Source organism: Perna viridis, chromosome 6 (genome assembly GCF_037379345.1).
Source record: "Perna viridis isolate PV_CMFRI_1.1 ecotype Kerala chromosome 6, ASM3737934v1, whole genome shotgun sequence".
In the NCBI taxonomy this organism is placed as follows: domain Eukaryota; kingdom Metazoa; phylum Mollusca; class Bivalvia; order Mytilida; family Mytilidae; genus Perna; species Perna viridis.
The window spans coordinates 28,080,156-28,294,279 of record NC_142450.1 but is presented as its reverse complement, the minus strand read 5'-3'; the positions used below and the strand labels follow the sequence as shown (position 1 = coordinate 28,294,279).

General features: G+C 32.1%; 3 protein-coding genes across 16 annotated transcripts; 1 reads left to right on the top strand and 2 right to left on the bottom strand.

Moving 5' to 3' along the window:
* Positions 1 to 5,985: 5,985 nt before the first annotated feature.
* On the bottom strand, positions 5,986 to 29,464 carry LOC148614361 (M-phase phosphoprotein 8-like). The gene is made up of 15 exons (XM_088588476.1): positions 29,258 to 29,464; positions 24,005 to 24,166; positions 22,918 to 23,370; positions 21,556 to 21,592; positions 20,475 to 21,083; positions 19,628 to 19,689; positions 15,547 to 15,580; positions 14,667 to 14,798; positions 13,613 to 13,710; positions 12,312 to 12,398; positions 11,759 to 11,913; positions 10,921 to 11,072; positions 10,409 to 10,536; positions 9,877 to 9,963; positions 5,986 to 8,015 (listed from the first exon to the last, which is right to left on the bottom strand). The coding sequence occupies exons 1-15, from the start codon at positions 29,417 to 29,419 to the stop codon at positions 7,965 to 7,967; spliced, it is 2,409 nt and encodes an 802-aa protein (XP_088444602.1). The 5' UTR covers positions 29,420 to 29,464; the 3' UTR covers positions 5,986 to 7,964.
* Positions 29,465 to 49,140: 19,676 nt separating this feature from the next.
* LOC148614360 (uncharacterized) lies at positions 49,141 to 88,165 on the top strand. Of its 7 annotated transcripts, none has more exons than XM_088588469.1 (3): positions 49,141 to 49,415; positions 58,606 to 59,009; positions 87,047 to 88,165. In XM_088588469.1, the coding sequence occupies exons 2-3, from the start codon at positions 58,663 to 58,665 to the stop codon at positions 87,972 to 87,974; spliced, it is 1,275 nt and encodes a 424-aa protein (XP_088444595.1). In that variant the 5' UTR covers positions 49,141 to 49,415; positions 58,606 to 58,662; the 3' UTR covers positions 87,975 to 88,165. The 7 variants fall into 7 exon arrangements, with proteins under 7 accessions (XP_088444595.1, XP_088444596.1, XP_088444594.1 ...); XM_088588470.1 differs by lacking the exon at positions 49,141 to 49,415 and adding an exon at positions 56,077 to 56,187; XM_088588468.1 differs by lacking the exon at positions 49,141 to 49,415 and adding an exon at positions 58,121 to 58,230.
* A 3,396-nt stretch (positions 88,166 to 91,561) lies between these two features.
* LOC148614359 (protein still life, isoform SIF type 1-like) lies at positions 91,562 to 210,239 on the bottom strand. Of its 8 annotated transcripts, none has more exons than XM_088588466.1 (30): positions 210,082 to 210,238; positions 197,043 to 197,166; positions 176,113 to 176,222; positions 158,054 to 158,235; positions 153,314 to 153,435; positions 152,552 to 152,617; positions 148,852 to 149,953; positions 125,321 to 125,454; positions 122,355 to 122,458; positions 119,447 to 119,616; positions 117,497 to 117,594; positions 116,569 to 116,712; positions 115,303 to 115,485; positions 114,397 to 114,620; positions 113,073 to 113,214; positions 112,216 to 112,242; positions 105,679 to 105,846; positions 104,649 to 104,829; positions 103,046 to 103,294; positions 102,621 to 102,709; positions 101,940 to 102,086; positions 101,487 to 101,681; positions 99,848 to 99,956; positions 98,517 to 98,699; positions 98,021 to 98,145; positions 97,474 to 97,647; positions 96,372 to 96,559; positions 95,491 to 95,935; positions 93,893 to 93,909; positions 91,562 to 92,568 (listed from the first exon to the last, which is right to left on the bottom strand). In XM_088588466.1, the coding sequence occupies exons 3-29, from the start codon at positions 176,202 to 176,204 to the stop codon at positions 93,901 to 93,903; spliced, it is 5,052 nt and encodes a 1,683-aa protein (XP_088444592.1). In that variant the 5' UTR covers positions 176,205 to 176,222; positions 197,043 to 197,166; positions 210,082 to 210,238; the 3' UTR covers positions 91,562 to 92,568; positions 93,893 to 93,900. The 8 variants fall into 8 exon arrangements, 7 of the variants coding, with proteins under 7 accessions (XP_088444592.1, XP_088444593.1, XP_088444591.1 ...); XM_088588467.1 differs by having other exon boundaries at positions 91,562 to 92,382; XR_015923647.1 differs by having other exon boundaries at positions 91,562 to 92,382; positions 93,893 to 95,935; positions 210,082 to 210,239.
* Between the last annotated feature and the right edge of the window lie 3,885 nt (positions 210,240 to 214,124).

Below are 214,124 nucleotides of genomic sequence, written 5' to 3'. Positions count from 1 at the left end.
GGGTACATTCTGTTTTGATTTCAATGCCAATGGGACCATACATGGATTGTATTCTGTTATGATTTCAATGCCACTTTGACCATACATAGGGTATATTCTGTTTTTACTTCAATGCCACTGGGACCATACATGGGGTATATTCTGTTATGATTTCAATGCCACTTTGACCATACATGGGGTATATTCTGTTTTGATTTCAATGCCACTGGGACCATACATGGGGTATATTCTGATTTGATTTCAATGCCACTGGGACCATACATGGATTATATTCTGTTATGATTTCAATGCCACTTTGACCATACATAGGGTATATTCTGTTTTGATTTCAATGCCAATGGGACCATACATGGGGTACATTCTGTTTTGATTTCAATGCCAATGGGACCATACATGGATTATATTCTGTTATGATTTCAATGCCACTTTGACCATACATGGGGTATATTCTGTTTTGATTTCAATGCCACTGGGACCATACATGGATTATATTCTGTTATGATTTCAATGCCACTTTGACCATAAATGGGGTATATTCTGTTTTGATTTCAATGCCACTGGGACCATACATGGGGTACATTTTGTTTTGATTTCAATGCCACTGGGACCATACATGGATTATATTCTGTTATGATTTCAATGCCACTATGACCATACATAGGGTATATTCTGTTTTCACTTCAATGCCACTGGGACCATATATGGGGTATATTCTGTTATGATTTCAATGCCACTGGGCCGTACATGGGGTATATTCTGTTATGATTTCAATGCCACTGGGACCATACATAAATCACCACAACAAACTTCATAACATCTATAGATTTATTACTGTATAAATAATAATCTTAATAAAGTAACAAAAAATTTAAACATCAGTTTAATGCCTACAGTATAATGATGAATTAACATGTCTAAATAGCTGATATAACGCTCCTCAATCATTTACATCTTAAGTCTACTATAATTGTATTTAATATTCATTGAAAAGTTCCATTTTCGTATTCAAAATGTTACAGCTTGGCTGTCTGTACAAAATGTTCACCTTCATATGCTTTTATATTATATTATGAACTACACAGAATTTTGAGATCAGTACTGTACATGCATTTAACATTTTCAAGTTTCAACCCATTAACATTGATCAAATGATTCCAAAGAGTTGAATAAGCATCCAAGTAAAGCAACAACATATAAGCTTATCTGCTTGTCCAAATAGATATCATGGTCTAGCCATGTTTGAAATTCTCCATAATATGTTCTATAATTTATACTTTGAAGTAGAATGGAGCTTTTTTAACAAGAACATATATTAATTGGAAATTTGAATAAGACAAGATATCTTTGTTATTCAAGTAGAAGAACTTAGAGAAACAAACTTCTCAATACAAAAAAAAAACAAGAAAATACAAAACATCACCACACCCGCTACTCATAGCAACTCCTATTCGAATAAACCTCATACATGTACATACTAATCTAACCAACCAAATTCTAACATGCTTGATCAACATACATGTACAAAATACATCTATAGCAAAAACATAGCTTTTGATGATATATAAACATTCATTATGAGCTTGTGTTACAGTAATATGGAAATGTAAAAGAATAGTCAAACACATATCTAAATCTACATTTTTCACATATTGAAAGGTGTATGACATTAGGCCAAATAAAAGTAATTAGTAGATACTCATTCTCTCCTACCCCTAAAAAATTGGGGGCAGAAATTTCAATATCAGGATTTTTTTTCGTGTCAGTTACTAGTACTGAGAGATAAAACACACGTCTTCCATTTCTTGGTGAGTAAAACGATGTTTCTTCTCTTAAACTGATGTGGCTTTGGATTTAGAACATATCTATACTTCAAATAGCTAAAATTAGACTAGAAAATACCTGGTAAGAGATAAAAAATAAAATCCTCCCACCCCATATTTTTTGTGAAGGTTGGAGGAGTATCTACCATTTAAGTTCACTTGGCCTAATAAGGGTTGAAGTTAATGAAGAAAATTACCCTGATAATAATCTGGCCAATCAACTAGTTGCTTTATAATGATGCTTAAGTTGACAAAATGTATTCTTTAATGCATATGTTGTAAACTTACTTTTTTTTAACTGTGATCTACAACAGCTTTCTACACTCACAATAAATAATACAATTAAAAAAATAAAATCAGGTTTCAAAAAATTTCAAATGAATTATATATATATACACATATATGAGGCCAACCAAAATTAATTTCTTGTTCTTCAGAGCCAAGAAAAAATTATAGATGCAAATAACTTTAAAATTTATCTGCTTTCCATTTAAATATCTTGTTTATTTTTATAAACAAATTAACACACTTTTGAATTTCATAATGTGTATGTAAATGGTCATAAAACCATAGTGGCTATTATGGAACAAACTGGAGATATTACATGTATTTATATATCAACAAATATGAAGTTTTATAGGCAGGCATGTTCAAAGAACAAGAATATAATTTGGTATGACCATAGTTTAATTAATACCCTGAAATGTAAATCCTCACAGTATCTGTCCATACATGTACAACAGAAATATATCTTGGTTATCTGCAGAGTGAAGCCCTGAGAATTTTTATAACAATCCAGATATTCACATTAACTTAATAAATCATAAGCATGTATTAATGTTATATAATGACACTTTTAAAGGAAGACTGTTTTATGAAAAATAGCACTATAAAGTTCTAAGTTGATGTTAATTAACAATGGCACTTTTTCACTAAGGAAGTTTTATTTATTTAGAACAGCAGTGATAAAATTGTTCAAAATAAAATAATACAATACTAACAGTTTTTTTTAAGTTACTTTAGAGATGACATATTTCCAAGTCCTCATTTACATACTTTAATTTCTATCAGTAAAATTGTACTAGTTTTGATTTCTTAAATACACTGCAAAAAAAAAATAAGGATAACTTTTAAGGCATCTGATAATCTGAAGGTTTAAATTTGAAATTTGATGATCAGGGATTCAAAAGCTTTACACCAATGAAGCTAGTCAACTGATATTTGCAACTACCAAATTCAAATTGTTTCCTTTAAATATTCAAATCCAATACATTTATCGTCATCCTAATACAAATATCTTGTATTTATGTTGATAGCAACATTTTTAAAAACGAAATTATCCAAAATAGGTTCTGCACTTCTGTGTAAACAGAATAATTTTTTGCTGCAGTTTTATTTTCGCAATAAGACCTGTAATGCCAAAATTAAACTGTTGTGAATATCTTCTTTGAAGAAAAATAAAATATTACTATATTACTTTGGAAAGAGATTGTGAACTTGTGCCAAGATAAATTTTGCAGTTTACAGTATCTTGAAGGTGCCAATGGTATAACTAATACCCTGAATTTTTTACATCCTGGTTTCAGTGTTTTATAAGAGTGTGAATTATAATACAGTCCTAAAGTAAGACTAAACTATCAATAGTATAGTCATATGTAAACTTAAAAAGAAAATAAATTATAAATGAGCAGCAGATTTGTTTAAAAAATTGCTTATAGTACAACTCATCAGGTCACTAACACATTATTACTTCAATGCCTACTACGAAAACTTCAAAAATAAGTATTAACTATAAAGAAATTCAGAAAAAGAAAATAACTTGACTATTAAAACAAAATAAGCTCTGATGTACATTTTTTTTCAATTTACTTAACTCATACCATATAACACTGTGACAAAAAATATAAATCCATTATCACATCATACAAATGTACAAGAGCCTGCATTCACACATAACAAATATGACTAGAGTAGCCCAGGGGGTACTTGTACATGCAAATATCACAATTCCAAACTTTAATTCTGTAGAAGTTTTTTTTTACTGAAACAGGTCATAACAGACTTGTATCAGCTCAATGTGAAAATGAGATTCAACTCATAATATCTCCATTGTACAATTCAATAATACAAGTTTAAAATATAATATTATTTACTAATAAATCCAAATATTAACTGATATACATTGAAAAATACTACATTGTCTTTCTTCATAAGTCTAGTCAAGGAACAACTATTTTTAAGAGATTTATAAACTAATAGACAGTAACATTAAAATTTAAGAGGTAGAAAACAATTGCCTTTTCAATGAAATATGTACGACATTTTCAGGACTCCCATTTCCTGTCATCTGTGATGAGTATATTTAACCCACGGAAAGTTACTTTTTAAAATTTTACTGTTTTACTTTCTAATGGTCATGCCCAATTTCCAGCAGAAAGAGGAAAGTTTCAAAAATTGAACTCCACTATCTCCCTCCTTTTTTTCTCACATTCTGATCGTATGAAAGTGAATTTGTAAATGATGATTAAAACACTGACAATAAAGGTAGTTGTATATATCATATATGTTAACCCTCCCACATTAGGAGGGAACCACAAAATCAGAGAAAAAATTATAATCTCTCACTAAAAATTGTAAGATTTGTGAGGTGTTTTGGTTAAAATTACTATATTTTTTTGTAAAAAATATTAAGGAGGTAGACCTAGGGTAAGGGACATAACTTATGAAGTCAATGATATGTTTGTATCATATTCAATTTCACCAAAGGCTATCAAGCTTTCATTTGACACAGAATGAAATTAATCGAAGTTACTTGGATGCTTACATGACATTGATGTAAAATGCTGAATACAAACATTCCAATGAGTATGAAGAGTTGTGTCCCTTACACTAGTTCTACCTCCTTAAATAATTGAATTTTTACACAAAAGACAATGTTAATGGGGGAGAATCAGGTATGCTAACTAAATAACCTGTTGGCAGTATTAATATTTAGTTGGACAGTCCATATCAAACTTTTTATACATGAAATAATACAGGAGTTGAAAAAGCTTTTGGTTGGACTTGAAGAAATATGTCTTAAATGCCTTGATTTCTTTTCAAAATGAGAATTGTTTCATATTTCAGCAAATTAAATATGTTAGTCCAACTGCCACTAATCTTCATGTACTTGTATAATCTACCATTAGTGCATGAAATACATGTGATCGTGTATTACTCTACATGTTTACCATTAAGCAATACAAGTACATAACATATGAATCATTTAACAATAGATAGAATTTCAAATAAAAAACAAAGAAAAATTAAACAATAACAAAGCACCTTGATAAAGTTTGGTTTTAAATATTGCAAAAATCATAGCACAATATCAAATCTCTCTCTCCTCTCTCCAGTATTTTAACATTAAAGAATGTGGTGAAACAGTTTCTCTCAAAGAATACATGACATGTATGTACAGTGTGATAAAATAATTAGAAATGGCATTTTTTAGTCTACTGATCATTAACATTTATCATCATTTTAAACAGTGTATCAGAATTTGTTTTATTTATTGTTTCACTGCATTGTAAGTATTCATCAGAAGAAAATTCCTATCAAAATAAAAATAGATGAATCAATAAAGTCATATAACCGTTACATACAATGAACTGGGGTAAATATATCTTTATCAACATTCTGTACAGAAAAGTGAGATACAATAAAAAAACACAAAATAATTGTCAAAACATTACATATGTATATAGCACATAGGTTTATAGAACATTTGTCTAAGGGGTGTCTTTCACAATACCACATACAAAATATAATATTAAAATTAGCAAAAAAATTGAAAATGAATATATCAGAGCTAATCTTTAGACGGATGTTAATTTAAGAGGCGGTTGTTATGTACTTTCATCAAGAAACAACCAGCCATAGTTTTGGTTTAAATAAGACCCATACCACAACTTGTATAAATCCAAACCAACCATTTATTATATATTATGTGTTTTACAACACTTACTATAACTATGCTTGAATTATATTCTTATTTTTTGTGATATATTAGACAGCCCGCTTCTGAAATATAGCTAATGAAGTCTAATTATGTTACTGAATTTTTACTTCAGGAAATTGAACTCTGTGATATTCATACCACATTCAAAATGAAATTACAAAATTACACAACAGAATGTAATTATTGAAATTCAGCTATTATATTCATTGAAGGGATACTGATGTACACAACAGACGATATTAAATTTACAGAAAGGGATCAGTCAGACTTCAAATATCAAGTTTCCTATAATGTCTTCATATGTACACAGTCAAAAAATAATTTTTCAAGCGGCGTTCATATGTCTCGCATGTTAAGACTAACAAAATAATCACCAACCATTACAAGTATAAACTTGGACAAAATAGTTGCTTTCTTTACACAAACTGATGGAAAAATGTTTTATTTCAATAGGGGACTGGCAAACAAATCAACAGTCAGGTATAAGCAACCATGAGTAGTTCTACTATGCATTTATCAATCATACCATATCTCCTATTTTTATATACCTTCTAGTAACATTAAATATCGTTATGGTTTATTCAAGGTGATTAATCCAATTTAAAATGAAAAGTTGACTTTCCACTGAAAATGAATGCAAAAATTTTAGTTTAATTGAGCAATATAAGGTCGACTTTTAACAGAGTTGTGAATAAAATATAGTATAAATTCTAAAAAACGATCTAATAAAAAAAAAAAACACTGCTTTCAACTATAAAAGCCCCTGATTTATTAATTAATTGACATGCCCTAAAATATAACCATGATATGCTTTTGACTTTCAGACCTACAACACACCTAGCATTTTCTCACCTGTCTAAAAATGCATTTTGACACAACAACAAATAGCTGTTGAAAGGACAACACCCAATGTGTGATTATATAATCTTGTATCCTGATTTTTTTTCCCTACAACTCTCTTTGGTATTGACAATTTAACCTCCAATGCCTTTAATAAATTGTCTGAGATTGAAATAACATGCATGACAAATTTCTGGTTTATCATCATACTAAAAGATCACTCTGTATTTCACACTTTCTAACATGTTAACAAATTATACCAATTTTTGAACACAAAAAAAAAACAACAAAACCATCACACCATTACACAGGCAAGACATTTACACAGACATTAGCACATTTTAGTATCCATCTATAGACATAGAGCCATTACATGGCCAATTCAACTTTACAATGATTCAGTTTTGTACAATTAAAGTGATGAACACTGACACTTACATTTACATGTATTTACACACGTTTTTATTACAGCATAAACCAAGAACATTTTCCCTCTCAACAAATCACCAAAATATTTACAATTGTATACTGACCTCTTTGACTTGATACTGAATATCAATTAGTTTGGCAGGTGTGCAGCATTAAATCTGACATGATTTTAAAAGCCAACAAAAATGTGGAAATTGGCAAAATCAGAAGTAAACATACAATTCATAGTAGAAAAGGAACAGTAAAATCCAGATATGAAAAAAGCAGAATTCCTTTTTAAAGCAGAAGAAAATCATATCTGTTACAAATGATCCTTAATGTAAGCTTAAAATGGTCCTCATTTCTGCTTATTTTGTAATTTTACAATTGAAATAGCTAATTTTAAGAAAATCAGATTTAAAGCATTTAAGGGTCAATCCAAAGCCTACACACTAAATACCTTATTGAATTCTAACAATTTAATAGTGACCAATATCTATTATTTGTCTGCTTAAAACAAAAGCAAAATGCAAGTGACTTATTTCGGGGTCTTTTTGACCTGATTTATAGCACAAATGATACAATAAACATACAACACTTAAGATGATCCAAACTGTCATGAAAAATATTAAGTATTTAACTTAAATGGTTAGCTAATGGAAGCAGAGAACATTAATATCAACAGAAATATAAAAAACTAATCCAAAATACTATATTTTTACCAACAATTGCTAAGATTCTTTTATTAGTTCTGCTACATGAAAGAATGTATACTATAGTCTAAAACTGAAACAGGATTTTCTGTATCTATCTAACTTTGGCGTGCTGGATGTGATATCACCTTGTAAGAGATCAATGAGTTGAGATCAAAGTTGTTTAACAATGTCAGGTAAATTTCACTTCATTTCCAAGAGCTGAGCTTTGTATGCACACACCACTAACTTGGCCTGGAAAAGATGAATGCAAAATATATCAAATAAATTCTGTCTCTTGTGACCTCCAAGAGCTGAGCTTTGTATGCACACACCACTAAGTTGATCTTAAGTAGATAAATGCATGGAGAGTAAAATTTTCTATTTCTCAAATTCTAAGCCAGTGATTAAAAATGCACACGACTTTACCACCAGATAGATACAGACCACTAATTGCATCATCGATTTAGAATGTACACAAAAAAAGTCCTACGCCAAGGTACAAAAGAGTCCTTTTAGCATGTTGACAATATTTTTAAATGAATGAACTTTTTTAAAAAAGGGAATTTTATTCTGATAATTTTGAGCCCAAAGTATCCTGCCTCAAACTTTTATAAACTAATTTGGTGGAACTATAAATAAAGAGGGTCTAAATAAAGAATTTTTAGGATTCCCCAGGCTATTTTTTAATGTAGATAAGTTCCGAGTGTCAGTGCTGCACTGCAAGGTGGTAAACCCCTTGTGAAATTTTGAGTGACATAGCAGTACATGTGTGTTTCAGGTGATATATGGTTTTGGTTAGGTTAAACTTAAGGTAAATTACTGAGGACCCCCTGAAAATGAGCAAATTAACACAGAGAGTAATGGGATTCTGAATTAATTCATGGAAAAAAAACTGATTCTCCTTCAGCCTTTTTATTATTTTAAACTACTCCTCCAATCACAACAGTTAAAATTTAAGTTTGAACATGCTCATTAAGGCTCGCATGTTGAAAATCTAAATTTGACGATCTCAAGTGGAGAAATAACTTATTGCTGAAGGAGAAATTATATATTCCTATCAGTTGGAACCAGTCATAACAGTAACCTGGTCAAAACTGAAATCAGCAGTAAAGTGCACCAAAACAGACTGAATAATAAGATTTGAATCAGGCTCTAAGTACACATAATTTCTGCTCTCAATATGCTTCATTAAACAAGATACTAATGGTCAATTAAGACAGTATTGTTTCACATCAAACTCTTGACAAATATTGATCTACGTCTAAATATAGACTGCTTAAAGGTTAAAATAATTAATAAAATCAATGTGTAACTAATCAGGACATTTTAATGAACCTAATGACTTTCAAATCAATGTGTAACTAACCAAGACATTTTAATGAATTTAATGACTAATCAATGAATGTTAATTATTTCAGTAGTTTTCTAGAATGAAAAGGATTGTATCATTAAGCAAACTAAGTTCTTTTAAAATTTCAAGGCACTTGATGCTTGAGGGATTAAGATTTAGTGGAAGCAGGGATAAGCAGGGCTTTCAAAAGTTCCAAGAGCACCTAATCAGGTGGCTACCTCCACAAAGCTTTGTAAAGTAGGTTTAAAAATTAAAAATTCAGATGTAACAGCTGAAAATTGCCATCTACTACCTACTCTTGAAAGCATTGTGTATGGTTTGTGTAACTACTCACCTATACAAATATAAGTTTTAGGCTGATTTTATAAGAGAACTACAATCTAGAGGTGCATTAAATGCAACTTATATGTAAAAACAAACTTAAGAAGTTCTATTTAAGCAGATCATTGTTTTCTTTGGCATACACAGGCTTCACAGTATACTTTTTCGTCAACAGGCACAAACCATATTTTGGAAAACTCTTTGTATAGATGTTACTGCCATTTAAGTGGAATTTTTACAGTTCCACCAGTATTTTTATAAGCCTTAGACATTCAGACTATTGTATTGTGAATATTGATACTCTTTCTCCAAAAACAGCAAAAATAATTAGTCAATTTGCCCAAAATAAGCAGTAATAAACCCTTGCAAGTTCTCACAAAAAGTGCAGTCTAAAATGTTTCTGTGTGCAAATATGTATACCAATCAAAGGTTAATAATTACCTTAGAAGTGGGACATTGCACTGTATCAATTATTATCTTATTCTGTCCATTCTGTAATGGGCAGCACGACAATACGAAATTGGCCTCCTGAATGAAAAATGTAAACATTATTAGATTAACTTTTAACTGATCCTAGATATAATTAATAAACAGTAATTATAATACTATTCTTTAAGTTTCCTTTTCTATAATCATTTTTTTTAAATTTATTACTTCTTGTTAAAAACTTCATAGTGAATTAGTTGGAATCAAAATGTTCATTTAGAAAATTTAAATGTCATGTTCATCATTTCTAAGTTTTATCATTAATTAATCTGAAATATAATCAATGTAAGACATAAATCATAAGTTCCTAATATTTTATACCCATCAACAAGGTAAAATGATAAATTAAGTAAGGTTCCATTCTATTCCAATATAAAACATGGGAGTTTTAAAAATTATTATCTTTGTGACAGACAGATGTGAAAAAAATACAAAATAGGGGAGACATAATTTTCTTTCAATATGGCCAATATTGTAAATGGCTTACCTCAGTCAGTGGGGGCTGTGGTACCCCATTCAGAGTAACTGTCTTTACAGCACATGAACCATAGAGTCTACATTTAATATCCTCAGCTGTGATTCGAGCATGAGCAACAAATAACAAGTAACCAACACCTACAAGAAACATGATAAACATTCAAAATAAGGATCTGGTTAATGTCCAAAGGTTTGAAAATAAAATTGTGTCCTTTATTGGTTATCATATTTTTTTAGCTCTGCATCCAACTTACAGTGATGCACATTTAATCTTTAATCTGCAGAAGACCTAAGTACAATAAACTTTTGTAATGGTTTTCAAGATTTTAAAGCATTGAAAAAGTTAGAGGTGGTTCATTTACATAGATGAACACAATCTTGTTATCATGTTCTGACCTTCAACAACATGATCAAACAGTACATCTTACTAATATATTAGCAACACTGATTTCTTGCATAACCTGGAAAAACTAAATACTCATGAAAATAAATTGGGGAATAGAAGACTTATGCAGTACCTACCGGGAGTATTCTGTTGCAACTCGTGTTTAAAGTTGACAACAAATTTATCACCGTCAGACAAAGGGAAGCACTGCAGAGGAAATAAAGCACTAGTAATTTTGGCTGTGTTGTTTAATGTCACCTGGACCTGTTTGTCAAATTCTGCTGTCAACCTGTGATGGAAGAAACAAGATTTTCATGAGGAAATGATTCAATTGTTTACCCTTTGTTTTTGTTCTAATGATTTTTTTAAATCAATTTCAACTAAAAAAATATTTTAGACTCATTCTGATCAACATTTTGATGTTATATTTGTTCTCATTGATATTGTACTGAAACTACTCTTGTCCCTCAAGTCCAAATTTTTCCTTGCTTTACCAAAGACTACAGTAGAGGTTTATCTAAGAATCATGCAGTGGGTCATCAGTCCATATTTTTGTCAACTTCTGTATAGTGTAAATGTATCAAGTACATGTATGTCTCATGGGTGACATGAATAGAGGTTAAAGGAAAGAAGAGGAAAGTTTTTTATCTATAAAATAATCTGTAGCGAAAAACAACTAAAAATGCAAAATGTTCAAATTGGTTCAACTGAAAAATTACTAAAACATTGAAATTAACATGTATTTTATGGTTCTTTACAACTGTGAAAAGTTTTAGAAAAATTCATTGCTCTATTCTTAGTTATCATCTGAAAACCACTTGGGGATGGATACACAACTTTTGTAAGGATATCACATAATACCCTGTCACTTCATATGGCAGAATATAAAAAGGATTAATAAATGAATAGGTAAATGGATAACCATTTTTATTCAGCGCTATCCGCCCCAGTACCATTATTAAGCACTGTACCAACCTATTAATATGGTCAATAATAATCTCCTCTATTTCTGTTAATCTCATCATCTTGGCATATGACAGAGCAGTAAATCCTGAGCTATTCTGTTCAGAGAAATTAGCACCATTTTCGAGTAGGAACCTAACTATCTGTTTCTGCCCTCTTCTCACAGCCTGAAAAAAAAAATAAGTGTTAACAAGCTTCCTTCTGGATGTGAATGCAAGAACTGTGCTTTTTCATGTTTTTTTTTATCCCCATCAATAACAAAACAGCTTAAAGTTGGTTGAATTTGTTAGTACACATTTTGTAGTATCACAAGGTCTTACAAGTTTGGTTTCAATATAGTGTCAAATTCAAGCCTGTACAAAAAGCTGAAATATCCTTTAAAGCTTCATGTCATGAAAAATACTTATTGAACCATGAAAGTAATTTACTCCCGTCACAGTCCAATTAGCAGCATTAACATAAAAAATATCCATTTTTTTTTCGACCATAGTGTGATTGTGTGTGGAAAGGGGGTAGGCAAAATAATAATACATACTTGGGAATACAGTATTTATCACTGACATACCTTCATAAGAGCAGTTTCTCCTGTATTCTGTTTTAAATTGATGTATGCTCCTAATTCCACCATCAAGGCAACAGTACAGATGGGGGCCTGGAATACAAAGCAAAATTTCAAAACAAATTGCTTTTAATAAACAACACTTTAGACTGTCCATGTTATACTGCGAAAACTTTGAAAAAATTAGATGTATTCGGTTGAACTTAAAGAGACTGAATATTTGAATTTCAATTTCTACCGAGGACTAAAACTACTTTCTAGTAAACAGGTTTTCTTTTCTTTGACCAAGTTGTTTGTTATGCTCAGGTGTGAACTCACCCACCATCACTTCTTTGCATTTGATTTAATCTTTCAAAGTGACATTTACTATATCATATGAGCTTATGTTCTATACATCATGAAACTGATTCCTAAAAGTTGCCCAAGGGAGTACAAGGGTATACAATTTATTGCTTTGTTGACATTTGTAAAAATGTCAGACAAATGGCATATAGCTTCAAGATGACAAAGACCTTAAGCCAATACAATCTCTCGCACATTAATCTAAAACAATAAGTGTACACTATTGATTTTTCTGAGAGAATTACATAATATGCTTGACAAAGCCAAGATTAATTCAATACCTTTTAAGTATAGAATCCCACATAATTAATTTGATCCATGGAAAAAGCTTTGAGTAATAGGTTATCATTTAATAAAATGAACCATACAAAGAAATCACTAATTTGAAAGGCTATAGTGACAATGCATTTTAACAAATGTAGTTTCAATTCTATTCAAACAAAAAGTTCCACATGTTGTCATGTTTTGCATACTCCTACTCATACAGGAAGTTGATATAGTAGACCAACCAAAATTGCTTCCAACATATGTCCTATCTACATGTATATCAAGCCACACACAAAATTTGAAATCAATCCATCCATTGGGAATGGGGATAATTGAGATGAATATTTCGACAGACAGCCAATACTCCGCCCACTCACTGAGTGGGAGGATAATGATTAGGTTTACATTATCCAGAAATACAAAAACTTGTTTTAGGATCAATCCTAAGCAACAAAACAAATTTTTTTTAAAATCTGATTTAATTTTCAATGATAGACAAATATCATTATAAGCCTAAGAACATATTATGTACAAAGAAAAATTTAAGAAAAAAACAAAAAAACCTAAGTCTGAAACTTATAATTCCCAAACTTGAATCATTTAAACATAGTACCTTTTTAACTGTGGGTGCAGTAAGTGTTTAATCTATTATTACTTTCTAAGTAGGAATTTAGGCATTGTTTATGTGGAATACTTACATGTTCACATGCTAACATTAGAGATGTAGTACCATTCTTCATCTGGGCGTTGACATTAGCCTTGTTATTGACCAGGATCTCCACTATTTCATCATAACCTACGATAAGTACAACATATGTCATATTGAGTTAATGGGTGTGACTAGAGATGACAATTTTGTTCTGATGTACTTTAATCTTAAATACGAGTTTTGATGAGTAGCCAGTGTACTTTATGTACTAATTTCAATTGATGCAGAAGATGTCTTGTGTAATTTCACTTTATATACATAAATTTGAAGAGCAACTCCTTGAAAATTTTGAAAAGCTTCCTTTGGTGGTTATACAATCTTTGTAATATATTTGTTTTTCCATTCTTATCATGATATTGCAGGGGCTGCTCTGGCTCCAAAAATTCTGTCGCCAGAAAAATCACCAGCTGCAATTTTTTGTCGCCAATTTTCAGAAATTAGCGCCAAATGGCACCAAAAAAAATATGACAGTATTAAGTCCACTGATGAATTATCTTTGTCAATTCATCAAAATAATCTCTCCATTGATGACATACATGTACCCAAGATTCACTACTGATGCTTGTATAAAGCAGGTTTTTAGCTGTAGTCTGTCACTTTCATATGCATAAAATAATAAAGTGCTACTCCAGAAACAGGTACTTTACTTCTATCAAAGACTTTAGATTACTATTCTAATATAGTCCTTGATTTTAAAACATGTTCACCTGTGTCCTTTATGGTCTAATTTACCTTACAATATAATTTGATTTTTTTTTATATTTTTAACAAACTTGATTCTTTTTTTCAAGTGATAAAATTTCTAGCAAACTACATTTTGTACCATGGTCACCAGGTGTCATCACAATTGTTTAATTAGAGAAAATATCTGTTGCTGATAAACTTCCTGTCAATTTAAATATATAAACCCTAGGCGCCAAGAAAATCGACGACTGGCTATTTTGGTTGCCAGATATAATAAAAAATCGCAAATTGCAACACTGGCAAGTCCAGCACGACCCCTGTATTGCATATTTTCTTAAAAGACCAATACATAAACCTACCACTCTGTGCTGAGTACATTAGCAATGTAATACCCATGTCATCAGCATCTTCTACATCATATTTACAACCACTATTCAGAGCTTTACGCACTGTCTCATAATCCCCTTCCATCACACCTTGCCGGAACTTATCTACAAAATTCATGTACAGTAAAAACCCTTTCGTACAGTTTCAACAAAATTTAAAAATGCAGTTTTTAGTTTCTTTATTTCCATTGTAACAAGGGACTCAGACCTTTTTGAACTGATTTTTAGTAGTGTTATATGGTGTAATATTTTTTTTACAATGGCCAGATTTTAAAGGGGGAGGGTTGTGATCACACCAAAAAACTTTTAACCTGATGCGTTTTCTTGCTTGTCCCAAGTCAGTAATTTCCGGCCTCTGTGTGTCTTGTTTCATTTTCACCTTTAGTTTATTCTTATGTTACTTGAGTATTTTGCTTTACCTGTGTATAATAATGTTTTGGGGCCAGCTGCAGCCTGCCCTGTGGTGAGTGTTTCCTCGTTGTTCATTGAAGACCAATGGGTGACCTTGAGCTGACATTTTCATCCAGGATGGGTTGTTGTTACTTTAACCATACCTATTCTCATTATATTACTAATACAAATACACTTAAATAAATGTCTGTTTAAAATAGTTTTTTCTTTATTGAGTGTTCGGTTTAGCATGGTTTAACTGTAACCATTATGGACAGAACAGCTGGTAATCTCTTTCAACTTATCTAATCCATAAACTCCATGGTGTCAATAGGATTTAAATAAACGTTCAATACAAGGGAAATTACTCATCCATAATAACCATAAAGTGACAAAACAGTACCATTTCTTCATAAATGTGTAAAGTTAAATGACTAAAATATGTCTCTTAAATAATACATACCATCTGTTATTTCTTTTACATCTGTCTTTTCAACCTACAAAATAAAAACAAAAATAATGTCAGACAGGTAAAGATTGATTTAAAAACCCAAAAAGGCTACCTCATGATGTAAACTCAAGATTTCATGAAGATTTTGTCCAGCAAAATTGAAAAACAGTCAGAATACAAAATAAGAGAAATGAAGTTACCTGTTCTAGCAGGTATTGAAACTATAAGTGAAATAAATGTTCACCTGGACTAATAGATGATTATCATACAAGTAGATAGATGGATGGACAAGATGAATAAAGTATAGATTCCTCTCACAAGAATGATGGAATATTTCTTCAGAATCAAGTACCAGACTTGAGTTTTCATAAACTTGAGAACTTCCTTTAATCTTAAATTTCCTGCAATTTCAGTTTATGAGATTTAAATTTGAGATTCTTTTTTGAAACAGGGCAAAATAAATTAACTGGGAGTGAAAAATTAAGTAGCTGTCTTTGTAAGAATCATGCAAAATCTGAAAAATGTGATACACCCCCAAAAAAGCTACATATTTTAATTTTTGTAATTAAATTGTTTTATGGGTCTATACTATGAAATGTATCATTATTCATTCATATCTGCCTGCTCTTTAGGAGATAATTTACATTGAAAATACAGTAGATTCTATTGTATTTGAGTGCCATTTACAGAGTTATCTCCCTTAATTTTGAAATATACAGTGCATTCTACACAATGTATGTAATTTTTATCTCCTATGAGCACGGGTTATATGAAAAACCACATGCTTCTTTAGTTCTTAGCTGGAATGGTACTTAAATGAATAAAGTACAATTTGTTTTTATGTAGATGAATTTACTAGTTATATTTTGAAATGTTCCTAAGCTTACAAAACTCCAATTTTCATTCAAGATGAACATACATGTACACCATAGTTATGTAATAATATAATCAAATGACAAAGTTTGAATTTAGAAAGTTTCCTTATTTCAGACTGAGTTTGACGATATTGATCTTAGCTTAATAATATGTGTGTCAGACTTAACAGATCCTGACAACCCCATGCATCCAATGTATTGATTTAGGTCTGGTGCTTACACAGCATTTGTGTAATTAACGCTATCACAAAACTCAACAAATTCAACCACAGCATCAAACATGGTTGAAAATCTAATTTATACCAATAGTTCATCACAAAATTTTAAATGTCAATCAGTTCAGTAACAGGAAACATTTGATCCATTAAGGATAAGGATATGGTTTCCTACTTCACTTCCCTTTTGGAAGAAATTCAAATTTTTTTTTTTTTTTTTTGCATAATAAAAGATTTATAAAAAAAAGAGCAAACAACATCAATGTAAATGATGTGTACATGTATTTAAAATGCAAACCAAAAGAAACTTTTTTGTTTGTAAAAACACACCCACTCTCTTCGATTCAACTTATAAAACCTTCAAAAGTGGTACAGATTAAGAAATTAAAAAAAAAAAAAAAAAAACTGAATATGAAAAGAATGTTGTTTTAATTCTTCAAGCATACTTTTTTAAGTTTAGAAGAACAGTAATATTTAATAGTTAATGTACACATATTTCCTGTGTTTGTAGATTCCCCTTTTTTGCTAAAAAATGTAGTTTTCATGCACTTCAAGGCATCATACTGGTCCCATCATCATAAAAGAGTAATCAAAGGAACCAAGGTTATAGCGGTAATCAAAAGAATGTAATCCAGGGACAAAGACCAGACATGGAAAACAGACATACACAACAAAGAACATAAAGTAACTAAAATCATACATACAAAGTAACAAAAGCAAATGAGCAACTCTGACTCCAATAAAAACTGGGAGCATGGACCAGGTAAAACATGATAATTTTTTTTAATCAGACTAAGAGAGAACAGCATGATTGTTACAAACACTCATGACCACCCCCACATGTGACAGCCTACAACACGATATATTGTTGCAATCAGGAAAACTGAGAATGCATCAATGTACTATATATTTTTTCTGTCAATGATTGAATTATTTGCTCATTAATTTCGCCCCAATTTCATAAGAGTACTAATCAGAAGGAGAGTTTATTGATTTTTCATGTCTGATTATATATCTGCAAGCATCTGTGAAAATCAATGGACTCTACAAAGAAAAATTGAAAATAATAAGGATTTGTTGAATCTCAGGCTCAGTGGAGCCATAGATTTTTCTAAAGATGCAGAGGAAATAAAATCAACTAGTTTCAAACCTACACAATTCATCTCAACTAATTTACAAAGGAAACCAAAGAGAATTGATAAATTACTGCAATGTTTTATGACAACCTTATATTTTTCTGTTTTGGGACAGTTTCACAGCTTCTAGCCCCGAATAAAGAAATATCACACCCATGTGAACAAAATGCTGATCAAGGAATCTTCATGAATTTCTGACTTGAGTAGATATTTGGCCCAAACAGAAGTACAGTACAAACCCCCTTAGCCTTAGCCTTTAACTTATAAAAAACAATATTTGCAAGAAAGCAATAGGCTTATTGTTTATTTGTCCTCTACATTATACATAAACTGTGAAAGTATTATTGTACGTGGGGTACCAGTCTTTTGTGGATTTCGTTGGTTTGGTAAACCACAGATTTTGGTTCCCAAGGAAAAGGAAATTTTTCAAGCGTTTGTACACTGTATGACAGAGTTGTCAAATCCACAAATTCAAGAATCCACAAAATGATCACTTTCCCCTAAACCATGAAAATTGGTACTCACTAATAAAAGGACTTTCACAGTACATACATGTACATGTACAAGTAATTATTCATGAGTTACCTGTCATCTCAATTTAATAGTAAAACATTTTTTATATATACATCATAACATTACTGGTGATTTAAAATGTTTTTAGTTATAAATAGCATCATTACTCTTAGAATGATAAACATCTTCAAATTTGTAAGGATTCTTATATACTACTATGTAAGTTATGAATAATTCCTTTAATATGTGTCGACAATTTCATAAATTATTATAAACAGCTACAGATAAACAGACTTAAGTGCATATTAATAATCTCAACTTCTTTCCACACTAAATTTTTTTTTGAAGTTGTCAACATCACATGATCAGAGGTAAAATTTTAATGTATTTTACCAACCATCAATCACAAAATCAATCAGGTTCTCAAATATACGACCGACACTGACCAGGTTTAAGAGGTTAACCCAGCAATATTCAGTGGAACATCCTATAGTACAGCAACATACTTAAGTCTAGAAATCAATACAAAAAGATGATCAATTTTCTCTAGGTAATCAGAAGGCTAAACAGACTTGGATGTAATTGGGTAGTAACGTTTTAACCTAGTTTGATATTTCACAATAAAATCAGGTCAGGAGAATGTACCCATTACAGCTTTTCATCTAAGGACATTGTATATATTAGGACAAAGAAATTCTGTCAGCTATGAATGATGAAAAGAATTAAATGTAAAAGTTCAAGTATAAGTATTAACTGGAAAACATGTACATTTTGTACATATAAAACCAAACTCTTTACATTCTAAATGGTAACAAAAATAACAAAAATAGGTATGGTGTACATATGTATATGTCAAAGAGACAACAATCATGTCAGCCAAAGGCCACAAAAACAAAATATGTACTTATGTTGCCAAGATGGATAAATAAAACTGAAGAAAAAATATCAAAATTAATCCATTAGAAAAGAATATTTTCCATTGACATGTTAAACAGTAAAATTAAATCTTCATGCAAACAAATTGATGTGATTCATTACTGCACTCAGTGCCCAGTGTTGATGTACATGTACATGTAAATATATCCTTTTTCCTTGAACCTGATGTTTTCCTTAGCTGTATTGAAACATGGACATCTACATGTATGTATACAGACAAATGAGTAATTAATGTACAGCTAGTGTACATACATGTACTTGTATGATGCTTGAGTAATTATAAGGTTTTTAAAAACATGTACATGTAATACTTAGTATACAAAGGGCATTCTGTTATTTGAAGTATTCCAAGTTCCAGGTTCAATGGGTCAACAGCTCCTTAAATTCCAAATTTATGTATCATTAGAAATATACTTACCCTTTCCTGACCTAGCTGGTCCAGATCAACATCATCTAACTCAATATCAAAGCTGTCAGCACCTACAACAATAAGGCTACAAACTGTACAAAATGAATTTATACAATACATATATAACGTGTTACTCTGTCTTTCTGTCATTGTATTCTACATGTACTTTTGTTTAATGCTCAGTATCAAATCCCAATATTACCGTTCCATCCAGGTATGGTACATATAATAAAAGCAGAGGAGCACTTCTGTATGTTCACCAATAGAAAAAGAGCACATTTTATTTCTAAAGGTTGAAAATAATGATAAAAATACATGAACTTACATTGTATTTTGTATATTTAAGAGCAAGCAGAATTTTAACATATTAAATCAATGTAGATCACTGTATATACAGTATATTTACATCATGATGATTAAGGTGAAATGATTACACTAGTGTTGTTGAAATATGCTTTACAGGTATAATACATATTACTTTCAACAGCAATGAGTCAAACATGAAAGTTGAGAATTGATTATACATATTTTGAACTGCTTAAAAACTGAAGCAAATGAAGGTCAAATAAATTTGCTGGTTTCAACTGTTTCTTTAGAAGTTGGTTGACATTCTTCTAAAAACTGACAGAAGTATAATGTTTTTGCCACAAGGAATCTCCAATACGATTTTACATGTACACTGTTTCAAGTCATAAATTTTCAGTTTTCATACAGAAATTGACTGATATTCATTGAGTTGAGGTATAATCAAATAATGTGTAACAGTGTAAAATATGTTCAAGTGCAATTTTTTTTAAAAAGAAACTGTGAGACACTAATGCACAAACACATAAAATTTCCGTACATGTTTTCTTACCTCTTTCCTGAGCTTTCGTAGTTTCTGGTAAGAATGGTAGTATAGATCCACCAAGAAGGTCATCCAGTGGCGTGGAGAACAATTCCTCTGACTTACGACAGAATTTATTTTTATCATTCACTGTCCCATTAAATGAATTCCGTGAACTTTCCAATCCACTATCATTTGTGTCTTTCTGTTGGTGAGTAAAGAGACACTCACCAATGCCACTGTCATTTGAGTCTTTACGCTGAGTTTTTAACAATGGTTCACTTAACTCTCTGAGAGTGCTTAAGTCTGAACTGTATTTCCTTTTCACACCGGATAAATTAGAACAGTCTGAATCAGTCAACTTGTCAGTGAAACTGTCTAAAGAACTTGAACATGGAGATTCAACTGAGAGTTTTCTAGGGGGAGTGCTCTCCCCTGACAGATAGGACTTTATAGGACTAGCTGGATTGTCAAGTTCTTTTTTCACTATTGATATTGGATATTTTTTAGATTTCACGGATGTGTCCATTTTTGAATGTTTTTTACTTTTATTATGAGACTTGGATTTATCTTTATTGTCATTTCTATGTTTATCTTTCACTATTGTGTATTCAGATGAGATGTCCAAATCATCAGCACCTGAGAAGAAATAAAGAATGTACACAGAATGATTAAATTGTATTAATTATGCTAGACCAGCATGGACTTACAAAGTCATATTTTGTCAATTTATATTGTAGTTTCTATTGAATATGTAGAAAATGGGAACATACAAACAACACTATGTTTCGTATACAACTTCAAAACAACTCTCCATTGTATTTGTTACTTTATGAGATTTTATTCCAATCTAAAAAGTTAGTACATGGTTGAGAAATAAAGGATGCTTCTCTACTCACTGAAATCTATCTATAAAACCAAACCATGAATAAACTGAAAACCTATTTAAACCAGGCACTTATTAAGTCATTTCATATCAGTTTGATGTATTTCAAACCTGGGTAAAATAATACTGGTCTAAACCAAACAAATTCATAAGTCATAATAAGGATCAGTATAGTATCAACAAATATTTATGACTTGTAGTCAAAATCCCTCAAAATTAACTTACTTTCTTTCCCATATTCTGTAACTTGACTTAGGTTTAACTACAAAGAAGAAAAAAAAACAATTATGTCAATCACATACATGTACAAGTACTATGGCATAAACGTACATGTCACGTCTTCTCTTTTACTACAAGTATTACATAACATTTAAAAAGTTTGTGAAAGGAAAATTTAAAACTTAAATCAGATCTTACATCACAGTGCTTTTAAATATCTGTTACAGTACAACCTGTGAGACCAGAAATAAGTGTGCAAATGATTCGATATCGAATATTTTTAACAATTCTGTCACCACTAAATCACTGTCTACATGTAGCATGACCTTGTATTAAGCAAACTCTTGTCTTCACAAAACAAAACCTTCAATTCTAAGGAAGTTTGGACGCTTTAGATTTTACTGTAGCATTTAACCACAAGAAACATATCATCAACGAAGAAAATTTGCCATAGAAAGGAAAAAAAACACAATGCTGATGTACAGAACAAAGCAGCATATGGGAAATCGTTGTCACATATTTTATGCACCTGTCAAAGCTTACACTAAGCAATCAATACAATATTGATCCACGTGCAGTTTTCGCTCTACAATATTCTAAATTGGCTGTTATATTCAATTAGTGTCAATAAAAAAGTCTGAGTGGGGCAAAATAATGATGGATAGCACATTTTCAAACCTATTACATTTTACTTTTACCTAAAAAAAGGCTTTCCTTCATTATATTTTTTACATATAATACAACTAACCACAAAAAATCATACATAGTTTGTTGCTTTAGTTAATAGGCCTTATGATGGGTATAAGTTTAAATATACCATTAAGTTACACATTTAAATGTATTTGCACTTTTTTTACTGTTTTGGACTCCATATTTTCTTAGATTTTTATTTTGGTGGAAGACGTTTTCATGTTGACAATCTACAAGTCAACTGGGTCCAATGTCTACTTTGTCATAGAATTCTTCCCATTAGTACATGTGTTTTGATGTAACTGTGAATACCTTGAGCTGATATTTTCATCCTGGTGGGGTTGTTTTCTCTTAGACATACAGCATACCTATTCTTGTTATATTTCCATACAAATACATTTACAAATTTTTATCTCCTTAAAAGGTGCAAAAGTACACTTGTACATGTACCTATAAGGGTTAAATTAGTCCCGGTCCAAAGGTCTGGGACCCTCCATTTATGACCCTGGACTTTTCAAATTTCATTTGCAATAGGTCCTGGCTGGACCTTTCTTACACCACACTGAATCTCTAATGATGACCTTTGGTTTACATCAGGTAGACCTCTGTTTGAAATATATAATGAATCTGGACCTTTCATCCTCATAAGCAAATTTGAATCACTGACCAAATCCTCACCTTATCTATTTGACCTCCTTTATAACTGCTATAATGTGTACTACTATCTCCTAGTCTATCTTCAGCTTCATGAGGTTCAAGGTCTCTTTCTATGTAAGTTTCACTTTTAACAATACATCTGTTACTTGTCTTTTTACTTCTCTGTCTTCCCATACTATGCTTTTTCTTGTTGCTCTCTTTCAAAGAGTTTTCTTTCAATCCACATTTGGCTCTCTTACATGCTGACTTTCGAAGACATCGAAATGAAATTTCTTTTGAATGTTTCTTGTTATCTTGCCGTGGACCTCTCCCTCCACCTTTAACACGTGAATACATGTCAGTATCAAACAAGTTGACACGCCCTTCTTCCAAATCTTTCCAAAATGTGTCTTTCAGTCCTCCTTTAGATTCGGATAGTGGTGTCTCCTGAGAAGATTCATCGTCCTCTGATACTATGATTCCCTCCATAAGAGCCTGAAGTTACACATACAAATACAAAGCAAATGGTACATTGAAGATGTCATTGTTAATTACAATGCATCCAATTCCCCACAAGTGAGGACAAGTAAAGATTTGATGATGTGTATTGGTAAGTTCATTTTTTCTATTTTGAAGGACAATTATAATTAAGTTCAGACCCCTTTCATTTTCGTTTTTAACTAGATCACGTATATACAAACATAACTTATAATGGTCACTAATACTGTGCCAGTTTTTACAAGTAAGAGAAGAAAGTAAATGTTCTTCTGCATTTTTGTGACTTCCAATCTAAAATTTATATATAAAGGATTACTTATATAAAAATAAGAAATAATTGAAATTAAATCTTGTGGTTTTTCCATTATCAAATTTCCAAGCTGATAAAATTTTTGTGGTTTTTCATTCAAAACCGATGACTATGTATTTAAGAATTTGATTTGAAATTGCTAATGACAACAGGAATAGTAGATGATTGAGGTTTATCCCTGATTTTAATTAATTCAACTTGTACATACATGTACATGTATGTCAGACAGAAATTCAATTAGAAATAATTGTATAATGGTACACATGGTACATGAAATTCATTGATAAAAATTTTGCACAATACTGAGAAGATTTTCACTACCTTTCTTTTCTGTCTTTCTTCAGCTCTTTTCTTTTGCATTTCTTTCCTCTTTTTATTGAAGACTTCCACCAAGTCCAGACAACTCTGCAAATTATCTATTGGTTCCCAGGTATCATCTGTTGGACCATAGCCTTTCCATCTAACTTTGTACTGAACTTGACCCTACAAAAAAATTAAAAGTTTCCATATAACACAATGTACAGGCATACCAAACCAAATTGTCACATCAAACACTTTAGTACAAATGAATGTGCACCCATAACAACCAAAGTTTTATCATACACATGTATATGTATTGTACGCAGTATCCTAATTAATCAAAGGACCAGATGACTAAAACTGGGTCTAAATTGATAAATTACATTTTGGCCTTTTGCCTCCTGAGAATTACTATGAAATATATTTATATATTTGTAAGTCAATAAATACATTTTGAATCCAAATAAAAGTTTTTCATGTACATGTACAATGTATATCTATACATGTTCATTGTACATAATTTTTAGGTACAATGTACACTCAAAAATATCAATAGTTATGGTGATATAATTTTTCTACAATTCAAGTAGGACAATGAAAAGGTGGCATATAAATAATTTTACAAAATGTACATACCTACAGGTACATGCACACTTCAGACTTAGAAAACATGTTCTCCAAAGCATGACCTACATGCACTTTCTACCCATTATAATAGGTCTGGTTTTACATAGTACAAATTTACAGTTTTTCAAGAAAGACTTATTCTACCACTCTGGTTAACCACCCTACTTAAGAATCCTATCGGTATATATTTCTTTCTTTGTTTTGAAATGCTCTCCTTTCACCCCTGACAGGTCAAGGGAAGGTCATCATTTTTTATGTTTGTTATTACATAACAATTACATTACTAGATATCTATAGGCCTGTTACATGTACTTATCATTTAAAGATATACATTGTACTATTATGTGTGGTTATACTCATTCATTCAAGTCTAGCTAGACTGGGTCACTAGATAAGCTGACATACCTTATTTATAAATTTGATACAGGTGTTTTGTCTTGCACTGTACTTATTTAAAAAGCAGTTCAGTAATATGTAGTTTTTTCATAACATAGTGTACATGTACATGTATATTTAATGGATCAAATGACAAACATGTACAAATGTACATGCATATTTTGTTCAGCATGTGTACATGCATGTACATGTTCCTGTAACCGAAACATGAACATTGTAAACTGAATGACAAATCAACATATCAAAAATCAAAATTCTGAGCAGTTGCAACTTGTAGTTTATGTAACCAAATGAGTTCATTCTGTTTTCAATTTACACAGTCTACTGAATGATATATCTCTTCACACTTGATTTTCCAAATCAGTTTGAGTTTTTTTCTATGCCAATTTTACATGTATTAGTTTTTTATCATCCAGAATGATTTTTTTTCTGTTAAATGTGCTGAAAAAATACTTTTATTGACATGTAAAATGTACATGCACATGCAAATTTCCTAATTTTTACCAAAATACTGGTGACCCAAATGTACCTGGAAATTAACCTGTAAATCCAAGCAAACTGCCAACAAAATATCTATTTTCTACATGTCTAACCCCATCATTTTGGAACAGGACCAAATCATGTGGCCACACCAGTACAATGACCTGAGATCAATACACAACAAATCCAGGTCAATCTTAGTGGTCATTCAACCATTCTCCTGGTCCATACAAATCAATATCCTATTATATTTACTATTCTTTATACAGTATATAAAGAAATGAACTTATTTGTCTTCGGTTCCAATTGTCTTGTTAATTCCTATTAGGAAATATATTGATTTTATCCCACACTCATAAAAAAGGTGACTGACATACAAATTATTTTTCTTCCTGCAAAAACATTTACTTATGACACAATATAGTTCATTGGTACTTCATGTCCTCATTAGAAAGTACTTTAAAATCATTAATATCTATAAAATATATAATACATACAGGTATGCATTTTACAGGAAACTTGGTAATCTGAACCTGCCTAGATACATTTTAATTTTTATTTGCACAATGTACAAAATGTAATTATTTTTAATGTAATTTATATCTTTGGTATTTACATTGTACATGTATATTATAGGTAGGTGTACGCTTGTTGCAAGGCAAGTCCTTAGAATACATGTAGTTACAACCAATGCACACATGCTCTATTGGTACTGGTCCTGGTGGCACCCAACATCTAATTAGTTTTGTAATGTAAAGCCATACTAATTCCCGTACAGCAGTAAATCATTCAGATCTAATGTCTCCCATAAAACAATGTGATTGAACATAGGGATTTATTTCTCTTTCATCTTTCATTTTCTAGTTGTAATACATGGATAACCATAATTACGATTATCCCAAATGAACCCCATATAAAACTTATTTAAATGATAATATTTTCACCCACTCAAAAAGGACAATGACCTTTACAATAAAAATTCACACCTGAAAGACATACATACCCTACTTTACCTATACTTTAAATCTTAAGATGTCCTTACAGTATATTTATTCTTAGTCACTCCAAACAAAGAAAATTCACTTTTGAGGTTGGTTTGACAATTTTAGCTGGCGTCAACTAAGTTGTATAAATTAAAACATTAGAAAACAAGTACAAATGAATATTGTACAATTTTTATTTGTAGTGGTCATTTGATTGATGTATTAGTCAGACTTCCTTCAATAGGATTGGCAGACCTTGTGAACTTTTCAACTATGACAAAAACACTGGACATTCTCTATTTTTTCTGTCTATCACATCTGTTAACTTTACAAATTATAAATGTATTTTTACTATCATGCTAAAACTAATCCTTAATCAGACCCACTTGTACTGAAAAGTATACAAATTGATGTGTACAATGAATGAACATGTTAAGATAATAATTAGTGTTTGAATATTTTATGTCACAGACAAATAAAATGCTTCAAAGGGTGCACCTTGATACAACTTCAGAGGTTGAACCCACAACAGTTGTGACAAGTATGAACTAAATGATGTACATGTGTCTCTAGAATTGGATTGTGATTAAATTTTTGGCATGGCATAAAGTATGGCAGGGATACTACATTGTATTTTTGCACTTATCTGTCCATCAAAAAATACCAAAATTCAAAAAACAACATGTAAGTGTCTAAATGACCACACTTGCAATACCCCAATGTGCCATCATAAGGTCGAGTCCCTATACCAGAATAGACCACTCACTTAACAGGTTTCTCTGACAAGAAAACAGAAAAGGGAAACGCAATATGACCATGAATACCATGTATAAAAGGTTGCCCACTGGTTTTCAATATCTGTAATTTACATGTGTTTCACTCCATGTAGTTCCTACTGGAAAATCATTATTATAAAAAATTATCAAATACAATGATGCACTACATGTTTATACAAGAAATAATATGATTTATTTAAAATGCACATGTACTGTAAAAATGTACGCAAAATCATCAGTTATTTATGTCATGTACATTGTATTTACCAAGTTTCCCACTTCACATATTTCTGTGAAAATCAATCCCATCAAGTTTTAGCTATCAATCATTCACCAAATTTTGAAGGAAATCTGTCAAAAACTGAGGCACTTTTCAGGCAAGAAATCTAATTCAATCATTTTTAACTAAATCTGAATTCCCCTCTTAAACAGATGGCCCCTTTAGTTGATTTCTATGAAAGTCAATCACATCATGATTAATTGCTAATAACCATTACTCAAAGTTTGGAGGAAATCTATTAAAAAAATGAAGGGGCTAAAAGTCACCATAAAGACAACAAATCTAGATCAGTAATACATGTATCTACAAATTTAACTCAAGTAAGCCCCCTTACCAAATTTTACAATGAGTTTTAACAATTGTCCTATTACCATTAAACAGTTCAGTTGTCATACGAGTAACTGTAAATCTCTCTTGCTAATGTAAAATATTACTGGTATTGTAATTTACCAAATTAGGAGTCCATCATATTTTATTTGATCCAACAAGTGTGTAATACATGTACATGTACTTGGGACCAGGATATTATTCCATATAGGGAGGCTGTTTTTTATTTTCCTTAGTAACTTTCTCAAATTAGAGATGCATGAATGGCAGATTTTAAAAAATAGCCAAACCAAACATCATTAAAATATGGAATAGGATGACCTTGGCTTAACTGGTTGAGTGATATTTGCCGGTAAAATTATTTAGAACAGTTTGGTTAACTACATGTACATGTAAATTGTACCTGTACACTGATGTTCTTATGAACTAAACTTGCATATGCACTAGTAGAAAAAAGTGTTGTTCTGAAAAAAAAAATCCTCATTTGACTTAACTAAAAATGTAAAATCAATTGATCAGCTGTGCCGTTGACCCAATGAACCGTGTTTTGGGGCACCTGTCAAAATACAACTTACACGTTCTCTTTCTTTGATACAATCGATTATAGTCGGCGTCACATAAATAACATACTGTTAAAATTTGAATAAAAATATTTTCTACGACTTTATTGACACCTACCGTCGTTTAAATTGTCTTAAATGACTTGCTCATTCGTTAAGCCAAACGGCTTCTCCCTAAACATTGAATCGTTAAATTCCGGTCAGATTTTAATTCTAGGTGGCAATATTTACATTGTAAAAAGTCGGCCATGTTTACAGTGATCGGGTTGCTAGGAGATGTTGTTTACGTTTAAATGGTTTGTCCAAAAACCGAAGAACCCAGAATGCAATTCGGCGTTATTTCGGATATCTCGGATTTATTTTACGCGAACAACGTATAATACCGAGAAGTTGATCAAGCAGACGATTGTCACCGGAGTTCGACGGGAACTTACGCACTTCGTTTGTAAACAAATCGTCCCGTAAAAACCAACATGGCGGATATTAGTATGGGATTTTCCCGTAAGGATTTGTTACGCATGATTTAAGCTAATAAGCGACTTGTTTTTGAGAAGCTGTTTGGCTAAACGAATGAGCAAGTCATTTAAGACAATTTAAACGACGGTTGGTGTCAATAAAGTCGTAGAAAATATTTTTATTCAAATTTTAACAGTATGTTATTTATGTGACGCCGAGTATAATAGGTTTTATTTCACAAATTTATTAGTCCATCGAAAAAAGTGTTCATAATTTCAACAAATAGAACTTTTCATGGAAATCTGAACTGGTTAACTGACCGCATGTTTTATTGTATTCGAAGATAACTCGCCTTGTGTAAAAACTGGGGCAAAATTTGACCAACTTACGTGTATTTTTGAACAGCCAACAATCCGCTCAACTTCATATAAATCGTCAACTGGTGAATTTCCGGTGTTATCTCCACTTTCTTGAAATTCCAAAGCGGACGCAGAAGTCTCACTAGCCATTTTATTCTCGCAATCTTCCTGCACTCCTTCAGTTTCCGCCATGTTTTCATTCACACATCTCAAGTTGACATATTTGGCTCATACCATTATGATTATGGGGATACATTTTCATACGGTATCCAGGAAATCGATTGGCCGTGGTTGATTATCTAATTAAGTAATAAATAATCAACAGGTTTAATTAGGAAAAAGTTTGACGAAAACAATCAGTCGAATTTTTAATCATAGATGTTAAATTATTGTATTGAAATTGTTTGAATTATTACCTTACCCATTACAAGTGGACCGGTCCGTGTATATTTGCATGCCAAAGGATAAATTAAGTCGTCACGGTCTGAATACGACGATGTATTTTTTTATTTATTTTTGTCTGACACGATTTTTTTTATTCTGTAGACATTCAGAAAATACATTTTAACTGCTCTCTTTCAGAATTAAAAATGCCAACAAATTCAAATGCAACTCTTTAGGGGTCAGGGACTATATGTTACAATAGTAATATAAAGTCCCTGTTATTAGGCAAAACATGATTGAAGTGTAGTTGCACTTATTTCAGCCGAGCAGTTTCAGGTGGTCGTGCGACACACTTATAAGTATGTAGGGTCAATATCTAACGTAATAAAACCATAATCAACATCTTCATACAGTACCATTTATCTTAAATAATATCATCTGTCATTTTTCAATAAAATACAATAATACAATGCATATAATTGGATTAAAATAAAATTAATCACCTGATATGGGGTTCCACAATGCGATATATTTATGCACATAGCCTGTCATTTTATTTATTTATCTTTTACTATTATTATTTTTTTTTTACTTTTGTTAATCAGATACACATATGCTTTAGAAACATATCTACCGCGCCGATAGCTCCAGCCGTGTGTGGTATTATGTCGCGTGCGTTCTTCTTTAAAAAAAAAAACTCCGGTTTATACAAAGTCATAAAGCAAAACTCCCAAATAAAAAAAAAAGTTTTATTTTTTATTGTATTTTCATTATTTTACTATCTTTTATCTTACTACTTTGGCTTATAAATACATTTTTATTAGTTCCTTTGGCTACACTTTTGACTGTTATTAAGTCCACGTGTAAATTTTGGATTTACATTATTTACACTTGTTAAATTCTAAAAGTTGACCAATCTAACCAATGATAAACAATCCAGTTTCCAAACTTATTTTAAAAAAAATGGTCACCCCATTCACCAGAAGCATGAGCTGGAACGGCCTCGTGTGGCGTTAGTAAAACTGCGTACTAACGTTGTGTGCTAGCACGGTAAAATCCGGGAACTACGCCCGGCTAGACAAGGCAGTCTAAATTTACATACACTTTTTGGCTCGGCATAAACTTTTCGGCATCCATGCGAGACCCGTCAGGGTAGTCAAGGACGTTTTTTGGTTCACCTGGCCGGCCGAAGGCCAGGCGAGCTATTGCCATCCCTTGGCGTCCGTCCTCGTTGTCCGTCGTCGTCGTCGTCGTTAACAATTTTTCAAAACTCTTCTACTCTGACACTACTTGATCAACTGGAACCAAACTTGGTATGAATTTTCCTTCGGGTATCATGCATAGAACTGATGTGGGGATTTTTGATCCGTCAAAAAACATGGCCAACGTTATTAAAATTAGAACATAGGGGTCAGACATATCTCCAAAGCATTAGGTTAAGCCAAATTCCTTTAGTAGCTGAAATGATCCTTTTTATTAGAAATACAAAGGTCTTGAGGGATAAAAGTTGTTAGACGACTCCTTGTAAGAGTTGTTGCCTTAGAAAGGGCAAAAATGACTGGTTTTTTTTTCAGTTTTCAGTCAATATCTTGAAAACTATGATGACAGAAAGAAACTTTCAATTGCTGAAATGATCTTTATGATAAGTCATACCGAAGTCTTCTTGAGTCAAAATTGTTGGACAACTTCTTGTTAAATTTATTGCCTTTCAAAGCAAAACTCAACCAGGTGAGTGATTCAGGCTCCTGAGAGCCTATTGTTTTTATTAAAATAATATTTTATGTTGGATCAAGTTGAAAGTGAATTAGTTGAATCTCTAAGAGAGTAATCAAGGGAACCAATATTCAAGCGGAAAATTAAGGGACAAAGACCAGACACGAAATCAGACACCCACAACAAAGAACATAAAATAAACAAAATAATACGTACAAAGCAACAAAAGTAAATGAGCAAATTGGACTCCATTAAAAACTATAACCCTATCCCAGAAGCCTAATTGTAAGAAGTCTAGCGTTACAAAAAGTCAACATAGTTACTGCAAGCTCTGGCATAACGTATGAGTTGTCATATGAAAACTTCACGTGCTGAAGGGAAGTTGGTACAGATGAAAGGAAAGTTGACAATTAATACGGAATGAAATTTCATCGCGTTTGTGGTATAGTTTGGTCAATAGTTTGCCTTTACCATCGATCTCTAAGTGTAGGTCAAGATATGAGGCTGACTTCACAATGTCTGTATAGTATCCTTTATCTCGAGTTCTTTGGGGTAGATGCGATGTATAAAATCCTCGAAATTAGGATTGTTTATTGATAATACGTACGTCATCTATTCAGCGGAAACTGAGATCAATGGATCTGGCTAAACGATGTTCCTTCATTTGGATTAGGTCAACTATAAACTATATGAGATAAATGATGTAGATTTGACAAAACGCTTCGAAGAGCGCAGCTAGATACGACCACAGAGGTAGAACCATGAACATTTTGGGGAAGTGACTTGACACAGCTTTGAATTTTGATTGTATCAGAATTTTGACATGGGAAAAGAAAAATTGACCAGAATCACAGTCCGTTTTTGGCTCCATATTCCCATAACCTCCAAAATCTATCCAAACCTTGTAACATTGAGGGAATGGCAAATTGTGATACAATTCTAAAGAGATCCATCCAGTTGTTGACTCGACAATAAGAAAATGCTTTGTTTCTGGTACCGTATTAAGAATACTGTGGAACAATATCATCAATATCCATATGTTTTTACTGGAGGTATATATTCAGTAGTTAAATTCTATCTAATGCCTGTTTTAGTTCTTATCTGGTCCCTAATTTCAAAACGATTAGGGCCATAAACCCCAAAATCAATACCAACCTTCCTGTAGTAGTTGAAAACTTGTTATAAAATAAGATCAACCAAGTAATACGAAAACCAAGTGTCTATAGACGACGACGACGACGACGAACGCGTCATACCATTAAATACCCATAAAGAAATAGGTATGACTAGATTTAGTTTTTCCCTGTCAATTGGAAACAAGAAATTTGATATGGAGATTTTTCCCGGCTCGTTGTAATGTTAAATGAATGATTTAGCATGTCCTACCACTTTTATAAGCATGTCATCTTTCAACAATTGAAAAGATAATGTCCCAAATTGTCAAATCTCAGAATTTTTCACCAAATCTTCCAAAATAGGGTACTTTTTAATTTCATTTTTTTAAATGTCTTCACCAACTTGAACCCAAATTTTTGTTCACGATTTCTAAACGCGTCTTTGTTAGGAGGCCAAATCAGTTTAGATGGCAGAGACTTTAGAAATAACAAATTTAGCATTGGAAATTGGCATAAATAATAATAATTGGCATAATAAATTCTACTTCCATAAAACTGAAAACTGATGAAATTGTGAAAATTCAAAACCATATAAAATGAAACATTAAACAATGCCCAACAGATTTCTATCATTTACTTCAAATGTTTTTTTTTCTTCGTAAGATAGGGTCCAGTTATTGCCCTAAACGTACCGAGTCCTATCCTTTTCACAAATTAGAATTGGTTTTGCATACCAACGTATCCCGTGTTTAAAAAAACAGCGTTGGATTAGTATTTTATTCTTTCCTTTAGCTTCGAATGTCGATGTTGGATAGTATCATTTAAAGAAAAAAAAACGTATCAAGTTCATAGGTTGGCTGTAAGTTCTTTAGAATTCTTCAACAATCTTCTACCAATGACGATGATTGTGATTTACCGTCTATGTACTGGATTCCTAAACTTCACAAGAATCCATACAAACAACGTTTCATAGCTGGATCTGCAAAATGTACCACCAAACCTCGTTCAAAACTTTTAACTTCTATACTCACAACTGTCAAAGATGGTCTGCAGTCCTACCACAACAGCTGTTACTCCCGTAAAGGTATTAATTCAATATAGATCCTGAAAAATTCGAAAGATCTTTTGGAGACAATCAGTTCAAGACTATTATCTGAATATAATAGCATTAAAACCTATGATTTTTCAACACTGTATACTTCTATTCCCCATACTCAGTTAAAATCCGGACTTAAACATTATACATCGTTGTTTTTCCAAAAAAGATGGTACACCTAGATACAAATATATAGTTCTTGGTGGAGATTCCTCATACTTTGTAAGAAATAATTCCAAATCATCTTCCAAATATACAGAGGAAGATGTTTACAAAATGCTGGAATTTTTAATCGACAGCATATTTGTCCAGTGTGGTGGACGTGTTTTTCAACAATAGGTCGGCATTCCAATGGGAACAAATTGTGCTCCTTTACTTGCTGACCTATTTCTTCACTCTTATGAGGCTGACTTTATAGCTGATTTAATCAGAAAGAAAGAATATCGTTTGGCTAGATCCTTCAATCTCAGTTTCCGCTATATAGATGACGTATTATCTTTAAACAACCCTAATTTCGGGGATTTGATACATCGCATCTACCCAAAAGAACTTGAGATAAAGGATACTACAGACACTGTGAAGTCAGCCTCATATCTTGACCTACACTTAGAAATCGATGGTAAAGGAAAACTATTGACCAAACTTTACGACAAACGTGATGGCTTTTCATTCAGAATTGTCAACTTTCCTTTCATCTGTGGCAACATCCCTTCGGCTCCTGCGTATGGAGTGTTCATATCACAACTCATACGTTATGCCAGAGCTTGCCGAAACTACGCAGACTTTTTGTATCGAGCTAGAACTCTAACAAATGGGCTTCTGGAACAGGGTTATCTTGCCACAAGATTGAAGTCATCACTACAGAAGTTTTATGGTCGTCATCATGAACTCGTGGATCGTTATGATGTATCCTTCAGCACCATGAAAACTGATTTATTCAACGGGTCATAGTTTACCTTTCCTCGTTTGTCTACCCCGGACTTGACTTTTTATGAGCAACTCGGCGGGTGTTTCTAGAAAAGCAGAGGACGCTTACCCTACCGGTGCACCTGGTCCATGCTCCAAGTTTTTAGTGGAGTCCGAGTTGCTCATTTGCTTTTGTTTCTTTGTGTGTATGATTTTAGTTACTTTGTGTTCTTTGTTGTGTGTGTCTGTTTTCCATGTCTGGTCTTTGTTCCTGGATTACATTCTTTTGATTACCGCTATAACCTTGGTTCCCTTGATTACTCTTTCAACAATCCACATCAATTAATATTTCTGGTGTAGAGAACATCACCATAACTTTGGAGGCCATTTTCAAAGTTAAGCAGCTTAGAACTGAGTTGATGGTGCACTTGATACACACTTGACGTTAAAGTAGGGAGCTCATAGCTTCCTCTTGTTCTTGTGAGAACATTACAGGAAGATATAATTAGTGTATAGTTTTCTAGGACGTCCAAATATTTTTTTCTGTTTTTACAGTCATGCCAAATTAATCAAATGTGCACACTGTTAGACTGTCAGACTGACTAATATTTAGTGCAAGAACTGGAAACAAAGAAATTAGTATATATATATATATATTCATCCTTTGGATGACACAATTAAATTCATAGTCGTATTTAACCAAATAATGTAGAGGTTCTAGCCTGATTGCTCTCCTGACTGTTCTTTATTTCAAGCACCGGCCACGTTTTTCGACGGATCAAAGATAGAAGCATACACCTATGCGGGATATCCGTATGAATAATACTACAAAGTTTCATGGAATTCGGTTCTGTAGATTCAGAGAAGAACAATTTTGAGGATAATAACACCAATCTCAGCAAAACAAAACAAAGAAAACAAAAAAACAAAAAAACAAAAACAAAACAAAACAAAAAAACAAAACAAAAAAAACCCGCCGAAATAGGCAATAACTCCAATATCGGTCAACAGATTATCACGAAAATTGATCTTTGGACAGATCTCATCATGTTTAACGTACCACCATCGTCAGAATTTAGCTAAACGTAACGGTTTAGGAGTAATTTGTGACAAATTTTTAGTAACGGCGGTCATGTTTTTTTCACGGATCAAAAATTGAAGCACTAACTTTGTGCAAGATACACCAAGAAAGAATCATACAAAGTTTCATTGAGTTCCGCCCAGCAGTTCCTAAGTAGAAAATGTTTGAAAAAATGTTAACGACGACGACCATGAACGCCAAGCTTATAGCCTATGAATGCATGGATACGAAAGGATACTAGTATACTAATTCAGCTAACGCTAAATCCCATTTTGCATGTTAAAAATATGTCTCAGTACATTCTGAAATCAACGTTAGGGTTCACTATTGCAATCCCAAACCTAAACATTTTGATATTACAAAAGAGTTTTCACAGGGATGTTCCAGCTTTTATGAAGCTCTCTTTTTTTTTTATTTGTACTCAAATCACTAATGTGACAACATAAATTAATTAACACCATTTTCAAAATACTGATAAAAGAAGAAAGATATGAAAGATATTAAGTTATCATCCTATGCATGATTTATAGGTACTCTTCGATTTTTCAGCAAGCTCAGGCAAAATTTAAAGTTGTTGCTTTTCATGAAATTTTAATGCAATAAAATATCACGAGTGTTTACATTGATAAAAGTCAGTACATTCTTTCAGAAATTTTTTAATTGTTGTTTAAAATATACGTTTATCAGTAGACTAATCTAATATAATAATAATAATAATAAACGAAAGTTATTTTGTAATTGAGACATTATTAACCAATTTTCATTGATATAGTTATTCATGTCAATGGTACATATATATATATATATATATATATATATATATATATATATATATATATATATATATATATATATACTTATTTATTTATTTATTTTTTAAATTTTGATGACTAACTTTTAGTGCAGCTTACTATATATTTTAGTAAAGATATCACTCATCAGTTCTAATCGATTTTCAGTATTTGGAAATTGATCTTTTAGACACTTCTTTTGTTTTGAAGGGTATAATTTGAGATTATGATATGTAGATATATTTTTGAATATTTTTGAAATATTTTAAACCAGTCTGATAATGTTTTATTGACGTTGATATTCGAAATTATTTTTATAATTTAAATGTTTTTAGTTTTGTTTGTAAATAAGTGTCTCGTAAATCTACTAAGGCTGGGTATTTGATCTTTTATATATGCGACGTTTTATTGTAAATATTTCTTTGTATGCTCAAATATGTGAAACTATAATAAACTAATTATTTATTATTATTTATTTTTATAATAAAAAGTATGTAATTAATGAACATAAAATAATCAGTCAATTCTATTTATGCATACTAAGGTTACTTCCGTTTAGCATAAGATAAATTTAAGTGCTCAAAAGTCTGTCCATCTATAAACATAACGCCCGTAACATGAAACTGCATTTTGGTCTTATCTTATGCTTTATTAATTTCTTTGCTGTGACTTTTTACATTTAAGTGAATTCTAATATTTACTTTGAGACTTTGTGATAGTGTGAACCATTAATGTGTCATATTATATTTTATTTGCTGTTAGGTCGTTTTTGGCATTAATATTCTTATAATTGATAGTGAAATTTTAAATACTGCTCTGGATTAATACGACTTCGTTTGATTTCTTAGTTTTCATATGCTGCCTTTTATAGTGAAAAATACATCATATATTATATTGAAATGTATATTCAGATCATTTCACACATATTGCAGTGTATCTGTAGAAAAACCATCGTATATTGCAGCCTATCTTTAGAACAAGTAACATATATTGCAGTGTAGTTTTAGAACTGCAGTGTTTATTTAGAGTATGTTAAACTTGTATTGTTTCTGAAAACTTTACATAGTTCATTTGTGGTCTCATTTTATTGTCTGGATAAATTATGAAATTTCTTTTTAGTATGCGCAATTTTAGTCACATCGTATACAGTGCAGGGTTCAACACGGGCTATTAAAGTTTGGGGCTGACCCACCTTTGAAGTTTGAGCTCCACTCTTAAATTTTAGAAAATTAATTACAAAACCATATTTATAACTAAGTACAAGTCATGTACATGTAAATATTGAGGGGGAAATTACACTTTTTTCTTTTAAAGCAAAATATAAACAAAGACCATAAAATCAGATTTATGGGCCCCTAAAATGACGAAAAATTTGATTAGAAATTTCATAGACTATGAACATGGGACATAGGCTGATTCCCCCACTCTTGAATTTTTTATCTATGGTGATACCTGCAGTGAATAATTAAGACCCATGTTATGCAATTCTTTGATAAATTGTGATTATAACAATCACAGGAAGACATAAAAAGCACTACACCAGAATTTCTAAATATAATGAGTTTTTGCATTTTTTTTTTATATCACAGGAGTTGTACAAAAATATATGTTTCTTAAACCAGTGGGGTAAAAATTTCGACTTGTACTGAAAATAGCCTCAACATGTTCTTTGATAACAAGCAGTTTCGAAAGTATGACAAATAAAGGTACCTCTATTATAATACTAGTGGAAATACAAAAATATCACGGTGAGACTTAATCAAGATGTAGAGTTATCGCTCTTTTATCACGCACTTAAAGACACAATTTTTCTTACAAGGATACTATTTAGGCATAAGGGTAGAATTTTATTTAATTAATTCTTGGTTTTTTTTCTTCGTGTTTTTATTATAATTTGATAACATTGTTTATCAATCTAATCTTGCTCTCTTCATTAATGTGATACGATTGTTTCACTTTTCTTCTGGTTTTACTCTTCATTTGATATCAACATCCAATTATATTACTACATGTATGATATATCACTTTATCTTCTAGTAACACTCTATCGAATTTCTTTACCGGAACAAGAAAGTAGGCATAAATCAAAAGAAGACACTTTAAATCCGGGCACTAATTTTCACACTGAGAACTTCAGCACTGGAATTTATTTTCTCTTGTACATTGTTATGTATTTAAGACTGGTTTATCAGCATGTTGAAATCCTCCAACTGATTAAAAAACATCCGAAAAAAAACAGAAACAAAAAAAAAACGAAATACTGGTTTTAAAAAAGACTATAAACATGGCTCCGAAATTTTTGTTGTGATAATTGCTATACAAAATAAGGGCATTAATTAAGGTAGATTGTGATAATTCAAAAGATGGTATCAAACTGTCTCTCTCTCTCTCCCTACGTAGCAGCAAAATCACTTTTGATTTTACCTCTTTAATTCTACCAGGTAAAAGAATGACTGAAAACATAAATATAACCATGTTTTTTTTTAAAAGGACAAGAAACAATGCCAGTAGACGTACCCTACCGGTGCACCTGGTCAATGCTCCCTGTATTTAGTGGAGTCTGGGTTGCTCATTTACTTTTGTTTCTTTATTCGTGTTATTTTGGTAATTTCATGGTTTTTTTGTTGAGTGTATCTATTTTCCCTGTCTGTATTGTATCATTATTCTAAGTGTAGAATATAGTCTTTTAATTTCCTCTCGAATGAAAGTTCCAATTTTGCTCTCAGGGCGAGATCAGTTATACTTGAAATAAAATATTCTGAATCCAACAACAAAAATACAGAAGATGGAATCATTACAACGTTGACAATTGATTCGATGAATGTTTCATAAGACAATAAATATTCTGATATGCACCAACAGCGTATCCTAAATTCCCAATTTTCTTCACACATGTATGTGGCAATCTTCAGTCAATAAGGAACACCCTTTTGCATGGTCTTCTAAGACGCACTTGATTTGTCTAACATCCTCCATCACAAAAAAAAAAAACAAAAACAAAATTCCTCCATAATCCAAAGACAAATCAATACCGATTATTTCATATTCCTATACTTCACTTAATACATCCAAAATTTTCAGTTATAAAAGGCTACTGCAGGACTTCGAGATTGAGAACTTCAAGGCTAAACAACCAGACTGTTCTTGCAAAATCTCTCCATTCAAATATTTCGATCACGTCATTGTGGGAGATTTAAACGTCATAGAAAACGAATCTATCCGTAAGGTATTATCTAAAAGTCGGTGAACCACGCTTCGTAAATTGGAATTATAACTTTAAATTCTTATGGATGCCGTGGAGGGCTATGCAAGAAAATTGATAAAACGAGAACAAGAAGACATTGATTCACTGTCAGACTAGGTAAAGGCTGTGAGGCCTTTAATTTTGAAACGTACGGAAGTTTTAAGTAGGTCAATGAGTATCAATGTTACATCAGTTTTCAAAGATCCCGATGTAGCAAAATCATTGACTACTATACATGAAAATGTATTGTCGTACCTGCAGACAAAGCACAAAACAACATTGTTTTTGTCTGCAAAACACTTCACATCCAGTGTGCATTATCAGAGGTAGACGTAGAAAATAGTTTCAGTAAGAAGACCCATACTACTACCATACTCTCAGTGGAAAACCATAAATCTCTACCGAAGACGATGATTGAGATAGACCGTCTATGTACTGGTTCCTTATCCATACAAACAACGCTACATAGCTGGATCTGCAAAATGTACCAACAACCAAACGTACCGCTTTCAAAACTTAACTTCCATACCCACCGCTGTAAAAGATGGTTTCAAGTCCTGCAATGACACTTGTTACTCCCGAATTGGTATTAATTCAATGTGGATCCTGAAATATTCGAAAGATCTTATGGAAAACCCTAAATTCAAGATTATTATCAGGATTCAATGGCATTAAAACCTATGATTTTTCCACTCTTTATACTTCTATTCCCCATACTCAGTTAAAATCCCGACTCAAAAACATTATACATCGTTGTAATTCCAAAAAGACGGTACACACATGGATACAGATATTTAGTACTTGGTAGATATTCTTCGTACTTTATACAAAAAAGACATTCCAAATCATCTTCTAAATAAACCGAAAAAATGTTTTCAAAGCTCTTGAATTTTTTATCGACAATAAAAGTGTGGTGGAAGCGTTTTCCAACAAACGGTTAACATTCCAATGGGAGCACACTGTGCTCCTCTACTCGCTGATATATTCCTTCAATCTTGTGAGGCTGAATTTACAGTTAATCTAATCCAAATTTAGCCAGATCCTGTCATCTCAGTTTCCACTGTATAGATGACGTATTGTCGTTAAACAAACCTAATTTCGGGGATTTTATAGATCGCGTCTACCACCAAAGAACATGAGATAAAGGCTATTACGGAAACTGTTAAATCAGCCTCATATCTTGAACTACACTTAGAGATCTATGGTGAAGGAAAACTATTGACCAAATTATACGACAATCGAGTTGATTTTTCATTCCATATTGTCAACTTTCCTTTCAAGTGATGCAACATCACTTCAGCACCCGCGTATTGAGTTATATCATACGTTATGCCTGAGCCTGACGTTAGTACGCAGACTTTTTGTACCGCTAGACTTCATACAATGAGGCTTCTGGAATGGGGTTATGTTGCTGCAAGATTAAATTAATCACTGCAGAAGTTTTATGGTCGCCTTCATGAATTCGTGGATCATTACGGTGTATCCATCTGTACCATGCGAACCTATTACTTCATCGTGTCATAGTTTTCATTTCCTCTTTGGTCTACCCTGGACTTGACCTTTTTGTGAGTAGCCGGGGGGGGGTCTAAAAAAGCAGAGCACGCTTACCGAACCGGTGCACCTGGTCCATGCTCCCAGTTTTTAATGCAATCCGAATTGCTCATTTACTTTTGTTGCTTTGTACGTATTATTTTGGATATTTTGAATTCCGCTAGAATCTTAGTTCCCTTGATTGCTCTCTCAGCTCCGCCCTTTAGATGATGCTTTCCACTAAACTATCCCAGATTATGTGACTTTTTTCATTTTATCAACAAAAAGTGCTTGAAATTAAAACACTGCAGACATACTGGAGTCGGGTTTTATTATAATCTTCATCTCGAATTAAACAAAAGAGAAAAACATTCAAATACTTTATAAGGCAAATGCTACGAGTTAGATTTGCCGCGGTTCTGTGGTCGTCACCACGACTGGATTGACCCAAAAGTAATAATTTGACGATTGACCTCCATGTGTCACAAATAATCTCCTTCTAATGGATTCGCAGTAGTTTTGCAAGAAACAGGAACAGTTAATCTTTCCGAAGCACTAAAATTAAATTGTTTGTTGGTCTGAATATGTTATTTTGTTGTTCTATGTCTATTGCTCCATAGGTGTTCATGACATTGTTTTATCCTCGAAATGATCATTAATTGTACCATGGGTATTGTTACTTCTATCCAACGACAAATGATAGCGATTCCGAATAAATAAATTTGCCCATGCAAATTGGCGTGTTTATCAGACGTGCCTTAATAGTTTATGATTTGATATTATGGAAATCAATGGAACCAGTATTAGAACGGTAATCAGGAAGGGCATAATCAAGGGTTAAAGACCAGGGATAGCAAAGAACTAGAGACAACCGAAGTAAAACGCACATAGAATCATATGTAAATGACCAATCCGGACTCCATTAAAATCTGGAAGCATGTACCAGGTACACCTAAAGGGTATACTGTCTCTGCTTTTCTGGAGACACCCAACAAGTGGATTTTAAAATGTAACGATGTAACGTCAAATGTAGACAAAAGTGGAAGGGGAAATTATGGCGGGGTGAACAAATTAGTTTCTTGTAGTTCAGATGAATGGATACACCACACCGATCCAAGAGTGGATGTGGACCATAAAACTTCGTAGTGATGACTTTAATCTTGTAGCAACTAGGCCCTGTTCCTGAGGCTGAATTGTCTAGAATGGTATAGAAACGTCCGCGTAGTGTCATTTAAAATTTTGATAGAAAAGTGTTCCTCTCCTTTGTCAATTGATTTATAAGATACGCATGATGTACAGATTCAAATTGACCAATCTTGCAAAAACTTGAGTATCACGCCCAACAAATTTTCATTGTTCATGTTCTATTAATTTCTGCTCACTCCTGTGTTGATAATGTCTAATTTTATAATCCATTGCTTGCAATTTCGTTTTCGTTTCTTTTAAACAATGACGAAAAAATTGCTACACAAGAGTAAAGGGATCAGATAAAAATAGATATATCAAAGAGTTGGAATCGTTTGTAAGTTTGTAAGCGTGTACCTTCATTGTAAATGAGAATAAAAGTGATCGTATTGATATGACTAAATTTATTTTCTCATTCTGTTTGACCAAATTAACTTTAACAAAATATTGCTTCAATGACGACTGAAATTGGCTCGTTCGAAAAATGTTTTGAATAACAGTCAAATATGAAGATATTAAAATATCATTAAGCACATCTTACAGTACATTGGGACCTATATGTGTCAGGTTCAGTAACAAATATTTTGTTCTTATTTTCCTTGCCAAATGACATCATTGATGTAGTAGGGACAAATACACTATAAATGATATGATGTAATCAAATCTATGAAAAACATTAAAAAGAAAAAAGAAGGACAATTTTACAAAATGTCTTCCCTGCACTTTTGATGCTTACTGTACGAGTTTGCATTTTTTCCATTTTAATTCCTGTGATATTATTGATTTTTCGTTTTCGGTCATCTGCATTGTATTCTCTTGAGTATGCGGAACTTGGGTGATATCTTATGACGTTCACGACGTTAATGATATTTGGTATATGTTATTTTTATTGAAAGTAATATCAATATTTGTTTGACCATTACTTTTTTGTCTGTTAATTATAATCCATTTTCAGTGAGTTTCGACCAAAGATCTTCCATACGTTATTTCCAAAAAACAAGAGGCTCCCAAAATAAAGACATTTTTTCATCTTTCAAGGGCAATAACTCTTGCAAGGAGTCACCTGACAACTTTGATCCCTGAAGACTTTTGAAGGCCTTATAATAAGGGTAATTTCAGCAATTTAAATAATTTGGCTAAACTTAACGGTTTTGGAGATATATGCGAAAAACTACTGTCTGACCCCTTTTTTATTTTAGTACCGGCTGCCATGTTTTTCGACGGATAAAAAATCCCCCGTCAGTTCTATACAGGAAACCCCAAGGAACATTCATGCCAAGTTTGGTTCTAATTGGGCAAGTAGTGTAGAGGAGACGAGTTTTGAAAAATTGTTAACGACGACGACGATGGACGTCGAGGACGACGGACGACGACGACGGATGACGACGACGGAAGACGACGAAGACGGACGCCAAGTGATGGCAATAGCTCACATGGCCTTCGGCCAAGTAAACTAAAGAAAGTCAGTTCAGACGGAACGATTTAAGCCATTCATATTTCAGACAGAGCAAATAAGACGTCGTTGATGCTCCGGCCATATCAATTAATTTCTAAACATCACTACAGAAGTTTTATGGTCGTCATCATGAACTCGTGGATCTTTGCGGTGTATCAATCTGCGCCATGAAAACTGATTTGTTCAACGTGTCATCGTTTCTTTTCCTCTTTTGTCTACAACAGATTTGACTTTTTATGAGCAACTCGGCAGGTGTTTCTAGAAAAACAAAGGACGCTTACCCTACTGGTGCATCTGGTCCATGCTCCCAGTCTTTAGTGGAGTCCGAGTTGCTCATTTACTTTTGTTACTTTGTATGTATGATTTTAGTTACTTTATGTTCTGTGTTGTGTATGTCTATTTTCCATGTCTGGTCTTTGTCACTGGATTCCATTCTTTTGATTACCCTATAACCTTGGTTCCCTTGATTACTCCTTTGAATATTGAAAAAAGTTTACAAAATATGATTATAAAATCATATCAAATGTGACTGAGTGAAAAAAAAATAGAACATGGTTCACTGCTATAATTTATAGATATATATTTAAACACTATCTAGAATTAAAACGAAAATAAAAGAAACAGAAAACATTTAATCTCTGGGAGTATTTTAAGCACTTCGTTTGTTAGTTACAATAAGCGATTTGGGTTAGATTTGTATGGTACATGGCGTCTAAGATGCCGTGTAATTCTGCGTGAGATATAGTAAAAAAATATGTGTATTTTCAAATTATGAAATTCCAGCGAAAAGCACGAAGACATCAAATATGTCACATATGTAAGAAATAAAATTGTCACACATGTAAGTCATAAAATCGTCTCTATTCAAAATTTGTAATTTTTACGGCCCATTTGAAAAAAATACAGTTCTTTATTTTGTCATTTCAGTATATTTCATATTAAAACGACTCATAAGTATCTATTTCACATGAATCATAAAGTCATTTTAACACATTATCTCGTTAGTAATGCTACATTACTGTTTGAGATGAAAAAAGGAAAGTTCTGTCTCACAAGTTTAAATGAGCTTACCAAATTAAGTACACCCAGACACTGTGGAGCTGGATCTGAATAATTTCACGGCATCGACGTTTACTCTTTTAATTTATGTTAAAATGTATTCTATACCACTAATGGAACAATATTTCAACTGATCAATTTCCGTTGAATACTATTTTTAAAACTGTAAAAATGTCATGAATTTGAAGAGCCTTCCTCAAATTATTTGAAATAACTAAAAAGTTTTATTTCGAAGTTAAACAGATGCATGCACGACAATAAATGCACATATCAAATTTCCGAAGAGTACCATAGGACACTTTTATATCCTATTACAATTTATTTAGTACTAATATCTACAATGGAAAAGGAATTCATCTCATATCTTTTTGTCGATATATCTAGAGCACTACCACACGTAATTCAGTATAATCTCTAAAATATCCCGTCATAATTGTTGTCCAATGCCACCTACATGATGTCCTGTCCTGTAAACTGATACACAGAATTACGGCACCTGTAAGTGATATTTTCTGACATTTTAAGAGTTTATAAATTATAAAAAAACCTGAATTGAAACACAGCTGAATCGAAGTATCAACGATAATACAAATCGGATTAAAGGAGGCAATATTGTTAAGGATAGAGACATATTTTCAATTGTTGTCTCCTTTTTGTCAGCTGACTCTTGTCAATATTGTTATACATTCTATTGCTCTTCCATGTTTTTTTTTATTTCTTGATGATTGGCTACAATATGAAACATCCGTAGCTCATATCGTTGAAGGTCCTGCTCAACAACATTGACGCTCTTGAGCCTAATTTTACGATGAAATATGTCACGATAACTAAAGTCCAATTTTTTTCTAATCTCCAGATATTCTTTCAGTAACTTTCTGCATTGAATTTTTAACCGCATTAGACTTTGAATTAAAGGCAAGAAAAAAAGTATGAGCAAAGATTATAGGGAAGATTAATCAAGGGAACCAAGATTGTAGCGGAAATCGAAGGAACGCAATCGAGAAGTAAAGACCAGACGGGAAAACAGAAACGCACAACAAAGTACATAAAATAACCAAGATAATACGTACAAAGATACACACGTAAATGAGCCACTCAAACTCCACAAAACAACTTGGACTATGGACCAGGTACACCAGTATCATCCTCTGCCGTTCCAGAAACACTCGCAGAGTTGGTAATAAAAAGTTAAGTCCGGGCGAAATAGGAAAGAAAATTTATGTCAAGTTGGACAGATGTCAGGGTGCAGATGGATAACGATCCGCGAGTTCATTGTAACGTCAATAAAACTTCTGTAGAGATGACTTTTATCTTGCAGTAACATCACCAAGAAGCTGAAGAAGTTTAGCGCGTTTCAACATGGCAGCGTAGTTACGGCAAGCTCTGTCATTATGTATGAGTTGTGATATACGCCCAGAGTCATAAGACTGAAGGAATACAGGAAAGCGAGTAGAGGAGCACAATTTATTCCCATTAGAATCCCGACCATTTGTTGGGGGAAAAAACGCGCCATCAACAGTAGACAAACATGTTGTCGGTAAAAAAATTCAGCATTTTGAAAAACAATTGGAAGAGGATTTGGAATCGTTTAATCTCTACCAAGTACTACGTATCTGTATCTAGGTTAACCGTCTCTTGTGGAGAAACAACGATGTATAATGTTTATGAGTCGGGATTTTAACTGAGTAAGAGGAAACATATAATCGAAGTAAGAGATAACAAAAAGAATATAAAAGTAAATAAGCATATTTGACTCCACAAAAGCGACAGGCACACCAGTAAATATGGTTTCGATGTACGAGCAAAGTTTCTATTGTCATAATAGCTGACACACTACGACTAATTACTCAAACCTGTTTGTATATTAAGTTAACACAGCGTATTGGTCGGAAAATTGAGGAAAGCGATCTTAGGATTCTTTTCAATTTTTTTAGTTTGCTATAATACATTACTGCTAATTCATTAACTGACCCTAAATACACGGAGCAAGCTTTATTGTTGACCTCTGCAACTCACGAAGGATATTTGAATACTTCTCAATATGCAGAAGTGGATAATATGTTGCCTCTGATCTCCCTGAAACACATGTACAGCATATCGAAATTTGCAATATCTTTGATCGGTATTTTTGTATTTAATAAATAAATAAAATGAATATGAAGTAGAAGGAAAGTAGGATTACCTTAATAAAAGTAGATAACACAATCTAATGGCATCACCCGACAAAGAATAGGGTGATAAGCGTAAAAAGATAGGCATATCGAAACAAAGGTAAATGGGCAATCCGGACGCGACAAAAATCTGGGAACATGGGCCAGATGCAGCGGTAGGGATAGCGTGCTATCCGCTTTTCCAGAAATGCCCACCGAGTTGCTCATAAAATATCACATTCAGGGCATACGAAAGAGGTGACTATTAAAAAAAATCGGTTTTCATGGTGCTGTTGGATACACCATTGCCATCCGCGGGTTCATGGCACCGACCATAAACTTTTGTAGCGATAAATTTATCCTTAGTGCAACATAATCTTGTTCCAGAATCCTAATTGTAAGAATACAGCTCGGTACTTTTGGCAAGCTCTGGCATCATGTTTAAATTATATAAAAAATCTACATGCAGGTACTGAAGTGTTGTTGCCACAGATGAAAGGAAATTGACGAAACGAAGCGGGAAGTTATCGGGTTTGTCGTATATTTTTACCATTTCCATTGATATCTTAGAATAGGTAAAGATATAAGGGAGACTTCACAGTGTCTGAAGTATCCGATGTAAAATCCTCGAATCTAAGATTTGGGAATACGTAGAAATAATTGGCATTTATCGAAGATTTCGATATAATAGAACCATTAACGGAATTGAAATTTGGTGAATGAAAATACATCCTCTGTTTATATATAGAGAGATATCATTAGAGTTTGAAAAAAGACCAAAATGTTTAAATGGTCAATTAGGAACCTTTTGACATAATTGTGAAAGTCAGAAGTCATACAAGCAATATTGATGTTAAATCGACCATTTTACTCTGTTTTTTGTTGTGGAGTCACAATAGGCTAGTTATCTATTTGAAAGTCGAAAAATCATTTTGAAACCATATAACTAATTCAGCACCCTTACCAATATATTGTCACTTTTTTATTTTTAAATCTAAGATTCTAGTGGAATTCGAACTAACATTCAAAGAACTGATTTTTTTCATCAACATTTGGTAAATTTTTAATGCTTTGATGTTGGTCGTTAAATGTTTTTTTTTTTTTTTTGGCAAGTACGTCATATACGCTCTAAGATTATATAGAGACAATAAATAAAGTGTCGGATTTGATGCAAATATTGAATTGAACTGTAAAAAATCATTCATTTGATTGTTGTTTTATTTTTTCGGTAACTTTTCTTTTATAGTGATAAGTTTGTGCTGAAGGATAATGACAATATTACCGAGGTGGTATAATCTAGGCAGCAGAAAGGGAAGTCCGTATAACAAATGGCAAAGTCAGAGTAAATACGGGAAAGCTGGAAAGCACCACAATGGTCGTGACTAGGTCCAAATATTTCAAAATGAAAGTTGGGTTAAACCAGGTTTTATAACGCACTGAACACACAGCTTCCATTACAGTTCATTGTGTCCAGTATGAAGAAGACTTAATGCTAACTTCCGAATGTTCAATCGTTCATACCATTAAAACAAATCTACGATCTGCATGATAATATTTATGTACATGAATATTTTTTCTCCTTTGAAGGAGCGTTTCACATTTTTGAACAGGTTACACGAAATATCCTTGTTTGCGGCAGATTATTGAATCTCGGAGTGCGGACCCATCGAAGTTAATGACTTCATGCTACCAAGCCAGGTTATACAAAATAACCGGGTTTGCTCAAAAAGAGCTACCCAATCAGAAAGGTTGTTAAAATCAAATTAAATTATTCTAATCAAATTTCATGTTACATGGAGAATTTTCAAGTAGGTATACAAACAGTGTTCGTTATTTGCTGTATTTTAATTTAGAGTCAATAAGATCTGAATATTAAGTATTACATTTATGGCATTAAAGGAAGAGTGACTTTTAACCTACACTTTGACAATGACTACGACAGACTTGTGATATCTAGTAACAACCATATCACTGGGATACTATCCCTAGATAAAAAACTTCTATCTGAACTGATATAAACCATAAATTAAAACAATAGTCAATATTCCAGTTCAACTAAGGAATTCGCAAGTCCTCTTGCCTTATTTCGTTATTATATTGTATGAAACTTGTTTAAATAACTACTGAACTGTTGACATTCGTGATGTAACGAGAATATGATCCCCTAGAACAATATTTATGATCACTTAAAGACAAAATTATTGACATAGAGAGGGGTATTCACTACCGTGGTACGTTTGAAAAATACGACAATTTGCTCGTGTGACACAAATTGCTAACTTCTATGTTATTTTTGAGTGCTTTGAACATTGCATTTTCTTGTAAAATAAATGCAAACAGTGGATTATGACTATACAAAATTTTCAGATGAAATACTAACATTTGAATATGGATAAAGGATAAAAGTTTGTATTTGAAATTTAAACCTGTGATAAACTGCCATTTATTTAATTTCTTACCGATGAATGATCTTCATTTGTAAGTATAAGTACTTTACCTAATATTTTCCTAGTTCTATGTTTGCCGTCCTAATTGACTTATTAACAGATTGGTATCATTGTAGTTTATGTTCTATTTGTCTGTTATATGTATCTAGTATTTATTTTTATTGGAACAGTTTTCAGGCGGCGGATCCAGGATTTTAGGTTGGGGGGGAACAGATAAAATTTCGAAGTTAAATTTTGGAAATATTCTTCTAGAATGGGTGCAATGTAGATAAAGTTTTAACCTGAAACCGCGTAAAATCTACCCCTGATTACCCATGCTTTGCAATTTTTTTTTTTTTTTTTTGGGGGGGGGCACGCCCGCCAGGCCCCGCTTGAATTCGCCCCTGCTTTTAACCTTTGCCTTATTGTGTAACTTCAACTCAAGGAACTTCGGTTGAGGCTTTCACATATTGACAAACATAAAAGTAACAAATTTCAATCCCTGGCAAATCATTGCTTGAAAGTTGATTTTTTATTTATACTGATATCATGCCGCTGTTTAGATATCTCAAAATATATATATAGCGTTTAAGAGAACATACGGACATTTTTTGTTACCAATAAATTCTAGTACTTTTTATGTTAGCATTGCTTGTTTGATAGATCGCTTTTCTGGAGGATAACAACAAATAATCAAAGAAAATTGTATTGAGCTGTGCATTGTATTTGTACGACACGTGCATCTATAACCAGTAGGTTGTGTCACATATGATATTATGATTGTATCATCTTATGCCCTTGGTTTTGCAGGCTTTGTCACTATAAAATATAGACCCGTTGGGTGCCTTAGTGTGTCATTTTCTCCGTACAGTTCTATCATTGATTCGCTTTGTATCATTTTCTCCTTACAGTTCTACCATCGATGCGCTTTGTATCATTTCTTGTTTAATTTCTTTCCAATATGTATTAATTTTCATTTCATACGTGTAAGTGCCGTCATTAGGTATTTACTTGTAATCATTGTTTGCAAGGGTGAGGCACTCCATAATGTTGTAGAAGTCAAATTTCTTATTATGACCCTTTACATATGTTCAACTTAACGTGTCATCCTGCTGAATGGGTTGTGTATATGTGCACTCTATCGCCGTTGATTGTGTCAATGCGTCATAGTGGGGAATATAGAGTGATCATGGTGTCCGTCCGTAAGTTCGTTGGTCCGGTCACAGCCTTTCCGTTACAGTCTGCAGATGCATGTACTTTTCACAGCTACTTGGTATTGGATAGGAATTTATATAGGTATGTCCTATCTCATACTGAAACGATATCATCTTCCTGTTCGACGAGTTTATTTATATGTATACCGTAGGGTTACTTGGTGGGAGCGGGGTATGGTATACTTTATTTTTGACGTTTCTGCTCTTATGAATGAACTATATTTTGTTATTATTACTATGAAATAAATTGACACGATCAGTATATTATCAAATTATATTAGCAATATTGTCGATAAATCGCTATCGATTTGTCATTGACATGAAAATACCAAGACTTACCTGTCTTAAAGTATCAAACTAAAACCATACTAATTCCTTCCCGACCTTGTATATTTAATAACAAAGATATTACAAACCCTTTATTACATATTAACATTTCAAATGGACCGGGTTATTGCTTTTTGTACAATAGTAAAATAAAAAAAGTGACAAAATTCAAGATTTATAAAAGACGAATGTCACGACCTTGATTATACGAATGCAAGAGTGTAGATACCACCACATTAGAGTATGAAAAAGCAGATTTTTAAGATGTAAGTGTCATGTCAATATTACAGTAAAAATGGTAGATGTTTTGAAGTTTTTTTTCCTCTATTTAATTTTCACCGTAAACTTGAAATGTTCAAATGCTCAAGGAGCTCCATCACACGCATACAGAAAGAAAGAGAGGGTAAATGAATTTCATGAAATGAATTAAGCAACAACTTGGACGAATGAACAGTAATAATATTTGCCAACATTGAACTACCAGTAAAACAAGTAAATCCCCTTCTCGCCAGTTTGGTAACTTATGTGTCTGTGTCTTTGTTACGTTATATTACTTTTCATTTTGTTTTTAATGAAATAATTGTTACTGTTCTGTTATCGTGGATTATATTTCTTTTGTTGTTTGGGACTTTTAGAGCTTGCCTATTTACTATTTTGGATTTAGACAATACGCTGCTGCGTGTTTTGCGTTTCGCTATATCCGTTCTTTTTTCCTTACTCCTATACATCAAAACGATGCATCTATGACAACACATTACGACAAACGAAATGTTTTATTGTATATTATCATTTTTTGCCTTTATTTTCTTTAACATACTTTTCGCTGCTGCATACTGGTTTTTGATTAAATCGAAAATTGAAGAGCGTAGTTACGATTTCAAGATTCAAGATTTTAATAAGACAACTCAGACATAATGAATATGTGAATATAATGAAACATGAGAGTATTGTCATATATACACATAAAATAATACATTCAACATAATAAAATAATAATATAGTAGTCACAATAACAATAGACAATATAATTATGCATGGTTTCAAAATAATGCAGCTATTCTTTTTATAAAAAATACAAAGTCGTTTGTAAACCTTAACGTTACAAATAGAATATAGCAAACCTTCCATTTTAACCAAACTTGGATATTTGATATAGTCATCTGGTAAAATTCTATTTCTCAAACTGACAACTACTTAACTTTGACATATAAATAACAGGTGAAATTCATCACCAATACCATTTTCACATAGAGTACAACACCTTTCATGTTTAGGAATATTTTCCACCGTCCTGTTTCTACAGGAATCTTCAAATTCCTCTAAATTTTGTTAACCATACTCTATTTTTTTCATTCAACCGAATTAAGTATTTCTATAAACCAAATTCATTTTTAAAAGATCCATAAAACTGTCCTATAGAAGATGTTGCAATATCATTATTCCATCTTGCAATAAAATGATCTGATAAAATTTGCTTAAATCACATCTTCTTTTGATAACAATCTGAATGATTCACAAAAATATATCCAAGACCAGTATTGTTAAATAAAGATTTTATACAATTAACCCATTTGAAAGAATACTGATCATTAAGATTTAACATAAGTTTATAAAGAATATGTATATCATGTTAAATCTAGATTAATCTAAGCAATTACACGTACACGTTTTTTGACTGCCAAATCGACAGATGAGACTGATATTGAGTACACACAAGGACGCATGTAGTAACCCCGTCCCTGGTTCTATGTTCGGTGAGTAACGGTCATGGTATGAACAACCGTATATATATGACTGTTTCTAATTCGATAGTTTTGGTTTGAGTACTTCTGATATATATATATTGTATTTTATTTTTAGACCTTGAAATTCCTAAATATGATAATGAGAGGTTACTCAATGAAACAAGTGTACACCACACCAAAATTTGTAACATTCATATGATTAGTATTTTCGTATTTAGAAACAATTCAGTCGATGCCACTGCTAGTGTATTAAAAGTCCCTAAGGGTATTCATCAACCAGCCTAGTAGGACCTGGTACTCATCAACCATCCTAGTAGGACCTGGTACTCATCAACCAGCCTAGTAGGACCTGGTACTCATCAACCATCCTAGTAGGACCTGGTACTCATCAACCATCCTAGTAGTCAGATTGACTCCAACTATATAATAGATTAATAGATTCTTTACCCACATTTGAAGTGGTAAAAAAATTGGAAACCTTTAAAATACTGTGGCTTTATTGCTTGTACTACATATACAAGAACTTCGTGGTGCTGAACAGGACTTCCTATTTCGATATATTTTGTTTTAAATACTTCTGGTATACATGTACATTCTTTTTTTTATATCTTAAAACCTCTTGATATAAAGTTCTTGTACTGCTGACGTAAGATTACTCATTGAAACGCTTATTAAGCAAACCAATAGGCTACCAATTGAAACGCTTGTATAACATACCCAAATTTGCAATATTTATATGAATGGTATTTTCTTGTATTTCTAAAAAGCGGCGGGTATTTTCCCTATATATTCACCTTGAACATGCTCAAAATATGTGGTGAAATAAGGTTTGTCATTAGCTATGTTTTCTGTTGGATTAATGTTGGTTTCTATGTATCGCATAGTCCTTTCTGTACACATTTCCTTAAATCTCTGATGTATCTTGATTTATTTATCCTCCACAGAACTAATACTACCGCTTCCTTATTTACTACGCATTTAATAGCTCTTTGTAAAATATGTTTGAAATTTGCGCAGAAGTTTTATTCTTGCTATCCATATGTTTTCTATTGATTTGACTTTCATCAAGATTTGGGGGGTTGGGATTGGGGTGGGAGTAATCATTTATATCGAACGGAAACCATATATATATATTTTAAATAATGCTCACAACAAACAGTTAAATATGTTTCCAGTGAAACGGAGAATTCTGGACTTAAAACTGTTGTTATCTGGTAACATAACAATATGTTAATAAAAAGTTCACAAACGGAATAGGTTTGTCACTTAAAAATATTAAACTTGTCCTAAATGTAGAGCCACTAACGTCGTATATGAATCGAGTTATGTATGAAGCATTTATAATTGTTGCATATGTAAGTCATGGTACGCTGAAAATAAAAGTCATATATTCTAATTATTTTACAGAATTTTCATTACACAATAAACTGTCAATTTTGACGTGTGAATGGTCATTTTCGGAGAAAAATTGAATAACTGAACTTGATAAAATCAACCATTTTCAAATTGATTAACACACAATGTAACAAATTTTCGTGATAAAGATTAATTAAATTCCTCACTGATTTTCACTACTCATGATGATCAAAGGTTCTTTAAGAGTTTATATCAAATCGTAATCGACCATAACGTTAGACATGAATTATTATTTTTTCAAGTTCTTCTAGGTTAAGTTATAGATTCTTGAATGATTGCGCTGTCATTGCTAGAAACTCTCATTGGTTTTAAGCCCAAATGAAGCATAAGCAACAAAGTTGTTCGAATGTTGTCTGCCGTTACAACGGAACGATCAACTTATTTCAAATAAACTTGTATCTGATACTTTGTTCAGTCATGTAAAATACAGGCCTCATTCATTCTTCTGAAATTCTTGTCTTATTTCTAAGCTGTTCAAACGAAACCTTCGATATATATGACCTTGTATTTTTCCACTTTTCCATTTTACTTTAAAGATTACTTTATTTATAATAATTCTATATTATCGCTTAAGTCTTTTTGTTTTTATTTTAAGGTAGGCTTTTATCAATAAAATGGATAATTGATCAAATGTTATTCGATGCTCTTGTACCTGTATATGACGATTTTGTAGAAAATTGGAAATCTAAACAGCTGCTCTTAAGCATAGCATACACGTGTACGTTCCAATTGCTTTTTTGTATGTAATACCATCTAAACCTGGCAAAAGAAAAACCGAAAAACAATGCAAAACTGATGTTTAATGACAAAGGGTTTTTCTTCATAATGACAAGTATATACCAATTAATTACTAAACAATCAAGCGATTTTGATTTATCACACGGACAACATGATAGTATAATATATCTGTCAACGTACGGGCATAAATGCTTACAACCAAAACTTCTTTAAAATCAGACTATGGTATAGATTATGATCAAATGATTGAAGAAAGCAAGATTGGTGGTGGTTTTAGGTCGTATGTTTGTTGGGACAAACGCTCGATCATTAACAGCCGCATTGCGTAAAGATTTTATTAATCATAGTGTCCGTCCGTTGGTTCGTCCGTCCCAAACTTTCGTTACAGTTTTCTCTGCAACTAATTTATCATTGTCACTACATATTTTGACTGGAACTTAAAGGTATGCAAGCCTTAGCGTTGGATTCAATTTCAAACTGAAACGATCTACTTTCTGATTTGACGACTTTGTTAATATATTGACTGTATAGTAACAGGAATAAGAACGGTGTATCCTTCACTGATATTGCTCCAGCAATGTTTTAAGTTATCTGGCCAGCTTTTTTCTGACCTTTGGTATAGAGGAACGGAATACCAACCTCTGCCCTTGTAGGAGTATAGTTAGATATGACTGCAGTTTTTCTAGTTAAAGCTAAGTTCTTAATTAGTCGGAACTTTCTCCTTACGCTAGTAATTGTGCCAAATCTACCAATGTACTGAGACAGGGTAATTGAGGGCTGATTCAGGTGAAATCTACCAATGTACTGAGACAGGGTAATTGAGGGCTGATTCAGGTGAAATCTACCAATGTACTGAGACAGGATAATTGAGGGCTGATTTAGGTGTACTATTTTTCCCTTATACCACTTATACCATTTGGTGACAGGTCATTCTAACCTTTCTTTCCTGGAAATTGTCAAGAAAGTAAACCTCTTATCAATTCTGAGAAACGGCTATATCGTGTGATCTGTCCAGTATTCCAGGTATCTGCGGAATAATTTCAATTCATCGAGCCAACCAACTAATGAAGTACAAAGAGCGAAGCCATTACGCCGTTTACACACCGGAAATGTGCCATTTTAAGTAAGATGCAATTATCAACATTGGAAAGGAAAATCAATTTTGCTTTTTTATTGTTTGTTTACATTAGTAGAATTTTGCTATGACACAATTGCATTTTCATTCAAAAGAGAAATTTACGACTTCCTCCATGTTGCCTTACAGTGCCATTGGTTGCAATATTTGCATTTTACATTTTGATGCTAAAACTGAAAAGGATATGGTTGTATGAAAAGGAATTATATTTCCAATAATCGGACAATATTTCCTATATCATTATATCCGGTAAGTTCACCAAATACAACATTTATAGCTTAAACCGTGTAAAATAATTAAACTGACCAGTTGTGTATCAATATTTGGTGGTTAGTGATATCCATGGAATGTTGTCAGTCAATTTAAGGAGTGTGGCGCAAGAATATAAGGATATCACTGTTTAGCTTGGTTTAAGTACGTTTCTTAAAGTCTTAAAAAGGGTAGGGTAAGAGACTGAAACAAAATGCTTGTCTAAAACACTTTCCGTGGGGGGGGGGATTAGGTGCGCATCTTATTCCATTTGTTGATTCTTAGTTAAAAACCATAAATAACAACAGTAGTTGGCATAAAGGGTCTGATTGAGTGATCGTGAGTGATTTTGTCATGTAAAATGATGTCGTTGAGAACAATGCTGATCAAGAATGATGAAAGTACAAATCAGCTATTAATATGGTCCATATAATTTTAATATTTGACTTTTTAAGTCTGGTTTCTGTATTTCCTTATATAAGTTCTATTGTTTTCTATAAGTAAAGATAGAACATTTCCCCGTCTCCGCCATGTGCATTATTGCTATACTGAATCATCATTGCCATTTTCAGATCTATAATGTCTGTTTTATGTGTATTATATCACCCATGTAATACGCTGTTAAACCATGATATTGTATCAGTGTTAAATGCAGATACTTGTATGTATTAAAAATTATCAGATATGATTGGTATTAGTGTATTTAGATTCAGTTTCGAATTTAAGAGTAATCAAGGGAACCAAGGTTATAGCGGTAATCAAAAGAATGTGATCCAGGGACAAAGACCAGACACGGAAAACAGACATACACAACAAAGAACATAAAGTAACTAAAATCATACATACAAAGTAACAAAAGTAAATGAGCAACTCGGACTCCACTAAAAACTGGGAGCATGGACCAGGTGCACAAAATAATGACAAAAACGAATCGATCGTGTTTGTCTTGTCCCATTTTTAAGCTTTTTGATTTAACTTTTGTTTGTTTGTGTGTGTGTGTGTGTGTGTGTGTGTGTGTGTGTGTGTGTTTTGTTGCTTATATTTTACTTCTTGACAAAGGGAACTACAATTTGACTGTAAATTCAAACTCGGTAGGTAAAGCGAAGACAGAAACAGGCACAAAGGAAGAAACGATTTACAACGATAAATAAAAGACACGAACATAAAAGAAAAAAAACACACACATACATAAAGATTTCAGGAATACTTTATAGATAATTTATCCATTCACATGTACATGTAATAGTGAAGTAGAATTCTAATATGACATTCGTCCAAACTCTTTAGACCACAGCCATGGTAAGAAAGTGATAAACACATGACCAACATTCCGTGCAACACATAGGCTGCGTTTATTAAAACATATGAAGAAACTAGTCCAGATAGAATCGAGATAAATAACAGAAACTCCATTTTATCATTGTTTTAACACGGGGTCGTTATTTATGTCGTTATTTAACCCCCCTGCTTTCGCTCCGGGTAAAGCAATGCGATATGAATGACCAGCCGGTGGTAAAACTATGATAAAATGGAGTTTCCGTGATTTATTTCTTAAATTTAAACATAATCATTTTTAATTAACTCATTAAAGTATACTTTCTTATTAAACTCATTTCTTGCACTCATTTTTTTAATCAGTAAATTAACCGATATTTAAAAAAATATATCAAGTTCAAGATCGTTCACATTGGTTGTCCTTTTCTGGATCTTATCTAAGTTACAAATTATGTTTAAATTGTACTTAACGTCTCATTAAACATATTTGGGTCATTATGATCTAGATCATTTACTCTTGTAGTAATAAACTTTAAAAGTTTGTCATAGGTTTTAGGACCAACCCAAAAATCACTTGTTTTTGTTATTCGATCAACCGAGAAGCTTTTGTCAAATTACAATTTTTACACAATGATTTTCTAATGCAGTGTAAAAGTCATTATTTTTCAAATCACTTTCTCTAGCCGGAGTTTTAACTTTTGCATAAAGGACTTTTTGTGAGAAGTATTTGTATACTTAAAAAAGGACCGTGCTTATTAAAACTCAACTGTAAGAGTATATACATTTATAATTGATACCAAAAGATAAAAGCTGTTTATACGAAAGCCTATAAAGTGATACAAAATGTCAAGTTAAGAAATAATTATACTTAGATTTGAGGAGTAACATGTTAAGCTACATTGAGACAAAATAAAGACATCAAATTTAACTATTCTCTGTCGTCAATCGCGTGGTAAGTTATATTGAGTGAAGCAGTTTGGAGAAAGTTTTTTAATTTAATTTAGGATTTGCATCAATACAAAAGATATTATCACCACAATATAGGATCTAAATCAAGATATAGGTTTATAACACGAACTTAACTTGAATTTCCCACTTGTATCATTAGGAACATCCAGTAAAGGATACTTTTTACATTTTCAGAATTAAAACAAATGATTTACATCTATGGACTTATAGCGACTACAACCATGAAATAAAATGAAAAGGGAACTAGGTGTTTCTGTAGACATTATTCCTCTTGGACATGGATCTGGGAAAATATCTCACTCTCCTTCAAATATATCAGTTGTGCAGCTACAACGACCGGACAGAACGACTACCCGTACGGAAAGTTTATCTGTAGTTCAACTTCAACGTCAGGGACGGGGTTCTCCCTCCCCATCAAACGTATCTGTTATTCAACTACAACGTCAAGGAAGGGGGTCTCCCTCACCTACAAGCGTCTCAATGGTTCAGCTGCAGGGACGTGAGAGAATGTCTTCATCACCTTCAAGCATGTCAGTGGTGAAATTGAAAATCGCTGGAAAACGGGATATTTCTTCAGGGTAAGTGATTTATTTATTAATTTGGAATAACTTTCTAATCTAAATATAGTAATAATCATGAATACATGTTTATGTTTATTTATTCTAAATTAAGTGACACAACTTTATATAAGAAACTTTACTTACGCAACATTTGCGACATGTTTCTTGATTTGTAAACGGGAGATAACCATTTTTATATTAAAAAATTAAGTTATATTATACGATTGGTTGGTTGGACCAATACAGTGATTAATTTTAAGATACTTCATGCATTTAAAAAAAAACATTATTACATGTGTAGCTACATTTATTCACTTATAAAAATAAATTAAGAATCTAACACCTGATGGTAAGATAACGAAGCTCCGTCAGATTAGGAAATAAATATTATTTTTTTTCTTAAATCTTGCATGAGAAAAAAAAATGTTTTATTTTTTTTTGTCACTTCGAGTAATATTTGAATTGAAATGACCTACACATATGGCCAGTGATACCTCACGACCAGATGCATGACAATTTTTTTTTCATTTTATTTCATCTATTTCATATCGCGAATGCATCCTTTCTCAAAGTTGAATGTTGGTTTTTGATTTACTGCAACGGTGAAAGAGAAATAAATTACATCGACATTGAAATTCATTGAAATAGGGAGATAACTCTTTCATTGTGTGGAAAATTTTGTTGCCTTTTTAGTGAATTGTAAAGTCATTTTCTGAGCCACCCATTGTCGATTTAAACAAATATTTGTATTATTGGACACATATACATATTATTTCACCACATTGGATAAAAATTCCGTGGGATACAATTTACCACGTGCCATCCATATCTGCCTGGTTTCTACATGGACAGACTAAATATGAATATAAACAAACTACGAGAAATAATCGATCATCAGTTCATCTCGATAAAGTTATTATTTTAAAAGAATTTTCAAACTAATATTGGTAAAATAATTTTTAGTTTACTAACTGTTTGTAATAATTCCATTTTTTTACCGGAAAGCACACGTCTCATTTTGTTTGTCTTTTCTCTTCCATATTTAAACTGTTTCAGCTTTTTCTCCCTTTCTTCATCTCTTTATATTACTAAGGGGGTTTTAACGTCCTTGACTACCCTGTCGGGTCTCGCACGGATGGCTGGTTTATATTAGTAATTTTCAAAAAATATATATATTTCTGTATGCGCGTGCTCATAAGATTACTGTATATTTCTTTAACGAGAAAAGACTTCATAAGTAAGATGTACTTGTGTCTAATCCCTTTTGTACGTTATTCGACAAATAAAATACATGTCTGTTAAAACTAAAATACGTGTTCTGTCTCAACCCGTGGGTGAAATAAGGAAATCTCGCACAGCTAAAAATTAGAATTTTCTTGTCTCTTCAGTGACGAAAACCAGACAATGTTTACTACACTTGTATTATTAATATTCAAAAATATTTTTCACAAGTTTGAGCCTTTCAAACTACAAAATCTCGGTAATAGCTAATCACCAAAAGTTTATATTTCTGGACCGTAAGTACGACAACACCGATCGAAATGTGTAAGTCTTAATAATGCATATTATATAGAAACCATAGGACCCATGGTTACTATCTCTACATTGGTCACATTATTCAAGAAACCTGTATTAAATATGAGATGTCTCAAGCTTCTGTTTCCTTACACGTTTCATTTCACGATTGTTCACATTCAAAGTACCTCATCTCTGTAGAATATAATACGACAGCACCAACTAAAACGTGTACGTTATAATAATGCATATTACATAGAAACACAAAGGTTCGAACCATCAGACCCATGGGTACATTTTCTGTTTCCTTAACGTTTTACACGTGTTACTTCACGATTTATAAATTGTATATAGATCACCAACTCTGTAGAATATGAAGTACGTGTAAATGTATACCAGGAGATATCAGTATACATAAACGTTACGCTCACTGTTCATACTCCATAATCAGCGTATATGGCTAGTAGCATACCTAATGATCGCCATTTGCTTGCGAAAGAAGCACTTTCTACTGTATTCATTTTGGAATATAAGGACATTTAAGAAAAAATAACAAAATATTATGCAAAAATTCATGTTAATCGACGCACTTAAGTTATAACTTTTTTGAATTCGACTTTTTCAACTTGTCCCAGTTATCTATTTGATTCATATATACTAAACTGAATGTACTATTTTCGAGTAAATACCAATAAATTGTATTTAGTTTACGTTGCCGATAATTCTGACGTTCTGTTACGCTTTCCTCTACGAACAAAGGGCGAACCGTCACATACATTTGTCACTCTTACTGCAAGCTTCATGTTCAGATTTCAAAAATGACCTTGCAGATTTTTTTTTTTTTTTTTTTTTATGGGGGGGGGGGAGTGGCACAATAACGCGAAACTTGTTACCCTTGTTTAGCATGGTATGGATTTGTTAAATAAAGGTTTATATTCCGTTCGTATATCCTCTCCCTGAAAAACTTTTACGTAGATTCCATTCAAATGACAAAATAGGCATCCATCGATGTGTCCGTGATGATCCACTGTGTAAATGCGTCGTTTACTTATTTCTCTCGTCTGAATATAGCTGAAATATTGCTGCTCGGACGTTAAACCCCAACAAACAAACAAACAAACTTATTTCTCTACGGGGAAAAACAACTAACGGATTTGTATGCCATTTAGAATAATTTTGATTAGTATGAATGGAAGGTATAGATCTCAATCTATAAACGACACTCACAAATGTGTCTATATGTGTATACAATTTCTCAAATTAATTTTCAATAATGCACCCTGGTTCCGCGTCGTAAGTTTCTATGCAGGGTATCAGTCAATTTTATCGGCGTGCCAATTGTCAACATTGTTTACATCTGAACCTTAACTTTCAATAATACGACACTATTCCCATTAGGTCATTGTTATATTATGTCTTTTGGATAACGACAAAATGCGCTTAAGTGACACTTAATAATTGAAATTTTATGGAATATTTAAACGTGAAAGTCCCTTCAAATCCATGACATTTTATTTCATTTATATTTTTGAAAACAATATTTAAGGTACACTTGTGGGTTCTATCGATCTTAATATATTACAGTAACAACTTTTGGCACGAGTATCTACCCATGGGTGTTGATGTTCAGAGAAAAAATGGTCAACCAATAATTATTTGCCACTTGCTGCTATTGATTGCATGCATGCACGTATGGACAAATTGATCTGCAAAACATGATCACAAATTTTATGTTTTGCGGAGAAAGACAAAAATCGACAATGTCGTATGAACAACTGTATCCAGATTAGCAGGAACAAACGACTATTTCTAGATTTACGGATTATGACTGTTTTAAATAGAGCATCAGACAAACTTATTGCTACTGGTTATAGTAATTGCCCTGATCACACGAATTTTGATACAGCGAGGTTAAAGCTTACAGTATCATGGAAGTGAATGGACACTTGAGTTTCATGAAAATTTCATTCACTCGAAAGGAAATTCCAAAAACATGTGCAAAAAATTCCTACCGACTGTTTTTTATTTAAAGGAATTCCACATAAGGCAGAAATGACGTAGCAAAAACTGTTGATATGTTGACATCCTCACAACTACATGTATTGTACATGCACCCATTTCTTTGAATTTCCAGAATGACGAGTCACATACTTTATACTCAGACCCATTGATTCGTATAATCGGCCAAATTAAACGAATTTATGATACATCACTATAATTGTTACAGTTCGATAGTTTATATGTTTTCTTGGTGCGTAAAATGCATTTCGCTCAGTATAATAAGAATGGTATGACGAACATTGACTGCATAATTCTATATATATATATATATATATATATATATATATATATATATATGTGTGTGTGTGTGTGTACATGCAAAATTGTTTGACTTAAATTCTTTTTACGCCCCACTTCAAATCTGCTTGATCGATCTGCTCCTGGACATGGTCAAAGCTGTTGGGCCCTGCCTTACAAGGTTCGTAAACACTGTTACGAGAAAACAAAACAATATGGTCTACATTACAATGTATGATTTAACCCACCCGCCACTAAACTATAAAATGTTGATAAAATAATAACAATTTATGACATCAAAGCTAATTTTTGTAATCTAAAATGCAGATAAATAAGTTCATTTGCAAAACGTTTTTTATAATATAAAACAAAAACAAACAAACACAACACAAAAACAAGAAAAAACCCAAAAAAACATCAGTATATCTATTTTCATGGTCTGCATGAACAGCCCCCTATATGTTCACTATATCCAAAATCTGTTTTAAAATTGTATCCTGAGTTTTCAAAACAAACTCCCACAGAAAAAACATACCTTGTGGTTACATGTATAATGAAGCGGAAGTGCTCTAATGTATTGTTATAGCAAATTATCGTAGACAAGATTCTAAGAAACGTTACCAAACAATCTATGTGCATTACTCCTTTCAAGAACTAAGTAATGATTCTATCATTATCAGATCATGTGTGTAAAACCTTATATGATACTCGGAGCATTATTTTGAGTGAAAAAGAGTTTGAAACATTTATAAGATTTTTAAGCAGTTATGCAAGGGGGAAAGCTACATCACCAATGATACAAATAAACAAGCATACAAACAGACATGCTTTAGTAGGCGTGCGTCCTTGAACAATTCTAATCCACAAATGAAAACAAAACTTTAAAATGTTTGATGCATATTTAAAATGGAACAATAGTTCAAAGACATTATCCAAGATGTATTTTTCTGTTTTTGGAATCGAGTAACCACTTGCACGATGTTCAATACAGCCAATACTTCAATCAACACGCTTTCTAACTCCTATAGGAGATAATTACGGATCCAACAGAAACAAACGTCTTTATCGAGCTTTCCTGATTTTTGTGAAGGAAAATTTCCTGTATAGACAAAACCATTGATTACACCAATTAGTTCGATTAAAGATAAATTATGTAACGCTGCATGGTAATATACTTTACATGTTTTCAGACATAAACCTCTCAATATTTTTTTCTCTATCGGTGCTTAACCGCAGACTGTCTCATTAAATTATGTTTTCTTTAATATAAAGAATGATTGTGTTAAATATAGTAAAATCTAGTGCTTAGGCTTCTTTTTTCTGTGTTAAATGACGTAAGATATTGTTATGCTGTCTGATTCTGTGAAAATGGAATGGAAGTTCAAAAGACCACTGTAAGTTTATTTTTTTTAAATACCATTACGACTTTATTTATTTGTTTTAAAGAAGTCAACTAACTTCATATAAGGAAAATAGACATGCACATAAAATATATCGATCGATTCGCTTTCGATTCCAAATAAGGAAGTCCTGTTATAATTTCTGATTTGGTTCATATTGTTCTTCAATTTGTTGCATAGAAATAGTGCATCACTGGTCTGATCAAGTGGCAGTGTAAAGACCGGTTGGTCGCATCAAAATGGTCCTCGAGAATGCTTCTATCCTTGTAACTTTTTGTGTCGGCCAAACGGTCCATATACTGCCGTATCGTTCAACAGCATGATTGACATTTTTGTAAGTTAATATGAAACGCGTTTTTTTGTTAACAAAATGTTTTGTGTTCATGAACTATATATAAGAAAAATAAACCTTCCATGATCATCAAAAGAAATAAAAAGCACAATTACTGTCTATGGTGTAAAATTGTTATTGTTCTCTTTTCCAACATGATCAAAGAAAGTCCTCGTGTCTTCAAGTTGCTGTATTCTGATTATTTTAGTTACATATTATATTGGTTATTGGTTAAATCCCCTTTGGATGTAGCCGTCTTGAGAAGCACATTTTTTACAGAGATTACAATAAATGCTTTAAGTTGACCTTTTTGCACTTGCTTGCCTTTTTTTCAGCAGTTTTTAAACTTAGTTATATTTCTTTTGTAACATTTAAGGTACCAGTATCGTATTTCATATCCATGAGCAGGTGTACGTCAAAACATGGATGCTATAAAAATATAGTGCATTTTCTTTTTTGCATCTCTACAAACTAATATTTTGTCAAAAGATATGAACAATGACTTATAAAATAGAGCAAACATCACACTGTAAGATGAAGAACTTTTTTAAAAGAAAATCTAACATAATATCATAAAAATGTTCCACTGAAAAGGTTGGTTTGGTGAGTGCAAAACGAAAGTGAAAGTAGGGAAAATGGCTATTTATAGTTCGAGACTACTTTTCTGTCCGATCTTCGTAGACTCACCCTATTTTCTTTGCGGGAAATTATTTTTTCACATGTCCTTAGAAATGCTACATAAGAGAAAGTTTTATTGAATCAATTTACATATTTTAAAAAAAATCCTAAAAATATGCACTTCACTATAGAAGTCTATGGGAAAATTAAAACGATACTGAGACCTTAACATTTATATTACTGTATCCGTGTGTTGTTTTTAACATCTAGATGAAACACATTTATCTCTGTTTGATACAATACTTTACATTTATACAGTTGAACTCTCTTGACTTCACCCTCACCAGTCTTAAACAGTAGTGCCTTTATTGGCGGTCCGTTCAATCTATGCACTTTCGTACTCTGGTGATGGCAGATTTATGATGTCTATTCGTTTAATTCAGATTAATAGCCTTTAACACACATATAAGTAGTCCCTTGTAAGATTTTGAACAGTCCTTTATAACCTTAATGAAGTTTTTACTTGTTCTGTGCATGCACTGTTAAGGCATAAGCAGATAGATATTGCTTATTTATAATGTAACTCGGACAAAGGTACAAATATGCAAATATATGTATCATAATTATCGTAAAATGTATGTATCTATATTATAACATGCAATTTTTACCAACAGCCTTTTGAGGCTTATGATGCCGTGGATGTTTTTAACATTACTTATTTTAAATTAAAAATATAAATATCTAATAGCCATAATTTACTTTTCGGGTGTATATTTGAGTTACCCTAATACAAGTTACTTTTTCGTATTAATTGATAACGGGGTTATCCTAATAAATCGAAGTTTAAGAGGATTATAACACAGGAAAAAAATCCCACTTCCCATCCTCAAATCACACTTCCCACCCTCAAATGCCTTTTCTCTTACAAACTGGATACTCAGAGGATGTTGCATGAGAACAAAATTGATAAATTTACGTATTGCCTTCTTCGGTCGTTGACAACGTTCTTGTGTTATTGTATGAATCAAAATATAGTATCAATTTTTATATCATTAATAATTAATTTTGTTCATTTAGACAAACTAGTACAGATAAGGCAATATAAAGTTTTTATTGTTACTTTTCAATGATAATTTCATTTTGTTGTATTGGTGGAATATCAGGCAGAAAGTATCTGTGGACCTGATTAAATATAATTATTTGTAATTACCAGGAAAAGGAAAAGTAATTTCAGAGGAAATAATGACTGAAGGCAGACAAAATGTAGTTCTAAACGATGATTTATATTTTATACCAATATCTGCTTTGTACAAATTTTCACATCTCCTATTGGCATTGTCTTCGATTTTCTAATATTTTGTTTACAGTACAAAAATACAAAACATTCTCTGGGTCCTCATTCTAGCCAGAAGGATCCAACCCATCCTCTCACCTTTATATAATATTTAAAACGGGAAGAATTTTTCAAAGAATTTTTAAAACAAGATAAAGATAAATTGTTAAAATATGTCGATAGTTGATTCCACAATCAACACTGAAATGATAGTTGGCTAGTTCTTTTACGTTAACATTACTGGAATCATGAATTCTATTTGTATGAACATTACCAAACAGGGACAAGAACTAAATTTGATGAAACGATAAAACATTACTGTTTACCATCTGATGAAATAATATACGTTTGTCTGTCTGTCCCTTATAATGTCTCCCACCCATTGTCCGTGATAGAGTGTCCTTGTATTAATCATAGGGCTACACTATTGTAGCTCCCGTGACATACTATGGTAGTGCTGGATTTGGCCTCCCATTTATCTTTGGTTTTGAGTACTTTTTGTATATGATTTATTTTTGAACTTCCAAGTATTTGATTTATAATACTGATAAAAGTTTATTCCTTGAAACACATGTGCAGCATAACAAAATTTACAGTATTTATATACAATTATTGTATTCAGACAGTATTGACTAAAAAGACAAATATGTAGTCCTTAAGCAGTAAGACCACCTTACGTGCAAACTACTCTACATCTAGTCCATAAATACAACCATGTGCTGATTACTACAACAGTCTCTGGTTGGTATGGTATCAGTTTTGAACCTTGTATTTCATTTTTTTATGTGTCATTAAGCCATAAATATAAACCATTACATAAGATGATAACTATTGAATTCATATTCATAGGTGCATATTTTATGAGTTTTCAGTTCGTTTTCACAAGTTTGAACAAAATGTTTAGATGTTTTATGAGCTATTAGTACTCCAAGTTCATTAAACCAATCTGAAATATTAGACTATTGCTTTTAAATAGAGATAAAGAATCACTGTTTGAAACAAGTCAAGTTTAATTTCCATCGAGAACAAGTTTGCTTTATAAACATATACACGTGTGGTAAGACTGTTTAAGAGTGTAACGCAAGTTGAATATACAAGACATGGGAATGTCTGATTTTAACAAAACGTTCATTTCAAGGTAAGAATGCTGATGAAAATATTCTAAAATAGATTTAATGTACATGGCAAAGACTGAATAAGATACAGTAAAGTTCAACCAGATCCTAATAAAGCAACAGTACTCATTTGCATCAATAAAAAGAAAATTAAAGATACACCATACACTCTACTATTCTAAGTCTTGAAATTAAAAGAGAAGGTCGGATAACTTTCCATTTCATTTCAATTTTCAATAAGGTTTTGTACTAATATTCCGTTTGAAGGTGTTGGTGAAATTTTCATGATCAGCTAATGTATTTGTATTCGATATTCGAGAGTATTACTGTTTTTACGATTTTGTTTCATATTGTAGATAAGCAGAGATACTTACCCTACCAGTGCACCTAGTCCGTGCTCCGAGTTTTTTTGTCGAGTATTTGTTCTTGTACTTTTTTTTCTTTGTACGTGTTATTTTGGTTATTTTAGGTTCTCTGTTGTGTGTGTCTAGTTGCCTTGTCTATTCGTTATGTTTGCAATATATTTTTCTGATATTCGTTCGAATCCTGATTTCCTTGATATTTCATTTCTAAAGGATTGCACCCCCCCCCCGACCGCTCCTTCTTCAGTTAAAATCATAGATCCACTTTCTGTCGACATGTTGGGTTGAAGTAATCGCTTTTTTTTAACTAGAAACAGGTAACTGCTTTCTGAGCGTCCATGCCAGCAAATAACAATCAGATACCGGTCTGTCTTATAGTATAATGACATATTTACGATACATGCGCACTTTTTAGGAATCTACTAAACGTATACTCCAATGATACATTAGGTCTTTGTTTACTTAATATATTGGACAATTGAAGCTTGATGAGATGATATTTATCCACTTATTAAACACATTGAACGCCGATATCCTTTAATTGCAATATGTTCCGCCAAGGGATTTTGATATTCATACCGAATACATTGGTGGTTATTACGAATAAAAAAAAAAACTTCAGTTCAATTAATAACTAATTTAACTCAAATAGCAATAAAGTATGACAAAAAATAATGAAAAATTATCAATACATCAGTAAATGTTTGACAAATTCATAAATTTTAGGTGAAGAAAGTGACACACAATGCAGTAGAAGGCCGAACCGTGGAACTACATGTTTGCGATGAAATTACACAATAATTGTTGTCTCATGGAGTACACACCCACATCTCTATTGCCATCCATTTGTAATGGTTCCATATCAAATTGTCAAGAAATTGTCAATAATATGCCCTTTTCCTTTGAAAAAAATAAGTGATTGACTTTACAAAATGTATATACATAATTATGTAAAAAGTTATATGTTAGCAGGAATCGTCTTTGGTGATATTATATTTGAGGAACGCACCAATGTTCAAATGACGATTATAGTCTTATTTTTCCCGCGGTAAAACCATATTCAAGTGATATCCAGGATACTTTTTTAAGTTGCCTTTTTCATTGTGGTAATGTTTGAAAATGTCAAATACTATTTCAAGTTAACTTCATAAAATGAACCATTAGCTTAGAAATATCCTTTTAGATTGTAACAACTGTAAAGTCATAATAATCTTCAGAGATTTAAATGTACAAATTAAATTTACAGAACTTTGAACATTTCTGCTAATTCAGTCTTTGAAGTTGGTTGATCTATGTTTGTCTATACTGCATGTCAAAGGCTATTAGATTGAATTTCAATCTTCTGCTAATAGAGCCAGAAAACTTTGTTCTAAGAATACTAAATTATCAAACCGGTTAACTCCAAACAAATACCATTTTCGAAAGGTAGATTACTAACAGATACAATGTACATAGTGTTTATTTAAGAATGACTGATAAACAAATATACATTCAGAAGAAGGCATAGACCGTTTGAATGTTATTGGGTTGTAGATATTTCTGATAAATATGATTTTTCCTGCTTAGCTGTCCAAACATTAGAAAATGACAAAATAATAAAGAATTTTCAATTTGCCAAGGGCAATTTACAAGATACACTCATAAAAAACTCGAACATTCAAAACCCCCTACCTTAGTTTTACAATCAAGTATCAATTCCTGTAATTTCCGTTTAGAGGTTTGGTTGATAAGGTCGTGAGTTCAGTTTGTCAAGTTAATGCTCACTTTTGACTTGAGCGGAAATGAGTTCTTTGCACTAGATGTGTCCTTTGCATGTTATGGTTTGTTTACGGAAATGAAATGATATTAAAATATTGAATTGAGTTTCCTTGTGACTAGAATGGATTGCAGTAATAATTTTTAATAAATCTTTTGGGAAGGTTTACGAAGGAAATTCCAGAGTTATATAAGAAATAACCACATAAAAGCCAACTTTCTACCTTATGTGGTATTGTAATCTGAAAATTTTTTAACAGCAAAATCAGATATTTGAAGAACAAAGATGAAGCTAAGAAACTTAGGTAGAAAGAACAAACAACATACAGGAACTTACGTTAAAGACAGATATTGTTTTTTTTTTAAAATGTAATCAATTTAAAGTCAATATGTATGCTCACATGTATTTCATCTGCAATTCTAACGTTTCAGTGTAAAAATAAATTTTATTGCAAAAACCATCGTAACTTAGCATTTACAAGTACTTTTAAAGTCATACAAGTCATGTTTCTACATTTATGCAAAAAAATTATGTTAAAGTACTGTCAAAATTGAATTTTGCCAATTTTTGAGAGAAAATATTCTTTTGAGAAATCTTTAGTCTACTGACCTGTGGATTATTTCGTTTTTAAGGTATTGTATAACTTTCCAGCCTCACAAAGATAAACATATTTTAATGTCCATATATTAAAGAAGTCATTTGTGGGTCTTATTTCAAATTATCTTATTGAAAGGTAAAAGTTTGATAAATTCCTACCGTAATTGCGCTTGTCGGAGAATATCGAACCAATTTAACATTTTAAAAAATACGTTGGTTGACCAACTAGTTCCCCATACGCACTAATTGAATGCTATATCTGCGCCTAAATTAAATTTGCTGATAAAACCATACCTTTGTATCTAAACATGTAAAAATTGAATTTCCATTTGAACTCATTTATCAATAACACAAGTTATCATTTAGATCGTCGGAAATTCAATTAAAAAGACTAATTTCTGCACAGACCAATCTATAGATTATTGTAATTTGTTGAATCGAAGACACTAACTGCGAATTATAGTAAAACATCAAGGTAATTAAACTTTACTAAGTATTGAACATAAAAAACAATCGATTAACGTTTTGTAATTACATCGATACCCAATAGGACTGTTCCTGTATCTATACGAACAAAAGGTGTCCTTGCGTCATGTCAGAAGTCTAATATCTAGGAATTATTCGAGTGTTTCCCTGAGTTTCTTTGGAACCATAATGCATAAATGTAAAATATGCATTTTTTATGAACCTCACGTCAATATATATAATAACTCCTGTGACTGGATAAAGGTGCTGGAAATGTCAGGTGCGGATGTAATGTTTTCTAGTGGAAAGCTTCCAAAAATTATTCCAAAGAAAACATTTGTACCACCTGAATCTAAACGTGCAAAGTTTGAGTTACAAGGACCACGGTAAGTGACTCTGTTCGTTGGACTTACAATTTGTTTTGTTTATCATTTAATTTGAATACTGTAACATTAACAAAAACAATTTGACATACAAACATCAAAACAATACATCTGCTTTTTGATTTGAATCGAAATTGGAAATTGCATAGTAGTGATGTATTTAACTACCATGCTTTAATAGGCTTTCAACGTTATGCCATCATCAGCTGTAAGCCCACTTTGTTCAGGGCATGGTAATAATCATTTTTTAAAGATTTTGTATCAATATTTTATTTCTTCATGCACTATACATGTTGGATTATAGTCGTATATGAAATATTAAATTATGAGTTTCTTGTATATCTCATTTTTATTGTAAAGGTTTACGTTTTGTAGAAACATTGCCCTGAAATGTAAAATCTTAATTTTCCTACATCTCTTTAACCATGCAACATTTTAAACTTTTGCATTTAAAAAAAAACTGGAAATTAAAGTTTGATAATTAAGTGTAAGTAGGGTATTTTAAAACTTAAACAGTCGTATCATATATATATATAAACATAAATGCACAAAACATGTGATAAAATTGTTTCCCTTTACAAATGTCACATATGTAGCTCATATATTTTAGTTTTCGGCGTGTATCTCAAGGTTTATATAATTCTTTATTTGTTCATGACTTTGTTGCGATTGCTTATGTTTGTCAGTCTACCGTCGACTTCTCTTTTACTATACTATTTATTTATGAAAATACATTGTAGTTCTTTTTTTATGACTATGTTTAAGTTAAAATGCCTGATATCTGTATTAACTATGACGTTATATAACCTACCTTGCATAAGCCAATCTCATTAAGATAATGCTCTTAAGTGTCAGTCCCTGTAAAAATCAGGCAGTAGGTGAAACATGATATAAAAAACCCATCATTGTGATTGTGTATTTGATTATTTGCACCCTCAGAATAAAGGAAAACAGACAAGATTTTTCATATCATGCTGGACCATTGAGTTACAATTTCATTGAAATGCACTGAAAATGACCATTTCAAGAGCAGATAACTCTGTCAAAAACCTCATTTTTCTAAGACTATTGAAAACATTCTGAGCAAACCCAATGTTGCAGAGATAAAATAATGGTCTTTTCAAATACAGAAAGCATCCACGAGTGAAAGTATATTGTGTGATCGGTGTGTTTTGATATGTATGTTTCTGATTTTCCTCATTGTGCCTGTTTCTTACAAACACTTACACTTAAAAATGGTTTATTTGAGTTCATTTTTCTATCTATGCCGTGCATGTTTTAAATGGCAATCAGCTTTGAAGTTAAAAAGCCCATGAAAGTTTAAATGTGATAACTTTCCTTTGAATCGTATGTTTTATTTTTACAAAATCAGTAATAAAATGCGTTAACAGCATACTATTGCATGTTTTTATACTGACAACACATTTAATGTACCAAATAAATACATGAAGAGGGACATCAACTTAATAATAATGCTTATGATAAATTGTAAGTAACGGCTTCGATACTTAAGTGGAAAAACAGTTCCCACCTAGATTTAAAATTGAGCATGAATGCGGATAATATATATCAGAAACTAACTAACTATGATTGCCCGTTGAGTTATATGTATTCCTATTTTTCCGACGCAGTCGTTATAGTTTCGCCCTTTGGCTTTAAGGACGCTCTTCTAAAGAAACGCTTGTTACCTGATCGCAATTTTGCTTCCCGATTGGCCAAATACTGATAACTTAGTGGCGTTCGAAAAATTTGTATTGAAAACTTTAATAATGCGTGCCATGTGTTATTTTCTTGAAAGAAATATAGAAACTTAGAAGTTAAAAAGAACAAAATTTCACTGCGTCGGCTACTTTTTTAAAGTTAGTACTTGTTTTATATCAATTGCATTTCTGTGTCATCAGATTTGGGTTCTATTTAATGGTTCTTGATTTTTAAAAAAAAAATAATTTACAGACCTATTTCTTTTAATTTCATCATTGCTGTTTTCATTTTATATACAAAGGTGTATTGGTTAAATGTGTTGAAGCAAACGGTTTTTTTTTAAGCGTGATAACTTTTGTAGGCAGATTTTGACAAGGGCTACAACAACAAAAAAAGAGAAGCGAGTAACCCAGTCCTTCAATTTCAGTTTCTGTTATATAGATGATTTTGATCTCTGAATAAACCAAGGATTATCTACATCTAATCCACCCAAACGAACTTGAAATTAAAGAGACAACGGATACATCTTCTGCCTCATATCTAGAGCTTATACTTGTACATAGATAACACAAGGCGTTTAAAATAGAAACTTTATGACAAATGATTTCTACATCTCAATCGTAAACTGCTTCGCAATATACCAACCTCTCCAGCCTATGGGGTATACTTTTCATTATCGGTCCATTGTTGTCGAACCAGTGATCTGTACAAGGACTTTCTATGTCAGAGCCGGGATAATGTCGGAAAAACTTTTCTTAATCAGCCTTTGTTAATATCATCACTACAGAAGTTTTACGGTCGTCATCACAATTCGATTGACTTATTTGAAGTTTCTATTTCGCTGATGAGTCCAGGTACTCTCAATTAAATTTCATGTCTTCCACGATGGACAACGTAATAAACCTGACACTGTTAATGTGTACAGGTTTCGTCATTATTCTAACTTTATTTTCCGTGTTCTTACTCATATTAGACGATTGTTTTGTCTCTCTCTCCAAACAAAATTTGCAAACAGAGTATATACAGCAATTATTTTTTTTAATGCTAAAAATTTATATATGCATTATTTATATTAATCTAATAACCACTATGTAATATGTTTTGTGATTATGCCGTCTATTGGCCTTTCGTTGTAACAACTTGATGTTCTATTCTATGGAATAAGTTTCCGAGAGTTAAGTCATTGTGGTGATGGATTTCCACGTCACTTGACAATAAGCCATATTTTAAGCCTAATTTATTTAGAGATTTCACACTTACGACTGATTACAGGCTTAACATAATGTTTATGGATTTTGAATGCATATTTTATCAGGAAGATATTGAATAATATGTAAATTAAGTCCCAAATTGCTCTATTTGGAAATTTAATTTACTAATCGAGTTGTCCCCATTCAACCTGTGCCAGTTCACAGCTGGAGGCAAAATAGTTGAAAATGAAAACTAATGATTCAATGAAAATGTAACTTACATTTATCGCCTCTTTAAGTACCGAGAGTCGAACAGCAATAAAACTTAATATACTATGAACTTATTTAATACCAAACTTATTTTCGAAATGTTCGTGATGAAAAAAAATCACATTGAGAAGATTGAGTTAAAACCAACTACAACTAGAAGCGTGTTCAATAGTCTTATATAAATATTGCAAATGCAAATTATTTCTTAGTCATTTTCATTTCATATGCTTGCTCTATATCTCCTAGTACAAAGTCACTAGATCATATCCCTGTATAATCTACCTTGCATTTTTAAATTTGCATCTTTATTGAAGATAATACACTTCAGCATATTCTAGTCTCATCCATACATATCAAAATATGATTTAGATTTCTATCCCTATTTCCCTGAATATGTTCGCATGTTGTGACGTATAATTTCGATAACCTTGAATTCACATTACTTCAGTATGAACTCTCTTCTTTCATATTTAATTATAAACAAACGTAGCTTTCTAATCTTCTTCAATGTAAGATGTATTTCATTGGGTTAAGATACTTTCGAAACACCTACAGTACGTTTTGGGTTTTTTCCTTTTTTAAGTACATGTTTGTGTGTATATAAAAATGTTACCATGATATATTGATCCTATAAGACTTATGAGAGGTCATGAAGTTTTATGATATTGAATTTATGTCACATTTTCTATTTACATATAACTTTCACTAACAATTTGATTGTAAAAAAATAAGTCTTGAGTTCACAACAAATATAGTACAATATAATCAGTCTGCTGTTCTAAGTCTGGTAATTGTTAGGAAACTGGTAACACTATTTTCCGCGGTCTTTTTCCTCTTCCTGGCTTTGTGTTAACAGTATTTTGGTCTCCCTTTTTTGAAATTCTATAAAAAGAACTTACATGTAGTTGAACCATATTTTCTAAGATGTAAAAGACAAAATGCCTTAATGAAGAACCCCGTTTAAAAAACTATTTCCCAAATACAAGGACTGTTTAAAAAGAGGCAAAGTTGGGTCCGTGAATGAATTTCTAAATAAAAGAGCTTTGATGAACTTTTGTTAGATGTGACGTCCTTTTTAGTTGCAATAAATTATAAAGTGAGAAATGTATAAAACTTGTAAGCTTAAATTATGAAAGCATGCAAAATTTAAAATTTATCAGATGTACAAAATATCAAAATATCCAAATATGTCGGTGACATTATGTAGGGATAAAGTTATTGGACAATAATAATCTCCCTATACGCATATGGTTGTCGTTCAATGTATAAAACACAACAAGAGTCCTTTCCAATGGATACAACTTGTGCTCCTCTACTTGTTGACCTATTCTTTCACTCTTATGAGGCTGACTTTATAGCTGATCGGATCCGAAAGAAAGAATATCGTTAAGCTAGATCCTTTAAACTCACTTTTCGTTATATAGTTGACGTATTATATTTGAACAATCCTAATTTCAGGGATTTGATACATCGCATCTACCCCAAAGAACTTGAGATAAAGGATACTACAGATACTGTTAGGTCAGCCTCATATCTTGACCTACACTTAGAATTCGATGGTAAAGGAAAACTATTGTCCACACTTTACGACAAACGTGACGAGTTTGCATTCAGAATTGTCAACTTTCCTTTCATCTGTGGTAACATCCCTTAAGCACCTGCATATGGAGTGCTCATATCACAACTCGTACGTCATGCCAGAGCTTGCCGAAACTACGCAGACTTTTTGCATCGCGTTAGACTTCTAACTAATAGGCTTCTGGAAAGGTTTATGTTGCTACAAGATTGAAGTCATCACTACAGACGTTTTATGATCGTCATCATGTACCCATCTGCGCCATGAAAAGATTTATTTAACGTGTCATAGTTTTCCTTCACTCTTTTGCCTACCCCGGACTTGACTTTTTATGGACAACTCGGCGGATGTCTCTAGGAAAGCAGAGGACGCTTGCCCTACCGGTACACCTGGTCATGCACCCAGTTTTTAGTTGAGTCCGAGTTGCTCATTTGCTTTTGTTACTTCGTATGTATGATTTTAGTTTATGTTCTTTGTTGTGAATGTCTATTTTCCATGTTTGGTCTTCGTCCCTGGATTGCATTCTTTGTGTATGTCTGTTTTCCATGTCTGGTCTTTGTCCCTGGATTACATTCTTTTGATTACCCTATAACTTTGGTTCCCTTGATTACTCTTTTTGATTACCGCTATAACCTTGGTTCCCTTGATTACACTTAGATATACCAAAAATTCCGCAAATTATACTGTAAAAAAATCTTGCTAAATCAGGTGGTATTGATTTAGAAAAGAACCATAAGAAACATGTATCTATATTGGAATTGTTCGATTGTACTGATTCTATTATCAATAGATATTTTAAACTACATAAGACATTGAAACTTGCTACAAGTCTCCTTGTATTTGTATTTTTTCAAATGAATTTATTATTAAATACGAATCAGTTACTATCTCCGGTACAGAAGAGAAAGATAGTGATGTGATAGTAGCTGAGTGATTTCCTATATAATCAACTGAATGTTTCCGACATAAGGGGGACTGGCCTTTGTTTCGCCTGCGAGACTGTAAATTCAAATTTAGAAAGTCTAAGAGATTGTTACATTTAAATCGAACGTACAATAAAAGAAGGATAACCCATGTTATATCAAACCAAATTACGTAAAAAAAGGCATTTGATCCTTGTTTTATTGCAGAAGTTATGTCGTACTGTCCCGGGAAAAAAGTGACAATCGATGTCACAATGTCGACTTTCCCATACAGAAACCAGACAGATCATATGAAATGGGCGGCACAGGGTAAATCTTATCAAACCATTTTTTTTTTGCTCCATTTTGTTCCACCAATGCAATGTTTAACTCCTTATAATAGTTTTTTTCTATATCAGACGTGGATGACTCAATATATGTGTTCAAAGTGCCCTAACAAACCAACTATAATTTGAATAGATCAAAGAATTAGTTCCCTTAATTTAGATTTTTCAGTGGATTCTATGGGATTCATTTAATTCAGTGAATTACTGATTTACAAGATCCATTTTTTTAGGAATATGAGTTCGTGATCTCAAATAGATGCAAATAGTTTGCAACAAAATTTAACATGTGCCACCCACTGCCTGTGTCATATCTTAAATACTCATGACATTTTCTTCGTTAAAATTGCCATGACCAAGGAACAATTCATCGGATAAATTGGAAACTAGTATTAAATTACATAGGCCCTGTTTTTTGAAAATGAAGAAATATGAAGGAAAAATCTACATATTATTTTAAAGTTTTTATAAGAAGAGTAATATATGTAAATCAAAATTAATATATTCCATTTGAATGACTTGTCAGGTACGTTTTTTGTTATGGAAATAGAAAAATATTATTTTTTAATCGTGTTTTATTCGTCTGCCGAATCGACATTGTTTCCATGCTTCGCCTTAGCGGTCCTAAAGTATATATACATCTTGACATTGGGTTACTCCTTGAGATTGTGTCATCAACTATAAAATCAAGTAAAAGTATCACTTATTGGCACTGATAACAAACTATGAACATAATCCATTGTAGATACACACTTCCACACGAAGCAACATTGACGATCTATGTCATTTTCTTGCGGGGTTGTGTATTGACGTCCGACGTCTTGAAAAGCTCATTGATACCAATACCCTGCGCGACGTCATAAAAGTATTTTTTTATTATAGTTAGAAAAGATTGTTACAGTGGGATAGTTGGGTATATTTTGAAAGGAGTATCTCCATCATTAGCGAGAAAATCGTTGAATTTTTTAACTAAGAACATTGCTTTTCTGCCACATTGTTAAACCATTTCATATTCTTGGAATCTATTAAGATAAACGATATAAATACCAGTGGACCTGAATCATGCTTCCAATTTTTAGTGCCGCTCAGGTTGCTAATTTACTTTTGTTTCTTCGAATGTGTTATTGGGTTATGTCATGTTTTTAGCTCTGTGTGTCTATATTCTGTGTCTATTTGTTTTTGTTGTTTTTTTTTATTATGTTCCAGATTGTTTATTGCCGTTCGAAACCTGGTTCCCCTGATTTTGCTCTATGACGTTATTGTGACCTATTTGGGTGATGTTAAGGGTCAGTAAGCAGAGCATGCTAACTCTTTCGAAGCACCTGATGTCGCTCTTTTTTTTGTGGGAGTTCATATTGGTAGCATTTAATTTGTGTGTGTGTGTGTGTGTTACTCTTGTTTTCCTTATCTCCAGTTTTTATATTAATCTATTCTATTCGGTTTGCAACATTGTGTTTGTAGGTCGTCTTTTTCCTGTTTCTACTTTCTCGTCATGTCTATGGACTTTGACGTATTTGAGTTGTCCCATTGTTCACGCTTCGGTATATTGCAGATGTTTTAAGAACAAATAATTTTGATATAAAATGTTGATGAAAGCTTGATATGTCACTAATTTTACACGAACTGTTCTTTTCTAATTTTGTTTAAACAATGTTTTCAAATTAAGAGGAAGACGATACTCTCTCCTTAAGGGAAAATGTTATAGGTAAAACCAATAAAGCATCCTAAATGAAGTTGCTTGTACATATTGTAATTAATTTTTCATGCTTAGAGACATTGATGAATTTTTAACAAATCATGCAAGACACTCGGTCATGATCGATCATACACTGAACAAAAAAAGTCTTCTAAAGTTTGGCACGAATGGAGAGACAGACGTATATATAATTTACAACATGTTTTGAAGTTTCTGGGAAATGCAAAGCGACGTCGATTTTTAACTGCATCGCATGATAGTTAATAATTAGTTATTCAATCACAAAGACATCATTTTGAAAACAGTCTATTTCACCTAGCACGTAGATGTTATTTCTTTTATCAATAATTAACAATTTTATAATATGATTGGTTCTCGAAGCGTGAAGACTTAACGAGGGGATATCATTCATTAAGCAGATGAAATTTCTACTCTTAATATCTTGCAAAGTTTTAGGAAAGTGGTGTATTTTCCCCCTCATTTTGAATGGTGAGTTTGAATTTTAATGGAACTTGTTCCCCGTTAGAATGGGGTCATGATAATTGTCGAAATGTTCATGCTAATTAAAATGTTATTTTAATCTTAGATAAAGAACCACTAACTTGTATTTTGATATTTTTAATGTCTTCAGCATGAATGATAAAACGAGTAAATGTATTTTTTTAATGAATAATAATTTTAAATAGAGTTGCCGTTCTTTGTGAAATAATTTTATCATTTTTTTCTGCTTTGACAGTTTTAACACCGATCAAGAAAGATTATTCAAACCAGATTGTTTAACCGAAGTAGAAATTGATCTAAAGCGCATGTTTCATTCTCAAAAGAATTCAAATTTACTTTTCAATTTGCATATTTCTATCAGTGAATAATATTTCACAACTTATTTCACATTTGTAAAAATATCGATCTGCAGAATCATATCACTATCTTAAAAGGCTCCTCTGCCTTGATCCATCCGTATATATGTAAAACACATTAAGGTAATCAATATTGAAGTATCGGGACCATATAAGAATGCTTTTGTCTTTTTAATCACTGCACGGAATTGTGCGTGATACGTGATAAACAGGAGAGTATTACTGCGTGGTGAAAAGCGGTTGATAAAATATTTATGAAATTAAAATGAAACGTATATCATCGCCTTGAGGTTTGTGTTGGAGGTAAGCAAGTTTGTTTTTTGTTACTTTTTCGACTAATTGTAATTACTAATGGAATTAAAATAAATTTGCCGTATTAGCTCCTTTACGTCTTATAGACATAAATAAAGGCGTTTTATTACTTTTAGTGTTAGTGATTATGAAAGTGAAATTAAGCTTATATCATCGTCCTGAAGTTTAAATTTGAGGTAAGAAGTTTTTTGTGTACATTTCGTATTTTCATTGCGATTTGACTAATATTGATAAGCTCTGGTGATTTTTTTAAATTTATTTTTTTTGTATTTTTGAAGACAAAAGTGATCGGTGGATGGGTTTTTTTTATAATTGATTCATAGTCAAAAACTAATGTTATAAGTTAGTATTATGATTAATTTATAGTAAAAAACTAATGTTATAAGTTATTATTATGTTAAAATTTAACACATGATGTTTTATTTCCTTGAAAGCAATGAACGCAGCTTAATATAATCTCGTAGTTTTGTAGAGCTTTGTAGTCATGAATTTCATGTGATATCTTTATTTCTTGAAAAGGTAAAAAAAATCAAATGTCATTCGTAATTTTAAATTGTAATTTTGGATATCCATGAAAACCGGGATATGTGCTTTTTGTCAATATCTATCATTCCGATTTCACAGATGTAAGCCACATTTTAGTATGTTCTAGATGAATGTTGTCGTCTTTGCTCACGAGATTTTAAGTTACGTATCTAAACAGTCGGCAAATCAAATTAATAGTTCTTCACAATTGAAATGTGTTAAAGTGTTGTTTGATTTTAGTTATCATTGACTTGGCAGAGTTGTTTCAGATTGTATTTAGTATGCAATGATCTCTATAAACAGAATCAGTGAGAGCTTTTTGTGGAAATTATAATATTTCTGAAACAATCAATCTGAAACTTATCTGTAACAATTAGTTCAGTCGCAGTTTGTCTGTTGCTCGTGGTGTGTAGTTTATTGTCTAAATATAAAGAAATGGAGATCTTCTAGTAAAATCTGGTTTTAGTCATTGTGTAAATTAATGATAAAACATATACAAACAAACATTACAAGAAAACTGATACCCAATTATTGACACTAATACTACGGGCAAGGCGTGTGCCTTTTATAAGTAGAATAATTTAACATGCGTGAAAATGATTAAAACCCCTATTTAGAAAATGTGACATTGTCTTTTCTTCTTGCATGAATTGTGAAATACAAACGTCATATATTTTAGTATATTTATCTACCCGATCTGACCGTAGATCATTAATTTTTCACTAAAACAATATCAGAACTATGCAGAACACTTTTAGCATAGGTTAACCTTTTTGAAGATAACTTTGTGGACTTTTTTCTCCTGAATCTGGTTTATCCTAATTTTAGCATATATGAGTGCCACAGTGGATACTTGTGAAGGAATTCTGAAGTTGTGAGTAAAAGTCGTTTATAAACTCATTTTCAAATCCTTATTAAGTGGGATAGAACTGACTTGAAATTCCGCTACATAATCTTTATTTTAGGGGAAAAACAAAAACAAAACACAAGGTGCAAGAAAAACTAATAAGCAAACACCAACTAAAAACGGTAACAGAGATATGATGAAAATTTGGAAGAAAAGCAATTTCAACAAAATATTTATTTTATAGATTTTAGTTGAGTCCGGGTTGCTCTTTTACTTTTTTTTCTATGTGCGTTTTATTTTGGTTATTATAAATTCTTTGTTGTGTGTAGTCGTTATTCCAGGGTTATGTTTATTTTTTTTGTTATTAAATTCGAATACTGGTACCCTTGATTTCCCTTTCAGTTACATAAAATAATAATAATAATAATAATAATAATAATAAAACAATTAAACGAAGCTTTGATAAAAAAAGAGAATGTGAAATCGAATCATATTTCAAAAATATTGTTTCACATTTTTTTTTCTGGAAGGAAACTTCTGTTTCTTAAGTGTATGTTTAGATTTGAATATTGGTGTTTCCTTTAATTCTAACTTTTGAATATTTTTCGGCGTGTAACAAGTTGTAATATGCTGTATAATATGAGGAGGTAATGACCTGTAAGAGAACGAAGTTGAATATTTACTGAATATTACATTTAAAAATCTGTATCGCATGCTGTATCAACCCGAGACTCCTATATCACCCCAAGGGCCAGTTGATACAGCATGTGATACAGATTTTAACATGTCATGTTCATTATATAATATATTTTAACTATACTTGAAGTGCGGTCTGTGAAGGGGTGTGGTATAGAGTATGTGAAGGGGTGTGGTATATGGTCTGTGAAGGGGTGTGGTATAGGGTATGTGAAGGGGTGTGGTATAGGGTATGTGAAGGGGTGTGGTATATGGTCTGTGAAGGGGTGTGGTATAGGGTATGTGAAGGGGTGTGGTATATGGTCTGTGAAGGGGTGTGGTATAGGGTATGTGAAGGGGTGTGGTATAGGGTCTGTGAAGGGGTGTGGTATAGGGTATGCGATATAGGTCTAGAGGTATGTTATAAGGTGTGCGATATAATGTAGACGATATAGGGTTTGAAAAACACTTATAATGCATCTACAAAAAAGTTATATTTTTGTCTAAATATATGATATATTGATATTAGTTTGCCTTCTATAATAATACATTAACTAGGATGTGTTTTTCTTCATATAATTTGACACAATTTTAAGATTTAAGCTAGGACTTTGATCAATAATTGGTATAAGTGCTAATAGAATGTTAGTCTTATTGTTTTTCAAACTTGCAACCAATTTCTTATTTTTATATGATCATCTTAAAGTGAGCATATTCTTTCTGGTTCCGAAATATGAAGATTTCTTACTTTTTCAATTATTATATGATGTAATCATATTTTTTATTTGCAAATAATGAATCTATCAGTTAAATTTATTAACGTAATTATCTGCAAGTTGGTCTTCTAACCATTGTGTTGACTCCAAGAAAAAGGCCATCTTATTAACTTTTCTTTTATTAACATTTTATTCTGAGATCATGTAAGCCTGAAATCACACTCTCGGTTCTTCTAAGGAACTTTGTTCTCTGTTATTTTTATACTTGTTTTCTGTACACGATCCACGTTCATTTTCATTCGCGTTTATGTGGTTCCTTTTTATTTTTTTCAGTAATTTTATAATCCAATTTTAAATATCAATGAATAGAAAGATAATACATGTAATTGTTTTTTTTCTTCAAAACTGTCTACATCCCTCTATCGGTTCTGTTGAAAAGAGAAAATGCCGAAGTGATAATAAAAAGGGGGTGTCAGATAGGGGGGTCTATACTGGACAAAAACAACGACAACACAAATTGACACGAAGACAAATAACAAGAAATGAAGAGCGTAAAATACAGAGTCGAATAGTGCGAAGCCTATCGGGTATGAACTGAAATGATTTTGTCTGCTGAAGCCTAATGCCCGTTTTATAAACACGTACAAGTATTGTACTTTAAATCATATCAATTTTCAGTATCTTGATGTCAACGGATGGCCATGATGGTATGGGTTCCTCATTTTCTCTACTGTTTCCGTAAGATTGATTGCTTCATCACAATGCGTTCTTTATAGCCAAACTTCGATTAGGCTCTGTTTCGTATCTATTGTACTGCGTTCTTTGTGGCCTGTTGGTTTATTATATTTCTGTTCAACATCCGAAGTCTTTTCTATTCCCTGCGTGCTGGTAATGATTTTTCGTGATATTTAGGTACGAATTTAATTCAAGTAGTTCCGAATAAAGCTACTCACAGCAGACGACATCCAGCGAACAAAATGGCGTGCTTGATAAATTCCTAAATACCGTTCGATGATATTTATTTTGTAATCAAACAGGACAAAGGTTGTCATCTTTCATTCAAATGTTGGTACATGCTACTATTTTAAAATTTCAAATCAAATATTGGAGCAGGTATGTTTCTATCTTGTAATCCATTCGACTAAACTGAGTCAATCAATACATCCTAAAACGAGGACTTTTAGGGCTTGCTTTAGGTGCTCTCACGCTGCTTTTCTTCAGAGACTTTAATCCTAAAAATGTTGACTCAAGGATGTTATGTTGACTTAAGAATATTTTATGAAAGATAATACAGATGAAAATCTATAGTTTATTAAAATGACAATGATATTCATGTTGAATATAAAGAAGGGATGATCGTGGAGTTAGAAATGCAGCCATGATATATACAGACTTTTAAGTAATTCATATTTGGATTTAAGTATCGGAATAAGATATCATCTTAGGGATGAAGCATCCATTGTTGTTTATCAAATATTGCAAAATGTAACTTAGCATGGAACAAGGTAAGCGGCTACGTTAACTTTTTCATTTGTATTGTTTATGAAATGATTGCCCAATTTTAAAGCACAACGGACTTGCTTGCACTCTTAGGTGGGTTCTATCGAGATTAGTTATTACATTGTCATAACTGGTGAGGTGGTAGGTTTGATTCTTTACGACTTGCACAATACTGTATGATATCCAAATTAAATGAAACGATTGTCGAATTCTGTTGATTCAGAAGGAACTCTTACGTCGAATGATAGAGATCTACGAATTGCGATTGTATTGTCCCATTTTTATTCTCCGGTATTTTTTGTTTTTTGTTTGAAACATTGAATTGTTGAATTGAAAAAGAAGCTATATTTGAATATCAAAGTTTTATGGAATAATGAAATTTTATGTAATGTTGGTTTTATAAGAGGCACGTGTAGGTTCTTAACGGTTTAAACCTTTCAAATAATTTAAGATAATCTCTATGATTCTACGTGCAACTAAACAAAAGTGAAAACGCATTAAGAATGCTTTAATACATATATATTGTTGTGCACCGTTCAAAGCCAATGATCCCAAAGCTTTTGACCTTCCATTATCTATGTCACAATTATACGGGTGTTTGGGCCCTTTCATGTTTTATATTGAACCCCATGACTTTTGGTGGCAGGACATTCTGTCCTAAAAAATGACTATGACCCCTTTCCACTTTGTAACAATTGTATTTTGCTATTTTAACGATTAAGGCATAAATTTAATGTGTTTTATAACAAACAAACGGCAAATGAAGTGTTCAAAAGATTTTGAAAAAGACAACTTCTATTAAAGAAAGTATTGTAACAATGCAATGTGCTTGATTTTTTTTTTCAAATTTAACATTTGGGGAACATGACTTACAATTTTGACCTTTTCTTCGTCTTTATAATTTCGAAAAATTGAAAGAGTGAGGTTATTAATACATGGGTGTAAATAAAAATGAAATAAAATACAACCATTTCATATTTGTGTTTCTGTTGTCAATGATTGAAAATCACAAGATGCGTTTCCATGTATTGAAGTGGTTGTTCCTATGGCCTCAGTAGCTTTATGTTTTATTTATTGTTTTTGTTTTTGTCTATATACTAGGAACCGTCTTGGTGAGTCATGCCAAAGACTGTAAAATTTGTAGTCACTGCATGCTTTTCCAACAAGCACGCGGCATATACAACAGAGTGACAGCTGTTTCGCTCGGAAATGGAACAATATATCCGAGGATATATGCCTTTCCATTGGTAGATGTTTTGTGAGCATGTCGGTCTTTTATAAATCAAAGCTTGTTCTGTCAAAAACGTTCTTTGATTTCTTCGACACTATTTGACTTCAATTATTTTAATTGGTAGTAAAAAATGACAATCTATAAAATTTATAACTATTTTAATTAAAATGCCAAAGCTGTATCATTGAAATTTCGAAAACCCTTGTTTTAACTGAGATGTTATTTCAGGTGTACCACTAAAACAACTATGTCTATAAGGTAATTGTCATTGTTTACTTTGTCCTCCACTTGACAAAAGAAATATATTTATTACGAGTTCAACTTGAGGTTTTTTTAAAGACAGTAACATTAACATAAATATTAAATTTCAAATTAAAAGATTAAAATATTTGGCTTTCATGACTTTTTACCGTAAGAACGACATATTAATGCACTGAGAAGAGAACTGAGTGGTCACCTCTGATACGAACACGTCTTATTAAAAGCACCTTGTCAAAGGATTTAAAGTTTGGAGATAAGTTTTGATATATTTCGACCGGGTTTTGTACACAAATATTAAGTATGTATAAACATTGTCGTATGAACACACATGGCAGATTTCAATATGCATTTTCGTTTGTCATAGGGATTTCGATCTCCCGAGGTTGACCTTGAAACTAGCTTACTTAATCTTTGTAATCTGGTTTAAATATATTTCAAAATTCATGAGATACTGATTTCTTTTACTGAAATTAGAATCTTTGACCTACAGCAAAACCTTATGAACTAAGAATATTAATTCAGGTTAAATCTCGATAATTTGTTCTAGTTGAGGTTGCAAGATGTAAACTTACTATTATGTTTTTAGTTTTATAAGAAATTGAATTCTTGCTATAAGGAAACGACACTGCATATGTACCGATCGTTCTATATTGATAAATTGTGTCAGTTATGGCCGACCTACACAATGCTCAACTTTGGCTGGCATCAACAAGATCGAAAATCGATTGTACAAACTTCAAAGTACAAAAAGATAGTCAAGAATAGTCATGGTACAAATCCGATATACCGATTGTGGGCACTTAACTGCCATTTAATCGCCATTGATCTTCCATGCTGAGGATTTTGCTATTATGTAATCCATAGTCAACTTCAGGGATGTTGGCCTTTTAATGTACTAATTAAACAGTATGCTGCGTTTTATCGCTTGTTGTATGGATAAACCGAACTGACTTCGTTTCTCTTGCAGCAAACTACCATTGAATTTCTAACGCCTGTCGCTAAATAAAGCTCGAAAAATTCTTATCTATACAAAATGGCCAGTGATACACATATATCGATAGTAGATTACAACAGCTAAACTTATACTTTTCCTGGATACTCCTGCCTTTTTAACTTTGACGTTGACATGTATATTCTGACGTTGACATGTATATGACTACCTGGGTGGTCGTCTCGTGGATATTTCCGTCAACATCATTGTTTGGTTTGTATTGTGTAAACAAACAGCAACTAACTTACGCAGTCAACAATTTTCTATTTTAAAATCTTTCTTTTCCAGATTTGGGCCTTTCATCAAAAGACGCCCGGTGACGTCATATTCCGACCACCATTCATTTGCACCTTCACCATCGTCACGTGTAAAATCTGCTGCTGTCAATATGCCACGGTCACACGTAAGTGTTGCTCGTTTCTATGATTGGTCGGAGGATTTAGGAGAATGTGTTTCAGTTTCACAATTTTATCGGGACTTGGCTGCTTATAGCAAGATACAAAACGGAAAAACGAAGGAAAAATCACGTGGTGTGAATCCCGGACGAATGTTTTTGAGAGACAAAGCAGGGCTTACAAAAGGTGAACGTGAAATTATTGAGGGAATTTATAGGAATCGTTGTAATATTGGAAAAGACGATTTACTCAACGAGTCAAAAGAGGACTGGAATCTTGTACGGAGTCACAAAGATGCTTGGTTAATAGGAAAACACTTTCATCGCGGTTCAATAAACAAATCGGAATCCGATGGCAAGTCTGATCTTACGAGTTCCCCGACCGAGTCCTGCAATAACAGTAAAAATGACGATCATTATGAAGGAGCACTAGCTCCTCCAACAACGCCCGATCCTGAGGATTATGAAGAGAGCACGCAGCACGTTTGGAAACGTAAAACTGCTCACAAAAATAGTCATGGACATCCACTTGATATAACAAATTCAAACTACCGACAGTCAGCAAAGAAAGACGCTGATGGGAAGAAAAAACTTTATGTGAATGTGTTTTTGCCATCGATTTCCGGTGAAGGATTGCACCCACCACATGACAGTCTCAATGCCAGTCTTAATTTGCCGCCCACTGAAGGACCAAGACATCCGCTGTACTCTGAGCATGCACGAAACATATTTCGAGAAAAACAAGAGAAAGCAAGATTTTCTCGGCTGAATCCGTCTAGTATTGTTAAGTCATCTAAGGTACAACTTACAGAAAACGAATAACAGTTACAGCCTTGGACAAATCTGCTCAGTAGTATTTTCTGAATCCGTGATTACGGAAAAGTATGTGCAATACCCAATTCCTGGATTTTATTGTTATGAAAGACTAACAGCAATAAATAATACGATAAGATATATACATGTACATGTATGCGCACGGTATAATACATGTGTTTTTTTTTTTAGATTTTTAACATTACACTAGCACGAGGCAGCTCTTTGATAGCTATTAAATGGCGATCTACTTTTGTTTTTCACCAACAGCGGCGGATCCATAGGGGGAGCTGAATATTCCGTGGGTTGGAATTCCCCCTTGTTGAAGAATTTTGTCAAGTTTTTGCAAAGTCGGGCACATGATAGCCTTTATCAATTTCTGAACCCCGTACATTTTTAAATGAATTTCGGGATCCGCCAAGACCTGTATCTATTCATCCATTCCTTACCATTTGCTTACTATTCATTTCGACTTTTTGTTTGATAAATAGTAAAGAAATTGGTCGGTTGCGGATTGGTGATACTAACAGTATGTTCTTATGATATTGCTACCGCGATTCTATTACAAACTGCTTACTGTGTGTTCATTCGTTTGTTTTGTGTTTTGTGCCATGTTCTACCATTTTACCATTTTTTACAAATCTAGGAACCAGAAATTTCAGTAACGGGGACGATTAAAAATAAGTAACAACTTTTTATCAGAATTTACCGACTGTGGTACTTAAAGGAATTTCAAGATCCTTTATTTTTAGTGCTCTTTTGTCAGAATATAGGGATAGGCATAATAAATTTCAAAAGAACAAGTACTATTTGACTACAATCAATTCATTTATGGTACAGTTTCGCTTACAAGTTACTTAATCCATACCATGAAATAATAATTTTACTATGTCCCGTACAATTTTATGTGTTTAAAAAAGCATTTGATAAAATTAGAAAATGAACAAGAATCGTGGGTGAAATGTGAATAAAACAATGCTTCGCCGTTTAGAAAGATGAAGAAAGAAAGCAGAATTGATATAAAACCAATGTCATAACACACAAACCATATTTTATACGTTTTGTATTGTGTTTTAGTGTAGTTGTTTCGCCTAATCCATGCCGGCATGTGACCTCATCCCGGTACGATAAGTCAAATAATTTTAAAAACGTATATAAATATAAGAAGTTATCATTGAATGGAGCACAATTTGTTCCTTTATCATGCCATGAAATTCTAAGCTGTGATAAAGTAAATCTGTGATATTTGTAAATCTTAGTTGACATGATTCTGAAGGAGCAATCCTTTTTACCATAGCTGATATTTAAAGTGAATTTGGTTTTAATGTATTTTTTGCCTTTGTTTAAGGGTTGCCTTAACTTAAAATTAGCTCTCTATGTCTCGGTGTTTTGTCAATGCCGTAAGCGGTCCCATTTATACAGTTTCTTTATCTACAAGAAAGTAAGTATCCACGAATAATGCTTGTTTGTATTCAAGAAGCAGATCACGGTAGTTCTGGGCTAAACTTCATTACTAAAATGTTTGCTCCAATTTAAAAAAATGTTTATGTATGTATTTGTTTTGTGACACGGTCTTGTAATTTCTACACACATAAGTTACCTTCAGTGTTGGTGCTATCGATGTATTGTATTCTTTTTTTCTGTATTTCATGAAAATAAATGAAAGTATCATATTTATTTGTATGAATGAAAATAAATAAAATATCTATTTATTTGTATATTTGTATTTGTAATATCAATGAGGGTATATATGTATAAGGGTTTGAAACGAACACCAAAGCTTTGATAGGTCAGTTATACAAAAGAGCAGATGGACAGACACGTATTGGGTTCTAAAACTTGTTTTTTTGTGCATTGTAAACTTTGCTTTACACTCTGTTATATGGAGTATCTAACTGTGACACTGACTACAATGTATAGGTCTGTATGCAATGCTTCTGTCGTTAATTGAAAATAATGTCCGTTTCATTTAGACGCTGGGAAAATTCATGGTGCCAGTGGCGTTGTTTAGAGGTACTAAAAAGAGTTAATTGAATGTCACTGACTCTTTTGTAGGAACTAATACTTCTTAATATGTGCAGCAGATACTAATATTAGGTATCAACAGTCACTACTTCAAAAATTTCTACTGTTGGCCCTGATGAACATGTTGGCTTGCCAGAAAAGTAATTCTGTTTATTGATGGGATCACGCCTGCAGCTATAAGTTGGTGGACAAGATACCGCGGACTTGATGCCATCTAAACGATAGCGTATGGAGGAACAGAATTTCAAACTTTTAGTTTGTAGAAGTTATTAATGGGTAGCTCATTAAGCTCTATCTTCGTGCTTGAGTAATTTTGGTTATAAGAAAACTATCAAGGGATTAATACGGAGTTTAAGAGGGGCAGTAGAATTGGCTTTTTTCCCGACACAGTCGATATGGTTTCGCTTTTTACTCTTTGACCTTGAAGATACTCTTTTATGGAAACGCTAGTCACCTGGTCGCAATTCTGTTTCCCGATTGGCCAAAGATTGATAACAGTGGTGTTCGAAAAAGTGTAACGAAAATTGAAATTTAGTGCCATGTGTTATTTTCAAAATGAAATGTAGAAAATTATAAGCAAAACAGCCAAACTTTATTAGGTCTGCTATCTTTTTTAAATATAGTACTTGTTTAACCTATTAAGTTGGGCTAGTGTTTTAGTGGAAAAATACACAGCTTGGTTTAGACCACAGAGGTTGAACCAAGAACAGTTGGGACACACTATTCAACCTTGATATTTTGATTGCAAATGAATATTTAAGTAGCAGTCCTAATAAAAATCAGACAGGGGGTGATTCATACATGTCAAAAATCCACCAAATTCAGTTTTATTTCTTGTTCAGAAACCGTTACTGATCGTATAACAAGTCTTAGTTTTTCATTTGGTTGTTGCACTTTTGAAATAAGCGTATATATTGTACATGAAACTCTCTTTTTATCTGATTTATCATTCTTAATTTTGTTTGATTTGGTTAATTTAGGTGGGAAATAAATGTATAATTTTCTCAAAACTGCAGATCTGAATACAGAGATGATTATCACTATGTGAAAATATAGAATACATAGACCAAAAAAAGCATTGTTTGTTTGCATGGTTTTCTACACCATGAATGACTTTACCATTGGTGGTGTCTGAATTTCATGTGGAATGCTACTTCAATAAATATTTGACAAGAATCATTGAGGTAAATTTTTGAAACATATTCATCAAATAAGCACAACGCCCAAAATCAATCCTAGCTGTCTATTTGTGGTATGGCATCTTCAAGTTTAATTTTAAAGAGATCAACTCACTGGTACTAACCTTATTGTCCTGACATCATGAAATTGCTTGTTTCTGGCCCCCTTCTTGGCAAATAAATACTAAACAATTAGTCAAAACCCCCCAAACTAATCTAAAGCTTTGTTTTATGGTATGGTACATTGTGGTATAACTTCATAAAGATCTGTACAGTCATGTTATTTTCTGGACATGAAATGTCTATAGATGAGGACACAGCCAACGGCAGCAAGAATCTATATACAAGCCCAAATATTTGCAGCTGCATAATACAAAAAAATCAACAACCATCTATAAATAAATTAACCATTTTAATGTTTACAATAATGAAAAAGAAAACAACAAATGACAATTGCTCATATTGCAATAGAAAGATTGTCAAAAACTAATAATATCAAGACAGCTAATGAAAGCAAGAAGAATTTAAATTGATATGTCTATTTCGGAAATTCCCTGATCTATTTTTAAAACTGAAAGTACACCTCTTTTAAAAGGTATGAAAAAACTATATCTACAAGAAACATTTATTAAAAAGACCAATCCCAAAACTTGAAGAGTGTGCTGTGTCAAATTTTGTAGTAGCCAGTTTACAAGGTAATGCACTATCATGGAAGAATACAATGAAAAAAAAAAATCATTACATTTAAAAAAATTTAGATTCCTCGCAGTGTCTGATAGTTAATCTGGTCATAACTTTGAGAGTAAAAGAACAAAAATATCCAACAATATCACAGTGAGGAATAAAGTATAAAGATCAAAAGTGTTTGTTTAGATGAAGTTGAAAAGCAGTAAAATCGAAAACAAATTACTTGTTCTTAATTCTCTACATTCCTGCACCAGCTCATACAAGACTCTCAAACACAACAATAATATACTGCCCAATACACTAGTTTAATTATTCATAGGTTTTTCTGTGTATTTTTGCTTACAGTTTTGCCTCAAAGAAAAGCATGAAAGAATATGAAAAGAACAAAATACTTTGAAACTGTCTGTTATCCTTCTCCTGAATTTCAAACCACAAATTAGTATTGACAAACAGCACTAAAAACAGAAGTTCAATAAGTGTCCAAATGGTCTGGTAGACACTTCACCATTAGAAATCCTGAATATCTCCTGTTGATAAATATAATGAATAGAATCGAAAATGTTTGAATATTATAAGCTTTATAAACAGCTTATAAAAGCAGTAAAATTCCTTTTCCATTTATGTAATTAATAAATATGACAATTAGCAAAGGTCTTGGAGTTAAACTTAGTGGTACACCAAAACATCATAGAAGACATCTTTGAGGGAAGCTTCTGTGAAAGAAAAGTGACAACCAACTTACTTTTGCTAACAGCTTACAAGAGGTGTTCATTGAAAAAGTAACAATGTGTGAAGATTAAAAATGATCTTGATATTTGAGAATTTCAATGATTCATGTTACAGTACTAATAAGATCCTTTTTCTACTTAGATAAACATTATTTAATATCACATTGCCTATAAATTTAACAAAATTTTATACATAATCTCATTTGACACACTTGGGCAACTTCAGTTTACCATACAAATAGGCAAAAAGTAAATGTTGCCCTAAAAACAATCTACTTCTAGGCGAGACAAAATTCCACAAACTACAAATTTAGTTTTTTAAGAAATAGACTATAATACATTTTCTGCATGTACATGCTTTTTTTTAAAATACATTAAATGATGCATATATTAAACTTGTGATAATAATATGAGAGTAAAGCACTATCAAATGAGAGAATGATATGACTAATGACCCAACATGCTTCCACATAACCCATTGCACTTTTCCCATGATGCTTTGTACAAGTATATACATAGATATGATGAAATCATACACATGAAAATGACAGATTGCTTCCCTTGCCATGGCAACTTTTAAAAAAAATATGTGATGGAAAATTATGCACTTCAAATGAAATAAAAGTATAAAAGATAGGTGTAGATATCAATAAGCAAAAATTAACTCCAGTAAAAGACAATGGTATAAAAACATAGGTGTACATGTAGTTCCATATATTCAGATTGCATGACAGAATTAAAAAAATTGAATTAAAAACAATTTAGCTAAAGAATATTTATTTTTCTTTAATAATGTTACTTCTTCAAAAGAAAATATGAATCAAAATACTTTTCTAAACATATTTTAAATGAAACACTCCATTTTTCTTTCAACTGCCAACAACTTAAAATGGGGGAAATGTTTTTTATGAAAGGGGGTAATGTTACAATCATGAATATTCTTCATGGACAAGATGGTGATATATACAGAACCATATACCAAATGGGACCATATGTCATGCAAATGCTATATTTCCAGCACCCTTCAATGTAGGCCAATGAAAAAGGGGATACATTGGTAAATGCTTGAAAACACTGTCAAGTACATGAGTTAAATTTCTTTAAAACCAATTCCACACTTCAAAGCACCCAAAAAATGCAATGCTGATAGCATTAAAAGTCACTCATCTGGAAAAAAATCTAAAACTATGTTTTTTACACTACGACCCCATTTTCAAGCATTTAATATATGTTTACGTTCCCAAGGTTGGGAATCAAGTCAATTATACCATCACAAAATGCATCGCAAGGTACTTTATATCATAATTACCTTTTGTACTAAAGTGACTGAAAACATGAAAGAAACAAATAAGATTATCAAGACATAATGTCATTAAAGGTAACATGATAACACCTTTAACATGTGGACCTGATTCAGTTGAGTGAATCCATTTCCTGTTTTTTTCATGTCAATGATTTAGTATCATAGAATGTACTGATGTTATAACTTAGTAGTTGGTCTGAACATTGGAAAAGCATTCGGTTAATCCTTCACAGCTGACCACACAGATTGTTTCTAGAAATATTGAATATGATACCTTACACATTACATGCAGGTATTACCATCTAATTTCCATATTTTCAATCTAAATTCTGCAATGTACCTGAATTTCTAACAAAAGATATTATTGATTTCCTTCAGGAGCTAAGTTTCTGTTAATATCTTTAGCATTAGAATTAAGATGTCAATTCCATGCAATTAAGATGTCTTTCTGTAATAAAATAGCATACAACAAAATTTTACCTAATCATAACTCTTTATCATGCAAGCCTCAGCAAGCCTGCTAAAATTTAAAATTTGCTACCAAGAAGGAAGTTCCAAAAGCATACTGAAATTTGACAATCTTTGGAACTCCTTGTTGTTTGTTTTAGGTTGGATTCAAATCTCTTACTTCAGTTTTTAAGGTATACTTCTATTGAATAATACATCTAAGTTTTAGTGAAAGTTTTAATTATGCTCTTGAAACAAACATACTTTTTCTTCAAAACGTTTTAAAAAGAAAATACTGAAAAATGTTCATTATGAAATGTAGTGATTACTTAATTATATGTTTTTTTTTTAAAATAGTTAACTCTGTTGACATTAAATTTGGATATCACACTCGGAAAATTTATATAATGATAAAAATTTCTTGAGTAGTAAAATATCATTATTTGAACAATGGATGGAATACAATGAAAGTTTTAAAAAATATGATAATTCCTGTACAAGAAAGTTTTCATTGGTTTGTTATTGTTCATTATGATAAAAATAGAGATGATAGAGATGAGGGGTATATCCAGATATTTTGAAATGCTGAGAATCTGGAGGGATTCTAAAAGGAAAAGGAAAATTATGGCTACCACTTGCTCATGTGTCCCCTAATTTTTCATGAAATTTACAAAATTTTCCAACACTTTAAGGAGGTTCCAACACCTGTAACCCACTAGATCCCCATCTTGGGATTCAGTTTAAAAAGATTCTACTGAATTGTTTAAATTTTCAAGGAGATGACTTATTGATAAATTTCAAGAGATTAAAACAAGAAAATAATGGATTTTCCCAACGTAGATGATTTGTTTCCGTGATTTATAAATAAATATACAGGCTAATACTTTGCTTAATCATAAAATCACATTAATACTGAAATAACCTATTTGACCCATGAAAGGTCAACACTCAGTGTCCTTAATTTCATTAAACTGATCATTTAAAGAGTTATTCAGCATGGCACTATTTACTAAACTACTACTTATAGCACTGCTTGGAACACATAAATGGGGCCCCTTGTTGAGAAGGACATTCAACTCATTCCTAGGTTTCCACACAGGAGAGCCTTCAATTTGTGGTATACTATTTGATGAAAATGTTAACGGATTCCCACTTGCCTGTGTCAATTTTGCTGCAGATCCACTCGCTTTGCTACTGGAACTCAGACTAGAGGTTGATGAACACGAACTTTTTGTATCATGAGAAATTTGAGATTCTGATGACACTGGTTTGCAAATATTTTTATCTTCATCATCAATATCATTTAAATCACCAACTGTCCGACTACGAATTCTAAATGCTGAAGAATCATCACATTCTAATACATGAAGTTTCTCCTCAAACTCTGCTGAATGTCTGTCCACGTCTGAACTTTTAGCACTTCCTTTGCGTAATTTACTTAGCGTCCGCACATTTGATGGGAGTTTTTGTAACCTCTGACCTCCATATGGTGCATAATTGCTTTTAGAAGGTTGAGATGCATTTGGTAATGTCATTTTTCGAACACTATCTCGAATAGTTTGTCTGATGATTTTCATGAAATCTGACTTGGCCTCCACTGAGCTAGAATGGAAAAGTACATCTTTGTTTTTTAATATCTGTTCATGTTATAACTATCCACATTAGTTTTTTGTTGTTTTTTTTTTAAGCAGAGCATTTGCATTGAATTCTTATTCATCTTTATAACCTAACATGGTAGCATTTGTTATCACAAAATGTTCAATTACAACAGTTTTTTTAATAAATTTTAAGATCAAAGGGAACATTACAAGACATTTTAAAAACTTCTTGATAGCTTGAAAATAAAGCCACTATGATGCGATTAAATATCCAGTATATTTAATAAATGATACCACAATGAATGTAGAGTAATTCACCGTTTACAAATGAACCGATAGGTAACTCACCATTTACAAATGAACCGATAGGTAACTCACCATTTACAAATGAACCCATAGGTAACTCACCTTTTACCAAAAACACCTCGACTTAAACTCACCTATTACAAAATTGATAAACCCTTTCTGGTCTTCCTTCTTTATCAGACCTACAGTGGACAAGGTCCCACCAGTAATGGCGGTCCATATCACTGACACGCCCACCTTGGACCTGTACTTCTTGGACTGGTATAAGTGTCCTGAATCTTTCATGGAACTCAAATGCTGGGTCTGAACTTTTTGTATTACCCTAAAAATGGTTTGAAAACATTAAAAAACTACATAATAAAAAAATAACGGAAGAAAAACTTGCATTAAAGAAAAGATGTATAAAAATAGGAAATTAATGGAACATTAAGTGATACCCTGCTAAATAATGGTGAAAAAAGGGGGATGGCAAAATGTTCAAAATAGCCAAAAACAAAAACTACATATTGGATTTTGTTGAACCTTGAACTTAACCTGTATGTTATGGTACTAAACACTGTGCAAAGTTTTTAAAAATTCACTGATATAACCAGGAAACTGTTGGGGGTGGACACACAACTTTTTGGAGGGTTTTTTAATACTTTGCCACTTCTCAAATATAAAAACAAGTTCAGAATACCAAGTATATATACAGCATTCTGCTTCTTCACTTTGAAATCTTTGGACGGACAATATTGATAACTGTTGCACTTGACTATTACTTGATGTTCACTCTTGTCTTGCCATTATTCCTCTGCATGCTATACTTAGTCAATTCACCACAAATCAGATAAAAAAATCAATTTTCTTTGAAACTACTTCTTTATAAAATCCTTTCTTAATAAAGGTGCTAATTACAGGGTTAGTGTATAGTCAACTAAAGTTAGTTATTTTCATTTTAATTTTTATTCCAGTTCAAGTTTAGCAATTGATTTTAAGTTGGTCTTAAGATTCCAATCCTTATCTGTCCAATTAATATTCTTTTCAGTTCTGAATATTTAATCCTATTTCCTAACGAGCACAATAGTTTTTAACATCTAATCTGTATTAGGCAAACTTGGATGTTTTTTTTTTTATCAATTATTCATTTTGTTACTAGCTTTCTGCCAGAACATTTTCCTGAAAATTTGAAAACATGAAAAAAAAAAAATAAAACAAATATATCCCAGTGCATCCGCTTACTTGTAATGACCATACCTTTGATTTTCGTCTTTTAACTTTCTCTCTACAAAGAAAGACAACTCCAGTTTTGAAGACAAAGACAATGTTTTCCAAGTCAAGATTTTTCTTGACTTTTCCGAGACTATCACACATATTGCACCATTCCACTGTGCCGTACATCTGTAATTCTCCAACACTCAGATCTACTGGCTGCAATAAGAAAGTTTCTATAATACTTTTGAATCAGTACAGACACAGATATGTTCTGATACTTGGTGCCAATTTTTCAAACAATTCATTCAACTAGCATACAATATTTTTTTCAGAGCAAGCTGCAGTAACAAGCCTGTTTTGTCCTTTTTTCATATTTCTTTATTCTCTGCCTTGTTTGCATGTATCACATGTATATACAATGCCCACTCAATGCAATCAAATTATAATTCAAATCCACAAACCCTTTCACACTTAACGAAGTTATCAATCCAAATTATTTTGATTTAAACTAATGAAAAAATTAAAAATAAATACTCAACATGAATGTGACAGTGAAAAAAAATTCTCTTAGGTTTTTGATTTTACAAACCTTTTTATGAGGATGAATTTCTCTGAACATTTTAGATAATTCATCAAATACAGATCCATACTCTTCAAAGATTTTCTGCATTTCATTGATGTGTTCAGCCACTGCCTCCATCCCTTTGAGGGCCTCTGCAAAAATTGTAAGTGGGTGTTTATAAATTTGTTTCTTTAACAAAAATTAGACATGCACCACACATATGACACTTATTTTGGAAAAGTGACCAGAAGAATTTGCAAAACCCAAGAAAATAGGAATTATAATACTGGTACGTATGTTTTTAGAAAATACCATATTTTGGTGCCTATAATACCCATTTATGTATGGTATTTATTTTGCTTCCCCCCCCTCAAAAAAAAAAAAGAAGAAAAATGGCATATGCCCTCGTTTCCAAATAACAGTCAAGTACAATTCCCCAGACATGATTGATTCATGAGTGAATTATGAAAGAGTACTCACCAGACAAATGGTTTCATGAGTAAGTCATGAAGAATTTACTCACCAGATAAATGGTAATGTTCATCAGTATCATGATCAGTAAGATTGCACAGCTGTTGAAGTAAGAGAGGGTATTTGAGTATTCGTTGTATGGGTTTGATCAGGTAGGATTCTAGGGTGGCCGAGTGTTGCTGTTTAGGATTACGTGCTTGAAGGAACTCCTTCAATTCAGGGTTAGTTTCTGTAGCTGCAAAAATAAATGATAGAAATTGTTCAAATGAAAACCCAATCAAATGTATCTGTATGTTAATTACTTAACTGTTGGAATTTAAGGTGGATTCCTGCTTCTACCCTTTTTTCCTATGTTTTTTCAAGCATATCTATACATATTGCATCAATAATTATTTAATTAATATTCAATATAAGGATAAGAAAACAGAATGTATTATTGATAGAAATTCATTCTTTGAAAACAAAAACATCTTTGTGAAAAAGGGAAAGGTTTATACAAGGAGTGCTTTTTATCCTCCCCTTTTTGAGACAGGGGTACGAGGAAATGCGTCTTAAAAGGTCTCTTACAAAATTCTTTTTCAGATATCAGTCCTTAGTTGAAAAATACTCAGTTTACTTCTAAAACAATGAATAATGATTGTTTTTTGTAAAATGTTCTTTGCGCTGAGATGACCGCTGATTTACTGATTATGACAATAGTATGCAAATGCTTTATAATCACCACATATATATTCACACCACAACAGAAGAGGGAGGTTTAGGGCACTGTAAACCTAGATTTAACCCACCATTTCGTTTGAAGTGCCTGTACCAAGTCAGGACCATTGTGGTATCAGCTACTCTGGTGATGTAATATCTATTTTGCCAGGTTTATTTTGGACTTGACTTGATTATGAATCAGACTAGTGTTTGGTAACTTTGTTTTTACCATTATTTGTTAAAAACAGCTGCTTTTTTATTCGTTTGATTTTGTTACATAACTGTCTAAATTTGTATATACATTATGGTTTCAGAGTTGTTTATTTTGCTTTAATCTTAACAAACCTCTTTTATCAATTTTTTTTTTCTTTTCCATTTACTGTGGAAGTTCTATTGTTCATGGGGTACAAATTTTCATGGTTTTCATGGGTAGGCCAAACCACGAAATTTGGTTTCCAACAAAATGGAGAATCCCACTGATGTGTATACTTAAACCTCAAAACCATAAATTCAAAAATCCATAAACTTGTGTTTTTTTCCTTAACTACGAAAATTTGTATCCATGAATTAAAGGACTTTAATGGTAAATACAAAACAACTATCCATGTACCATTCTAGATACCAGAATTTGCTGAAAAGGACTATATCATTAGGGTGCTGATATATATAACTTCTAGATCATACCTGGATTAAGAATTTTCTGTGATCGTGTATGACTAGCACAAAATGAACTGTACACTTTAAAGTGGTTTGCGTAAAATAAGAATGATCCTCCTAGGGAGAACAGTACTCGCTGGAAAAAAATAAAAATATTCTCTGATTACATTCATCATTATCTGCATAGCCCATCAGTAAAACATATTGTGAATAACATGTGTAATCAAAGGTTCCCAATTTCAGAAACTGCATTTTTCATTTCCTGTATATATTTAGTATTACGTTAGTCAAAGAATTTATTGGCACTATTAAGGGGTATCCCTGGTTTGTGAAATATGCTCTTTAGAATTAAGTCTTCAACAAGAAATTGAGATGTGAATAAATATAAAATTGGAAGCAATCAAATAAAAATTAATACTCATCAAATAGTATCCTTGTTTTTATTAGAAAAGCGTTTTATTTGATTTAAATCAGTCACTTTTTCAAATTTTCAATTTTTAATGAAAAATCTGGTTAAACGTAAATTTACTAAATATAATAATTCTTTTGACAGGACATATCTACTTGCACATATTGGCTGCCTTAATAAAATACAGCTATTGCAACTTTTCATCTGCAATTATTAATTTGAGGGTTCAAATTTCACCACTTACAAAAAACTAAGATATTAGCATTCACATTTATCTATAAACACTGGAAAAATTGATACATATGTTCTCGTGTGCTTTAAATCACATGTTTAGGATCAGTATTGAAAAATGTGTGTTTTTTTCTTTGCATATCGAACAACATGAAAATATATTTTCAGCCCAAATTAAATGAAATTTATATAATCTTTTGTTTAAGAAACAATATGGAAAAAATATTTTAAAAAGATTTGTATATGTATGTTTTTCATCAGATTTACTCTTCTGTCATAAAACTTATGTTTTCCATATGTTTCTCATATTGATCCTCAACATATGAAAAACATATGTCACAATTTTTCCTGTGTAACTTCTGATGCAAAATTCATCAGCATGTTGGCTTTTTTTAAATAAAAAAAACATATGAACATTGTATTAATTTCTGAATTATAGTACAGGTGAAAAGTTTACACAGTATTAGTATGCTTACAAAACATGAACTGTGATTATATCAAGACAAAATTCACAAAACTTGAAGAACTGACAAATACGAAATAAAACTATAGAAATCATAAGACACTGTAAAAAGAGTTTTACATTGTTTCTTTTCAAATAGATAAGGGAATATAGACAGACATTCAACAAATTGTTTCCACAACATGTGTACAACATCAACATACCCTCAATTCTAGATCCTTCAAATATAAGGGGAGATAACTAGTTAGTTCATATTCCAACATGCTATATATAATTAGGGTTATAAGCATTATAATGTTAAATTAGTAAGTGTGCATGTATCTCACTTGCAATGTATATATATCCATAATTAGTAAAAGCAAAGAGTGGGGTGTAGATAGTCATCAATTCATTTCTGAATCATTTACCTTTGAATACTGAGGTACACTTTGTCATTGACCCATTAAAGGGAAATTATTCCAATCAAAAATGTAAAAGCACAATCCTTAACCCATCCCTACTGCAAAGTAATATATATATTTATGACAAATGGAAGAAATAAGGAATGTCCTCGCTAAACCTACCCTAAACAGTTTAGGATCTTCAATGGCAAGAAAATCTCCCTCCAGCTGCATAGCTTCTTCCAAACTCTGTAAAAACTGTTTTTGGAACTGAGAAATTTCATGTATGTTTCCAAACAGTTGATTGACATCTTCCATCGACATAAATGTTTCTTCTTTCAGTGGTTCTAAATATCTCTCTATCAAAAACTCTAGATCCTGTAAATATATGGGTTCTTTGTTATAAGAAAAACAACAAACATTAACAGTTATGTACAAACTATGAGTTGGTTTGGATAATTTTTATTTGGAGCAAAATTTAACCAATATCTATAGTTAGCCTATATCAAATTAATAAAAATAATTCAAAAACATTTTTTATTCATAAATAAACATCCAATGTGAATGAAGAGTCTTCATCTTCCACTGACCACATAAATATATTTTATTTTTTTTGTAATCCATATATATATGTACCTTAACATAAGCCCTTTCTGTATCTATCAATTCCATGATGACCTTGCGTAACTTCTGAGCCTCTGACAAAGGTTTGGTCCCCTGTAAAGTTTCAGCAAGTTTGGGATCCACATCAGTCCGACATATAGCTGTTACTTGATCTGCTCCCTGTGAAAACCACATACACTGAGAGTAAAACAACTAATGAATTGATTAAATAATCATTATAGTCAGCAAATACATTTTAATGAAGTTGATATCACAAGTAAACAGACAAAAATATTTGCAACTTTTTCTGGTCCTGATCAAAAGTATACTTATTTCTATAAAACTGGTCATAAAAGTGCCCATCAATTACTGTGAAAGTACTATTGTTCATGGGGTACCAATTTTCATGGTTTTCATGGGTAGACCAAACCATGAAATTTGGTTCCCAATGAAAAGGAGAATCCTGTTGATGTGTACACTGAAAACCTCAAAACCACCAATTCAAGAATCTATAAGTTGTATTTCTTCCCTGAGCCATGAAAATTGGTATCCACAAATTAAAGTACATTCGCAGTTAGCATAATTTTCAAGGGAAACACCCATCCAAGATACTACCTTTATTTACAACAGCATTGTACATTACATGCTTAATAAATCATAATAAGGAAACTAAGTATGAAATGCAAGTTTCGTTAGAATCATATGCCAACTTACAGAAAGGAGAGCATCAATTTGGTTTGTAGAGACATCTGATTGTGATGTAGACTGAATACTTTTCTGAGATGGACTTCTACTTCTGTTATCTAGAAAATCAAACACATTGCACTTGACTCACACTATATGAATATGAAAGTATCTAGAAAATTATCAGTAATATAAATAATCATCATCCAAAACCCTTGCTTACTTTTTATGTGTTTTTCAAATAAAACAATTTGTTTTTTTTCTTAATGTTGACTTAAATTTAACTCATACCCTTTGTTGGCATCCATTTAACAAACTTTGATGAAATTTTAACATGTTGCACACTATTTACTACTCAGAATTACAATGTAGGCACATAACATTACATAAGTTTCATTAAACTTTTGATGTTTCATTTCTAATAACTGCTTATTAAACATGAATTCATAACCTACCTGCAGGTGAAGGGACTATGAGATGGCCGAGTGATTCTTCACTGATGCGAGCCTGACTAGGAGGTGGAGGGCAGACCATGTTGTTTATCTCCCCTGATTTCTGTGACTGCGGGTTACGTTGGGTGTGTATTGACCGTATGGTACAACACAGTGACAGTGAAGTATGGAGTAGGTTCTCTATAAACACCATGTCTAGCTCTGATACAACTTTACCATTGATGACTAGAATTTCATCCCCAACCATGAGACCTAAAACAGAGGTCAAATTTTCAAAAAATTTAGTTTAACTATTGATCTTTTTTTCTTATAAGTTCATTAAAGAATTTAATTCATCAATTATATAATATTTCTGTGACTGTGGGTTACAAGTAATTACATGTAAGTTTTTTCATCTATGTGACATTTTAGGTCATAGATATCAATTACCAATAAATGTGCATAAATGACTAAGTACAAAGTCATTAATCTGAATGACATTTCTCTGAATGGGAAATACATTCTTCTCCCGGTAGTACAAGTATCCTATATCTGGAAATATACTGTCTAAAAATAGACCAGACAAGACCCAAGGCTATGACAAACACACGACAATAATGGAGACAAACTGGACACATGAATGCTCTACCAATAACGGGCCATCAAATGACAATATCTTAATACAGTCACTGCCTATAGGGGGTTACAATGTCACATAAAATAAAACAATATTCCAAGGACAGCAAGTGATTGATTTCAGATGAACTGACAAGGCAAACATGAGTCCTGGTAAATTAACACAGTATTGAAAGAATGTAAACAAAAATATGACTGATTATCTTGTCCTCAAACAACATATAAATACATTTCCTCTCCAAAGGTTTAAGGAAACATGATTTTGACAATTTTGCAGGAAAGTAAACAAATTTGTCATCCTGTTTTAGTGTAGCACATATAGTATCAGTAAATAGTCACATTTTGTTTTAAAAAAACAGTACTTGTGGAACACTCTTTAAAAGTTAGGTAAAGATACAGGGAAAACTAGCTATCTGTACAGAACTGAAAGAATTTTTTTTATTTTGAGAGGTCAGTTTTAAAGGTTCAGTTAGAGTTAAAACTGATATAAATGAGCTTTGTATTTAGGCAGTTATTTTTCAGGGTACAGTTTAGACAGGTTTCCCTGTGTGTGTGTGTGTATATATATTGAAAATGTCTCAATAATTACTTTTAAGTAGCACTCCAGCTAAGAATCATGCAAAATGTGATTCATGGTTGGAAAGCCTACATATTTTTATTTTTTATATTTTGTTTAAAATATTTAAGTAAACAGAAATTAACATGTGGCTTTGGATATACCCTTGTTCATAGGAAATAACAATTATATAGAATGTACTGTAGAATTCAACACTAAGGGAGATAACTCTGTAAATGATAATAAAATACAATAGAAACTATTGGTTTTTCAATGTGGATTATCTCCTAAGAGCAGACAGATTGGAATGAATTATAATACTTCTTACAAAGACTACTTCTTAATTTTTGCAGCTTATACTCAGCTGTAATAAATTAGAAGCTGTAATGCATAAAAAATCCCTTCAAATGATAGCTATCTAATATAACATCCTACCTGTTTGCATGGCAATACTAGAAGGTATAACATTACTGACATAGAGTCGTAGCTCATCATCACATTCAAAACTCTGAGCTAACTCTGCTTCTACAGCAAACCCAAACTCTGTATCATTAGGACCTTTGACTAAATCTAACTGGAAGACATTCTTTTCACACACTTCTATAGATTCATATTTCTGAAATTGTACATTAAATCTTATGGAAGATTTTCTGCTAATTTTAACCACTTTAAGCTTCTTGTAACTTTAAACAAACTATTTTTTTTTTAGGAATGTGTCATCTTAAATCAGTCAAATAACACTTTTAAGATGGTGTCCATGCAAAAACCAGACAGTGAGTGGCACATAACAAAATTTGTTTAAAAAAATTGTTCATCAATTTCATATCACAAATGCAACATTTCGCTGAGTTGAATATTGATTAACTTCAACCATTAAAGAGAAATAAATTACAAAGAAAGCATTGGAATTCATTTCATTCAGCAAAATTTTGTTGCTTTGTTAGGGAACTTTACAATCATTTTCAGAGCCATCCATTGTTGGTTTAAAGCAAACTTTTTGATATACACATGATATATACATTACATTGTAAAAAAAGTCAGAGGGATAAAATTTACCCTGTGCCACCCATATCAAAGGATTTGCCCGATTTTTACATGGATTGTCTTTAATTCGTAAGAATCTAGTACTGTTCTAATTTAACTCTTATTCATGTGGAACATTCTAACTGACATACTGAAAATTTATCTTTGCAACTGATTTCAATAATAGTCTTGGGCAAATAAATTAATTTATAAATAAATTTCTTCTTATAGCCTATTCATTTCAAAGAAAATGGGGTACAAAGTGTAAGTCTTCAAATTGAATTGAATCCTAAAACTGTACATAGTTTACAGAGAAAAGTTAGCTGATTTTTGCTTTATAGAAGTTGTTGAAGATCGATAGACAAAAGAAAAAGCAAATTCTTTTTAACTATGACTGTTTCCATTGCCTAGAGTGAATCAGTTCTGTTTATTTGATCCCTACCATTTTCCTGATAATTTCCTGTGGTTCTGGTATGGTATATACCCCTGGTAGAGAGTTAGGTAACTTTACCCTGACATAATGGTCATCAATATTCAGCTGTCTTTTACCACACACAGACTCCAGCAGATCCTGTATAATGGTATGTTTGTTCACATTCACCAAGATGGTCTGAAAAAAAAAAATGGCTTTAATTCAGGGGAGACAACAGCAACTTCCAGTGTAAATAAGGTTTTTCCTTTTTCTTTGGTCTCTCTGGGATAAAATCACATATGCTTTTTAGTATTAATACTGTTTTTATATTGTATATTTTCCAGCACTATAAAAATTAAGCTTTACAAGGTCATATTCTACAATTTACGTGATATGGCATTGGTCAGTTTTCATAAAATATGATATAAGATTAATACTTTCTCAGCTTTGAACTTCATTACAGAATTGGAAACTAAATTCATTACACACATGATCTGAACAAGAACATTAATTAAAAATAAAAAAAAATTCACAATAACCCAGTGATACTAAGACATACAAATCAAGATTCTTGCAAAACCACAAGCATTCATACCAAAGATATCACAAGCGTCATTCCAAGAATATCTCATCAATTACCAGACATTATTGGTAATAGTATTAATTAGATACCAGTAGGACTGGGAAACAGAGATATGACCAATAACCATAAAGCACCATTGATTGACACATTGCTATAATCAGTGTCAGTTTTATTATCATTCATTACTTTAAAAAGCAATCCCATGAAATTTGGGACTAAAGGTGATAAAAGACAGTCTTAATCAAGTTTTAACTTCCTTTACAGTGGCTGATCCAGATCAAGATTTTGAAAGGGGGTGGGTTTGTTGGGTTTCTAGGCTATATCATTTGCTCATTTTTGCCAAAATTTTGCACAAAATTAACAAAAAGGGAAAGGGTCCAAACCTCCAGATCCCCATAGATACAACTGCTTTCATCAAATTTAATCATTTTTGCTCCAAATGTTTGCCCAGTCAAGATGCCATTTCTTCTGTTTAGTTAAAATTTTGTCTTGACTTGACAAAACTTGACAAAAGGGATACACTGTAAACATATTAACTTTTGCAGTGTTCCAATTTCGAATTTTCGAGGTGGACATAAAAGCATGAAAAATAGTACCTACTAAATCATTTATCACTTTAAAACTACATTGTATGTATAATCATTTTGTGAAGCATGAGTATGTTCACTTGACAGAATTCACCAAAATAAATAACTGTGAAAATTAATATGCTTACAGTACAATATAATATAAATCTTATGAAATGACAGTTCAGATACATTTGATTCTAAAATGAAAGCTGTTATTATGTTTACTAATCTGTTCCCCAAAGAAAGACTGTCAAATGTTCTTCACAGCAGAAAAACAACAGCAGACTTCCTACTTACAAATTAGTTTTTTTTTCGAATTCTTACCTTCCAATAAATATTGATACAAGCGCAACACAATTTCAACATTGTTGCTTTTAAAATGGATCACTTCAAATTTTAGATATAAAATCCCAGAAAATCTATATGTTCAGGATCATCAGCCAGTCCTGCTTTCAAATATCCAAATCAGTTTTAAAAAAAAATCATCCTCAGAAAAGAAAGTTTTATTTAAACTTCATTCAAATTGTTCATGCAAGTATCCAGTCCAGTATATCACAAGTTCTCACAAAAGTATCTTCCCATAGAGCTTATGCTCAAACAAATGGAGTTGATCAGAAAAAATGTCATTTATACCAATTTTTTTTGTATCTCAGCTAATTATATTGTAAATTAATTATTTCTGCTGTTTCCTTATTGTAACATATATGTCATACAAGCTCAATAGTTTCCCTTGAAATCTATTTTCCCCTTATAACAGCATTATAAGAAAATCCTATTACATGCTAGTCAAATGCTATTTTCCAAGTCGATACACTTCTTACTGTATCAAGCACTGTTCACTTCAAAACATCATTAAACAACCAGCATTAATAAATCATTCAAGATATTTGCATATAAAACTTATTTTGTTTGAATGTCAAAATTCCTTCAATTCCACATCATGCTTAAATTGATCTTCAATTCACTACTGTTGAACACATCAAATATAGATATTCTGACATACAGAGAAGCTACAAGAACCAGAGTCATTACAAAAACATTCTCTGTGTAATCCAGCTCATGATATTTAGCTACAGAGCTTTAAAAATATTTGTGTTATTAAAGACAACATAAATGCCCATGAGGCCTACATGAAAACATACTGCCCTTCCCATTCAAAACTATGTACCCCCTTAAACCAGATCTGACGGCTCCATTGACAATATTTGAACAGTTAATAAGGATTGTGATGGACTTGTACATCTCTTCTTGTGTCAATTACCATGCCTGGAGCTTAAATTTCTTGTAAAATATGAATTTTATTGTCATTTATAGCTGGCTAATTATTACTAATTTGTTTATTTATGGTGTAAAAAGTGTATAAAATAATATGGTTCCTTTTTTTAAAAGATCTGAAAATAGATAAATGTCTTAAAGTTGGAACATCAAAAGAAAAAAAAAACACCAACACTACAAGATAATGAAGCGGATGATAAAATCAGTGCTTCGTGAGAAAGCGTTTGAAAAATTTACAAACATATAGAACTTCTGATGCTATACATAATTATTCCTTCATAATGTTTGAAATAATAATAATAAAAAGATATTGCAGGAATTTTTTATTCCATATCAAACAAAATTAAAGCCTCCTTTTTCATTTTTTAGCTCTAACACCAAATAATGTTTGAATGAAAAAATTATAATTTTTATATTTATGGCAGGTATCCAAACAGACACCAGTTATACACTACAACTGTTCCTATTTGGTTGGCCTATAAGTTCTATATTTAACCCTAAACAAGAGACATGAATATTTTTGTGGGGTCTTATTTTCTTTTTGATGACAACCACGATATAAATTCATATAATATACCCATAGAAAATATCAATTAACTGTAATAGAAAAGATACCGGTGGTACTCATGTGTATAGACAAGTATAGAAATGTCCTTGACAGCTTCATAATGGCGAAATATAAAAGCAAATTGCAATTCCTACATACCTGCATACTAGGAAGCATCAGGCATGGAAGTTTCTTGTGTACCACAACCCTATTGTGTCCTTTCCTTGAAAACGTACGTGTTACGGACTCCCCGTTTAATTCAACTTCACAAGCCATTTTAATTTTTTTTTTTAAATCATTAGCTACCAGTCAGTTAACGGTACATATTTCTGGTTAAGAACATTTTGCAGGAAGAGGATGCTTGAGAATGTCAAGTACACAGGAACTTATATATAGGATTTGGGATTAAACCATATTCACTGATATTAACTTATATTGGCATCTAACTTTGATTAATAGTAACTAGTTCTAAAGTGTTCTTAATATTTTATAAAGAAAGCTACATAAAATACTTTTTCAGGCTTCAATTTGTCAGTAAGTAGCAGTGTATAAACATTGCTGTCTTGAATATACAGGTATAAAAGGGCTCTTTAGCAATACTAGGGCATTTGATGGGACATTACTGCCATATTTGGCCACTAATTCCACGAGCAACATATCTCTTAAACAGTATAATTTTAACCTGCATTACATGAAGTAAAAAAAAAGACTGTGCCAAGTTTAGATAACGGGTATAAAACATTGAATAGCATCTTCCTGTGAAACAGACACGAGTCATTCAATTAATCTTTAAATATTGATAATCAGATTGTCAAAACACAATTTATCAATCATTTCAATCAAATTGAAATTTCAAAATCCAAATCAACAAACCATACCTTGAAGACGTTACCAACAAATCCAATCTAGCTATACATCAAGGATGTCACAATATCTATCAACCTTTCTGCATAAATATTTATATGTCTTTTGAAAAAAAATCAAGGAAGTCAGTGCACAAATATATCCCAACTTTTACCTACCAAAACCTGCTTTCTGTTCTATGCTTTTCTTTTTTGTGTAATGTCCTTAGCTCTAATCCAGACAATGCATTTGTTATCAGATTTTTAACATGCCTGGCTAGACGAAAATGCACTGCTGCACACACCTTTGATGTTTAAAAAGGTGTCTGATTAGATCTGCATGCAAATTGCAGCATGTGCATAAAAATTGATTAAATGAATTAAATCAATAGAAAACAGGGAAAGTATTGAGCTTTTTTTCTTTTTACTAGAATGAATCATACAACATAAATAGTAAAAAAAAAAAAATATAAACAAAATAAAAATAAACGAAAAAATAATGAAAAATCAAAAATATATATTAAAAGGGGCAACATTTTGAAATAGAACAATTTCCAGATACTAAAGACTTCATGTCATTTTATATCAATTTCTCATCATATATTTGAAAAAAATTATGCAATGTACTATATTATAAGTTCTAAATATTAAAGTACTTCATAGAACCTAAAATTAAAAATTTGCTTTGTTTGAGGAGTTTGAACTTTTCTTGATAATGAAAAAAAAAAAAAAATAACATTTAGTATTTATAATTTGAAACTGCAATGAAATACATGCACACATACCATGTACAGTACTTCCAGCTAGTTAAAATATCATATCTTACTTTAATGTAAGAAACCTAAAATTAAAAAAAATCACTTACTTTATCAATACAGGAAAACAATATCACTTATAAAATTATTTCCTTTCACCTCAAAAATCCACTGTCCAGGAAATAATAAAATATGACAACATAAATAAGAAGACTAATACACAAGCCAGGCAATACACTAAGGACTCAATACACAGGAATTAATGACACCCTCAGGCAATAACTTAATTGCCCTGTCAGAAATGACAGTCTACAAGGGAGAAGTCTAACATCACACAAAGAGCCATAAAAAGTCTATGCTTCGCTTCGTTTGTCTTTCTCATTCATATTCGGTGTTAATGAAAGAGATTTTCTAAGAATATCAATATATCAAATGATGTAGCTGTTATTGATATACAGGTTTTATGGTGATTAGGTTCTGTGAAATAAAAAACACTCAATATAAGCCTTTATAATACAGATACATTGTATCTAATGCAGCTCTAACTCATGTGAAATGGATTACCTAAGTAGCATTCAAAGTTTCAAATTGAATGATTTTCAAAAAAGATATAAAATATGACATTTCATTTTTTAGCAACCAGTAATTATATAAAAGTTTGCTATATAGATTGAAACAAATATAATTAATGAAAACCATTTTTACGAATCTATATAAAAATATTTATTTTGTAGTAAAGAAGATAAGTAAAGAACAGGGGGCTTTCCATGATACTACCACCCAATCAGTCAAACAAAAAAAAAAACAAAAAAAAAAACATCAAGTTTTTTTTTTTTTTTAAATCTACTCCACTATGTATACTAGTTTTGTTCTTGATTATATAAATATGTGGTATGGCTTCTTCAAAATGCAGAAGTATTCTGAGAATCTGATATATGTCCTATGATTATATACTAATGACTTTCTAGCCATTCCTAAAAAGCAGCAATCTAAAAGTGCAGAAGAAATGGAAACAGACAATAAAAATGGTGTCAAACATGATAACTCTCAAAACAAATTCTGCAAATCATTTGTGTAAAATTTTAACTGTCAGCTGTTTTAAACATAATGATTTCATTCTGCTAAAAGACATGCCTACATACTATATTGTCTAGAATTTATCACTGAATCATACAGCAGAGATTGGTTTTTATAACATTATAGTGATTATCTCCCTTAGATGAGCAAAGAAAAACCCCCCAAAAAACAGAAAACAGTAAAGGAAAGAGAAAGTGCAAAACCACTCAATTCAACAAAGTTAAAAATCATAAGCACACAGTTACAAAATTAGGGAAGTACGGTGCAAATACCAAAAGGTTTCACTGCTTAAAAATCACTATTGAAACACAACTGATACAAATATTTATAGTGAAAAGTTACAAAAAAGATGATACTAAAAGTATTAAAACAGCAAAAAAGCTTGTGATTTTGTTTCTAAGTACAAAAACCAATGAAATATCTACTTCTGGTCATCATTTCAGATATAACAAATAGGAATATTTTATACTAACTGGGAATTTTTAATACGATGTTAAAAATTAAATGAGATACAAAACAAACCAGGGACATACAATAACATACTTGACATCTCTAAACATAATAAATTTTTTCTAAACATTTTTTTTTACATCTACATGTATCAAATATTGAATTTCAAAACAGTCTGAAAAGGTATGAAATTATACAGGAAAGCATTGGTATATGTGTATGTAGCTCAAACATTCTTACATGACTGGTTGATGCATGATATGCTTAGAATACTTATTATAATAATGATAGAAAGGTCATATGCGGTCTACCTCACTAGTATGACAAGTCAATGCACAACTGCTAGTAAGGGAGATAATTGTAATGGAATGAAAGGGAGATAATTATGAATCAGACAAGATAAGAAGTTTAGTAAGACAGCAGCAGGCTCCTGAATACACAATTCTAACATGTTGCAGATGACACTCACCTCTTCTTTAGGTCTAGGTTTAACCTCCTGGAAAGTAGTTCATATTCTTAACCTTTTTCTTTAATTTTTCACCGTAACTCGACACAATTAAATACAAATGCCAATGCTATCTGATTCAGGCAAACTCTATTTCTACAGTAATTCCCAAGACCTAAATTTCATATTTTCTTTTTTAATTAGACAAAGTTTTCTTTTGGATGTGAGTTTTAATATGGTTCTTAAAAATAAAAGTTTATTTTTGTTTTTCCCTCCATCCCTTAGTTGGTTTATAAAGGGAAAGTATGCCTAAAATCAATACAACAATGATTCTCTCTCCATCCGGAATACCACTAAGAATGATAAACCTGTGAGGTGACCCAAACCCATTAAAAGACCCACATTCCTACTGGTTTGGTGAGAATGTCCTTTGATAAATACGTGGATAGAGCCTGAATCCTTTGAAATACCTTAGCACCTTATGGTATGGTATTAAGTACCATTCCGTGTCAGAATCAGGCCATGGGTGGCTCATCATTTTCCCCAATTTAATAATTTTTCTCTAAAATATATTCAGTATTTGACTGCTTATATTGGGGAAAAGTGTGGGAAAATTCCCCCCCCCCCATTTTTTCGTAGTGCATTTTAACTAAATTTGACCTACCAATATCTTAAAAAGGCAAATTTTACAAATACTTTGATGGTTATTTCTGGTGTTTATCAGGTATAATTAATTGGTTAATGCAATAAAATCTCTTGAGTTTTTTCCTTCATGTGCCACACCTTATATACATTTTGCCCGATTCTTAGACGGAAAAGTACTTAAAATACTCTGGTATACCTGAGGTTAGAACCCAAATCTTCTAAAATTCCCTCCATACCTGTTGATTTGGTAAAGATATCCTGGATAATGACTCTGCCAAAGAGTTTTCTTCTGACATGGAATTATCAGACAGACCATCAGGACCATCCCTATACATATCAGCTACGACTTCATCTATGTCAGCAGCTTTATATACAGATCTGGAAAAAAAGTCTTATTTTAAAAATATATCAAATCTACTATAAATCACCTATACAATGTTATCATGCACTCAATATCATAATTGCACAAAATAAACATATTCTTTCACAAATATAATATTTCCGCATATTTACACTCTCGGCGTAACAAAATGACTGATTTTAATAAGAATTTGCTGGCATTAAAAGTAGCATTTTTTCATATAATACTAGTACATACAATGTATATAAATTGAATTTGCAAGTTTTAAAAAAATCCAATACTGTATGGCGGATTATTTTGGTTCAGGTAAAATTTTATAATTCTTTTGGTAAAAAGGACAAACAAAATGTTGGTTTTCTAATTTGGACAATTCTTAATGTTGGACAAGGAACTGAAGCTCAGAATAAATACTTTGTGGATCTCTTTTGTTGCATTTTCTGAAAGGCTGCTAAAATACACTTAACTTATAGTCGGCGTCACATAAATAACATACTGTTAAAATTTAAATAAAAATATTTTCTACGACTTTATTGACACCTACCGTTGTTTAAATTGTCTTAAATGACTTGCTCATTCGTTTAGCCAAACGGCTTCTCCCTAAACATTGAATCGTTAAATTCCGGTCAGATTTTAATTCTAGGTGCCAATATTTACATTGTAAAAAGTCGGCCATGTTTACAGTGATCAGGTTGCTAGGAGATGTTGTTTACGTTTAAATGGTTTGTCCAAAAACCGAAGAACCCAGAATGCACTTCGGCGTTATTTCGGATATCTCGGATTTATTTTACGCGAACAACGTACAATACTGAGAAGTTGATCAAGCAGACGATTGTCACCGGAGTTCGACGGGAACTTACGAACTTCGTTTGTAAATAAATCGTCCCGTAAAAACCAACATGGCGGATATTAGTATGGGATTTTCCCGTAAGGATTTGTTACGCATGATTTAACCTAATAAGCGACTTGTTTTTGAGAAGCTGTTTGGCTAAACGAATGAGCAGGTCATTTAAGACAATTTAAACGACGATTGGTGTCAATAAAGTCGTAGAAAATATTTTTATTCAAATTTTAACAGTATGTTATTTATGTGACGCCGAGGTATAGTACCTTTAAAAAATTATCCACCATGAACAATACTGGAAATGGCTGAAATGCAAAGTTGTTAAACATGTAAAGGTTAAAATGCTGCTACTACTTACGATGTATCAAGACTGGTAGATGGATTCTGAACTTTGGCACTGTATTTAAATGTTCCATCACCCCTTGGAGACAGCATACCACCTTTGTGACTTCCCTTTCCATAGATGTTTGGTACCACCAAAGGACGCCTTGCAGCAACCAGAGCATGAAATGATGTGACTGTAAAAACTCCAATTTTACCTAATGTTCCTTTTGTAGTTTTTGATGCATTTGCTAATAAAACCTTCAAAAGAAAGAAAAAAAAACATTAATATTAACTGGTCCTGAATATTAACAAAGGAACATAAACACATGCATGCATTCATTTAAATTTCATACTTTAGAAAAAAATCAATTATACAACTACTTAAGTTGTGATGACCATATACATCTTAAATACAATGAAACCTGTCTAGACCAAACCCCTTTTGAACTTTAACATTGGTTTGGTTTAGACAGGTTTTCATATCATTCCATGTTCAGTGAACTTTAACTTTGGTTTGGTTAATGTAGGTTTTCATATTATTCCAGGTTCAGTGAACTTTAACATTGGTTTGGTTTAGACAGGTTTCATATTATTCCAGGTTCAGTGAACTATAACATTGGTTTGGTTAAGACAGGTTTTCATATCATTCCAGGTTCAGTGAACTTTAACATTGGTTTGGTTTAGACAGGTTTCATATTATTCCAGGTTCAGTGAACTTTAACATTTGTTTGGTTTACACAGGTGTTCATATCATTCCAGGTTCAGTGAACTTTAACATTAGTTTGGTTTACACAGGTTCTCATATCATTCCAGGTTCAGTTCAGATAGGGTTTCACTGCAGCAGTAAATTGTACTACATGTAGTAGTAGAAGTAATAGAAGAACATGTATCACAAAATTAATTCTAATCCTGAATACTTATACTTTCATAAGCTCAGTACCTTTGGATTTGGTAACTCTGTTCCCTGTAACGTAGATATATAACATCGTAGTCGATACTGTTCTATATATAGCTTCTCTAAATTCTCTTCCCATTGGGCAATCTGTTTGATGATAGCTTGACGAGATCTGGGATCAGTGACAACAGTTAGTTGTAGCTCTGCCATTTTTTTCATTTTTACATCCTGAAAAAAGAAAATTGGGAAAGAATTTATTACCAAATGTTGTTAATGAGTAATCAAGGGAACCAAGGTTACAGTGGTAATCAAAAGAATGTAATCCAGGGACAAAGATCAGACATGGAAAACAGACATACACAACAAAGAACATAAAGTAACTAAAATCATACATGCAAAGTAACAAAAGCAAATGAGCAACTCCAACTCCACTAAAAACTGGGAGCATGGACCAGGTGCACCTGTATGGTAAGCGTCCTCTGCTTTTCTAGAAACACCCACTGAGTTGCTCATAAAAAGTCAAGTCCGGGGTAGACAAAAGAGGAAAGGAAAACTATGACACACTGAACAAATCAGTTTTCATGGCGCAGATGGATACACTGTAATGATCCACAAGTTCATGATGACGAACAATAAAACTTCTGTAGTGATGACTTCAATCTTGTAAAAACATAACCCTGTTCCAGAAGCCTATTCGTTAGAATTCTAGCCCGATACAAAGTCTGTATAGTTTTGGCAAGCTCTGGCATAACGTATGAGTAACAGTTCTTTTTCTCATTTTTCAAACAAAGAATATTTCTATATTTAGGCATGTGCAGTTCCATAATCTCACTTACAAATGTTAATGACATCTTGAAAATACAAAAAATTAGCAGCAAGCAGGGTGTTCTGAATAACTTACTACCATAAAAGCAATTTTAACAGTGAGAAAAAGAATCAAACAGCACTAGAAAATGCAAGACTAGGAAATGTCAGACACCCTCAAAATCTTAACCTTGGGTATCTGAGATTTCTCTATCTTGCATTCTCAGCGGTTTAGATTCTAAATGTCTTGTACTATTAATTCTTAATACCTCATGACCAAAACCTATGGAAAAAATTTTAGGAAGAAAACAGGTTACCCCTACTCCCCAAAATATTACATTGTTAATAACTCTCATTCTATATTTATTGGTATATAAACATGGTTTAGAGTAAGTCTGATGAAACTTATTCCAACATTAAAAGAAAGTATGTTACCACTCCAACATGGATGACATCAGACATTTTGATAGGTTGGAAGCTGCATACAAGTGAGTCGTTATATCTTACCACATCAATATTATTCTCCAGTTTATGTTGTTCACTTTTGATGAGTTTGAGTGTGTTGTCTTTGCCATGTTGTCGAGCCAGTGAAGAAGCACATGCTGAATGTATGGCACATATCCAGTTCTCAACTTCAGTAGTAGATAAAGCCTGCAATATTTATTAAAATTATTTATAAACTAATTTTTGCATTTTATTTTAATATATTTTTTCTTTCTTTCAGACATTATTGCAAGAAGTAATTTAAATGCTTTCCACTGCCAAAGTTATAGATCTTAGTTTCTACACCATCTATGGTTTTCACATATCACATTTATAGGTTTTCATCAGTCATATCAAACCAATGCCACTATTAAATCTGCACTATTGTCCTGCCCTGCATTTACTTCCCTAAGTTAAACTTATAGCAAATGTGACTTTACAAAGTTCTAAAGGTTAAAATAAGTTCAGCATTCAAATTCACCATCCTGATTATAAACCATCCTCAAAACATATTTCCTTAAAACTCTCAAATACAACCCTTTAAATAGCGGTCTTTGTAAGAATCATGCAAAATCTGAAAAATGAGATACACCCCCAAAAAGGCTACATATTTTTATTTTTGTAATTAAGTTGTTTTATGGGTCTATATTATGAAATGTGTAATTATTCATTCAAATCTGCCTGCTCTATGGAGAAAATAAATGTTGAAAATCCAATAGATTCTACTGTATTTGAGTGTCATTTACAGATTTATCTCCCTTACTTTTGAATTCTACAGTGCATTCTATATAATTTTTATCTCCTATGAGCACGGGTTATATGAAAAACCAAATGTTAATTTCTGTTTACGAAAGCATTTCAAAGAAGATATAAAAAATTAAAATATGTAGGCTTTCCAACCATGTATCACATTTTGCATGATTCTTAGCTGGAGTGCTACTTAAATACATACCTGAAATAGGTAGGCATCACCAAATGCGGTGCTAAGTGAAAAGATATTATCTCTCTTTGGATGCTCTGGTACAGCCTGGGCTATTCCACCTTCTATCACTGAAAAATGAATTAAAATTAAGAATATTGCTTGATAATACATTTATCATGATTGCTAAATTTCAATAAATTGAAATCCCTAAAGATTTCGTTGATGCCTAGGTTAGCTCCAGTTCTTTTTCGGTTTACATAATCATCCCAACATTTACAAAGACAAATACGCCAACCACACTTTTCTTCATCATTACTTAAACTTCAGTTCTAAGTATTTCTATTTAAGGATTGTTTTTAGTTTTTGATAAGGTTATGCGAAGTAACCAAACCTTGGGCAGTTTAATCATGTTCGAAATCAGCCCAAAAGTTGGTTATGCTAGCTTGGTAAAAAATTAAAAAACAATACTTACAATATAATTTCTAATCAATTAAAGTCAAAATAAAGATTTGCTCCTTAATCAGAACTATTCGAATTGCGGACTGCGGATTGATCGACATTAATGATATTAGAAGTTAGTTTATTGTAAATAAACAATCTTACATAGATGAGAAATCAGCAATCTAATTAAATTATAATCAAGTACGCAAAATTCCACTTTGTAGAGGACTCAAATATTTTATCCATATTTTATATATATAAGTAAAATATGGAATTCAGACATGTCAATATTTCAATATCATATAAACTTAAAATTCACACACTTAAAATTAACTATATTATGTAAAAAAACAAAAAATCAACTATAGAGACAATTGACACTTTGGTTCTCATAATTCCATTAATTATATTTTCTGCTGTATTTCTATATATTCATTTAAGATCCGATTTTCAATACATTGTTCTAGACGATAATTCTACTTGTACAGGGGAGACAATTAAGTTAATTTCCTATACAATATTTAGCAGATACATGTATGGTGCATATAGCAGAAATATGGGAATAACTATGTTGAATAGTATTAGTTTTTTTTTTATGTACCTTCAATAGGTTCATTATTGCCAAACTAATCTGATCTTGCAAAGTTATTTCAAAACTATTTCTTCAACCCTTCATCAGGTTCAAAAACAAGTTATAGTCTGTTTCATATGCTATACAGTTGATGCTTACAATATATTATACTTCATACAAAAATCTTGAATTCTGATTGGGTAATGGGTGATGAGTTATTTTAGTCTATTCCCTGCGCATCCTTTCCTGCCCTGCCCCCACTGAACAGTAATTGGTGGATCGATATATCACCCTGACGAAAGTGACATATCACATGATATATCACCCTCGATGTCATGATATACCACACTCTCGTATTCAGCATAATATAACACATACTGTAGTAGAGGGTGTTACGCATCGTATCACACTCTGTAAATATATCATCCTCGACTTCGTCTGGGCTGATATATTTACCTCATGTGCAGCGTAACACCCTGTACTACAGGCAGTATGTGTAAAACATTCAAGTCAATGGAGTAACACCCTCTACTACAGGCAGTATGTGTACAACATTCAAGTCAATGGAGTAACACCCTCTACTACAGGCAGTATGTGTACAACATTCAAGTCAATGGATGTATAAAGTTTAGTTTTATACTTCTATATGCAACAATAGAGTGTCAGCCAAAATTGGAGACTAGTATACCTAGTGTTAATTTTTCTAAAACTGTAAATAAAAGGGGAGGGACTTTTATCAATGGATATATATGGAAAGCTGTCAGAAATTTTCTCTTTGCAAATTACAGGAATGGATTTCACAAAAAGTCTTAAGCATAAAGTTTATCATATGATACAACATCTAAATGGCCAACTTATGACATCTGATGCAAAATCGACATCAGATACCTGCTCATAAATTATGAGTACAATACAAGTCTGTATGCACTTTCTCATGTGAGTGTGGACCAGTGATATCACAAACCTACCAAGTATATGCCTGGGAACACTATCCTCTGTGATAGAATTCTGCTCGTTACAGTCATAGAATAATAAAACTGTTCCTTTTAGACACACCCAGTACCGCTTCCACTTCCTTTTTGGAGCATGCTCTAATCTTCTCTTTCTGTGTACCAACCAATTCTTGACAACAAGCCATCTAAAATAAGATAAATAAAATTCATATTTAGGTTTGTGTACTAACCAATTCATGACAACAAGCCATCTAATATAATAAAAAATAAAATTCATATTTAGGTTTTAGTATGGTACACGCATGTGAAACATATCTTTAACACTGATCACTTTTTTCTTAAATACATGTAATCAGAAATAATTGGAGATTTTGGTTTCCTATTTGTAACCATTGGCATGTTTTTAATTGTAACTGGCAAAGAAGGATGTACCTTAGATATAAATTGCAAATTTGGGTTGATATTGCATTTTTTCTAGCTCATTGAAAAAAATTTTGAATTTAGACAGGTTGACCTCCAATACCAATAATACAGGGCTATTGCATGAATACTGGTGAATATCGCAAGCTCTTGCAATATAATATTCTGCTCAGGACAATATTCACCAGTATTCATGCAATAACCCTTCTATTATATAGTTATAAATATTTCAGTTAACATTATACTAATTTGTTGGATATATAATACATGTAATACCATACACAATACATGTATTAGTATAAAAAGTATATTCTTCAACTTATGTTATGTTTATAAAAAGTAGAGAAAACAGGTTAATTTTTTTAAGAAATAGTTTTATTTTGTTTCTTGAATGTTCAATGAATGTATAGAACTCTTGGAATGGTAGTGTAACCTAAATCAAAATGCCACACATAACTGTCCCGATGCAATTTCAATGATTTTTTTTTATGAAACAGAGGGGTTTGTAACAGGTTAATTGTTCAAGGCTATGACAAACTAATTTCAACTAAAGTTGAATTAATATAATGAGATTTCATAGGTAAAATTTATAGAACGTGGCTGGTAATATTTTTCTCATTGAAATATGTCCTGAAATTCAAGTGTTTTTAGTTAATTTGATCCAATTAAATTATTTCTATTATTTTATTCTTCAATTTCCAAGTCATGTATGCATGCATGCTCTACAAAAAATGGATGAGTTAGCAAAATAAGTGCACATTCAACTAAAAATTATGCAATATCAATATTGATCTGGCAAATGTTATCATTTTCTGGGCTGAAAATAATATGAACAATTAATACTCCTTTCAACTGATTTCCTTTGATCTGAAAAGTTTTAGAAAATAAGAATTATGTGGCCTCCAATAAACGTGACAGTTTTTCAAAAAGAAATTACATATGGCAGTAATTCATACCTTGAGATTCCCCAAAAGTAAAATTTTTAAAACAACGTATTATTTGAATTTGGAACTATTTTGGATTTAAGAAAATAAGTAAAAAAATATTTATGAAACTTACCCTACTAAGAGGGTTAGTCATGCTGTCATGACTAAAAGGGAGGGGGGTTAGTAAGATTCCTTGCTTTTTGTTATCTAACTAACCTTATCCCTTAGCCATGCCGGCATGACTAACCCCCTTAGTAAGAGTTAGTCTTACAATTCATTCAACATTCAAATAATACCTTGTTTTAAAATAATAATGCAATATCAATCTAAGGTTTTCATCTTTTTTACCAGTACATGTACTTTCATACAAAAGGTAAAGCACTCATAGATAACAAAGCAATGAGTAACTTTTTCAATACCATTAAATTTGACAATTAATCTGCTTACTCGAGTGTGAAAAAAAAAACATAAGTCATTTCTGGTCAAAGTTGTTTTTAGGGTTTGAAATTATTACTTTAAAATATATCATGTAGAACCCTGATTATATATAGAAGCTATTTGTAAGAACATTATAGCACTTACCCTCCAAATTCACATTCATATACCACAACATTATAACTTTTCATATTTCATATGTCACAATAATTAACCAAATACATCCTGTACATAGTAGCTTCAGTGAGTTCTGAAGAAGGATGTTGACAGATTCAGGGATTAAGAAGATCACTTTTTATCAATTAATCAATTTAGGTCATTCTAAATAAAGTTATGTGATAAAGGTTTGGTTTTCTTAGTATATAACTATTTCTAACCATTAGAAAAGCGCCATGGATATAGAATTTTGTCTATTGGTAACGTAAGAGGTGACTTATAGCCCTAACATTATGAAATACAACAGTAGATTGGTAAGCCAATACTAGCTAGTGATAACAATGATATATAGACACCCTATTATTACAATAGCACAATAATTTCACATCACTAACTGTCATAATATTGTATCATTTGATAAATCCAAATGTTTTTTACTGGAGCAAGGTCACGATAATGGCAACTTGGGAGTAAAGTTACATTAATTTTGAGTTAAAACTTACAATATTTTAACTTTTCTTTTATAAACAGAAGACATTTGATTGACTGTTTAGTAATATTTTGATGACGCCTTCAAGTAAATCAAATCAATGGAGTGAAAAATCTCAACTTTACATTTATTAAAGTTAAAAGACTAAACTGATGGATTTTAGTGAAGGAAAAAAATTCTGATTAGTAATGGACTAGCTCCACTAACACCAGTCAACTCGGAATGTTCCTATTCTCATGTTTGAATGTTATTATGATTACTGAATCCTGGAATACACAATTCAGATTTTGTTAAATGTAAATACTATTAAAGAATTTTAACTGCAATATATCACTCAGTCAACACCACTATTCCTCTTCAAATCTTAACAATCTCATTGGTTTAAACTTGAGGTGAGGAAAGACTTGAGATAATTCTCAATTTGAGATGCTTTATGAAAATGGACCCTAAACTGATGTTTGTGCAACTGGGTCGAGACAAGATCAGATAATCCTACCCTGCTTTCCGTATTGCACCAAACTGTTTATATGATATTTTGGATTCTGCTTCTGTCATTGTGTGTATACTATCGTCACTTTCCGCTCCATCATCATCAGAAAGCTAAAAATAGAAAGCAAAACCATTGGATGTATTTTGTAATGGTAAATTTGCTGATTTCACATCATGTAAAATTTACAGCACAGTAATATCTAAGTCCTATAATCAGGTAACATTTGCTGATCCAAAATATTTTTGAATAAATACAAATGACCGTGTACAAAAGGCATCAACCAATCACAAAATTTCAACAAAATCCACCAGTAAGATTTTTATCCATAAAATACCTTTGAGTGACAAATGCACGCACTGAAGCTGACTAAGAACATTATTTTAAAGTCTCATAATTATGCTGTTTTGGTGGACAGTTCATTAACTCCCAATAATTAATAAACTAAATTCATAACATGAGAAGCCAAAATGAATCATTCCATGAATTCTATTGTATGACCTTTACAAACTGACTATTACATGGTACCCACACTTGTTAAAAGTATTTCACAGGAAATTTGTATTTCAAATTAATCCAATAGTATTGTTTAATTGATCCATAAAATTTCTCTTTCTTAAGAAAAACTTCCTTATTTAAACATAATATCTGGATGTAAAGTTCACGTAGAATTTCCTGTAATGGTAAAGTATCCATGGTAAACTAATGACAGAAAACACAGAATATTTCAGGACATTGTGTGAATTTCATTGACATTTGTACACACAGTCATTACTAACACTCTATAACCAACTTTACAACTTAACAAGAGGCTCCAAGGAGCCTGAATCGCTCACCTGGTTGAATTTTGCCTTTCAAGGGTAATAAATTAAACAAGTTGTCCAACAACTTTGTCTCAAGAAAACTTTGATAGGACTTATCATAAGGATCATTTCAGTAAATGAAAGTCTGAAGTTTGCAGGACATTGGCTGAAAACTGTAAAAAAAAACCCCTGTCATTTTCCCCTGTCAAGGGCAATAACTCTTATAGGAAGGCTTCTGACAAAATTTTATGGCCGAAGACTTTTGTAGTCCTAAAAATAAGGATAATTTCAGCTATTGAAAGAATTTGGCTAAACCTAATGGTTTTGGAGATATATGTGAAAAACTACTGTCTGACCTCTATGTTCTATTTTTAGTAACAGTGGCCATGTTTTTCAACGGATCAGAAAACCCCACTTCAGTTCTATGCAGGATACCCCAAGGAACAATTATACCAATTTTTGTTTCAATTGGTAAGATAGTGTCAGAGGAGAAGATTTTTGAAAGAAATAACATTAAAAATAGCAAAAAATGTTGAAAAAGGGCAATAACTCCAACATAGCTTAATAGATTAAAATGAAAACTTAACCTCTGATAGATCCCATCATGCTGAACACTTTAACCTGGTCAGACTTTGGTTAAACCTAACTTTTTTTTTGAGATATATGCGAAAAACTATTGTCTGACCCGTATGTTCAATTTTTAGTAAAGGCGGCCATGCTTTTCGACGGATCATAAATCCCCACATCAGTTCTATGCATGATACCCCAAGGAACATTCATACCAAGTTTGGTTCCAATTGGTCAAGTAGTGTCAGAGGAGAAGATTTTTGAAAGAAATAACATTAAAAATAGCAAAAACGTTGAAAAAGGGCAATAACTCCAACATGGCTTAATAGATTAAAATGAAAATTTGACCGCAGATAGATCTCATCATACTGAGCACTATAACCTCATGTCAGAATTTGGTTAAACCTAACTGTTTTGGAGATATGTGCGAAAAACTACTGTCTGACCCATACGTTCTATTTTTAGTAATGGGGGCCATGTTTTTTGTTGGATCAAAAATCCCCACAACATTTCTATGCAGGATACCCCAAGAAACATTCACACCAAGTTTAGTTCCAATTGGTTGAGTATTTTCAGAGGAGATGAGTTTTGAAAAATTGTTAATGACGACGGACGACAACGACGGATGCCAAGTGATGGCAATAGCTCACATGGCCTACAGCCAGGTGAGCTAAAAAGTAATATCCGCTAATTTAATAAACCTGTCAAAAACAGATTTTATTTTTAAAAATGATCATTTTTCCCACGACTTTTGATTTTTTTATTCAACAAATGAGACTAACGACTATGGTTTCCTCTTTCAATTCATTGAAGTTCAACAGTTCATAATATACATTACTTAGCATCATTATCAAAAATAATCACAAAAATCTTCTTTGATCAGGCTGAATTATCTTAAATGGATGTTTTATCAAGTGTGAAACATATTTATGGAGAAATAACAATAATAAAGTCAGTTAATTGTACCATCCTAAATGTGAACTTGCAAAATTCATAATTTATTTTTTTCGGGTAATGAAAACATCTCAGGGCTTCCCATGAACACTTCATCTCATACAACTGAAGTTTAAAATATTTCAAAATATGAAGGTTTACACTACAACTTCATATATCTTAAGAAAATCCCTTTAATAAAACCAAAATCAAAATTGCCTCCTTCCTAGGCTCTGGGGACAGCATTCAAAGTGCTTTTCATTGCCAAAAGTATACATATCCAAACAAAATAAATGTTGTAGAATGTAGTATTACCAGTGTTGTCTTCATCTAAGCATCAATGTTCAAGTAAACATTTCATGCCTTATCAAATTTTAGTAATTTTTATTTTAAAGAGTTTGAAATGAAAAATATATTGGAAAGGCAAAAGTATCTTATATCAAAATTCAAAATCAAAATTTCCTACATGAGCTGTAGTGGACTTTTTCCACTTGGTTCTAGCACTGGTCTAATGTTCATACAGGACCAGCACTTATCAACAATATAGAGGACTTACAATTACAAGGTCATAGAACAATCTTATTGATAAATATCAAATTATTATTAGAGTTTTCATTGACTAGGTATCACACTTTTATTTTCTCTATGGTGCTAACACCTCATGAGACTCACCTCTGTTGTGAAATACTGTTTAGGATCAGAACCTTCACTCAACTGGTTAACAAGGTCACTATGGCGACCACTACTACTGCTTCCCCTGCTACTGTTTCCACATGAGCCACTTTTACTGGACCCAACTTCTAGTCCTAAAACGGAAAATGTTCAAAAAGTTTAAAATGGATTAAAAGGTTTTGTCATTTAAATCTTCACTTCCTTAATTCACAAATTTTAGAAATATAATGAAATGAATAACCACTTTCCTTTTATCTTTGTTACATAAATGATGCTTCCTGGATTTTTTTTTCAAGTGATCACTATTAAAAGAACACATTAAACTACTATGACAAAAAATTTCTTTGCTCAAACCAATGATACAAGAAAAATTAACAATCTGTAAAATTTTCATATGGCAAGTTGATTGACGAATGAAAATCGTCGAATTCAAACTCCTAAAAATTGAACTTCCAAGAAAAAAATATAAATGAAATTACTAACACACAACTCACAGTATATTAACTGTACAATGAGTGCAGATAAGAAATTCCAATATTTCATATTTCATCATGCATTTTTATATAATCACTTGCATGTAAACTTTAAGAAATCCTTGAAATTTAAGAAATTAAACTTACTGATCCAATGTGATATAATTTGAACTATATTTTGTCTTGACCTTTCCGTACACAAAAAAAATGTCAAACTCCCATAAACTGACAATATTTAGCTCTTTTCAGAAATTAATCTCCATGAACCGATTTTTTGTTACTACTGGTCATGTCCCAAGCTCATAAAATATCAATGCTTAAAAGGAACAGAAACAAGAAATAAGGAAGAAATCCACCTACAGATTCAGACAGTATTCTTCTATGTCCATGAAAGACACAATACAACAGTACATATACCATCAGACTACAACTACACACAGTTAACCATGGGTTTTCAGTTATCTTTCAAATTATTACCCAGCAGTCTTTGTCATTATTTCATGATTTTTGAAAGGTTTAATAGCAAATATATTCACATTTTGAAGCTTTTTCAAAACATTATGTTGCCTTTGTCCAGTTGAATGCCATACTAATCTATTACAGCAAGAATAACAGTTTACTTCAGAGAAGAGATTTTGTCTTCTTTTGATTGATTTGGCCATTTCCTGATAAAATGTCTTAGGTAGATAATTGGACAAGTGACTAGAAGACATACATTTTCTATGACATTCCATAGGTAAATCTGCTGGTCAAATATTCAGGTACATGTATCTACCTACAACTTGATCAGGTGACTTAAGTCAAGTGATTGTCAAATGAAAATAAACTTTATCCCCTGAACATTATCTTTGCATGCACTGTAATTTTATCTGCTCTGTAAGTGCATGCTGAACTCAACAGAGTTGTATACTGTCAACAGACTGCTCAATCTATTTACCTTTTGAAAGATGACCACATTGTATTACCCAAGTAATAATTACATATTGTCAATGGGTATATTGTTAGTTCCTCATTGCATTCAGGAAATAAATAGATCTGTTTGGTCTTTTGTTGTTGTAATTGACTCGGGTAATAATGAATGGATAATATGAAAAAAGGTACTTGTAATACAGACAAGCCAATTCTGCTTATTGTTGCAAGTCATTACCATATAAAATGGTGTTTATTTGTCAAACAAAACATGACATTTGACTAAGATTACTACATGGATTTCCCTTAAAAGAACAACAAAAAAGCATTACCAGTACTTAAGAAATGAAACTGTGCCATTTTTCAACTTCAAAAAATTCAAATAATTTGTAATTGGATGAATTTTGCTGAGAAACGAAGTTTAAATTTAAGTCAAAAAGCAGAACAGTCTGTGTCAGCTCAGAGCAAATTATAAGTGTCAATTTCACATCTAAAATTAGGAAATCTAATTAAAATCGTTAAATTCTTGTCATGAGCACATTTGTCAAAGGTTACTGAAAAGTCAATACTTGTGTAGCTACAAGAATAAACAGTTAAGGATAGATTGTTATGTGGTCTTCCCAATGTCAACATTAATGCATGCAAATACAGTAGTAATTGAATACGATTTCCCTAATTAGTGTGAATATTGCAATTAAATTCAAATAAGTTTTTATTTCAGAATGTTGATGTGGTAGTAAAAGTACTAGTGTCAAATGTCAAGGATGTGGAAAGATCCAAAACTTCTTTTTTATCTGTTTACTTATTATATTTGCAACATACAGAATTACCTCCTGATTAAAAAAATGGAACATTTTGGCATTTTCAAAAGATTTCAAGAAATATCTTGAAATGTGAAGAGGAATTTTTCAAAAGATAAGAGAACATAAACTAAAGACCTTTACAGTGCTTTATGAGTTTCAATAGAGAACATTGGTGTGTGTTGATTGACTGGGTCTGAGGATGATTTAAAGTCAGTATGAACCTTCATTTCATTTTAAAATCAGATCCATAATGCAGCCCTTAATTGTGGTACAGAATTTCACAGTTTAACTGCAGATCAACAAAACAAATCCTAAGTTTATATGCAGAATCCCAGCTGTAAGTTTAAGTGCAGATTTACAATGCAAACACTAAGTTTTATTGCAGAAGTCTTTCATTGCAGCAGAATTCTACTTATCAAGCCCTTAGTTTAGCTACAGAATTCCTCATCACATCCCCATAGTTCAACCGCATTATTTGTCACAGCAAGCCAAAATTATAACAGTAGCATGCTACATAACAAGCTACAGAAGTCCACTAATATGATTAGGTGCAGGTATCAAGTCAAATAACAACAATCCAATTGAAGGTCGTGTGAACAAAATCTATATCTAACAATGCTAAGTTACGTAACCATCTACAGGTATTGAAAGGTTTCACCTGAACAACTGCAGATAATGCAATGTTATCAGATTGCATAACTGCTGCCACAATAGCTCATTAAACAAAGAATGGATGTATTCATAGATAATATCATGACATCAGTACCTAGTAGTGTTTCATGTAGATTATTATTTGAAATATTTAATGTCTCCAAAAAAAATTTCACCTGAGAAATTTCAGATGATACATCACAATAGGATTGTATAAACAATGGCTTCACATAAATGGCTTTAAAACGAAAATGACTATAAACTGGTCCTGTGTTCAAAGATGCAAGGCAAGACTTGAGAAGCCAGTGTATTAGAGTATAATGCAATTGGAGACCAGTTTAAGATGTACAGGTACACTGCAGTTACCTATTCAATTTTCCACAGCAAAATATTTTCAAAATGAGATATTACAGGATTTTAGATAATTCAGTGCTATAAGCCACTAAATGACTTTTAAAATGAAAGAATCAAGCTTCTCTGTATCTGTTTCTTTTTCATGTACAATGTAATTAGGCATACATTCCTTGAGACGTTTAGGTTTCCTGCATGCACAGTACCCAAACGCAAGCTAAACGCTCATCAAACGCACGATAAAAGAACGCTTCTATCGTGTGTTTAAACACACAATAAATGAGAGCTCCTAGTGTGCGTTTAAACACACAAAGGACAAACACTCATATCGTGTGTTTAAAGGCACAATAGACGAACGATGAAAAATAATAATATTGACGTATAATGAAGACAGAAAAAAAATAAAATAAAATTAATGAAATCATATAAATTAATAATAGCAAAAAAAAATAACAGCTAAATCAAGGAAATAATCAAAGTACAAAAATAAACGAACGCTTCTGTCGTGTGTTTATCGTGCGTTTAAACGAACGCAAAACGATATGTAAACGCACGATAAACGATGCACGAACACTAAAATGGGAAACATGAATGCCTCAAGGAGTGTACATGTACTTGACTTAAAATGAAGCTTGTTGGTATAAAAAGATATCACTTCTTTAACTACATAGACTAGTATAAAACTATCCAATTGCAAAATTGTTGCCATGACGGCTAGAAAATAATAAAGAAATGATTCAAGTATATAAGTATACTGGCTGAAGTATACTCGTACACAGTAGCTTTCAAAATGTGTCCCTCTGACATGCATTTATAAAAAAAGAGTTTAACCAGGCTTAACAAATTGCTTTTAATTGCTTTAAAAAAAAAAAAAAAAAAAATCAACATAGTTGTCTAAACACAGAACAATGGGACAATATTGAAAATTTAAATAACTTATACATAATGCTGTAAACCAACTGACATTTTCACGAGCAATCTATTTTGATATTTTCATGACCAAAAAAATATCGTGAAAATAAATTGCCACGAATAAGCGTATTATAAAGGAACACATGTTAAATGAAGTTTAATCCTGAAAAAAAAATTAGTAACATAATTGAAGTATCAAACAGAAACACCAAAATAAATATCTGCGAAAATAAATTGTTTTATAGTATTAAAACTAATATGAAATTCTTGGTATCTGCCAGGCACTGTTGTATGCCACATAGACTTAAAAAATTACAATAAACATCCAGAATCACCAAAAACATGAAGAGGATTGGGGGACTTTATTCATTTATTTTAAAATATTGTATCTAAAGAAAACTTCTGAGGAAAATATGTGGGTTAATATCTACTTCGTCACAGTTGTAAATGTCAACTTTTTTTTTTTATTTCCATCCATAAACGTTGATCATACATACATGAAGTGAGAGGGGATGATAACCTAACAATACAACTGATGTGGCCTAAATGAATACACATTCTAATAATTGATATCAATAACATCACAATTTTGGAGTTAGGCTCATGCTTAAAACCAAAATTTGCCACAATGCATAAAATGTACTTGGAAATCTGGGAGATGTCGTTAATCTTAGATTAAAAACCTAACTTTTTAAAAAGTTTGAAAACAATCTCATTTTTTTGCAGTGTATTATAAAGCATGAATCGTAATAAGATGAAGAAAACAGACAAACAGCATAATCAACTACATTAGATAATAGTACAGATGAACTTACCAACGATTCATTAAATCCAATTTCAAAATCTATCCACAAATTAACATATCTTTTCACCATATGCCAAATTGTGTGAGTTTCTTATTTTCTATAGAGGGGAAAATCCAAGAATTAATCCAATCTATTTCTAATCACATTACACTAAAATCAATATTACCAGAGGTTTTTGTCAAGTGATTGATTTTTACTGATAATTAGTTGTTGAATTAGATAACTGTGCAGCGATATTTCACACCAAATGTCAAGTGTTAGGCTATATTTCTCAGATTCGTTGAAGATAGATCTTGGCTCAAATGGAAACTAAAGACTTTGGTTTCTGAATATAATTTGTCAACCTACGTAATGCTTCTATAACTGTGGCTGTGACATACCTGCTGTTGAAGGGTATAACATTGATGCCTTTTAGGATAAAACAAATTTGTTTCTATTTCTGTTAATTGAATTGTTCCTTGCTAATCTGTCTGTATTTGGCTTAAAAACGTCTCTAAGACTGATCTTTTCATGCTATTTGCAAGGGTACAAGCTTTTGTAATCTAATTATGCAAGCAGCAATTTAATAGCAAGTTTTAAATTCTCTACTTCAAATATAATCACAGACTGAACCTTTTTTTTATTGAAAATCCAAGATTTTTCAAGCCATGCCAGTACAAAGAATAAATTGATGATCAATTTAAAACTTACTGTTCATAATCTGTTTTCACAAATACTATAAGGTCTTACCTGTGACTACAGGTTCCACTGTTAGTGACCACCATTTAGATTATGACCTTGTTGTATGAGGACAATAGAAAGAGAACTCATCAAAATGCTCTATTGATCAGTAAAACAGTGTTTCACACTCTCTGGAAAGGCTGCCTGGTTTACAGTAAGTTAAGTAAACATTTTAGCTGTAATTACCAGTCAATACTTTACCATTCGCAGACAAATCATGAAATTTGCCACATATGTCAATAGGAGTTTTAATCATGTAGCAATATTTGCTGAATTTTTGGCCCCAGAGAATTGTCAAAATTTCAAAAGTTGTAAAATAGTGTTTTAAAGTCAATAAAGATGAATCTATTTGTGGTTTGCAATCTATTCCTCATTATGAGTACCAACTAAGAAAATGCTGTGATTAGAAAAGTGTCTATGAAAGTCATCTCAGAAGATTTTTATGTCTCTAATGATGTTTCTGGTAAAATTGAGTAAATCACAAGAGAAATGGCTTCATCAATAGATCTTATCAGATTCAAAATTGCATTTACTAATATTTCAAGGGAAATTCAAACTTTATACATCACATTAATTACTTTTGCAACCTAATCATGGGAAGTTGATTCAAGACCAGGGTTCAAACTAGAGGTTTCCTAGTATCTACAAACTGATTTATTATATTTTGTTTGGAAACAAGGGACACAACAATCTGTACATTCTGAAATCATTCTTATCTCCTTAATGTGGACCAGTACAAATGGCCTGTTCTCAGATTTAAATGCATGAAATAACTACCACAACCAACCAACCAACCAACCAACCAACCAACCAACCATACTCCACAATCAATCAATCAATCAATCAACCATACTCCACAATCAATCAATTAATCAACCAACTAGCCAATCTCTTATATGCCACACAATGGGCGCAAAGCAGTGACTAGCAAATATGACGGCCTATGGCTTGATATGTTAGAATTAAACCTGAAAGATCTACTACCACATCCAAGGCAAGTATTCCAGGCAGACATCCTACCAAGACTATCAAACTTATTTGGAACCATAAAAAAAAAAATAATATTACATCACTGTAATTACTGGAATTAAGAATGTTCTCTTTAAAGTTGATTCTAAAAAAAGTTTGAAAAAACTAATTTAATTTGGGACATTCATGTCATTTCCATTAAAACTGTAAAGAGCAATCTCCCTTTTTCATTCATAAAATCCTTAGTGAATGAAGTTTGGATAAACACTATCAAATTCAAACAGAGAACTATTTCTCAAGCATACATATGTGCCTCTCTTTGAAAATAAAGTTGTCAAGCTCTTAACTTTGGAAGTTTAACTCCATTTAATGAAGTATCTAATATAACTGTCACGAAATGGTTTATACTTCAAAACATATAATTACATTTTCTGAAGTGTGGTATGCACATAATATGGAAAGTTCTGCTGGCAACTGCACTTGACACAAGTTAATGCAATCTTTTGACGATGCTATCAACAATAAGAAATCAATTTTGAGCTAGAAAACCTATACTTTGCTTAAGACAAGGTTTAATCAAACATAAAGTTACATGTATTTAATTTCAGTCTCTGACGCTTCCCGATACTCTGTTTATGGGTATCTGTTGTAACCTAATGCTTAAAGTTATACTCAAGCCCTATCATTTTTAAAGCATAAAATTTGTGTAAATGATTTTTTAATATCATATTTTAATGGGTTATTGTGTTATCTAAATATCACTTTACTCGTGAACAGGAACACTGACAGTATCTGCATCAGTTGATCGAATGAGCTTAAAAGTAAGAGATAAAATAAATGGATGGAGACAAAAAATCTTAGGAATTGTTTTGGTTAAATGAAACAATTCAGTCCTTCAAAATAGTCAATAAATAACAAATCCTATATTTCACACTACATTGTGTTTTAAAAACCATAAATGAGACAACTGTTTTACATGTATTTCTACCTTTTATGCAGTCATACAAAGTATTAAAAAAAATCAGCAAAAACAAAAATCGAAGCATCAGAACAGAAGGACTATCCACTGACATCAGAGTCCAAGTACATGTACATGCATGGCAAAAATGTGAAAACTGGAAATTCACAAGACATTGTGAAAATCTGAGAAATGCAGATGTATATCATAGGCCTTGGTAAACTTTCCTGTAGTCAAACTTGATTGAATATACTTACATGTAACAACAAGTTTTGTTTGCTCTTATCCTTTCAAATATAACCCCTCTATTCTCATTATTAATATCTACTTTGAACCCAGATGGACCACATATCTTTAAATGAGTTATACAAGGATATCCCAAAGGTCAGCTGTAACAATTGTACTGGTACACGTGTGAATAGCCACACAAGAGATCATATGAATTGAGACTGACTATCCATAATCTGTTTTCACACATGAGATCATATGTATTGAGACTGACTATCCATAATCTAGTTATCACACATGAGATAATATGTATTGAGACTGACTATCCATAATCTAGTTATCACACATGAGATCATATGTATTGAGACTGACTATCCATAATCTAGTTATCACATATGAGATCATATGTATTGAGACTGACTATCCAAAATCTGTTTTCACACATGAGATCATATGTATTGAGACTGACTATCCATAATCTAGTTATCGCACATGAGATCATATGTATTGAGACTGACTATCCATAATCTAGTTATCACATATGAGATCATATGTATTGAGACTGACTATCCATAATCTGTTTTCACACATGAGATCATATGTATTGAGACTGACTATCCATAATCTAGTTATCACACATGAGATAATATGTATTGAGACTGACTATCCATAATCTAGTTATCACACATGAGATCATATGTATTGAGACTGACTATCCATAATCTAGTTATCACATATGAGATCATATGTATTGAGACTGACTATCCAAAATCTGTTTTCACACATGAGATCATATGTATTGAGACTGACTATCCATAATCTAGTTATCGCACATGAGATCATATGTATTGAGACTGACTATCCATAATCTAGTTATCACATATGAGATCATATGTATTGAGACTGACTATCCATAATCTGTTTTCACACATGAGATCATATGTATTGAGACTGACTATCCATAATCTAGTTATCACACATGAGATCATATGTATTGAGACTGACTATCCATAATCTAGTTATCACACATGAGATCATATGTATTGAGACTGACTATTCATAATCTAGTTATCACACATGAGATCATATGTTTCACTTTACATATGATAATTATATGTTAGTAAGCCAATATTTACATAAGAGAATCATATATGAATCAAACAACATATCATCATCATATCTGACACTTTTGGCTGTTACCCAGTTTTAGTATGAAAAAAGATAAATGTGGCTAAAATACTACAACACTGGTCTACAGCGATAATTGCACTGGTTCACATGTGCATATACAGACATCAAACATATTACCAAGTCTTTGTTACAGATACATGTACATCCATGGCCTGCTTCAGTAACTTCCACCAGATTTCCCATGCTCTTCATGGCTTCATTATCTCAACCAGATACTGTTTTAGTTCAGTTAATTATCTTAATAGATCTTTTCATTTGTAACTGTATGTTTTTTTATAGATATCAACCTTATTACAGCATTCTTAGGTACAAAGAGAATCAAGTTGGCTACTGAAAGGTTTACTTGTTAAAATAATAAGCCTTACTCAAATTCTCACAAAACTCGTAAAATGTTACAATGCTGCCCTTGTCTGATAACACGTTCTTTATAATGTAGATATATATTAAATTGTTGCAATTTAGATATAACAGTACAAACATTTATTTGTATTAAAATGTCAAAATGATGCCATTCAAAAAATTAAATACAATTGTTTGAATATCAGTTTAAATACCTCTGAGAAAAAATTAGTGTCAGCTTAAAAACGACAATCATTTAAACAACTGAACATGATTGTCTCATTCCATACAAGAGGGAGAGAGATACCCTCTTTTCTCCACTTGGCATGGATTTTTCATGAAAGGATGTAATTCAGTAGTGACTTGGGATCAACAGTTTTCTAGTATGAAACATTTGGCTTTCTTCCCCCACAAGCCCTGACAAGCATGTAATCAATAAAGTACAGTACTAGCTGATGTTAAGAGTTAGTACTACTGATTTTTTTAAGCACAAGGAGAGCTATAGATAACCAGATGCCAAAACAAAAGGCACACTTTCATAAGAATCAAAATGACAGACACCATTTTGTTTTTGGCAAATCTGTCTTTGAAACTTAACTTTGAAATCAAAATATCATTAAAGTTGCCCAAGGTATCAGTCAGCCTGTCCTTTGAGTTTTAGCTTGATTGCTATTTAAATTTATCTCTCTTCAACTAGAAACACTACTAAATCATGGCTTTTCTCATTTTCTATCCGTATTGAACATCATTTTCTAAAATGTTTTTCCTGGATACATTCTTGTAATATGGTTGAAGTAATAAACAGCTACTGTGGGTATATTTCAAAAGCATTACATTCTATGTAAATTTGAAATTGCAAACGACCTAAACCTTTTCCAAAAACGTCAAGGTCATTAATAAATTTGCTGATAGACCTTTGATGTAAAAGAACTGACATGTACCAGAGCAGGAAACATGATGAATTTGTCTATTGATTTTGAAAAAAAGTTACTGATTACAAAAAGATAAATCCTGAATCTGCAACAGGTGGGATCAGACATGCTCTTTAACCATCAGCATTCATGATAACTTATAACAAACATCTTACTGAAATAAACTTATAGATGTCATAATCAAGGCTGACTACAAGATGGTTTATTGAGGAAAATAAGTGAAATGGTGAAGGGGTTTTTTGAATGATATTTTTTTTTATTTCTGACAACAGAACCCATCACTGTTTTCTTCAGTCTCATTTAAATGTACACAGAATACAAAAGGATTTGAGGCAGGTCTGAGGGTTCTCATCCTACTTATGGTATACCAAAGGCAACAAATACTAGAAGTAGTTGATCTTAGGTGATCAGATCAATGGAAAAAATAAAACTAAACAATAGCTTTAACTCATGCATTTCATGTTCAAAGCATTGTACTTCAGTTTGAAAAGCTTTGATGGATTGGTTCTTTCATTATCATCCCAAAGTTTGACATGCAGACAGACTTATAGACAGTGATGAGGATCACAAAATACCACAACAATCATCAAACAGGGTTGGAGAAAAAATATAAATTTACAAAATTCTTTTGTCCCAGATGTCTTACCAAAACATTTATACTTTATTTCAAACCATGCTACAATTAGTCTGGTTAAATAATAAGCTGTGTCTGCCTCACACTTAGGTCAGTTTACAATTTAGCTACTTCACTGAGCTGGACATTGTCTGGCTCAAACTTGCATCAAAGTTATTTCACAAAATAGGACATTGTCTGGCTCAATATCTTCTAACAAAAAAACCCTGACTTCTAAATACCCCTTTTCAAATCAATTTTTTATTACTTTGACTGAATGGACAGTCCATCCAATACCCTAAATCAGTTCAGATGTCATCATGTGACCTCATAAGGTGTTTGAAATTCCTAAACAGATTACTCAACACAGCTACATAACCATTAAATCTTTTAACAAAAGATTGCAAAAAGATTATGCTTAATTCCACAAAATTCTCCACCTCAGTGTCAACAAGCTAATGTCTATCCTTCAGATCAGGAAATGAAGGTATTCAAAATCTTAAAATACATGTCCCTAATCTTCTTCATACCTGAGACATCAAAGGAATCGTTAAAGGTAGTTAACACCTGGGTTTTATTAATCAATTAAATTACAACCTTTCAGGTATCAAAATGATTTACAGTTTTATAACTTGTAACTATTTATTGTGATATATTGAGGTAAAACTGTGAAATACCAAGTGATATTTGAGGACAATAGTCAGATGGCATTAGTAATTTATAAACTTTACTTACGTTCCTGTTTTTGTTCCCACATTATACATAACCATATTCATATGCAAGGTTAAATATGCCTTTCATATCAACATTTTTAAACATGATACAATATTTTTTCTACTCATTGTAACAAGTATTTATAATGATGATGTAGCAGTTTTCACTAATTAGGTCAACTGCAAACAATGTACAGAAAAACTAACACATGATCATTTCTGCTGGCTATGATTTGACAATTTTGTTGCTAAAACAGGCTTTAGAGAGTTTTCAATCAAATTATTCTTTCTAAATTACCCTGACCTTACATCATTGCCTATCCTATGCAGAAATCATTTTTCATACAAAGAACTTAGCCAGGAAGTCTACCAGATATACATTGCTGAATACAAAACTTGGCTCAATAAGTCATACTACCTAGAATTGTCAGATATAGAATGATATGAAAATCTCCACTTTTATCTCATCAATTATGTTCTGTCAATCATTTCCTACTTTTTATCCCCATTTCTGGTGATAATACATCTAGACTGACAGCATCTCAGCCATGTTCAAATAGACACAGTTTACTCCTTAGTAATCTATCAAATTTACTACACAGAGGTGGGTAGAACTAAGCCAAGTCCTTTAGAAAGGGTTCAAACAGGTCAATCTTATACTTTTTGCCAAGAAATATCTGACAGCAATTTTTCAAATATCTTCTCTGAATGGTAAAACTGTAACCAAAAGTTCATTGAATCCTTTGCTACAAATCTCTACTCATATGTGCAAAACACTAAGGACAATTTTTTTCCCTGAATCTCACCAGAGATTCTGATATAAGTAGGACCTGCCAGATTTAGGAGCAGAAAATCAGGAAGACATTTTGTTTCTGATGCGTTGGTTTTTTTTTACTGGAATTGAAAATTGGTGTATTAGAAAAAAAAAAAAAAAACATGTCGACTTTGAAATCAGTGAAGATAATGCAAATAATGTTTTATCAGTTTTTGGTAAATACTTTCAATCATCATAATTACAAATATTCAAATGACCTGATTTTTTCATAGGAGAATTGAATATTGAAAAATCTGTGCTTTATTCCTATTTTCCCCAATTATGTCTTAATTTTAGAATTTTGTTGGTTCTGAGATCAAATTTTATAAAACATTACAATGGCAAATTTAGGTCTGGCTAAATTTCAGAATAATGTACAGCAAATTGAAAACATGTCTGATGTTGTCTTTCTTCATTACTACCCGGTACTTACTTGGCATAATTAAGTCATAATAAATTAAAATGTATACATTCATCTGTTGCCAAAAGAAGACACACCAAGTGTAGCAAAGAGCATTGACCAATGCGAAAGTGAAATACAATATAGAATCAAATTACACCATATTAAGTACCAGTCCACATAAAATTCAGATACTGCATATGGTAAAATGATTCAATGGTATAGAAAAAACCTATCTAACAAACCAAGCTTGTCAGTCTACATATGCTATATTTTCACATGAAGATAATTATTTCTGTGTTCAGATCTGCAATTTTGAGAAAGTTATACATTTATCCCGTACTAAAATAAACCAAATCAAAACAAAATCAAGAACGATAACTCTTGCAAAGTGCCAATTTCAAGTATAATTTTTATCTCAAAAGTGAAACAACCAAATGAAAAACAAAGACTGGTTATGTGGTCTATAGCTGTCTCTGAATAAGAAGTAAAAGTAAATGTGGTGGGTTTTTGACATGAATCACCTCCCACCTGATTTTTAGACAGACTATTACTGAACAACATGGAAAGGACTAGGCAGTTATTACTTTTATAAATTATCTAGCAATGCAAATATCAGATTTTTACAAATAAGCACTTGTTACCTTCTAAAATAAACTTACCCCCAGAAGAAGCAGATCTTCGAACAATCATCCCAATTATATCCATCTTTTCATTTTTTATTTATCAATGAAAGACACGAAGTCACACCACAACACTTTTCTTGGTGTAATGAAGTTTAAAAATTTTTTTCACAGTTCACGTATCAACATCTAAAATGTATCCTCAATAATGAACACACCAGAAGTTAGTGAGATATGGTTCTTTACAATTGTATCCTTTGAAAAAGTCACTTAAAAAAGTGGTTATCTCTAATCTTACTACTTTTTATCAAAGAACATATAATTGTGTTGATGAAAGCCACTTAAATATGCAGATATTTAGTAATATCCACAAATTATTTCATGACAACTCTCACTTTTAAAAAATCTGCCAGGTTTTCTTCAACAGTGGTAAAAGATCTCAAACTGTGTTGATGGTAACATGTCTATTCTTTAAACTATCCATACAATAATTACATGAAAAATGTCAAAACTTTTTAAATCCAGTTCCCTATAATTTAAACCACTGCCACACAAAGCATCACTCATTAATCATTAGAAATTCCTTCCTTTCAATATTAATTTAAAGCTAATAATAATAGCCCTTGCACTTGGCCAAGTCCACCTTCTTCCATGGGCTACAATTGAAAACTTTTATCGCAACTTCGTTAATATATCAAATGATATAAAAGTCAACTGAAGAGAAGTTTAAATGATCACTACTTTTAACTATAGGGACAAAATCTTTAAATAGCTTTTATCAAAATTTGATTATTTGACTTAAAATTTGTAAGTATTATAGTTAGCCGAGGAATTTTGTTCAAATATAATTCATCCATAAAAATCACAATAAGAGGCTCTCACAATAGCCCATCATCACTAATGTTGCTTAGAGATGTAGACTTGAAGTCCCCTTCAGTAAGATGTGTCAACAAAATTTCAGATTTCTACCAAGCAAATGTCTTAAGTAAGTTATTGTTTTGGTCTATCTGTCATAAGCTCCATGAAAAAACAAAGCTAAAATATCTAGACTTCTTGTGGTCTTCTCTCATATGTGCCTGTTTAAAATTCCACATGTATATTGATGGTTTGAGCTTAAATAAATTATTGGAGGGTATTTAAAGTCACTGCCTCCTGTATTTTTTTGTCCAGCTTGAATGTCACAATAATGATTTTTGAGTCAACTTTGCCTCAAGCCATGCATTCCAAGTTCAACTCCAAATGTCACATAAAAGATTTCAGTGTCAAGCAAAGGAAATAAATTCTCACATCTGCTCACTCAAAACTAGTATTTATATCCATTAAAAACACATTCAAAATGACTTCAAATATTCAATAAAGCCAGCATATCCCTATATATGTCTAAAACCATTGATCATCCTAAATTGACTCCTTCCTACTCAACAGAAAAAAGGCATAAATAGAAATAAGAGGATTACAATCTCTTAAGATAGCCAGGCTAATCCACTTAATCTGTCCAGTAGATAATTCTGTGTTGGGAATATTGATGAAAATGCAAATGCAAATAAAATCTAAACAATTGTCACAAATATCAAACTATGTCCAACAATGTAAAACAATGTCAAAACAATTGTAAGAGTTCTAGTAAGCACAGAAGTCAAAACAGACTGACTTGTCATTTGTCTAACAATGTAAATTAATCCAACTTAATTAGTCCAAGAATCTAAGAACCCAACTTCAATCACAATATTATCTCTCTTCTTAATTAGATATATATTAAGTTCATTAATTCTGGTCAAGTGTAAACTTTTCCCACTTTCATCCTTGATAATGTCAGATGTAATATATATGAAGTGGACAAACAAATTCCTTCAATATCCTCACAATGTGAATAAAAGTTTTGAGTTAATTAAGATCTGCTCCCCTGCTATCAGAGACTAATCTTGTTGATTCCTTAAAACAACACAATCAGCTAGCTTATCTATATCAAATCCTTCCAAAAGCCAGAAGTTTTTTTTTTTCAAAGAAAAAAATGTTTAAAGTACACATTGACATCTCTTTCTTTTACTAAATAGTTTTTTGAACTTTATTAAACACCACACCATATACAAATACACCAAGATGATCTGAAAGCTCTCAGTATTTTATTAAAGCAACCCTGATTATTCAGAATGAATCAGAAATTAGCATGTCCATTAAGCCTAGAACAGGTTTATTTCCATGCTCAAATGGCCACTCTTATACTGTATGTGCTATGAATCCAAATTGTAGTGGAAATCATTTAATGCAAAATGGACATGTCATCATGCTAATACCAAATGTCTGCTAAATTATTCTCAAAAATGGACATGATACCCAGTAAGCATGGTCCTGTGTGAATCATCCCTCTGGAAGCCACCTGGGGACCCAGAACTTGAGAAATCCTATTTGTCTGAACCAATTAAATGTCCAAAGTTAATTATGTTGGCTATGACCATATGCAAATATGTCAGTTATTTTCTACTCCTTTGAACAGAATGGTCAAGCTGATGTTTCCATTGTTTATCAATATGTCAATTTCTCGGCTCAAGTTCCACAAGACAGTCTAAATATCAGAATCCTATGTACATTTGATTCAAAGCAAACAAAAGTATCAGCACAAACTCAATTCTGCATAAAGAAAACACATATTTGTGACAACATAAATCAATTTTACTCCTCTATTCACAATCACATCATCCATCCCATGATAATGACCCTCTTGGTACAGCAGCTTGTCAGTGTCAATCATCAATAGGTCAGAGAAATTGGTCCAATCATTAGGACCACAGAACAGCCCAGGAGACTATTGGTAAGCTGTATAAACAAGATAGATGTCTCTATTTCTCTATAATGGGAAAACAACCTAAATAGTTTTCCTTCACAAGGCATTTAAAGTTTACTCAAGATTAGCTAAATATTTATCAAACATCAAGACACCTGCTGATCGGGAGAGAAGATAGACAAATAAAATCTACAATCTGCTTACCTAGTAAGTCTTTAAATGAATTCACAAGCATAGGTTAATTTAACTATGTAAGTGGAAAAGTCACTAATTTTTGGCTTTGAGGTGTTGAGTTCATCACCCTGATTATATAAATACAAGTCACTATCATTGTCATTTAAACCTGTCCTAAATACAGTCAAACATCGGTAGCTTGGACTCCAAGGGACCACTGAAATGTATTTGAGTTATCAGGAGCTCGAGAAATTGAAGTTTGAATATTTCTGGATTTTTCGTTGTCGGTCCGAGTTCAACTTCATTGTTAGAAATTGCTCACTTCTTATGAAGTTCTGTTAGTTCGTGGATCCTTTTCATTCGCTTTCGGAAGATGATGTTGATTTGCACACATTAAAAATGGTGTGTTGGCTTTTAAAAATGTTCCGAGTTAGAGTTCCTTGGTTAATAATTTGTTTTTATCTGATTTTCTTTCATGCTTTCATCATACTGACTTCAGAACATTCCCGAACTTAAAACTACCTAATTTGTGATGACTTAAGTATTAACTGTAATTAACTAAAAGGACACTGACTAATGATAGGGTTTCAGTTTTTCACACCTTTTATTATCCAAGCTGACAAAATGGCTGACGAGTTCGAGTTAGTGATGGTTATTCTCTAAGATCTACTATCGACCGGACCGACTAGTCAGTTCGAGTGTTCGAGAAATCGAAGTTTGAGAAATCCATGGTTATTTATATTGATTATATAGGAGAAAATTTTGGTACTTTAAATTATGTTCGAGAAATCCCGGGTATTCGAACCATCCGAGTTCTAGCGAGTGAAGTTCGACTGTAGTCATAGTTGGTTTACTGAACGATGTATACACAGGCGTGGAATTCAAGTGAAATTCACATGAAATTAACATGATTTTCATGTGAAATTCACTAAACACGAATTTCATGTGAACACTTCATGTGAATTTCACGTAAAGGCTCCATTCACCCAAACTTCATGTGAACTCTGTCACTTAGTTTATTTGCTCAATTCAGTTGAAAATCATGTGAAATAATTTTGCTCGTGTATATAAGTTTTTAGAAAAAGTTACTGATCAATATTCAACTGCTTTTAACTACAAAACATTAATTTTGTAGTAACATTACTACATATCATTTCATAAATGTTGTCCAAGAGAATTTAATAAAGCAGAAATTTGCTTTAAAAATGGCCTCAAATTCTGCCAAGGGCATAAGATATGAAGAATGAAAGACAATCTTGTACTAATCTTTTTAACCTTGGGCTAGCCATAAGTCCCTACCATTAGCATCCGGCTTACCAAGTTCTCTGAATTACTGTCTAAATACCCTTCTAGGCTTAGCAATGGTCACTTCTGTTATGTATGGTAATATTAAGTCTTTAGCCATCTTGTTGATCCTATGCATTAATTTCCATAAATAGCCTATGTAAAATGACAAATTTTAACCATTTCCCATAGAGAATTATAGATTTTACCAGCTGGATTTTGTTGATGGTCATTAGTAAAGCATTTAGGAAAACATTTAAATTAGATGCTTGAATAATTTTGATAAGGTGTTATCTGATTTTTCCAATTGCTGTCCTTTTCTAGGTAATTTATTGTCCAATATTTCTTTATAATTTGATACATTATCAATAACCAACACAACCTGCTCATTTTCTGCTTGTTGACAAAGATTTTTTTCTGTATAATAGATTTCAGTCAGTGATCAGTCCTTCTCGTTTTTACCATCAAGTGTAAGTTTATGTAAGAATCAGGCAAAATTGAAAAAAAATCAGAAACATGCATGTCAAAACCCCACACGGTAATTTCACTCAAGGATGCTTTCTTTATTTGAAAAGACCATTATTTGATCTCTGCATCATTGGATTTGCTCATAATTTTTTTTTAATAGAATGTTAGAAAAATGATGTTTTTGACAAGATTTATCTGCCCTTTATATGTTCATTTACAGTGCATTTCAATGAAATTATATCTCAATACAGCAACATGATATGGAAAATCTTGTTTTTTTACCCCTTGATTCTGATCCTGCAAATATTCAAATTACACTATCAAAATGATCGTTTTTTTTCATACCATGTTTCACCCACTGCCTGATTCTTACAAAAACTGACACTTAAGAGATAAATTTGTCCCACTTCTAACTGTACCTCAGTTAGTATGGCTCTTGCAGTAAAAAAATCCAACTCTTTTGTAGTTCAATCAAATTTAACAGTTTAAATTTTTTTTTTAGAAACCATGACAGCTATCCACTATGGGGAATATTTGACAACTAGCATTCTATTTTTCATACATTTCATTCATCCTAGGATATGCATTCAAGTGAATACTGGTATGCAAATCTGAAATCAATTTTTTTTTAATGTAAAAATATTCAAGGTCATTCACATACAACATGTATAAGCTGTCAACAATGTCTCTAATACTTTGAGCTATCAAAGCAATGTGTTTCCACTTAAAGAAGGGTGCCCATACTTGTAGTCTACTCTTCACAATGAAAGAACAACTCATGTAGAACAATATGCAAGAAACTTAATTCTTGTCAAAATGTGGATATTAAGAATAACCTACCTTAGGACATCTTCATTGTGAAAACGACAAAAAATTACCAAGTGAAATATGTTTTGAGTAACAAACAATAATCCCAGTAATGATGAACAGTATGTAAACAAAAAAACCAATTACCATATTTTTGAGTGTGTATCGATTTGTTTCCAATATTTCTTTTTCCCCAACAACAGAACATATAAATCTGATAATTCCATGTGTTTTGCATTTCTTCCTGATGATAAATTTGACCACAATTGACCATAAATATACCAGATAAAATGGACAGCTAACAACAGACTAACAGACAAGAAAGAATGAAAGTCAATGGCCCATTTAATGAGTTAATGACCCAAAACACAAATTCAGAGGTTATCAGTCACGAAAATCAACCCTGAGTAGGAACTTCTTGTTATCATCTCTCAACATCTAAGATAAAGGCAGATAAAGGCAGATAAATCTTACACCTGGACCAGGGAGAAAATCTCATTTGTATTTCAACAAATAGTTCTAATATAAATAACAGAGCATTTAAATGTAAATAATTTAGTCAAATTACACTCTAGTGCTGATGTAAAATGTCAACAACATAAAATTGCTACCTGCTATTTAGTTACACAAATTAGGGAGAACTAATTTCCATAAGTTCTGTCATACATAGAAATCTATATTCTGGCCGAGTTGAAAATTGACTGAAATAACACCTGAAGTGTAAGTCATTAGAAAGGAGAAAATTGTTTGTTTGTTGGGGTTTAATGCCCGAGCAGCAATATTTCAGCTATATTCAGGCGAGAAAGAAGAAAAAAATAAACCAATGATCTACAGAACTTGCACTAGGAATACTCTGGTCTATGCAGGGGAAAGCCTTACAACTTGATGAACAATCAACATTAATTTGAAATTGCTTTCTTGAAACAACAAGTAAATTAAGTTTCGGCAAAAATCAATAGTTATGTGCTGTAGGAAGTAGACCTATGATAACTTAAGTTTAGTAAACATATCAATTAAAAGATCAGAATATATATTATATTAATCATGCAATCTGATACCGGTGTTACATAATTTTAACAGCTATGGGTATATTTTAATTATCTAAATGGCCCCGTGCAGGTCCGGGTGTTAAAAGAATAGGCCCGCAGCAGCGCTAAGCTTGTCGTAAAAGGCGACTAAATAATGCTCAGAACCCTAGCCAGGGGCTAGGGCGCTTTGCCCACAGAGCAACTGGGATGTGTGCCCCAGGTGGTGGAACGGGGTACCCCTGGCGTGTTACATGCTGGGGTTGTCAGGCTATAATACGGAAAACCTGACCGCAAACCATAGCGGTGCACCGTGTTGGGAAAGATGCCACGTTCCTCGCACGTTAAAGAACCCTACTGTGGTATTCTCCCGGAATAGGAACCATAGGGCTCCGCCACAGGAGGTTAAATTGCCCGACCCCACCCACCTCTCCCTATTTCCAGTGGCAATCAAAATTTGAAGACCCCATTGTCCTTCTGTCCCATCCCTTTTTCATTTCATCATTTCATGCTCATTTCATCATCCATATCATGTTCATTGTCTGAATATAGCTGAAATATTGCTGCTGGGACGTTAAACCCCAACAATCAAACAAACAATTATCTAAATGACAGATAAATGATAATATCTTACACAGTAGATAGACACTTCAAAATCTGTTTTTTTTTAATTGCTGGATACAAGCCATATAGATTTTGCAGCATCTTAGCCCACTATCAATCAAATGAAAAACAAGCAGACAGACAGACAAGGGAAAGGACTGCTGAAACCAGAAATATTGATAATTTCCTGCAACTGGTTGGTTGTAAAAAGATGAACACCAAACAAGATCTATCAATTGCATTGCAAAGTACATCTGCCCTTAGAATCCTACTCAGAAACTTTTTGCACCTGTTTTACCTGTTTACTTATCACAGTTAAAAATACCTGGCTGTGTGTATTGGTACAATAGGTCCTAAATGTAATATTAAGCTACTTTGACCTAGACTTGTCTTATTGATCTAAATTACCACCAGCTGATTATTCCTTATTTCTAATTAATGAAAAACAAAAAAAATATTGTTCCAGCTTCTAAAAACATCACAAATTTTATTTGTCTTTCAAGATCAATTCAAAATACAACAGTTATTATTATAAAATAACACTTCATTGGAAATGAAATAACCAGGATGAATTTAGGAAACAGCCAAAGCATAGAATTTATTCATTATTTCTTATTTGTTATGAAATGCATTTCCATCCCCTATCTACAGACTTCCTACTCTAGAGAAGCTAGGAATTGAAATGGAATTGCTGGATTTTTTCTTGCCATTGTCTTAAAATATTCACCATAAGCTATTTGCAGAAAAGAACTAATCTTTCAGGCAAATCAAAACCAAAGATTTTTTTTCAAAAGGATGTTATAGAATAAAATTGGTATCAGGAATCAAGTTCGTACCATCAGTAAAAATTGTGCTACAGTATCCAGCTGGATATAACTAATGACAATTCAAACATATTTAACAGAAATAGCAGCAAAAAAAAATACTCCTTATTTCCAATAAATGGTATAATTTCACAATTACATTGGAATTATCTCCCTTTAGCTTAAAATTGATGAAATTCTTTTTTTTACACATTACAGCAAATCTCCTCTTTAAGTGCACTTTTGTATGAGAGAAAACAAATCAATCCCTTAAGTAAACAAAGACGATCTATTGGTAATTTACATGGAGAAATCAATCCTTTGGTAATTTACATGGAGAAATCAATCCTTTGCAGGACTTGATGGAACAAAAATAAATCAAAAGAGACAATTTCAAATTCTATCAAGTTTTATCAAGTGAAACAAAAACAAATAGACATGTCTGAGACAGCTTTTAGACATATTTATTTGATATTTTATGGCATGTTTATCATGTACTTTTTGAAATATATCACATTTTTCTTTTTGAAGGGAGTTATTTTTAGTTTTTCGGAATGGATCTTGGTTCATATTAATTGCATAAGAATATGTTTGTTTTGAGCAAATAATGCAAAGATTGTTGGATTAATATTTCAGGAAGTACTTTTAAATGTTGATTTCCCAGTCCTTGTCTGTGAATTCATAGTTCTCTATTAATAGCATTGTGAGGCTTTGACATAATGTTGATTGATTTTTTTTCACACAATCTGAATTTTATGTAAAAGAAAATTGTTGGAGGGTCAACAAAGTATTCTTGAGCCAATACCATCTAATGATAACCCCACATCTAAACTAATAGTACAAGGCAAACCAAGTCACCAAAATGGAAGTTGTTGCATAAGTCCGAAATCAGATCCCAGGATATAGCATACATATATAAAGCTTGTGTCAAAATATCAAGTGTCTAAAAGAGGTTGCTGAGATATCTGTTACATAAAAAGTGTGATGAATAGACAAGGGTATCACAGTTTACCTTCTCTTTAAAAAAATGAATGATTAAACAAACATTTGTAGTATGAAAAAAGCTTTAGCTAAAACCCTTTCTGGAACCCTATCTTTATATGTTTTATTATATTTATGTACTTATAAGCCCCTAGTGCCAAAAAACATTACTGATGTCTCAGAATATCTTTAACTTCCATGATAACTCCAGTCAAAGTCTTCAAATTTTATGACATTCTCCAACTTAAGTAAGTATAAGTTTTGTTGCATCCAAAGTTTTTGGCCATATCATTGTAATAGTGTACTAGATTTAGGTATCAGTTAAAAATTTGTTAAATAGATGGTTGGATACAAATTTGACAGTTGTTTCATTTAATCTACAGATTTTATTTAAACTTAACTATAGTATGACAAAATTTGTAAAAATATTAGGAAGGAAAATATGACATAAAAAGAGGAGTATAACAATAACCAATAGGTGCCTAAGTTAAAGTTTCAAGAAAATTTCATTCAAAAAGGTTAATCACTAAGTTCAATCAAAGTTATATTATCTGTACCTTAAAATATTGGTCCAAAAAACATTCATAACTGCAGCATAACAAACAGCAAAACGATAACACTGAAAAAAGAGACCTCCTATAAATATCAATGACCCGTCCCATCTAATATTAGTAACAACCTATATTAACCTTTCATTAAAATCATCTTAACTATTTTCAACCACAATCACTTGTGGTAATATCACTGACATAGACCTCTACTAAGGATGTTTTTTTCTATAAAATTATGAGGAAGTACTTTATTCATTTGTACCAATTTTGTGGTTTAACTAAATTTAAATTTGTAAATGGGATATTATGATCCTAGACTTCATATACATAGTTAGACAATAAAATAAAGAAATCATTTACTTTCTCCAAATTATTTGACTAAACCACAGCTTGGTCTATAAACAAACATTATACCTCAGAGTGATACCTGTCTACACACCTGAAATCTTCAATCAATGTCTCAGATTCCAAAGTATTTTGATTCTGAGAAAACAGAATATTTACAACTTTTCATGAAATAAACAAATTTGTCAGTCAAAAATTGAGAATCAATTTAGACATGTGTTCAGTTTATTGAAGGTCTAGCTTTTTGGTTATTTAAGGTCCATTTCAGACAGATTTTACAGTAAATCATTAATAGAAGCCTACCTTGTTGTCTGTCTCTAATGCTGGCTTCAGATATTGTAGCATTATCCCCTGCCATTCCTCCTATCCCACTGTCAGGGTAACTATCCCTGGTATAGCTCTGTCTAGCACACTGATCCCGTAGCCGCAACTCATATTCAACCAGTTGTGTTTGTCTTGACTTGGCAGTTTCAGCCGTTACAATAGTTTTAGATGTTCCATTCATTTTTTGAGAGTCTGAATTTGTACTACTACTAGAGTAATGTCGTCTGTGTTTAACCATTTTACCCACATCCACAAGTGTTTGTTCACTTCCGTTTGAAGCTTCTATTGTGCTTGTACTATCAGAGTTATTTCCCTTTGAATCTTCTGGCGATACTGGTAAGGATTGTAACATTCTTCGTAGCACATCACTATCAAACTCTACATGTACTTCAGGGTTTAGTGGAGTCAGTGGTGTAAGGGGCTCAGGGGGTGATGGCCATTCTGGAGATGACGACGAAGATTTTCTTTGAGGGGGACTCAGAGCTTTGACAGGTTTGGGTGCCAGCACTCTTACCCTATCAATATGCTCCTTTGGTAAATCCTCCACAGATGCATCACCAACAAAAGCAGTTTCCATCTGAATACTTTCTGCATTTCTATTTGATCTTCTGATATCTGAATTTTTATCACTGAAAGTTACAGATGCAGACCTAGGTGAATTGTCTTCTAGATATTGTTGTGTGAATTGTATAGCGGAGGCTGGTCTAGCATTGCTCAGCAATCTATCCTCAACAAATGAAACATGGGATGAAGCAGGCTGGGGCATAGACTTACGGTTATCTCCATACCGTGACCCAATACTGTTTACTTTTCTCAATTGCACATTTCCAGGAGCATTGTCATACACACTTGAATTTGATGATTGTTTGAGTATTCCTGTGGGTTTGAAAAGCTGAGCATCCTCCTCTGACTCCAACTGACTTCGAGGTATAGTTGCTGATTTTTCCTTCTTCTCTGCTAGCACATGATTGTCAGTGACTACCTGTTCTGAGTGAAGATCCTGTGGTGAAGATATCGTCCTCCTATGGTTGTGAACGGGTGAATTGGGAGATGATATAGACCGATCTTTTCCACGTATTCTCTGCAATGGAGCATAAAAACAAAATTTGATATATCACCAAATAAAAGGTAAAACCACAAAAATTGAAAAATGAAATGTTAAACCTACAGCTAATGTGTTCAAATGTAAAATCTATTATTCAAAAGATTATTCAATATAGGTATATCTCTATCCCAATCCAAACTTAATAGCATGTCAACCCAGCAAAAACATCATTCTATTCTCTTTGTGTCAAGTGGATTTCTGTATAATAAAAGTCATGTTGAAAAATCTTTAAGTCTCATCATTAAAATGATGACAGTTGAGAAAAGCAATTTAAAAAGAAAACATAACTTTATTCATTGTAAACTATCCATTCAAGATTTGAATTTTTTTTCTATTATGCATGTTATTTGAACCATTTATTCATTTTGCTATAGTTGAAAATAGGCGAACATGTCTTTCAGTACAATAGGGACAGAGGTCTATTACATTATGAAATATAATTATACTGCATACTGATGAATCATTTATCTACTAGATATTTATGTTTTCATGACAGATGCTTCATCAGCAAATTTTTTTCTTTTTACTTGCAATAATAAAAAAAACTTGAACAGCCTAAGTAGAATTCAGAATGTCTTGACATCAAGCTGTGTTGGCCTAGCTATCCTGAGGCCATCAAAGGCCACAACAATTTACTACCCAGGTTAATGATCATGAGACAACGCCAGAGCTTAGAGTACTGATATGCAAGTGTGAATTTATTTACATGAACCGGTATACATAAATTGTTCCTATTAATTCATGTAACCATCCTTGCCAGACTCGACAGGGTAGTCAAGGATGTTAAAAACCCCCTTAGTAGTAATTAATGTAAATCTAGCTTCACCTAAATATCATATGAGATCACAAACAGTACATATAGACGCTTTCCCCTAAAAGACTCCCTCTTTGTAGGCCAAAAATCATGTTTAAATTTTTCAAAGTTCAATAAATAAGAAGCAATCAATTTACAGGTTATCATGTATTTTGGAATTTATTGTAGTATCACGTTTTGCTATTTTCACTTTCATAGTAATATGTTCAATTTACTTTATGCTGGTCTCATTTTTTTGTGATGGAAAAAAAAAGAAAAAACAAAAACCACAAAAAAATAGTTTCTAAATTTGCAGTGTAGAATTCTGTTCTTGTTGATAAAAATATCATCCACGTGTGATGGGACCATTGGAACCAAAACTAGAAACAAATTTATTATCATATTATTTCAGGAAAGTTGACTTGCATTGATAACAATAGAAATCCAAGACCAGAAATATCAAAATATGAAGTAAGGTCACCAGGACAAACCAAAGTATTAATATCTTGGAAAATACAGAAACACATCATTTAACCCACAAAATATCAAACAAATAACAATAACATCTCATTTTCTGTAAATAAATCAGACCCATTATATCATATTCAATTAAATGACCCAATTCCTTGGAGAGAACTTGTTCCATTAGTTTCTTTTTATACCATAAACAATCTCCGGGAAAATCAGAGACGGCACCGTAAATAGGAACTACAATATCCCTTTTCATCTTTGAAAGATCTAACCATAAAGCATTGAAACAAATGCTTATCAGGAAAGATTTAATCATGTTGACATTTTTCTGTATGTTTCTTTTTTCATTGCATTTGAAAATAAATAATGAGTTTGATTGTTTGATATAATGAACTACAAAAAAAATTTAATACTTTAATTGCATTCATGGTGTGAACTTACTATCTGTTTATCAAACCAATTAAGAGTTATCTCCCATTATAAACCATATTTTTTTTCATCTTTTCAATTACTTCCTTAACAAATAATGTTTGTTTCTGTCCATTGGCTGAGTCTGATGCCATCATACATAGTTTTTGTGTTTCAAAATGTATTTCTTAAGGAGGACATGTAAGATAAGTTAACATAAAATAAAGTGAAATATATTTGAACCACAGACCTAGCCAACTTGAATGTTGATATATGTTTATATTGTGGCCACTAGTACGACACTATTACTATGAGGCAGGTATAATCTGTGAGAAGGCAAAGAATATATTGATATTTAAAAAAAATCATGCCTTTATAGTTTTAGATCAACTAGGATTTATTTTTTCGTAAGTTAACAAAATTCTAAGATGTGAGCTATTGACAGATAAACATTTTGTTTTTGTTAAAGATACAAAAAAATAGTAACCTATAGATCCATACTCTGTATTACAGATTAACTTCTTGAAATCTAGCTCTTAATGATTCAATGGTCAAAGGTTAAATTTCTACTGATTATCATTAAAAGGACTTCATCCTCTATCAACACCAACTCCATGTAAAGATGTGGGTAAATCTTCCCAACATTTATCATATGTCTTTTAACCTGATATAAAATAATCTAAAAGCATGTCTTAACCAACCTCAAATACTCGAAACAAATACCCTTCTATACTCTCCTCTTTTCTAAAAGGACAAATTACTTAACATGTCGAGGAGGTGTAAATATATATTTCTAATGCTTTTGACACCTGTACAGAGTTGGCTAAGCCTTCTTTGTAAAACAGTTATAAAACAATGTTTTTTATACTATCTGGAATGTTAGCAGCTCTTATAGTAGTTACCTTTGGGGGACTAAGCCTCAGAGAACTTGCTGAATTGGCCTTCCTGGAAAATTTCTGTGAGACATTCTGAAAAGTAATGGAAGTACAAAGACATTTAATATATTAAAATAGGAGGTGGACAAAGAACTGTTAATTGGAATAATTGTTATGTTTTATGGAGGGTGTCCAGTACAGCAAGTCCATACATAAAGATTTTACTTTTTCTTGCCATAACTTAAAGACATAATAAAGAGATGCACATTTTTGCTGGTTTTCAGGGTTTTTATCAACCCAAGACTTCTATCCAAAACGTGAAGTTTTCATTACAAACTATCAAAATTTTGATAAGTGTGAAAATCAATGTAAATAAATGATTTTTTTCTCCACAGTATGCATACCAGGAAAATGGGAAAATTATATGTATGATAAATATTTATACATTGCAGTACTGTAAACTCAAACACTATTACATGCATTACAGTGATTTATTATTTCAGACTTTAATGCAATTTTCTATCTTGTACATGACTTAGGAAATAATGGTATGTAACATTTCATATTGTGTTCACAAACCAGCCAATGACAACAAACATTGTAATAATTTCCAAAATACCAGCAGTCAATAAAAAAGTTGTTAGTGTAAAATTGATTGTAAGTTCTAAAGTCACCATGCTATTTTCAATTGTGACCTTATTATTTAATATCAATTTTCTACATAAGACTTTTTGTGAAATTGTGAAAATGCCAGAATTCTCCTATAGTCTTAAATATATAGAAACTTACACAGCAGCAGTCTCTGAACCGTTTAGCATCAGCTGGTGTTGTGAAGTTTAATCCCCATTCATACTTGGTAAGTCCATCCCTCCAATGAACAAAGCTCTCCGTAGCTGGACAAATAATGGTCCCTATTATAAAAAAAATCAATTAAACACACAGTTTATTCAATCTAGATGCCACAAAAACTTGTTTCACAATAAAAAAAAATCTTTAAAAAAATCTTCACCCACAAAAAAAACATCATGACCATACATCATTTACAGTCATTTGAAAAAAATCCAGACAAAGCATTCCAAATTCATACTAGTCAAAGATGTAAATGTTTGAAGGGAGGGTAAGCATATTTAAAATTTCCAAAGTCTGACACTAGTACATAAAATGAACTAATGTTTCTAATATTTTGACATACCATGACAATTATTTTAAATTATCACAACAAAGAAATGTTGTGGAAAAAGAGATTCTGATTTTGGACATGGGTTTTTAAATTATTTCAATTGTTTATAGTAAAGGCAAAAAATTGTAATTAATACACTAAAACCTGTGTAAAGTGAATCTCTTCTGGACAGTATAATTTCTTCTGTTTAGACAGGTTTTTGGTTTACAAAGGTTCAAAATATATTTAAACTCTTATAAGGGGACTTAAAAAAGTGTCTAGTTCAGACAAGTTTTTGGTTTATTCAGGGTTTGACTTGGACAGGGTTTGATTCAGACAGGTCTTTGGTTTATTCATGGTTATGTTTAGATAGGTTTTGGGTTTATTTAAGGTTTGGTTTAGACAGGTTTTGGGTTTATTTAGGGTTTAATTTAGACAGGTTTTGGTTTATTCAGGATTTAGTTCAGACAGGTTTTCAGATTATTCAGGCTTTAGTTTATACAGGTTTTTGGTTTATTCAGGCTTTAGTTTATACAGGTTTTTTGTTTATTCAGGCTTTAGTTTATACAGGTTTTTGGATTATTCAGGGTTTGGTTTAGACAAGTTTTTGATTTATTCAGGCTTTAGTTTAGACAGATTTCCTTGTATTTGTAACTTACATTGACATTCAGCACTCCATACCAAAAAAAGGATGTAAAAAGTGTCTGGTTTAGACAGGGATTCCAAATCTTTAGGATTTGGGTTTGGTAGGATTTACAGAAGAAAAAATGCTTTGTGACACACAAAGGCAAAGGCATAAAGGACAAATCAATACATCCCACTATTTGGTCAGATCTATGAAAATGCCTATAAAATTACATAACCATACTATTTTGAGGTCAATAAACTCAAATATATTCAAGAACTGAAAGCTGTATTCAATTTCTGGTCTTAGACTTGCACATAGAATGTGATATATTACTTAACTCTCTACATTTCGGTTAACACTGATTAAATTTAAGACTCTCTCTGGGAACCTAAATATAGTCTTGCTCTCTATATCAATTCATTGTCACAAAATTGAATTAAGATTTGATTCCCAATTTTACTTGAAACAGTAAGTTTAATTGAAAGTAGACACTGAGAATTCAATAAATTCTGAGAAGCCTCTATTTTCATTAAACCTTGGGGCTTAATTGATGTGGCATGTATTGACTAAAGGGAGATAACTCAATATCAAGGGAAATAATTGAAGACATATAATTGAAAGTTATTAAATCACTATAATATAAGGAAAGTTGGAAGGATGTCCATCATTCTATGACTTACTCTTGACTCTCTTTAAGTTTCAATAAAGATCACTGAAGGTTGTGATGGTTTGATAGGAATAATTTATCATCATTTTAAGCTTATGACTACACACATATAATACCTGCGAGTACACGAGTACCATCGCCAGCTTCCTACAGACCTTTTAATTAATAACTTTCTGATTTATATTGATATAAATTTCATTTTACAAAAGAAAGAAATTCATAAATAAAAAGGGACACAACCCAGCCTATAAATAACAAAACTATACATTACTCCTAAGAAAATTATACCAGGGCCACTGGTCCACCTACAATGTTGTTTGATTTACTTTCAGCTAACATTCTGATTAAAATTAAAGCAGACATTATTCAACAAAGGGAGATAAATCAATACTAAAGGGACGTAACTCATGAAACAAGAATGAAGCATGTCAATTCCACAGTCCACCCACCATTTTAACTGGTTTGATTTACTGTCTTCCACTGTCAGTCTGGTTTAGATTTTGTCAGACTTGACCTAAGATCTTTAATCAATTAACCTGAAGCAATGTTGATGCAATTAAACTTTGATCTTCTGAGATATTTATTAATCCACACAGGGAAACCTTGTATTGATCAAGAAAATAGTTTTCATTACAAATGATGAAATTCCATGTAAAGAATACTGACAATAGATAGATGTATTGACAGAGTAATAAGAGAATGCAGAATGTCAGAGGTCCTTCAAATATGTAAACTTAAAGTCCAGGTTTCTTTAAAATGACTAAAAGTTATTCAATTCACAGTAAATATACACTATTTTTTGCATGTTTCAAAGCCAAACTCTTAAGTTGGAAAAAATAAAAGAAATATACAGCTGCATTATTTAGCACATATTATCCTGATTTCCCATTTTCTGGTGTTCACAGTCCCTTAACCCAAAAAACATCATTGCCTTAATCACAAGACTATGAAACCTGCTGACTGTAATATACCAGCACCAACACTAACCAAGACACTGTCAAACCTGTCTAATCTCCGTATATTTAGTATTAAACAATTTGCTTAAATTGAACAAATGGGATAGGACACAAGTTAGTCAAACTTATGAAGTCTTCTCCCTTTGTATATCAAAAGAAATAATGTAAAAAACCAAAGGCAGTTTCTTTCCATGATGACAAAACATAAGAGTTATTGTAAATAAAAAAAACACCAGTCATATAAATATTGCAAATTCTGATATGCTGTACACACATTTCAAGGAGTATATAACCTCTCATCAGCAGTATTACAACCAAGTACTTAAGAAGTTCAAGATTCAAAAACAAATTATAAGTACACCAAATAAAATATTTGTAAATAGGAAGCCCAATCCAGCACCTATGAGGTCTAATAAAGTATTGTAGCCCCCTACAATGTGTGGAGATTGGATTTGTTAAATGACATGTCCTTAAATGTCCAAATCAAGGAATTGAAATAAAATATAGATTGAAGACTGAGAAGAATATCAAGGGTTGATCCTTAGAAACACATTTAATAATCATCAAAAATATGTTTTCATACAAATGTACTGAAATTTAGAATTACATTCATATTAACCACAAAAAACCCCCAAAACAAAAAAATAAAAACAAAGGTAACAAACTAAAACAATAAAAAAATAAAACATGATCGACCAAAGACTACTGTAAACCGTGAAATTTTCACTGCAATTTTATTTTTGCTATTTTTGTTGTGATTCTTGTAATGCAAAAACAAAACTGTTGTGAAAATTTTTTTTTGAAGAAATTTAGACTATAATTTGGGAAAAGTTTCAAATTTAAAACTGCGTGAAAGTAGATTGATCACAGGAACCACAAAAAAAAAAAAAAGACATCATGAAAATTTACAGGTTTACAGTAAGTGGTTGTTATCCATTTAAAACATTTTTGAATCACTCAGGCATCATAAATGTTTCTAGTATATACCAATGAAGAAGTGATTAGTTTACCATTACACAGCTGTTAGAACTAGTTTTTGCTAATTAGTAGATATAGTAACACCTATATCTGTCAGTGATAAAATGTCTGGGCATGAAGAAGTATATCACAGAGTCAGATTAGAGCTAAAATTACTATGATTTTGACAAGTCGCAGAGATGAGGGCACTGTTCTTTACCTTAGAGTATTTATGTAGAAACTATACAGAGCAATAATGGTAGATTTCACCATGATATGATATTGCATGAGGCTAGACATCTCACCTATATTTAAATAACTACTATTATTAGGCTTATTGCTTGTAAACACGATCCAATCATTCATTGAAAGAAACCTAAAAATTAAGAGTTGTTTGGCCCTTAATTTCTCTGATAAGACTGAAGTTTATTCTCTTTTACATTTTAAGATTTTAGATATAACTAAATATAGAATCTAAGAAAAAGTAAGGGCAAACAAACATAAATATAACATTAACCACCAGGAGAATCTCTAATGCTATAGAAAGTAAAACAAGAAGTACACAGGCAAAATTATTTCACATGATTTTCACACAAATTTCACATGGTTTTCACCTGAACTGAGCAAATAAATTTTGTGTCAGAGTTCACATGAAATTCGTGTGAATCGAGATTTCATGTGAAATTCACACAAATTGTCCATATGCAATTCATGTTAAGTGAATTTCACATGAAAATTAAGTTAATTTCATGTGAAGTTGATGTGAATTTCATGTGAAGCTCAATTAACATGAATTTCATGTGAAAAATATCAGCCTGTGTAAATTAATTACTATTCCCAAATGTTTTAATTCTTGAAAACTATAACTCTAAATACATTCTTGACTTTTGTCATCATCAAATGTTGTCTTTTTTTCATATCAAGAGGTACACATTTTCAATATATATATACATTTGTATATAATAATGATTCAATTTCTTTTGAGTTATATGTTGCACAAAGATTTTAACCAACCATACGTGTGATGGACATTGGGAGCTGAATTAGGCTTTTAGTCAGCTTTCACCATTGAAGATGCATGTAAAATCATCTCTGTTAAATCAGTCTATTTCCCTGTTTAGAGTTTTCTAGACAGATCATAGGATAAATAAACACTTTATACCTGGTTGTGTAATTTTGACATCAAAGATTTTCTCCACATGTCTGTTGTATGCAGTGACCTGGAATACTGTGGTAGGTGTGTCCTCTATACATGAGATATTAACAGGGACGACATCTTCTGATATCCTCTCCCAGCTCATGTACTCTCCATCCCCATGTACCCTGAATATCTCTGCCCATAGTCTGAAATGATAAAATATGTACCCTGAGTATCTCTGCCCATAGTTAAAAATGGTAAATTATGTACCCTGAATATCTCTGCCCACAGTCTGAAATGATAAAATATGTACCACGAGTATCTCTGCCCATAGTCTGAAACTATGGAGTATTTATACTGAGAAAAAAACAAATTTGAATTAATCAAAGGCCTACGTTCTGTGTCACAGCCCCATAACCCAGTTCTGATAGTTAAAGTGGATAAATGGATGGACCAACAGACAGACAGACGGGTTGGTTCCTATATACCCCCAAACTTCGTTTTTGGGAGTATAAATATGCTTTTAAAGGCTTATAGCCTATTTCAGAGGAATAGGGCTAACTGCACTCTCAAATTTCAGCTGAGTTTATGTTGTTGTGCCTTCTTATAGTGATATCTTGACAAACAGGAATATGTAAGACTTCCTATAACACACAATCTGTACATGTGTTAAAGCTCAAACAATCACTTCCCAATTACATATGTCATGATTGAGAGCAATTCATGATTCAGAGCCCCCACATATATATGGGAAGACACTGTTGATCCATCCTTATAATCCAATTCTACAAAATGCACTTAATATAAAAAGAATAATTCATTATGCCTGCTATCTTTTGTGGTTATTTATTCAACATGCATTAGAGTGCAAACTGGATTAGAACAGTGTACCCAATTGTTTGATAATTTTATAAATCATATTCCCATGGAACTCCTCCTTAACTGCATGACGAGGATACACGAAAAATGCTAATATATATTACTTTTACTCTTTCATTTACAAAGGCGATAAAATTGATTAAATTAAGTTTTACTAAAATCCCATTTAGATAGCATTCATCTAATAACTGCTACAAAATGATAAAAAAAAACAAAACAATAAATGAAGCAATTAAATTTTTTTCCACAAGCCTAGATAAAAGTACAACCAACATTCTGCAATGTAAATTCATCAATTTAGATGCATGTAAGATAGAAATTGTTGAAATACAGCTATTTGGATTCTTTTTTTACTTTTATCTAACATTTCCAAACAATGCAATGCATCTTGTGTAACTACACTTACAAAAAAACATGGCACCTTGTAACTCCTGAAAAGAATTACATGCTGAACGTGACATCCTGTAAATATAGACTAATGAATTCTTCTCTAGAACTTTTGCCTTGAATTTTATTCAGGATGTTACCATAGAATGAGGAAATAAATGCATTATATAAGAGTAATCAAGGGAACCAAGGTTATAGCGGTAATCAAAAGAATGTAATCAAGGGACAAAGACCAGACATGGAAAACAGACATACACAACAAAGAACATACAGTAACTAAAATCATACATACGAAGTAACAAAAGCAAATGACCAACTCAGACTCCACTAAAAAAAAAACTGGAGTAAACACTAAAGTAATACATCCCAAAAGTTTAACAGATAATAACTGTAATCATACTGGTTCATGATACATCCAGGGAATGACCAGATCTGCTGTAATATGACTAAGGTTTACGTAATTTAAACCTAACAGTCATAGCAAGGCAAAATAATGTTACAAAATCGTCTTTTAATTAGACTCCATGGTGGTCAACAATCCTTCAAATTGTAATTTTTAAAGAAGGTGTCCATGCAAAATGTGGACAGTTGGTGGCACATGACAAATTCTGTTTTCAAAACTCTTTAACCAATTTCATATCACAATTGCATCCTTTCTCAATGTTGCATGTTTGTTTTTTGATTTATTGCTATGGTTGAAGAGAAATAAATTACAAAGAAAGCATGGAAATTCATTGAACAAAGGGAGATAACCCTTTATTTTGTACAAAGTTTGGTTGATTTGTTAGGGAACATTTAAATCATTTTCTGAGCCATCCATGGTTGATAAAAAAATCTTTCTACTATTTGATATTCATATGGTATAAATATTATATAAGAACAAAAAAATCAGTGGGATAAAATTTACCATGTGCCACCCATATCAGAGTAACTGTCTGGTTTCTACATGGACAGGCTCTTTTAAATACAGTCCAAGAATATCAACATTGACCCATTGTCCCAAAAATGGCAACAGTACTTAAGCATTTGAAATAAGTTCCATAACTCCTGTATAAGTATAATTAATGAAAATATAATATGCACATGTTATAAATCTCAGTATTTTTATTTACCCAACAAGGAGCTCAGAAGTTACATTGGGTCTACAAAGCAGTGTTATTGACAGTGGGAACCAACATACTCTCCTATTCTCCATCTCAAAGAAGAAGTTATATTGGGTCTACAAAGCAGTGTTATTGGCAGTGGGAGATCATCATACTATCCTATCCTCCATCTCAAAGGAGAAAAAAACACAACATTAAAAAACAAAATATTCCTGTGTGGTCATAGACAAGCACAAATTCAATTTGTATAAAATGAGCCCACGGATAAACCATACATAACCTTTTATTAAAACAAACACAAATGTTATTCAAGATGCAATCAACAGTAACACTGTATAGCCTAAGATATATTCAAATGTACGTCTTTCAACTTCCTGAAAAAACTTGAAACTATCCAGATACAACACATGTTAGTAGAAGTATCTCCCCTTAACCTGTGAAATCAGCCTATTACTTTACACATCAAATCTGATCTAGAGAGGTACTGGTATGTTTATCCATGGCATGACATTAAGGGCCACACAAATAAAGATGTATTACCTACTAAAAGCTGTAAAAAATACAAAAAACTGTGGGCAAAGCTCATTAAAGGACAGATCCCCTCCCAACCCCATAAGTCTTGAAACAGATATTTGATGTCACTCAAGTTTGAATTTAAGCAGACCTATACAAAGCTTCTTTCAAAAAATCAAGTGACTGTGATAGGCAGTTGCAGAAAAAAGTATTACAAAAAAGATAAGGACATATGAATGATCAGACACCATGAGCACTATATACCTCCTGCTTTCAAAGTGGGGGTATAATCTTAAACGATATGATGTTTCATATCCCAGTAAAGTAGACCACTGTAACTGCATGCAAAAAATCTGAAAATTTTATATCTTGAATTCAAATTTGCTAAAGTCTCAGAAAGTATGTTATGATCTCATTCATTCATCTTTAAAGAAACTTTCTTAATCATGTGAAAAAGCCACTTTTCAAAACTCATCAGCAATATCTTTAAATTCCAAGGGTGAGGCCTGAAACATCTAAAAATATATTAGTCAACACTTTAGAGTTTACAATGAGAATTGATAAGATTTCTGACATTTTGAAATGTTCTCACCCACAATTTTATTCTCACTGCATGCAACACAGACTTAGTAACCACCACAACATTCAGATTCTAAACAATCCAAGAGTAAATAGACAGGAACACCCTATCTGTAATAACAATGGAAGTTCATACTTCACGTAACACTTCACATTGGCAGTTTCTTCGCGGGCAACATTCCAAAACTTTCATAAAATACTACTATTACTATAGCACGGTTATGTCATAAGCAATTAATTTTGTGAAATTGATCAAAATTTCAGTTAATTACATAAAATTTTGCTTGATTGTATCATATTTTTTCTATGACTATGGGTGCAATATTGATGTAATAAGGTGTTATATTAATAACAGTTTATAAATAAGCATCAGTATTTAGTCAAACATTTCATTCTTATTAGTAGCTTACAGCATTCATTAGCATAGCAAAACTTACTGACATCAGAGAAGTAAAATATGCATACAATGAACTATAAACACAATTTTTCAACATGACTTTTTCTTCAATAGCAGACAAAGTGGTTTTTTTTATGAGTTGCTTTTGAAGATTGTTCATCAATCAAATTCCACACTTTACTTTCATAAGCTTTGAACAGTAATAGAAGCCATAAAAATATATATTCAACAATTAGCTTTTATTACAAAGGTGCAGCACTTGATCTTTTATAGGTACCAGGAGACAGATGGTTGCTAAAAGTGGGTTAGTATGCACGCTGTGTAAAAACCTTGTTTTTTTTTAATTGTGTATGGTTTTCTGTACCTATGGAAATTATCGAAGCTGCTGTGCCCACAAACAATGAAACCTGCCAAAACAAGACATTTTTTTAAGTCCCTGTAAAATAGTTTAAATGTATTTTGAACCTGGATAAACTGGACACCTGTCCAAACTGAACTTATTCTACAATCCAAAAAGGATTCTATTTTGACAGGTTCCTCTGTATTAGCCATGGGTTAAATATCTTTGCCTAAATCCAAGTTGTACTCTGCAGGGGAAAAGAAAACACAAATAAACCAATCCTTTACTTTAAATTGACAAAAATATCAAATACAATCTTAATAATATAAATACTACTAGGTCACTGAGGAAAAGATGAGTAGAAAAAGTATGACAGATACAACATCACAATAAGCTATCAGTTTTGTCTTCTAGCTGTGGCATTTTGATTAAAAAGTCCCATACAAATTGATTAACAGAAACACCATTAGATGATAACCTTCACCAGAACCACCAAACTGACTTAATGACCAATCAAGTAAGTTCCTTATCCATCACAGTATACCCAGACTACATTTGTTCTGCCAATATGGTCAATTTCTGACTTTAAATTCAGCAGAATCATTATCCAATACCAACATAACAGCTATTGCTTGTCAGAGGAAAATGACCACTCATGTCAAGTCTCATTACAGCAATGATCAATCGACAGAGCAATAGATAAGTACCAATTCTCTCTAGTTAAAAGACCGCAGATCAATGCTGAATATATATTTTACCCAATCGGAGAATCAACTGACCCAGTTCTTCAATTTCAATGGGGAAAGTTATAATGGTGTTAAGTTACTGACCTTTCTCGTCTGGCACAGGACTTGTAGACAGATTAAATGGTGGGACTGTGGATATCTGTCCATTTTTCACAGACAGGGTCTGAAGATCAAATCTTTGAAAACACATATTGCTTAATTAGTAAATCAATTGTCTGAAATTGATAGTTTGGTCTCAGACTATTGTTTCTGTTGTGAAAAACATAGAATTACTCTGAAACAGTATGGTAAGTTATGTGATCTTAGAATAAAATGAAGTCATCAAAAACATAAACAGAGGTATCAGCGCACACCTAAAATCACTTACGTGGTTTAAGTGCTATATATCTGTCAAAAATGAAACCAATCAGGCAAGGGTGGATCTACAGAGGGGCAGTGGAAGTTCCTGGATATTCAAATTGGAAATTTCCCCCAAATAATGCACAAATTTAACTTAAAAGTTATCTTCTACATTATTTTGGACAGTATACTTAAAATGACCTGATAAATAAATTACGTTTTTTGTTTTCAGCGTGCAATGTGTTGGTTTATCATTATCCATCTTAGCATAGGCTAATCCATAATTCACACTGTGATATACATTCGGTAATTTTACTCTTGGACTCTCTTCAGCCAAAACATCACAAAACATCATAACATGTATATCAATCTGCTGTTCACAAAATTTCATGTTGAAAATAGCAACAAATAAGGGAAAAAATCTATATGATAAATAGGATAATCGATTGGTTGTCGTGAATAACCAATATATAGTCACTCGTGCCAAAAACACATTTAGATTTAACTCCTGGGCGGAAAAAGTTTCTCAAGCTTGTTTAATCTAGGCACTCTTTGGTACTCATGGTCATATTTTGGTTATCAATCAATTATCCTAGTTATTATGTGATACTTGGTTGTAAACATTCCAGTACACTAGTAAAACATTCAAGGACTACCTCAGTGAGGTAATATGCCCACTTCTGTTTACTAAAGTTCAAGGTTAGTCTTCACTGTACCATACCATTTTGTTGCATTCACATGCAATGTTGTCTGAAGTCTTAATTGAAAGCCAGAAGAATTATATGTTTTGACAAAATTTAACTCTAACCTACTTTTTTTTTGGATAACTCTAACCTACCTTTTTTTTTGGATTGAAGTAGGGCACTGTAACCTTGACCATTGCTGCTATGATCTTGATGATTTTTTTTCTTCAATATCCTATCTTGTGTAACATTTTATTTTACATTTTAATTAGAATAATGAAAATAAATGACAGACCACCTACTTTCTATGAGCAAATTAAAACAACATTTAAATTTAATCTACTGAAGAAAAAAAATCTTACACTGTAAAATTGGAATGCCTAAAATCGATGAGCAGTATGGCTCTATCAATACAAGGTGGGCGTTGAAATGTAATTTACAGTTCTAACAATGTGGTGTAATGCTTACTAATTGGTTGACTAAATAATTCAAAAAGGAAGTAAAATTAAATGATGTATGTTTAATTTGAGTCTTATTTTTATTTCAATATACTGCTTTTAATGAAAGTAAAACCACAGGATATTGAGTCCTATCTTATGCAACGGAATTAGTAAGTCCAGTAGACCAGCAGTGTGATAGCTGGAGGAAACCTTTAGTCTTTAGTTTCTAGTTATATAATGCATGGCTATAGCAAATTTCAAAGATTTTGAATTCTACCAAAAATAGAAGGTCTCCAAGTTTGTTTTAAAGGTTGCATTAAATTTTGGTTTATTGGCAACTTTATCAATTTTCCATAGTTCCTAGTGACTGATATTTTCTATCTCAGGATACTAAAATATCAGCGATTTCAAACGACTACATTACTTCTAATAGATTGTGACATTACCAATTAACAGAATAACCTCAACAGAATATCAAATCTTAATTTATATATTAGACACATCATGAGATATTCTGTCTCAACTTCCAAACTGCCATTATTCTGTATATAACTAACTACAACATCCATGAAAACCTAGCTGTATCTTAAAAAAAATATAACTTCACTCAAGATAACTATGTAGAAAATTCTTTTTCGGATTCTCATGAAAAAAAAAAAACAAAACAAAGAAATGTGATGTGTGTCATATCATCAGCACAGAAATTTTACAATGCAACATTGACCTTTGACATTGATTATTATTCAGATTCTAGATTTTTGCAAGGACTTGGTGTATACAAATTTGATGGAAAATCATTGTTGGTTCTATAGTTTTCAAAAGGGTATAATAACAAGCTAGATGATAAACACAAGGACCAAGGCCTCAGCTTCACAGCAACATTGTGACATTTCTAACATTGTTCTCCTGACACCATTGGTGATGTCATAGACAGACAATTGCTAAAATTGCCATGACAGAAGGCAAATGTCAAATGATTACAATATTTAAAAAAAATTATACAGAAAAAGGTTTTACAACTTGTGAAAGTTGAATATCGCAAAATATTTTCTCTCTTTATTTAATTTCAACATCATAACAAACTCGCCAAGGCTTGTTTGTTATGAAGCTGAATTGAATATTATGGATTATACAACTTACAATCATTATGAAACCTATAATAGCAACTTTGTTGGCAAAAGGGATATTCTTATTCAGAAACATACAAAAGTTTAATAAATAGAACATTTGGTAAAAGCCAAATTTATAAGAACAAAAATTCAAAACTTGCTTTAGAGCTCTAATAATGACTGTACATTATTTGGCCTCTTGCCAAAATGGTGAGTTAAGAAAATACAGATTTTCATCACAGCAAATGCATGCAACACAGGTTTTCAAACAAACTACCTCACACATGCACAACTTTTGAGGTGAAACTGAGGAGCAATGACTAATAGATACTGAAATCACCTGCATGTAACTAACACAATTACAAGTTGGGATTAAATACATTTGTTCAGGAATTATTTATACCAATGACTATCAAAGACTGGAATTGAACCAAATGAAAAAGATAACCACAAATACAGAACAAATGCTTGGCCTGGGACAGGTTCTGAGATCTGAAACACTTGCCCTTAGATAAATGTCACAGTCATATCACTGTGTCCAAGCTAGAATTAATGTAAAATTTACAACAACCATAATTGACTGATGGACTTTTTTCCTGGACAGACAGTAAGTTGACTGTATTATCACCAGGACTCCTACATGAGTGAGATATGTTATTATCAAATATTAAAAGCCAGCTAGATTTAATTACAAGTAAAACAAGAACTAATTGACAAACTGCTAGACCAATCTTATCAATTATTCTGGGTTGGTCATGTTTTTTGGGACCAAAATCTTTGCATAAGTGCCTATAAATCTTGTTACAGTTTTATGATTTCAATGACAACCAAATGTTTTACAATGAACACTTCATCAAGGTCATAATGAGCAAGGTAAAGTGTTGAAATACTGATATAAAACAGTTTTATACATGGCAATATTCACATATCTACATATATGACATGGACAATAAAGTCTGATTGTTGTTTAATGGACAATAATATAGGCATAACTGTTACTGATAAGTGTAAGAGCATGGTGCCACCTGTCCACAAGGTCAATAGGTCATTCTAGGACATATCATAATCTGCCAATGATAGTAATGTCCTCTTGATAATGCTAAGTTGACATCCATAAAAAAATGAAACTCAAAAGACTAAAATTCGGCCCCTTTTCTATATATAACAGTAAACTTATTAATTTTTGCAGAACATATTCGGAGATATCAATTTTTGTGGATAAAAAAAATGATAAGCCATAGTTGGATAGTGAATGAATATTTGATAGTAATGATATTTAATCAAATAAAATATATATTATGGAGAGACTTGTTGCAAGTCTACATATAGGACAGCCAAACTCTGTAATGGTGCACTTTTGTATTTGGTATTGTAATGGCAGTTTTGAACATATTTAGGCTATTATTCGAACATCAGTACATAATTGTAAAAATATGATCAATGCCATTTAACTGCTCAAATAAAACAGATAACATAAGAACTCAGGAGGAGACATTAGCTAAACCATGTTGAACTCCTACATACAATTAAAAAAAATTGTAAGCACCTCTAATTGTGTTCCGTAAAATTGGTCAATTTAGTCTCTCTGTACCAGGTACAAGCAACAAAAACAAGTAACCATGTCCTAATGAAATTTGTCTCATGCAGATTTGAGACATTAACAAAATAATTTGTCTCTGTTTTTAGTCATTTATATACTTTATCAACCATCAAATTCTTAGAGTCTTGTAATATCAAACTTGTTTTCAATTTGTAGCACTTTAATCCAGACATAGTCAGCAGCCCAGAGAAGATTGATCAGAACAGTCTGGGATTCAATGTCTCATGAAATTCTAAATACCAAATACAGATAATCTCTGTCTGAACTTTGTAAGGAAAAATAAATGGCTGGTAATCTGTTTTACTTTGAATTTTCCAGTGTTAGATGTAATGTGAAAATTTTCAGTTTTTTCCTTAAACAAAATGAGAAGCCATATTTATCAGTGTGTACAATTAAGAATTGAAGGATTCCAAGCGAATACATCATTAATCTGCTTTAACTCTAAGGACAACAATGGGAAAAGATTGGCTGACACCTGATGAAGGGTTTTAAAAAAAAATTTGAAATTCTTGGCGAGTAAGTAAAGTGGATGCAAAATTTTGATATTAACTTATTTCTATTTAAGCCTTATAACTGAATAGGATGAGAATCTGTATTCGACACCAGTGTGCTTACCAGATAGGCTGTATACACATTTTTTAATCATGTGAATAGAGAGATAGAGTGGTTCCATACAATAGATACAACCCACAAGTTGATCTCTTTATTTTTTTTAGTCATCTTACAAGAACTTGCATACCTAAAGGTTCAGAGATGTTTATACCAAAGTAATAAAAAAAGCTTAAATTTAGTGGAACTTAAAAAGAGTGAAAATATAAACTGAGGGACAAACCAACAAGTTGATAGACAGACGGACAAACAGAAACTGGAAAATGATGATCTAATGATTTCAGCAAATTCCATTGTTTTGAAATGAAAAATTGCCATAACTTGTGAATCGTTAACACAATATACACTATTTACTCTAACTTGACCTGTATTTTATGGTAAATAGCATTACTAATTCAAAGAACTACACATTCTAAAACCAAAAGTGACAGATGAAAAGACACAACATAAAGATTGACTACATACGTCTAACTAAATGAGCTGGACATGTAAGTTCAATTTAAATTCTATAGGAAACTCTAGGATATGAGGAAGTATGCCATTCATTCATTATGAAATAGCCAGAATATTTAATGCCCTATTTAAGATAATTCATAGTCTGCCCATCGGTAAAAAAGCATGTGAAAAACCTATATTTATTTCATAAGGACCTATTTATAATTAAATATTCAATTCTTTAAACATTAAATCAACATTCATGTATTCCCTCTAGTAGCTAGAAGTGCATATGGATTTCATCATAACAATATTCCCATAATATAAATCATTTCAGAAATGAGTGAAACTCATAAAGTCATATTTTTCTCATGTTTTGGAGTATTTTTTTAAAAGTTCTTTTAAGGCCAGAACTTACGTAAAGCTCTTTGGTTTTTAACAACAGGGTAATCACTAGTCTTGTTGTTCAGAAAAAAAAATGTAAAAGACCTCAAAAGAAAGAAATTGAAAAAGGAGTTGCCTGTAAAATATATAGCAAACAATTGAGATTAATGAACAAATAACTTTAATATATGAGTAATAATCTAATTACTTTGGCCTAAGATTTGATAAATGCCAGGATTACAAGATTTTCTGATCTAACAGTAAGTAACTTCCTTATTTATGCTTGATGCCTTAGCTGTTTAATGCATTTGTTTCTCGGCCCATTACAGACTCTGTGGTTTCTCAGGAACCAATTTATTTTCAATGATCTATTGGGAGGCCTATGTCTGCTTCTATATTTAGAAATTACATTCAATTTTTATCCTTGTTATATTACACAAAATTCATTACCAGGAGTTGAAATGTACTTCCAAGTCTGAAATGGTGGATCATTTGTCTCTAAAAATAGATGACTTTCCAAAACAGGATCAACATCTATATAGTCCATAAAAGTGACTGATGTATTCGGCTTTTACACTTATGTTGGTACACTTGACCAAGAAAAGCTGTTGTAGTATGATATGGAATATTAAAAGAACTCCTATATCACATCATTTTTTCAATGAAAGATATATTAAGCAAAAACTACAGATAAGAAGATTTCCATGAAAACCAGATTAATACCTAAAACTACCATGTCTTTTGGTGGAAGTGACAAAAGGAAACATAATTCATTACCATATCTTCTTAAACTGTTTATCCAGCTGAACTTTTTGAATAATATCAACTAGTAACATGTAGGTAGAGAAATATGTTTGAATACTCATTGATATGAACGGAGTGTCAGTGACATCTTAAATATGTAGAATGTAAGACCAGGCGTAAATTTCATAAAAAGTCATAAGTGTGAAATTGATCATAAATTATGACATCACAATGCTATTTTTGGTTGTGACTTCATTACTTACGATTAACTTTACACTTAACACTTTTTCTGAAACCAACACCAGAACTATGAATCTCTGCAAAAATGTTCTGATGAAAGTGACAAAATTTGTCCACACAGAAGTACAAGTGTGGAGGCACTGTTTTGTCTTTAACATCAATGAATATGATTTTATATTTATTTATTTAATTGGAAATTATTGGCTGTGTAGAAATGTATTAAGCTTCCCCAGAATTCTCCTCACTGAATGAGACATCACCCATGGCAACATAACAAGGAATGAACTCTGTCCATCATAAAATCATGTAAGAAATAAAACTCAAATCTACTCTTTACAAAGAACAATGTCTTACATGTCACTATATAATGACAATCAGACAGGTAAAGAAGACTACATGTGTTACCATAATTACATAATACCCTAAAAAATCATGATTTTTATGTTCTGTATTTTATATCAGAGTTGAATCATTGCAAGGTTTTTCAAGAGTGTTCATTTCTTTTTCTATTTTTTTGTCACTTGTACAGCTTAAGTTGCAAAATGTACAATGACAGCTTCTGCCATATCTTTACTTTATGCAGGTTGAGTTACCTAGAATATAATTTTTCAAAGATATTGTCTTTTGTGTGTGTTTTCTAAATAAACATATGCAATTTTATTTAAGTAATTAGATCTTCTGGTTCTCTGTGTAATGTAACCATATTTCTGGATTCCCCCCATTAGTCCAATCATGTTTTTTTCTGAGTAAGATTTGTACATTATTAGTAAAGCTGGACAAAAAAAACACAATCCAGTGTCCTTGTTTCCTGAGTAACCTTGTGCCACCCACAACACCATCCAGTGTCCTTGTTTCCTGAGTAACCTTGTGCCACCCACAGCACTACCCAGTGTCCTAGTTTCCTGAGTAACCTTGAGCCACCACAACACCACCCAGTGTCTTTGTTTCCTGAGTAACCTTGTGCCACCCACAACACCACCCAGTGTCTCTGTTTCCTGAGTAACCTTGTGCCACCCACAACACCATCCAGTGTCTTTGTTTCCTGAGTAACCTTGTGCCACCCACAACACCACCCAGTGTTTTTGTTTCCTGAGTAACCTTGTGCCACCCACAACACCATCCAGTGTCCTTGTTTCCTGAGTAACCTTGTGCCACCCACAACACCACCCAGTGTCTTTGTTTCCTGAGTAACCTTGTGCCACCCACAGCACTACCCAGTGTCCTAGTTTCCTGAGTAACCTTGAGCCACCACAACACCACCCAGTGTCTTTGTTTCCTGAGTAACCTTGTGCCACCCACAACACCACCCAGTGTCTTTGTTTCCTGAGTAACCTTGTGCCACCCACAACACCATCCAGTGTCTTTGTTTCCTGAGTAACCTTGTGCCACCCACAACACCATCCAGTGTCTTTGTTTCCTGAGTAACCTTGTGCCACCCACAACACCATCCAGTGTCTTTGTTTCCTGAGTAACCTTGCGCCACCCACAGAACTACCCAGTTTCCTAGTTTCTTGAGTAACCTTGAGCCACCACAACACCACCCAGTGTCCTTGTTTCCTGAGTAACCTTGTGCCACCCACAACACCACCTAGTGTCTTTGTTTCCTGAGTAACCTTGTGCCACCCACAGCACTACCCAGTGTCCTAGTTTCCTGAGTAACCTTGAGCCACCACAACACCACCCAGTGTCTTTGTTTCCTGAGTAACCTTGTGCCACCCACAACACCACCCAGTGTCTTTGTTTCCTGAGTAACCTTGTGCCACCCACAACACCATCCAGTGTCTTTGTTTCCTGAGTAACCTTGTGCCACCCACAACACCATCCAGTGTCTTTGTTTCCTGAGTAACCTTGCGCCACCCACAGAACTACCCAGTTTCCTAGTTTCTTGAGTAACCTTGAGCCACCACAACACCACCCAGTGTCCTTGGTTTTTGAGTAACCTTGAGCTACCACAACACCACCCAGTGTCCTTGGTTTTTGAGTAACCTTATGCCACCAAGTTTTTAGTGTATTGTCTTCCACTTAACAGTTTTACATAGTTCAACCTGACATCTTATGTCCATGTCTTTGAAGTATCCCAAATCTTATCATTTTTTGTGAGGCATATACATAATTTGTACAAATGTACATACAGCACAATACAGTGTCTGAGGTTCTTGAGTACATCTGTTTACCAACTTTACACTTGTACAAGTCCATGTTTCTGGATTACCCCATGTCAAGTGCCATGTTTTTTTTGTTTGTTTGTCTTCTATGCACAGCTGGACATGTCATAATTGTATGTCTCATTTCTGTAGATCCCCTTGTGCCATCATGTTTTTTTGTGTATTGTTTTAAGCATTGTACAACTGCATGTTTGACATGACATTGTTGTCAACAGTCATCATAATAAATCATATTCTATGACTGAAAGTTACATCAGTTTACAAAACAAAACAATTTAATCAAATTGTCATTAATGATTAATTAAAATTTATAATGCTAAAAAATTATTGTAAATAATGTTTTGTGATAAGCTTTTTATCCCGTTTATGCTCTTATGTCATTTTTTTAAAACACTAAAATTAACATTAACTCAAGGAATGTTAGACTCTAACAGTTGTAGACTTGGATGCACAAAGAGTTAATATATTAACTTGCTTGAAATGTTCATGTGTTAATAAACAATAAATACATATTAATCTTTATAGACACAAAAGGTCTTTAATTGTACAAATGAATCCTGTATACTACAATAAAAGAGTACATGTTCCTTAATATCTCTTACAGAGTATAAGGAAAACCCTGTATAAACTTCATAAACATTGTAATATACTTACAATCTAGTATCTCTTCCTCTTGCATCTTTACGCATAATTCAGATTTTTAGCTAAATGTTTCAAAATACTGCATTAATTCCATTGACCATAAAATACAAAAATGAAACTTTTAAAGTTTAATTTTTTTTAATCCTAAATTTGTCCATTATAAGCAGACACACAAAAATATTTCAATATCTGACATAAAAATAACTAATATATCCTTGCACAAAACAAATACAAAAAGTCCATGTTTTACATTCATCACAGAAATATTGCATTTACTACAATATAAATGTCAAACAAAACACAAAATAAAATTTATGTCCCTATCTACAGCACGAGACAAACTACTGAGAACAGGAACTGTGATCCTTAAATGCAAACCTAACCTTACAACATGAAATAGATCCGTGGATCACATCATAACAAAGTGACGTACAAAACCCCTGAGGACTCAAAATGACAAGATTGACAAAGATCATATCGGAAAGGTGTTCATAAATGACCACAAGAAAATAAAAACACAAGTTAGTTTTTAATTACAGGTAAAGATCAAAAGACCTTGTTAAATGAGATACAAGGATTCCTGACTCCAAGCTATGAGCAGTCTGAAGCATGATCTAATGAAGGGCAACTGTGTACCATCAGCTTCTAGTGTATTAAGCCAGGAATGCTGTTAATTGAATTGAAATATAGTAAAATCATGGTAAGGGTAAACAAGTCTGGCCAAGGCTGAGTATAAAGATACATCCTACTATCTTAATTGCTAACTAACATTCCACAGTTAAGGTTTAATACATGCAATTTTTCATATAGCATTTATAGATCCATCAATTTAGGAAATTCAGTGTACTTGTTGCAGTCTTCTCAAGAAGATATTGGAAATCATAGAATTGCTTTATCCTCTCTTACAAGAATCCAGCAATAAATATTTGCTTAATGAACATATGCATAAAATGTTCACTTCTGTAGTAATAAATGTTTCAAGCCTTTAACATATTTAAATGGTGTAATTACCTCCCCTTAAAGGGAGCGCGCACACGTGCGCGCACACACACACCAGTAACTTGCTTAGGTCTATATACTTATATTATCTACATACATACCTTAAGCTTCATTCAAAGTCAATATCTTTAAGGAGTGGCATTGTGTACCAAGATCTTTTTAATAAATTTGCTAATCATTTAATTCAGATGTATAACTTGAAAACTAAAGCCAACTAAAGACTTCCCCTTTCTTTCCTTAATCCAAAATTAGAGCATAGCTACATTGTGTATATTTATACAGTTTCTATCAAATTCAAGCGGCTGTGATAAGTACTTCCAGAGAAATTATAATTGTGGACAGATAAAAGGATGGACAGACAACAACCTAATCACTATATACCTCCTACGAGACATGAGCATTTAAATCAGTAAGTCTACCTGGTCTGTTATTTTTGACTGATCAGTTTACATACAGCTAAATATTTGTTCAGGACACTGATTGAGAACACCTCTTTGACAGAGGTTACAAAATCATGTTTACTTTAAATTATGAAAGTTATCTATATAAATTTCAATGGTATGTGTGTAAGATTGACTTTCCTTCAAGGAATAGACAAGTCAATATCTTTGACATGACTGTTGAGAGCCAAATATAAAACCATGGGTTAATGTAAAAAGAGTGACTTATGCAATAATGGATTTACAAGAGAGGCTTATAAAAATCAGGAATTACAGGGTCAGGTGAGCTATTGCCATCACTTGGCATCCATCATTGTTTGTCATCGTTATTAACAATTTTTAAGAACTCTTCTCCTCTGACGTTCCTTAGAGTACTTTGATTTGTCGAAAAACATGGCTCACATTACTAAAAATAGGACATAGTGGTCAGACCACAGTTTTTTGCATATATCTCCAAAACTGTTAGGTTTTACAGTCTGACAAGAGGGGTAAAAGGGTTCGGCATGATGAGATCTATCTGTCGTAAAATTTCTATGCTTTTACAAAAAATAGAATGTCACTTATCAAGCCAAGTGAGTGATTCAAGTTCTTTAAAGCCTCCAGTTCAAGACACACACCACCCTCCTATATCAGCAGAGACTACCAAAAAAACTCTTTCATCTGTTTAACTCTATTCATATTTTAAAAATGACTCTAATATATAGACATCCAACTGATTCAAGACAGGTGCTTCAAATACCTTATGTTGAAATCTAATAAAATCAGGAATTACAGGACAAATTTATTTAAATAACCTTTTTTTCAGTGACATCCACTCTATACTAAAGAACAGGATATAGCAAAAAGCCTGCCTGTTTAACTCTTTTATAAATTTTGTAAAAACTCTTATACTAGACCATTCCATCAAACTTAAGACAGACGCATCAAATACAGTACAATGAAACCTTGGCTCTATAACTAACCATATTAAATGTGATGATCCATCTTGTATACAAGCTGCTCTCAGTACATCATTTTAAGTAGAAGCTTAATAACATTATTACCTTAATATAGGGGGCCTTCGAGTGCTCTCAGACCCACTCAATACCCTATCCTTCAAAATAGCCAATCGCTTCATCTCGAAATTTCACGAAAAATCCATTTTTTCTCTGATCAAACTTTAAAGTATGTCCAATATGTAATATTACACGAATAACAATAATAAAATTGATAAAAGTAGAAATTGTTAACCATATGATTCAGCCAGGATTCAACAGCTGGTCTGCTTACTGTTGGATCGTGGGACATGTGCAACATATTTACAAAATGAGTACAATACACTAAAAAGTTTGAATAATGTTGATGTTAATCTTTAATTTAATTGTTTCCTAAATCAATGTAGTAAATGGACACAATAGACACATTTTCAGGTTAATGATATTTATTTACATTTTTATAGTATAGCTTTTGTAGATAGCTTTACAGGTACTGGTACTTATAGTCATAACAGAAGAACATTCAAGTATTCTTAAAAAATGCTGTTGGATGTAAATGAGATATTGGGGGGGTGTTGGTGTTTACTTTAAATACAATGATATATTACGGGGGATTTCCCTGAAGTACAATAGTCCTTTGCTGCGTAGAAGTCACAGCAGTACCAGTTCCAGTTCCACAGAGGGACCGACCAAAAATTACCATTAGGACCATCATGATTACGAAAGAATAATCATATCAAGGGAACCAAGATTCTAGTGGAAGTCACCCGGTTTTAGAACATATTGCATTAGTGCCATTTCCGATGTAACAAATGCAAGCCAAAATCAGTGGCAGAGAGCATTTGATGATTAGCCACTTCGAAGACTTCAGTCTTTGATTTTTGTTTAAGGTCTTATGAAATGGTCTGATTTTCATAGCACTAGAATTGAACTATAGGTTAAAAGACGACATCCAATGTTTTATTAACCAAACCAATTGTACTTTCCAGCCTTGAATGTCTAACTCCAGTGGGAGTAATATATCATAAAAGCAATATTTTGTATATTCAAGGATGTCTACATTAATGTTTTAAAGGTTCATATATCACAGAATCATCACACAGTAATTCCTGTTGTTTCACAGACTGTTAAATTGACTTTCAAACATTCCAATTTAAAGGGGGAAAAACAAACCTATTTTACTTAAGTAGCTGAAATGGGATGAAATGTACATAAAACATTTGGAAATATATAGTAATTTGAAATTTATTTTTAAGAGCAGCAATATACTCAGACATTATATCTTTCCTGAATAAACCCTTCCTGATGTCCAATGTGTACTTCTTAATTGCCTTACCTTAAAAGATGTGAATCTTTCCTGATGTGCCACGGATAATCCTCATTTCTGTAGTTTTTTTTAAGTAGAGGGGCACACAGTTTGTTTCCCATGTCTCATTTTTACCATTCCTGAAATAAATAAAACAAATTATTATTAAATTCTACACATTTAGGTCAGCCAATGTACAAAAAACAAGAGGCTCCCAAAAGCCTGAATCACTCACCTGGGTGTTATTTGGCCTTTCAAGGGTGATAACTCAACCAGGAGTCATCAGACAACTGACCCATTGAAGTCTTAAGTAGGCCTTACCATAAAAATCAATTCAAAAATTAAGTTTATTTCTGTGTATATCATAGTTTTCAAGATTGGCTAAAAACTGCAAAATATCTCATTTTTTACCTTTCAACAGCATCATCTCTAACAAGGAGTCGTCCTACAACTTTGACTAAATAGAGACTTTTGGTAGACCTTATTATAAGAATCATTTTATCAATAAAAAGTTTATCTACAGTATAATGGTTTTCAAGATATTGGCTGTTAACTGCAAAATATCTCAATTTTCAGCAAGTTTCAAAAGCAAAGAGTTGTCCTACAATTTAGACCTAATAAAGTCTTTTAGACTATTGTAGGCCTTATTTCAAGAACCATTTCATCAACTGACAGTTTTTTCTATCTGTTATAAATTTGACAATATTGGCTGAAAACTACAAAAGACATCATATTTCGACTTTAAAGGTCAATAACTCTAACAAGGAGTTGTCCAACAACTTTGACCCACCGGAGATTTTTGTAGGCTTTATCAAAAGGATTATTGAAAGTTTTGTTCAATATATTATAGTTTTCAAGATACTGGAGTTGCCTGACAACTTTGACCAAATGAAAACATACATAAAGGTCTTCAAGCTGAAGAAGGAAGGTCACATTTATTTTCCGATATCTCTTATAGTTTTTAGAAATTGGTGGCTCGGCCTGTGGTCTAAAAAAAGGCAATGATGGTCATGTTTTATGCTTGATCTATATATTCGATATCACTTTTGAAGTAGATACCCTAAGGATGCTACTTATCAAGTTTGGTAATAATCCACTAAGTGGTTTCATAGAAGATTTTTAAGGAAAAGTTCATGATAGATGACAGACAACAAAACCATTGCCAAGTGATTACAAATGTTCACAGGGCTTTTTAGGCTAGGTGAGCTAAAAACTCTGTACATGGCAGTTGAAGGATAAACAGTGCACTCTATATTTTGTATAAGACTTATTGAGTGGTTATCTAACTGACATTTCCTCACGTCTTTATTTTAACTACACAAAGTTATCGTTATGTATATTTGGGGCTAAAGAGAAGTTGCCAGTTTTTACTTTTTTCATTCCAGAAAAATTATAGAGTCAAGGAATTGATGGTAGTTGTTCTAAAATTCTTCTGATTTACTTATTTTTTACTAAAACTTTTCACATGGTTACATAGTATTTTTAGGAAATAAATCACAGAAACTCCATTTTATCATTGTTTTACCACAGGCCAGCCATTTATGTCGCATTGTTTTAACCAGAGCAAGGGGTTAAATAACAACATAAATGACCAGCCTGTGGAGTTTCAATGATTTATTTCGATTCTAATAGGACTAGTTTCAACATATTTTTTATTTGATGTAGCCTAATTACTGCACAAAATGTTGGTCATGTATTTATCACTTTTTTACCATGGCTGTGGTTTAAAGGGCTTTGAAGCATATCATATTAGAACATTTAAGGAAGTATGTATAAGTTTGCATGGTTTGTGTTTCAAAAAATGACACTCTGCTTTTAAGTAGCACTTGAGAATCATGAAATTATGTGTTTTTTTTTCACATAAAATCTTCCCTTGTTCTTAGAAGATACAAATTATATAGAACTGCAGAATTCAAAATTAAGGGAGATAACTCTAAAATACAATAGAAACAACTTGATTTTTTTTGTGCAGATTATCTCCTAAGAGCAGACAGATTGGAATAAATAATTATACATTTCATCATATACATTTTAACAAAAATAAAAATATGTAGCCTTTTTTTAGGTGTTTCACATATTACAGAACTTGCATGACTCTCACAAAGACCGCTACTTAAACATTTAGTACAGCAGAACAAAGATCTAAGATACTATGCAATGATTACAGAATTTATTTCATGGCTAAAAAGACATTGTCTAAAGAAAGCAGGAAATTTCATATTCATCGAACACCAGTTAAATGCAAAAGCATTGAAAGTCATCAAAATAAGTCTTGATGGCTTTGATTTGTACAAATAAAATCTACCATTTAAACTATTTGCAATAATAATAAAAGGGGATGTAGGAAAATGTAAAAAAAAACAATCCCAGCCAAAAAAAAAACCCAAAAAACACACAAAACAAACAAAAAAATAACAAAGAAATCAATACTACATATGCATTATGCCACAACCGGGTGAAAACTGGTACAAAATGGCAAGCCAGCTTGAGATTGGCCATAAGATTAAAAGAAAACTAAAATATACATTAGATAAAGCAGGAAGTCATGTATATATATTATATGCATTTAGAAATGGAAAATATAAAGCATATAAATGCACATGCACTTACTACGGAAGTCCTGAAGGAAAAATTGCTATTTTCACAATATTTGAGGTTATTTTTGTGAAGTATTTAGCATATAACTTTTGCCCTGGAGTTAAGACTATTAATGTTGTAGCTTATTATAATGTACTAGTATTCAAATTTGTTACTTTAGTCACAAGATAGGGTATAAAATAAACATTTGACATATGTGAAAAATTATAAATAAAGGGTACACAGCATTTAGAAAAGAAAAAAAAATACATCTATGTATGTTGCATTTACAAATTTCAACTTCACTACCTGCCCCCTCCCCACCCTCCCCAAAAAAAAAGAAGAAAGGACGAAGGGGTTTAAGTCTGTCAGCTTATAATTTTTTGTGAAGAAATGCTTTGTTCATTGTACATGTACCAACTTCCTTTTAGTAAAAAAGATTATAACATTTACATTTTTAATTTATTTGCATATTTTTTAAAGTGTGAATAAGCAGTAACAGTTCAGAAATTATTAAGCCTTATTGTAGACTAAATGGTTCTATTTTGCTGTGTTGGTCAGGATGATCGTCCAAGTAGATTCCTCAATTCTCCATTATATTATTTCTAACTCGTGAAACATTTCCACCTAATTTCATGAATTGAATTATACCAACTTGGGAATGGTACCTGGCTTTTAGAGAATTTATGCCTTGTATTATGTGTTATTGTATGGTATCTAGATTTTAAATGAAAACAATTCTCAATATCACAAAATGTGTGTGTTCCATGTTATATCTATCAGGTTTTGGCTTTTCCCCTCAACTTTACAATATTACCTTAAATTTAATATACAGAAGAACTTTCAAGTTGGCATGTTTTCAGCATTACTACCGAAGCCAGATGCATCCAATGCAGCTGAAACACCTTCCTTGCAATAATTATACAGAACCATGTGCTTGTTAAGTTTAAAGTCATAAAAATTTAGGTGATAAAAATTGATGCATTATTCTATAGTGATGGGTGATGTTTGGGAGGTATCTGTGTGATCCTTAGTAAATAATGTTTAATTAGACAAGATGTGAAGAAGTTGCTATGCTGCTTTGGAATTATCTTCTCTTACATAATGAAAGTGACAGAGAATTTCTTACATCATGATGCAACAAAAAAAATATAATCAGGCAAAAAGAGACAACAAGAAAACAGCCTTTATCAATCTTCAAGAATCTGTGTTCCCTTTTTTAAGCAAAAATGGCTGGTTGCAAAGTTTAAAACAAAGCAGACTTAGTAATCAAGATAGTATTCAGACCCAAATGTGTATTTGAAGCATACAAGCATGTGTCTATGTTTCAGGCATTCAAGTTAGTGGTAGTCTGAGGTTCAGAACTCTACATTTCTGACCTAAGACCCTAAAAATTTCATTTATTATAAACCAACTGATTTTTGCGAGCTATTCATTTTTCGCTTATTTCACAGGCAACAAATTTTTGCGAAATTTCACAAATCTCACCAAAAATGCTGTCATCAATGATTTTTATTATAAAAATATGTAATTTTGTATATAATCGTGAAAATATATTGTCGCAAACTTGTGCATCACTCTGAATTCATAAAATAATGTAGCCTTGAAAATAAGTTGATTTACAGTACCTGGGTTCTGAACCTTCAACACCCTCAACCTTTAAGAAACTTAATTTATTGTGGACTGTTTGATCTCTTTAAGTGACTCATTGATTTGAAATTCAGAATAGTCTTGGACTTTCCATTTTTAAAAGTGACTTTGAATCCTTGTGATTTCAAACTGCCTAAACAGTGTAATCTGACACCAAACCAATCCTGAAATCCTAATAACATGCAAGAAATCGGTTTCAGCTAACAATGTTATTATCACTTCTTTCTGTCTATATAAATGAATTTTGACAGTCCAAAGAATCCCATGACCAGTTCCAGTTATCAATTACTGTTAGTAAATATACTACTCCTTACAGTAACCCTAGTGACCACAAATATATCATTCAGGACATCAAATTATCTTTATGATTGATACTTCAGCTCATATAAATATTGGTTATGACCTGAACTGACCCATATCCTTCAGTGATGAACATGGAGGTAGTAAGATAAAAATATTGAAATATAAGTTTTTTATATAACTCCACCTAGTAATATTGATAGATATCATGTCTGTAAATAATCAAAGTATTGAGATACTGAGTCAACCCAGCTCAAATGTGAACATCATAGTATTTATTGACATGCAGCAAACATTTGGCACAATATACCATTTTTAAAAATTGAATGGCTATGGTTGGTAACCAATAACTAAATATCATGATCGTTGAATAAAATCAACCTATATGAAACCGGTAAAAACAGCTAAGACAACTTGGTAAAACTTTACAATACTAATACATGTACTAATTAATGCTGAATGCTGGTGCATGTATACATACCAACCTTGACAGAAGTAGTAAAACAATCTATAAATTACAAGTTTGACTTACCAACACACATATCGTATGACTACAATATATAAGACCACCATATTGTAAAAAGTACCTGTCATTCATATATCTGTATCAAGCCTTGCCCTCTATTTTGACAAATTACTTTTCTCATAAGAGTAAAAATGATCATAATTTATGATGCCATAATATAAACAGCATTGCAACATCATATTTCATGATACATTTCACAATTACAATTTTTTTGTGAAAAGGTCTGCATATTCCAGGGAGATAGAGCCATTTAACCCTCCCTCTTTGCCTCCCATATAATGTTAAATTTTGCTAGAAAATTGCATATTAGACAGTTTCCATCAGTTCAGTCATTCATTTATATACACACATCCCTTAACTGAAATCCTGCCCTACCTACCTAACTATATTGACAAGAACTAACAGAAAGATAGAAAACATTTTTTTACAGTTATCTGCAAACATACATTAGCAAAATCAAATATCAAGAATAGAAAAAGATTAAGACAGCTCTGTAAAAACAATTTTATATTCACTGCAAAGATAAGTGACATATTTGATAACCCAGACTGACTGACATCCATCATGACATGGAAAACTTGACAGAAACGTAGAAAATCCCATCTTATTTGATCAGCGATACATCATGATGAAGTGACATTCAATGCATTGGCATGGTTTGGTCAACGACCTTAATATTGACCCAAAATGAACTCTATATCATGTTTACAAATAAACACAAAATAATCAATTAGATTTGCTCATTTGTAAATAAATTACTTTCTATCATCCAGAAACAAGTGCATTTCTCAAGGTCAGGTCAAGGGCAATAACTCCATAATGATGTTTGGAAAACGAAAACATTATCTTAATAACAATAATAATGATAATAATCAAGAATGCTCTCAAGAATATTTTTGCGCTTTCTGACATGGGTGTCAAAATGTATAACACTGGTACAAAATGTACCTGAATTTGAGTCCCACAACTTGAAGAAATTGGAAAATATATAAAATTCAAAAGTTCAGGCATGGCTACAGAAAGTTTACAGTAGAACTACTATATTTATTTCACCATAATAACTTCACAAAGTTCATGATGGGTATTTTCAATCAGTAACTGTTGTGAAATTTGTGGTGATTAAAATTAACTGTAAGTACTATACTGCTTAATGAAAAAAACTTTTAAATGTAATGGAAACATGTTTTCTTATACACATGTGCCAGGTATATGTGAAGGGTTTGATTACTTTCTAATGGCATAATCACTTGATGTACAGTAATATTATAACATATCATTATGATTATTATCATTACTGTTATCACTACAATAAAAAAAATCATAAAAATCTGGTAAAGTATTTTGAAGTTATTTTACGATGTGTGAAAGTACCAGGGGCGGATCCAGGATTTTAGATTAGGGGGTGCAAAGTTAAATTTTTTTTTAGGTTAATTTTTTGAAATATTCTTCTAGAGTGGTATAATGTAGATATCTTTTGTGGTAAAATTAGTGAGAAATTAAAGTTTCAACCTAAAACCGCCCTAATCTACCCCTCAAAACCCATGCTTTGCAAATTTTAGGGGGAGGGAGGGGCACATGCCCGCTACGCATCGCCCCTGAGTACAGACTTAAACAAATGAACAATTATCAGATAATACATGTGTATATCTTCAAAAGCCAAAGTCACCTTGAAGGATAGAAGGATTGTTACCATTACTATATATATACCTATGTCCTAATTACTTAGAAGCAAGAAGCAAACCATATTTTCCTGCAAAGTCCTACTTTTCTATATAAAAAGGTCCATTAACTAATAAAACAGGTTGGACATCATGCTATGTATACTCCATCTCTTACATGCTGCTCGGACGTTAAACCCCAACAAACAAACAAACATCCATCTCTTACAGGAAGTTCATATCAGACAGCAACCAAAATTGCTTACATCCTATGCCCCATTAAGATAAATTCACATAGTAAATTTGAAATCAATCCATCCATTAGAATGGGGAAATCGAATGATCCAGGATCTGAACAGTAACCAAAAGAATATAATCAAAGAAAATAGACACAACAAAGAACATGAAGTGAACAAAATAACAAGTACAATTCAAGAAATGAAATTAAATGAGCAATCAAGACTCCACTAAAAACTGGGAACATGGACCAGGTGCACTGGTAGGGTAAGCATGTATCCTCTGCTTTTCTAGAAACACCCTCTGAGTTGTTCATAATATGTTATGTTGAGGGTAGACAAGATTTTTGTGATGAAATTTTCTCTGTCATTAGTGAAAAATGCTCAAGTCCCTAAAAAGTGGAAGATAATATTGTACAGCAATCAAAATAGCTTACAATGCATGCTCCATCTACTAATATATAAAGCCTGACAGCAAATTTGAAAAAAAATCCATCCACTAAGAGCTGAAATAACTGTGACAAAATTCAGAGAGTTAGACAAAATGACAGACAAAGAAAAGCGTGAACATCAATTCAGACCTTTTATTTACCAGAAAGCAACATATCTGAATTTGTGAAGATTCTGTCAAAGGCTGTTCAAGTTAAGAGAGTGGACAAATTTTGGCTGCTGCCTGCCCACCCAGCTATCCACCTGCCGTACATCACCAAATAACCAAATAAATTCTGGTCAAATTATAAGAGACAGGCAGTCCTGTGAAAGTTAATCTTCCATTTTATGAAAAAAAGTTAAAAGAGGTGTCTGAGGATGTATTTTATGACAATGTAAGGAACTCATTATCAGTATTTTTACATTTCTATCATCAATCTAAACATTCATGCATAAAACCTTTTCCTTATGAATCTAATATAGGTCATAAATTTCGAACAATAAATCCGAAAAGATAGTTTCACATATGTTCACAATGAGAAAATTAAAGAGATTATTTAAACAGGGAGCCTGCTGAAGAAGAACATACCATGTGCAAGGATAAACAAAGCTTATTGTTAACAAATGTTTGTCTTGTAGCAATTAAGTATTGTAATTACTCATCAAAAAGATAGGTCTATTTCAAAAACATTTTAACACAAAACAACAATTCAGGTATTTAAGTGAACTGAAAGAATCCGGATCAATCGGAGTTATACCACAAACAAGAATTTCATAAAAAAAAACATTTAAAACATTTTAAGGTATGTTTAATCAAACTATGAAAATAAAACTGAGGGTCACTGGGCAAAAAATATTAATGCTATGAAATGGATAAAACCAGAGGAGTCCAAAAAACTGCCAAGAATGGCTGAACGTGAGGAACAAAGATAGCAGCAGAGAACATCAGAATTACTCTGATATTGAAGTTATAATATTGATGTATTTAGTTTATTTCAAGGACACTTTAAGAGTAAAATCACTACTGCTGAAAATCTCAATTCAACCTACATTAACACCAAACAGGGATCAAATAGAGGTATAGGAACTTCAATTTTAAATTAATTGTGCTGAATATAACATCAAAATGAACCAGTGTGCCAAATGACCATTTATACTACAGCAAAGAATGATTGGTCAAGACATTAAAGACAGATAACCATTATAATTTTTTTTATGGAAAAAAGTCACGAAACAAAGTTGTGAAAGACTGGACCCTTACTTACTCAGAGATGAAAGAACTACAACTTTCACAGCACTAAACACTTAACTCACAAACAAGCAGTGACTTCAAAATGACTTCAAATGGTGTGAACCCTAACTTACCCAATATGATTATTTCAAAGTCACTGTACAATTCACAGAATGATAATCATTGATAGTTATATGTTCCACTAGAGATATAATTTGATTCCAAAGCCATTAGATTCCTGGGAATCAAAAGTCATCAATCGCTCCATTTCTGATAATTAAACATATTATATTGTTATTTGCCTTAATTTCCCATCACTGACAGTGTATGATCATTCATCTAATTATTTTGAGGAAAAACAGAAATATTGAGTCCACAAATAGACTGCATGTTCAGCAGCAAACACTACCCCTGGGATGTGAATGTGTATAGCTGTGCCACTAGGCAAAAAAAAAGTTTTGTTTCTTGCTACATGTACCAGCAAAAAAAATATAAGAATAGGTATATAGAGAAATTATTTTATTTTTCGTAAACATTTTACATTGAGTTAATGGGAAACCAACCTAAACTTTAACAGTGTTTAAGCCAAAATGGCCATTAAATGTTGAGGGTAGGCACAAAAATCTAGGGTAGGTAGCAGGAAACAGACATATTTATTTTGCCTTAATAGTTAAATAAACGTTATTACTGTGAATGTACTATTGTTTTTGGGGTACCAATTTTCGTGATTTTCTTGGGTAGGCCAAACCACAAAATTTGGTTACCAATGAATAGGAGTTTCCACAGATGTGTATACTGAAAACCTCAAATCCACGAATTTAAGAATCCATAAACTTGTGTTTCATCCCTAATCTATGAAAACTGGTATCCACGAAATTATAGTATTTTCACACCTATTCTCTTACTGAATTTAAAGCTCTAACAAAAAAACTGCCCTTTTCCGATAACAATCAGTTTTTGACTTAATCTTTAAAATAATAAACAACCCCTCCTTTTCAAGCCCATTTTTTCATTCAGAAGGGGTGTAAATGATTTCCACAGAAAGCTCGAAAGACAGGACATACAATGAAACAGTTAGCTATACTACTGCTATTTTTGTAAATATCTGACACAACTAATATGGTACAAATGTTATTGTACAGATAAGTATTTTTAAAGCAGAAACCAGGACTCCAAGTACATGTATGAGACATTGCAACTATAGAGAATAAATGACTCAAGCTTACTTGAAAGCAACACATTTACCAACACTGAGCAAAAACAAATACATTATATCGCATCTATTATAATTAGTGATGCAATTTTATAAATTAGCAATTAAAAAAATTCACCATGATTATCCTAATATATCCCTGAAATACACTAAAACAATACTGGTATCTAAATACACCTTACCTGTTACACGAAGGAAATTAAGCCCCTGATCAGAAGAGGTAGTAAAAGAATAAAAGAAAAACACAAATCTAATTTTAACTTTCTAATTACAGCATTATATAGAAAGGTGAATAATTGAGAAAGCAGATCTCTAGAGTAATTTAAAGGTAACCAATCACATTAAGAGAGCGAGTCTTGAACTGAAATGATGCTAAACAGAGGAAGGTACTTGAGTGGAAATTGACTGTTACAATACAGATCAAATGTTTTTTTGGCAATGACTGCTATCTTTTTGAAACAGATGAAGGCAGAAAACTGTTTATAACACCTAACAGGTTGGCTTTAATTAGGGAGTTTGTTTACTATTAAGCATCTTCAGGGAGAAACTAGGTCAATGACCTCTGAGTGTTTCGGAAAAAAAGGGTAAAGAGTTATCTCCCCTTTTTGAGAGTTTTCTTTCTTTCTTACCTTTCATCTGTGGCAACATCCCTTCGGCTCCTGCGTATGGTGTGTTCATATCACAACTCATACATTATGCCAGAGCTTGCCAAAACTACGCAGACTTTTTGTATCGCGCTAGAACTCTAACAAATAGGCTTCTGGAACAGGGTTATGTTGCTACACTACAGAAGTTTTATGGTCGTCATCATGAACTCGTGGATCGTTATGGTGTATCCATCTGCACCATGAAAACTGATGTATTCAACGGGTCATAGTTTTCCTTTCCTTGTTTGTCTACCCCGGACTTAACTTTTTATGAGCAACTCGGCGGGTGTTTCTAAAAAAGCAGAGGACACTTACCCTACCGGTGCACCTGGACCATGCTCCCAGTTTTTAGTGGAGTCCGAGTTGCTCATTTACTTTTGTTACTTTGTATGTATGATTTTAGTTACTTTATGTTCTTTGTTGTGAATGTCTGTTTTCCATGTCTGGTCTTTGTCCCTGGATTACATTCTTTTGATTACCGCTATAACCTTGGTTCCCTTGATTACTCTTTCTTAGATATAACAAACATGGTGTCTTAAGATGCCATCCTAGGGATGTCACAAGGTGCTACAAATTTACAAAGATAGTGTTTTTATTATTTTGCATAGTGATCGATTAATGTTGGAAAAAAATTAGTCATTTCCCCTTCAGTTTTTGTAGAATAAACAAGAGGTAAATCTTGATGGAAAATTCTTATTTTTAAATATCTTATTACTGCAGTTTAAGTTCTCAGAATAAATGATTAAACAAGTAAGGGTCAAGCAATAATAGTAGAAAATAATATAAACTCATCATGTCAATGTAACAGACCATACACAAAATCATTTTGCTTTGATTATAGGCTAAAATATGCTTTGGGAATAACTAGAATAGCCGACTTTCTTCTAATTATAATAATTAAAAATAAAATACATAAATACAAATTTAAGTAAAGGAATCATGAGTGTGAAATAAGAAACAAAAATGGACCTTTTTCATATTCCCAACTTTGAGTCCTTTTCTTTTTTAATTTTGAGCAAAGAGAATAACTTTCAAATGACAGACTGGTTTACTGTCTGATTGGAGCAATGGACAGCAGTAAAACAAGAAACAACAATTGTTTTCATGTATTTGCTTCACACTATATCTCCCGCAGCCTTGCTCTTATCCTATATATTTTCTCCAAAATATTTCTCTTTTGCATACCTTCTTACATGCTGTACGCCTCAGAAAAAGGACAACAAAAACAACAACAACAAATACAAATATAAAATCTTTTTATTTCCCAATCAATCCTTAGACCAATCTTACTTTTTAGGTGGCCAAGCCACTGTAAACTCCTATGAATTTTTCTTAATTACATTTAACTAGTCACTCTGATAAAAAAAAAGGACTAAAAATCACACTTTCATTCAAATTCAGTGATGAATTAAAATTTAAGTATAACAATCTAATAAATGTCTTCCTGGATCTGATCCACACTAAATCTCCATTCATCATATATTCCACAGCCATATCATGGATAATCCGAAGTTAATTCCAAAAACGAGCGATGTCACAACAATCACTTTTTCCTTTCCAGGCATGATTTATAGGTAATTTGATTTTTGAACCAATCAACGGATTTGTCGTCAAACCTAATTTACATATATGTCACTTAATTGAATCAATTAACAGAATTTCCCATGGCTAACTCTCTGACTGACGTCCAATAATGTATATTAAAGCAATTTGAAGTAGTTACTTTTAGGGCTTAGTGATATCAATAAATGAGTTGAATATATTTTTAAGGAGAGATGATTTTCTGAACCAAAAACTCCTTTTCCAAAATAATTCACATAATGAAGCATAGTTTCTATCAAATCTCTCTACCACATGATCTACAGGACACCAGAAGTTCAAATTTGTGTGCGACCAAGGTCACATTGTACAGAGGACTTTCATTTCTCCTCAAGTGAACTACTGATTTGAAAGTTGGAAAAGTCAAGGACTTTCAACTCTTTGAAGCAAATTTGATCCCCAGGACACATGTATTTATATTGTAAACCATAATGATTATGAGCTTTCACAATTTTTGGTAAAATTAAAAAGTTGTCATTTTTAGAAATACTCATTAGTTTAAAATAATTTTTGAAGAGGGAAGCAACTATAAGGTCTTCAGCTTTTCTTTTTATGCTTTCAATTAATGTCTCTATAAAATAGCAAAATATTTCCTGTTAAATGGTATTCTACATGGATGCAGAATGTGGTCAGGCAGATATGTAATTAGTGAAACATAAATGGAAAATTTAAGAATATGAACATACCTTAGAAAGGGAGAAAAGTAACATTTAGAGAGCATGAGATGAGATATTCCATACGATATTGTCAGTACGTGTATTAAAATTGAGATTAACTATCATCATCTTTATCAGTAATCCAGTTATTGCATTTTCAGTCATTTTACTGTACATTTATTTATTCGACTACCAAGTTTCGCAAAAAAGTGAAACGATACACTGTAAGTGAGCGATATCATTTAAAGGTTTGATGTCACGTCACAATCACTCCCAATGTTTGGACAGTTATTTTTTAATATTTTGTATGAGAGATAGAAAAATATCTGTGTGTGAGATATATAAATTCTTCTTCAGTCTCGATGGAATTACAAGATTTTTCCACTCAAGATAGTTAAGTTCTACATTTCAGTGAGTGAATTAAATCGAAAATATATATCTATTGAGAGTGGAGAAATCTTGTAATCTCCAAGAGCACTAGAGGGGAATCTGTTTCTCCAATGAAATCTGTAGAAATCTCGGAAATGAAAAATGGCAGGAAAACCTCAAAGAAATATAATAAATGCTCAGTTGTTAATAAGTCACATGCATTTTTAACCACCAACTTAGAATGGGAGAAAGAAAAAATATCTGTCAGCATGATCAAAAAGAAAAAGTACAGATTACAGATAAACAAAAATATCAACATTATTACTAAAAATAGGTGTGACTTATGAACAATGACACAACGTAAAAATACATGGTGATATTTCAGTATCCATAGATTGAAATCTTCAAGGCATATAATAAATTCAGATTTCACTGAAATACTCTCCATACTTGGGTATCCATTACAAATTACTTGATAATCAGTTCTTCAGATCTGAACTAATATACAATAATTACATTTTCTATTGTTTCTCATTTAGCATGAACTAGTTAATGGACATTGCTGAGGATAATGGAAAACATGAGTGAGAAAATTAAAAGCGAGGGAAAACAAACGACCTAGAAAATAAATGGTCGTATCCAGGAAAATCAACACTAACTCCTACAAAGGTTCACAGCTTAGCATGAAATGCACTGTAACACTGTCACATTGACATATTGTGGGTGGTAAAACTAAAATTTATCTACTTCAGCTCATGATACCATATACAGGGAACAAAAAAGGAAACCTTGGTATAAAAGAGACCTTAAATCAACATAAAGATTCACAGAACACTAATATTCCCCCTATAATGAGTAAAAATAGTCATTTTTTATAAAAACAGATGGGCCAGTGTAGCTAAAGTGATACATGTTAATCCTGTTCCTGTTGAAGCTGTCTACCAAATACGTCACAAGATAGATTATTTTACCCTGTAAAAAAGATTTTTAAATGATCATAATTACCTCTAGATAGAGGCTGCATCTTACATATTATAGGTGGAATATAAAACAACAACAACATATGGAATATATGTCTGACCAATCAGGTAGAGAGAAGACACAGACATCAGGTAGAGAGAAGACACAAGGAGATATCAGGTAGAGAAAAGATGCAAGGAGATATCAGGTAGAGAGAAGACACAAGGAGATATCAGGTAGAGAAAAGATGCAAGGAGATATCAGGTAGAGAGAAGACACAAGGAGATATCAGGTAGAGAAAAAACACAAGGAGATATCATGTAGAGATAAAACACAAGGAGATATCAGATAGAGAAAAGACACAAGAAGATATTAGGTAGAGAGAAGACACAAGGAGATATCAGGTAGAGAAAAGACACAAGGAGATATCAGGTAGAGAGAAGACACAAGGAGATATCAGGTAGAGAAAAGACACAAGGAGATATCATGTAGAGATAAAACACAAGGAGATATCAGATAGAGAAAAGACACAAGAAGATATCAGGTAGAGAGAAGACACAAGGAGATATCAGGTAGAGAAAAGACACAAGGAGATATCAGGTAGAGAGAAGACACAAGGAGATATCAGGTAGAGAAAAGACACAAGGAGATATCAGGTAGAGAGAAGACACAAGGAGATATCAGGTAGAGAAATGACACAAGGAGACTGCCATGAAAAGTTGTCTGACCCATCAGATAGAGAAATGACATAAGGAGACTGCCACAAAAAGTTGTGTGACCCAACAGGTAGAGAAATATGGCACAAGGGCAGCCACATAAAAGTACAAACAATAATTAAGACCAATTCTTTTTTTTTTTTTACATTTCATGTGAAGAGGAAACCAAAGTCCTGAGACATAAATGTCATGAAAGTTTACTACATAATGAGAATGAAGAATGATTTTCATTAATTAAAGCCTATTCTTATAACTTTCGTCAATATCTTGATATGAAAATGACACGAATAATTTTGTTTTTACAAAATAATTTTTCCATCACTAAAAAATTAAGGAAAAAAGGTATCAAATTCAATACAAAAATTTAACAAATCATGAAAATATATTCAGTTTAATACTAAAATTGGAAAAATAAACAAACTATATGAAATATCAAACTGAAATTAAATAAACTGACTCATTTGTCATTATTTAGAAAAATATTATAGTAATGTTTCACTACATACTTAGCAAAGGGTATATACATTATTGTAATTATTTTACATTGTAGAAATCTATTTCTCTGTATAATTTATAGAAAAAATCAAATTCCATTTAACAATTTGGGTAAAATTTAAGCACACACACACTTATATGTAAAAGCATAACCACAAATGTCAAAGTTGGACTAATAGCTTCAATAACTTTAGAGTTACAGATTACATAAAGTAAGTACCATTCACAACATAAAGAGACAAAAAAATGGGTAATTTCAACTTGTTCAAAATGTAGGAAAAAAAATTTAATTTCTACAAAATATAAGGTGTAGATTTTCATTATATATTTTATCACTGTGCACTTTGAATACGGTAAATACTGCTTAAATACTTTTTGAGTTAAAGATTACACGAAGTGTAATGGACAGACAGACGGAGAGGAGAGGCTAATAGATCTGCTCTCATTATTGGTGATGTTTTTTATGTATTTAAGATTTACATTGAAACCCAAATGTCTAATCTAAAACACTTTTGGACTAAAAGATTTGCTTGGCTGAGGTTGGTGTTGGAATCACACATGTTCAAAATACATTGAAATTGATATGAAGTGACTTCAGACTATGCCTTGTTTAAACAGATTTTCAATTTTGATTGAGTGTCAAGTAAACATATAGGTATTACTGGAAGTCAAATTCTCACAGCAATGACACATAGTTTTTAGGGGTTCAAATTTACTTACAAGAATAAAAGGTTCTGGACTTTTCCAAGTTCAAATCATTGGTCCATTTGATGAAGTCCACAATAATGTGTCAACAAAAAGGGTTGAAGGTCAAGGACCAAAGTAAATCCTAGGTCAGAGAGGGTTTGTTACCATGGGCAACCACAAATTTATACCCCTGGACTTATAACTGGCTTCATGTAATTTGAACCAAAATTACCCCTGCTTGCCAATTATTGATCTATATGAACTAAAAACTGTGAACTAGATGTTTAGGGAATATCTATGTTATTGCTCAACATAAGCCCTGTTTATTACTGTCTAATGCTGAACAAAAATTGGATTTCACATATTTGAGAAGAAAATCTGTCAAGTAAGCTATATCCCAAATGATTCTTCTAATTAGAGTCCTACTTGTTGTTCAAGAGTAATCAAGGGAACCAAGGTTCTAGCGGTAATCAAAAGAATGTAACCCTGGGACAAAAACCAGACATGGAAAACAGACATACACAACAAAGAACATAAAGTAATTAAAATCATACATTCCAAGTAACAAAAGCAAATGAGCAACTCGGATTCCACTAAAAACTGGGAGCATAGACCAGGTGCACCGGTAGAGTAAGTGTCCTCTGCTTTCCTAGAAAGACCTGCCAAGTTGCTCATAAAATGTCAAGTCCGGGGTAGACAATCCAGGAAAGAAAAAGTATGACCCTTTGAATAAATCAGTTTTCATGGTGCAGATGGATACACCATAAGGATCCACGAGTTCATGATGACAACCATAAAACTTCTGTAGTGATGACTTCAATCTTGTAGCAACATAACCCTGTTCTGGAAGCCTGTTTGTCAGAATTCTATCACAATACAAAAAGTCTGCATAGTTTTGGCAAGCTCTGGCATAAGGTTTGAGTTGTGATATGAACACTCCATACGCAGGTGCTGAAGGGATGTTGCCACAGATGAAAGGAAAGTTGACAATTCTGAATGAAAAGTCATCATGTTTGTCGTAGAGTGGTCAATAGTTTTCCTTTACCATCGACTTCTAAGTGTAGGTCAAGATGTGAGGCTGACTTCACAGTGTCTGTAGTATCCTTTATTTCAAGTACTTTAGGGTAGATGCGATGTATCAAACACCCAAAATTAGGATTGTTTAAAGATAATACGTCATCTATATAGCAGAAACTGAGATTAAAGGATCTAGCCAAACGATATTCTTTTTTTTGAATTAGATCAGCTATAAAGTCAGCCTCATAACAGTGAACAAATAGGTCAGCAAGTAAAGGAGCACAATTCGTTCCCATTAGAATGCCGACCGTTTGTTGAAAAATATGTCCACCACACTGGACAAATACGTTGTCGATAAAAAATTCCAGCATTTTGGAAACATGTTCCTCTGTATATTTGGAAGATGATTTGGAATTATTTCTTACAAAGTATGAGGAATCTCTACCAAGAACTATGTATTTGTATTTAGGTGTACCATCTTTTTAGGAAAAACAACGATGTATAATGTTTTTAAGTTGAGATTTTAACTGAGTATGGGGAATAGAAGTATACAGTGTTGAAAAATCAGAGGTTTAAATGTTATTATATTCAGATAATAGTCTTGAACTGATTGTCTCCAAAAGATCTTTACAATTTTTCAGGATCCACATTGAATTAATACCACTACAGGAGTAACAAGTGTTGTGGTAGGACTGCAGACCCTCTTTGACAGTTGTGAGTATAGAAGTTAAAAATTTTGAAAGAGGTTTGATGGTACATTTTGCAGATCCCGCTATGAAATGTTGTTTGTGTGGATTCTTGTGGAATTTAAGAATCCAGTACATTGACGGTAAATCACAATCATCGTCCCTGGTAGAGAGAGCAAAAGAGGATAGAACAGATTATGGTTTTCTACAATCTCTTCTTTGGAGAGAGTGGTAGCAGTATAGGTCTTATCACTGCTATTATTTTTTACGCCAACCTCTGATAATAAACATTGAATGTAAAACGTTTTGCAGACAAATACAATGTTGTTTTGGGCTTTATCTGCTAGTACAACAGCATATTTGTCATGTATAGTAGACAATGTTTTTGCTGCATCAGGGTCTTTGAAACTGATGTAGCCTTGGCACACATTGACCTACTAAAAACTTTCATTTGTTTCAAAATTAAAGACCTCACAGCCTTTAACCACTCTGACAGAGAATCAATGTCTTCTTGTTCTCGTTTTATCCATTTTCTCGCGTAGTCCTCCACGGCATCCATAAAAACTTTAAAGCTATAATTCCAATTTATGGAGCATGGTTCACTGTACTTGGAACCTTTAGAAAGAATATTACGCAGAGATTTGTTTTTGATGATGGTTAAATCTTCTGTAATGACGTGACCAGAAGGACCATATTTGAATGGAGAGTTTTTGCAAGAACAGTCAGGTGGTTTAGTCTTGAAGTCCTCAATCTCGAGGTTCTGTAATAGCCTTTTATAATTGAAAATTATGAATGCAATGGATGAAGTATAGGAATATGAAATAATTGGTATGGATTTGTCTTTGAAATATGGGGGAATTTTGTTGGTAATGTTTTTGTGATGGAGGACGTTAGCCAAATTAATTGCATCTATACCTATATATATATACTACAAACAGTAGTGGAAGAAATGATCATTTTTCTTCATCTTGACTTTTCACACACACTGGTTTAAAGAGTCTGTGGAAACCAATATCCAAGATGATGGCAACAAGTCTGTATAATGATGAGGTGGGTCAGAGACAGGACTGTCAAGACTTGTTTTGTAAAGGGAGTGTAGTAGACTGAGAGGTATTGAATAAAGTTTGGTTCTAATGTGATGAAGTCCAAGAGGTTTTTGTATGAAGGGAAGGAGACCATCTACGGAGACATCATGTAACTTACATGATGTATAGTGGCGATGGCCACGACTCCTTTCCCGTCTTGGATTTTTGTCAAATAAATTCGTCACATTTATGCTATTGTTATATTGGCTTGAAAGGTTTCCTATACTTTTGATGTTGTCATTGCATCCATAAGGTATTGCAGTACCTAGTTTGCATATCCAGTACTCCTCTCTTTCCTACAATAGTTTTTAATTGGAAGGGGACTGTTCATAGGATGGTAAATTTTTTCTAAAATACGAACTTTCATAGAGAGGATTAAATGATCTTGTTGATTAAAGTGTTGATAAACTGTAGAGAATTTGGTTGTGTTAATTCCCGAATGATGACCGCACATTCTTGTATCTCTCCGACAAATACTAAACCACATAAGTTGCATTCTAATCCATATATTAAGTTTGTTGATTTGCAACTTAAGTCATCGTGGTTTCTTGTATGGAAGGTTTTGTTTGTAAGGGAACTGGAGAAGTAAGAGTTAGTTATAAGAATGTTGCATGTTTTGCAATTTTTAATACCACATTTTGATATGGTAAAATGTGGTTCGTCATCGTTGTTTAAATATATCATTTAAAGTGATGGAACATGGTTTGATAATTTTGAAATAGTCAGAATTTTTGTACTGGAATAGATGGTCTGTAGACTGAATGTGTGATTGGCTACTTTTTGTTGAATTGGTCGGGGCACTTTCAAGGTCTTACCAACCAAATGGAAAGAACCATTACTGAATAAAAATATCATGTTTAAGGCGGTAGAACTGAGGTACTAGGGATATAACTTTTTGAAACCACTGATATCATTGTATCATATTCAGTTTCACCAAAGCCTGTCAAGCTTTCATTTGAAACAGAGTGTAATCATTTTAAGTTACTTTGATGCTTACATGAGTTAATGTAATATGCTGAAAACAAACGCTCCAATGATTTGCAAGAGTTGTGTCCCTTACCCAAGGTCTACCTCCTTAATATATATGGCCAAAAACACATCAAATGACCTACATTTTTGGACAAAAAATGTGACCAAAAAAGATGACAGTCATAACCTGTATTCTAGAATTCTACTTTCCCGTCACCTGGGGGAAGTGCAATTTTGGTGAGGGAAATTTGTTTTTTTGTTCAACTTCCCATTTGGCAAGTTTAAAATTTGAATTTTTGTAAGGATTTACAAAGTTTAGAAAGAACACTTTAACTGTGGGAAAGTTAATCTTCATTTAAAGTTTTTCAGTGGAAACCCAGAATTTGAAAAATCCGTAACAACGAGTGAACCACAATTCTGTAAGAACTTAATCTGAACTGAAATACTCTCCTGACTGAAAGACCTAAAAAAACGCTGCAAAACCATAAATAATAAATTTGAAACCTGCTTAGTTTTAGTACAAACATTTTGACACTGAATGAACTCAAAGCTTGCCCCATTTAAACCACAATATATCTACTAAAAACTGGCTAGAAACATCACACTTTCTGTGAATAGTATCACACAATGAATGTACCAAGTTCCTCTTGAGATCTGAATGTCTGAATGTTTGATAATCTTCTTTCAAGCATATAACATATGCTGTCAAACATTCATCAAAATCCTTCAACATTAATTTCTTGGTACACAAGCCATTTTTCATGAAAATCAGCAAAATGAGAGGCATTGCTTTTTTTTAACATTTTTATAGCTGCAAATAAGTGACGAAGCTGCTTTTTACTCAATTCATAGAAAGAAAAAAATATGAAGGAAATGGTATTTAGATCTTAAATTGATATGACAAAACAATGTTATAAGGCAGAAGGAGGGCCTGAAAACCAAGTAATTCACTTTGAGACCCTTGGGAAAAGTTGCAATTCAAATATTGGAGAATAGATAGAAAGGCATTTAGAAGGACAGAGAGATTATTTCAATAAATATTAACTCCTTAAGTTTAGTAAACCTCAAAATGAAAATTAATCTTGATAAATTCCTAACATACTGCATGGAATGAACTCCTAAAAAAATAAAATTGTAAACCTCATCCTGACAGTACTCATCCATAAAAAATAAAGTTCATCCTCAAAAGTATGTAAACTCCAAACTAACAAGTTGAGAAGTACTCTTTTATAGAGAGGTACAAATGTTGCTTACCTTTATTTTATCTCTTTTAATTTTTGCCATTTCCAAACACATAAAGCAGTTAAAAATCCATAATCGATATTACAGCATCCAATTCACCTAGGCTTGACTCTAACATGATTGGCAGGGCACAATACTGCAAACAATAAATGAGATGTTTTTAGAAAAAGGGAAGAGGTTTTATAACGTTTTCCATGTCTCTATAATTAGTCTGCTTTTATATAAATAACATAAATGCTACATTAGATTTCGTTGTTTTGTGGTTCACGTAACAATTCTTCATTTTGATGAGTAGCGATTTCTATTTCGTTGAAGTAGAAAGTACTCAGTTAACTGCTTCAGTGAAACATCAATTTAGAATATTGGAAGACATAAATAAATATCAATAAAGTACTCCATGCCAAAAACTTGAGTTGCCCTACATGTATCAAAAGTGGCTTGGTAATGAAATATGTTTCTTTCAAGTGTTTGACAAGAAAATATCTTTCCATCCATTAAAATGCTTCTTTAAAATGTTATGGGTTAACTAAAAGATTAGGGAACCATACTAAAAGATGAAATATTTGTTTTTTATATTTTTGTTTTTATAAATAATTTGAAAAAAAGGACTTTTATACAGTATTTAAAATAATATGCTTTAAAACAAACAGATTTAATCATGTATGATGAAGATGCAAAACAAATGGTTTCTTCTGATTTCTTTCCTGTAATTTCCGTAGAAAATTCTAACAGTTCTCATGGGTTTGCATTGTTTTGTCCAAATAAAGTTTGAGACATTGGTTTCCAATCTCTTTGTCTGTTGTCTCAGCAAAATGTTTTCCACTTGGGAACCAAATGTCCATAGTAAAAAAAAAGAAAATCCTGGTGACTATGTATGAATTGGCTATTCACCATTACTGCATGGCATTACTTGATCAATGAAATAATCAAGATTTGTGTAGAAAAGTAGGAAATTGAATGATACAGTATGCACATGAGCATTAATTGGTCTGATACATTAAAAAACCAAGATACAGCAGTACAATGTACGTGAAAATCATTTTTACTATACCAAACTGAATATGATTTTTCTTACCATGACCATAGAAGTACACTCAACAAATACAAAATATACAGATAAATAGTTTTGCTATCTTTAGCAATATGTAAACATATTTTGGTAAATTATGAAGACAACTCATGTGGACAAACAGAAAGACAGACTCATTGTGCAAGCACAAGTTTAAGGGTGCTCAAATAATTTTAGTTTGCAGTAAAGAAATAGGTCAGCATAACAACAGTATACAAGTAAAATCCATAAAAAATATCAGGAAAAGTTATGCAATCAATTGCTGAAGTTTTCTGACTGCATGATGTTATTAGGTATCACACAGAAAATGCAAAAATTATGCTGCCAAAAGAACATCAAAGAGACATTAACTTGTCTTGTAGAAAGTCTCCAAAGATTTTGATCCACAGTATAGTTCTAAGAGGATTAGAAAATATCAGGAAATGTCAATATGTCTTGCATACCAAGTTACAACCATGGTTATAAATTACAAGTAAATCTATGCAAAAACAAAACAACAAAACACCATAATATAGGAACCTGTGCAATGCAACACTTCAGGGTTTGATAAACCTGCATAATCTGATACATTTTTCTGTCCTTATATAAAAACTAATGTTTCTTTCAATTTTATATATCAAATGCCCTCTGAAAACATTTATAATCCATTTTTTCATCGAATCTACCCCAAAGAACTTGAGATTAAGTATACTACAGACACCGTGAAGTCAGCCTCATGTCTTGACCTACAATTAGAAATCAATTGTAATAGAAAACTATTGACCAAACTTTACAACAAACATGATGACTTTTCATTCAGAATTGTCAACTTTCCTTTCATCTGTGGCAACATCCCTTCAGCACCTGCGTATGGAGTGTTCATATCACAACTCATAAGTTATGCCAGTGCTTGCCGAAACTACTCAGTGGGTGTTTCTAGAAAAGGAGTGGACACTATACCGATGCAACTGGTTCATGCTCCCAGTTTTGAGAGGAGTCAGAATTGCTCATTTGCTTTTGTTACTTGGTATGTATGATTTTAGTTACTTTATGTTCTTTGTTGTGTATGTCTGTTTTCCATGTCTGGTGTTTGTCCCAGGATTACATTCTTTTGATTACCGCTATAACCTTGGTTCCCTTGATTACTCTTTCATACTTAAAAATAAAAATGTCCCTAAACTAATAAAAGACTTTAAAATATTAAGGGTGAATTTAAGAATACATGTACAAATTATGATGTTACTATATACACTTATACAACTGACCCTGAAGGTAAGAGACATAGAATTTGGAAATCCCATCTGCAAAATCAAAAATAATTTGTCGTATACATATATATTTGTAAAATGCTAAGTCACTTTGTCAATTTGTACTGAAATTGACTGAATGAATTAGGAGTAACTCCAAAAAATTTTGAACAGACTGACCTTTTGGACAGGGAGCTAATAAGCAATTCTATAGAAAGTATATAATTTCATCATTATCTTATGATTGTTGTCTGCTATTCATTAAAACATTCTGTGACTGTGAGTTTCTGTTACAAGTGGAAATTACCATGGACACAAACCACACTTCTATGAGGAAAAGCCAGTTATGATGGCAAAAAGTAGGGGCTAAAGTCATCGATTTTCAAGGACAATGATGTGTAGAACCCACCAGAAATAAAAATGAAAGTGGAACAAAGCCACAAATGCCAAGAATTGATCATGTTTACAAACATTTTAAGTAAAGATACTCAATAACAGAACATTAAGCATCAATTGTATCTATTCATCAAATTAAGCACAAATCAACACCATCAAATACATTACACAGAGCTACTCCATTGATTTCTCCCCTCTCTCTACTGAACAATTTTGAGCTGCTTATTCCCAATAGAAAATTAAACAACTATTCTTACATCATTTAGATTTTTCATTCATACTTATACTGAGGAACTGAAGTCAGAGTTGTTTGTTGTTGTCAAAATACGTCCTTAACATTCCAATCACTGTTTGGCTTAATTGTACCATTTTATACACTGATTGTTTTTTAATTACTAAAAGCAGAAATTTCAAACATTCCATGATGAGAAAATCTGATAATTATAGTGGGTCTTGCTTATTACCTAATCCACATTCTACACTAAGCTACCTAGCTCGTGGGGACAACATTCTAAGAAAAATTGTAACCTCAATTAAGGTCGTGCATGGAAGTGAGCCACTTTTTATTTTCCATGCAAAATAGCAAAAAAAAGGCAAAAAAGAAGCACCATCTCCAAAGGGAATATGTTGAGATAATAACAAATTCAGCCCCAAAAAACTAAAGTATTTTATATAAATTTGAAAATTGCATAATTCCCTGATTGACAATGTATGCCTTAATTAAAACTATGTTTATATTGCAGTTTGTGCACATGTTGAATGTAAACTAAGACAAAAATTCAGAAGAATTTGAAAATTCAGCTAAATAATTGAAAAACTGTTCATTTTATGAAACAATTTGAGGAAACATAGAACACATGTCTTGAACTCTTCCATGTTTACATAAAAAATCCTTTTGTACTTCAATGTAAATCAGAAATCAGCTGACTGAAATCCAAACCTTCCTTTTGTAGAATTAGATCTTAATGGAATTAAAGTCAAGTCATGTGACTCTGTGGTTTCATGAAAATGCGTCCTAGTGTACTATTTAAGTACATGGAGATTCCTCATTAAGATGGTGATGACTTCTGTGTAAAAACAAAACATCTTTTCGTGTAAAAATACAGATAGAAAATGACAAATTTCTATTTCCACATGATTAAAATGTTAAGAAATCATAAAATAGAAGACTTCACATTGTAATGCAGAAAATTGAGATCCTGGGAAGATGCAGATTGGTCTTTCGCTTTCAATAGGTTCTACATTAGAAATTCAAGAAAGGAAAATGAAACTAGAATAAAACTTACAAACCCTTTATTATATAAATCAATGCACTTTTATTTAGGTTATTTTTCAGAACTAGAAAAATTTTTTGTTTTTGGTTTTATTTGGTTAGTTTATTTCATGATCCTCTTTGGACCATTTATTTCAAAACTGAGAGGGCCATAACCTCAAAAATCATTTTGTGAAATGGAAACTTAATCCAGAATCCAGATATATGTGCCCTATCAACTAAGTATGTAAGTAAAGGTATCATGCTTTGTTGCCATGTTCGCCAAAAAATTGTGGAAAAAAGAGCATAAACTGATGAATGCTGATGTTCAAAAGAGTACCTAAGGCACTGTAAAATGTTGGAAATGCCTTCAAAGTGTTTTTAGCACCTCTATAAAAAATTTGGGCAAGGCTCCCCCTATGCCCTGTTATTCTACTGAGTCTGAGGGGCATTAGCCCAGTATACATTTGCTTAAAAGGAACATAAAATGGAGTTAAATCATGGCTATCTAACATTTTCTATTACCATTCATATGAGGAAACCATGTTTACTATATAAACCAATTATCATTGAAATCAAAGCAAGTATATAAATCAGCAGGAAAATGGCCATCCAGTATGATCAGTACTCAGAATATCATGTTTATCCTACGAGTAGCTTTCATTTTCATTATTCTTCAATAGCTCTGGTCAAAAAGTAGCTAAAAATGTATTTTGAACCTTATGTTCTATTTTCATCAACAACAGCCATGTTTTTTTTCTTATCAAATGGGAAATTTGAATGATCAGTTTGTGCAGGAAGCCCTAAAAAAATATGCCAACTTTTATCAAATATTGTTGCAATTGCTTTCAAAGATTTGTACATGTGAAAAATGACAAAAAAATCTGTTTCAGGGCCGTAACTCCTAAAACAGGCTACAAATCATTTTAAAAATTTCAGGGAAGGGCAATCTTCTGATGGTGAACAATATTACTCTCCAACAGAATTTTAATAAATTCAACAGTTTTTAAGTCATTTACAAACAAGAGGCTCCCAGGAGCCTGAATCGCTCACCTGGTAGAATTTTGCCTTTCAAGGGCAACAAATTTAACAGTTAGTTGTCCAACAATTTTAACTCAAGAAAACTTTGGTAGGACTTATCATACGGATAATTTCAGCAATTAAAAGAATTTGGCTAAACCTAACAGTTTAGGAGATACAAGAGAAAAAAATACTGTCTGACCCCTATGTTCTATTTTCAGTAAAAGCAGTCATTTTTTTTTTTCAACTGATCAAATATCCCCACACCAGTTCTATGCAGGATACCCCAAGGAACATTCAGACAAAGTTTAGTTCCAATTGGTCACGTAGTGTCAGAAGAGAAGATTCTTGAAAAAAAATAACATTTAAAATAGCAAAAAAAAAAACTAAAAAAAAGGGCAATTACTCCAACATGGCTTAATCTCAGTTTCCGCTATATAGATGACGTGTTATCTTTAAACAGTCCTAATTTTAGAGATTTTATACATCACATCTACCCCAAAGAACTTGAGATAAAGGATACTACAGACACTGTGAAGTCAGTTTCATATCTTGACCTACACTTAGAAATCCATGGTGAAGGAAAACTATTGACCAAACTTTACAACAAATGTGATGACTTTCCATTCAGAATTGTCAACTTTCCTTTCATCTGTGGCAACATCCCTTCAGCACCTGCGTATGGAGTGTTCATATCACAACTCATACGTTACGCCAGAGCTTGCCGAAACTATGCAGACTTTTTGTATCATGCTAGAACTCTAACAAATAGGCTTCTGGAACAGGGTTACGTTGCTATAAGATTGAAGTCATCACTACAGAAGTTGTATGGTTGTCATCATGAACTCATGGATCATTATGGTGTATCCATCTGCACCATGAAAACTGATTTGTTCAAGGTGTCATAGTTCTCCTTTCCTCTTCCGTTTATCCCGGATTTGACTTTTTATGAGCAACTCGGCGGGTGTTTCTAGAAAAGCAAAGGACGTTTACCCTACCGGTGCACCTAGTCCATGCTCCCAGTTTTTAGTGGAATCCGAGTTGCTCATTTGCTTTCGTTACTTTGTATGTATGATTAGTTACTTTATGTTCTGTTTCACATGTCTGGTCTTTGTCCCTGAATTACATTCTTTTGATTAATGGATTAAAACAAAAATTTCACAGATAGATCTAATCATGCTTAACACTTTTACCCCGTCTCAGAATTTGGCTTAACCTAACGGTTTTGAAGATATAAGCAACAACTACTGTCTGAACCCTATGTTCTATTTTTAGTAATGCTGGCCATGTTTTTTGACAATTCAAAAATTCCCATATCAGTTCTATGCAGGACACCCACAGGAACATTCATATCAAGGTTCATACTAATTGGTCAAACTGTTTTCAGAAAAGAAGATTTTTAAAAGAAATAAGATTAAAATTGGACTTATCATGCCAAACACTATTACCCCAGGTCAGAATTTGTCTAAAACTAATGGTGTCCACATTTTTTAACAGATCAGAAATCCAAACAACTATCTCGTGCAGGATACCCTAAAAAACAAAAATACCATCTTTTATTGAATTCTGTTCAATAGTTTCTGAGGAGACTACAGACAACAACAGACGACAACAATGACAACAACGACAATGACGGACGTCAAGTGAAGGCAATAGCTCACCTGGCCGTAAAAAATAGAAAATTAATTCATTTTTTATATGAATCAAGTTCCATAACTCATCAGATATTTATAAAAATCGAAAGGGAGCTTCCATGAATAGAAATGTACAATAAAATGGTTTCATAACATTGATCTAAGTGTTTTTGATTGATTGATTGATTGATTATAGGATAATTCATCTTTTTTTTATTAACCAGTTCATCACTCCAAAGTGTTGCAAAAATTACAAAGGGGCTAACATCAACAGAAATAAACATATTGCCTTTGTTTCATAAAAGTTGGTGAAAATGTTTTTCAAATTATTGTATGATAAGGTAAAAATCACCCAAACAGCTCATAACTTGATATATGAAAAATCCAAAGCTTATAAAACTGAAAGGGAATTAAGACAAATAAAAGGTAATTAGAAAATACTGAGAGCAAGCAGCAAAAGGGAATACCCCCATTTCAAATTGACCTTTAAGTTGGACTATCTCCCTTTAAATTGGCGGCAGCATTTTGAGTTAGTGTGTGAAGTTTGAACAATGGACAGAGAACAGTATACCATGATATATCCTGTCTGGAAAGACCAGTGTGTCTACAGACAATAAAAATTATATTGTATGACAACAGAAGTGATATACCATGATTTATACAACCACAAAATGTTTGCAGTCATTTTTCAAGTCTAGAACAATTGCCATTAGAGTAAACTCCTACATACAGATTTTTTTTGTAATACTGAGACTGTTATTTTTCAATTACCTTGTGTAAATATCAATTCATCTAATGATCTTTGGTGAACTTTACATCAATGATTCTGACATTAACCCACACAAATCATTTTTTTCTTTTTTTGCTTTAGTTCTGCGAGAGTACTTTAAGTCCTGGGTGTCAGTTTCAGTATTTTAGTATGGAATATTAAATTCATTGATGGCATTTTGTGACTGTTTCCATTATTTTGTAAATGAGACTTTATTACTTGGCTTACCACCAAAATATTGAAACCAACTATTGCACCATATTATAAACTACATGTATAAAAATTACAAATCACAATAAATAAACAAAGGAGCTCTATGAAAACAACCATTGTGTAAAGAAACAGGAAGTAATTCCTCAAAAAGATTTTCAGTTCTGAAAGGCTGTGCAGATGAATGAAAAGATACATGAACATAAAAGGAAAATTCATGAAATTTCCTAACACCAGTACTTTTCATGTTAAATCATATATTTACCTCCAAACATACCCGTAATGTTCTTAATAATTAACTAAATACACTCCGTTAAAAAAGGGGCTAACTAAGGGCCTGCATGCATCAGTTATTTTCCCCTATCAGTACCAAATCAATTCAATAAGCACTGTACAAGACAACTTAATAACTTTCCAATAATATCTTTTTTCTTGGAAAATTTCAAAATAACAATTCCCAAAACAATGGTTTTTTTACTCAAATTATTTTTGATATCTGTCAAATTGAACATAAAAAATAGATCCCAACAATTAATTACATCATTCTAGCAATAGTTGATTTATAACTTTAATCAAGTGTAAAAAACAACATCCAATTTTACTGCAAGGTGTTATGCTCTTGAAAGCAATTATAAAACTCACCAGGATGGTATGAAATTTCACAATTCTCTTGCCTGACGTTTCTGCAAAGTGCAACAATCAATATAGAATGCACCATCATGAAAAGTTCTCTTTTATAGACAATTTTCTAGATTATAAATCATTCCTGGGTCTGCAATCTTCATTTTGCCATCAAAGTAAGCATTTACAAGAGCAAATGAATCTTACATATTAGAAAGAAATTGTAAGGTTGCATGCATACCAGATCATGTACAAGTCAAGCACACCCTTTTCCCCCCAAAAAATATTACTGTTAAACCGGTATACCCAAAGTTAATAACCTAAGTAAAAAAAAAAAAAAAATAGGAAAAATGTGAGCATGAGTAATCACAAATCTACACTTCCACTACCCCAAAAATAATCATATACATAGAAATATTAATTGTAGGCTACAAGTATGTATGGAACCGAAAAAAAAAAGAATTTTGGGGATTTAAAGTGTATATAAAATTTTGAAATTTTTTACCCTAGTTGGGTCATTATCTCTTTGACATATTATCAAAATCCATTCTTGTCATATTCAAAAGTAATAAGTACATGTAGCCTATGATGTGCTTATGGTTGAGTGAATGCCCTCAGAGACTTCATGGTGTCTTGCTTATAACAGAAATTTTGAATAAATTTAATAATATCTTATCACGATATCACCAAATATCTAATCACTCCTTCAAATGAGTGCTGAGAAATCTGCGACAGAAAATTATCCAATACTGCATACTCTGAAATTATAGATGACCTAAAAAACAAGGTACAAGTCAATATTTTTAAGCCATAACTAAAAAAACTAATAATTCCCTCAAATGGATGCTGAGAAATCCCAATACCTCACATGTAAAAATTCTAATAATTTGGAAAACAGGAAGTAGATGACATAGAAAGCTAGAAAAGGAAAACATGGTATGCAAGTCATCATGATTAAGCTATATACCATTAATCTAATCATTCCTGCCAGTGGGTTTTGAAAAATCTGCAACAGAAAATTTGCCAATAATGCACATGTAAAAATTCTAAGTTCATCAGAAAATAGAAAGTAGATGACCTAGAAAGCTGGAAAGGGGAGACAACGTACAGGTCAGCATGCATAAGCCATTACCAAATATTTTATCATTCCCTCCAGTAGAAGCCAAGAAATCTTTGAAATATTTTTCCCCATGGTCAGTTGTAAAGCATTAAAACTGTCAATTCAAAACCACATTTCCTTAGCATGCAGGTAGTAATTCTAAAAGCACAAAAGCTGACATATGGCAAGCATCAACATTTAGTGTGTCCCTATTTCAGTTTCCAGTTCAGTTAAAGAAATTAAAAAAATTGACATTTGAACAGGCCTATTCTTTATTTTCCTCCTTTTCAATGCCAAACCACTAAAGCTACTATTTAAAAAGCTTTGTCCCTTATTAGTTCTAAAACACTAAAGCTAACATTTACACAGGTCTGTTGCTTAATTTGTCCATATTGTCAGTAAAAAGACATAAAATGAACAAAATTCAAAAGTACTCCTAAGACCTTCCCTTCCTGGTTCCTGGAATATTGCAATGAACAGATCTCATGAAGAATCTTGAATAACAAACCCAAACTGAATTCTCAGATGAATTACGTTTTAACATGAAAAGTCAATGATACATCAGCAATCACATATAAAACTATAATGTATGGTAATTCTGTGAAAAACTATACACTGGACAGTCTATTGATTAATTCACCTCTGAAAAATTCTTTTAATGGGTCTTATCACCATGTATAAAGATGTCAAAGGAGAAAAAGGATGGAAACATCAAAGGCGCTGTAGATATGAATATAATGATCTCTGCAGTAGACAAGTGTAATAAGAGAAAATAAAGTTTTAAAATATTGACAATGTGATGCATAATCTACTCCCCACTGTGGTCAGGCATTATCAGAATATCAAAAAATCATGAATGGATTAGAGTAGACTGATTTCTTTAAGGAAAACAGGTGTGCCATGGAAAATGTTGGAAACTTTACAATGAATGAAAAGTTTCAGACAGTTAAATCTTCAGATTTATTGACAAAGCTCAACTTATTTACCAGTATGAAGTCTTTTAAAAAAAAACATGACTGCAAAGGTTTTAAGAAAAACTCCACTTATTGTATTTACCACTTAAATCTATATGATTTCTTTACCTATGTAGGGTACCATCAGATGGGTCAATATTTGAATTCAAGAATGACTTAAAAAAACTGAAATTCTGATTCCTTCCTTAGTAAGTAACACTATCAACATAAGAGTTGTGGTTTCACTGTTGTGCACTAAAAGTCAATTGACAAAATGAAAAGACAACATCACAACACAACCTCATGCTACCATGGTAACAAATACTGGTCTCCAAATTGGACATATATACCATGGGAATCAGGAAACAATAAGACCATTGATCTGAAATCATCTGGTCACTGGTAGTGGAAATGGAATATTGTCATGCAATCAGAAGAATAGCAGGAAGTCCACAATGTCATTTAGTACATCATATCTCTTAATAACATAAATTGAAGACGTAGCTACCCTAACCTAAAAAAAAAACCAAAAAAAAAACAACATTATATTGTACTTTACAATGAGCCAACAATACCCCCACTACAACCATTTCTGTCAAACCTGGGGAGACACAACTAGTACAAGTTATCGTGCAAAAGCAATATATTACATATCTATTAAACCATTCACTCCAATAGAAACTGCATGAGAGCTCTGTTAAAACAAAGTGCAATACTCACTGACTAACTGATGGACAAGACAAAGTGATTGCAATATAGCTCCCACTACAAATTTCTGTCTGCCTATTTTGCAAACAACTAACATTCATTCATAAACTGCCAAAGTTTGATGGTTTATCATTCAGTATTCACGCTTTTAATATGAAATCATACTAAACAAAAGAAATTTGGCTGATATTAAGTATAGTAAATTGTCCTACTGCCTCCTCAATGAATTCAATTACAAATGGAAATTCAGTCAATAAAAATTCAATGAGCATATCATCAATAACAACCAATTTGCAGACATGTCCTAAAGACATATGGTGGTTTTAGGCAGGAGCCTACACTTTCCCCAAAATTTGCAAACCATATACTTAAAATAGAACATTTGTGAGCATAATCCACATCTTTATACTCCCTGCTACCCTCCCCAAAAATTCTATGAGAAGTTCAGATGGATAAACAAAATAGTAGATGCTACAGAAGGCAATATAGTTCAAAGAAAATTTAAAGGTTAAAAGGGCAATAACTCAACAATGGCTATCATAATTCATTTTTTATATTAATTTCATGACAGAATTCAGAAAAAAATGTCCCTGCAAGCATTTTTAGCAGGGGCAAAAAGTTTTTCTTTCCAAATGAATTTTCAAATATTTAAGTCATGTTCAGGTGTTTTTTTTATTTGTTTACAGTAAATAAAACTGTCCTTCTTTGCATTATTTCTTAAGAGATTTAACTGAAGCCATATTAATTTGTTATCAATATTATGCAATTTGAAATTCATGTCTTCACAAAATTAGAAAAATCACTTCAAGTATATTGCTATAACCTCATAAAAACCTGAAACTGCAATCAGAGGTTTATTGTAGAGGAAGGAGTGGAAGTACAATGCCAGAGGTACAAATGAGTGGAAATAAGTAGTCAAAACAAAGCTAGGAACACAAAAAATAACAGACAAAGAATATTTCAAAAAACAAAAAAACAAAAGGAACTTAAAGGTGCACACAGAGAAAAAGAACAGAACTAACTCCACTAAAAAAAACAGGGATGAACAAAAGAGTCAGGGTATCAGGTATATAGAGATAAAAGAAGCAAGGTTAATTAGTTAGGGGAAGGAGTGACGATTTGTTTACAAAAGAAATGGAAGGTAACTGGTAAGTTTTTAAGAAGAACTCTGTTACGTAATCAACAAACAAGTTACTTTCATATCAAAACTATAAAATGGCTTTTATTAGATTGTACACTTTACAATGCTTATCACCCAATCTTAACAGTAAAATAATACTAAAACTTTCACCTGAAGCATCAAAAACAGATACAGATTGACAGACCTTAAATCTATATGCCTCAACTTTGTAGTTACAACAAATAAAATATATGTGTGTGCAGTGCATTACAAAGATAAAATTTATAGATACATGGAAGTCCTCAAGACTTCAAAATGAAGTAATGCTTATAATTATGATCAAATTCACCCCCATCTTTTTTCACTTGGTTAAAATACTGACATATAAGCTAACACTGTTGACTTTTGAGTGATTCAACTTATTGAGGTAATTAAACACATTATTTAAAGAGCTTGGAGCTAATTAAGTCAATTAAATTCTAGAGAATTATATAAAAGGAGATGTTTCCATGTTGACGGAAATACAGCGCCATTACACAGTAATTAAACACAGAACTGTTATTACATGTAACAAGAACAGTGAGAGCTCAACTGGTAAATACTCTCTAATAAATCAAAATTTATGCCAATTACATATGAATTAATACAAATTATGCAAATAAGATCTAAATGAACAATTCTGCAATCCTATATTCTAATAAATCATGTGCATATTCTAAGTACACATGTACCATATTAAATACAGAAATAAATATCAACACAGAATAAACATCAAGCAATTATGAAATATTTAAAACAAAGTTAATTTTCTGAAGCTTTTTATCTGATATTTCTGTAGCATAAAACATTACACTCAAGGAGATAATAATTAGCCATATTCAATTCCATACAACATACATAGGTCAATTAGCTGTTTCTGTCAAACAAAATAAAACAACAACACAAAAACACAAAAATAGATCAAAATCACCCACCTGATTTTGACAGAACTAATCCAGGATGTGTATTCCTTGTGTATTGGGGGTACTGTGTATTGCCTGACAGGCTTTAGACTATGTAATGTAACATCCCTGACTTAAGATGTATGGAAAATCAATTGCAGCAGTAAACACTGGCTGACAATTCATGTTAATCAAACCAGTGTCTGTTAAGGGAGGTACTTCCTAGCACTTGTCTGACAGGGGTAGTTAATTAAGGAGGGATTCAGTTAAAAGTGGGTTTTAGCTAGTGTACCTCAAAAAAATTTGTCTACCTTATGTGGATAATTAAAGTGTGTTCCAGTTAGAAAGGGGTTAAGGGATATAACTAGAACTTGTCTGACAGGGATAGTAAGATCTAGCATGTATCTGGAAAATTTGGAAGGAGTATGGTTGGAAGGAGTTTCTGAGTTTAAAATTAATAAAAACATATATTGATGTGAGAGAGTAATCAAGGGAACCAAGGTTATAGCGGTAAGAAAGAGGTTAAAAACTAAGTATTAGAAACATAAAATTTCACAAGTGAAGACACTAATTTTAGTTATTTGTATAGTGTAAACTTTCAAGTAACAATCAGGTTGAAAGAGTGCTTAAATGGCAATGAGATGTACTTATCACAATTATATTCATATGGATAGAAAAGCACAATAACAGTATCAAAGGTAATATAGTGTTACTTCATAGCTCCTCACCAGTTAATTTGTTCATTTGACATAACTTATTAAATCACGAAAGTGAAAAAATTAATTTGTCAAGTAAGTTCTTTGTTAGAATACCTATATGACCTATTAATTGTCATACATGCTGCAGCTAACTACCACTGCAGATCTGACCTATTTGTTGTCATACATACTGCAGCTAACTACCACTGCAGATCTGACCTATTAATTGTCATACATACTGCAGCCAACTACCACTGCAGATCTGACCTATTAATTGTCATACATACTGCAGCTAACTACTACTGCAGATCTGACCTATTAATTGTCATACATACTGCAGCTAACTACTACTGCAGGTCTGACCTATTAATTGTCATACATACTGCAGCTAACTACCACTGCAGATCTGACCTATTAATTGTCATACATACTGCAGCCAACTACCACTGCAGATCTGACCTATTAATTGTCATACATACTGCAGCTAACTACTACTGCAGATCTGACCAATTAATTGTCATACCTACTGCAGCCAACTACTACTGCAGGTCTGACCTATTAATTGTCATACATACTGCAGCTAACTACCACTGCAGATCTGACCTATTAATTGTCATACATACTGCAGCTAACTACCACTGCAGATGTAACTTGTCATGACTATTTCAACTGATAACCACTGAAAGTGTGACTATAATGTCATGACTACTTAAGCTGATTACAACTACAAGTTTGAGTTGTCATGACTATTTCAGTTGATTACCATTGCAAGTGTGACTTGTAATAAATATTCCAGCTAATTAACAATACATGTGTTACAAATGTACTTGTAATGACTACTTTTTGATCAGCTGATTCCCACTGCAGATGTGACTTGCATCAGATTACTTATGATGACTATGTGACCACTGCAAGTGTGAAGTAATGTTAAGACTATTTCAGCTAATTACCACTACTAGTGTGACTTGCCACAACTTATATAGCTGATTAACATTCAGTTTTACAACTTGTCATGACTACTTCAGCTGATTACCACTGCTAGTGTGACTTGCCACAACTTATTCAGCTGTTTACCACTTGTTATACAACTTGTCATGACTACCTCAGCTGATTACCACTGCTAGTATGACTTTCCACAACTTATTCAGCTGATTACCACTTTAGTTATCTAACAGTAATAGGCTAACATACATTAAAGAACTGGTTCTTGAACTTGCTGGCCTCATTAACAAGCACCACAATTAAACAATTTTGTGATTTGATTTAGTTTTAATGAGTACAGTAAGAACTTACCACTGATTACAAACATTGACAAAATGTTATTTTGACATAAGTGGTAACTCTTAAGGAGAAAAAAAACAAAGCTCAACTCTCACATTTAACAGGATCAATTTCTCCTTATACATCAGGGACACAAAACCAAATTATTGCAGCAGAAAGAAAGTCCATGGAATGTATTATGTCATATTAAATAATATCTACGAACACATTTCACAGTTAGGTGAATTTCCGTGGGAGACTTGGCATTTTTGTGTTCTAAATCTATTGATTTTCTCAGATCGGTCTGTGATTTTCTTATCATGTTTCCAGAGTTAGTTAAAATAATAATCTGAGAAGTATTAAGCTTGATTTATAATAGTACAGGACCCATGGGACTTCTAAGATTACTTATGTTAAAGTAGAAAGACATTTTGTCAGTTTTTTACTTGTTCCTTTGTTTAATTCATTTCTTTTTGCTTTAATAAAATAAATTTATAAAACATTGAACAGGTAATCCCTTATGATACATATAATATTCTATTCTTTTAATGTTAAGGGACAATAACTCCTGAATATTTACTTTAATACCAAATATAACCAAACATAACCTGTATTTTGTTGTGATAAAAAAAAAAAAAATTGTGAAAAAAAAACAACAACATTTGATTGACTTTTAAAACTAGAATCCAAAAATGTGATGGTAAATCAAACAGACAGACAGACTAAATATATGACAACAGACTGATTGAGAAGGAGTATAACATTTTGATGTAAGGACTGACACTGATTACCCGCAATGTATTTGCTCTGAACAATAAAGCATATACCAGTACTGCAAACTGGGAAATTTTTGCGCCATCTTTTTTGTTGTCGTGATTTCTATGACCAATCCTCTTTTGTGCACAATTTCAAATTCATGATCTTTACACAAATTATAGTATAATGTTCCTTAAAAAAAAATTTCACTAGTTTTATTATCATGCAACAGTTCTCAACAAAAATAGCAATAATAAAACTGTCAGGGAAATTTCAATATTAACAGGACTAGCATATTTTTTTAGGAGTTCACATCATGATGTTTATATATATCAAGTTTCACAATGATATAACCATATCTACATAGTAAATGAGATTCAACTTAAACCCAGACCATAGGGAGATGAACAGACAGACAATCGAATTATTTTAGGTTATCAGTGCTTCCAGGGCATATTGAAAGTAGTTCAAGTGTATTTTGAATTTTGCTTTAAGATGATGGCTTTGTTCAATAAAGACTTGTTTCACAGTGTTTTATGTGTCTATTAAAAAGTAAATATTTTCTTTAAAATATTCATTTCGTTACCAAAAAGTATTGTTAAAGTCTATTAAACATGTATTATTCAGATCACAACTATCAAGTGGATCAATAAACAAAAATTGATTAAAAAGAGTCAAGAAAACTGTCTTAAAACTTATACAAGTACTTTGCTATAAAAAACTGAAATTGATATCTTTATCATGATTTAAAATTAAAATTTCAATAGTTAGTGCATCCAGAAAGATAAATTTCAGTCAATTAAAAATATATATCAAACATGAGATGTTCGATCATTTTTTTTCAGATACATTACAATACATATTATAATTTGTATAATACACGTAATTCAATCCTGTTATTGGTAAAAATTCTAGTATAGTGTCAAGTAGCAAAAATTGCATTAATACAATAGCTACAGAATTTTTTCTATTAAAACCATTAGGTACTGAATACTGACTAAAAAACATATCTAAAATACAATTAGCATTCAAAATATTCTAAGCCTGGTTTTATATTAAAAATAACAGAACCTGAAACTATCTGAATAATAAACAATGGAACACCACAGAGCATTAAACCAAAATACTAATTCTGATTGATTTTTTATTCTTTCCTCAATACACCTTAAAATATGTTATCTTTTGTAGACAATATGTTCTCAAATATTTACAATGGACTTCTAATGAATTAATTATGCAGCTATTCAAAACATATGTCACATGACCTTTAAACCAAGATTACAAATATTTGAATAATTTTTCAATCAGTTAATCAATATTATACATCCACAATTGTATTAAAACCCAAAAATTGATCAGAGG

Coding starts and splice junctions, on each gene's coding strand:
- LOC148614361 (XM_088588476.1), bottom strand. CDS start 29,419: ATGGCGGAAACTGAAGGAGTGCAGGAAGATTGCGAGAATAAAATGGCT. Junction 24,167..29,257: donor TTGGCTGTTCAAAAATACAC/GTAAGTTGGTCA, acceptor ATTTTTTTGTAG/GGTCAAGTTCAGTACAAAGT. Junction 19,690..20,474: donor TACGAAAGCTCAGGAAAGAG/GTAAGAAAACAT, acceptor TTATTGTTGTAG/GTGCTGACAGCTTTGATATT.
- LOC148614360 (XM_088588469.1), top strand. CDS start 58,663: ATGAAAAGGGAACTAGGTGTTTCTGTAGACATTATTCCTCTTGGACAT. Junction 59,010..87,046: donor AAACGGGATATTTCTTCAGG/GTAAGTGATTTA, acceptor TTTCTTTTCCAG/ATTTGGGCCTTTCATCAAAA.
- LOC148614359 (XM_088588459.1), bottom strand. CDS start 176,204: ATGGGAAACAAACTGTGTGCCCCTCTACTTAAAAAAAACTACAGAAAT. Junction 98,146..98,516: donor TGAACATTACCATTTATCTG/GTGAGTAAATTC, acceptor CAATTTTTGCAG/AGGCCCTCAAAGGGATGGAG. Junction 95,936..96,371: donor GTTTATCAATTTTGTAATAG/GTGAGTTTAAGT, acceptor TTTCCATTCTAG/CTCAGTGGAGGCCAAGTCAG.